At 28.9% G+C, this 288,358-nt stretch overlaps 13 protein-coding genes, 2 long non-coding RNA genes and 1 pseudogene across 27 annotated transcripts; 7 read left to right on the forward strand and 9 right to left on the reverse strand.

Annotated features, from left to right (window-relative positions):
- The first annotated feature begins 39,460 nt into the window (after nt 1-39,460).
- LOC132922250 (putative uncharacterized protein DDB_G0282133) lies at nt 39,461-104,860 on the forward strand. Of its 2 annotated transcripts, none has more exons than XM_060985663.1 (12): nt 39,461-39,967; nt 62,846-62,880; nt 84,706-84,818; nt 91,956-92,015; nt 93,182-93,385; nt 93,445-93,584; nt 93,677-93,824; nt 93,932-94,210; nt 94,342-100,047; nt 100,194-102,225; nt 102,437-102,796; nt 103,267-104,860. In XM_060985663.1, exons 3-12 carry the CDS (start codon nt 84,710-84,712, stop codon nt 103,367-103,369), a joined length of 9,141 nt encoding a protein of 3,046 aa, XP_060841646.1. In that variant the 5' UTR covers nt 39,461-39,967; nt 62,846-62,880; nt 84,706-84,709; the 3' UTR covers nt 103,370-104,860. The 2 variants fall into 2 exon arrangements, with proteins under 2 accessions (XP_060841646.1, XP_060841647.1); XM_060985664.1 differs by having other exon boundaries at nt 93,463-93,584.
- A 912-nt stretch (nt 104,861-105,772) lies between these two features.
- LOC132922253 (mitochondrial Rho GTPase) lies at nt 105,773-109,981 on the reverse strand. The gene is made up of 14 exons (XM_060985666.1): nt 109,813-109,981; nt 109,486-109,707; nt 109,213-109,424; nt 109,085-109,135; nt 108,922-109,023; nt 108,813-108,854; nt 108,582-108,750; nt 107,558-107,678; nt 107,308-107,497; nt 107,107-107,239; nt 106,906-107,039; nt 106,640-106,846; nt 106,379-106,572; nt 105,773-106,284 (listed from the first exon to the last, which is right to left on the reverse strand). Exons 2-14 carry the CDS (start codon nt 109,688-109,690, stop codon nt 106,128-106,130), a joined length of 1,917 nt encoding a protein of 638 aa, XP_060841649.1. The 5' UTR covers nt 109,691-109,707; nt 109,813-109,981; the 3' UTR covers nt 105,773-106,127.
- A 2,419-nt stretch (nt 109,982-112,400) lies between these two features.
- On the reverse strand, nt 112,401-116,888 carry LOC132922252 (BLOC-3 complex member HPS4). Its single transcript, XM_060985665.1, has 13 exons — nt 116,746-116,888; nt 116,422-116,685; nt 115,680-115,914; nt 115,321-115,536; nt 115,163-115,257; nt 115,038-115,107; nt 114,750-114,908; nt 114,430-114,677; nt 114,161-114,369; nt 114,023-114,088; nt 113,723-113,967; nt 113,426-113,667; nt 112,401-113,366 (listed from the first exon to the last, which is right to left on the reverse strand). Exons 2-13 carry the CDS (start codon nt 116,427-116,429, stop codon nt 113,198-113,200), a joined length of 1,962 nt encoding a protein of 653 aa, XP_060841648.1. The 5' UTR covers nt 116,430-116,685; nt 116,746-116,888; the 3' UTR covers nt 112,401-113,197.
- Nucleotides 116,889-119,887: 2,999 nt separating this feature from the next.
- LOC132923059 (uncharacterized) lies at nt 119,888-121,023 on the forward strand (annotated as a pseudogene).
- A 1,389-nt stretch (nt 121,024-122,412) lies between these two features.
- Nucleotides 122,413-124,057, forward strand: LOC132923060 (uncharacterized). The gene is made up of 4 exons (XR_009661094.1): nt 122,413-122,634; nt 122,688-122,837; nt 122,916-123,118; nt 123,939-124,057. It is a non-coding gene; the product is annotated as an uncharacterized LOC132923060 (long non-coding RNA).
- Nucleotides 124,058-127,981: 3,924 nt separating this feature from the next.
- LOC132923058 (juvenile hormone acid O-methyltransferase-like) lies at nt 127,982-130,058 on the forward strand. The gene is made up of 4 exons (XM_060986866.1): nt 127,982-128,186; nt 128,251-128,550; nt 128,957-129,092; nt 129,668-130,058. Exons 1-4 carry the CDS (start codon nt 127,998-128,000, stop codon nt 129,841-129,843), a joined length of 801 nt encoding a protein of 266 aa, XP_060842849.1. The 5' UTR covers nt 127,982-127,997; the 3' UTR covers nt 129,844-130,058.
- A 5,671-nt stretch (nt 130,059-135,729) lies between these two features.
- Nucleotides 135,730-162,377, forward strand: LOC132919321 (protein sidekick). 4 transcript variants are annotated; one of them, XM_060980832.1, is made up of 33 exons: nt 135,730-136,424; nt 136,492-136,587; nt 146,684-146,863; nt 147,951-148,170; nt 148,435-148,823; nt 148,898-149,042; nt 149,125-149,252; nt 150,012-150,092; nt 150,878-150,997; nt 151,070-151,222; nt 151,406-151,532; nt 151,599-151,879; nt 151,960-152,151; nt 152,210-152,388; nt 152,505-152,631; nt 152,801-152,932; nt 153,058-153,237; nt 153,519-153,925; nt 154,007-154,261; nt 154,336-154,564; nt 154,638-154,753; nt 154,821-155,013; nt 155,106-155,286; nt 155,392-155,804; nt 155,884-156,320; nt 156,386-156,577; nt 156,643-156,784; nt 156,856-157,134; nt 157,258-157,278; nt 158,309-158,466; nt 158,551-158,713; nt 158,795-159,108; nt 159,179-162,377. In XM_060980832.1, the coding sequence occupies exons 1-33, from the start codon at nt 136,319-136,321 to the stop codon at nt 159,419-159,421; spliced, it is 6,579 nt and encodes a 2,192-aa protein (XP_060836815.1). In that variant the 5' UTR covers nt 135,730-136,318; the 3' UTR covers nt 159,422-162,377. The 4 variants fall into 4 exon arrangements, with proteins under 4 accessions (XP_060836815.1, XP_060836817.1, XP_060836816.1 ...); XM_060980834.1 differs by lacking the exon at nt 150,012-150,092 and having other exon boundaries at nt 159,179-162,376; XM_060980833.1 differs by lacking the exon at nt 157,258-157,278 and having other exon boundaries at nt 159,179-162,375.
- A 2,192-nt stretch (nt 162,378-164,569) lies between these two features.
- On the reverse strand, nt 164,570-167,371 carry LOC132921230 (uncharacterized). Of its 3 annotated transcripts, none has more exons than XM_060984129.1 (5): nt 167,231-167,371; nt 165,685-165,797; nt 165,292-165,543; nt 164,994-165,207; nt 164,570-164,933 (listed from the first exon to the last, which is right to left on the reverse strand). In XM_060984129.1, the coding sequence occupies exons 2-5, from the start codon at nt 165,694-165,696 to the stop codon at nt 164,608-164,610; spliced, it is 804 nt and encodes a 267-aa protein (XP_060840112.1). In that variant the 5' UTR covers nt 165,697-165,797; nt 167,231-167,371; the 3' UTR covers nt 164,570-164,607. The 3 variants fall into 3 exon arrangements, with proteins under 3 accessions (XP_060840112.1, XP_060840111.1, XP_060840110.1); XM_060984128.1 differs by lacking the exon at nt 167,231-167,371 and adding an exon at nt 166,411-166,552; XM_060984127.1 differs by lacking the exons at nt 165,685-165,797; nt 167,231-167,371 and adding an exon at nt 166,411-166,547.
- Nucleotides 167,372-167,874: 503 nt separating this feature from the next.
- Nucleotides 167,875-183,327, forward strand: LOC132921229 (nucleosome-remodeling factor subunit NURF301-like). 2 transcript variants are annotated; one of them, XM_060984124.1, is made up of 36 exons: nt 167,875-168,554; nt 168,624-169,005; nt 169,110-169,395; nt 169,455-169,666; nt 171,749-171,916; nt 171,980-172,060; nt 172,132-172,485; nt 172,558-172,779; nt 172,851-173,002; nt 173,062-173,206; nt 173,382-173,519; nt 173,584-173,804; nt 174,118-174,421; nt 174,483-174,765; nt 174,823-174,934; nt 175,019-175,213; nt 175,287-175,596; nt 175,669-175,804; nt 175,873-176,183; nt 176,449-176,586; nt 176,686-176,799; nt 176,874-176,951; nt 177,025-177,161; nt 177,266-177,328; nt 177,484-177,613; nt 178,125-178,261; nt 178,321-178,555; nt 178,625-178,839; nt 178,903-178,999; nt 179,059-179,266; nt 179,416-179,599; nt 179,829-180,196; nt 180,259-180,426; nt 181,910-182,105; nt 182,177-182,261; nt 182,333-183,327. In XM_060984124.1, the coding sequence occupies exons 1-36, from the start codon at nt 167,883-167,885 to the stop codon at nt 182,542-182,544; spliced, it is 7,449 nt and encodes a 2,482-aa protein (XP_060840107.1). In that variant the 5' UTR covers nt 167,875-167,882; the 3' UTR covers nt 182,545-183,327. The 2 variants fall into 2 exon arrangements, with proteins under 2 accessions (XP_060840107.1, XP_060840108.1); XM_060984125.1 differs by having other exon boundaries at nt 179,416-179,509.
- Nucleotides 183,328-189,573: 6,246 nt separating this feature from the next.
- LOC132920912 (4-aminobutyrate aminotransferase, mitochondrial) lies at nt 189,574-200,993 on the forward strand. Its single transcript, XM_060983643.1, has 9 exons — nt 189,574-190,017; nt 194,305-194,414; nt 195,129-195,296; nt 195,849-195,929; nt 196,735-197,106; nt 197,792-197,929; nt 198,031-198,188; nt 198,272-198,540; nt 200,437-200,993. The coding sequence occupies exons 1-9, from the start codon at nt 189,951-189,953 to the stop codon at nt 200,556-200,558; spliced, it is 1,485 nt and encodes a 494-aa protein (XP_060839626.1). The 5' UTR covers nt 189,574-189,950; the 3' UTR covers nt 200,559-200,993.
- A 7,801-nt stretch (nt 200,994-208,794) lies between these two features.
- LOC132920635 (huntingtin-interacting protein 1) lies at nt 208,795-228,642 on the reverse strand. 3 transcript variants are annotated; one of them, XM_060983166.1, is made up of 19 exons: nt 228,553-228,642; nt 218,646-218,779; nt 217,738-217,801; nt 217,436-217,635; nt 217,106-217,325; nt 216,760-217,034; nt 216,501-216,691; nt 216,220-216,325; nt 214,967-215,051; nt 214,607-214,695; nt 214,445-214,528; nt 212,372-212,503; nt 212,167-212,314; nt 212,011-212,088; nt 211,798-211,944; nt 211,497-211,723; nt 211,176-211,429; nt 209,944-210,173; nt 208,795-209,847 (listed from the first exon to the last, which is right to left on the reverse strand). In XM_060983166.1, the coding sequence occupies exons 2-19, from the start codon at nt 218,727-218,729 to the stop codon at nt 209,693-209,695; spliced, it is 2,769 nt and encodes a 922-aa protein (XP_060839149.1). In that variant the 5' UTR covers nt 218,730-218,779; nt 228,553-228,642; the 3' UTR covers nt 208,795-209,692. The 3 variants fall into 3 exon arrangements, with proteins under 3 accessions (XP_060839149.1, XP_060839148.1, XP_060839150.1); XM_060983165.1 differs by lacking the exon at nt 228,553-228,642 and adding an exon at nt 219,074-219,709; XM_060983167.1 differs by lacking the exons at nt 214,445-214,528; nt 228,553-228,642 and adding an exon at nt 219,074-219,705.
- Nucleotides 228,643-233,491: 4,849 nt separating this feature from the next.
- Nucleotides 233,492-236,099, reverse strand: LOC132922520 (SPRY domain-containing SOCS box protein 3-like). Of its 2 annotated transcripts, XM_060986087.1 has the most exons (6): nt 235,967-236,099; nt 235,681-235,836; nt 235,392-235,582; nt 235,189-235,291; nt 234,978-235,106; nt 233,492-234,918 (listed from the first exon to the last, which is right to left on the reverse strand). In XM_060986087.1, the coding sequence occupies exons 2-6, from the start codon at nt 235,754-235,756 to the stop codon at nt 234,695-234,697; spliced, it is 723 nt and encodes a 240-aa protein (XP_060842070.1). In that variant the 5' UTR covers nt 235,757-235,836; nt 235,967-236,099; the 3' UTR covers nt 233,492-234,694. The 2 variants fall into 2 exon arrangements, with proteins under 2 accessions (XP_060842070.1, XP_060842069.1); XM_060986086.1 differs by having other exon boundaries at nt 235,681-236,077.
- A 1,212-nt stretch (nt 236,100-237,311) lies between these two features.
- Nucleotides 237,312-241,532, reverse strand: LOC132922895 (uncharacterized). Its single transcript, XR_009661071.1, has 4 exons — nt 241,294-241,532; nt 241,015-241,146; nt 240,841-240,959; nt 237,312-237,626 (listed from the first exon to the last, which is right to left on the reverse strand). It is a non-coding gene; the product is annotated as an uncharacterized LOC132922895 (long non-coding RNA).
- A 24,793-nt stretch (nt 241,533-266,325) lies between these two features.
- On the reverse strand, nt 266,326-279,768 carry LOC132920767 (tetratricopeptide repeat protein 12-like). The gene is made up of 5 exons (XM_060983422.1): nt 279,491-279,768; nt 278,127-278,324; nt 273,514-273,662; nt 267,282-267,525; nt 266,326-266,547 (listed from the first exon to the last, which is right to left on the reverse strand). Exons 1-5 carry the CDS (start codon nt 279,537-279,539, stop codon nt 266,516-266,518), a joined length of 672 nt encoding a protein of 223 aa, XP_060839405.1. The 5' UTR covers nt 279,540-279,768; the 3' UTR covers nt 266,326-266,515.
- Nucleotides 279,769-281,118: 1,350 nt separating this feature from the next.
- On the reverse strand, nt 281,119-283,740 carry LOC132918955 (uncharacterized). Its single transcript, XM_060980312.1, has 2 exons — nt 283,611-283,740; nt 281,119-283,197 (listed from the first exon to the last, which is right to left on the reverse strand). Exon 2 carries the CDS (start codon nt 283,168-283,170, stop codon nt 281,119-281,121), a length of 2,052 nt encoding a protein of 683 aa, XP_060836295.1. The 5' UTR covers nt 283,171-283,197; nt 283,611-283,740.
- On the reverse strand, nt 283,611-286,906 carry LOC132923029 (uncharacterized). 3 transcript variants are annotated; one of them, XM_060986821.1, is made up of 11 exons: nt 286,324-286,906; nt 285,887-286,085; nt 285,646-285,786; nt 285,015-285,311; nt 284,843-284,896; nt 284,700-284,765; nt 284,552-284,617; nt 284,404-284,469; nt 284,077-284,318; nt 283,830-283,989; nt 283,611-283,740 (listed from the first exon to the last, which is right to left on the reverse strand). In XM_060986821.1, the coding sequence occupies exons 6-11, from the start codon at nt 284,746-284,748 to the stop codon at nt 283,631-283,633; spliced, it is 693 nt and encodes a 230-aa protein (XP_060842804.1). In that variant the 5' UTR covers nt 284,749-284,765; nt 284,843-284,896; nt 285,015-285,311; nt 285,646-285,786; nt 285,887-286,085; nt 286,324-286,906; the 3' UTR covers nt 283,611-283,630. The 3 variants fall into 3 exon arrangements, with proteins under 3 accessions (XP_060842804.1, XP_060842806.1, XP_060842805.1); XM_060986823.1 differs by lacking the exon at nt 286,324-286,906 and having other exon boundaries at nt 284,700-284,896; nt 285,887-286,251; XM_060986822.1 differs by lacking the exon at nt 286,324-286,906 and having other exon boundaries at nt 285,646-286,251.
- Nucleotides 286,907-288,358: the final 1,452 nt, after the last annotated feature.

Here is a 288,358-nt window from a genome sequence, read left to right on the forward strand (position 1 = left end):
GAGCATATGGGTAAATTAAATACATGCGGTTTATTAAATTTACGGGAGACAGGAGGCGTATTATCTAGGCTTCCATCAAACGTCAAAATAATATGTTGAACAACGAGTTTTATTATTTTATTTTGTGAAATATATACCTTTAAATTATAATTAATATAAATTATATTAATTCATAGTACGATATATCGTAAAAAACACAGTAAATATATTTTTCATACATTTCAAAAAATGCCTTTGAAACAAAACACCACACGATCGCAAATCCGGAGAAAAATGTCGAATACCCACCACTGATGATGGTCTCTCGCCGTACACTGCTGGTACACTGCAGATATCGTAATGAATAACTAGTTTTTCGGACCGACTAACGCGTTCGACGGATTCAACCGGCAGATAAAATGCCGCCCGTTACGTTTCATTCAGTATTATAACAATAATAATATAATATATTTGATCACATATCACTATATATTATATTATACATTATACGGTATTAAAATCGTCATAATTTATATGCGTCGATTAAAATCCTGTGAGTCACGGCGGTCGCCCCGCAGTGCAGATATTGTGCGAAATAGTACGAAGGCGCATAGATGTTTATGCGGTGAGTAAACCTTGAACTCTGCGGCCGAATATCTGCGTGCGCTCTTCGCGGGATTAACCTTATTCCGCGCGCGTGCAGACACACGCGTTATTGATAGTACGTAATAATTATTATGCGCGCGCGTAAAACCCGCTGCCGCCCGTAATGACGGATATCTGTACTCGGAACACACGAAGGATATACAATAATAATATCGTGTTGTATACGAAATGTGTAATTAATATGATAATCATTTACGATTTCGGTCTGGTCAGTTCGTTCGAAATGACGCAACGGTCTGTACGTTTGTTTTTTTTTTCCTCTCTCGTTATTATATTTTTACAAATCGATTCGGTTTCGATGAAGAAACTGCCGCATTCCACCCGTAGACAATTCCAGACCTGACGGCCGAGCTTCGAGAACGTCATTAGAAATTCCTGTTCGCGCGCTTTTCCGCGGATTCGTGTTCGATTCACCAGAATTAGACCGATTACGATATTATAATGGTTTATGCGATATTATTGCTGTTAACCACGCGATATTTTCCACAACGAACGTCTCCGGCGATAAAATCGTTATAATATTACATCGATAACCTTTGATCGCGAAACACCCCGTCTATATAATATATCACAACATATTCACATATTTTAAGTTTTGCGAAATGCGCTTCGATGAAAACGTGTTAATCGCCTGCGCGTTCGCTTCATCATCGGCCCGGCCCGCGGCCTATAAAAATAACTTATTTGATTTAAATGTATAATCCTTATACTATTATAATAATACTATGCCTAGGCACTATGTTTTATAAAACATTTCTATATGGCTGTCTGTATATAGTACGCGTATATATTAAGACAGTAAGTACTCGATGAATACCCAAAAATATTTGATTATCCGCAGCACACTGTCGCTATATAAAATACGATGTAGCCTGACAGATCGTGTACACTGACGTTGTATATTATATAATAATACGGTCATAACGTTGGTTAGATTTTGGCTATATGACGCATTTAAAAACGTCTAAAGCAAACACATAAGACATATCAGTACAGAACCTCCTGCTGATAAGTGTTCATTTTCAGTGAACAACTACATTGCAGTTTTATAAGCGCGCGACACTGGTCACTGACGATAACGTCACGTTGTGTAAGAAATTAACTCTAATTAGTCTAATTACGTAAAATGTACGAAAATCTTCAAACCCGAAATTATTATAGGTTAGGTTATTATTATTGGTAACAATACGATGAACCCGTCGTGAAAAAAAAAACGGACGACGACAAGTTTTTACTAAAAAACGAGTCATTAATTTCGATGGTTTAAGCTCACGGATTACCTAACTAGTAACCACGTAAATACTCCACGGTATTGTGCGCGTATATTATGACTGTACGCGCCTAATTAGTCGAATACGGAGAGTTCACAATGTCATTCGCTTAGCGATTCACTCAAACGATATAAATGCAGTTACGTACAAAGTGTATGGAGTTTATAAAAAATAATACGCGCATGCGATGTGTCCAGTGCCGCAACTACACCAATTTGGGCCCGTGTGCAAATAAAATTAATGCCCCCCCTGTCTTGAAAATTAATTTTTCCAAATTTGAAAACATACTTTGGAATTTTGAATTTTTACTCATACAAATATAAACAAAAATAAGGTTAACATAAGGAAAACACATACAGGTATGTATTAACAAATAAATAAATGTTATAATTTGTAACCTTTTTTTATTAATTTTAAATATAAATAATTATCAAGTAACAATTTAATTGAACACACTATACATAAGCATTAACAGCCAATTAAAAAATTGAAAAAAAAAATACATTACTCACTTTAAAAAATTCTTTTTTCTTGCCTGTTTGTTGGCAAAATTGTCAATTATATTTTCTATGTTAATATCATTTGTTTGTTGTCTTTCAATATTAAGCAAAGCTATACTTGAAAGTCTCTCTTGACCGATGGAGTTTCGTAAGTAATTTTTGATAAGTTTAAGCTTTGAAAAGGATCTCTCAACTCATACTATATAGGCCGGTCAAAATACGCGTTCCTTCGCATGACGCGCTTTAATCAATTGCAACCAAACTATTTTTAATTTCGGTTATACGGGCCGCAAAAGAAACGTTAATATACGATAACGTTGTGTTGTACAAGACAAAATCGATCTATTGTTCAATAATTATTAATTATTATTATATTATTATAACAAAATCTTTTTATTTTTTTCTTTCTACATACTTTTCAATTTTTATCATTGGGCCCCCCATTATAGGTTGGGGCCCTGGGCCCGTGTGTTTGACACACGCAACACACCCGGTTATTGCGGCACTGGATGTGTCCAATAAACTTTCGATCAAAGGGTAATGAGGGAATCAGTATAATACTGATGAAATATATTATAAATTCATATCACAAATTATATTAGCGTGTTAACACGCACCGTATATTACTAATTTTTGCAGGTTTGATTTAATTATACATTTTAAGACTTAGAGGGAAGTTTTAATTAACATTTATTATGTAATTTCGTTTCAGCGAATAGTTTTTATTTTTGCATATGCGTACATTGTACGATGTATGCGTCTCTCGGCGTTTATAATATATGAAGCGAGTGACGTGTGAATATCTTATTATAAATACGTATCTAACAAAATAACTCAATTAGTTCAAAACTAATAATTGCATCGAATGAATATGCTGTAGATTATTATTGTATATTGTTACGTTATTTACGAGTAGGTATATTTAAAACATAAAACTTAGTTCTCAATTACCTATATTTAAAAAGCTCATTTCAATTGAATAATTACATTTTACATATTTACTAATTACGAAATATGTACTGAATAACTACAAATTTTATAAACTGGCGTATAGTTTAACTTTTGTTTATATTTGTTAATTAACTTATTAATTTAATTGATCGAGAAGACAATGATTATTTAAACAAAAAAACAAAATAACATGAATGTAGCGCCTGAGATATAATTCATTCAAATCAATGGTGATATAGATAATACTCGTGTGTGTGTGTGTGTGTGTGTGTGTATATATATATATATATATATATATATATTGTATATTATTTGATTTGGGACTCGAAATAGCCGAAATCACCTATAATAATAATTAATATGTATACAAATTCTGCACGACATTATTATACTATGTATTATAATTTATAACCGTAACGCATTTAGGTTAATACAGTAATACTTTATGTATTTTACTACACTGCTGGTTCATTAACCTTTCTCAGGCATTGCGAACAAAAAAATTAGCACGGTGAATCATTTTTTTCTGACAAAATTTCAAGAAAACCTATACAGATTATTCGTACATATTTTTATCATTTTAAACAGACGTGTAGGAATTTTTTAATGAATTTGTTATTCAAACTATTTCATTTGCTCTTGGAAATCACAGTCGATCATTTCCTCAAACATGCCCACGTGTAAATAAATAATGCATAGTAAAAAATAATATGAACCGTTTTATTTATATTATGTACGTATATGTATGTATGGAAAAATCATAATCGTCGAGCACGCACCCAGCATAAAGTCGTTTTAAAAATACAATTTGTTTGCTCGTCAAAGATATGTAGTTAAAAAAAAAATTAACAAAAAACAACGATAGTATTTTTTAATTATACATATTCAATATTATATAGCTTCAGTCTACATACTACTTTTTCCAATCCAATAATAAATAAACATCTTGATAAGAAAATATTAAATATTAATATAATAGGTATGTAGTAGGTACAAGGCGGCCTTATAAAGTTATGGGTTTATCTCAATTTTTAATATTTGTTACCAATTTAACTTAATTAATTAGGCCCATACATAAATATTCACTTATATAATACATTATAATATCTACTTGTTAAATTTCAATTAAATATCAGCCAAATTTTAAGTTACCGTAAATAAATAGTAGACTCATTCTCTAATAAATTTATAAGTAAACCATTTTGAAAATTATGTTATCTATAGCTATTGTAGATTTGTAAGACATGTAAGTTTACCGCTCTAGACTTGAGATTGAGAGTGATGGATTAAAAATTCATTTTTGGTAGAGCCTTCAATTTCTTTTTACTAATCCGTATCCCTCAACCTGTATAGTTACGTCGGTGATGATACGTGAATATATAGCTATGCCATAATTGTGTTTACATACACATTGCCGTGGTGCACATCGTGCAATTTAAATCGATTGCGGTAATCGCGAGTTCCGTACAATTTAAAATACACTAACGAAGGATTTAAAAACAAAAATAAATTAATGTTTAATGATAGTATTACATAGTTTCTTGCATATTATATAGTTATATGATATATTTATACTACGAGTGCGGGGCCATGCGAAACGGTGCACCGACCGTCGATGTTGTTTTCCTTGATCGGCATGCAGTGTTCTAAAAAAATAAAAATACTCAAGTAATAGGTTACGTGTTAAAACTGGCGGCGTATATATATACCTAAATTTGTGTTACGACTTGCATGCAGCAGCCGCCCATAGATACGATTAACACGATTATAATGTTATTTTTATTATTAGTTCCATGCACCGCGATCGATGTGGACGAAAATAGAAACACTGCATAATAATATACTCTGATGCTGTATTTTCACAGGCAACGATTTGCGTAATGATTTATTACACTATATTTGTGTTATATATTTACATGCTATGCGTACGCGTTCCCAATAATTTAGATTGCGTCCAATCGTATTGTCGCTTTTATTAGTCGATTATAAAATTGAAATACGATTTTGGAAAATTATCTAAGAGTTGTTTTACGCGCTTTTTTACCACACGTCATCATATAATATTCGTCTATCGTTGTATAAACAGTATATATATATTATAATCTATGTCGTATCTATCATATAGTATTAATTACACACAACTTTTAGCGATCGCTTTATACATTGATCACATATTATATCGTTACTCGCTTCTGCGGCACGACGCTTTTTACTCGTATTTTTTATTCTACTGAATCGAATTTCCTAATCACGAATTACCGTTGTTGGCAAAAATATTATAGCACTGCTGATGTAGATCTTAGTAAAATATACATTTTATAGGATTTATATATGAATGGTAAAAATTGAAGATTATTAGTAAAATATATCGAAGTAATCGTTGGATAGTATATAAATAAGTAACTATTATTTGACCAGGATACCTGTTATTGAAAATTGATATTTTTTATACAATATACCTACTTAATTAAATAGTATACAAATAATAAATATTAATAAATATATTTATTTTTTACTACTTTGGCGATTTCGCGTTATGAACAACGAAGTAACCGTCCGCGATCGGCGAGAGTAGTGAGCGCTTCCCAGTACTCTCGCCGACCGCGGACGGTTACCTCGTTACTCAAAACGCGAAATCGCCACTTTACGGATTTTTAGTGAATCGATATTAAAGTAATACTGTAGTGGTAATTTTGGCGTTTATAATATTAAGTAAGCACACTATATATTATCCCTCTTCAACGCACGCATACATTTCCGTTCAGCAGATTCTATTTTACGTGGTTAGCTTTATAAATATGAGAGTAAATTGACCTGAAATAAAATTTAAAGTAAAGAAAATTATAAATATATAGATCACATCGTAAACTTTAAGTGAATATGTAATTCACTTTAAAAGGTTTAAAAATCAAAATATTAGCGAAATATATGAGGTGCTCTAGATAATATTTTTACTTTTAAATTCAATGATCAATTCAATCTAATATTAATTCTATGTACACAAAATTGGATCTGTTGAATGCAAATTCGGTATGATGCGTGTGGGTCAGGAAGAGAATACAAATAGTGCGTCATTGAAATCCTCTTTAAAAATAATTTTAAATAACAGAATAGGAAAGTCGATATAATTATTTGTAAGTTTATAAATCTAATCATACTTCTCAACCAACGTCGATGAACATTTCACATTCAAACAGTGGTAATTAGGTATCAAACGGTATCGTGCATTGTAATATATTAAAATATTGTATTATAAAAATATTAATTTATAATATAGTTAAGTTATAATATGCTGGAATAATAAAACAGAAGTATTACATACAGTGACTTAGCTTAAAATGTAGCTCAAAACTTGTCGTTGGATCTAATAAAATTAATTTCACTTTTGCAGGTTAGAGTTGTATATATATATTTGTATAGGCACGAGTAAAATATTAATGCATTGGGTTATTTGTTTTTAAATCGAAGGGTGTTCTGCAGACATGGAGTACACTCCCCTCAAAAAAAAAAAAAATACGCCACTGATTACATAATACAAAATATGCGTGTACGTGTTACCTACCAATCATATATTCGAATTATGCGCTCAGACATGATATTATATTATGCTGCAGTACATGCAACGATGCACACTGCAATTTATACGCAGCCGATGATCAGCGACCCATTGTTCACGTAGGCGCTTATATGCCTAAAGATACGCGTACCGAGTGCGATATCATATTAAATACATATATGTGTGTCTACCATACACTATACACACATATATATATATAATTATATCGTTTTTATCATTTTTTTTTTCATCGTGCCAGCGGTTTCTGATGACTCTCGAGCCCGGAGATCTCTGTTTGATTCCCGCAATAATAATAATAATATGTGCACCTATGATGCGGCCGTTTCGCGCCCGCCGCGTGATAAAAAAAAAAAAAAAAAAATCAAAAAATCTAATATTACAATAATATTTTACGCGTAGGTACGCGTACGGCGAAACACGTTTACCGCGAGACTAACGACGTGTGCCGTGTATATTATAATATGAACGTGGTGTGTGTGTGTGCGCGAGCGTGTAAAATGAGAATTCGGTGTATATACGTCGGGGACGAGGGCAGATCAGAGGTATACGCACGGAATTCGGCAAGGTCGTTTGTAAAATATTATATATATATATAGACTTATTATCATGCGAACGCGCGCCCGTGTGTGTGTGTGTATGTAACTATTTTCTAACACCGAAGACCGTGTATCTATATATACGTACGTATGTTATTATTATATTATATACACTCGTGAATCAGTGCGCTGCAACGATCCAGAGTAGCCTGCAGGATTAATTTATATATATATGTTGTACGATGTACGCACGTATAATCTATAATACTGTATATGCGCGTTCGAGAATTTCATGAAAAAAAAATTCACGAAAATAATTAACTCCGTCTAAGCGCAGCGATCACGGACGGAACGCGTATAAATAAATAATACACATACTCTTCCAGTGACACCCCGAGAATGATGGTTTTGATTTTTGGAGGGGTTTTAATCGTTCGGCTCGGCGTTCCACGGTGTTCTGCAGATACAATTATTATTAAAATGCCCCGCGGAGATGTATTGTGTATATTCTGGTTTCATTCACCGTTGAACGAGCTTCTTTATATTATACGCAATAAGTCTTAAAAATACAGTGAAATCTACGGACAACGACTAAAAACTGACCAAGAGGGCTAATATTATATTCACACATTAAAACGTGTAGAGAGAGACTATATTTTGAAGGATGATATTTCCTGTATAGCATACATATTGTTATTATTATCTTATATAATTAAATAATTATTAATATTATCCTTTAGCATTTACCTACAGGTAATTCTCCTATAGTCAATGTCCGATGACATATCGATTCCGCGTTACATTTTACCGAAATACACTTAATAAACAGAAAAATTGCAGTAAACGAATTAAAAAGTATTGTAAAATAAACCATAAAGTATGTAAAGGACTATTTAGCGTAAAGATCGAGTACAAAAAATATTTTATATAATTGATGTAATATTATGTAAATATGGAAGTGCCTATATAGTAATTTAAATTTTGAATTGAGTGAGGTTTTTTATTATTGTCATGCGATGTTAGCGATAATATAAAAATTACGTAATGTTATTATTAATTTACGTACAAAACACAAATTACATCAATATCGATAAATTTCAACAAAAAAATCACCTTGAGTGTACATCTTGAGGTAATCAACGCGTCAGTTTTGAGGAAGCTATTAATTTATACTCACATTGTCAGTCCGCGTAAATTTCAAAAGCAACTGCAACGGGCACGATTGTAAATATATACACATACACACACACACACATACATAATATTATTGTGTAAAAAATCATAAGCATTTATAGTTTATTATAAAACGCGTATCTACATAATATTAATAACTACTCCTGTATGTATATATGATAATAATTATACTATTAATGACTAAATTATGATTTGCGCGATACAATACTCATCATTGCATATTATCATATAAATTTATGTGGGTATAATTGTTTGCTATTGTTTACGAAATGAAAGTGACTTTAAAATTCAAAGTCGAGTCCTTCAGTTAAACAATTTTACTAGTGAATATGAAAAAAGCCTGTATAATGTTCGTTGTGATTTTAGTACTGGCCATTATCTCAGTCATCATAACCATCCTGTCAATATACACGTGATGGTGTACATATATTTCAGATACAATGACTCACCAATCGTGCTCATTGCTCACCCTCTTTTTCTTTTACAGTAATGCGATTATTCAGTGATTTTTAAATTAACTTAAAGAAATAATTTCAAATTCTCGATATTTTTTGTACTAAATGTTCTATATGGAGTTACAAACTTATGTTTTTCAAATGAAAACCCCTCTTTTCTACATTCAATTATTTAGTGGATAATTTTTTTGAAAATGTTTACATAATATTATCAATATCAAAATTCAAACGATTAGTTGTTGTCTTGTTGAGTTATTTAACTTTGTGTACTAAGGCTAATTTGCTAATTTATAATTATAACGAATTGGATGATATAGCAGAGATTCTGGTAATTTAGAAATTTTAGCAATCTATACCAATCTTACTTATAATTTATAAAAATGGTACGACTGTAATAAATAATAACTCTAATTCAGTTTCTAATAACTGAAAAACTACTTGTTCGAATTTTGAATTAGGTACATCAGTATATTTTCAAACAAATTATTCACTTAATCATTTATATTGAAAAAGGTGATTATTGTTTTAAAAACATAATTATTAATGGCCAGAAAATGTCGAATTCTTATCATGTAGTACAAACAATTTTTAGAATATTTAAAAAAATTCCAAATACCAAAATTTGAATAAATTTATTATTAAATTTAAAAAATGAGGATGAGTAATGGACATGTTTAGCGAATCACGTTGTATAATTATTTACAATCAATAAATTATGATAAATAAATTATATTTTTAGCAACTATGTTTCGTGTATTTCTAGTGCCGAGTTAACACTTTTGCGTATTATGCATAAATAACAACTATAAGCAATCGCCTTCGATTTCGATTTAAATCATACAGTGATTGGTAAACGAATAGGTGAACTTTATGTAGTATAATATATCATTATATTATATTAGTATAGTTATACTATTTAATATGTCTACATAATATAAATGTGTGATTATATGCAGACGTGTTTTAAAATCTTTACCTAATTTAAAACTGGTAAAATTAAAAAAAGATTTATGGTAAACATGATAGTATCATACAATTTAGCATCAATTCTAGGACGTTTAGTTTTTGTCCCCGCCATTTTGTTTTCGAAAAATATCTACGTAACCAAGTCTGTACCATATATAGTATATATTTTGAACATGGATAAATATTATGTACTAAACCAGAGCTGTTTGTTTTTATTTTCTATAGCAGGAATTTATTTATTATTTTAAGGTTCCAAATTCAATATTTTGATGAATTTTTTAATAATATAAGAGTACTTACATTCAAATTGTAATAGCTAGATGGCATAATAACTTACTAAATCATACAAAATCGTATTATCGTCATTATTTTGCCAACAATAGTCTGTACGAAAGGATCTATCCCCCTTGCAGTGTACGGCGGCCTTGCGGCATATATTAATGCCAAATGATCTTTTTTCTTGGGCACAAGGCGCAACATGCAGTATTTAATCATACTGCAGACATAGACAATTCCAGTGTGGGTTAAATACTCTGCGGTGACAAGCGTAGGCGGAATCGAGATAGAAATATGTGGGACAAAAGTGTGTAGTGTAGTGGTAGGTCGAACACGAAAATACATGCAGTCACAATAGTGTCACTTGTCGTACTTGAGATAGGTATACTATAAATGTATTAATCGAACCCGTCGTAAAGTACCTAACGATATTTCAAAAATAAAATAAGAGATACATATTACACTACACCGCACTCCTCGTGTATACATGTATAGAAATTATAATATTATGTATTTGATAATCAATATAAATGTATAGCAGAACGTTCCTATACTTATTTGCTGATGTCAACACCTTTTCAATTATTTTGTTGAAAATTATTTATTGTTTTATTTATTGGTGGTTAAGTTGGTCGTCATTTTTGATCGATAATGGGGATAAAAATAATAATGATTACTGGCAATGTCTTGAAAGCTTAATAATTAATGGCAATTGTGTATGTTGTATAATGTGTATGTATGTATGGAGTAAAAAAAATTCTGAGTGTACACCTGGATTGAACATTTGTAAAACAATACCGATGTTAAATGTTGATCGCGATATTAATTTTATAGGTATCGATATCTTTGTCTATATCGGTCATCTCTCAATTTATTATAAAACGCAATAAAAAATATTATGTATTTAAATACATTATAATAGTTTCTCACAAGACGAACTTAGTTTATAGACATATAATTAATTAATGGTTTTACGCAATCGAAACTTAACTATAAAAGGCTTCAAAATTATTAAAAAGTTTTAATTTCTAAACACATATTATTTTTCTTATGTATAATGTAAGTATATGAATACATTTTATACGATATGAGTCACTTTCGATAATAGTATACACACTAATCTAGACGCTTAATTATTAATATAAATACGCCCAGGTCACTGTAGTTTTGCCAGTTCCCTGGGTCGCTTTTCAAGAATTTTCAAGGTTGGTTGTATAATATTTTAATATCGTGTACCATCTATGATATACGTCCGACAAACGTATATTATAAATACTTCAGATATTGTATAATAATATTGATATTCTTACTAACTTCGACGGTGGCATTACGACGTAATAGAAAATTATTCGTTATATTTGTCCCAAAAAAGCTAAAATGATTAGCCATTCATTTTTTTTTATTCCCTTTGATAAAGTATAATTAGTTCAACAAACAAAATAAATAATAATAATATACTTTGTAAGATTTTTTTTTAATTAGACATACAATATTTATTGTATATTACTTCAACATCACTCTCAATGGTAATATAGTAGACAATATAATTTATAGTGCCTTTTACATTATATTATTTTACAATGACGTTTTTTCTATTTAAATTTTCATAGCCTACTTGTATAGATACCGATTTTAATACTTCGACTGTTACAGACGTTACATTATATAACTTCAGTGCCTACGAATTCCTTGCTTTCGTAGTTTTACAACTTTTCGTGTTTCAAACGTAAAAAATGTATCAAAAATATCAAATTCATAATAATAATATCTATCTGCGTAGCACTATTAAAAGTATAATATTATGTATAAGTTCGATTTTTATTTCAAGGGGTTTTAAATAGGCAATTGTATTGTAAAACGATAATTCGACAGTAAGTATTTAAAATTGTATAATATGATATATGTGTTTAATGTGTTTTAAATGTCTTATGCTGTAGTCAATTAGCGAGAAAAAGTATGTAATATATATGTTGAATATATTATTATGGTATATTAAGAATTTAAATTCTTATATTATTAGTGTAGTAATAATTATGTGTTCGAGCCGCACGAGTACACGAAGTTTTGATTATTAAATTCAATCGGGATTAAATACGGGATTTTTTTTGTTTGTAAAGATAAAAATAGTATACGCCCGTTATCGCGCTTAATTATCTTAACATTAATAATTGTAATTTTAAGGGGAATTATTTAATTAAAATATGGAAACATTCGTGATTCATTGCACTTATGACGATCGACACACCGCATCGGGTACCACTGAAATGTTTTAAGTTACCACAGTTATCTGGAGTATACCGGGTTTTTATTGTTTCAATAACGACCGACTACTGTAGATTGACAGCACTGAACAGTAATTATATTAATCTGATAATAATTACATCCCGTTTGCTGTTTTTAGTGCTAACGTTCAACTTTATAATATTATTATATTACTGTTACATACGCCGTACACAATAATGAAAAATAAGTTGGTGTTGTATTATACAAAAAAATATATGTGTAATGTGCATAGGCCATAGGTAAAATAATTCAGGTTAGGTCTAAAACTGAATTTATTGTAAAATATTAATAAAACCGCCGTCATTACACGATAATACTATGTAAGCCACGCAATTGTAATAATAATAATCTATGCGTTAAGTGCGACATAAAGTAGATATTAAAAACTGATAATTGGATTTCGTCACCACGTGAATTAATGATAAATAACGATCTATTATTTTTCTAATATGTCTTTGGTATTTTTGTGATGTTGAGTAAACAGTATTAATTGATATTTGATATTATACCTACGTGTATAATATATTAATATGGTTTTGATAATTTGTAGAAAAAAAATCCAATAATAAGTTGGTATTATTTATTTCAAATGTTCAAACGTGAATAATAATATATTATTTTGGTATAGGAAAAGTACCTAATATAATAATATTATGTGTCTAAAAAGGTACTAAATCATAATATTTATTCTTGTGCTAATCACTATAGTGGATTAGTGCACATTATAAAGTTGATGTTTTGGAAAAACGCCACAAAAAAATTAGCATGTAAATACTAGTTAGGTATCATAATAAAATCTGTTGCTTAAAAAAATTAAAAAATTAAACTTTTTGATTTTTAAATATAATTACAAAACATATTGAAAAAGTAGTTCTGGTACTCCAGTCATAGTAATAATTTTGTTCACGTTGTGTATCGTGTATTATATTATAGTCACTTTGAGTTGGTAAAACCATATACATTATACACTACTAATTTGTGCAGTATACTTGCGAAATGTATATTTTTTTTATACAATATAAAATTACTTATATAAACAATATGTATACATTATACATTATATTATGTATATAAGACGGTAAAGTCAACATGCGAAAATAATATTATATTTTTATAAAGATATTATACGAAGCATCTCACTGTAGTTATCTCCTTCCAGTAGAATACGTCCGTCGTACATAATGCATGTGTATGTACATAAGGTGCTGTAGTAAAATCAACGATCACGACCTTCTCGGCTCTTGTTTATATACATAATATTTAATAATATATTATATACGGTCTGTGAAAGGTCGTCGAAAAAGAGGGAACAGAGTGCCTTAGACTATCTACCTATAAATATATGTATAATATAATATGTGCGTATACATCCCTCGAATGTTATTTTAAGTATAATATAACTTATGCCTTGCACACGGCCTTTTATCTCTACAGAGCTTATAATAAAATGATAGCATATACAGTATACGTATATACATATATATACGTTTGACGTTTTAACGATGTACGCGTGCTATACAAGTTACAACCATCGTATTATACTACACGCCGATGCAGTTTTGTGGTGTACAATATATATGTTACAGGCAGTAAAAGTAGAAAACTGGACACTTTATAAAATGGCCGGTCAATGTATAAAATGTCCAATGAAGAAATAATCACATGTATGACGTGGGCATATATATATATGGTCTAGCGGCAATGAATAATTTATAGTTAGGTATGTTTCGGTTTAGTAAAAATGATTTTATAAGTAGTGTCTATGATATTATTTTAAAAATAAATACATTTTAGAATTTATTGCGTCAATAACATTTCTGAATAAGCACCCGAAATAAAGTTGCGTCGCATTTCATTTTTGATTTTAACCAATTTTACTATGAACAAATAATATTGCATTATAGCGCCACCTACAGGCATAGATAAAGCCTAATAATATAATTGGAATAGGCCGTTGACTACTCTCTGAAATACTTTTTAGTTGTATAGGATTATGTGGGTAATACGTGTGTTGGTAACCAAAACGAATGTAATACAAACTAACAAATATAAACGAAAAGTGGCAAATAATTTAACTTAATATTACAATTTATATATTAATACATCTTTATTCCTCAGCTTCTACTAGCCACGACATTACGACATTACGACTTAACGATGCCATTATTACACCAATATAATGAATGAGCATCTCCTCCCTTTGGATTTGTCACTGGTTTTGGACTCTTGGGTATATTATTAATTATTGTATAAAATATTAAATACTGTCGAGTGTTTGAAAGGAAAAAATTAAAACGACTGTGTACGTGCGTTAAACAAGCGAAAAGCGTATCGTGACATAGCGAGTGTATTTATAATATAAATTATTTCCGAGTCGCTGCGGTGGACATATTACTGAAAAACAAAACGAACGCTATACATTATAACGTACATGTGTTATGATATCATAGTAGGCGTAAAGGGTTCGGGAGTCTGTGCATTTGCCTATATGCGTGTCTTTTTCACGGATGACTGGAAACTCGGGACTCGGCTGAAAGGGTCGACGATGGCGCACAGTGCGCTTCTGTGCATTACATTATTATTTATTATACGCCAGTGAAATACTATTTTTTAACGTCACATTCATGACGTGGAGATGCGAAGAAAATGTAATTATTATTTTCCGTGTGTGTGCAGATGTGATATTATTTTTCTTGCGACGAATTTGTATGACGTACATGATGGTGTATAATAATGTATTAATGTACTTATACATATTATAATTATATATATTTATATAATATAGTGAAACTCGTGTTGATCAGTTGTCAAGTATTACTTTAGTATTAATGAGATGAGTAGATGAGTATATAGACGACTGTTTTAGTCAGTTCTGCGTCCAATATATACTTAGGAGTTATTATAATATATATATTATTATAACAATATATTTAGGTTATTGTATAATCGAGTAAGTATTATATACGTATATCTATTTTATATTTTATATTTTATATTTTACATGATAATAATTATTTTATGCTAAGAGGAGGGGATTTACCAATAATTTTTTTTTGTTGTACACAAGTGTCTAATTTACATTATATTTTACAATGTATATATTACACCAATAAACACACACGACATAGTATTTTAAATATTATATTAGTGTATTACAATATATTGTACACAAGGTGCTGTCGAACATAATATAAATCATGAGTTTATTTGTATATTATATTATAATAGACACAATTTATTAATAATTTATCGAACATTTGAAACCTATAAGCCGGTGTGAAGTCTGATAATTATATACGGCGTACCAATAAATAATTTGCTTAGTTGAGTTATTATGCATTTGTTCCAATATTTCGTTTAACAATCCATCATGCATGGTAGTATGATATTTTATACAATTAAGGTATTTGTATCGACGATCGTTGTGTCTTGTTTTGTACATAAAATACATTTTGATTTTTAAAGTATAATATGTTTTATCTTTTATACAGTTTTGTAAAAAAAAATAATAATATTTGAGGCAAATTCTAATCGGATATAATATTTTTTAACAATTACTTTGAGCTCTTAGTTCTTTCGTTGCGAAATGCGTCCCACCCAGATGTGCACATGTCTTCATTTCAGGGAAAATATGGTATAGTCACTATAAAGGCTGTATCCGTGTTGTAGGTAATATTCCATTGAAATTGGTTGATGAGATTGGTTGCGACGTAGGCGGTGTACAGGCTAGCGTTGTGTCCTGATGCAAACGCAGCATTCTCCTCGTCAGCATGCCTCTCCTCTTGTTTAGGGTCACACGGCGAAATTTCCGCAGCATCTGACACTAGTGATCCGCATTGATTGTTGTACCGGCAGGCGAGAACTCACACAACAATAGCCCCTTTCTGTCCCAAAAGACGGTCCTCATAACTTGCCGGCAAACAGTGTTTGTTTTAACTTACGTGGGTTCGGCGACTCTGCAGGATGTCTCCACCGTCGGGATTGTTCTTTCGTTTCTAGTGTCGTATAATGTTGTATATATTATGAATGATTTAAAAACGAAATATTATTTCATGTGGAGCGGGGATCGACAAATGCCGATTCGACTAAAATTTAATAACGAAATTGGCGACGGCGACGACAAGAACGGAGCGATCGAGCAGTCACGGTGTGTTGCGGCTAACGACCGGTCATTTTTGTAATTTTCCTTTGCTGTTTTTTTTAGTTATTATATTTTGTTTGTTTCAATCAATAACCATTCGTTTTTCTTTCGTAAAGAATGTATGTTATTTTTGGAGTAATTAATCTCGAAGTACGTACTAAAGCATATTATTTTGTAGCGATAAAACACTTTAGTAAAAATAGCAAGACACTATATAGTACTTAATTTTTCTTCCGGTACTCGTCATCGTGGTCAGTTTTTCGAGAGTAAAGCAACCTTAGAGTTATAAAGTATAAACCTTGCAGAATCTTAATAGATTATTCTTTGTGCAGTACTCGTTATCGTGGTCACCAAAAGATGATTGAGTAAGCTCCTACCGCAGGTATGAATATCTACTTGTTTGAGAATCGTAAAAACCGAGGTATCTTTTATATTATATGTCAAACCTTTGCATGACGTATACGACAATAGTGGACCTAGATATCGTCCCCAGTAACAATAATGGAGTTCAAGAATTACTCACCAAGGAGAGGTTTTAAGCTATCTTCGCGACACGGTGGGAGAGCTCTACGACTCGGCCAAAAAAAAATACGGTAGGTACACCGCATGCAAAAATTTATGTAGAAAAATAGGTAATTTTCAAAGCTTTCTAAATGTAAATAAACATGTTTTTCATTGTGAAAAATCGTTGGGAATCTTATTTTTCGATCTATCCTCATAGTTAAGTATATCAATTTAGATATTTTTCTTATATTTTTAATAATTTTCAATACCATTAAAGCTATGTAAGGTGTTTTCGAAAACTAAAATTTATACTACACAAAATAAAAGTTAAAAATACGTTTTATATTACTTAATTCGTGTGTAAGAAAATGAGAACGCAATGCTTTTGTGTGATTTTGCATTTTTGCGGATGAGTTCCGACTTTTCGACTTCGATGTACGCACACGGGACAACTTTACTAACGAAATATTCACCACCATTAAGATTGTACTATAACAACGCATCTTGTAACTATTTAATGTTGTTAATGGAAAACTAACATTATTTACCAATAGCTTATTTGTTGATTAAATCAAAGACACTAATTATGATAAACAGTATTTAAAATACGTATTTAATACTTAAAACATAGACGAAATTAAAAAAATATTATAATATAATGGATATTATCAGGTTATACGCATGTTATTTAGCATATTATAAATGATAAGCATCGACAAAGTGGTAAAAACTGTTAAAACTCATATCGGTCTTTACTCATAATATATTATATTATATTGATGACCATAAATAATAATTATTATACGTCCAATATAATATATTATCGTGCCAATATAATATAAACAAAATGTGTTTATTAAATTAAAAAAACTATTTTTTCCTTTTTATTTTAAAATGCGTCTTGTCGTCGTCGTCGTCAGTATAATGACGCAACGTGCGACCGATTGTCGTAGGACGGCGAGTCGGTGTCATCGTATAGTCGTCGTCGTCTTAGTGTTTTATGACCAAACCTTACATGCATAATATTATATATACATAATACGTATAATATATGGGAGGTACTAAACATATTGTCGTCGCACTGCGGTTTTGGGCTCGTAATGCTCGTATACCGTTTTTTATTATTATTATTATTATTATTATTATTAATACACGAACACACATTACGCGCTCTAAAAAATGTCACCCACGCCAGTCATTTGCATATCATATTGTACATTTTGTACAGCGCCGGCACCACCGCCGCCGCGCCCGACGAAAACGATCGCATTATCGTTTTAAAAAGTGATATATTATATTATATATTATTATACAATAATATGTATAATAACATTATCATTGTGCTATATACATAATGTAATGTATACACGCGCGTCCGGCCTTGCAGTCCGAGTCAAAGTCGTTCGTTTTGTATTTTTTTTCGACTTTTCTTTTCGGATGACGTACCGTTTCACTTTTGCTCTCTCACACGCGCATCGCGTATTTATTATTACTATTATTCTACGCGTGTGTTATCTATTATGTCGTTATATAATAATAATATGCAGTGTATCGCCCGTGAAGTCTTCGCCTCCACTGTGGTCCGCCTGCGCCGCCGTCGCCGCTGCGTCGTCGGTGACGTATACCGTATATAGCGATCACACCATTAATAATCGTAATAGGAGGTAAAAAAATTATGATCGTCTGTAAATTAATAATGACAATCGTTATTGTAAACCTATCGCATCTCACGTAGGCATTTTTCAATTTTTGCATAGCCGTCGCCGCGAAGAATGATGATGTGTATAATATAATATATTAATATACTGCAGCACTACTCATGTGGCATGGCATCGATTCATATAATATACATAATATGGACACGCTGACCAGAAGAGTGATATACATCAGGAAATAAACGCATTTTTGATTTTTTTCAAAATTTCAAGACTTTGTCACGGTTGGAAGTCTCGAGTTCAAGTCTGTTAAATCGCAGATACAACACTGTAAAATGGAGGTTGTGTAGAAACTGGATGATAATATTATGTGGGATGCGTCGATAATATTAGAAGATAATGAGGTGGTATAATAATATAGGTAGTCACTTAGCTGAACATTTTCAGGAGAGCAAAAACTAAACTTTATATATTTTGCTCATTCTCTGTTTAAGTTTTTTTTTCATGTAACTTTTCATTCAATCAATATAAAATCATACAGTCATCATGAAACGTTTTAAAAATAATACTTTAAAATTTTAATGATGTTATTACGCGTAAGAACTTAATTTTGAATAAAAAAATTCCAAGTCTTTTAAATCTTAATTGTACGCCCACGGCATACTGTATAGGGTGTCCTCCAGCGATTGTCCTCGCGTATATACATACCCTAATGCCCACCTACTATATTTATATTATAATATTATACTCTACTCGTCTTCTCCAACCTATAATTTAAACGTACAAGATTATTTCAATACATACTCGTGTAAGGAAACTAATAATTCAATACGTTCAAAATGTTTGCGGCACATAAATTGGCTACATCTCAGATATTTTAAGTAAAACAAACGGTTTTTTATTTTTATACATTAGTTAAAGAAAATCTAAAACTTTATTTCTGTCAATGTATTTTTTTTAATGCAAATAATAATTTAAAAAATAATTTTTAATTTATAATATTGTACAATGCTGTATATTCGATTTTACAATAATATTTTATATTTTTACTTATTTATAATATATATATATATATATATATATATATGGTACCAATATATCTGAAAATGCCGTTTATTATAATAATAATAAAAATTTTACCGAATACCTCCAGTGATACTTCCAGAACATTATCATCGGGTTTGATACGTTTCGCCACTGCCAATTAAATATTTTTCGGCGGAAACTCGTTTTACGTTTTTATACGTATACAACGTCGTTAATATATAATAATATACAACGCGTATACACCCTCTCCAACTCGTTTACAAGAGACGTATGCCTTTCCTCATAAAAAAAAATAATTTTTAAATAGTCCGTTTAAAATCATTCTTATTAAATTATTATAAAAATGTATATCGTCTTCCGTGCTTAGTTATTACTCGTTTTATTTATTTATGTTTTTGATATTAATTTTAGTTATTCGCTGTTACCCCAATATAAAACCGAATAGATATTATATTATACCTTTATAAGGTCGAGTAACGGAATATTTGTTTCTATCTTTTTTTATAATGTTTCAGTCGCATTGCAGAATAGCTCTAACATACACGGTTTATTGCCTAATACGGTTTTTTTTATTCTCTAGGACAATTATTTAAAACTACAACCGGTTAAATCTCGTGCTCACAGACTGCAGGATATCAACCGTCGCTGGTTCATTTTGTCCCTCGATCATCAGAACTCGAAGCCACAGAACGACCAAATCGTTAAAATCAAATTAATAATTCAAACGATAATACTTGAGAGTAAAACTATGTTATATTTATTCCATTATTAAGCGATATTTAAATATATTACACACATAGTATTATACAATTCGTAGATTCGTGTCAAAACAACGTTTGCGTGTTTATAGTTTAAAATTATGTTTGTTTTCAGATAATCTTATTTTTTGATATGTATAAAAGTGGCGTTTGCGATAATTTCATTATAATATTATGATGGAAAAATATTGGTTTTCTATTCACGTACGTGGTCGATGATACTGGGATTTTTACCTAGTTATAAGTAATTCCGCGTTTTATTTTGTTATTTTTTAAATTCAACTCTATTGACAGAAAATGTGTTTCAGTATTTAGACAAAGATTGTATGGTTTTATTTTTAATAATATGTGGTATATATTTTGAATTATAGGTCATAGGATTACTTGAAAATTTATTTTTTAACCATCATCGAGTCAGTTTTTTTTGTACTTACAAAAAATATCAAAAATATTGTTTGTTTAGCACTGCAGTAGTGTTGACACTATGTTACGTATAGAATCATGTATTTGATAATAAACTCTGTATAGTATACTATAGTATACATTATCCATATACCTAGCTCAGAATGATCCAGTCAGATGGGCTATAGATTTTTGTTAGATTAATTTTATTAAATACAACATACCGGATATTTACCCATCTACATATCTATAATAAGATTCATCATAAAAATCAATATGTTTTGACAACCACACAATAGTATGTATTTCGATAGATATAACATATTATGTAATGAGTTGTTTTACCGTCGTAACGTATATTGTTTCGATAATACATACATATCATAGCTGCAGTAGTCTGCATAAAGTAACGGGTTACGCTGCAGTAATACTAATATTTAATGTATTTTAATTTTATCGGTAAACGATAATATTTATGGAGATTGCCAATGTAGTGAAATATTATACAATAATGATAATACATATTTTATATTTATATTATAACATCCGATCATATATTATAGGGCTATTATAACTACTTATAAGTCAATAAAAATAGGAAGTTTAAATCTGGCGAGGCATATAATTTAATATGTTTTATATAATACTTATATATATTTATATATCAATTTAATTGATTATTTTATCAACGTTAATCGAAATAATTATAGAGATCGAGTACTAAAAATAAGAAATTATTATCCAACCAACCGACGAAGGTGGTTTTCTTATCTCACATTATTATTATTATTATTAAACTCCATAAAAATGCATAGGTATACCATTTATTTTTATAATTTGCAGATTACACCGGCTACACCTATCCATTAGGTACTGTGTAACAGTCTGTGTTATAATATTATATAGAGTCAGTAACACAACTGTTTTTACAATAAATAAGTCGTCGGAAAACGTGTTTGTGAATAATTTTCGTCCGTTCAATGTTCACAACAGTTTACGGAAAATCAAGTGATTTCTGCGGCATGGAATCGCTGCGGATATTGTCCCAGACGCATTATTATACCATAAATTAATACTCAAGTGTATAGTTACAGATATCGTGAATATATTTTAATATTTACAAATCGTTGGGCGTGTGTGAGCACTGTGGAAATACGATGTGTTTTTTTGTTATATTATTATTATGTTTATGTTCAACGACGATAAGAATTCTTATGTTATGGAATGGTTCCCGTTTATACACGTACGAATAATCAATTAGGTCGGACTGTGTGTCTCACCGCATATGTAGGTACACAACCCCAAGCTGACCATATATTCATGAGACACTCTCCTCAATACTATTTCTAATATAATTTAAGATTTACTTTTGGACTTTTAAATTATTTTCATAACATAATTATTATGTAATATATTAATTAGCCCTAGATTCGGTCTTTCTATATTTTATACATAAGGTAACTACTACTACTATCACGACACGGGTAGACTTTTTTCAGGAAAAAAATACTGTGATTTAATGATCAGTAGTTCAATATGCTACCTATAGTACATTCGGAGGTATTTTACCATAAAAATATACTTACTACATTATTTTAAAGAGACTATAAAATATAATTGCGTCTTAAAAAATTATGTATTATAAAACGTTATACGTTTTCTTCGTGAAACACCTTGAAAATAAATCCAATTTACCAATATCACTTTTAGTTAAGTTATATTATAAATAATGATACTAAATTTTTAGAACTATGAAAATTGAACGCTACTTGACTTTTGAGAACACCCAACGTTGTATATTTTTTATCATCTGCAGAATGCTAATAAATTGTCTTTTACCACACTCACAATAAATAAATACTAATATATAACTTATTTGGTTTTTCGAGTTCATAATATTTATCACATTATATTATTAACGCCCACCATTGTAGTATAACTGAACAGTTGTCATTTTCGTCAGTAAAGTTTGATATTTTGTTAGCTCCTATCCTACATATCAACACGTGAAAAGTTTGATTTGTTCAACGTAGAAGATGAAAATCTTCAAAGCTAACGAAAAATGCTACACAATAGATGTTGGTGTTTATTCAAATAAACCTTTCAATATGTGTTGATGAAAATAAAAACAGTTAGGGCGTGTAGCATGAAAACCAATTATATGACTATAGGAATATTTTTACCAAAGATTTTTACGAAATCTAATAGGTAATTGTTTAATAAGATAGACTATTATGTTACAATTAATTAATTGTTCTAATGTTCGTATTCAAAGACTTTTTAAAGGATTTACAATACCGACTCTTATTTCTATGAGTTTTTTTCCTATTCCGTCACACTGCAATATTATTATGGTACATTTTGGACATTTCTGACCAATTTATACATCTATGAAATTTATAGATATTGTGAGTTATCAGGAAGTGACGTACATAAGGAAATTTTGCATCGTCATTATTTAATTTATGTTATATATTTATAGTATATTGTTACTATCATATAATTAATAATAATTTTAAACATTCCATAATATATATTATAATTTATAATATCATTATTATATATTCAATATTCATATTATATACTTATATTATATCGCGTATTGTATTGGAACATAGATCGTTATAACAACAATACAATCGAAATAATATTATAAAAGTATATATATATATATATATATATTTACGTAGGTACAGCACCTATAAGTTATAAGTTATAACCTATACATATTATACTATTCAAACGGGCGAACGGTTGTATATTTTATGAACTATAATATTATACATACTTATACAGAGTGATTCTTATGATGGTAATAGTATATCATAATAATTTTACATTGTTATGCTTTAGACACTCTATCAGCTATTTAACATTTACTTAACTATAAAATATACTTATTGTGTTAAATACAAAATAAAACTATTGGTTGATATTTGGTTTTTAAACGTTGACATTTTTATAAAAGTATTCTGTTTAAAATAAAATTACATAATTAATAGGTATACCTATATAAAACATATGTTTATAATAATATTTATTTATTTGATTTCTTTAATATTCATTCCGTTTAAAAATAAAAATGTTCATATTTCATAATATACACACTGTGTATATAACATTTTGAAAAAAGTACAAATACTTTACTTACAAATTAAAAATCATTCACTGTGTAAATAATCACTCTATATACATATTACCAGCGTTTGAGACCGTTAAACATATTCTGATATTATAATTTTTTATGGCTGTACCTATGTGTTATAAATAAAGGTATGTACCTAAATATATTATGTTAGTCGTTCACAAAGTTATATATATATATAGTACATTGAAACCGCATTTTAAATATTACAGGATATCCTTGTAAATGTGATTTAATATAACACGAATAATTATTATTATAATACTATTTACAATACAATACATAATAATATACAAAGACTAAGTATAAACATCTATAATATAGTATACTAGACAGCTGATTATTGTAACAATTAATATTCCTTATCTCGAAAAGTATTAGTTTTATATATATTTTTTTCACAAATTGAAGACATTTTTAGACAACATTTTTAATTGTATAGTTCAAAGCAGAATATTTATCAAACAATTTTGAAATATAAAAATATAAAATTATATTTAATCAAAAATAATTAGTTTAAATAGTGAAAACTACTTATTTTCAATTTAGACAAACGTAATATTAAATTGTAATTTTATGAGGTTACCAAATGAAACTCAACTATGCCCATTGCCCATACCCAAATCATTAAATAATTAGCTGTTTAGTAACTAAAGCTTTTATATATCAAAATATTGTAGTTATAGATATCAAATTAAAAAAAGGGGGAAATATGTTAAATATATTTTTTAATTACAATAAAATAACTAAAATTATATATCTCATATTGTTCAACTTTGAACTTCGAATGTAGAAAAACATTGTGCTTCTACATTTTTTATATTTTTTGTTTCAGTAAGAACAACTCGGGAAGAACGTTGTCTTAAATTTTCGTACATATTTGCGTACAAAATGTTTATCTTCAAAATAAATCTTTAATTCATAATTCTATTAAAAATTAAAAATTATTTACATATTGTTAGTCAAAAAAGTAAAACTCTAAAAATGATAACAATAAATGATCAAATATTTTTCAAAACTTGATTTATTATAAAAATTAAGCACAAAAAAATATATAAATTATAAAAAAAATAATTTTAAAATATTAGGTTTTGTTATTAAATGAATCAACCTGTATACTATTAGTTTCTATTTACAAAAATCCAATGAATTACAATTACATTGTTAGTGTAAGCGTTTAGTTTAATTCTTTTTAGTTATATACCTAACTTATAATATTCGGAGGTGCCATAGTACTTTTTTTAAATAGTTTTAATTATAATATATAAATTATTCAAATATTACTATCAATAGTATGTACTATGTAGTATCTTTATAGTTTCATTATTTTAATATGATGAACTATATTGACCATATTATACATTTATACCTATGTTGAGTATGTGCAATATGCGCATTACATTATGTATATATGTTTTAACAAAAATAATTCTACGTGAATAACTAAACATCTATTCGTTTACTTTAAATTACACATATAAATAAATAAATTTACATTTAAAATTACTTCATCAGCAATCTTTAAACAATTTGAACAATTTGAAATACGTAGTTTGCTTTTATATTCGCGATTTTTTTTCTCTTAAGGATTAAAGTAATTTTAATTATAAATGTTCAATTACTTTATTTATATAGGATAAGCATAAAGTATATCCATTTATATTATGGAATCGTTAAATTATTTGTAACGCACATAAAATAATGAATCTCGTTAATAAAAAATTAACTTGAATACAAATTCCTGCAATATCGTATATACCTATATATAATATACATATATATATATTATATATGTATAAAGATCGCACACGTTTGAATGGTGCATGAAACACGAGGGGGTTAATAATTAATATTATGTATATATTATGATTGATGATTGTATACTTACCCATATTATAACCACGCACCTCAATCTAAATATTATGATACCACAAAGAATATAATATTTAAATTACCGTACGTGATCTGATTTCGTTTAAAATGAAACGAGCGTATATTGAACGATTTGAGTCACAAGATATATTTCGCATTGTTAAGAATATATTAATGATTACGGTACGTCGATGATGAATTGCGGTTTTTCTCATTATAAAATATGATTGTACATTAATTTTACGTTTTTAATAATATATACAGTTATTATATATATATTTCTATATATGTATACCGTCATACCGACAATTTCTTATACCTACACACTGACAGTGGCCAATAAAGGTCATTAATTTATAAAACAATCTAACGAGAAATACTATTTTGGTTTTTACTATTACAATATACAATATTTCAATTATCTACTTAATTCTATTATTTTTATTCACACACACATTTATATATTAATTTGAGTATTTAATAATGTACTTGTATGTATATATTTTTCAATAACCGTTCGGCATTAATATATTAATAATAAAATTAATAGAAGGTACCATGAAGATGTGTTGTTAAATGTTAATACTTAATACTTAAGCCCTTGTTATAAGTTATAACTGATTTTTTATGCTTACGTATATACGAATTATGATTGTATAATAAATGATATGTTATTATTTTCCCGGTTTTTTTTAAGGCTCGAAAATATGGAAATTGAAAAAAGACGTTTATTTTTAATGGGAATTTTTCTTTTTTGTATAAACCATAATTATTAAAAATTAAATTAAAATAATACAATTTTTTGATGGCTTAAGTTTTTAGTTTCATACTGAAAATGTTGTTTGAATCATCAATTTTGGACTACAAGCATCACACAAATTCCAGTAAACTCATCAATAGTATTATTCTATTAAAATTATTGAAGCCCGAAATACACTAAATTTACCATATAGGACTAATATATTTATTATTATTTTTCAAATATTCTTTTAATTCAATAATTCTATTTACCTATAATGTCATTAGATGAACTGGGTAGGAAATTTAAAAAAAACTCAAAGAAAAAAATTCTCGGCTTAGCGATGGTGAAACGACACGTTGGATTGGACCATCGACGTTTGCCCGGGAACAGCACCCACACGATTCCACAGGTGTTATACCCAGATTTCTGCGGGCAACTCGATGTACGCTGCTCGATCTGCGCAGAAAGTCGGCCAGACGCTGTACACCCACCAGCAGCAAATAGTCATGACTCTTTTTTAGGGTGTTATAATATTAAATTAAAATATAAAACTCGCGGAGGGCTTTACACGGTCAGTTATAATTAATTATCAATATTCTTGTATTAATATAATAATATCTGCAACACCTGTCCGGCTAAATCGCTGACCTTAAATACGTCCCGTTGAAGGTGGGCGTCAGAAAAATGTATCGAGTCACGGCCGGTTAGTGGAACGCTTTGACCGTTCCGAACAGGCTGCTCCGGTGGCGGCCGGCGAGTAGATACTCGTCGGCGGCCACATGCAGCAGACAGGTAACCGTGGAGTGCTCGATACTCAGCTCCGGTTTTTGTCACTGGACAGTGCGACAACGCACGTTCCCGTGTACGCCCGTCCGAGGTGACCGGCCACAGTCCGCCGTCCACGGGTACTGCACCGACGCTGATCGCTTTCCACCCGTGGCCGGACAGTACTGCTTGTCGTCGCATTGGACAGCGGCGGAACTGTCTTCTAGGCATCTGCCTATGTCTGACATTATTGCTGCAAATTTTACGGCCCTATGACGACGATACGTTTGACACATATTATCTGGTCATCGGCTATGAACGTCGTCAGAAAGTCGCACATACGTATTATTCGACAGTCACTATCAAGCCACCCGAACACGCACCTCCATCATGACGAAATAATATTATGTATACAACTAAAACATCGCCCAACGGAAACTTCAAAAAGCGGATTTTTTTTTTGTGGGGGAGGGGTATTTTTGATAACTACCATCCACAGGGAAACATTTAAATAACGAATTCATTTATGGCTTGATTTTTATTATTTTAATAATTTTTATCGTTATCGACCAAACAACAATAATAATCTACCCAATTCATGATACTTATATGTTATTACAATGCGTAGTATACGTTATAGCACTAAGTTGTTAATACACTTCATTCCCCACAAAAAATTTACCACTTTTAAATCGAAGACACCTCTGACTAGCGGAAAAAAATGTCGGCAACCGATAGTGAAGCATTTAGAAATCGCACTGTATTATTATATTCGTGCAGTATTTAAACAGCGAAATTAAATTACAGTTGATCGATCATATTATGGAAGTTCAATGATTTATGTTGCAATATCATATTGTGTCATAATATATTGGTATGTTAGATCTGATCCACTCAGAGTGCAATGAAACTTTGATCGATTCGTTCAATGTCCGCTATATAAGCTATATTGGTTACAGTGAAACTGGACGCGAGCTATTATAATGAATGATACGCATCTACCTACCGCGGTTAATTATAAACATTTATTGAGAATAAATAGCTATGAGTAAATAAAATACAGAAGTTTTGCACTTCCGTTGTCCGTGAAATAACTTAGTTATAAGCGTTTAATGAAAAATATATTTTTCATTATTGATTAAAGAATTATGATGATTGACGTACGAGTTTATGTAAATATTTATAGCAGATTTGTTTCTGTATAATATACGAGTATGTACTTACGGCACACCAAACAGACACAACTGCATAGGTGTATAGATACTTATAGATAATATATATTTTTGAATCATTAAAAATAATTATTATTAACAGGTAAAAACTTTGATCTCGTTTTTACATGAAAGCAAGTTTTAATTTATCATTTTGCAAGTTATTAATTTCGGAATAATAAAATTCTTACATGGATTTCCGTGTACCTATAATACTCATATATATATATATATATAGATAGATAAGTCCTGTTTTTGAATTGGTGATTGAGTTATATTGAATTTCAAAATCTTATTCAATTTTATTTTTAGTTAATAAATCAGAAATGCCTAACGAAAAATCTAAATATCATTATTATCATGTTAAATTTCTGCAACGTGGCTATATGAATGCGCATGTGCAGAATGGTACGGTAAAGTACTACGTATATAATATGTTAATTATTATATATAAGTACGCTGTACGCACGTCGCAATCGTGATTCGTGACCGATCGTTTACGTGCGATCATTCTGTTGCCGATCACACCACAGTCCAAACAGATGCACTTATGTGCATTCTTCCGTTTTTATTATGTGCGAATACGATATAACCAGCTCACCGCGAGACGGGTTGTGTCGTTTTCAGCCTTCCACCGGGTCGCACGGGTAATTAGCCTAAAGCATTCCACAGAACCTGTTTTAATTCTCGTATAATATAATATATATATAACGAGGATTATATGGCGGGTGAAAAGTTATTAAAAAATACAAACGGCATGGCGGACGCCTTTTTTATGGAAGTATAAGACGTGTAATTTCGCGCTGTTTATTGCGACAGGAAAAAGCTGAGATTTTTTTTTTATTATATACTATTTCGGTTTTTGCACCGGCTTCGAGTGACGCATAATCATACTGCATTTGTATGCAGTAATAAACGGGTGCATCATACGACGTTCTTTTTGAGAATTGGACACTTTGTTTGATTAAAGTTTTCTGCGATCTGGGTTTAAAATATTAGATATACTTACATATATTGATTACATATCAGAGGTATATGTTTCCCCGTTTAATAGAAAATAGTATATATTATATGTACAATAAAATCACAAATATTTTATGCAAACGACTATTATTTGGTATTGGACAATATTCACCGTGGACATAGAACATGCCACTGAACCATGATAATGTTATTATATTCATTGCATTATAATATGTGTGCTTGCATTTTTATTATAATGTGTACTTACGTGTAAGAGGTGCAGTGTGTGTATTGGAGATAAATATGGGTGAAAAAAAAACAGCAGTGTTTGGCGCAATTTGCATTTGGATTCCGACATTTGTCTCCAAGAGACAAACCTCGAGCGCATACATTATTATAATTTGTGCGTACATATAATGTATTTATAGTTAAATATTCAAATGGTGCGTGGTTCTATAATATTATGTAAAACCGATATATAACATAAAACGTATTTTTCCCCCCTCGAGAACAATGCAATAAGCGTCCTGTGAATGAAATGGCTGTATATGTATATAAATAAGCGTATACACATACATATAATATTATGTTTATTTCATTCGCCGCAAATGTCGCGCCGCATAAAACGAAACTGATAAAATCGTCCAAAGAACACAATATTAAAATAGTAAATACATAAATATAACAGCAATGCGGTTTAGAAAAAAAACACTATAGTAGATATATAATACCTCCTACATCTTACCATTTGTTTCGAACTTTGCAATGAACTTAATTTACAATATATTATTTTATTTGACATAATATATATTAAAATATGGTTTCAGATTTCAACCCGATATGGTGCAATTCTTTCAGGTAGTTTTGTATTTATTATATACATTTTGTATGTACACAAACACCCTTGGTTTGGTTTCAGTGGCGTTATATAATATTATATGTTTTATAATATATCTAGTGCCTATGTAAAGGCTATATAGCACACATAAAACATACGTTTTAGGACTATTGCACTAATTTACATTCGGTAAAAAGTATTGCGGTATGCAGTATAACAATTATGAAAATATTAAAAACAAAACATATTTGAATAATTAATAGGAGATCGATATCAATTGATTATTTTTTTTAGTGAAATTGATTGATAATAATAAATTGTATGAACAGGAATGTCCACTTTTTGTTAAATATTATATCATTTATATTTTTTTACAGAAAATGATAGGTTTCATAGTGGACAAAATGTATTATTAGAATTGTCTACTATACGAAATATTATTTTAAACCTTTTAAAGATTTTTAAAACGGTATAGGTAATATAACTAAATTCCTCTCAATAATAAATAAATATAAAATGTATTTATCAACATTTAACAATCAAAATATGCAAAAAAAAAAGTTGCATCATCAACTAGAAAATATTAAAATTCGTAAAAATCACTGACAAAAATCCAAAATTATAAAAATAGGTAAAAAAAATACATTTCATAAAAATCGGCAATCTTATAAGTATGGTCTATGCCATATATATATATATGACTATCAGTGATTTTATGTATACCTACTAAATTATTTCAGAAGTAGTTTTTCAAAAATTGAAAATATTCATTACTCAAAAATTTAATACTATTTATTTTTACGTATGTATGTAGTGTGTACATGAATAATCATGGTTTATTATTCTTTTTCTATGATGATTTTATATGGACAAAATATGTTACCAATCAATAATTTATTTTGTTAGATATTCGTATATAATTATACTTTATAGGGGAAATACTCTGTGTATTTTGAGAGTACAAAATGCAAATGTGTTAAATTTATTCATTTTTGTAATATAATGTATAATTTTTTTTTATATTATAATATATCTTAAACGTCTATAATATATCTTATATCTATACGTCTTACACGTCATATCATATACTACGTGGTGTATAGATCACTTAGATCAGATCTTCATATTTTCATGTTTAGTACATGTTTGTACATTATTATTAGGAATCATACCTTTAAATATCCATCCTCGGTTCTAGAGTAAAGCTGATAAGTCGCCGAGTGCTGATTCTTTCCATTTTTTTTACAATTTAATAAAACACCGTTTACGTATTATACAACTACGTTTGGATTTATATTCAAAATTATTTCCACCAATAACGTTTAATTATGCATCATTGCACAGTGATGATAATGTATTATTATGCCTATTAAGATTACCGATTTACAGAAGGTAATATTATTTCGATTCGTCACACTAATTCGACTATGTATACTACGGGCGTATACGACAGCGAACACGTACGATATTCGAAAGAACTTTACGATGGTTGTCGACTTATACGTATTTACTATGTGTATACATATTATACATATTGTATATTAAGCTATAACTCTAAACGATTAAGCTAATATGAGTATTAATGTAACTTGCACGTCACAAGCGGATATACTACGCGAAACCCAATTAACTTGTCAAATTTAAATGACGACCAATTCATCAAAAACACGACACACATACTATCTTATATATATTATACATATAATCCTCGAACGGTTTATAAGTAGCTATATAAAAACGATAAAGGGTAAGGCATGGTATTGGAGGGCACATCATATACGCTTCTAATATATTATATTATCTAATTTTATTATTATGTCATATCATACTAATTTTTGTTGTAGTTTATTTTCTCATTAAATAATGATATCTTCCACCATTGAATTAGTATTTTGCATTTAATTTATCATAACACCAAAAATGGATGGGTATCAGAATTGATTAAGTTGAAGGTTAATAACCAATAGAAACACAAATATTATTGATTATTGACATTTTATAATAATATTTCATAAATTCCGTTGTTCGGCAAATTACAAAGTAGCAAATTTTTTCTTTAAGCGTACCTACGAATTATAATAATATGTAATAAACATATAATATTTTAATCGACATTTTTCAACACAATTACTTAAAAATATTGGTTTTAAATTCAATCATTACTATTATTGCCAATTTTTAAATTGTTTTTATAAAATTATGTGCTCGTGCATAATAATAATCGTTTTATATCCTGACTTGTTGGAAAATGTATATTAGTATGCGGAAAATTGATCAATTTTGTTAAAACAAGCTAAATACGTTTGGGGAAAATGAGTACAAGTGAGTTATGTACCCGGGTCAACTCAAAGAATGTGTAAATAATAGTTTAGTTATGGTATAATAATAACAATAATAATAATTTTTATTATTATTATTATTATATGACAATGTTTACCAAATAGCGACCGGTATAAACAGGAAACTATTTTGAAAGCTGCTACACATAAAATTTGAAGGTATTTAAAACTTTAATTTAACTATATTTTTTTTACGTATCATCATAGGTACTACAGCAATTACTTATCACTAATTATTCTACACGGTATATAATATAGTTATTATAATTATTTATCGTGATCAATTAACCGTGTCAAACGATCGCGCAATAAACGGCAATACGAGTAAAAAAATTATTCTGACATGCAGTATTTAAACGATTTTCAATATTATTTCTATTTGTTTTGCAGTCATTTATAGGTATGTATATACGTTTAGGATCTATTTACAACGACTTGATTTACCTATATATTATTTTCGAGAATAATTCATAAGACGAATGGCGTTATAACACTTTTACAAACTCATCACTACCGCGGTGATAAATTATTCACTTCCGTATTTGTATAATTATAGTATACGTTACAATTATACGATATTTATACTGGTACATGCAATATTATTATAATGCTAAACGTTTCGCATTCGCATATTATAATACGCCTGCAGTATAGTATAATATACACATTACACATCACAATCACGAAATACACACAGCACTTCAGCGTACTATATGTGTCTATATATGCTCCCTATTTTGTCGCACTGTTATCTATAGGTATACAAGGGACGACGAGACAACGCCGTTTTTCGCAAAACTTCCTAGAGCGGTATTTTCCTACGCGTATTCGTTTGCCCCCCGGGACATGGACGAGGGTTGTTATTGCCTGCAATTCGATCGATTTTGTTTTCATAGAGTTTCGTGAAAACGCGTATCCGTCGATGCACCGACAACGACATGTAATATAAGAGAGCAAACCAATACTACGTATATATGTATACACAACAATCGCGCTCGGTCCCCTTTTATTTTATATTATTATTATTATTATTTGAACGGCGAGTGAATATCCGGTCGTCAAAGGCCGCATACGGTGGCGAACGATGAGAGATGAGATTAGTTTCGAACAGAATACTGAATAATAATATTGCTGTTGTCAAAAATATCGGATATAGTCTGTGTGTGTCTCCGGATTCGACAGCCAAACCTGCAGTGTACAACATTATTTTAACCTAGGGCGATATAATATTATGGATTAAACATTTAAACGAAAAAAAAATGATGGACTGTTCTGTATTTAATGGAAAATATAAATATACATGCCCACAGGGTGATATACGCATCAAATTTGTACATTAAAATATATATTATTATAGTAATAATTCTCGAGAGCTTTCCCTGTTTTTTGGATATTTATTAAATACGCTGATTCATCGTGTTGTCGATATAAATTTTATCATTGTAACTCACGTGTAATTATATTGTTGTTATCATATGCGTATTCAATATTATAATTAGTACTTGGTTTATATTAGTAACGCGTCGGTAATTAATACATTATTACCGGAGATCAAATCGATAACATGACAACATCATGAGTAATAACGGTTCGAAATAAATAACAGTGACGTGTCTTAAAATACTAACACACAATATTGTGTTCAGCATATATACGATACATACAAGCTACAGGTAAATACATAAAAATGCACCAACCATCATAAGTATTAATAATAAGTATTAGGTAGCTATTTTAATGAAATACGACATTTTGAAATGTTTTGATGAGCTAGAGAGTAATAGTTATATTATATAGGTACAACACTATTTATAACATTTTTTTACATTTTATTTTTTTCATGTAGTCTTTACTTTCGGAAGTCATGATGGCCGAATGTCAATGGCACACCTCATTACATCTCACGATTTATCGGAAAAAATATATACTCATTTTCACCACCGAGCGTTTGATAGATTCCCTTTGACACTGAAGCGTTTATTTATTTCACCCCCAGCCGTTACCATAGGTATAATGATATGATGGGCTGTAATAGCATTTTGCTGAATGAAAATTCTTGTCCAGTGTGTAAAAATACGTATATTAGTTTCTTCCAATTTTTTAACAAAATTTAAAAAAATGTGAGTATAATGCTTTATATTTAAGATGAAAAACGATTAAGCTCACTGCACTTAGGGTTGCAACTGATTAATGGTTAATATGCAGGAGTTGGAATTCACGAAAAGCAGTGGCTGTGGGAGATTGGTTGGAACGACCGGGGATCAAAGCAGAACCCTAATCTGCCTAAACCAACTTACGGTTGAGCAAGCGAAAACTTGACGCGAGAACCCTCAAACCGCCAGACGTGAGCGGTGCAGATTTATTAACGACATTATAAATAATCTATCAGCCAAACGTGTCGGAAAGATAATAATATTATTATTCATAATACAATGTCCGGTGCGCCGTGTATGTGATGTGTGTATCTATCATGTGCGTACTATATGTTGTCGTGGGAACTTCCATGATATAATATTGTGATTATCAAACGATGTGTATACCGCGAAGAAAAAAGTCCGTTGCCGACAAACGCGTATCTGGTTACTATTATACATCTACAATGCTTTGACCATAATTTATTATTATTGTGATAAACACGACCACCGCGGCGTTAATTAAATACGCGGGTTTCGGTCCGAATGAATATATAATATTACCTGCGACTTACGAGTATAACACGCGGGACGGAGAAATAATAATTAATCACATTGTATGTATATGTATAGATTGGTTCTTCTTGTGGATGACGTTCAGCGGCCGTAAAACGCTAAAAGTTTTCGACTCTATTTCATATCATTCATTTATAATATATTACGATTAATAATAATAATACTGTCGTCACGTATTATAATTCTACAATAATTATTGTTGACTTAATCAAATATTTTTACTTTTCCGTATTATTTAAATTCTAAATTCAGTTATTTTTATACGTTATATGTAGCTGTATAGCGCGCGGACCGTACGACACGGAAGATCAGTAGGTACCTACTTACTATAAAAGAACTTTAACGAACATAAATAAAATTATAGTACGCACAGTGATTTAATTAATCTGGTTCGAAAAAACGCTGCATAAGCGCGTTAGTGTCTACGCGAGTTTATGACGATTTCTGCAAGTAATGTAAAAGTAATTAAATAGTATATTATATCAGATACCTATACCGCGTTATTAAATCACAGGCCGGTTTTTATTGATTTGTGGCCAGGGACAGTATATATACTACTATATAACGTTAATGTAGTGATATACATAAAATTAATCTATGAGTGATGCCCTTAACGCAATAATTACATTTTCCATGACTTATTATATTATGGTTGCCGTACATCTATCGATTTTTTCCAACAAACACGCTATATTACATCTTCTACGCAGGATTTTATAGTTCGGAATAAAATACGCCATCATTTCAGGCCGACGACGGCTGCGGTTTTCGACCACAGAAACGGATTTACGTGAAAAATTAAACGTCAAGACCGCCCGCGCGTAATGTGTATTACATATACTATAGTAATAGGCATCGTAACGACATATCTATAAACCATATAACTATTGCCTATATAATAGTATACAATATGAATAAGCGGATTTACGATATTTCTGCTTTTGTACGCCGCAGCTGCACGCACGCATAGAAAATATGATTATTGTCAATCGCAGAATATTATATACACGTACATGGACGCGGCGCGTCATCTGACAATCGGAGGAGGAGTAGGTACAAATTGCGTTTTCAAGGCCTAAACCCGTTCTTTTTGAAGTCATCGCTAAATAAATAACAATATATTATTATATATTATATTATAAATAATAAACACTGTAGCCGAGAGTCGGAAAAAAAAACATTATAGAATTGTTTGATGCGGAGTATGAATAATCGTATATTGAATACGTAGAAACTAATATATATATTATATGCAGTCGTAGCGTATTTTACGTTGTGATCCATTTGACTGGCCAAACTAATTTTCTAAGTAAATGTTTATATAAATTTAAGTGTTTTTAACACTACAAAGAAATATACATTTTTCTATACATAGTCGTTTTTAATATTTTTAAACAACACCTAAAGTTTTTATTTCAACATAAGAATTTTAAATATTATCGAATATTGGAGAATATATTTAGTTTTTTATTACCAGTGATGGAGTAGTGGATTAAAATACTCTTAGTGGAGTATATCTATTACCATTTAATTCCATCCATCTATCTAAATACTTATAAATGTATATGTATATATAATTATAATACTTAATAATACTTAAATATTTGGTATTTATACATCAACATTTTTAGAAAAATATGTAATTCTAGTTTTGAAATTAAATATGGGTTGTCATAAAAACCACTGATAAATAAATGTGCATTTTCGTTAACGTGTAAAATATACTAAATAGTTATTCAAACTGTAATTTACATAGATATAATTGACAACTAAAAATCAGTAAAAAGAGCACCATATACTCGTGTATGTTATTTGAATTAATCGTAATAATACACGTATAATATTCATATCCATTTATAATGCACAAAATACGAAATAGCTTTAACGTATTATATAGTATACTACTACTACTGCATGAGCCCCAAGCTAAACAGCGTATTCGCGCGTTAACTATTTACACCGGTGGAGAGCCTATAAAATAATAATTTTTACGGTAAACACAAAACGTTTAAACGTTAAACGGTAAGAAAAAAAAAACGTTTTGAAAAAAAAAAACGTTTTCCCACAATAATATTATATAATATTACGACGGTCATCACTGGTGTGGACGCAAATCCGTTATGGTGCGCGCGAGTTAATTTATTTAAGAGCCTGGGTGTGTAAATATATAATATAGGAAAAAGGTTTACACACTGTCCGGCGGCGAGTGAGTATATTATATTTAATAATGTTGTGTTTCACACGACGGTGGAAATGTAGAATACCGCGAACGGATCTTGTCTGTGTGTGCACGGCCGCATGCGTATATTTATATACAATATACATATTATTATTATATGTATATAATATAATATATACTACGGTCTGAGAGTGATAAATCGATGTTTGTGAAATAATAAAATTTATAAAAAAAAAAACGAAAAACGCATCGATAATAATACCGTGAAATATATTGTACGACGAAATATATTTCGTCGATGACTGCCGATTATATTTTTTTCCTGTGTAAGGTTAACAAATACCCAAATTATAAAAAAAGAATGATTCCGATTTATGAATAATTTATTGTTTGTTTTATGAATGATAATAAAATAGTAAATTTTTCAAATATCTTAATTATCAATACTATTGAACTGTATTAATATTGTTTTGGTGCGATAATTATAATTTTACATCGTGGCACTTTCATGCAAATGAGGAGAACAAAAGTGTCGAACTCGCATTGGCATCGAAACAAATGAGCTGTATATACCGTCGTATATTCTACTGCACGTATATAGCCTGTAGGCGAGCGAATCGTTTCGTTCATTCAATTTAAAATGTTACAGGTTCTCGACCCACCGAGACTGTCACGTCCTTCTCGTCGAACAGTAGATAATATCATATACATAGATATTCGATACTTTTTTTTTTTTTTCATATCGAACATAATACGTAATCCGTCCACAAGGGAACCTCCTCGAGTATACACAGTACATTATAGACTTTGGCACGCGCGCGCGATGGCGTAGCATGTACTATCATCATAACATATAATATAATATTACTATATACGACTATATGACTGCAGCATCGACGGAAATGCAACTAGCGCGCACTCATAACGACCGTCGTTGCAGTCGCCGCCGAATCAATACGATGCACCGTGGTGGTCGCGCGTAGTTTATAATAATATATGTATATAAGAATATAATATACGGTCGGTAATCAGGTGCACGCCGTGTGTATAACGCATATATATATATATGCACCGCAGATCACGGCTGCTGCACCGGCAGACGAGGGCGCGCGTGGCGGTGAGGGGTCGGGCCGGCGTATGGGGGGGGAGGAGCGTCGAAAAACGGCACCTCTCGTTCCGCGCCGCCGTACAATATTGCGCAAGCCCCGGCGGCCAGCCGTTCGCTATACCATCGCCGCCGCATCCGTCCACCACCGGCCCACCGCCGAAAGACGGACGTCGCGCGTCCACCGCCACCGCCACCACCGCCGCCGCCGCCGATCTTGAACTTGAGTACTTGACAGAAAACCGTCGGCGGCGGCGGAAAGTGTCTCTCTCGCGGGGCGCGCGACGTTACCCCCCACCGCGGGCGCGCCGGGCGGTGCGCGCGTACACGTCGGCGGCGGTAGGGGAAGAGGAGGCGACGCGCGAAGAACTGCTCCACGACGGCGGCGGTGCCCATCATCATCATCGTCGTCGTCGTCGTCGTCTTCGCCGTCGCCGTCGTCGTCGTAGTGGTCTCGTCGTCACCGTCAGTGGTCGTCGGTTCGTTGTCCCGTAACGCCGCCGCTTGCTGCCGGCTGATCACTGTGGTCCCAACACGCGCGCCGTACGCACACACGATCGTAACAATAATAATAATAATAATAATATTATATTACTATTGTCGTCGTCGCGGTGCTATTCTATAATATAATATTATATTATATTATTGTAATATATTGTTATTTTTCGCGACGAGATAATTATACATTGTTGTTATTATTATATATTGTTGTTGTCGTTTCGATAATAAAATATCGCAACAAACTGTACAATATTATTGCCGCCGTCCATTCGCGGCACTTACTCGCTGCACGGCTTGGGATGCGGCATAATTGACTGTCGCACACCATCGTCCTATATATTATCGTTATCATCGCAGTAGACTTGAGACGATAATATTGTCGTATACGTTGCAACCGCCGGAAATCGGAAACGGCTGCAAAAAATCGTTTTGTGGAAGGTCAGTAAACGAATTTTTTTTTTCTTATAATATTAATTTTCCGCTTGTTATACGCACAAAATCCTCTAAGTAGCATTAATTTACTACTATATAGGTACTGTGTTAATATATTTAAGCAGAACCCACCCCTTCGTGCGAAGGTGTTTTATTTTCTGTTTCCCCAAAATTTGATGCGTCAAACATATGCAAACTATTTTTACTCTAGTCGAAAAATTACTTATTCGTTATAAGACGAGACTTGTGCTTATTGAAAAAAATATATTTATTTGAAAATATATGATGATGAGATGTGCACAAGTATCTATAAACCGCTTAATTGATTATACACAAGCATTTTTAATTTTCTGTTGTAATTTATATAATTTGTATTGTATCAATTAATGTTTGGACATGTATTTTACGACAGAAGATTTTATTTAAAAAAAAAAAAAAATAATTTTTTTTTTTTAATATTAAAAATCGTAATATTATTTTATTGAGGATATATACAAATATGTAATATTCCATTCCTCTTAGTTTTTGAACAGATTCCAGTACGTATTCTATAAACATTAATTCATCAATTTTATTCAAAAAAATGTATCAGAGAATGTTAATAAAATACGTGTATGCATATCGAATCGTGTAAACAGACGTGAAAACGCTACGGGTAGCGCAGCATTAGAATACTTTTTGAACAATATACCGTTTGACAGATTTAATTTTCAAAAATTATAATAATAAATACTTTTATTCGTGATAAAAACTAAAAAATGTAGATACATAAAAAAACTTATAAAATGTGCCGTTTTGATAAAAAAAAAAAAAAATACATTTATTATTAGTGTATAATTATAAAATAATTAATAACAAAAAATCACTAGAAACTTCAATAAAAATTACTAAAATTTAACCAATAATTAATTTGTAATATTCCGGTTATATAGAACATACATAGTATACGTGTTTAGATTATTTTGTTTTACTAACTAAATATTTATATTATTAGGTATAGTGTATACTGGTGATGATTATACTAATTATTTACAAATTAAATATTTTTTATTTATTATTTGATAAAGAATTGAAAAAAATGTATAAATTTTAATTCGCTCTTACAAAACAAATTGATTAAAAATGTTGTACATTTAAAAAATACATTATATACGTTGTTGCATAATAATTTTTCCAATAGATAGTTAAGTTATACAAGTATCTTGATTATCTAAAACAATAAAAATATTAAATTTTCAAAAAAAAGAAACTCATAATTTTATTTAATATATTGTAGAATTTTCTAAAGCTTTTAAAACGTCATCGTAGGTAGATAAGAAAAATAAATTTTACTATATCATATATTATACGAGTATTTCCATTAAATATATTGTATTGGTTTCATATATAATAAATACATTATATACATTTCTTTAAATTGTTGATAATTATATAAAATGTGGGTTTATAATTATATAATAAGATCTTTCTATACTATTTCATAATTGCATTGACTCAGATTAAAGTATTTTAGGTCATTTAATAAATTAATAAAATATGACGTAGGTTCATTCTTAAACGGTTAATCGTATCTTAATCTATAACTAGCCTAACCAGACAATAATATGGTCAATATGTTAATTATTAATATATGACTGCTGTTATTATAACAATAAATATTGTTAAAAATACGTTAAAACAATAATTATACGTCATTAAATTATTTAGAAAAAGTTTTGTATTTTGTATCCGATATAAAATAATATTTCAATAATAACTAAGAATACGACAGAAATAGAAATTACTATACTTTTACTTTATTTATTATAGAAAAAGGGTTTAAATATAATTTTAAATCAATTTTAAATCTAAGCCCACATCATGTCCACTATACATAGTCAAAATAAGATAGTATCACATAAAATGCGCACACAACCAAATTTTTTATATAATATTATAAGTTTTTCTTATCATTGATGAAAACGATAATAATTATCTTAGAATTAAATAATACTGTGTTCACTGTCTATTATATTTTACCGACCACTATATATAGATACAGTAATTATTTCCATATACCTTGACACAAATGACGAATGTTTCATAAAAATAGTAAAATGAAAATTGAGGTTCAATATAAACAATTTTATGTACAGTAGTGGTACCGCTTGCACAAATATTTGATAAATTTAACGCTTCATTAAGACTTGTTGGACCAATCACGTGGATTGCATTATATTAGGACGTTTTAAGGATTGATAGATTTTAAAGAACAATCGCGAGTCTCTAACGAAGAACACCTATAGCTGTGCAACGTTCACGCGTGGTATACATGGAAACTTTTATAATTTATAAAATACCAATCGATTTATGAGTAAAAAAAAAAGCAATTAAAATTCATTCGGCATTGCAATTTGTAAATGACAATAAATTATACACACACACACACACACACACACACATATACACCAAAGATCGCACATGAGACGTAATAAAGTCAACAGCCCTAGGCCGTATAATAATACGCGCGGTGTACACAAGTCTCGAAAGCGTGAACACTTTTGGTCGAATGCAAATAATACGTCTGGGGGGAACAGTACATAATATTTTATAAATAGCGGCCAAGGTGAGACGAGTTTGTTAAGTATCCGGTGTTCAAAACCAGTTCTTGTATTTTCCGAAGCACTTAATAATCTTCCGTTATGTTTGGTCGACATTCCACTTGCAGCACTACAAACATGTTTTTTTCTTCTGTAATCAATTATATCGATCGCGTCCATCTCATTTTCCAGTAGCCCAAAAGTCTCGGGTGACGCATGGTCGGGGATCAGTCCAAACTCGGTTAATGAGTCGATGTCCCGCGATATATTCAGTAGGTCATTGTCGTTATAAAATTTTATTGGCTATCGATCTAAACTATAAATATTCAGAGATGACAGTTCAAAATCACGTCGACAGACTGCATGTGTTTGCATAGAGCGAAAAATCTTAAACGGGCCCGCAAAACGATGAGTTTTATATTACGCTGTTTACGACGTGTGTGTATATATTATAATATAATTACTGGCACCCGACGAGTTGATTTGACACAATATTATCGTTATCGTATCGTTTATAATTATTTAACTTTGAAGGGAACAATAAGAGTAGTCGTGAATAGGCGTATGTGTATACGTATTAAACAGGTACAAATGTTATTATGACATAAATTAAGTGACACGTCTGAAAGACTGGTTTCTATGGTGATGATAATTACAGGTCATGCTACTTATTTTATAACGGATGATTATCTCACGGTACAATCGTTGTTTTAAGAAGATTATTAAAATTACGAGGCGGTCATAAAACTTCGAGAAATTATTTACCTTTTAATTAACACTACCTATCGTAAAATTAATTTAGAAATATCCTTCAAATAATGCATTATGCAGCCGAATATTATCGTGAATCGCCTGGTGTGGTCGGTCAATTTTATTTGCAGTGCTGTATTTTCCCGGAGAAAAACTACACCAACACGTGTCGGAACTTAAATTTGTATTTCTTTATATAATAAAATATAATCTCCACTCTACGACAACGACAGTGGTTTTCTTAAAGTTTGTAACTATTTATGAGCCTAAAAATAACTATAGTGCTTGAGGTACTTATAGGTTTTTTTTTAAGAATTTCACGAATTTTAAACAGATAAATTGTCTTCAAATCGCTTTTAAGCGTAATGTCATACGGACGGATCTACCAACAGTCAATTATATTAAAATATTTTATTTATTTATTTACTACTGATGCCTTAAATTCAGTTTGAATTTTTATTCATCGCTTTCGATTATACCAACCGACAACAAGTGGCGTCGATCTCAGTTCTCGATATACCTACTGTTATGTAGTATTGTATTTATAATACCTATATAATCGTTTATTATAAATACTATATGGGTACGAAAAAATCACACTTTTTCCCATGATTTAAACGAAAATGTTGTTAATTTTCCGTTTCGTTCGATATTTCGCGCTGTTTGTATACGTATAATTCGTCAGTCTCACACCCCCGATGTATCGTTCGTCGTGCAATATATATTACACGGTATAGTGTCCCCTCGACTCGATGATTAATGGTGATCACCCTTTGCACTGTTCAGCAGAGTATATTCGCGAGCGGTCCCCCATCCATGACCTTTGGTGCGCTCGTGCGCGGTTAAAGGTCGTCTATATATCCCCGTTTTAGTAGAATGGGTTCAAAATTGATTTGTCCGCCGGGTGCTATTATTTTGTTGTTCTGAAATCTTGCTAATGACCGCGGAAGGGGGATTTCGATTTTTGAATCCCTACGCACGTTTGATATATATATATATATATATATTGCACGTGTACGGTTCAACGAAAACAGTGTGTTGTATACACTCGACCTTAACTTTGTAAATGACCGACGCAGCGTTGTGTGCGTGAGAATTAAACGCGCGTGTACAACAATCGTTTCGGAAGGTGGTACGTTATATACAGCCACCATCGTAGTCGTCGACCTGTCAGCTTTTCAAAATCCACTCGTCGTGTACGTATTATTATATTATCGTGAAAAGAAAAAAAAAAATCATAATTTCCGTGTGCCTTCTGCCGGTCATCATTTGAATCGGTACATTACGATGCAAATTGCTCGTCACTATACACACACACACACATACACATGCACTCACAAAAAAATATACATAAGAAAACCCGAGCAGCGCAAATAATTTAGCAAATATCCGGCTTCATGCATACATATATATAGACGTTAGACGTGATTCACATTTTGCATTCATTAAAGAATATTTAAATGCGTACCTCCTGTACGGCGTCTATGGAACGTGTATATGTAGATTGAGATAACAACGGTTACAGCTCGAAAATGCTCTTTTTGTCTTCTGAATTTTGCTGCATATTATTCGATCGAGCTTGTGAACAATCTCCTGCGTACGTTATTTTCGTGGCGGTCAAAACGCACCATCGCGTGTGATCTGTTGTGCGCGTGTGTATGTGTATGTGTATATATTTAGTTTTTGTCTTAAGTATTTAATCTATAACTTCCCGCTCTCTCACAAACAATAATTTATCAGTGCAAAAGTATAATTTCGACACCCTCCACGAAATGGATAAGCTTCTTTGCACAATTTTCTTGATGTATTGCATTATTAGGTCGGTCGTCAAGTATTTAAATAATATCATATACGTTAGTTACAAAAAAAATACGTTGTGTTAAATCTATGATATAATGCAAGACATATGATGTCACAATAAAATACATGTAAATATATATTTTTTTTAAATCATTTTCGAAAAAACGATAGCTATAGGCAGGTAATTGGTTTGAACGAAGTAGGTATACCTTTAAAATGAAAAAAAAAATAGTAAGGCTCCACGCGGGTTTGCGGTAAACTGTGGTAAATATCGTATGTCCACCTTGAATTTCTGCCAAGTGGCAACCTGTCGTTCGTTTTTATCGGTCTTCCCCGTGGTGTCCCGGAGTCGAACGGGAAAACATGAGATGATGACGACGATAATGATGACAAGTGTCGGTAAACGATAATCGACCGCCGCCGCCGCCGCGTTCCATTCGAGGGCGAGGGAAATGCAAACACGGTAGGAAAAAACGCACATTACCTGCAGCACACGGCGCAGTCGACGGGTGTTACAATATTATTATATGTGTGTACACGTATATATATCGACTATACGTATTATATATATTGTTCGGCGCGTTTGAAAGCGTATAATATAATATTTGTTTTTGACCGGGCAGGCAAGGAGAAGATAACGATGATACACACACGATATAGTACGCGCGAGACTATATTATTATAATATACGACACTCTCAACGCGTCGTCGGGTTCGTTGTCCATAAAACAAGCAATGATTTTACGATGACAATATTACATATGTACATGTTATATTATACACACGCGCGTATATATGTATTATTATATATTATGTGCGTTGTGTGTTTTTTCTTCCCGTTTTTATTTATTTTTTTTTTCCATTTTTTACGATCTCATCGTGATGCAGTTTTTTATTTCTGTTATTCATATATATCCTATCCGAAACATGAAAACGATATTATTATACCTACTCCGCAGCCGTAGGACAGCATGCCTATAGGCCAGGTACCTATATACCGTGAGTCGCCATCGTTTGTGCCGGTCGGTCGGTTCGCGGACTCGAGACACGTAAATTATAATATACGCGTATAACCGTATCATTATAGGCATAAGCCGTCTATTAAAGCCATGCAAGTGCAACACCTCTTCTAATGTTTTAAATTCACTAGGCTCGCCTGAGATTTATTTTTTTTTTAAATACACACAAAATGATCTTTTTAAAATTTGAATCTTATAATATAGTATACTTGTTTAAAAATACCGGCAAGTTTTTAACTGCGTTAGGTGTTCTATCAACTTATGACATTGTCTTAAATAAAAGTGACGGATTTTAAGCATGTTAAATTATTTTTAAGTATTTTTTGTTCGGTTAAAAAATAGTTATTGTTGAATAATATCGTTCAGAACATACACGACTGCTCCACTGTATCTATCTCCGATTGCGGTACCGTTGTCCGGACCTGCACGACCCGATAATATAATAAGCGACCATATTATTATAATACGTATACTATATAGTTTCGTCGCAGTACATACGATTATAATAGTAATGACGACTCGTCTTAACTGTTATAAAACATATTGTAATACGCGTATTACAAGTAATATTATATTATTTTTATTATTATGTTTTTCTCGACCGTCACCGGCGAGTTATTCGCCGTAACTCTCAGATAGATATTTCGTATTTGATATAACTGGCGAGCGAACACCGAACAGCGCGTCGGTGTGGGTATATAACTATATATATATATATATTATAATATAACACTATCGTCCGATATCTCTACACTACTATAGGAAGCGGATGATGAATAATATACGCGACGAGACACGATCAACCTCGCTCGTTTCGCGCGGTACGGTCACGACTTTAGTGCCTGTAAGACTCGCGCGTCTATAATACCATATGATATTATTATTATGGTAGTAGGTACCTGTAATAATATAATATATGCGCGTACATGCGCGTCTCCGAAAATATTAATAATTACACACTGCCATTATTAGTCATTAATGACATTACACCGGTGGCCGGACAGCAGGGCTGACGTAATCCCACGAAACTGAGTTTTCATCGGCGCGTTTTATCGTTATCGTCGTAGTCGTCATTATTATTATTATTATTATTTATTATTATTTTATCGCGTAGAGTGTAGTTTTGAATGCCGCGTACACAGCACCTATATAACCTCAGCGACCTTGTGCTGTACGTCACCCTAACATCGCCGAATTTTCCAAAAATGTCTAAACGGTCGGCACGTGATGTATATAGGTTCGGATTGTGAAGGCTTTAATGTGAGCTTTACCGAAGCAAATGTATCTTCGAGCTCGGCCGTCCCTTAATCGCCAACATAAATTATTATTTATACTATGCGACGGAGTGCATATATATTACGTCCCAATCCGAACGACCGACATAATATTATAACTGTAGCTATATATAGATGGTTCTTTGTTATCGCCATACGGTGGTTAAGATTTGAAAAATCATTACAATCAAGAAGTTTACGTAGATAATAATATGCTTTAAATAAGTTTTTAAAGTAGCCGCATGTATGTAAAAAATGACTTTTGTATAGGTACTTCCCACCTACGTAATACTTATAATATATTTATATTTCATACATATATTATTATAATTTATAAGTCTATATCGGCCGTCAGAGTGCAGGTATTATACGAGTTTTTCTTTACCCCGTGAAATCATTATTCAAGTCATGTCTTCGCGAAAACTATATGTATACATGCGGTCGAAAATGGCCGACCGAGCAAACGAGAAAAAACTGGTTGTCTCCGCGACGATCCGCGGGTAACCGGTCTGCACGGAATACGCGTACACCGTTATTGATCGATTACAGACCCTTCGTCGTCGGACAGGAGACCGCTCTACCACGCGTATTCCACGGATCCATTAAATCGTATATATATATTATATATGCGATTGCAGTAATCCATTTTGGGAAATGTAAAACGTTAAACACATAAACGGAAAATCGTCTGTCGATCCCGTTCTCAACAAATCGTTTAGAAAATATTATGGTTTCCTCCACTCGTCCCTCGTAAACCCAATGACGATTTCAATTTTCGTTTACGTCATAAAATCAGACTTTAATCCAGGGCTAGTTGATTTTTCTTCGTAATATATCGGTTGCGCATAAATATTGACTACATCGAAAAGTATGAAAACTCTATCGACCTCCGTGAGGTGTGTTGCTACAGTATAATCATTGCAATGCTAATGCTTATCAACGTCTCCGACAGACGCGCGGTACCTTACATACGGATATTGGTGAAACCGTCAAAATCGCGGACACGCTGTACGCGGCGATGCAGGCTTTGTTGTATAATACACACATTTTTGGAAACAATACGAAACGATAGTCGCATTATCATTATAGGACGAGATGTCTCAAATCCGTGGTGATGTGACACCCATACGTCTGTCTGGGTCGGCGAGGTCTGTAATCGGATATGATGACTATATCGCATCTGAAGCGTATACGCGGACACGACGTCTGCGTGAACCAGTTTTAACAATAATATTTGATCGGAATACACCGCGGTGCGATTGCGCGCTCAAGTGGTCGTTCCCGTTTCTCCGAAAAATTGAAGATTTGCTGACGAAAAAAAAAATGTCAGCGCATACATCCCGCCGGGAGACGACCGTACATATTATTATTATTATACCGACTGTAGAAGTCTTCCGTAGCGGTGGCATGTCGACCTTGACGATCCGATCGATGTTTCGGTTCGATCATCCCACGATTTATTCGCGACGAACAGGTATTATAAGAGTCCACTCATAAGACGAGTTTTGAAACTTGTATAAAAATAAACAATTAAGGTATGGTTCCCAATTTGGCGAATCAATTATTTTGACCCCCCCCCCCCATCCCACTTTAGTTTTTACTCAGTTACGCTACTGGTAACAGTCGTAGGACATCGTCGCCTTCTGCGCCAAATCGTAATTACGTATATATCTTAGATATAATTTAATATATTGTATGCGCGCGGTAATGTGCGCGCCACGCGTTGTTCGCGGATGTATATTATAAGAAATATAATATATAGTATCGTCGGCACCGATCGCGGCTCATAATATATTATTATATTAACATAATTGTAATAATTGTGTCGTGTCAGTGGGTCACCGCCGCCGCGATGATGTGGGAACATAATGGATATAATATATTATTCTTATTCATCTATATAGGTCTATCTATATCTATATAATAATCCGATCACACGGCTGCGGACGATGTGTATTATGTATATATATAGTTGTGGGAGCCCCCGTTGACGTCTACATCGAGGCCCGCCGACCAGACGTGCGGTGGATACGATATGTGATGATGTGCGTATAATGTTATATTATATAGAGGTGTATTGTATGTATATGACTGTGTGCAAAACGTCATTATAATAACATATATAATATGTATATATGTATACATATAATCTTCGTTGCAGCGTACGCTTGCAGAATATCGATTGACCCGTCGCGTGTATTATACTATACATATTATTATATAGGTATAATGTACTAGGAAAGTGATGGTAGCTGCTTTATATATTGTGCCTGTTTATAGTATTATTATAATGAATAATAGCGTCTTAGAAGCCGTGAATGGCGATATGCAATGACCCGGCGATGAGGTGACTATAATTAATATTATAAAAATCAAAAGTGTAGTATGCTCAATATTATTACTATGTATAGTAGGTACAATTTATGTATATTACACTAAAATATCAATGGTTTTTAAACTCATAGTAGGTATTTATAGAAAATCCTATAAACAAATTTAGAGTTTAATATATGCATAATATTATTATGAGTTACGATAGAGCTGTGAAAATATTGCTTTTAAAATTATACAATTCCATGCTCGCGCGACCGTAAACATCGATGTTATCAGTTATTGTTATATTCATAAAATTGAATGGTGGCGGGATTTTCAAAAACTACTTAGCCATTTGTATAGCTTTTTAAGTATGTTATAAATATTAAATTTTAAATTGTTAATACGTAAATAAAGTAACTATGAAATAGACCTTAATAATTTTACAGAAATATATTAAAAAATAATAATAATTAATAGTATATTTTAATATTTAATGCGATATTTAGTTCAAAATATAGTTTTCCTATTATTTTATTAACATTGTTAGAGGACAGCTTAAGCGCCTTTGAAATTTTAATTTAGACAATGATAGACACTGAAAAGTTTTCATTTTAAGTTTCAACCGGTTGAATGTTTTAAAATTTCACAAAAATGTTAAAACTCTTAAACTTTTCAAGATACACATTATCTTGTTATGACCGAAAGAAATCATTTGGTGACGTGATTTTTGCGATTGTGTAAGTTGTCATGCGAAGAAGTGCAATTTCGAGAATGCCGAAATTACCTCGGGAGACGACGGCGTGCAATAAGAATTTATATTATGCGCGTGTGCCTGCAAACCAGTAGTAACCCGAGATGGTGGGTCGACGAATCCCGTTAGTATACGACGCGTACTTACGTTCTCCGGTTTTGTCAGTCGTTATCATTAAACTACACGAAACCACCGTATTATAAATTAATTTAACATTATAATAATATGTACACTTTATTTTATTTTGGCTTTTTTTCCGTTTCTCTCCAACATTATGGCTCACGAGAATTTAAATTACACGTATCCGGCCACTAAAACTACATAATATTACAACCAGTTTCGCAGTATAATTTTTCAAGATCAACAATGAAAATTGTAAATATTCTTTATATTACAGTCTATTATTATTAGTTTAAGGATTTTCATCCATTTTTAGGCACGTGAACAGGTTGATGAATTTAATTCAAAGTTTATACAATTTATTACAATATTATAATAGTTATTTAATGGTTAATAGTAAAAATAATACGGCGCATGCGCCTGGTTTCACTCAATTATTATTAAAAATACTCTCAAATTATTGTAAATTCATTTTTGCAAATCAATGTGTTTTTAGTATGGTTTTTGAGAAATACTGAAAAAATGAATTTGTAATATTGTTTAATTTTTAATTAAAAACTATAATAGTTATTATTATTTTTCGTATCAATTTTTTCACTTTTTAACCCATAAATATAACTACGTTGCCAGCTACTGCATTTTATGTCTAAAAGTACCCTTTATTCGAGAATGAAAACAATGTACATACTTCATAAGGCATGCAATATGTATCGCGTTAAAACTAAAACAGGTCTGATAATTGAAATTCAGCCAACAAATCATTATATTTATTACAACCGGTTTAAACGCATATTTTCATCATGTATTTTTTGGACCGTATCAGCGCAAAAATAAACTGCTAACTTACACAACTATCTTATGTTTTATACATTTACAACTTTTGATTTTAAAAATCGTTTAATGATTTTCGCTGTTTGTCGTGCAAAAAAAAATTTTATTTTATTAATCAATTTCGATTTATTTGAATTTGAAATTAATCTCGATCAACACTAAAATTGATAACAATAATTAAGCTGTCTATGCATGTATACCCAAGTACACAAACAGACAAATGACCACGAAAATACATTAAAATTGTTTAGTATTTTTATCGTTGTTAATTTTCAATTGATTCTTTTTATTACATTTTAAAATAAGAACGCGAGTTTTTAATTTCATATTCCATAATAATTGTTTTGAGAGGATTTCGTTTTGATTTTCAAACCAGAATAATTAATTAACAACAACTTATAGGTAATGAGTAAAAATTTAAATGGCCGTAAAATTATAAAAGAACGACCCTGTACATATTATTGTGATACCACATGTTATTGATGCATATTTTATGTTTTAATCGTCGGGTTGAGCGCGTATTAATGGGTTTTTCGAAACATAATATTTGTCCTTATGAATATACGTGCAGCAGTATATTATGTATAATACCATTAAAACCTATCTATTATAATTTCGTACATCGCCTTAAGACAGTTGTATCCACTAATAGGACGGAATAGGTGTACATATATAGCGTTCGTTTGCGTTCGATTTACATACAAATAATAACAATAATAATGCAACTTAGGAGGACGTTATATTATTATTATAGAAGCCGCGTGTTGTTGGATTGTCATTATCATTAACCATTGCCAAAAGGAAACTATACACAGGAATATAAACAGGTTTCGTACACGCCGCGATCGTCTACACTTCTGCAGTACTTTTCGACGTTGCTGGTAGATATTTGATATTGTTATTACTTGTTGACTACATACATAATATAATACATTTTTTTAAATACATAATACATCTCAAAACATATGTACCCGGTCGTACCTATTACAATATTATCTTATTACGATTTAACGTACGTAATAACTTTTGAATTTTATGTTTACAAATATTGTACGAGTAACGCTTGTGTTTTTTGCACTTAGATTATTAGTGTGGTGGTATATATAATTTATACAAATATTTTGGTCTGCTTGCAATATATTGGCATACGGTTTTAAGTTCTCATTAGTGACGTTTAAATAATATTCAAGGTTAAATTAATTCAATAATATTATATTATTATTATAATATAATAAAAGTTTATTTATTATTAATAAATTTATAATGATTATAATTGTTATCGAGTAGATTGTCCAAAGTAATAATTATATTGTACGTTTTGATTTCATATTGAGTGTAGTGTTAGTGTAATACAATATTTTATATTATTCGCATTACCAATCATATTATATTATGATCGGAACAATAATTTGAACACAATCGATAACTTAGTACAACATTGCTCAATAATTTGAATTGGTACACAAAAGATATGAACAACTCAGGATATAGGTAGATTTATATGACCCGGTAGATATTATTATAATAATAAAGCAGGTAACGAACTAATGATAAATAAGTACGTTTGCGATCTCAGTGATGTGTTAAGGAGTTAATTTTAGTATTATAATTTATATTCCAATAAAATTGTTATTAGTTGAAATAAATGTAAATTCAGATGATTTTTGCATTTAATTATTAACACATTATGCTGATAAATACATAATATTATTATATGATACATAAATACTAGTATTAATCTAATCCAAAAGTTAATCATCATTTTTCTGTAGCTACAATATTATGTATATAATTTGGAACGCATCTTTTATTAAAAATATATTAAATAAACATATCTGTTTGAGGTCAAAATCAATGATCTCTCGCATAAAACAAATACGCACCTTCTTTCATCGCAAACCTGTGAGAGTTGTATACGAATTGATATTGCGGATTTTAACCAAGATAGTTCATCTAGCCGTCATTCTAGGGATCTTAGAATCCGCACAACGACCGCAAACACAATGTGCGGATGTGTGCATTTTACAGGGGAGAGAGAGAGAGAGAGAGAGAGAGAGAGAGAATGTGAATAAAATGAAAAAAACCACATATGAATGATAATGGTCGTGTGATATAATTTTAATGAAGAAGACAGCTCGCAATTATATTTGTTGTTATTTGGACCATTGTTGTTCGTGTCTGCGCGCGCGCACCCGTGCGTGTGTACGTATATCTGTATATGCGTTTGTGTGTGTGTGTGTGTGTTGTCGAAGACTAAGGTGATGGATAAAAGGAAACCGGCAGTAGTATAGTGTTTTTTTGTGTGTATCTCTTGTGAGTATTCGCTGCACGATGAGCGATTCAAGTATATATATATATTATACAATATAATATATATACCGAAAACCCAGGGGTCCCGGAGGCCCTCTCAGGCTCTCTATCTCTCTCTTACGGTTTTTGTACCTATCTATATATATATTACAATTACACGTCACACAAGGTCAGTGACCATACATTTTATTTGCCACGTCTAGAGACCAGGCGAATATAATAAAATTGTGTGCATCGCCATCGCGCAGGTCGGGAGACGAAACGATACAGTCGATATAGGTATAATGTATATAAATATAATATTCGTTGTAGTCAGTTGTCAAATACAATTGTTTTACCTTCTCGCTGAAGTATTCTCTCACCCAAAGCCATGCTTAGGGGGGTGCAGAGTAAGAAAGTGCTCTAGGGCGACAAATTGATAAATGGATTTTTAATTTGATGTGTCTTTAATATTTTAAGTTATTAATTTACATGTAATTTTATTAAAAAACATATATTTTATACATCTATATTCTATTTTAAAATTATTTCATGGCTATCAAAATAAGAATTTGGATAAAATCCCAATATGCTACAACATATAGTATATATAACCATATATGCTGTTTTTAATTTTTTGATGCCATATAAATATATTTATATAAAAAAAATTTCATCGCCGCGTTTTATTCATTTATTTTGATTTTAGTTTTTTTCTTTGCTGCAGTTGTCTATTCAATTTCGAACTCTACAATAGCTATTGTAGATTTTGAATGAAACATATATTGTATTATAGCGGTATATAAAGCATTCCATGATATCAATGATATCATATATAATATAATGTATTAATTCGATGTCCTAGTATTTATTTTGAGAATTTCAAGAGAAAAATAATTATTTATATATGATCGAAAAACATAAAAGAACGGCTAACCATATTATATACATAAATACTATGAATGCGTTAAACCTATGTAATAATATGTATAAACTATATAGTATACAAATCGAAATATATTTTATAGTGTTCGAGCATTTACAAAAAGCTAAATATTTCGTTAATATCTAATATAACAAGACGAGACCACACAAAATGTCCAATTAAGGGCTTATTTAGGACACCATTGGCAATTTCCTTCTAATCGAACTGAAAATCCTAATCATATTATCATAAAACTTAATACACGGGGGCGTATTTGACCATTGACGAAACCACTAGATATATCTAAAAGCGTATCGTGTGACGTAATAATTAAACAGAAATGGCATTATCGTCGAAAGCCGCAGAATATCACAAGCAACCGCCAACGTATTCGTTCTAGTTATTTGCATCGTTCATGGGCAAACAGCTACGTGATTTAATACATAATATACACAAATATAATATATATCAACACCATTCAACATACAACATGAGCTTTGCGCGCTTATCAATATCAATACAAATACAACTTATAACAACTATATTGATACGGTTAGCATTCATATCTCGAGAATAAAAAGAACTGAGAAAATCTTTAAATCATTGCGTCGTATTTATAATAATGGTTAGGTATGTTAGTACCATCATTTTCTGTATACCTATAGGTAATTATTTGCCACTTTTTTTTCGCAATGATTCTACGTCGCAGGGTCATCTCAGTGGCATGTACACAATACGCTTAATAGGTAACATTGTAAGCATGCCACTCGCGAACTGTTACCGTAATTATTGCCACCGCCACCGCCATCGACTGACGATAATGCAAGACGCGAATATAATAAAAAAGAGATGACCATATTATATACATGGTCCGAACACGATTTTACGAACGCCGAACGGTTAAGTGCAGGCACAAGTGCACAGCGCACCGTCCACACCGAACACCTAACCCATGATTATATTATTTTATGAACAACGAATATGTATGTGAATAATTCGAGATTTCGTGTACCACTCTACTGCCGAGGCAAAACCGATTATATTGAAGACATATTTAAACGATAAAAATAGAAACAACGCGCGAATCATATTATTGTTTACCCCGGAAGCGGTCTCGTGCAGCTAATTGTGGCGCGCATCACGCAACTTCCGAGCTTGTACACAAAGTGATGTTATTATATTATTTATTTAATATTTTAAAATATGTATGTTCAAGTCTCAAGATGATATCGGTTTCATTATATCAATCGATCTCGAAATTGCGTATATAGTATATAAGTACCTATATGACTATATATGCTTTGGTATTGTAACCGTGTAATGTTCTAAAATAATCGAACCATTTCATTAAGTCTTTGTTACAAAATATAAATTTTATTTTCCAAAATATATTTTCAATAAATCTTATGAAGTCATACACCTCTATGTCATGCGTATAGTAACCATATACTATATAATATACGTGAAATAATAAAATATGAAAACCAATTTTCACAGGGGAAAAAAACACTCGTAGCGGCTACTTTTGACACAAAGATCGTTAGTTTGCACAATCCCGTAACAACTCTCCTATAGTAGGTTTTTATAGAATATTATTTATACGAATCGCGTTTGTTGCACATCAATTCGGTTTTTTTTTCACCGCCCAAAAGTCAGTACGTAATTTTTTTCGTGTAAAATTGATCGTAACTAATCGTTAAACTGTACACAATAATAATAATAATATTAATGTAATGTAATATGATATATAAATATGGATCGACAGACGGTAGCGGTGTGAGGTCGAAGGCCTCGGCGAAGACAGTGTTTGCGAAAATCGTACGAGTTTTTTTTCGTCCCCGCGATGTAATTCGCAAACGTTTTTAAACCATATTATCGTTATTATCATATATATATATATATTATTGTGATGCTGCTGCATCAGAAAACCTTGAATTTGCCACCGGGCACCGGCCTTTGGCCGAATCGATTCGGTCAAACAGAAATCTCGCCATAACGATTATAATAATATGATACAATATATTGTTATTTATTATTATCATCGAGTAAATTATCACGAGTTGCACGTAGTATATATTATATACTATAATATATAGGTACGTTTTTATGAAAATGTCAGGTGTCCGTCGGTCAATAACCGGATCGCGATATAATTTGTATTACTAATGTGGCGTTTTAGGCCGCCAACCGTCAACGCATATCGTTCCGTGGGTGACGTAGTGCAGCCGATGGGAACGTATATGTATTAGGTACGTGTGTGATCGCGGTAGTGAAACGACGACGATGACCGACCCGGCCTAGACGGACGGCCGCGCTCAATGGGTCAAGGCGGATCGAGACATGAATTCGTAAACCGTCCTAGGAATCCGAACGGCGGCCTGGCGTGCGCTGGAGTCGTATCATACCTATCGGATTTCTCATATAATATATTATGATATCCGACGACACATCCGTTTATTGTAGGTGAAGAATGACAATTATTGTTATATTCGTTCGATTTCTATTTTCTCCGCGGTCGTGTCGGCCGACCTATACCGGCTTATGCGCCGCTGTACACAATATACCTATAATAATATAATACAATATCATCGAATTGGCTGGTGACTTTGACGAACGATCACTGTGCTTAAAACAATATAGTACACGTCATAATATACGAAACTATAACCGCCGGCCGCCGTCCCGTCGGGACACCTGCAGCAGCAGACGAGAGAATCCGGGAATTTAATCGGATATACCACCTGAATATATATATACTCGTATTATTCGAAAACAACGAAATTATATGGTACGATGCGACTGCTACAGTGTCCTATTGAAATCATTGAAACAATAGTCTATTCGCACAAACTTGTCAGATCGGGTCATCTCCGCGTCTGACGTCGCAAACAAAATACACTATTATTTTTATTATCGTTATACCGCAGCAGTATGATACGTGTACAAAATCATCGTTCGATAGTCTTAAAATTATTCCAATATGATCGATCATGCATACCTACTTACGTTTTATTTTTTAATTTCAACATATTATATTACATTAACGTCGTGTTATAGTTATGTATAAGTTCCTCGATACCATAATACATTTAAGCAGATATTAAACAACGATATTTTCACGATACGTATCGCGTCACATTTTTTATTTTTTATACTCATACTAATAAAATCACACTAGGCACTCATGTGCAACGGTATAATCAATTTAAATACCCTAATAATTATTATACTATTATATAAAGTTATACGAATTCAAAATACACGAACATACTTGTTTCCATTATTATATTTAAACATTTATACGTGTTCAGCAAACATTATATTTTATATGATATAATATTATTATGCAATTAGTACTTAGTATAATGTTTAATTTTTTTTTTTTTTTTTTGACATAAATTGTAATCGCGCGCTGCACTTAATGAGATAAACATTGCGCTTCTTCTTATTGTGAAACGCATTGTACAATGATTCGTCGCCACGTGACCTTAATGCAACTTCGCGTCAACGCTATATATACGTAGGTATAGTATTTATGAATAAAGTATACTGTTTGCTAAATAGCGTGCGTAAATATACTTGTGATGACAAGCGAATAAGTATATATTATTTAAGGTATTGAACACCATAATCACGGCTGTGACAATGGTAAAAAATGTTTTTGCCGTTCGATCCGAAATCACGTGTAATCAGCACGGACAGATCAGAAAAAAAAATCAAAACCCCGGCCGCGAGAGACGATCACGTTAGAGGTGAACTGACCGAGGGCAAAGAATAATTAATAAATTCGCGTACATACGACGTGTATGATATTATATTTTATTATACATATATCACCTACAGAGCTTATAACCCGAACCGGACACAATGACATTTGTCTGAAAGGCGGCCAAAAATTCCTGCGCGTTAACAATAATAATAATAATAATATGTGCGTACGACTCGAGCCAATTGCTGGAGAATCGCACGATGTATTGTAAAATATTTTGTGCCAAAAGTTTTGGCCTAAACCATTCGATGCTGCGTGAAAATATCCCGAAGACGCACGATACGCATTATATAGTTTTCTATCAACAAAGAAATGACTACCCGTTCATTTTTAACGATATTTGTCCTATACGGATTATGGTATTGCGTTTCTATAATATATAATATGTTTGTTTACTATGTACAGGTACTATATTTAGAGCTTTTTAAGTACATTTCTGCAACTTTAGCTGCATCACAATTCTAGAACTGCAGCTATTTGTCTTAACATCGCATTTTTATTATATACTGTAACATCGTAAGATGTACATATCTTACGTATAATCGATAAAATGTTAATTCTTACATCACAAACACTTGTTGCATTACATTGTTTTTGTATTGTTTGGTATATTATGTATATTGCCTGATAATTAAACTGTCGTAAAAATATTAAACTTGCAGTTCTCAAAGTTTAGTAACACTCAGAGAATACCAAACCTTCACTTTGAAAAATATAAAACGATCAATTCGCATAGGTAGGTAATAATATTTCGGTTGTTGTAATAGTCATACTCCATCTAATTAAGACTCAATAAGAATAGCGTAGTACGGTAGCCGCGAACTCGCGTGTAATGTAATAATTATAAATACATAATATATAATAATAAGTGTGTTCGCCCAATCATTGCGTAACGCACGTATACCTATATTTTACAACATGCCAATGTAGTTATTATTGAAACAGTTAAATATATTATATTATATTATATTATTATAAACGTTTCTCGGAAACTAAAATATGAACTGTTACCTGTTACACGCGCGTAATACGGGTGTCGCCACATGTAAAAATCTATGATATTATAATTTGAGTAGGTACATATAAACAAATGACGAAATACATTTTTACGATTATCATGCGCACAACTCGAGGTGGCCGACACGCAACCGCCGCGGCGAAGGTATGCGTAAAAACAATAATAATTCATTATGTTTAATAATATATATTATATTACAATGACGACTATTATAGTGTATTAGTGTATAACCACTCCGGTTTACGTTCGTCCGCTAAATAGCGACATAAATGAATTTCGTGAGCACAGTCTATAAACCGTAGTCGGGGCTCATTATTCGGCATAGAGGTCATACTGTGGAATATATATATATATATATATATAAATATGATATAGGTAATATATTATAAATTGCAAATTTTGATTTCAAAGCGTAATCTACCTGAATAAATCCGATTGTATCATCTTCGTTTTAATAATTTATTGTCTGCATGTACAGATACTTCCCGGAGACGCGTAAGAGGCAGGATGGGATCTGTTTTCGTGTGATAATAATAATATAGCGTCTGTGATTCGTGCAACATAATATTGTATTATGTATATTGCAGTGACGACGTTTTGAAGGGCGCTATATGCTGTGAGTGTGCAAATCGTAAAACGCTGTTCTCGCCGCGATTTCCATCGGGTGTGACCCCTATACCCGGCGACCTTAACCTCTGCGAACACCATAATCCCATTTCGACGATGGGTAATAATAATACGTTGGAAACATGATTTCTTCTTCTACCACTTCTTTTACGACTCGCGACGCACGAAAATAATAAGAATCGAAGCGGAATTGAAAAAAATCCGGGTTGAAGATGAGAAAAATAAAATGAATAAATAATAATGTCCACCCGAAGGTCTTCCGGTTTTAATCTTAAATTATCGAAATATAATAAATATTTCGCTAAACACGACCGACAAATATGTATATAGCTGGTAAATATATAACGACGTAGTGTGGCCAAACAAGTTTACATAATATTATATTATATACAGGGTACCTCTAAAAAAATTTTCGCGACTGTAAATTTAAAAACGATTTTTATTATTTTCAGCATAAAATTCAAAATTATTAATTTTCTTTCATCCTTTAAATACGAGTAGCAACGGAAATCTGAAAGGAAGGATGCCATTTTGTTCAGTTTCATTGATATGAGTGATCGAATATAAATATTGATATCGTAATAATGAATACCTTTAGCAAATCAATACCAATTACCTGTATATCCTTGTTATCTATATGTTTAAATATAATTATATTATAGTATTATTGTAAATTGATTTTAACATCGGTAAATTGAATTTATTTCGAGGGAAATATTAGAAACACTTTTCAAATTAGTTTATTATACACATCATATACAATTATTGAATTATATAAAATAATTATAAATTATTCTGAAATTTTATTATTTTAATTTATAATAATATGTTTAATATTATATACTTTATGATGTAACACAAAAAATGTAGTTAGACCAACCTTGGGTAGTCAGTTTTTCGTCTAGGTATCAAACTATAATCAAAAACCCACAAACAAAATATTATTAAATAAAAATATTTTCCTAGTTTCTTTGTCGTTTTAAAAAATAACTCGTTATCCTACAGTCAGAATATAATATCGTATTTTTCAACATGCAGTAGGTTTATTGCGCATCACAATTATATTGTAGTAGTAATCTATACATATACTGAATGTATCTTAAGCTGTAATATAATATTAGTCTTCAAATAATAATATATAATAATGGCAGATAAAAGAACTTTAACATTTTATGAAAATCGCTTAGTCTTGGTGCACACTGAACATACTACGTGTGGTATATAAAGTCGTCGCCGGTAGTTGTCCGTACTCGTTACGTATGCAAAACGGGTGATTATCATTAAACTATTCTTCGACAGGTACATACGTCAGAAGAAAATAGTAGTCGTCGATACGACAATAATGATGATGGTGATAATATTACAGCAAGTATACGCGCGATTTTATAATAAATGAACTCGCTGGCCGACAGCCAGTCCGTCTCGCTCGATATTATATTCATGTATATAGTATAATATATTAGAGTCGTGATTATAAGTATAACGAAATCACAATATATATCATCATTATTTTGCCGTTCGTTGTATAGTTTACGAGCCGTATTAAAATATTATCGTCGTTATTAATGCACGCAAGTACATCGCTTTATTATATTGTAGAGTATGTAATTACCATATATAAATATAATATTATATTAGTATAGGTCAAATCGACAGTCTCATAATATATTATAATATGCTATAATAATGATATGTTTATAAATTACAATATACATACATTGTATATTCGTAGAGTCGTATTGTAGGTATATATTATTAATTCGATTTTCAGTTAACCACAATATGTTATCTTTGAAATGTATACTATGGCGTTAATATTTCGACGCGATTTATCCACGAAAGAATAGTATTCTGATTCTGTTTTGTTTTCTGTTTTACACACGTATTTTTCTCCTGAAAACGATTTCGCTTTCCGTCCTGAGCCACGCCGGACGTGAACGCGACCCATCGTAAAATCGTAATAGGTATACATAAGTAGTGTATTACAATGTATATACCCATGGGCAGGTTAGTCGTAGCTGCACGTTTGCCAGTCGAATTTATCGGTAAAAACAATTGCTTGACAACGGTTAATGAAAAGCGAATTAATACATTGAACGCCGTTAATATTCATCCGCAGAAAATTTGAAACGTCATGATAATCTTATTAAGAACGTACAATCTTCGTCATTTCTGTAATCATATGTCACTGCGTCGCGTCGATTAACCGCCAGAGTGGTAGATGACATACGACGTTTTCACTAGAAATATTACAATAAATCTCACCACCACCGTTGCGCAACGCCTGGTGAATAATGAATAATAATTATAGTATTTAATAATATATTATTATGACATCCCGGCTCAGGAGTCGATGATTATTGTTAAATATCATGTTGAAACAGTTCGTATGGTTATATACATATTATGTACTGCTACAGCTATAGTAATAATCGTAATTCGTAAGGCAATATGTACACCGCGATTATTATTACATGGTTGAAAAGTGTAATCATTATTAAATCTTAAAACCGGAACGACAATATTATATCGTATGATATACATATCATGTGCGAGCTTCGAAAGTAAAAAAAGAAAATAAAATCATAAAATTCAAACTTGGGTATTAATTATCAATGTGTGTAGTATACAAGCAGTACCGATATATTAATTGTATCATTACCAATTTACACGCGTGACGTTTAACAATAATATATTATGTATATGATGGAATATTATTACGTCGTTTGCTTTAATATCGAAAATAAAAAATATTTTTTCTTGAAACCGATTCTACGATTGTTGTTTTAATGGTGTGCATTTTTTGTTTGTTTCAGAATACCGGAAGTGCGTCTATACAAAAGCTGTTTCGGTAAGTCTTGTATAGTTATATGTTGTGATAACAACATACCTAATATAATAATATTATAATAAGTCTAACATAACGAAATAATGAACCGTGATTCTGTCTGTACAAAGTATACATGTACACGGTGCGTACCTATAGAGGTGTATTATATTGTGCAGTGTACCACCCGTATGCGTTGTAACACGTATAATATATGACATTATAGTGTTTGATGTTGCGAAAACTGTGTCAAATGACTGGCTCGATAGGTATACATCATTACATTTAGGCCGATCAGATCGATTTTCCGTATTCCCTATACCTATATTGTATACTCATACGCGGGCCCACATGCTGCATCCGTCCGTCGAGTTCGATGGCGGCGGAAGCGGTATAGGTACACAATATAGGTACGTCGTACAGCCCCGACGCGTCTTTAATTCGATAAACATATTATAATAATGACACACGGGTATTATTAATATTATTATCGACGAGAGAGTGTGGGCCACATTAAACTTGTGAAATTATCGGCGCGATGGCGGGTTGTTGAACCTGACGCGAGCTAGTAGTCTTCTTCTCCCGCGACTCCGCAGCATCACACTCGCACACACATTGTATGCCGCCGCGGCCGATGTGCACAAAGCGTTTGTTCGCGATTATTACAATAGAATACCGTAATGGCAATATATTATATTATATATAGGCGATTATATCAAATACGCTTAAACTCGTTACTCGTGTTACTTATTATATTAACCCGTTGCCGCAGAGAATAAGCTTACCGTGCAGCGTTCGCACAGTTTCGTAGACGGTTATATCGAAAAACGGTCCTTCTCTTGGAGGGTGGTTGTCCAAGTCGTCGCTTCCACTACGTTTGGCCGAGAGAATGTACGAACATCTCACCGAAATGCATGTCGACAATAACACTCTATATCGACCTGCTGTCGTAGCGATTTGTGCCATAATTATTATTAGTTTTCCTCTAGACATTTTACCCAGAGTATTAAAATGTGTGCACGTTAGTTCTAGGAACTAAATTAAAAATAAATGTACATTTTATGGACAGTATCAATTTATTATTGATTTATTTAAGATATTACCTACCTACTGCGGCAATAACATTGCGCAGTATTGGTACACATACAATAATTCCACTAGGTAATATACAATCTAATTGATTATTACGTATAGCACCATATTTTTCGAATTCCATAAGAATTTAATCGGTAGACTATAATAGAATTTACGTAGGTATACGTATGTGTACCAATTTTTTGTTATCAATTTACTCTGTGGAGTTCACATTATATAGTTTATAATTATTGATCGGTGTAATCCGCACATATTGTACGCATTTCACATTTTTAACTACCTGGTCGACGAACAAATGTTTTCATTATTTTCGTTTTATGTCTGCAGAAGCTATATTAGTTTTTCTATACTACAGAATAGTATATTATATTTTATTAATATAGAAATAATGGAACGTATTATCTGTGTAAACGCGTCCTTCGGCTTCTGCAATATTATGCATTATCATAATAATATTATCTCGGTAAATATTTTTTCTCCTAAAAATCTATTCCTCTTCTTTTGTGCATCCTCCACCTCTCTTCATAACTACCGTCATAGCCACACACGCGTAAATCATAAGTCGCAAATGTATGGTTAATATTTATCATTACCTAAATAATATAATTTCCTTCTGCTGCCGATAAATATATACCATGTATCTATATAATTATATATATACACACATATATTATAATATATACAGATTACAGATACTATTTATATGTACTAAGCAATGCGTGTATATAACATAATAACATTATTATTATTTTACTCGAACTAACCCGACAATGGCGTGTACATTCGTGATTTTCATTTAGTTTTTTAATACAAATCTTCGACGCGTATTTCAATAGTATACCATATTTATGTGTGTGCGCATATTATATTTTATGCATACGTAAATAACGCTAGTAAATTCCAAATCGAACAATTAGAAATGACTGACGCTAGACATTTATTATTATTATTATTACTATTATGGAATTAATGAGTCCGCACTCGTGTTTGTATACGTATATATTATAATTCTTTCGAAAATAATATAATATACACGCGCTAAAGATACATTATGTTATTATTTTTAACTTTATAAGTATATACATAAATATATATGCGTACAAACATTTTTCTGACTACCGGTAATGCTATTGCATCGTTACTTTGACAAGGTTAAGCTGTGTATATACATTATACAATAGTAATAATATAAATGTATATTATATATCGTACACGTTTGTGCGGCGACAAACAACGTTAATTGATTTATCAAGACTCGGGGAATAGACAAGTAGTAACTGCCAACGGGAGAGTATATAGTTTAACATAAACAGTTCTGTCCGAGTAGCTTTTTAGACCAAAATGTTGAAAGTGCAAGCGATTTCCATAGACGTCCTATGAAAATATTACACGCGTTTTCCCTGATAAAATTCAGCCCGTCTTGTATGGAATTGTTTTCTCCCCTGGGCCCGTAGTACACTTATACACAACTACTATCGCCAACAGCAAAAGAGTTTTAATAAGGTCGTAAGTGATGTGTTTTCGTTTTGACATTGTGTAATATTTAGAAATGTTTAGACGAAAATAAACCCAAAGCCGACTATCGTTTCTCGTTTAATATTATTATTATAGGTATTTAATATTTATATTATGTACAACAAACATAGGTCGTTTTCTCTAATGAAAAGGCCAATACAATCGTTATAAACAATACACAAGTTTGCGTGTTATTATTAGATTAAAAAAAAAATAATTATAAATAATAAATTGAGGTTTTTAATATTGTAACTTTTTGTTTAAATTTTGCCGATTAAACAATGAGTCAGTTGAGCAGTGCGTTACACTTGCTGCCAATATATTATAATATTTGACATTGGGGAATATTCTCGTTACTAAACCGTACGTTAGACATTCGTGGAAAACAGACTTCTGAATTCAGAAACCCCAATCGCGAACGAGGTCGGTCCCGGTCGCCTGACGGGAAACGATACCGGTCCACATCAGTGTGGGAGCCTGTTGCAGCAGACCGCAGTTGACCGTGGTCGAGGTGTCGCTGCCTCGGGGTGACCGTATATCATGCACAAAAATTCACGATAACGGTATACACTGCAAAAAAAACCTACCTATATATTTTATATCATTATAGCTAGGTGATTTGAGCAATCCGGACCGCATGACGCCATTGTACGGTCACAGGATTCCCCCGATTTTTTCCGTCAACTTACAGACGCGTTAGAACCTTACGAAAATAATATAATTATAATATATACTCACAAGTGATTCATTTAACTGATCTATTTTTAAAAAATATTACCTATTTATTAATTTCGCAAAAATATCTATTTTAAAAACTATTTATAAAATATCGTGCATCCTACAGCAGTTCAACATAACATCAGCCTGTATATTAAATAATAATAATAATAATAATATATTATTATACCTATTTATGTAGTATATATTATACTTAGTATTTAATAATATCGTTTTTAGCACGATTGCCAATTCTAACGCGCAACTGCAATACACGCGCGTCGCATACTGTATATATATATATATATATTCACCACTGTTACTAAAAATTGCAATTGCATTTTTTCGGTCACCAGTAGCGTCAGACGCTTATTATATTATACAGCATATATACCTAACGGCTATCAATATGATACTTAATAATACATACAATGATCTAATGTAATATAATAATAATAACGACCGACACGCACGATGGACACATAAAAAGGTATCGTTCCGAAAAGGGAGAGAGAGAAAAATCGTGTCACAGATTTACCGAACCGACGATATAAAGAACGAATATTGATTTTTGTACTGTATATACGTACGGGACCGCCGCGGTCAAATTATGATTTCACGTAACGTCGCGCCCATTAGCCGATGCCTTATACGGAAATACGCGAAATCAACGATTCCATTATTTTTCGAATTTAGAAACTTTCGTTGTTTGTCACACATACCGGAGCTCGGTGGTGATGTGATATAGGTACGCAAACGCCAAATCCGAAGAGTGGAAAACACTTCTTCAAGGTAACTGAGTAATTTTGTAAAAATTTTCTCGCGTATCCACGACATGCGAACAATCAGTGCAAGGTAAATATTTACTCAGGAAGGCCACTTATTCCATCGCGATGGCAAGCGAGATAAACCTTCTGTATAGAGGACGTATGCGCTTATAGGTAGGTTATACGATTCTGAATGTCGGACTACGCGGATCGTGTTTGAAAGAATATATAGGTGACTCGGTATACGCGTTATTAGGATCTTTATTGTATAACTAGGCAGCTCGTTATTGTTTCTGCTGTAATACCGCGTGAAGTCATGTCCGGTGGATTTCCTTGACGCGATAAACAATTTAATAATCGCGCTTATATAAGCGAATATTATGATAAGTGCATTTTATATATTATTGTTAGAGGTCGTCCGAACTAATTAATTTGGCCTAGTAAAGCATATACATATTTTTATATAAGTACACTGCATAGCAATCCATCCCGCAATGCGATGACTGTCCAGGCAAATCGATAGTAGTTCTTTAGCGAAATTAATTGTCCATAAGCTTACATAATACATAATATAATAATTATATCCAGTTTTCTATTTAACTTAGTGCGTGGCGCAATGTTAATATTATTTTACATAAATAAAACGTAAAATAATAATTACTATCGTTTATTCATTATTATTTAATTTACGGTCGTAGGACATTATAGTGTATAGTGTACACTAGTATAAATACGTTTTCACTCGATTGTCAGGTATTAGAACATCAATCACCACAGCTATAGTTCTTCATATACGCATACTATATTATAATACACGGTTTCCGCGTTAAAATTTCGGTGGAGTTCCTTATTCTCAAGACTGGTATGATAAAATATTATTATTAAAATTTGACTTAACACCGTCGGGATAAATTATTATTACCGGTTTTCGCTATACGATTTTGGTCGGTATAAACCATTCTGTATGATAAAATCAATGGCATGGGACATAGCATAGTTACATGTGTAAACATTTATTATATCGACATATAAATATAATATATTGATTAAATAATTTTTATAATTCAGACATGTAATAAATTGCCTAACCACTAAAATGTGCTTCAAGTTCTGACAATTAAAATTAACTTAGTTAAACAAAATGATAAATTATTATTTTATAACTTTTAAATTGCACCATTACATGTGTAACCAAGGTGTTAATTAAAAAAAATAACTATCTTTTTTTTTGTTTAGTAAATATTCTTTTTCATTTAACATTAAACATAAATTAAAGTTAAATGTACCTATTATTTGTCAAGTATTAACTTCATTAGATCAATCATCCCACAAACCTTTATAATAAAATAATATGTTTATTATGCAATTATTTTATATAAATTGGGTATATCTAAAAAAATATATTAATTTAAAACTTAATGTTCTTAACACTAATGTACCTAATAAGCTCTGTATGTATTTATTTTTTCATTACATTTGCCACACACCTTTGCATATATAATACTCACATTAGGAATTATAAATACTTTAAAATATTCATCACTTCATACGATTACGTGGATGCATCATCTATCGCTTAGATTTGAACTATATTATTCGATTACCAGTTTAGACAGTTCGGAGGTTTCTTTATATTATTTTTTCCAAGTCACAGGGAAACGTTATATGGTCAGTGGTCACGAAATGTATAATATTTCATTACTCGAGCCGTGCGCATGTGTAAATACGTACATCTAATGTACATACTGCCATACTGGTATATAAGACGCGTTAACGGTTGTCAGTTTGTTTGAAATTATGATTATATTACAGCGATAAGTGACAAAAGCCGGTTTTCCTCGTTGGCTGCACGTGGAGCCATAACTTCTACACCATCGCTGACAGCACTAAAATATTTAGGTGTATTAATCAATATCTCCGGTGAAAAAAAATGATATAAAAATTACGTATATGCGCAGATGTCCAATATGATTACCAATTCTAAATGATATAGTATTATAGAAAATCTTCTTCACGTTGCCGTGCCACAGACCCCGTTCGACATGATTGTTGTGCGTTATCGTCCACGTCGTTTTATCGGACACCTGTATCTGATTCTTCGATATATATTCTCACGGACGGCAAAAAGCACGCAGTGTCCGATACGTGCCACGCATACGTGTGAAATCGTATGCATATACATAGGTATACGCTGCAGGAGGAGAGCATACCTAAACAGAAAAATTGGTATGATATTATATTATATTTCTTATTAAATACGCCGTCGAATGGCGATATATAGAAACGATTTTAAAATTCAGACCAGCGCGCACGCGGACGTTCATTCATCGCGTATTATATACTTTTGCATTACACATTTACACATTATAATATCTATATAGCGCATAAATATATATAATATAATGTATACGCACGTAAATGTCCCTCTCCTGTTATCCAGCCACCACCACGTCAATCGTATTGACTGGACGAGAAAAAAGAACTAACCACTATATCTCCCGACTTCTGATGACCGACCTAACCCTCTGATCCTACCATTAAGCTTACTATATATTCGTATTCGTTTGTTGCCGAGAGTCCATTTCCTTTGACAACATACTAAAATTGTAAGATCGATTTGAATTACCTCATGTTTTCAAATATTATCAATAATATTATAAGCATATTATCATAAAAATGTTTAGACGGGTTAATAGTTAATACCTAGTTAGTAATTATTATAATAAGGTTATTTATTCTCAACTTTGGTTTAATATTTAGTTCTCAAAATGTTTTTTGATAATCACCTAAAATATACAATAGATATAAATGCCATACAGCCATAAACCCACATATCTTCGTAAATTTAGTGACAACCTAGCTAAAAAAAATTCTAAAAAAGTGAATACTTGCTATCCCACCTAAATACACTACTTCTAATAATGAATAGTTATAACGTCGCGGAATACGTGCGTATCATGGCATAATATTTTACCAATATTTGTTATCGATCTCTCACTGCAGTTGGCAACAATATCATAATCAATAGATAATCATCAATAAAACATCCGGACCCATATGTCAAAAATGTGAAGCATTAATTTTTAGATCCGAAAAAATAGTGGTTTAATAATTATATGTTCCGATGTCGACTAGTTATATGCTTCTGCTGATCCTTCTGACTGTCATGAGCTTGTCACTAAAAAAAATCATTAAATTTTTTTTCTATTGGCGGGTGGCAATAAAATTTAATATATTTGCACGTTTCTGTGTGTTCCAACAATCATATACTCATAATATCATCAAAACAACAATCGTGATCCGAACGTCCTACAATTCATTAGCAGTCGAAGTCGTCGTTAATGTGTATATTTATAAATAAATGACTTGATCGATGAATGTAAACAATTATTCACGACTGTATTTACCTTTTTCGTCTGAAAATTGTTGTTAATATAAGCAATTTAATTGTGTGTCGCTGCAGCAGCGTGTCTCTCGTCGTTATTTAATAGTCGCGGATAACGTCATTCACGCGCACGATTTCAGTATTTCTTTGGCTGCACATATATATCGTATAATGCTGTCACAGCTCACAGCAACAAACGTGTAGTTCGATTTTTTTCGATTTGATTGGAAAAATGATTGTCTATTGTTATGATATAATATACTCACATATTATTTTAAACAATTAATTTTTTTATCCTTTAATTTGTCATCGTGTTTTTAGAATTTTTATTTTAACCATGAAAGTATAATATAAAAAATTATACTTATAGATAAATTATTATCTGAAACGTAGTTTAGATGAGGAACAATTTTTGTTGCTCGGTGGCTAGGTAAAGTTTTTTTTAAATTTTTCAAAAATCAGAATTTAAATAAATATGTTTTATCAGTGGCCACGATTTTCCATTACCCTTTACTCGTGAATCAACTCTATCATCAGTCTTTCTTTTGATCGTATATCATTATAATATTGTAAAATGATTATTATTGTTATACTATAATCAGAAACGGTGAATTTTATTACTACTTATGTGTTTAATGTCACCGTAGTTTATGTACCTATATAAATATTGTTGAGCGTAAATCCCACCGGTAATTATATTATTTATTATTTAAACGAGCAACTTTGCAGCGTATATAAACACATCAATTACCGTTGTAAGCATTCATTTTTTGTATTGTACGTAAATCAGTCGTATAATATGTGTGTGTGTGTGTGTTTTTTTTTATGAACGCATGACTCCACAAAAACGCGTACCTATATATGTACAAAATACATACTAGGTATAAAACGTATACACACTCAAGCATAATATATTAATATATAATATTATGTCGGAACATCAATTATAAACCGAATATAAAAAAATTGTAATAATAAACATGAAAGTACCGTTTTTTTCTCGTATATTATAGTTAAACGAAAGACTATATATATATGTACTCGTATATACCCTGTAATGTTATAAATATATTAAAATAAATTATACAGTTTTATTTATAAATAAAAAAATCGTGCAACCGTTCGATACCCATTTATGCCTGCGGCACTACCAAATACCTATTACCTAGATTACATAATATTATGATTTGTCGCTACCGAACTATTTTCTCGTCTATATATTTTTATTTTTTATATTGTTTATACCCTCTGAAATTTTTGTGACCATGTATAGTAACTTGCAATATGAAAAATGGTGACTAAACTGCAGTACAATAAAGGAATAATTCGGAATGAGATATTTGATAAAACTACGCGAAATAATGTTGGTTTTAGTTTTTAGTTGTTGTTAGTTGTTGTTTACCATGTTGAAGAGACTGAGACGAAACGAATAGCACACACAATTATTGATACGTTGGGCTACTGCAGCGTTAGAGACTTTAACGGCCGGCGATATCGCGGTCGAATCACCGCATTGCAACGTTCAAAATGTATACGTCTTAAATGCAGTATGCTAGTATAATAGCAATACGATCATACTATTATTATTGCTCTATCCGTCTATCGCGATCGGCGTGTTTCTCGCGCGGTGACAGTTCGTATATATACGAGTAGATACATTTTTTTTATTATATATTATATACATATTACATGGGTAGGTACAGCAATATACTGAAAACATATATATTATACACACGTGTAAAGGCGATCGCGTGGCCGACCGGGATAACCAGTTCTTCTGGGAAACTGGTCGCAGCACTCGGGTATTTTTGCGCATTGTCCTGCGAGTAAATATAATAATATGTTTAGCTAGGAGACGGAACGGAAAAAAAGATTTTTTAAAAACGACCGGTTTATTCATGGGACTTACACACACACGCGGTGGTGAGTTATCGTCATTATTATTATTACTATTATTACTTTTATTACAATTACTGTTTTACTTGTGCGTAACTTAAATTTTAAATTAAACATAATAGACGTATATAATATATATAATATATTATATGAATTTCTCACGTATTTTTTCGAACCTTATGTAGCATCTTTGGAATGAGAGATTCATTCAATGGATCTGTACATGTATTAACGACAAAAAATATTTTATAGAAACACGATTTAAATTCAATTTAAATTAACGAATAAATTAAACATGGAAAATTCTCTTAACCTTAGGGCGGGTTAAAAAAACAACACTAAATCGATAAATTTATTTTTTTAAACCCAAATAGAGTTAATTAAAATCTAAGTGATACAGTAATAGCTTACAGTAGGTACTAAATATATTAATGATAAATACATATTAATAGGAATAAAATGTAGTATTGGTAAAATTATAAATATTGATGACTGATGAGTGATTAATTAAGCCTATTATGTGATATTTTGGATGGAAGAGGTACTAAATAGGCCCTCATGACTGTTATGAACATTTCTTGTAACTTCATAAGTTGAAGCTATAATCTTAATATTATGTATTATTTTATGTTTAATTACGTCATAGTATCAATACGCACGATCTATTATATGTTTTATGTACGCTGCAGCTGCAACATGATGTAGAAGTCAATATTACAATAAATTTTAAGCGATGAGTAATGCCTATATTTAATTAACGAACGCGTAACAAAACAATGAACAAATCGTAATTACCATTTATTTATCACGACTGATCGCGGTAATAAATATTAAACTTTGGGGAATAAGTATCAGCTATATTATATACCATACCTACAGCGATGGCGATGGGCTTATCTCGGAAATCGCCTAACATCACGTAGGTACCTACTATATAAGGTACCCCATTATATGCGTACCAATGGCCACAATATACCACATAAAATAATATTACTATTTAATTTAAAAACAAAACGGTCGGAACTATATATATACATTTTTATATACAGAAATCGGTTTTAAATTTTAATCAAATTTACCCGAGGGCATGATATAATGCAGCCGGTGTTCTGGGATTTACGAAAACTGTTTAATGATAATAATAATAATAATAATAATATTATGATGATTTTCTTGTGTAATAAACGCAACGCGTCTGCACTCTACGTATATATTTATATATTATAAACGTCATATTATTTTAATATGTGTATCGTCGAAAGAGGTGTGAGTCCAGCGGCAGCATGTGTGGAACAGTGATTGAGGGGGGGAGGGGTGAGAATTTCAAGAAACAATCCGACTGTAATTAATTAATATTTAATAACATGCATTTTAAGCAGCGGCGGTCGATCGATCATCTGGAGGACCCGACGGCGTTTGGCACACAAGGGAATATTATTTTATTTCGTCTTTTATATTTATTAGTTTGTTAATACACGGACACGTGTGGCATGCAAACTCGAATTTCGTGTTAATTTAACATCATATACTCGTATATATATATATAATGTAAGAGTACGATTTGCTCTAGGCCCAACGATGCACAACGCTTACACTTTTACACGATGTCAGGTATATCTGAGATACACATAATGTATAAACATAATATTATCGCGGGTACTAAACATGACATGCAACGACCGAAGAAAAGAGCAATATTCTATATCATTTAGTGTTAAATTAATTTTCTGACTCCTCCGTCGTCGGCCAACTATTATATTGTTTTTTATATTATTTATATATATAATATGTTTTATTATAGAATAATATGCTCGTACGAATCTCCGAAGATATTACGCTGCTAGAAAACTCCGAATTCTGTTCGATACTTTTGTAGTAAAATAACATTAAACGATATAACATAATATTATGTTTTTTACATTTATATAATATATATTATGTACGATCATAACCGATGGTTACTCGTACTATGTACTATAAACATATATATCTAATATTATATAGTATGTATAAATCATAGCTCGGGGGTTCCAGCAATACCACCAGCTGCATGCACGTTATAGGACCACAAAGATCTATAATACGCCGTCAAGTCTAGGGTCTGGGCCAACTTCACATACATTGGGGTCACTGACCGTCGCGCACCCTCCGCGATTTTTATATTAATACATTTTTTCATCGACACTCTTCTGCGCCAGCATAAGAGAACGAAAAATAACTTTGTCGCTCACAACTACCCTAACACTATATAATATACGAGTTCAATTATTAAATTCGTATTATAATTTATAGGTTAGGTGAGGTATAAAAGTAGTTTTTTTTGTCGTTTATTTACAAAATTATTTTTTTTTAGTTTTTCTCTTCTTTTATTTATAGAAAGAAATTATACGCAAACGACTCACTCGCTCGACCGGAATCGACGAGGACAGGTTTTTCGTCACTCCCGAGAATTCGTATGGGGTTAAAAAAAAAAAATTCCGAATTCCCATACACTGACCCATGATACACCGAGCTGCATGCTGCCGAGGAGTATCCGCCGTATAGTTCAATACACGTATACGTTTAGAGAATTAGCGATGCTTGTGCTGCGGATTTTTAAATCGTTTGCCGTTCGCATAATATAATCCAATAATATAGTACATACTACATAAATATATATATACCTATAATAATAATATGATCATCACTCCGAGCCACACGCGAGTGGAATTTTTTTTCCCTCTTCTCGTTTTGCCGGTAAACGATGATGCATCGGGAAAACAATGAGGTGTTTTTTTTTTCGTCGATCGTCTCCGCAATTATAAGCATAATAGTGTATATTGTATATTATCCATAGTAAACTCCATGTTCGTATACATTTATAACATTTATACGTATAATGATATATATCGATGACGCGTGCGTCACGTCGACCGGAGCGCGCGACAGCCACAAATCAATAATGCGACTACACCGCAATATATAGTGACGGATTGTCGAATCTATAATATAATATATTATATCACGAGTGTATGTAACTTGTGCGTATATACGTTATATGTATAGGAGGTACGCGCAATGCCGACGATGTCGTCGTAACAAATGACTTCGGGACGTCAATTGTCCCGGCGGCAGATAATCGTTCGCATAATAATAATAATATTATGTATTGCAATATATTATTATGTGTGCCTATACACATCATGCACAGCGCACTGGCCGTAATGAAAAAATAATATATGATTGTCTATAGCGAGTACGTACCGATTTTTATAACTATTTTTTTTTTCCGTTTCGTCGACGCGCGAATCCGTGTACATATATATAATATACATATTATAAGAGGACCTATACGTATATTCGCCGAGTAATGTGAGTTAAACGTTTTGTACTTGAATCTCTCGCGATCGTCAAATTGACGTTTAGGTATAGGTACTGCATAATACACCTGTATATAACATAATATTCAAGTCCTTGGAAATTAAAAATTAATTTTTATTTTTTTTATCTTTGAGAGGAAAAGGAGGAGTCGTTATGTCTGCGATATATTATTTATGTAAAAATAATAATACGTATACAATACGCTTCCCGTCCGATTCCCAAAATACTAGAAGTTTGAGTACTCCGCTGCGGTATAAATTGTATAATATTATATTACTATAGGAACATTATGATTTATAAACATATATATATATAATATACAGGAAGCTATACTTTGAAATAATGTACAATTAATTGACGTTGTTTCACGTGTCAGTAAACATGGCCGATTTCCGTCGATAATTTTACTAATATACCTATCATATTGTATTATATAGGTATAGCTTGATCTTCGTTTATCGTATTGGAATATGATTTTCCGAACTCCAATTGCTACACATATACGTATTTTCACGATTTATATATTATAGATAACTAATTTATAGGCACGCGATGATATTGATAGACAAAAAATAAATCTTAATACATATAGTGTATATAACTTAACAGTTATGTAATGAATCCGATAATGACAGAGGGTATTGTCACAGTTCGATAGTTTACCAGCTCAGCTGTATATATCTGAATACGATTGAATACCTGCGGGGTTGTGGTCATCTAATGTGTAACGACGAACATTAAGTTTGCGGTGAGACAGTTGGTGCGGACGATAGATAATTGTTTTCGCGTAAAATAGATATACAATATATATGTATTTATATAATATATATAAGTATTATAAAACTTGTGCCCATATCCAGACAGGAGTTGATAAAACCATCATATAGCAATCATTGCATCATTGCAATACCATCCGAAAATAATCGCCCCAAAACCATTTAAATAATATTATAATATTATATTACCTAGTTGTGACGGAACCCTGCAGGTGACACGTAAAATCGATTGAGGCGCTTCACTGGGTTTAAATGATTTTATCTAACCATCACGACGACTCCGCTGCAGCTGTACATATAATAATATGATAAATAATAAAAAGAACGAGAATGACGCTGAAGATTTAGATTTAGATTTAGACTAGATGATGTGACGGTGAATAAAGATACAACAAAAAAAAAAATTCTAAGAGAAAGATATAGTAGGATCGCGTCTTCGCATTTCCTTCTGGCTCGTCCAAGGACGTTTACAGCGGTAGTCGCACGCGCGACCACAGAATTTCGTTTTCTTCTTCGCGGTCTTCGCTTCTGCACGTGCTCTCTCGCACGTATCATCTCGCGTATATATTGGTATAAAATGCATATTAAAATATAGATATAGGTACACGTGTTTTTTTTACATAATATATATACCGATCGATTACGCAACCCGAACCCGCGACCACCGCGGTACGTCAGACGATAAGTAAAATATGATGAATCGTTATAATATACCCATATTTTACTCAGTCTCGTCCCGAAATTAACGCGTCCGCCCACACACAGGTGGTGGAGTTGTTTTATAATATAATACTATAAAATATATATCGTGTTAGATATCCGGTATATATGGTGTTCTGTCATTTATCAGGATATAAATTACTAGTTTATCAGTGCGAGTATGTATATAATGTATTAGCGATACTATATATTAACTTTACAATGCAACGGTAATAATATATTCGACATTATATAACTAGTAATAATTTTATATGTTACAAATCCCGTGTAAATTGGTCAAACATCCAGTGATACTCACTACTTAAGTTACATTTGTACTGTACTATACCAAACATGTATATGTATATAGACCAACAATTGAACTATACGTTTTTACGGTGAAAAGTTGTAAAAATCATATCCATATTATTAATATACAAAATTTTATTTATTATATTGATTATAGGTATGTGACACATACTAAACAATTTAATACGACATAAAAATACATTTTAAAAAGAAGAATAAGAATTTTTAACCTCGAGAAAATAATGCTATAGATATTTATGAAGAAAAATTGTTTGATCGTTTCTCAACAGTTATATTTTAACGATATAATTATCCATTGCTTAGTGGTTGATACGAGTATGTGCGTGTATACACTTTATAATATGGTGTATATACCGCATGCAGTATATGGCCGTTGACTTGCAGGAATATCATTAAAAATCAGTTCGGTTTGTCGGTCTCGACACTATTTGAACTCTCGCGTGTAATAATAATAGTTATAATATTATCGCATGCAAAAACAAACAAAAAAATGAAAAATGAAAATGAAGAAAAAATAAGTTAAGCAATGCGGAACGAACACTGACGATTGGTGCTCGTGTCCATGGGAAAAAAACAACAATACCGCTTATAAACGTACACGCGGCAGACCACTGTTTCTATACACACATACACACACACATATATATATATATAAATATAGCATTATTATATATGTTTTAATATACCGTGCGGATTGGGTCACTGCACTTGTGTGGCGACGGGACAACGGAAGATATCTGCACATCCTCATATAAGGAAACCCGACACCGTCGTTATAGTGTTTTTTATTCTTGAACCACCCCGAGGAATTTTCTTCCCCACCACGCACTCACGTTAAGTCGTACCGTACTAGTATATTACGTATAATAATATATGCTGTATTAGATATTCGTCGTGCACATTTTTATCGTTTTTTAATCGATAGGTTATTTTCGGTTACGGCTATCGACGATATAGCCAACGCCAAGTAAGTATACATATATTTGCGTACTCGCAAAAATGCTCATTGAATGCCTCTAACCCTGATCTTTCCAGTGTATATAATATAAATAATTGTCATCGACAATTTTTAGTTTAAGTAGTTTTCGTTTCCTCGAAACCGTACATTATTTATATTATTATCGTATAATTATATCTTCTAGACCTTGAAAAGTTCATTTACTTTATTTATAATTTAATATAAAATAGTTACATAAGCATAGAAATAATGTTTGAACTAAGTTCATAAATTCATTCATTTTCCCAGAAAATAGTTTCATGGACAAATAAGTCATTTTTAAGCAACCTGAACATTTTAATGATGGAACCTAACCTAACCGAAAAAGGATTTTGCTTCGTCACAAATTATTAACTATTTAAATGTTATACCTACTGACAATATAATGTAAAAACAAACAAATTTTATAAAATCAATAATTTATTCACTATTTTAAAATAATAACATAATTATAACCGAAGTCGATTAACGATTGTTGTCTGTTGACATATAACCCCACTATGTTATAGATGTATGACATTTATAAAGTATACATAGATAAATATTTAAATATTTAAAATATAGTGTACAAGTACAATAACAACAAATAATACACATCACCCCTTGCGGCCGTGCCCACGGGCCACCATCGCTTTTGATGTAGTGGCGAGTCGTCGGTGGTTGACCGATGAAAAATTTATTTTGTTCAGAATATTATAATCTATTTTGTATTATAATAATAAAATTATGTTTGTAGACAGCATAGCTCATATTTTATAATACATAATATTCATCCGTGATCAGTCAAACTACGAAAAAGGGGCACCAAAATACGGAACTCTCCTTGGAAAAATTCATGAAATAATCAATTCCAAGTATAGACTTATTAAACTTTTTCGGTTAAAGTTAAATTTAATTATCCTATTTACAATAAATTTGTTGTTGGTATTACATTGTCACTTATTTGAAAATCTGAAATTATTTGCATGGTTTCCCGTAAAAAATATCGTAGCGTTTAATTCATTTTTATCGAACGAAAACCACTTAGGTCTTGGGTACCACGCGTGCACACACACACACACACACACACACACCAAAACACATTAAATAATAAATATTACCATTTAACGTATTATTATCTCATACAATCATCACATGGTTTCAGCGTTTTTGGTGTATGCGTAATGGTAATATGTATAATATATACGTGAAACGAGTTTTTCTATATATATATAGCTGGTACTATATACGGTTTATGTGAGTAACATTTAACTATCGAGTCGAACGCGCTTTAACAAAAAAAAAAAAATAAGCGTTTCGGCCAAAACTAAAATCGTTAATTTATTTAGTCATTTTTATTTTGCGCTGAACGAATTTACGACGACAGCACAATGATTCGTATGTATTATAATTTATAATATTTATTATATTATGAAAATCGTATGATCTAGGATAATATAATATAATGTTTAAGATATATTATAATGCATTATGTAAATATGGAAATTAAATTTAGCACACGTACTATTAACCACATGTTGTACATTTTATATATATTATATGCACTGTACACAAGTAATATAGGTACCGCACACGTAGGAGGAGTTTCCCAGTATCTCTACGTCACTCACTCCGATAGTGTCTCCCGCCGCAAAAAATAATACATGATAATATATTAATACGTGCAACACTCTCGGACCTAATAATATTACTAATGTATTAAGCATCGTTATTATTTATGGTACGTGTAATATATGTGTAAACATAATATGCCGCATCCTGACCTTTTAGTGCACAATTTTATTATTTGATATTTACGTCGATCACTATCGGTTCTCGGTTATAAAGAGAAATAAATAAAAATTCACCTCAGACGACGTGACGCAGACATCTGTGCTATAAGTATATACGGTAAACCTGTACAATACCCATTACCCAGTACTCAACGTATAATATTATACATATCATCGTGTGGTCCATAATTCAAAACGTTGTTTATCGTCGTTGCCGAGAGATGGCCTAAGCACGAGACCACCGAGATGAACCGTTGGAATAACGGGACGAATATATCGAGAGGAAAAAAAAATTAAAGCCCGCACGACGTCCACCGTTTCTTTCGAGTTTCGATCGAAAATTTGTCGAATAATCGCCAAAGGCAATAAATAACATTATATTATAATATATTATCACGTTTTCGTGAGTTATGAGACTGTTTCAGTGTAACGGCGACGTAGCGATTGTTCACTTCTTCTAGGCTTACCTTTTTTTCAAGATACATTTGTAAATACGTCGAAAAATTAACACATAATGCATTATAACACATTTATTAAATTCTGTTACGAGAATATATTTATTTGAAAAAACAGCAAAGTAAAAACACTGACATTGATAATATTTATTGGAGACTTTAACAAAGAATTGACCGATTTTGATTTAAGAACACGTCGATCTCGTATTGACAGATTGTCCGTTTTTTGACAACATTTCGATCTCATACACCCCCCCCCCCCCCTGTTAAATAATCGTGAATTTAGATGATATCTGCAGCTGTTAAAGCGTTGTTAAAGAAGAGCAATCAAAAAAAATACGCGTTAAAACAAATTTAACTTCTGTTTTTCGTGAACGAATTACGTTATTCGGGCGGTCACTGCTGTAGTCGAGATGGCGACCTTGCCGGTCGGCCTACGGACGGCGCCTATTGAAGGAGGTGTATGTATATATATATATATATAGTGCACCGGTGGATAAGAAAACGAAAGCAGAATCAATTGTCCTCCCGTAAACGGACGTTCGTCGTAACTCAGACGTAGAAAAAAATGTATTATAAAATAAAAAAAACCATCGTGTACCGCCGACGAGTGGGCCGAGCACCGAAAACAAGTGTTCTCGATATATATTACGACGGCGGCGACTAAATAGGTGGTTTTTTTTTTACGTATTTTGTTATACGTATATATACGCAACATAATATATGCTTAGGTACCCACGCACGCGTGCCCATCTTTACGTGCGAGTACGCGTGTTTAGATAATACATATAAAATACACTATTTACGACACATCTCACCCAATAAGAATTATTAAAAAAAAATGTATCTATTTATTGTACCGAAATCTCTACCATGTGATGGTCATCTGAATTTATGACTTATCGTAATTGTGTGCCTCTTGGGAATCGCAATATCTAGTCTTAACGTCTCTTGCAATGTGGATACGTTTTGGGGATAAACACGAAAATAGGTGCGCGCCACACAAACGCGATTTCGAAATATATTATGCATTATACACCTACATAAAATTATTTGCATAATATTATTTTTTTATTCGAGTCATAATCGACTTATAGCTAAATTATATAGTTAATTAATCTACCACTTGTATAGTTTTCCGTGTATCTACGTTGCCCTGGTTACAGATAATCTTGAATAATCCTTTTTCTAAAACCTTCTTTAATCATATAAATTGCTAAACAATGCTAAAATTCGGATTAATAGTAGGAAAAAGAGGTTTTAAAGTCTTAAAATATTTATCAAAACGATAAAATCGATATAAATTTTTATTTACCCAGTGAGCTTTAATCATAAATCATAAATTCATGACTGTAGTACGGTTTTGACTTAACATTTTTGAGAAATATTGGTCGTACAATTTTTGGCTTCGTAGCCATCGGGTACGCGCATATTATATACTGTGAGTCGAAATAAAAATAAAAAATAATATTATTTCGTTCGAAATTGTTTTAAACTGTAATTTAGTAATATTAAGTTTTTATAAATGTTGTAAAGACGTTATATTACACGTAGCATATTTAGTATCATATATATATATGTAGGTATATAAATATAATTTAACATCGGATTGTGAATGGTACATTATATAGAATATAATATACGACAGCCACGACGAGGTTCCATTTCGGTTCCGGTGAGACAAATATTATAGCAAAAGCATTACGTCTTCGGGATATAATAATATAATCATCGTTCATCTCGTGCGGTTGTGCACTTATATATAACGTACCTATACCTATAAAATATCACAAAAAACGCACAAACCAAGACACGCGCAATTACGTGTAAATTGAAAATATTAAGACTCATTTCCTCGCACACACGAATATCCAATTTTCTTCTTTTACTCGTCAATATATTGTTATTATTTTTCGTTATTATATAGTGTCATCGCCGTCGTCGTTATCTCCTTCGTGTGTATGTGGGCATGCAGCAATATAATATGCAACAACAATTATAAACAACACATGTGGTGAGTTTAAAGACCCCGGTTTTTCTCGAATCATTAAAAGTAGAAAAAATAATAATAATAATAAACGGACGCCGTACTACACGTTACGTATAATGAATAATATGGGTACGTCATTTTTCTCTCTTAAAAAAATATAACGATGATATAAATAATACGATCGTATACACGGGCGAGCGCGGTACCAATATTATATTATTTATTTTTTTTTTTATGTTTCGCCTCCGGACGGCGATGTATTCACGGTTCACTACCGTGGATTACGCATATACCATGTTATAACAAGAATAATATCGTATCGCATAATATTATTACTATTATTATTGTAACAGACCGTTGCCGATTGAATCGTCATCGTTATACACGTATTATTATACCGTCGTGCCCGACGGCGGCTGACCTATAGTCTGGCAGGTCTTTTCGCGAATTCAAATTATTTATTACGTTCGCCGACGGTAATACTATGTGTGCATAATTTTTACTTCAAAATTTAACGTACTAATCAACTTAGCTATCGTTCAACATACTATAACGACCTAAACCTTAGAGAACCAAATTAAAAAAATAAAATCAAGACGAAACTGCGACTGCGACGTTGATGGTTTGGATTTGCAATAGTCCCGGGACACAGTCTCGTATACACGCACACGATTGCATTATCCACGTGTATAAACACTTTAGTACTTTACTCGTATTATACCTAGAAATGCATTAACTGTTATTTATTTTAACTCACACACGGTATAAACAGCCCGATGAAATGAATCAAAATAACAGAAGTATTTTTATTATTACTTTTTTTTTTACACATACGGACGAATTTTAGTTTTATTTTATAACAAAATTTCGTAAAAATATTTACACGAAAACTATATAACACGCGTATCGTTATCTATTTTCAATAATTAAAAAGGAGAGATAAAAATTGTTAACTTGATAAACTATAATATTATAAAAACTCAAGTCAACAAAATATGCGTCTTAATATGGCAGGCTTTTCAATGGATTGCATTACACACTGTTCATACAATAGTGTAATCTATAAATCCAGCTACTTACAGGAGACAATAATATTATATCGAGAACGTTGGGATAGACGTGGAAATTCGTCGGCATTTTACTGCATTTGTAACGGCAGGAGTGGCGCGTCTTATTACCGGCTCCGATCAAACGTAATCAGTATTCACTCCATAGCATATATTATAATAAATAATAATTATGAAAAGGCGCGCGTCCCAATCATGTTTAATTCACTATTATTTTCGTGCGTACATTGTCATCGTCGCAGCCACCGTATATTATGTCAGAGTCAAATACTGCAATATATTATATTAAAATATATGTATACAACATGTGTATACGTATTTATATTTATATACATATAAATAGATATAAACTGCCGTTAAACCTGCAGTGACTGGTTAGTCCGGTGTGTCCACTAGACATAGTGCACATAATTTAATACCTATATATAGATGCACTTACCTCTGCGTATAGTTGCCCGCCACACTTGCTACCCGGCTTATAAGATTCACACACACACACACACCGAGTGTGCCGCAGAGTTCCATACGGTCATATAGCAGCTCGATGCTGCAGTCTCAACAGCATAATAATAATATAATAACAACAATATAATACATAACGGTATATAAGTAACCCGCGCCGTCCGCCAGCAGAAAAGCGCACCGTGTATATAGGTAACTATAGGTAAGGTATATCATTAATGATTATACATAAATCACGACGACGAAAATCGTTGTAAAATCTACATAATATTATTATTATGCGTTATAATAATATAGCTCGAGAGATGTCTACGCGCGTACGCATTCCGGTCCACCCCGAGGGACGTGCACGATGTTATATAGGTATATTATCGTCGTCGCGAGCTTGAGCGCATAAATTGATATTATAACGCGAATGTGATCGAAAATAGCACACACATTAATACCATATTGTCGATCATGATATTATAGCCCCGGCCCCGACATCGATACTGCACTGCAGTACATCATATAGTTATTATTTTTTTTTTTTCTATTTAACCGTTAATTTTGTTTTTTTTTTCCAGGCCGATGAAACTGGACATGGCTCTGGGGAGTGCAGCTCCCACGAGCTTCCAACACCGCTGCGGTGTGACCACGGCTCTCATATTGATCGTCTGTGTGGCACTAACAAAGTCTGGTGAGTACCTGTACAATCATTTTAATTGTGTAATTTATACATATTATGCACAGCTTTGAAAACAGCTAATGTAATGTGCGTTTAAAAATAATTTAATAGTTGGATTTCCAAAATTGTATAATACAGATTTCAATTTTTCACCATCACAATAATAATAAAATGTTGTTATATATCTACGATACCCTGCATTGATTTTTTGGTTTTATTTTTTATTTTTCCAGACAAAGTCATATTACTGATTTTGAGCAATAAGTCTTAGTGAGGTTTACTTCGAATAACAACTGCATTTTTCTTGCTAAAATAACAAAGGATAATAAACCATTGAAAGTAGCTTCTTTTTTTCACGATCTAGTGAATACTCGGTTAGCTCCTATAATTCAGGAAATAGTGTTTGCTTGTACAAATCTGCTCAAAAACCCGATCGCACACAAATATCCCAGAAATCCGATTTAAAAATGTATTACTATCTCTGCTGCTTATAGTATATTATTAAAATAAATAATAAAATACCAACTAATCTTCTGGAATTCGTTCAAACTATAATTTATATATCTACTGTAATCTGCAAAATCATATTTTATTTTATTTTTTTATTGCATATTCTCTTCAAATATAATCTAATAGTATATGCATAAAATGTATTCATATTGTTAATATTTTAATAACTTATTGTATAGTTTTTTAAAAGTCAGCCAATTATTAATGTGATAAGACTCAGATTTATTGTTTTAAAAAAATCTATTTCACTATTATATAAATATGACAAAATATCATGTATACTTACTTCGTTGATCTTTCGCACCCAAAAGTACAATGATTAGTTGAAATTACTAGCTGCGCGTAAACTACCTTATATGCACATTAGCAGGTACAACATATTTAAAAATCGTATTTTCTCGTACATCGAAGTCTAGTCGACTATAGGCGGCTCTACCTCATATACTTTGAGTTGTCGGCTTGTGTAATGCCGGACATAAATTATATTTACGACTCGTTTATCGACAAGCGAGCGCGCCTGCCGCAGCCAAAGGAATTGTCGTCCATTCGCACGGTCGTTTCGAAAAACAAACTCATCGGATGTCACGTCAAATCAAAATTTCTCCTGTCGGTTCCCCACTCGCGCGACCGTGCAATGAATTATTCAGCACTTCGACCACTTTGCCATTTATATAATAATATATATAATATCGACGGTGGTGAATCACTGCAGCCGCAGCAGCCATGGCTGTGGCGAATGAGATTTAGCATTCAATCGCTTTGGCGGCGAAATGTGCGCTATAAGTTCGCCGCAAAGACGGACGCATAATATTAAAACGACTGTCGTGAGACACAAACCAGAGGAGAGTAAAGGTCACATGAGTTTTGCATTTTATACGGTCATTGTGCGCAGTGCAACGCGCGCTTTATAATATTAAAAATATATATATAGTATGCGTGTGTTAACCGTCGATGCCGCCCCGTTGCGGTGATGCGATTAAGAGGGTGCGGGGGTGTCAGAGTAGGGGATACAGTGTAGACGACACAAAGTTTCATTTCTCGTAGTATTATTTTCTTTTATGGTCCGACTTAGTTGCCGCCAACGCCCGCTACCCATTGTTTCGCGTCTGTCGTAGGAATATACTATATAGATATATTATTAGGTATATACGTATTATTATTATTATAAACCCTTTTCGTATAAAGTGATAAAACAAGTTTATGAAAAAAAAAAAAATGTTTTGCTTTTGCTGTTCCTGGAGATGAGTGCTTATACGCGAGGCAAATCCTAAAGGACAATAGCACTCGGCCGGGAGTGACTAAAGTGGACTTAAATGACAATCGATTTATCCGATACATTCATGTATATAATTGTACAGCAGCAACGCATACCCAGCGTGAAAAATGTATACTAATAATAATTACCAGCCATACAACTATACAAGAATACCACTTTATGTTCTTTACTCTGTCGTGTTACAACTATTTATAATATAATATGACTGCGTTGAGCCTATATTTCAACTTCTGAAGCTTCTGAATTTAATCTCTACAGTACTCGAGTATTGAGTTAAAATATTTAATCGACTTAGTGTTGTACCGTCATTATTCATTCACCGACTTACACATCCATGTTACGTCATGCCGTCATATACGAGTTATAGACGAAAATACACGACGCATAAAACACTTCCGTCGTTCAGAAAAGCGATGTGCGTTTTATACATAATAATAACGTATTTTATGAGACGATGACGGTGTGAAGGACAGGCGATTATGTTAGGCGTGTTGCCGCTGCAACTGCAGCACACAATGCGGCCGTCCATTAGTCGCAGCGAAAACCCGTGGGGCACAATAATCGGACATCCATGAACTTGGCCGTAAAACGACGTTTCACGCAGAGTTCACGATTCTCGCGTAATCGGTGCTCTCTGCCGACTCTCGATCACCACACTACCAGGCACACCACGTTCGTGCACGTTTCCCACGTAATACGTAGGTAATTATAATAATTTACGACGCAGCACAATGGGTATTTAATGTAACAAAAATCACAAAATAATTATCAAATCCCGATCACGAGTGGTTTTTGTACGATCCCGTTTAAAACGAAAATAAACATGAATTTGCTCGATCTCGCTATTTAAATAGTCCAACGACAGAATTTCACTTATTTGCACCGCGGGAAGACGACTGTCTGGAAAAACTAGCCACTTACAGTCATATTTATAGATGGTGGTTCCTAATAACGAGCACACATCAATTACATTATTATTATTATCGTTATTGTTAATAATATCACTGCGCGCCGCGCAGACGAATAAAATCAAACTGATATTTGAAAAACTACAAAAATATTACACAAAACCGGCAACAACCAGACAACCGCGAACGAACATATTTCGTGAAAACCGTATGTATAAATACACACGCACATACAATAGCCTTGATGGCTAAACTATACATAATATACGATATATTATAAGGCATAACACAGCAAAATATGTGTCCGGAATTGGCGTATCGTAATAATACGTAATATCATTTAGAATCGGTTGTTTCTGTCGATGTTCGAGTGGGTATACGCGCACGGTATTATTATAATATTCGGTGTTACGAAATCACACCGGTCTCGTTTCCGCGGGGCGTTTCGCGTGTCTACATAACTGTTAAGACGCGGCCCGTCCGCAATGATTACACTAATAAGTAATAATGAGTGCGTGCGACGGAGTTAAAATAATATGACCCGAATTATTATTATTATTACATTTCGGAGGAAAAAATGGGTGGACGATAATACCGAAAAGTATATAGCTTGCGTATAATACCGTGAGAAAATCGACGGAAGTCGAGCCCGAGTGGACCGTTATCATCGCACACATTATTACGAACGCGTTTCCAGAATAATTTCGCTAATGAAAACGCACTTGCGACGATGGTGTTCGGCGATGGGCGTCGAAAAGCATGCCTATAGATGCCTATCGTTTCGGGATCGCCGCAATAACGGGTCGCGGGCCGCCGTGTGAGTTGTCCGCGGCACAGGATATACGTCTTATAGGCACATATAACACACAAGTACCTGTTGAGCGGCGAAGATATTTTATATTATAATTTTAATAACACGTTATTGACCGACTAGAGTTGTGGACACAACACAGTAATGCGTACATAATACGCGACGAACAACGTTATAACACAACGCAAAAAAACAATACAAACAATATTGTTGTCAAAACGACCGCTCGTCAAACGGGATATTGACGCACATGGCTCAGTTGATATATTAGGTATAATGTTATATTATATGCTCAGTAAATAATAACCAAAAATGAATTTAATGCACTGCACTGTGCACATAACTGTAAATATGCGCATATACACTTATACATTAACGGTTAGAAAACCACCACAAAAACTTAAAGATTTTTAAAAATGTTGCATCCAAAATTATTAATTATTAAAAAAATAATATTTTAAAATATGCTGCTTTGTTGAAATATAAATCAAATTATTATTGAAGTTGTCGTTCATGAGAAAAAATAACCAGAAGCGATAATCGCGATATCATCAGGTTACATCCGAAAAGAAACATTCTTTATACTATTAAAATATGAAAAATAAACAAAACACTTTTTTAGATAAAATAAAATAATATCTAATTTATTGTTTGTTATTCGAATGCACAACAAAAAGCAATAATTTCTTTTTGCGTGTACCTTATAGACTTAAAAACTAAAAATATTCAGATATTGTACTTCAATATATTAGGAAAGCTTAGAGAGTTATAGTTCAAACTACGTTAAAAAATATATCAAATCATCTAATCCATAAAAATTCAGTTTGATGAACTGAATTTCGTTAAAACTTATAAACCACTTAAATTTATGTTTGTTAAATTTTTTTCCGGATGAAATCGGATTATACAGCTAGTATAGTACTCGTAATATTTTATAAATATTTTATTATTATATACAAGAGGTCAGAGGATATGATGTACCTATATTGTAGATAGTATATACTGAGAATGATTCAATATTTCGTTTTAATCCCTACTACTTTCCTTGATTACGTTAGATTTTTACAATTTTAAAATTCTTACATAACATATAAACCCACTTATTTTATTTAGGCGCGGCAAATTCCTAGCGCCTATAACTATAAAACAGAAACAAATAAATTCGCCTTAGTTAATAATACACCGTAAACCTAAAATATATTTTCGGTGTACCTACATTTACGTGTATATTACGTACTTTAATAATGTATAATAACGTCTGTTCGTTTCAGCCGAGTCGTTTATAAATGACGTACTAAGTTCATTAACGCTTTTTGAAAGCTTATAACGTTTAGGGCGGAACAAGAAAAAACACACGCATCATTCGTGCGCGTCAGTGTCTTGAGGAATTTGTGTTCTGTCCGCTATTTATAGTGCCTCAGAACCATCAATTACCGCGGTCGTCGTATCCCATCTGTAGCACTGCCTATATGATTAGGTATACCTATATAGGCGGAGGTCTACGCAGTTATCGCGTGTGCATGCGTATCAGAAAATGCAAAATTCTATAATATTATTATAGACTACGTTTTACAATCCGATTTTTTTCAATTTCTATCGTTATTATCATATTATTCGTCTCTATTTCGAAACAACTAGTACTGCGCTATTGTGGCTCATGATAGCAATAAAAGTGATATTTTAAAAATATTGTTATCGCTGGTAAACTTCTAAGTATATAGATGATTTTATATTGTATTTTACATCACAGGACGACCTCAAGGAAACGACGACACGAGTGATGCCGTTAAATCTCGTTCGATCGTCGAAATGATATTATATAATTTATTATACCCATATGGTCATATGTAGGACGTGGGTACGTGATAACCACGTGCTTGTCCCACATTTGGACGCGATCGATCATTTCAAAAAATAAACACGACACAGGTACAGTTAGAGAGACCCTTAAACGCGTGTAAGCCATCGATCGCGTGGTTCAAAGATTACGCTCTGCGGCGGTTTTGCCGATTATAGGAGGGAACCGTATGCGATTAAACCTGCTATGGTTATATACCTATCGTCGTACCGTCCGTGCCAAGATCGGTCGGATCGATCGAACTCCGTTTACCATACATCATAGATATTATAGTTGCAGCGATTATCGTAACTCGAACTCGTAGTTGTATACAATATATTATTGTATACCCATAATAGCATAATTGGTTGAGTATAATATAGCATACTTATGCAGAGATGTGATTTTGACTGATACGGTGCTGTAAGATTGCATTATATAATATTATTATTTCCTACTAGTGGAAGAAATAAGAAATTATTTTTGTACATATTATTCTGTTTTATTTTATTTTTAAATTTCGTTATGGGGTTAAACTTTTGTATTTAGAATATATTTTTACTTATTATATTAAAAGACACGAAAATATTTTAAAGTGAGATACGCTAAAATTATAACTTATAAAAATATTTTTCTACTAATCATTATTATTTAAAATCATTGTTATATTTTAGGTCCCTTATTATTATATATTACACAATTAACTAAATAAAATATACAATTTACTACTAAATATATTCATACCAATTGCCTATAGTATAAATTTGCTTTGTTTATTTGTTATTACGTTATATATATGATATTTTAAAAACAATATTATTTTTTTCTGTGTCATATAAAATAATAAAAAAAACATATATTATTAAACATACTATAAAATATTAAAATGTGTTTAATTAACTAAATAAACTAATCTGTTAAATTAATTAATTGCATTTATTAGTTAAGTATATTAAAATGTATGTAATTTTAATTTATTAGTATATTTAAATTTTATTTAATAATTATTGATGATATGAAGTTCAATTAGAAGAAAATTGGTATTGACTAGATTCAAAAACTTCAAAGTAAAATTCACTAAAAAAAAAAGTTTATTATATAAGCATTTGTATTCTTACAAAATTTGTTGAGATGAATAAATTTCAAATTATTATTTATTTCCAATAGTTGTAGGTACCTACTATACTACTGGATCATAACAAATAAGCTATAGTACAAAATAGGTATATATATGTTGAATTCAAAACTTAAAATTAAAAAAACAATTCAAATTAGCTACTATACTGTAAAATCCTCGAGGTACACAAATACCCTATCTACATGCGTATATGCATCATCACGTTTACGGTTTACTGCCACGATGTACGACCTACGCCTCCACACATACTCTCGTTAATTCTATATTCCACAACTTAAAAACAGAAGAGAAAAAAATCATTCGCACAGAAAGTTGTTATTATAACATGCCCGAAGAACCATTGTTGTGTATGGGGCGTGCGAAAACGAGATCGTTTAACGGTACAAACGATTATTATTATTGTTGTTGTTGTTGTTTTTGTTGTATCGCTGTAAGTCATCATCGTTTTTCCGTGAAGGTATATATACACATACGAGCATACGAGTACGCGCTGTTGCGTTGTTATAATATTATTGCTTGCGAATAGACGTTATCGTCATCAAATATATTTTTTTCCTATATGGGTACTTTATTACGACAGCATTATTAGGCATGACCCTCGTTTAATGGTATTTTTTCCCACACATAATCCAAACCGATATAATAAAATACGTTTTTCTTATGTTTTAGCTCCGACGACTTACGATGAAATCGAAGCAAAACGGACAGACTTGGCGGACTATTTTAATGGTAAGTACCATATTATTATCTATTATCATACGACTTTAAGCATACAGATTAATTTTTTTCAAAACCAAAACGAATCGCCAATAATAATACATGTTTAAAAAAATAAATAAATCAAGTATGTATTTTTTCTTTGACGTTTTTAATATTAAAAACCACTTACAAAAAAAAATATTATACTATAGTGCATTAAATCATAGTTTTTTTATCTTCTATATTTCTTAGAATAGTATAATAAATTATTATTTTTGTTATTAAAAAAACTATAAATAAATAAAAGAAGGTACACCGATATTTGACATAAATAACTGAAGAAATACCCTAACAATTAATTCAGGGATGGGAAACTGAAAGTTATCAGAGGGCCAATTTTTAGAAAATTAAAATTTAGCGGGCCAGAGTATAGAGAGCAAAAAAAATGTCATTCAAAATATGCATTTAATTTAACATAGACGTAGTATAGAGTATAAACGATTGACTTTGAAATTGTATGACGTAATTTGAAAATGTATCGCGGGCCTGACAAAAAAGGTTCATGGGCCACCAGTTTCCAACCCCTGTTGTACATCAAAGTTTAAAGACCTGACGTAATAAAGTAAATACAAAATACTATGTTAAAATATTAAAATTGAAAAATATACGAGTATATTCAGAAGCAGGCTGATCGGTTATGCAAAACACCTACACCGGTGTCAACAATGATACAGTACTGCATTTTTTCATATATTTGCTCAAATTAAAATTTAAAGTTTATTAAATTTATATACAATAAAATTAATAAATAATGTGAATTAACAGTTTAATAGTATAGTATTAATGTACTTAAACCCCAAGTGAAATTTTTTCAATACATTTACCAATAAAAAATATAGTTTTAAAAATTCTTTTATATTTTTCGTTTATTTTGATACATACAAAATAATGGGATACAAATAATAATTAATGTATAAAAATGACATTTTATGATCACTGTTTATAAAGTTAAATTATAATATTTATTTTTATAACATAAGAACTATTAAACTAATAATTGTTTATATATTTTTTTTTAATTTGTTATTTTTTATTGTATATTTTAATATTATGTTTTTATTATATTTCACTAAATAAAAAAATTCAACAGAATAGACTATTTTTTCGAATTTTTGTAACATGTTTCTTTTGTCTAGACCCAAATGGCTGTTACTATAATTATCAACATTACGAAGAAGGTGATCGCATAGTGACTAACGAACCGTGTTTGAACTGTACTTGCCACAATAGAATGCTGATGTGTTACTTGAGAGTGTGTCCGTTTTCAAAAGCCATTGGACAAGACTGTACGGTACAGAAATCACCGGATCAATGTTGTCCCGTAATATCTTGCCCGGAAGGTATGTTATTAAATATAAAAACACAACTTTATCCATTCGTACATCAATAAGCCACCCAGTTGGTTCGGATGTTACAGTGCCAGTACACCTGTTGACCAGTTCGACCACGCCGACGCCGACGACAACAACTGAAATTGGATGGCATGACAATTATGGGTGCATGATGGACGAAAACGAATTCTTTCCTGATGGCGCTCAGGTGAGTCTGGAAACGGTTATTTGTTTCCTTGTCACGTAATATCAATAATATTTATTTATAATATATTTATTTTTATCAACGCATATGCTCAGGTTCCGCCCAATCCGAAAAAACCTTGTGAACTCTGTTATTGTATCAGAAACCGAACAGCTTGTATTATGCAAGAGTGTACGTTGCACGTGGAAGGTTGTCGACCGGTATATCATGAAGGTGTTTGCTGCCCTGTTCGATACGATTGTGGTAAGTTAGTAATAGTACTTGAAAACCTCGTGATATACATCTCACGATATAAGTATATGTATAACAACTCAACAATAGTGTTAATCATATCTGAATCGTTTTCATAGATTATGAGAGTGAAAAATCTACTACTTCGGCCCCACAAATTACTGGTGGATTAGTTTTTTCCACTACTTCCGCACCATTCGATTGCCGAGTTAACGACGACGTTTACCGAGATGGGGAGTCTATTGCTATGGTATCGGAAAAACCTTGTGAACATTGCTATTGTATGAGAGGTGATATTGTGTGTGCAGTTCAAGACTGCGGTGAACCACTCAGAGGAAAAGACTGCACACCGGAAACACCACCGGCTGGTCAATGTTGTCCCACTTCGTACCAATGTGGTATGTGTTACATAAATATATATATGAAAAAAATTATTTATTAACAATAACTGCACGTTAAAAAAAAATATAATTTACATCAGTATTATGTCTTTATATTAAATTTGAAGCTTTTTATTATTATTTTACAGCGAACGAAACGAACAATTCGTATGATATAACTACGCTACAACCAGTATTGCTAAGTGATTCGGACGAAAACGAAGCAGAAAAATTCCCGATAAATGAAGATATATACAATAAACTAGGAGAAACCCAACCTACGAGCGAACATGACGAAGGAAATGAAGTTGAGTCTGATCATGCCATGACAATTCCTCCAAACAATCATAATACAGCAGGAGAAACAAATATTTTACCAGAAAACGATAGTACAAACAACTACAACGAAGCAAATAAGGAGGGAATTTCAAGTACCCTACCGAACTTAACAGACCAGGAAAACATTGGTACAGAATCTGGACAAGCTAATTATGACAGTACAAACAAACCTAATGAAGCAACATTAGTCGACGAAGTGCAACCAACGCAATTACCGGCATCTGATCCTTCAACAAATGAAAATGCTATTAGTTCTTCTACTCAAACGATTCCTAATGAAGGCGATAACGTAAAAGTGGACGAAGAAAACAATAGTAACGAAATTCCAGATAAAGATCCAATTAACGGCGATCTAACGTCAAATTCACCAGTGTCATCGACAGACAATATTGTAGAAGGTAGCACACAGGCTTCTAATTTCCAAGATAATCCACAAGACGATATTACTACTGAAAATCAACCAATAACTGATATTCCTAAAGTAGAAAATGAACCAACTGAACAAAATAAACCAGTAGTTGACAGCACTTCGGAAACTGAAAACCAGCCTGAATCTATTCAGACACCAGTAGAACAAAATAATCAAGATAGTCCTCAGCCAGAAAATGTATCCGCAACTGAAATTCCCAATGTACAAAATGAACCAATAGTAGACGGCACTTCGGAAACTGAAAACCAACCGGAATCTGACACGCCACAAGTTGAACAAAATAATCAGGATAATCCTCAATCAGAAAATGCGCCAGTAACTACAATTCCCAATGTACTAAATGAACCTACTGAACAAAATAAACCAATAGTTGACAACGCATCGGGAACTGGAAACCAACCTGAATCTGACAAAACACCAGTTGAACAAAATAACCAGGATAGTCCTCCATCAGAAAATGTGTCGGTAACTGAAATTCCCAATGAACAAAACGAACCCACGGAACAAAATAAACCAATAGTTGACAACGCATCGGGAACTGGAAACCAACCGGAATCTGACAAAACACCAGTTGAACAAAATAATCAGGATAATCCTCAGTCAGAAAATGTATTGGTAACTGAAATACCCAATGTACAAAACGAACCTACTGAACAAAATAAACCAATAGTTGATAACGCATCGGGAACTGGAAACCAACCTGAATCTGACAAAACACCAGTTGAACAAAATAACCAGGATAGTCCTCAGTCAGAAAATGTGTCTGTAACTGAAATACCCAATGTACAAAACGAACCAGTAGTAGACGGCACTTCGGAAACTGAAAACCAACCGGAATCTGACACGACACAAGTTGAACAAAGCAATCAGGATAATCCTCAGTCAGAAAATGTGCCAGTAACTACAATTCCCAATGTACTAAATGAACCTACTGAACAAAATAAACCAATAGTGGACAACGCATCAGGAACTGGAAACCAACCTGAATCTGACAAAACACCAGTTGAACAAAATAATCAGGATAGTCCTCAATCAGAAAATGTGTCAGTAACTGAGATTCCCAATGAACAAAACGAACCCACGGAACAAAATAAACCAATAGTTGACAACGCATCAGGAACTGGAAACCAACCTGAATCTGACAAAACACCAGTTGAACAAAATAATCAGGATAATCCTCAATCAGAAAATGTGCCTGTGACTGAAATTCCTAATTCACAAAACGAACCCACTGAACAAAGTAATCAGGATAGTCCTCAATCAGAAAATGTAGCCACAACTGAAATTCCCAATGTACAAAATGAACCAATAGTTGACAACGCATCGGAAACTGGTAACCAACCTGAATCTGACAATACACCAGTGAAACAAAATAATCAAGATAGTCCTCAGCCAGAAAATGTAGCCACAACTGAAATTCCCAATGTACAAAATGAACCAATAGTTGACAACGCATCGGAAACTGGTAACCAACCTGAATCTGACAATACACCGGTGAAACAAAATAATCAAGATAGTCCTCAATCAGAAAATGTGCCAGTAACTGAAATACCCAATGTACAAAACGAACCTACTGAACAAAATAATCCAATAGTTAGTGGAATCTCCGTAACTGATAATCGACCAGAATCTGATAAGACACCAGCAGAACAAAGTAATCAGGTTAGTCCTCAATCAGAAAATGTTTCTGTAACTGAAATACCCAATGTACAAAACGAACCCACGGAACAAAATAAACCAGTAGTTGACAACGCATCAGGAACTGGAAACCAACCTGAATCTGACAAAACACCAGTTGAACAAAATAATCAGGATAATCCTCAATCAGAAAATTTGCCAGTAACTGAAATTCCTAATGTACAAAATGAACCCACTGAACAAAATAAACCAGTAGTTCACAGTAGTTTGGAAACTGGAAACCAGCCAGAATCTGACAATACACCAGTTGAACAAAATAATCAGGATAATCCTCAATCAGAAAATGTGCCAGTAACTGAAATACCCAATGTACAAAACGAACCTACTGAACAAAATAATCCAATAGTTAGTGGAATCTCCGTAACTGATAATCGACCAGAATCTGATAAGACACCAGCAGAACAAAGTAATCAGGTTAGTCCTCAATCAGAAAATGTTTTTGTAACTGAAATTCCCAATGTACAAAACGAACCTACAGAACAAAATAAACCAATAGTTGATAACGCATCGGGAACTGGAAACCAACCTGAATCTGACAAAACACCAGTTGAACAAAATAACCAGGATAGTCCTCAGTCAGAAAATGTGTCTGTAACTGAAATACCCAATGTACAAAACGAACCAGTAGTAGACGGCACTTCGGAAACTGAAAACCAACCGGAATCTGACACGACACAAGTTGAACAAAATAATCAGGATAATCCTCAGTCAGAAAATGTGCCAGTAACTACAATTCCCAATGTACTAAATGAACCTACTGAACAAAATAAACCAATAGTGGACAACGCATCAGGAACTGGAAACCAACCTGAATCTAACAAAACACCAGTTGAACAAAATAATCAGGATAGTCCTCAATCAGAAAATGTGTCAGTAACTGAGATTCCCAATGAACAAAACGAACCCACGGAACAAAATAAACCAATAGTTGACAACGCATCGGGAACTGGAAACCAACCTGAATCTGACAAAACACCAGTTGAACAAAATAATCAGGATAATCCTCAGTCAGAAAATGTGTCGGTAACTGAAATACCCAATGTACAAAACGAACCTACTGAACAAAATAAACCATTAGTGGACAACGCATCAGGAACTGTAAACCAACCTGAATCTGACAAAACACCAGTTGAACAAAATAACCAGGATAGTCCTCAATCAGAAAATGTGTCTGTAACTGAAATTCCCAATGTGCAAAATGAACCCACTGAACAAAATAAACCAGTAGTGGTGAGTACTTATGGAACTGGAAACCAACCAGATTCTGATAAAACACCGGCAATACAAAATAATCAAGATAGTCCACAATCTGAAAATAAAGTAACTGAAAATAATCCTATACAACCAGTAGTTTCAGAAAACGATGCATCAACAGAACAACCAAACGAAGAAAATAATATATTTGTTGTGTCACCAACTTCACCACCACTGTTCTCAGATAACCAAGTTAAAGGTGATGAATCGGTTTCAATAATTAATGAAAACAATACCAGTGATATGACTGTAAATTCTAAACCATCAAATGATGACAAAGGTTCTTTACTTGAAAACACTGATGCGCCCAATATATTATCAGAAAATCACACAGATGTAGTTACAGAAAGTCTAAATGTGGTACCACAACCAAATGCTGGTAATATTGAAAGTTCATTAAACATAAAGCCTATTAATAACAAAGATAATAGTGCTGATGTGACGGATAGTCCAGTTACTTCTCAAGAACAATTACCTGCCATTGCTGAACATAACGACAACAGGTTAGGATCAAATAATCCGGTGAATTTGGAACCAGTGCTTACACCAACGACTGAAATAAACCATGATGTTAACACAGAAGTAATAAATCATGGTGTATTAATAGACGACTCTCCATCTCAAGCAAATCAACCAATTGACGTGCATTCGGGCGAAGAGGACGAAAGCGCTCCTAATGCTGATTCGGTAGACCAACAAATCACTCATCAAACTGAAACTCCTGAAGAATTGACAAATAAATATCCGTTGTCTGTTGACGAACACACAAATGATGTTACTACTTCTTTACCACAACAGCAAATAGTTGAAAACAATATTCCTGCGGTACATCCTCAAGTTATTAATCCTAGTGAAATAACTACACAAGACGAAACAAAAACACAAAACGACGTGTCCGCAAACGGTTCACTTGAACAATCTTCTGGAAATGATGTACCAACTGCAACAGTTGAAGTACAAAATTCTGAGGACGTTTCGAAACCAACAGAATCACCTGTATTGCATAGTAATAATGGTGAAGCACCGGAACAAAACAATGAATATGAAAGCATCACTCCTCAAGAACAATCGCAAGACGAGAATGTTAACGAGATTGTGGATCAGACGTCAGTTTACCCAGATACTTCATCAGATGAAAAAAACAATTTGGTTACAAGCACTGGATTATCTCTTAATAACGTTGACAATGTAACACCTTCATCAGATAAAATAGAAACTGACTTCAATTCACAAGTATCCGATGAAAAACCAAACCAAGACGTTTCAGTTGAAAGTGCAACTATTCAAGCGATTTCAGGAAATATAGATAATAATGCTGACAATGTAGTGACAACAAATAGCTATGCTGATTTACCATCTACAAATGCACCTGGAAATCAAATGGTTAAAAACGAAGTAAATTCACCTGTAAATCCAACTAATACTGTTGAAACGAACGTAAACAATGATCGACCTGAAAATGTTGTACCACAACTAAGCTCTAATGAAGCATCAACTCAGTACAGCGAGGATGATAGCTCAACAAATAGCCCTATCCAAGAATCTCCGAATGTGAATATTATCAATGATGTGGAGGCGAGTACCAATACACCAAACGAACCAGAAAGCCCTAATGACATAAATCAAGATTCTAATGCTGAATCTGAATTATATACAACTCAGTCACCAAATGCTATGCAAATATTAAACGCTTTTCCCATTGTTGATGGAAAACCGTCCGAAAGTCCACAAAATGCTGACAAACCACTGGTATCGAAAACGCCCGATTACGTTATAGATATAACAACATCAGTTTATAGTGAATCATCGAATGCTCCGGAATTGAATGAACCAGTAGATTCTGTTAGTGAAGTAGCCACATTAAATGAGAACAAAAATACTGACGTTGTAACAGAAATGTATGAAAACGCACAACCAGGAGTACCCGGGGAAGGAAGCTGTTTGATTGATTTTGTGACTTATGCACACAAAGCGGAAGTACCAAAATCTAACCCGTGTCATGAAAAATGCGAGTGTTTAAACAGCATAGTAACGTGTACTTCTGTAAACTGCCCACCTGCACCACCTCAACATAGAAATTGTATACCTTTACACCCAGGAAATGAATCGTGGTGTTGTCCAACATATATGTGTGGTAAGTTATTATATAAAATTAATTGAATTTGAATATAAATATTTTTTTATAAGAATGTTTTTATGTATTAGAACATTTCGAGTGCAAATTTAAGTTATACAATGTAAATTATATGTAATATATATCTTATAATATTTATTTTACAGAAGGAGGCATAGAAGGAATGTTATTTGATAGTCATAATCAACTTGGTTCTCCTCAGTTAATATCCACAGTGGTATTAGAAGATAAGCCTAGTGAAGTAAATGACGAAAAACCTCAAACAGATGAAGAAATTTCAAGCACCAACAGCCCTCAAATTTCTCAAGAATACAACACTGTAACACCATCTCAATTTGATTTGAGCTCAAATATAAATTCTGAAGATAGTATCGGTGTGACTGAAGTTCCAGCACATACTGAAACTCCTAACAGACCAATAGAAGATCATGTAACTACAGATGATGAATCCCAACCAATTGAAAATGATCAACATACGGAAAATAATAAACCAACTAAAATTGATCAACCATTTGAAAATCCAAAACCAATCGAAAACACTGAAGCTGATTCTACAACAACTTCTTACGTAACTGATGATCAATCAATAACAAATAAACCAGAAACGCTAAATAATAACGAAGAACAAAATGTATTATACAACACGGTCAACGAATCTCAAGATTATCTAGCTCCATCAACTCAAGTGCCAGAAAGCTATGAACCTGCAGTAACAAGTGTACTTCCCACTAGTGATCAAAACCGACCAGAACAAAACTCCGAACCAGACGTCTCAATATCCATCACTACATACAAGCCCAACGACGATTCTATTGTAAATCAACAACAAGTTGATAGTGATAACAAAGCAAGCGAAGAGACCAATAATCCACCCGTCAATGAAGATTCCAACACAAATCCCATTGATATAGTAACGGATTTACCTGCGAGTGAAATTAATCCATTAGAAGTAGGAACTCAAACGCCCACGGTTATAGCCGACGAAAAACCTATGGTTTCCGGAAATAATGTCGATGGCTTGAGACCATCAAGTATCGACGACATTATTTCATCAATATACTTGGTCAAGGACTCAGTTAAGAACTCATTAGAAACTTCATCAAAACCTACTGAAACCTCAAATGAAGAAATTGGATTATTCGAAAACGATTATCAAACAACCCCGCCCGAAGATTTTCCATCAGAACAATACAACAATAACGAATCTCAGACCACAGTGAGCAGTATAAACAGTACTCCAGAATCACAAAAAACAGATGTGATAAATGAAATCTCATCAGAAAGTCCTTCGGCCACGACGGAAGCAAACATTTCCCAACCGTCCGAAAACGCCGCTGACGGATTGGCGGGAGTAACCCAAATTCCAAATATTTCACCACAATTTGAAGTAAATTCCGTAGAACAAGGAGTATCTACCGATTTACCATCAAACAGTCCTGAAGTTGAAGCGACAGTCGACGATAGTAAAAGTCCAGTGGAATCTCCAACAACGCAAAGCATGCCTAATTCCGGTGAACAGGACTTAGCGAACAACAATGGACCAGAAACCCCTAGCAATCCGATCCTGACTCAAGTGCAGAACGCCGGCGAACCAAACGCCGAATCACCAGCATCAGAAGTAACTGTAGTAGTCGACGACAACAAAACGCCTGAGATCAGCGCACCGTTATCCGAACAACATGAGGTGCCTGTAGATGATACAGCGGTAGTAGTCAATCCGGCCGCGGAAGAGAAACCAGATAACGTGAATAGCCCAATCATAACGAATTCGGATGTACCAGCGGAAGTAGTCACACAAACGGTGGTAACTGGCCGACCAGTGGTCAGTACTCCAGACGACAGTGACAAGAGGTTTGGTGAACAGAACAGTTCGTCGTTCCGTCCGCCTTTCCAAGGAGGAGACGACAACAACCACGAAAATGAACATCCCCGACCGGAAACCGCTGATGCTGTGCACATACCACTTGACACAGAGACGCCTGCGTTCAACCCTTCTACAAACGCTCCACTCGCCACTTACTCCCACAAACCTTCGTACACACCAATCCCACAATCGACGTGGACACAAAAACCATTCCACCAAGACTCCACCTCTGAAGCGCCTTTACAACCAGATCAAGGTTTCCCAGACGAGTACGACGATGAAAATGAAGCAGTTTACGGGCCAGGCACATGCAGGTGAGTGATGACAATGTTGTTTAATAATTCAATATGGGGTATGGTGATAATCACGAATCGCCTTTCCAAGAATAATATAATAATTATTCTTATTGTTTTACGATTTGAACGTTTTACCGCGCGTGAAATTCATAATTTTCTTTAAGTTGTGACTTATGTTATATTTAATATATTTAAAGACTCATGGTGTTTTTTTAAATAATTAAAACAGATACGGTGGAAAAGTATATGTTTCTGCTCAGCAAGTGCCCAGAGATGACCCATGCGATTTCTGTTTCTGTTTCCGAGGCGATATAATTTGTCTACAACAGAGCTGCCCACCGCCCATATTCGGGTGCTACCAGGAGAACATACAAGGTTTCTGTTGTCCGCGTTACGAGTGTCCGGTGGCCCAGGCCACGTCTGTCAACGTTACCACGACCACCACTTCAACCACAACCATGGTACCACCACATTTTTTCGCCAACGCCTACCGAGGCGCGGCCAGACGTACCGGATGTCTTATCCACGGACACGCTTACCGCGTGGGCGAAGACGTAGGAATTGCTTCTGGTCCTTGTCTCGAGTGCATGTGAGTATATCTACCTAACACAAACGCGTCAGCCTTTTTATTTTTTTCGGTCTCGGCGTGTGCTACAGACTATTAGATTTTTTTTCTAAATCATATTATAACACGACTATGCGCTGATTTACCCTTTATGGTTGACACTTGTTTTCTAATTGGCCTAAATAAAAGTACATATTCAAAAATATTAAACATGATATGCTATTTCTACTAGTTCTGAAAAAATAATTATCAACCATCAATCTTTCTTTGACTTTGTAAGTTTTTACAAACAAGTATTAAAAAAAAAGTATATATTTGGATCTATGTATTATGCAATATTAAATCATAAAATAATTAAGAATGGTTATTATCTATAAATTATAATTTTATAATTAATATTTATGTAGTTGTCAAAAAAACTTAAAATTAAAACAAAAGTAGACTATTTCTTTGAGGTTTAAATGAATATACTAACTATTGTTTCAATTTTTTAGATGCGGTGCCGACGGCAAAATGAAATGCGATCCTAAGCCTTGCAGTCCAGAGCCTTTGCTCAGAAAAATGATGGCCGAAGCAGTCGAACAAAAGAGAAGGTGAATAATAAGAAAAAAAACGTTCAACGACTAAGTGCCAAATACCACAGTTAACGACAACACGAGCAACGAGAACCAAAAGTAGACGACCGTCAATTTTTTTTTATATTTTACCTTTTTTACTTTTTTTCTCATTATCAACCACACCGCACGAAATGTCCACTTTCGCGGCATTGCGTTGCTCAATACATAAATACCATCACTATTACGACGAAAAAACAAAAGACAAACATGGTATGCCATCGTGAAAACATTGGAGACTGGTTCTAATGAGTATTTTATATTTATTACTTTTAGTTTATTAAAAAAAATAGGTTAGTTATTTATTGTAGTAAGACACTTTTAGAAAGAACGTTGATTGTTTACATCAATTTTTTTCCAAGCGATTTTATACAACTGAATGAAATTAAATTTAACTATACGATTAGAAATTTAGAAAACATAATTAAGTATAATATGTAATATAAATAGTATAGTTGTAGGCTTAATGCCATAACAGTAAGCAATACACGCCACATTGCTACAAAAAAATTACGATTTTATAAAACTTTTATACTCTTTTTTGTATTGAAAAATCTAACCGTCCAAATACAATTAATTCCGAATTTTTTCTAAAAGTAATTGTATATCGTATATACGCATCACATCGCTGCCATTCACTTGTAATTTTTTAAGAATTAGGTACGAAATTATCCACCCAATTATATTATATTTCGTTTTAACCAAGCCCGATCCAGTGCTCATGGTTTCCAAGATGAAATGCAAAAAAAAATGTTTTATTATTATTATTATTATAACGTCAGATTTTTATCTGAGTAGTTTAACAGGCAGAAGTCAATTTATCTACTTAGCTATATTGTGTACATGCATTGCAAAACTATTAGAAAAATCGATAAATAATTTTGAAAAACTTTAAGTCCAAGAACGCGTGTTTGTGTACTGAATACGAAGGAATTTTATTTTCGAAACGTCTTCTGCCTCTCGAACACACAGATAAACATGCTGCACGGATAACATGTAAATATTATATATTGTTCATAAGTTTAGATATACATTATTACTTATAAGATAAGTTTATGATTAACAATTAATATTATAATTAGGCCAAAAAAATTGTCTACTTAATATAAACGAATGCATTTCAAATAATGTTTTGCCAATAAACTATAAGTACCTATGTATTATGACGTGAACAAATATATGTTTAGATCATATTATGGAATTTTTTTTTTAAATTATTATTAACTACTGTTTAAATTTAATATTGTACTTTTATACATAGCATATTTGTGTGTTTTATTGTGAATAATTTTTTTACTGACGTTTTTGTGATACAAGTTAATAATATTAATATTACCTACAAAATGTATTATTTTCTTTTTTACAAAAATATATTTTTAATGCCTTGTACTTTGTTTAAATAATACTGTACAACTGAACGTTGCATCTGATATTTCTGTGAAAATCTTAATATAATTTTTACTTACAAACATCATTCTTATATTATTGTGTCTCAATTATGCTTGGCTGAGAGTATTTATCTATAGATTTCTGATTTCATTTAAATAGGTATCTAAATACGGTTTTAAATTACTCTCAAATTATATTTTTGATTTTAGTATTTACTGTTACTGTGTTACCTATTCAATGAACATATTGACTTTTGAAGGTTATTTAAAAATAAATAGTGGGCATTTTTTAATGAGTACTCAAACTATTTAGATATATGGACTTAAACCCAGAATTGTATAATGCACTTAAACCCAATTTAAATTAATCATGCCTTGGACAAACAACATAATATTTACGTCAAATAATTTTCGAATATTTTACTATTGTCTATTATATGTGCAGAAATTAAATTTACTCACCGCGTATAAAAAAGTATTCATTTTAAACCATCCAAGTATTTCATGACAATGTTAAAAAATATTTTTTAATTGTTACATTAAAAGTTACTATGTAATTTGTACATAGAATAGATCATCTATTCCATGGTTTGTATACATAATTGCAAAAGGGAGTGATTAACCTTATCAGATAAGGTTAATTCAGTAATTAGAATACAACATAAAATTGACTAAAATACTTGTCCAGTAGTACTAAAAGACTAATTTTATTTCTTATATAATTTGAAAAACAACCTATAAGTATCGTAACGATGCAGTTATATGGTTAATATTGCTATATTTTTACTAAAATAATATTTTGTATCATTCTCAACAAATAATCATTAATCATGCTAAGTAATAAATTAGTAAGACATATACTTAATTAAAAATTATATTTACGCACAGAATACAATTCTGAATCATTACTTAATAAAAAAAAAAAGCTATTAATGAGTAGGTAGGTTGGATGAGGACATGAGGTACCATAATTCTAAACACAAAACAAAACAAAGATATTAATATAATATTATAATCATTCTATTTAAAAACAATCAAAATCTAATTGATAAAACATTTAAGCATGTAAAAGGTAATCATAATTATAGGTTAACATTACTACACATGGAAATGTAAACTTTTACATATTTATATTGTCAAAACATTGATACCTGATAATACCCAAATTTATAATATATAAATATTAATTGGTACTTGATTTTAATGATAAATACAACTAATATAAATATAACACTATGAATTATGTAATAGTAAATCGATAATTTAAAAAAAAATAGAAGAAAATTTAAAATATTGATGTTTGAAATAAAATAAATCTAAAAACAACAATATTATTGTACTATTTTACGGGCTTTAACTCAGCAGATCTTTTTTTGATTTCACTAGACATTTACCAACCAAAACGCCACACAAAGCTATCATGGCTACACCAATGCCCGTTTTCCAAATGAATAAAATCGATTCTCGTAAACTTGGTATAAGACTAGACTGATTTGGACTGTATTTATGTCTAAAAATAATAAAAAATAAGACTTCTTTATTTATTGGCCTTCCAAATCTATTTAAAAATTTTAATTCAAATGTTTAGTTATAAGAATACGTACGGAAGGGAAGCCATCGTGGCTAAATTTGAGTATAATTTTTTTCCTTCATTTGAATTTATGAACATGTACGGTGCTGATAATCTATTCTGTTTGCAAAATTGATCTGGTTGTAATATGTAGTCTTGTTTCATTAAGGGTCTACCTTTATCATTTGCAACAATCAAAACTGGGATGTTTCTGCTTTGATAATATTTCTGAAAATAAAAAATTATAATTTAATTATGCAAGCAAATTTATTATTTAAGCTAAGATTATACTTACTAAATAAACATGTGCACTGTATTCAAATGAACAACTTTGAGAAGAATCAAATACTAAACATACTACATCACATTTAATGTCTTTTTTAGTTAAATGATTTTCACTAATTGGCTTGATTTCTTTCAGAACCAAATATTTGTCTTGGCCATACACTTGAACACGATTAACTGATGTTATACTTGACTCCTCAGCATCATCCAAGTGATTCTAAAATATTTTTAAAAAAAATCTTATATGTCTACATCAAACATAATATTTCTATTTACATCAATTTTTGCAGTTTTGACGTGTCGTTTACATATTGTTGACTTTCCACTCCCCTTGCTCCCGATCACGTGACAAATATATACTGATCTCTGAGACTGTTTCTTCTGTAAATCAATTTTCTTACTCCTAGTAACTGTAAATAAAAGAATTTATTAATTTTGCTTCTTCTTTTTTTTTTTTTTTTTTTTTTTTTATCTCACCTTGAATTCCTGAAAGTTGGTTTTCTGGTTTCATGTTATACCCTAGCATTGCTAGATATGCTAATGTAGTATCGGCTTCAATTAGAGTACAGTAAGACCAAAAAGACAGCCATCCTTGCGATGTTATCCATCCCTAATGGTATTATATATAAATTAATTCAATAAAAATTGTAATAAATAAATTTAAAAAAAATGTATTACCTTATGATTTGTATTGTATATGCATTTCCTTAAAAGTTGTGGGTCTTCTGTGCACATGGAAAATAGTGATTTCAACTCAACTGGGCTTAAGCAGTCATCTTTATCTTTGTCATGTGTCTCAAATAAACGTGACAAAAAGTGTTCACCTTTGTGAGATAACTCGATGGTACAATATTTATCTACTTTTAAACTACAAAATAAAAATGGTATTAACATAATTATATAATAGGCTTTAAAATGTGTGACATACTTAGGATGAAGATAGCTGTATGAAAAATTTAAATTGTCATTGTATCCAAATTTTCTAATTACAGTCCATGTTGTTTGTGCTTTTCCTTTTAGTATAAATAACATGTGCAGGAACAGAAACCCTATATTATTTTAATAACATTGTTTATTAGAATACTTTAGAGTATTAATATTATTCATTTAGATAATAACCTAACGAGATCTCATTATATATTTTAATTTTTTAATTTAGTTTATACTCAAATAAAATACTTCAACTAATATATTATTATACTTTTATCTAATTCTAATAACCCGGGCTCAAAATTTAATGCACTAAAAAATAATGGAATATGTGCATACATACGCACTAAAAAAAGCCTAAGTATGCAATATTATGCAATACAATATGTCAATATGTAGTTATTTTTTTAAAAAAACATGTATTTATATAGGAATAAACTAAAAAATGTCTTATTATTTTTTAAAAAAAATTAAACAAATTTAGGTATAATTTTTTATTTTTGGTTTGTAGATCTTAACATTTTTCAATTATTCACAATCCTTCAATCAATTGTCGTACACACAGTTTTAAAATAAAGAGTCGCCCGTTTATATTTTGAATTATATTATACCGATAATTGAATGCAATTTATCGGCTCGGTAAAAGGTTTATTTTTATCAAAAACTGTGTATACAACAAACACATTTTTATTATATAGAAATAAACCTTTTTACTAGGTTGATAAATTATAATCAATTATTAGTATAATATAATTTTAAATATAGATGATGCGACGATGTGTGGTTGCTCTTTATTTTAAAATTCTTTAAGTTAATGGTTTACTAATATAATATGCATTAATAGGTATGCTAAAAATCTTTAAATATGCAAAATCTGGACAAATTTGCAAAAATATACAACATAAATTTTAGTATTTAAATTGTATGTACTATGAAACAAATTTGCATCGAATCAGATTTTTAATATGCAACTTAAGGAAATGCATAAAGCCCAAACCCTGCTTATTAAATTTAACAAATACCTTCAAGAGTAACACAGTTTGATGGTGAAATTCCACGTTCACAGTTCATATTGATAATAGTTTTGATGCCATTTAATTGTTGTAAAGGCAAATGGGAATCAAAACAATGACGCTGGAAATTGTTTAATTCTTCATCATTAAGCAGTCCATCATTATCTGTGTCACAAATCTATAACACATTACTTTAAATAACAAATATTCAAAAAATATATAATAATATTTCTGATTTACTTTAAATATACGACATAGAGCTCTTTTACATTTTTCAGTAAGCTGAAACATTAATTATATATATTAATAAATTTTTACTTAATTAACAAATTAATTGTGTATAACATACAATTTTATCCTCGACAGAATATAATGGAGCTGTGGGATGTAGAATTGCTGTTTGGGCGTAACAGAACATTTCACTAATATTCATCAACATTTTTGCTGAACACTAAAATTCACATAAAGAATTAATTTAAATCAATTAAAAATATTTTATTAAAGATATTTACTTGAACATAGGTTTCAATTTCAGGATATTCATATAAAACATCTTCAACGAGCTTTAAAAAAAAATTATTAATTAATAAATTATCATTCTATAATAGTTAATATAAATAATAAAGTAATACAAACTTACATGCATTGAAATACTATTGATGAGATCGCTTTTATTTCCAACCAATATAACAGGGTGAAATATATCACTGTTTAGTTGGCAGTCCCTCAATAATGGCATCCATTTATCTTTAATGTTTTGTCGGCTAGAATCATCAACCACTGAAAATACCAAGCAAATCACATCTGCATGGCGTATCTGTTCACATAATTCTTCATTATCCTGTTCGTTCTCTAAGATTATATGCCCAATATGTTATTTATAGTGAAACTTGTAAGTGAAATGAACACCTACCATGGTAATCAATAATATCTGTAGGCACCAATTCAGGGGTAACTTCAGCAGGAATCGTTATTGTTTCTGCCCTTCCAGGCACTTCGTCCAAAAATTCTTCATTTACCAGAGACAATATGATAGATGTCTTACCAACGTCTCTGTCACCAACTAATAAAATACGTACCGATCGCCCGGCTTGTTTTGGTCCCATTTCGGAAGACATGTTTTATTGAACATGGACTGCCAAAACGTTATGTATTTACAAAGATTAAATAATGAGTTAATTCATTCAATTGTTAATCAGTGGTATTAACAATCATAAGTTATTTTTAATAATTAGCTTACTCGAATATTTAGAACATTTTATTCTCGTACGATGAAGGTGTTCTTTCAATAATTAAACATACAAGACAATAATAAACAGCTTGAACCATAAAAAAGATATTTTGAACCCTTGTTTCTAATTTTTCTATACTATTTACCAGTTTCGGTCATTCAATGATCGAAAACAGTTATCACTAATCAGTATAACGTACTGATAACGGAAAACTGATTAAACTTTTCAGAAAGACAGTATGACCAATAAAAATGCTACTAATTCGTCTTTTGGGTGACCGCTTTATCTAAAAACACTGTAGCGCGGGGGGCATCGAGCTAAAATTGAATAGGTAAATTTAAAATTATCTATAATATTTTATATTATTATATTTTTTGCTCATTACTCAAGTAAAATTATAAAAATATTCGTTGTTTAATAAAGGTTAAGTAATTTTTAGTTTTTATACCACGAAATTATACCACTGTGGCACTGTTCTTCCAAGTCTTGGACTCGAGACTTATTATGGGACTAAAGAATTACCTATTAAACATGCACTATAGTTTCATCAAATTAGGTTATATCTGAGAAAAAACTAAGAAAAACCATGATAAAAAAAATCCAAGAAAAAAATAACTTAATGTTGCACATTTTTAATTAGCAAATTTTATTTTATTTTATTTTTTTTTGACTTGTTATTGGACTTGTATTAATTATGGCCTATATTATATATTCGTAGAAAACACTATAACAAAGTTTTCTGAATTAATATCAACGTTAATTTATGGTCTATAATTTGTTCCTATATTATATTATACAAATATAACTATAAGCTAGGATACCTATTTCGCTATTTGGTACAACCTACAATCACAATAATGGCTACAACATTGAGTTGAGACATACAATAGGTAGCTACAGGCACGAATACAGGGGGGAGGGTTCACAAAAAACCACACATCATTGTAAAATCAATACATTCATCACTCCGTTCAAAATCTAATAACGATACCGACAATCAATTCAACAGATGATAATACTGCGGCGGTAGCGGCGAACCTCGAACATAATTATATAACCCGTCCAGTACTCCAGTTTATCTTGGCCATTTTCTGACGCCATGTCTGAAGTCTATGGAGCTTTGACTCCTTATAGCTACCTAAAGTGGTATTAAATCAGATGCTTCGAGTGTTACGGGGTTATTTTGATTTGATTTAAGAATACAAGTGTGTTAATCTTTTTGAAAACAGCGATTTACAATCAAAAAATTTAGTAGGTAAGCTTTTTACTAAAAGTGGCTGATTTGTTTCCAGTTGTAAAATTAACTTTGAAGGTTTCATACTTTCTTAAGATAGAACTCAAAAGCAAACAACATATTGCGGCTTATTATCCAGCGAAATAATTAAATAAACCCATATTTAATATATTTTGTTGTTGCATGCCCTGGTCTTTTTTTCACTGATTCGCGGATTCGCCAGAAATAGACGATGCATTTCATTATGTTATATTTGTTATATATTTATTATTTATCCGTAATTATTAATTTCAATTACACAAAACCAATAAAACTTACAACAAACTAATTTAATATCTTTCTATTTCTTTTCGAAAATACAAATAACTTTAAAAGTTTAAAACTAATTATGATTGACTATCAACTGAACGGAATATCACAACAAGAGCGATGTGCAAATAAATTGCTAATAACTATAAGAGAAAGAAAAATTGATTTACAATTTTAATACAGGATGATTCTTTTATCATAAAACACTTATTATTTCAAAAAGTATTCATGTTTTTGAAAACATTTTTTTACATAGTTTCATGTTGTTAAAAATACTACGTTTTTATTAAAAAATTATATTTTTAAATATTTTTTATCCTTATATTTATTTAAATTTTTGGTTTTTTGAATGACAACATAGTTTTAATTTCATATTCCAAAGCAGAATAATTTTCTGAATATTTTGATACATAAAAATCGAATTTAGGGCGAGTAGTTTATGAGTTATAAATAGGTACCTATTTAAAGTTTAGATGCGCAGAGTGGAGTGGTACACTGGTACGGGAAACTCACCTAAAAATTAAAATATTGTAAAAAGCCAACGAGACAACACAGATAATTTTCTTACCTAAAAGTTTGATAATAGGTCAATTCACTCTAATATTAACACTAAAAGAACACTATTGAAACTGGTGAACGAAAATTTACTATGTCGTACGTGTGTAAGACGGACACAACACATGCGGGTGAGACGTCCTCTCAATCAATGGTATTATTATACATAAACCATAATATTAATAATATTATAAAGTGTACCAAACATAGACCTTTTATTTTTTAAAGGTCTACGATTCGAAAAAATAGTTAAATATTTATACGTCAATAACTGCAGGGCCTGATTTAATAAAATTAGGGCCAAGTGCACAATTTTTTTGATACACAATTTATGTACCTTGTAACCAGTGATGAAACAAATGTGATCTTTTTATCTGTTTCCTACTCATTAATCATTATATCTAATCAAACATTCTTTCTCGGTAAATAAAGCCATTAGGATTGTTTTTTTTCTTTTTAAGGAAAGATTAAGGAAGAATAACAAAAAAAACACATTAATGTAATAAAACAATATAAGTATATTAACAATATACATTACATTTTTTTAAATATTTTATTTTGTAAAAACATAATTTTTTTTTTTAATTTAAAAAATATATACATGCATGTTTTTAATAATAGATAAGGACTTAATAATATTTGTTTTTTTACAATGAATAATATTCATTAAATATGGTAAACTCTTGAATTATTTGTATACCTAATTACATGTAATGTATTATACATAATTGTTTATTATTCAAATGGTTTAATTTTTATTGTAGAATATAAAAACAAACATTCAGTTAAGACCGTTATACTACAACTAAAATTTATCACTCTATAATTTGTATGTTTTATATGCCATAAAATGAATTAACCTATGAGGAAACAAAAAAGTATCAACTCCAAAAAAAATTATCTCTAACAATATTCAAAATATATTGTTCACCAATTCAATTAGTCACATTCATGAATGTACAATTGTACATGATAGACTTTATTTTCAAATTATACTTCAATATAAATTATAATGCACTCATATGTGTATTTCTTAAATTAAATTATTATTTAAAGTTTACAAACTGTATCTATGGGTATTTCATGTATATATTTAATTAAGTTCATTTTGAACATTTAATGTTTAATAGTTAACATAATGTTGAGTATTAACTGAATAAGTAACATTTTTAATTTTAGTATAGATATAAATAAATAAAAATTCTAAAAACTTGCTTAATATTAACTCACACTAAAAACACATTAAATATTTTACCATAATACTGTATAAATAGTTCAGTGTGTTATGTTAAACTTTACAGAATAATAATACCATGGTCTCTTTGAAGTCTTCGTTTTGCAGTTGTAGATACAACACCCATTATATCTGATGGTGTTGGTAGACCACTAACAATATTGCCGCTTTGTTGATAAAATAATTCTCGGCTGCCACATTTGTTTCCATATACAATATTATCGTCATTCCTGTAACATTTCATTTATTTAGTGTCGACGAAAAATGTTATGTATGTTTAATGGTTTACCTGATGATTATATCGAGAAATGATGGTTTTTTTTGGAAAGTATCGTGTATAGAAGTGGCTAAAATTGTTTGTGAACCTAACCAATTACCATGCTTGTCAATCATACCAGCATTAGTCGTGTCCATTACCATGTAGCCATAAGTTTCATCAGTACCTTGTAAATTATATGCATCTGGGACATTTGTGATTGTGTTGTTTATAGAGTGTTCTAAGTCTCCAAGATTATTGAAACTTAAATTCCACTAAGAAAAAAATAGATTACTTCTAATTGCAACCATTATAAATATTAATACTTACTAATAGATGAATAAGTTCAGCATCATTTTCTGCTTCTTTTTCTAATAATACCATTATTGAAGTATTTTGAAAACCAGCAACAAATAACAATAGTTTTTGATGGCTGGCATAATTAGTTTGCAGTTGAAAACTTGTAGGAGTTCTACAAATACTCTCTGTAGGTGTGGTAAAGTTATATGATTCTGCCATGCTAAGTTTGGCCATCAAAGGTGTCATTATGTCTTCTTTAAGAGCAGGTTTTCTATCTAAATTATATAATTATGTGTATTTAGGTTATAAATGATAAAATTTAAAATTTACCAAGAGCTTGTAAATTTAATGGAATGGAAGTTGGTCGAACTGGTTTATTTGATTTTAATATTTTTTCTAAAACAATGAATAATAATATATTTAATATTTTGTACATAATATATACAGAAAACAAAAAAAAAATTAAACCTTTTTCAGTCTGTGCTTTAATATCAAGATCAGTATAATGTTGAGATAGTTGTTTGTCATACAGTGCTTTTGAAACAGCATAGTCATCATCACGCAATAATGGGAAATATGGGTCACATAATGTTCTATATTTATCATTATTTTTCAAATTGTCATCATTTGTTGTTTTAGGCAATATCCTAAGACTCTGATACCTCGTTGTGTCTTTCCTGGAACAAAAAATTTTGATTTCATAAACAGCATAACAAAATGAAAACTAAATGTTATACCTTAAAGTAACAAGTTTTGAGAAATTTGGCATTTCGTTCAGAGATGATTCTAGAGAAGAACAACATTTTTCAGCACCAGATTTTTCTAATCTTTTTTCTGCTTTGATAATAGATTCCTTCACAATATCTGGCATGCTACAGATTGATCCACTATTACTATCTGGGGTATCTTCTTCTTCAACTGTGAATATATTTTTATTTTCTGGATTTTTGTTATTTTTTGGACAGTCTTGCAATTTATCAGCCATCTGAATCAGCCAGTAAGAGATTTTTTAAATTGCAATCATTAATATGCAAAATTATATGATATAACTACCAACCTTATTTTTTTGCCGCCATTTTGATGCTTTTTTCACAGATTGTTTCAGTGAGGTAGCCGTTTTTCTTATTTGTAATACTTGTTCTCTATCCATAAAAATGTACAAGAGTTGAGTGCCTAATGGTAAATGAAAACTTCCTTTTACATTTTCAGCTGGTATCTATAATAAATCAATCAATTTGAGATAATTTTTAAGTAATGACTTATAGTAAAAATGACTAATAAAAATGTATTAAAAATAATTTTATGACAAAATAAAAGTTAAATATTTTAGATTTAAGTGCCTTGCCTTATTAATGAAAGGATTTGTCAATTGGATTAATTTAGTTAGTTCAAATCCAAATTGAGTAACAACAATTCTAGAAAACAAAATAGAATTAGATAAATTAAAATTTTAAATGATAAATCAAATACTTGTTTTGATGTAATAACATTCCACCTAAAACTTTGTTTTTTTCTTGCATACTTTCAAGTATTTGCATTGCTTCCAAAAGAATATTTCCACCACTCTAAAAAACATAATATAGTTAATATAGACATTAAAACCAAAATATTACTATTATAGATTTTACCTTCGGAAATTTAAGTACTGCAGTGGTACTAAACACGTTTGAAGAAACTAGCAGAAGTGAAAGATATGATGAAATTACAGTATTTAACTGTTCACAGAGAATTTTATGGTCTGAGATTTCAATGATATTATAGTGATATGTGACTAAAATATTATATAAAGTGTCAGCTCGATTTTGCAAAATACTATCTGGAATATTTCTATCTGTTCCAACACACTGCAATAGATATAAATAATATAGTAAATGACTTTATAAATAATTATAAACATTTTCATAAGTAATTATACTTAAATATCTATTGTAAAAATAATATATGTAAACATCAAATATTTATAGTTTAATAAATATTCATTAATTACCAATGTTGACGAACCAAAGTGTCGAATAGCAAATTTCCCAGAACGTAATGCTAATACTGAAGGAGTTGAAAAAACTGAAGAAGAAAACTTAACAATCCCCATTAGTTGGCCACTTAAAGCAAGCTTTTGTGAAGAGCTTACCCATGGAGGATGAAAGTATAATATAGAATTTTGTGGATCATCAGCTTCAGTAGTACAGAATCGTGGGTCGTAAACAAATACAATTAAAAGTTCTCTAAAATACATAATCAAACAAAAACAATTACAACCAAAAATTAAAAACTCATGGGTAAAGTACTATTTGAAATTTTTCCTATGCATAACATTAAATTTCAAATTTAACAAAATCTATATGCTATGTGCAGTAAGGGTTAGGACCTAAGGTATTTTATTTGAAAATTAATAGTATATACAACCTATAATAACAACACAATATTAAGAAAATTATACAGTAATCAAATTTTTAAAATTCTACTATTATTCATGTATACATTTTAACAACATATTTTATTCTATGATTTGCTCCTGAGCCTTTATTTATCAATTATGGAATAAAATACGATTATAAGTATTTCATCAAAATCTGAGCTTGATAGGTAATATATTTATAGATTAAACATTTTTGCCGTTTATGGACAATTGGTAAGTAGATTAACTGGACTTGGTGATTGCTTTACAGGTGGTTCCATGCTTCTATATTATAAACGATATTTTTATCATGAGGGGTTCAATATTAGCTTACCTCGACATGGTACCAGGTTCTAAACAATTATTGCAGGTAAATAAATTGGTAAGACACTACACCACGAAAGTAAACGGAGGGATGTAGTCCACAAGCCCAACATCAGTGGTACTCAGGTCGCCGGACACCATGATCACGAGTGCCTGCTGTAGCAACAGCATCAACCAAATTTTACGGATTTGTTAAAATATATTAATCAACGTTACGTAACCTGTGACGCCACAGACGTCGAAAGAAGCTGAGAGCCATTCCCACGTTAATCACCTAAAAACAAAGATGAATCAGGAACAGTGGTAGAGGGGGAAGTAATGATTTAATGAATACTGATTAGTTGGATAGCTGCATTTGCGTAGGAAAACAACATTATTATATTATATATACAATATTATCCTCTATAATAATAAAATTTAAAAATGACAATATCAGATATTGGAAATATCACAGACCAGTGACCACTGTTTTGAGATAAGAACAAAAATAAGATTAAACTTGATAATAATACTATAATACCACCACCTTAGATCATATATATATATACCACCACGATCTAAGACATAAATCGGCCTACAATATAAGGGCTGATTTTACTTAATGTCGTATGACTGAATTAGAATATATATGATATGTATTCTTTAATCGTGGAATGAAGATGAACATTATAGCATTATAAATTTAATAATATTATAGCCTATAGGGTCTTTAGAGTGCCACTCTATGATGGATTGAATGGATGAGTTCCACAGTGGTGCCAACGCGAAAATATTTCTGTTAGATGGTGGGCAGCATGCTCCCTTCCGTAAATTTTTCGATCATCACTTATCTTGTTAGTTGTTTTGTTTTTCTGGTAAACTGGTAACCATCAAGTAAGTTACTCTGTGTCTATGAAGTTACCCAGGGCGGTAACCACCGTTATAGATTCTATTATAGAGCCTATAAGATGCAGTATAAGCTAGTATAGCGTATAGCCCAAGGGGCAAAGACTAAGATATTATCCTTTAAATAGTTTAAATTATAATATAAAGTAAATATATTATTTAATTTTCAACTTTAAGAGTAGTTTCTGATAGAAAATGGGATCTCGATTTGTCTCCCACAAATCAAGAAAAAAGTATAAAAAATTACTGAAATGGGAGTATGCAAGACCAGTTTTTGACAAAAACAAATATACTTTGTAGTTGTAATTCAAAAATGAATAACTAAGATAAAGATATTACCAAATATTTAAACTTAAATTTTGTTGACATGATTATATTACTTAAATTATTTTTGTATTTTTTATGATGCTGTTTAAACTTTTTTAATATACAATCAATGGTCAATGTATATTACACTTATCTGTTATAGTATCTCATATTTATTATAATACGACTATACTCCAGTATTGCGCGCACTTAGCCTTACATCTTTAGCAGATAGGCGCGTTAAAGCTAATCTGGCCTTTTTAAAAAAGTTAATCGATGGTTCCTTAAATGCCCCTTCACTGCTCGTCCAAGTAAACTTTAAAGTTCCACATCGGGCCACAAAGTCTCGAGTTCCTTTTACTGTACCTCTCCACTGTACCAATTACGGTAAAAACAAACCAATTGACCGCATGATGCGGTTGGCTAACGAGGACCCCTCCTTTCTCAGTTTACCTTAATATTGTGCCATTTTTGTACATTTATTGTATGTAATTTTACTTGTGTCCTAATTATTTTAGTTTATATTTACTGTGCCTGTAATTCTGCTGTATTTTTAGGCTATCGGCCCTTGTATATGTTAGCTATCTTATTTTACTGAATTATTGTTGTGTACTGTACTAAATAAGGATTTTTTTATTCCGTGAATTAATTAATAAATAAATAAATAAATAAATAATACATATATACTATCATAAAAAAAAATAGTGTTTTTAATATAATAATTATTGAAAAAGTTACGCATAATATATCAAAAAATATATAAAAATAATAATTGTCTGAAAATATCAATCATACAAATTATAATGTGTATTACGTCAAATAATCATATTAAATAATCGTATACAACTTAATGTTTATTACTAGGTAAAACTTCGAAATGCTATACAATGCTACGAATTAATATGGAAATACATACAAAAATTGTGTAAAAATATAATTTTGAATTTTCTATATAAACATTCATAGTTGATTTTGAAAAAACAACATACATGATGATTCTAGTATATTTTCTCCTAAAATTTGAGCTGTAATTTTGGATAATATTTGAAATTTTGATACAATATAAATTAAGAAATTATACAGACTATACAAACGCAGCTACACGATCACTAATCTCACTAAGACATAATTGTATAATGGCAGAAATACCAGGATGGTGAAATAGTCGATTAGAATATTATATGAGAAAAAAATTGGATAACAAATCAACCGCAATTTAATAAAATTATATTTATGGCGTGCAGTATTGTGGTCAATGCCAATTACTGCTCTCAAAAATACTATTGTCTTATTTCGTTTCTAAGACGATGTCAGCGTAATATTTGTTTTCTCTCTCAGACACACGTGTAACATAAATAAAATGCTTTCAGCTAGGTTCGTTTTTCATGACTTTTGAGTAATCTTAAAGTAAAATTATCTATTACAAAAATTATAGAGGATAATATTTTTAAGGGAAGAATACATATCGGTGTTATATTTTATTGTAATTTGATTTTGCATTCGACTTACTTAAAAAAATGCTGTACATTTAAATTATGTTTAAATTATTTTGAGCTAATATATTTAGACAAATCGATATGTCATAACCTCAAACAATTATTTATCTATTGTTTTTGTAATGGGTTATTTTACTCTAAGATTACTCAAAACATAAAATAATGATTTTGCGTAAAAATGTTTTTTTTTATGTTCTGCATAGGCCAGAGACAGAAAACTAACAGTGTGCTGACAACCTCTTAATTTCATTTCTGAAAATGTATTAATTTATTATTGCTGCTTGTTAAGTACTTTTTTTTGGAGTGTAAGCCACTAAATAATACTTTATGCAGTATAAAGTATTATTTCCAATAAATGATTTATGAAATGGCTTTTTAATAATAATTTTTGTATTTTTGTCGTATTTGGTCTATCACATGCGTATTTGTCGTCAACTAATGTGTATATTTTTAAATATATTATAATTATAATTTTACATTAATATTCATATTATTTTATATTAGTATTCATATTTTAGATGAGTATAAAAATTATGTTGTAGACCACACATTATAACATATAGAAACACGTGCAGTGACGTAGTATATATGATAAGAATATCCATTAATATATTCTTATTAATTTACAATTATGTGTTTTTTATGGAAATTACATGTTAAGAAGGTCTGTTATTTATTCTACAATAGATATATGAATAATTTAATATGAGGATATTATATAACCTAGATTAAACCCAAGTTTCGAAGTATAAAATAGAATTTTTGTGATTGAATATTTAGTTTGTTAAAATGATTATCCCAGAGCAGTATATTAAAAATAGTGGTTTGCAACGGAAAAATGCCGAGGATACCTGTAATACATATATACAAAGAATGGTTTGGAAATCTAATGAAATAATTTTAGACATAGGATGTGGACCAGGCGATGTAACCTCAGATATTCTTTATCCTTTATTAATGAATAATATCAATTATTTGGTTAGTTGATTTTAATATTTTTTATAAGTAAATTGTATTTATATAATATTGTTTTTTTAGATTGGTTTTGATAAATCAATAAAAATGGTAGAATATGCTAAAAAACCATATGAATGCTCTAAGATGGGTTTTGAAGTTCTGGATATTTAAAATTCCAATGACTGCTATTTTTATTCGAACAGATTTAACAAAATATTTTCATTTTTATGCTTACAGTGGGTTCATAATCAATCGAATGCCTTGTGTAATATGCATTTAATGTTGAAAAATGGTGGAGAAATTTTAGTTAACTTCTTGGCAATCAATCCGTTTGCTGAATTGTATACATCTTAGAATGCAGAATGGCAAAAATATGTTAAAGTGAGCAACTATGTTATTGTTTTTTCTTTCATTTTAAGTAATAATATAATAACTTATAATTTAATATATTTTTAAAATTTTTTAAACAGTAATTTAGATAGATACGTATAATTAAAAAAAACTAAAGTAACCTAGCTGGTTATATTAAAATAATAAGTTAAAACAAATTGTTATAGTTATATATTTTTCTTATTAAATGTATGATCAGTACCAGATAGAACTTGTGAGTTGCCGAGTATAAATTGATAGAATGGTAGGATGCCATTATGATGAACTAAGTACCTAAAAAACTTAATTGTTTTTACCCATTTATTAGATTTTCTTATTAAAATTTTTATAACTAAGCGGTTCGGTACTTACCATAACTATAGCGCTGCGTATAATGATTAAAATACCAATAAAAATTCAATATTATAATTTTATTAAAATAAATTTATAATCAGTTGTTATATTAACAGGATATAAAACAAATATGCAATAATTTGTATTCAGATGAAATGAGAAAAATGTTTATTAAGGCTGGATTTCGAATTATTAATTTATAATCAAGTGTCAAAAAATATAAATTTTCAGACCTTTCATTAATTTTAAGTAATTATAATTAATTTAATTTTTGTTTATCTTAAACTTTAAAAACAATGATTTTTTAACAATTTACAATTATTTATATCTCATACTTTATTATTGAGGCATTAAATCAAATCTAAAACCTAATTGCATGCACTAAACATAATTTAAATATATCTATGTAACTTAGGTTAGGTTAAATTGTTTTAAATTAAAACTTATAATTATGAACAAAAAAATCATGCCAATTAATTTTTTTAATTTATCACGAAAATCTAATCTTATCATATAACCTAACATTTGCTTATGGCTCTATAATATATTATTTACCACTTCAATATATTTGTAACCTTTTCATACTTATCAGTTAAATTAATTTTTTGTAACAAATTCACCTGTTAAGTGTAATGGTGTGTTCTATTCTCTATTAAAATCTTATAATTGAAAGAATATAAAAATAGATACTTTTCTATTAGCATAATAGTATTAAGCTATTGAATAACCCGAACACAAACAATTTCAAACAGTTTTGTTCCAACTAACAGGTTTTTTTTATCATTTCTTGATTATTAACCTTGTTTATTATTTGTTCTATAAAAGAATCACCCAGTTTAATGACAAATTAAACAAGATTTGTCATAGCTGTGGAAAAATTGATAAATAAAAAATAAATGTTTGTTATATGTAAGGCCTTGCATACGAAAAATTATTTTGATTAGAAACGATCTGTCCACTTATATTACTTATTATACATATTTTATTATATATTTATGACATAATAATTTCTATATTATGATAACATAAATGTTCATTTTCTACGAATATTTTTAATTATAACGAGGTAATTAAAATCTTTATTCTTTGGTTAAGTATTCAATTTTGTCAAAATTTGAACTTTAAATGTTCAAAAATTGTGGTTATATATTTTATATTAATGGGTTTTAACAAGAACTACTTATGAGGAACCCTGAATTGAATTTTCAAACCTTAACTTTAATTTTTAACTACAAAAAAATTTGAAATTTTTGATTGACCGAACGATTTATTTAAATTGTTATATTTTCCTTTTCTTGTTTTTATAAACAGTTCTTTATGCTATGATTTATAATTAAAATTAAATATGATATTTTCATTAAAACAGCGGCTTATACTTAATGACGACATACATTTAAAATATGCAAAACGAATTAACCGGTTTTAAAAAAACTTAATTTGTTGTGACAATGACAAACTTACGCATTATGTGTATTGCGCGGAGTAACAAATAGGCAATATAGATACATTACTGTGATGAAAACAATATTGTGATTTTCCTTCTCTGCGGCGTCCAGCTGTGGTGTCAAATGCCAAATTCTTAAAAGTATAGATTATGTAATTTGTGTTTGACAGATTTCCCTACTTGTGTTTGACACGGTGTCCAGCGTTATTATCGGCTAGAACCAGTTTCGCGTCAAGACATCTTGCATCAATATGTCAAATAATAGCAAATGTTCGATTTCCTCAACAGAGAATGAAGATGTTATTTTCTCGCGGAAAGTAACATAGTTATTTTCGATAGTGCACATAAAAAACACATGGATAAATTTTAATTAATAATTGGAGAAATATTTTCGAAGAAGTAGGAAGATCAAGTATGTATTATTTTATCACTTATTCTTTATTCTCACTTTACATTTATATATAGGTGATGACTGTAAGAAAAGCTTGTAGAATAATAGAGATATCATCTATATGAAAAAGAAAAAGAAACTTCCGACAAGATCAACCGCTCCATTTAAAAAATATAAAATACAATGAAGCTATTATTTTTGGACACTATTAAATACGAAAGAAGGTACGGTCATACTTGTAATTCATAATAGTTTATGTATATCATACAATTATTATTATACTTGATATTTTTTTACTTTAGTACTATAAAAAAATAAATATGGACAAAACTAGTGCTAGCTTGCAAAAGCATCTAATACAGACAAAATCGGACCAGAAGATAAAGGAAACATTCAAAATGATAAAGAATATAGCTATAGCAATGAATTGCGTAATAATATTCTCAAGATTTTTCGATGAGAAATTTATTTTCCATAATCACGAAAAATTGATGGCTAATATAAGGTTTTTACTTTGAGTAAATATGTGTTATGATATATTAATAAATCATCTCCCTAGATCATAATGTAAAAAAGGTACAAGATGTATTTAATGTAAATTAACACAATATACAACTAGTTCTAAAGTTATTAAAATGTAAAAAAACAATTACCATTCCAATTTTCATTTTGGAAACTTATTTGAATTCTTTATTATTATTGGGTAATATACCTAGGTTTGATAAGTAATGGGTTTTAAATTGTATTCTAATCCTAATATAATAAAATCAATGATTTTACTTTTTTTTTTCAAAATAAAGATTTATTTTACAATAAAGAAACATAAAATGAGAAAAATAAAAATGTATTTCTTTCAGAAACCAAAAAAAACATGCTAGTAATTCAAATAAATTTAAATATTTTAAATCGATATACATATGTTTCATTTTGATTTGTTTATTGAACAAAACTCTAAATCGACAAAATTAACAGTTGCATATTTACCACCCATTCGTTTTGTTACTACGGTATAATTTAGTGAAGGGGTGTGTATAAATAACTCATCGTACAGAAGGACATAATGATTGTATTACAGACTAAGATAGAAATGACAGGTTACAACTATCGCTTATACGGTTTATGTATCATATATTATTATTATTATACACCTATGGTTTATGCCGTTGAGTATTTTGTATTATGATTTAAGAATTCGTTTACTATAAGCTGAATTCCAAATACTTACATGAATAATGTGTATACTTTATTAAAAGTTTATTGTCTTATTGAATTATAAAAAAAAATTTAAAACGATATTAAAATTATTTACTAAAAATTTGTTACAGTGCAAATGAGTAATGAATCAATGTCTATAGCATGACTGCCTTCTACTTATCAAACAAATGCCAGTCACGTTGACGCAAGTAGCTTGAAAAATATATTTATATTTGTACATTGATTACACCAACGAATACTTTACAATAAACTTTATAGGTATATATATATATATATATAAAGAGAGAATGTATTTAAATAATATACGCTGTCCGCGTGGTTTTCTTTAATCTAGAACGAAAGGAAAAATAATATTGAATTTAATAAAAACGAAAAAATAATTGTTTTTTTTTTTAATTTTCAACAGTCAATATTTTTTATGACAATTTCAAAATATTTAAGCACTTAGTTGTAAATATGGCAAAATAAAATTTATTTTCTTACATTTAACAAGTAACAACTAAATTTCATTAATTATTTTTACTTAAGAGGCCATAGTTAATAAAGTTGATAAAACAGTAAACATAAATTACAAAATTTTATCGAAAAATGCTCAAAAAAATCAATATTAGAAAATATAGTTGTTACCATTTAAAAATTAAGCCGGTTTTGCTGTTGGTAGGTACAACTGTGTACTTAAAAATTGTATTTAATAATAAAAAAATTTGTCTTTTATATTTTTTTTATTACAATCGTTAAATTACCATGCGTATAACATAAATAAACAACATTAATCGCATGCAAAGATTGTATAGATTTCAATCTAATGTTCTACGCACAATTTTTAAAGCGTATTTTTCTACGTCTCAAACTACACTCTTCACTCCGATATTAAAATACCACATGTCTCTGAACTTACCAAAACTCACTACAAACGCGTTAACAGTCGCTTAGCTTTCCATAAAAATCCTATTATCTCTGATCTACCCAGCAGTTAAAGGGTTATTTTAAGTTTTTATCCTCAAACATTTTTTAAATTATGTAAGTAAAATTGACAAATGACAACAGTTATCAACAATGTTAAATTCAGATTGCAGCTGTACTTAAAAATATGTTAACGAAGTGTTAAATAGATAAATGTAATGATTATATTTAATTATGTAAATCATAAAAAAATAACGAATAATGTATTTAGTTGGTACAGGACTTTTTTCCAATGAATGTTGTTAGGATCTTTTTTTACTAGATTCTATTCTTTTTACCTAGGTACCTGCCATAATAGTTGTGACTGAGTTGCGTCTATAAATACTCTTATTATTATGTTTATGTTAAAAGTCATTAAATTTCTTAACTATGCAAAAATTGTTTTAATATATATTTTACATAATATTTAAATAATTTGTAAAATTTTATTTATTTAAATGTGATGTGGTATTGTAACATATAATATAATCAAATGAATAGGAAACATATACATAATTAATCTATTCTATTAAATAATAGCTTGTACATATAGTTTCATAATTAACTAAGTTACTTAGTAAATAATAGTATAATTATAAAACATTCCGAATTTCGAAATATTGAAATGCAACCACGCAATTATCAATATTATATTACAATATATTATTATTGTTACAACACTTCCTATTTGGTAGGGTATTTTTGTATGTATATTTTGTTTTTACCAATGAATGGCTGCTGATATTAGTATATTGTCAATTTTTAAATGTCACTTAAAATATGTTGGTAAAATATATAAATATAATAAGTATAACTACAATATATCTCACAAAAATGAAACACTACAAGGACTTAGTAATTATTTTTTTAAGTGGAATAAAATATCCATATTATTGATATATAATCAAATGTATTTATTTGTAACAAAAACATTGTTAAAATTATTTTCGTCATTTTAGGTCGTGGATTTGAAATTTTATTTTAGTCAATTGTAAATTATAGTTAGTTTATTTAATAAGCACAAGTTAGTTTAATAAAGTATACAAGTTTGAGATATAAACAAAAAACGTTAGTATATCTGTTTTCCTTGGTTTAAGATGCATAGATAAGCTACAATATATCTATTGCAACCTTCGAACAGTTTATTGGCAACAGTTTATTGATCGAAGCCGGTTTATCTACTACTTGTATTTTATATTATTGATGATACAATATTTAAAAATCCATAGGTGTTTATGTATCATAAAATATTTATTTTACGATCTACGAAAATCACGAACTTGTTACATAGCTAAGTAAATATTAAAAATAGTACCTATTACAACAATTTGAAAAATTTAAAGAGAAAATATAAATACATTTCTTAAAAAATTTAAGTTAATTTCCTGAAAGATTATTGACATTTTCTTACATACAAGTCTAAGATGTTTTATAATTATGTCCATAACCCATAGGCATGACTAAACCTATTTGCAGAGGAAGTCAATCAAAATCGTTTTTTAAAATTAATTATTTTACTTAATTTTAACACTACTTTGTTATAATTCATGACAATAATATACCCATCTATATAAGCACCTATAAGGGTGTTATAATTGTTATAGCAATACAAATTAGTATAGTCATATACATGTATATGTAGTCATATACAGAGTATGGTCGTATGGATGAAGTTTCTACGTATAAAGTATAAACCTGATAGTGCTGGTAGGTAGTACATTGTACACCACACGCCTGCACATCAAGTCAAATAGTATAAGGTCTATGGGCTATGGCTAATACTATATTTTATGTTTTTAATGACCACTATCCAGGATTATAATTTATAAACACAAAGATTTTTTTTTCATATTTAATATTTAAAAACAAAATAAAAATACTAAAAAATGATATTTAGAATACGTATTCGAATATATTTTTTTTAATGTATTTAGAAAACTATTCAAATACTTTTATTCGAATACTTTACAAGACTGCTGTCTGCTACTCTCGTGTAGGAATTTACATTCACCCATTCATTTAACTAAGGTCTTAAATAATTTTTATGTGGAAATTGAAAAAAATAGTGCACAATATCCAACAATAAAAATCACATTAAGTAATCAATATAATTAAGTAATCACTATTCATCAAGTAATCAAATAGTTGTAATTTTATAATTCTCCAACTATTAAATTTTAACATTTTTACAGAATAATTAAAACAAGGCGTAACGTTTTTAACTTTTGACTGCACGGCCCGCGATACTTTTAAAATTGTCTAATGTAGCCCATAGTTCAAAAATGTAAAAGTTGTCACCAGCAGCAGAGTAGCTGGAAATGGGAATTTTCCAGATGGCCTGAACGAAATTGTGGTCAAGTAGCCTGGTCATTTAATCATTTTATGTTTAATTTGATTTACACAACTGATAAATTTGTCAATAATTACTTTGTGTCGAAACTTAAAAACTATAAAATAAATTATTGTATTATATTATTAATGCAATAATTTTACATTTGCATAGTATCGTATAGTCGTATGAGTATGAAAAAGCATCGGAAATAAAATTACAAAATATTATATTAATATAGATATTAAAGAAAGTCAAAACATTATCTCGATGTCGACTGAATATTTTTATAATAGAACACTTAAACACCAAGATGGCGTATTGTACTGTGACCAATGCCAACCACTGCTTCTAAACAGTATATGTCTTACTTCCTTTATTAATTTAATTTATGAAAATTTACTAATTTACTTATTGCTACTTGTCATATACTTTTTTTGGATTTTAAACCTATGCATTACCTCCAATTATCAGACATGTGATTTATGAAATGGCTTTATAATAGTTTTGTATTTTTGTCGTATTCGGTCTATTACACTACATTTATCGTCAACTAATATGTATAATTAAATATATTTTAATACTACATTTATATTCATATTATTTTATATTCATATTCATGTTTTAGTTGAGTAAAATAAAGATGCTGTGGTCCACATTTTATGATGTATAGAAACAAGTGTAGTGAGTAGTGACGTAGTAGTGTTTACGACAAGAGCTCATTAATAAATTCATATTAATTTACAATAATGTATTTTTCTATGGAAATCGCATGTTGAGAAGGTCTGTATTTATCTTACAAGATACATGAATAATTAAATATGAGGATATTATATAACTTAAATTAAACCTAGTATAAAATAAAACGTTTTATGAGAAAAATATTTAGTTTGCTAAAATGCGTTTCCCAGAGCAGTATATTAAAAATAATGGTCTTCAACGGAAAAATGCCGAGGATACTTCTAATACATATATACAAAGAATGGTTTGGAAATCTAATGAAATAATTTTAGACATAGGATGTGGACCAGGCGATGTAACCTCAGATATTCTTTATCCTTTATTAATGAATAATATCAATTATTTGGTTAGTTGCTTTTAAAATTTTTTTTATAAAAGAAATTGTATTTATATTAATATTATTTTTTTAGATTGGAGTTGATAAATCATTAGAAATGGTAGAATATGCTAAAAAAACATATGAATGCTCTAAGATAGGTTTCGGAGTTCTAGATATTGAAAACGCCAATGACTGTTCTTTTTATTCGAACAAATTTAACAAAATATTTTCATTTTTCTGCTTTCATTGGATTCATAATAAACCTGATACCTTGTGTAATCTACATTCAATGTTGAAAAATGGTGGAGAAATGTTGATTAACTTCTTGTTAATCAATCCGTTTGCTGAATTGTATACATCTTTGGATGCAGAATGGCAAAAATATGTTAAAGTGAGCATTTACTTCATTGCTTATTTCTTTTCAGATTTATTTTAATTAATAGAATAATTTATAATTTAATATATTTATTAAGCTATTTATACAGTGATTTTTATACGTAATCAAGCAAAACCAAAGTACTCTTTTGGTTGTATTAAAATAATCAGTCAAAATAAATATTGCTATTAGTTTGTATTTTTCTTATTAAATGTATAATCAGAACCGGATAGAACTTGTGAGTTACCGAGTATAACTTGGTAGGCTGGCCTACGCCCTATATATTGATAGATTAAGTAATAAATTTCATTGTTTTTATCTTTTAAAATATGTTATGTGTTTGTAAAATTTTTATAACTTAGCAGATCATTTTATTAAATTATATTTATTAAAATAAACTTATAATCAATTTTTATAACAGGGTATAGAAAAAATGTTCCATAATTTGTATTCACAAGATGAAATAAGAGATATTTTTATCAAATCTGGATTTCGAGTTATTAATTTAGAATCAAGTATTAAAAAATATTCATTTTCAGACCTTTCAACATTTTTAAGTAATTATTATAATTAATTAAATTTTTTTTATTTTAAGCTTTAACAACACATTTTTAACTATTTAAAAAATTTTACTACCTACTCATACTATATATTAAGGCTTTTAATCAAATGTAAAACCTAATTGCATGCACTAAACATAATTTAAATATATCTATGCAACTTAAGTTAGGTTAAATGGTTTTAAATTTAAACTTATAAAGATTAACAAAAAAATCATGCCAATTAATTTTTTAATTTATCACGAAAATTTAATCTTATCATATAACATAACATTTGCTTTTGACTCTATAATATATCACTTACTACTTCATTATACTTGTAACCTTTTCATACCTACCTTTTCCATTAATTTTGTGTAACCAATTCATCTGTTCAGTCAAATGTTCTCTTCCATTTTCTATTAAACTCTTATAATTGTAACAATATAAAAATGAATGATTTTATTTTAGTGTAGTATCAAACTATTGAATAACCCAGACATAAATAAATGTCAAATATTTTTGTTCAAACTAAGAGTTTGTTTTTTATAGTTTCTTGATTATTAACTTTGTTTATTATTTGTGCTTAATAGATTTACTTAAAGCTGTAGACGATATGTACACTTTATTGCCAAAGCAGTTACATAACAAATACTTCGAACATATTAAAGAAAAACTATGTAAGACACAAGCAGTTGAAATATGTCCAATTACTGGAATAGTAACTTTTTCATATACACCTATTACTGTGCATGCGATCAAAGATTAAAATATAAAGTAGAATGTTTAATATTGTAATACTTGTGGTTATTTGGTGATTGGGTTTTATTAAATAATTAAAATAATAAAGCAAAATACCTTTATTTACCTATGTTAAGAGTATTTCTTAAGTACACTTTTTTATAAAAATTTTTATAATAATAAAAAAAAGTTGTAAGATATTTTGTAATTTTAAAAGCTAAAATAAAAAATTTTTAAAAAATATATTATTTTTTTTATTTATACCTATGAAACAATTGGTTCCATTACTGTAAAATTATAGATGATAACTGATAAGATAAGCTCAATCTTATAATTACCCAATCTTAAAAAATGTCTACATGAAATTCAGTCTAATAAACAAATGATATAATTAATAAAAATCATAAAAAAAAAATTAAAAACAAATAGTAAATTCCCTTTATAAGAATATGTATATTAATAAATTATAAGAAGTGTGTGTGGCGATATGTGTAAGTGAAGATGACGGATTATTTGGTTTAGTACGTCTATTTTATAATATGTTTGTATATATGTACATTTCTTTACCTTAATTTTGTTATTATAGTACATTTGTTGTAAAATATACACGTTTATTGAAAATGTCTGTTAACCGTCTATTTAGTAATGCGTTATATAGTCCGGTCTCGATTTTGACGGTTAATTGAATTTCTACTGTATATATCTTTATATATAAAAATTTCGTGTACGACGGGTATGTCCGCGATTAATTCTAAAACTACTCAACCGATTTTGATGACATTATGATCAATATATGTTATTTGATCTCCTTTATAAGATATAATATTATGTTTATCTCGATTAAAGACTTAATTTTTTTTTATTAATATAAATATAATGTTTATTATACTTAAGGCTATGCGATTATTTTAACGAATGTTACATAGTCGGTTAATCGACTAATCGAATTACTGAGTTTGTTTTTAATCTATTAATAATTATTATAGATTATTATTATTATTATATATAAATAGATAATAAACAAATAATTGTTTGTTTGTTTCGTCATATGAAAACGCTGAAAAGCTGATGTTAAATGGTCGCATACAAATTTTAACGTTGTGCGAGACATTCATGCAAAGTTGATATGTTGGAATAAATATCATCTATACACCAAATCAGAAAATCAAAAATATTATTTATTCTCACACTAAATGTAATCCTTGCAACGATTTATTAAATAGTTATATTTTTCTTAACTTGTAATTATTGCTTGTTTTGAAAAAAGAAGTTTATGTTCTATGATTTATAATTAAAATTAAATATGAGATGTTCATTACAACAGCGGCATATACTCAATGATGGCATATATTTAAAATATGCCATGCAGCAAAACGATTTTACCGGTTTTAAAAAACTTAATTTGTTGTGACAAACTTAGGCATTATAAGTATTTAAAGTATTGCACGGCGTAAAAAATAGGCAATATAGGTACATTACTGTGATGAAAAAATTATTATGATTTTATTTCTCTGCTGCGTCCAGCTGTGGCGTCAGATGCCAAATTCCTAAAAAGTATAGATTATATATTTTGTGTTTGACAGGTTTCCTACTTGTGTTTGACACGGCGTCCAGCATTACTATCTGCTAGAACCAGTGTCCCATCAAGACATCCTGCGTCAATATGTCAAATAATAGCAAATGTTCGATTTCCTCAACAGAGAACGAAGATTTTATTGTCTCGTGGAAAATAACAAAGTTGTTTACGATATTGCCCAAAAAAAAGACCCATGGATAATTTTTAATTATAATAATTGGAGAAATAAATTCGATGAAGTTGGAAGATCAAGTATGTATTATTTTATAATTTATTCTTTGTCCTCACTGAACTCACTTTACATTTGTTTAGGCAATGACTGTAAGAAAAGCTTGTAGAATATTCGAGATATCTATATGAAATAGAAAAAGAAACTTTCCACAAGATCAGCCGCTCCGTATAAAAAAATCGAAATTCAATGAAACTATTATTTTTGGACACTATTTAATACAAAAGAAGATATGGTCATACTTGTAACTCGATTCATAATAGTTTATGTATATATATTATATTTGATTTATTTTTACTTTAGTACTGTAACAAAATAAATATTAAATATGGACAAAACTAGTGCCAGTATGCAAAAGCTTCTACTACAGACAAAATCGGACCAGAAGATAGAGGAAACATTCAAAACGATAAAGAATATAACTACAGCAATGAATTGTGTTATAATATTCACAAGATTTTTCGATGTGAAATTTATTTTCGATAAACATGAACAATTGATGGCTAAAATCAGGGATTGGCAACCTTTTTACCTACAATTTTTTTCAGTTTTTCATCGAGGGCCGTATACAAAATTAAAATATTAAAAAATATAATTTATTTTATATATATTACGATATATACATTATATACGATTAGATTACGTTCTCGCCCATAGCTAATAGTCATGATTAAATTGTATTTATATCAATTTAAGATATCATATTGAAATTTTAAATACCATGAAATATGTTTTGAGGGCCGCAGCAAAAAATTCCTTGGGCCGCGGGTTGCCGGTGCCTGCCCTAGATCATAATGTAATTTTGCAAGTGTAAAATATATATACACAACTATAAAAATAATTTCCCTACCCTCAGGCAATTTTACTAATATTTACTCCCCTCCCCTACCACAGTCACAACTTATAGGTAAAATATTATTTTTAAGGATCAAAATGTATTAAGCTATACTAAATTACCTTACTGGTAAAAATATAATAGGATATATAGGTACGTATATTTACTGAGGAAAAAACCTACTCCTATTACTATGTATGCGATCAAAGATTAAAATATAAACTAGAGTATTAAGAATCGTATAACTCGTGAGTCGTGGGTACTTAAACGGGTTTTTATTGATGAATTAGAATAATAAAGTAAATTTCCTTTATTTACCCTAGGTTAAGAGTAGAAACTTTTTTTTAGTAGAGACCTTTTTTCAGAAGTTAGTGGCAGTGTGTGATCTATACTCTATAATGATTGTCCATAAAAAATCGTGTTTGACCATTGGTTGGAAAATAGTCTTACACTGAACAAAAAGAAAATTAGTCTTTGACAAGAGATATTCTTAACGTACCTTGTCTATATTATATTATATAACTAAATATGAGAAATATAAAAATTTAATATCATCACTTTTCTAATTTTATTAAAACATTTATTAAACTAAGCTAATAACTCTATAAGCCTATAATATAGTCGCACAATATAAATGCACAATCATAATTGGGTAATTCGGTTATCATAAATTCACAATATTATAAAAATTAATTTTACATTTAAATATCATTGGTATAAACTAGGCGTGTCCAACCTTTTCCAACTTGTGGTACATATTCTAAATTTATATTTATACTGCGAACCGTATATATACTTCACGGTTTTTTTTTTTTTGTTCATTTTGATAAAATATATAATAAATATAAGATTTAATATAATATTATTATCTTTATCCAATGATAATAAAATGAATATTAAAATATTTTGGAATTTTAAAAGCTTTTTTGTATTTATACCTAAAATAATTGACTAAACAATTAGCTCCACCGCCGTAAGTTTAATAGATGATAGGAATAAACTCAAACTTTATAGACCCAGTCCAATAAAATGTCTACATGGAATTCAGTCTAATAAAACGATAATGATATAATTAATAAAAATTAATATAAACAATAAAATTAAATAGTTAATAACCTTGATGTGAATGTGCGATATGTATAAATATAAATATTTAAGGGAATTTTGGTGTTCAATAAGTTCTGTTATATACTTAGGAAATTAAGTAAACTTTTCAACTGTAGAAGAAAATGTATACATTGTTATATTATATTAATCTACGAATTCTGTATACCAGATACGAGCTTAACTCGGATGGTATATGTATCAGTTCTTATTATTTTATAAAAATAGATTTTTGCAGAAATTAAAATATCATATTTAAATATATCACATAGTAACTACGGAAAAATTAAATTTATTTTCTTAGATGGTAAGAACTATATTTCATAGTTTTCTAACCTTTAGAAGCCATAGTTAATAAAACGCAGTGAATTTAAATTAATAATTTGATCGTAAAAATGTTTAAAAAAAAAGTTCTACCAGAATCCATTAAAACATATAGTTGTTAGTGTTGTTACCAAATAAAAATTAAGTCGGTTTTGCTGTTGGTATGTACAATTGTGTAGGTACTTGAAAATTTTAAATTGCGATAAAAGAATGTTTAATGAAAAATAAAGAAATAAAAAAATATTTGTCTTCTATGTTTTTTGTTCGAAATTCCATATTATTGATCCATATAAACATTAAATAACTGCGTACAACATGAGATACATGCTTCTTATTAAATTCATATCCTATTCTAAAGAGCATCACGAACGTGTAGGAAAAAGAACAAATTTGTAAAGAATTCTACCTGTATTCGTCAATTTCGTCATCTTGTTTATATATATGTACTGCCTATTATAATAGAGCCTTCAACTCGGTGAAAAGGCTGTAGTCATTTTAGATTATTCAATCATTTTCCACTTTTCCATTCCATTCTATCTTAGTCCGTGTATTATATCTCTAGAAATATGTTGGTCCTAACTGGTGTAATATATATTAGTGAAATCGAAAAAATTAATGAAAAACTTGTTAGTTGTTTCCAACAACAAACTACAAAAGGATGGGCCGTGGTATTTCGAATAAAAACGCGGAATCAGAATCAGAATCGTTGTACAACTTTTATCAATAGGAATAAGAATATAATTAATTATTATTAATTCATAGGTATAATATTATTATTATTATTATACTGATATAAACATTTATATGGTAATTTCAATAACAACTGTTGGTAGTTTGATTTATCATTATCAGTTTCTTATCATTTTTCAGATTATCGGGCACAGAATAAGATAAAAAAAAAAACAAATTTTATTATTAAAAATAATATTTAGTATACGACACTACTAAAATACTTATAGACTACTAGACTACTAGAGTATCTTAATCCGTGGTTCATGAAAATATACAGGTTAAAAATCGTCCTATGAAATAATGTTTTTTTCAAGACCATCAACTGAGTCTCCAAAACAGTTGTGGAACTATAATAGACTAGTGCTATTTGTCGGTATTTTAGTGGAAAGTCAAAAGTCCAAAACGTTTATCTAGTAATGGTTGTATCTTGTATCAGTGTATCAGTGTATGTCGTATGACAATGAATAATGTATACAACTATATTATAAAACTGTGGTACCGTGCTTCCAGATTCTATCCGATGTTAGGTTTAAATGATTATAAACTAATTTAAATTAACCGAATCTTTATTATTTACTGAATAATATTCTAGTTATGAAAAAGTATAATATATCTTGTCATAATTTTTATCGTTGTGGTTTCAAAAAAAATGTCACAACTAGGGCCTGGCCTTGTATACATTTGCATATTTTTATTAATTGTTTAAAAACATAGCTTAAACAGTGAATATCGCAAACACTTTGTTCATATTATATGTACAATGTATGTAGAAGATGAATACCCGTAAATTGTAACTACATTCATCTTATGTCTTATAAGTTATAAGACATAAGTTGTATTTTATAGTCTTAAATAAGTCATAAGCATACAATTTATATTTTATAGTTTAATTTATGGTTTATTCCATAAATGATAATAATATTATCATAATTCTTGTTCAATCTGGTATCCAAGGTTTATTATTATTTGATATCTTGTCGGTGGTTCATACCACCTTTCAATGATTGTAGTACAGCATGTAGACGCTAGAGTAGGTATCTGACCCCATCGTGGTCGAGTCGTGCCGCGGCTGAACCGTTGTTTCAAGTTTCGCGTTTATGCGCCTGCGCACGCACGTTCGAGTGCAGTCGCTCGTGTGCGTGTGTAATACACAAACACGGTACACTGGAGGACCGCATTCTTTAGTCGACCGCTGGAACGTTATATATGTTATATATTATTTTATTACGTCCGCTGCGCTACCCGTGTCGTCACCGCTCGTCATCTGTTATTGTTATTCTACAGATATTTTTATCGGCCCATTATTGTTGTTGACTGTTGTTGTTTATTATTAATATTTTTGTTTTTATTTATTACATGCGTATCGGCGTAACTGATAAACGCACCCGCTCGTTCCGACATCATCGATCGCCCAAAAACCGTTAGATCGCGCAAACGGCCGTTGCGCGCGCTATGGCTTTTGAAACGCAGCAACAGGTGTCCGCTGCCTCTGGCCTTTGTGGCGTGACATACCGAAACGTTCGTCTCGGATGCTGCAATTCCGACAGTGGGTAGGACGTGGATAGGTGTTCTTACGTGTGTGTGTGATCGTCGAATTTTTCAGAATCGCCGTTTCGTCCGTTTTTCGTCACGGTTGATATTATTATAAGTTCGGTTTGTTTCGTCGTGTGATAAACGTGATTTTCTCGTCCGCCCGACCCGAAATGGAAGAAGAAGAAAGAAATGACCGTTTATCTTGCAAGCAAAGGAACTACATGCTCGCCGTCACTGTCGTATTACTGCTGTCCACCATCACTCATTGTGAATGCCGTAAGTTACTATAACAATTACAGCCCCAAAACAGATAGTCAATTATTATGTCGTTTTATGTTTATAGAGTCCTATCAGGCTCCTCGGTTCATCACGCAGCCTACGTCTACTAAAAATGTGATCGGCGAAGGACAGACAAAAATTATTCAATGCCAAGCTCTTGGTTAGTCATCATAAAGTTTATTTAGAAATACCTAAGTTATTATAAAATACAAATCAACAATTATAATTTGGTCTATAATGTTTTCTCTGATTTGTAGGTACCTATAGGTATAGGCTACTGAAGGTATTTTCATAAAATAAATTAACTCCTCTTTTTATCTATGTGAACTCGCTGTTAACTTATGTACAATTTAACATAATATTTTCAAGAAAGATCACTTAGGGGGTTTTAATAATACCTAATTACATGAGTAGTAGGTACCAATAAATCTACTTATTTAAAACTGTTAACATTTATTTTAGGTACCTACTAATTTTTTTTTCTACTATGTTATTCCTAAATAGTTTAAATGTTCAAAATTTGTATAAGAAAATTTAATTTAATTCCAAATTACTGATTTTATTAAATATAATTACCAAAAGTAATATTTTATATCTGAAATTTAATGAATTTTTCTCGTAATGTTCACGTGGATTAAATTGTTAAATATTACAGTTGCAAATCTAGCCGAATAATTACACTTGAACATTGATTATGTTGACCGATAATTACACTTATAATATGTGTACCTACCTATACATTTTTAAATTTCATATCCATGTAATATTATTTTATATATTAATATATGATTTATTTTATTATATTAATTTTTTATAGAAAAAACACTGTCAATTAAGGTATAAAAATCATTAAGATGACAATTTTTTTAAATTTATATACTTCCTGCTTATCAGAAATTAATAAAATTACCCAAAGTATTACCTATGTGTTTAGGTAACTATCTACCTATATGATAGTTACTATATGTTAAAATTTTATTTTATTTTAGTTATTAATTAAGTTATTTCATTGGTTTTATTTATGATAAAAATTTAAAATATTAAAATGGGTGGGTACTAGGTACCACATTATTTATAATTATGCTCTTAAAGCATAAATAATAGTAGTATACAATTATAATCGGAGGAATAATTATTAGTGCTGTGAAGTTACTGCACTACAGTCTACAATACCTAAAAAATGCATTTAACATTTAAAAAAAAAAATATCAAAAGTATCAAACCTTATTGTAAACAGAATAATTAGGAACTTTCTGATACTTAATCAAGTATTAAGTATCACTGATAAAGTACTTACTACTTAGATATTTCTGTACTTACCTTGTTGTTGAGTTTGTCACTATATAATCTAATAGATGCGATAATAGATGTGTTAAATTTAAATTCAATAATACATCATTGTGTGTGATGCAAAATGATTTTGAGCGGAGACGGTATATGAATATAATATTATTATGTTTAAAAAGTAATAAATTTGTAATTTAGATGAACCTCATGAAAATTAAAAATTCATATTTTAATAATTAATTAATGAGGCTACATTAAAATTTTTTTTTTTAATTCTTGATAAGGATGACTTATGAGAAACCTTGTATTCAATTTCCAAACCTAAGGTATAATATTAAAAATGTAATAGATTTTTAACTATAAAATAGTTTGAGCATTTTCGTGATTTTGATGATTTTCATCTAAATTTGAAACTCACACTTACAACATTGTGGCTATGTATTTTCAATATTTTTTTAATTGTTACAAGAAAAACCAAAAGAAAAACTTGCAAGGAACCTATTGTATTAATTTTTCAAGATTTTTTATTCAAATAAAAATGTTATATATAACTGACACACCTAAAAAAAAATGCTCACAGGTCAACATTTTTTTAAAAATATTTTTTAGGAAAAATCTACCCATATTTGACCTTAATTATAATAAAAAAACAATATAGATTTTGTCAAATTTCTTTGCGTAAATAATTTTATATTTTTCTTTGTAATTTTCAAAAGTACTGCGTTTTATGTCCAATATATACTTAAATAATATACAATTGGTTTATAAAATCACATAAAAATAATAACGTATAAAATTAAAAATATGCGGATTTAGACAAAATCAAATAAGAAGTCCTTATTAACAAGTTTAATGATACGGATTAATGGCTTCTTTTTTAAATAATTAGTGGAATGAAGAGGTATAAAAAGTAAGATAGTACGACGAGTGTTTCTAGTTGGTATTGATGAGATAAATTTTTATCTTTTTTTATTTTTATTGCTTTTGAATAGATGAGAGCAATGGCGTAGCCAGGATTTTTTTTAGGGTGAGTTTTTTTGTAATAAATAAAATAAACCTACAACCATTGTAAAATAATTAAATAATTGAATGATAATGATTATTATCATTGGTGTAGTCGATAACGTAAATACGGCATAACAATGCATTTTACCACGACCAAATGATTGTATTCCTATATTATAAACATTATATTTTTGATATAATTACAGCCGAAGGGGGGGGGGGGGTCAACACCCAAAACCCCACTGGATAAGAGATGAGTTTTTGGAGAAATGATTAATAAAATGTTTAGAGCATGTCGGCGATTATCTAAGGATGTTTGTTAAATTAAACTTTGAGACGCCTGGTGATCCTCAAATTACGAATCTTAACAAAACAATAATTTGCACATCCTTCTTTTGAATATTCGATTTTATACCTATAGATAATCCCATATATAGGTACTTAACTTTCAACGTTTTAAACTTATTAACATTATGTATAACTGTACAATTTGAATTTTTAATAATATGAGTAATAAGTATAAATATCTATTTAAATGTTTTGAGAATAATTGTAATATATACCTAATTAATTGTTTAAAACAATATAAGCTGCTACTTGCTATAGTTATAAACTCAAATAATAATTATACACCTATTACAATATTACAAATTTATACAATACGTAATTCAACCTGTATTATATCATTCTATTGAATATCAATTAATAAGGTTTCTAGAAAAAGTATTTAGGGGAACTTTTCACAGCTCAATATTCTCCATCACTTGAATGGTTTGAAAAAAACAAGCTGCATAATATGTTAGATCAATATTATTAGTTTTAAAAATATTTCTTTTTACTCTTATTTATAAAATTGTAAAATCGTGATTGTAATTTATAAAAACTTAAAACGTTATAAATAATATCAATATATTGACAAAAATGTTTATTAGAAATGCAATATAAATGTACTTATTATATTTTATTTAAAATGAAAAAATGTTTCAAATTTATTCGTAGTTTTTGAGAAAATAAAATATTATATTTTATAAACAAGATTCCATTTGCTCTAAAACTTTGAATATTTTAACGACTGTTTATTATAGGTATTATCACTTATGAGAATATTAATTTTTCCAATTTGATTCAAAATAAACTAAATCTGCCTACAGAATGTATGCTGAGTTCCAAAATTAAGACTTAGAGAAGTGAGAAGTGAAAACAATAAGTTTCGTCAATAGTTCGTTCAAAATATTAATGTATGTGTACAGTAATATTATAATGATTGTAGTAGCGGCTATCTTCAAAATAATTTGTATTTCTGAGAATCTATCTATCTACAAAAGATAGATAAATTAGAAGAAAATATAAAATATTGAATAAAAATCATACCTATGTTATCCGCTAGATACCACAAAATATATCAAAACATTTCCAATATTTAATCAAAGGGTTATTTCCAATTTTTGGGTGATGTCAAATTATAATTTGTCGAATAATTTTAAAAAATTGAAAAAAACGTTGTTTGGCTTAAAAGTAGAAATACTTATACTCGTATTAACGATTTCCTGTCATAATATATCTGCAAAAATATATATCCGGAAAAAAATTCTCCTCTACAAAATATCTTTTAAAGATAATAAAAATAAAAATATAAAAATTCTTTTATTTCTTACGCCATGTAGTGTATAAAGTTGAGAGAATAATATTCAATAGTTAATAAATTGAAATTCCAAGTTAATAAATAAATACATGTTGAAGCCGGTAAAATATTGAATACAATCGTTTAAGTTGCGACTGACCTGTCTTCACATTATATGTATGAAAAAAATATCCAATAGTTTAAAATTTTAGATTGTGTGCAATTGATCTTAAATACTTCAAGACGTTTTATTATCATACTGATTAATTATTTTTAGTAATAATGATCGCATTAACTAATTTAGCATTTGAAAATTCATAATATTTTTAAAATTATTGTCTAATGACGACTGTGGTATAATATAATATTATTACTATTATAATTAAATAGATATTTTTTATAGGAGATGTATTTTGTCGGAGATATTTTGATAGGTCACCATATTAAAAATTACTAAACTTGAAAAAATTGTCAACATATTTCGACTCTTTTTGTGCTATTTATTGGTACATATTTTAAAATTTTTATTAAATTAATAAAAAGTATTGATTGTGTATGTAACTAAGCAATCTACAGCTAAGTATTTTACACTCATGGTTCTTTGAATATGGTACGTAGGTAATCTTACACTCCAGGATGTGCAACTTGAAGCCAATTTTTTACATTTCGCATTTTAATAGGCTCGCGCAAAGATTGGTCAACTCACGACAAAGGAATGTTTTTTTGTTCGTATGGCAGAAAATAAGATAGTTGTTTTAATTGAATATAATATTGTTGACCTGTATTTAAAAAGAATTGATCAAAATTATCCAAATGAGTGTATTAAAAGTATGTGTATTTTACATTTAATGGAAGGGATAAATTCGCGGGAATTTCGTTTGTCACTGACAACTATTTTAAAATGACTCATTTAGTCATTCCAATTTAGTTATATAAACTTTTTTTAAATTCAAATTATTAATTTTTAAGATGAATAATACTGTATTAGTATATTATATTATTATTATATTCAACGATTGATGATTGTACAGTTATTATATTTTGTTTTAACTATGAGTCACATATGCCACATCAATCTTGATATATGGAATGAGTAGAATAACCATGAAAGTACGAGAAATTTAAATAGCGGTGGCATATATAGAAATTAATTTCAGGGTGGGTTAAAAAAAAAAAATTCCATTCTTAAATTTCAATTAATTATACAATCAAAATCAATGCCTGTATCAGCCATACATTTCAAGGGGGGTTTGAACCCCTACCCCCTCTATATATACGTCACTGTTAAATAGTATGATACTACATACAGCCGTGGATATATTTATTATTTAAAAAACTCATTTCATTATAATTTATAATTTTTACTCTCTAAACACTAACAATCAGATAGTGAATTCCATAATTAAGTATTCCTCGAGATATTCTATGTACTTTATATAAGTATATCCCCTCTCTTAAGATATATCGTATAATAGTTGCGCTACTGAATGTGTTATTAATTTATGATTCTATTAGGTATAGATGATATGTTGTACCTATATTATGTATTTTCATGGATAGTTCGTTATAATGTAGTAACTCGTGTTGTACGTTTGTTCCATAATTCGTGAAGCGTATCGTAAATGTACGTGCAGTATTTTATCGGTTTATTTTATAACCTATATGATTAGGTTATTATATATTTTAAGACGGATAAGCATGGGAAACAATGAACATATAGGATAATCTATATTCTATAGCATTAAAGTATTAAATCCTTTCTTTTTTTTTGTCATTAGTACCTACTGATATGTTATATCCAACCGGCTATTATTTTGTTGGATGTATACATATAAACACGGTAATGTGCCACATAAACAATGGTATTACAACATCTATTTAACTAAAGATTTAAACTTTCTGTTTTATGAATAATTTCAGCAATTATAATTCAGGCACAATTTATAATTACAATATTTTAATAAGAATTATTTAAAGACTTTTAGACTTTTGTTTAAATATTAAATCTTTTTATCTTATTACATTTTGTATTGTAGACATTTTTCATTTTTCATTTTAAATTTTATTTGGATGCTATAAAAACGCGTTAAAATAACTGATATTATTATTCAAATATTTTAAACATTATATGGGTAATTAATACTAAGTTTAGCTGGAAAGGAAATCTGAACTCATAATATAAAATACCTATTCATTAACAAATATTGTTATTTTATTTTTGTTTTTTATATTCTGGTCTCAATAACAGTTACTACAATATTTTAGTGGTTTTATCAGGTATTCATTAATTTTGTGCGTGTGATATTTTAGGTTTAAAAAGTAGTATATATATAAGTCATCTGACGACAATTGGGCTCTTGATCACGATCGTTGACGATACAAACCGCGGGTAGAGGATTTTGCTTTTCTAAAACAATGGCGTCATATTGTAACTTAATATCCACAGGCCACTCCACTTATTTACTTAACAGGAAGAACCAAAGCCCCTCTTCAAAAATTTGTCAGCACGTCTTTTTTTTCCCACCCGACCCTCGGTCGGTATTTCCTGCCCGTCTGTTATGCCGGTTATAGTTCAGTCTAACGTATAGTTTATTTTTCTTGTGTTACTTATAAAAACACATTGCCACCGTCGATCGCGTTTCTTGGATATATTATTATGGAATAGTATTTTTTCCTTTAATAATTATTACGTTACTCACGTAATCCTGCTTCTATTCTGTATTAAGGTATTTTTATACTTCTTGTCTGCAGTATAATAATTGTTATACATTACACGTTACACGCTTACCATGCTAACTAACAGACGCGTACTATAGTTTTACACTAATTTTATTGTATAAATAATTATTTGATTGCTGTTATGGATGAAATAAGTAAAAAAATGTTTAAAGATTATCGAAAAAATATTTATTAAATTATGTTGATTTAATTTGTATTAGTAATTTACATAAGTAAAAAAATAAAATATTACAGATAATTATCCACTTGTAATGGGGATAGTGGTACTATAATATAATGTTATTCATTCATTTACGAAAGTTAACAATCTGTACATAAAGTTTTTTCATAATATATATTAAATATAACTTAAATAACATTATTTTTTTTAAAAAAGTTTAAACTACATGTCAGGTACCTTATGTATTAAATCAATAATCTTTAAATGTAGCATATTTTTAATAACCACATTAAATTAATTAAATATCTGCATTTCGTATTAAGAATACCGTACGTTGTACTTATTTTGAATTTTATAAATTGAAAAATTGTTCAGATTTAAATTTGAAATTTTTGAATTTACTTATTACAGAACAAGTATTTAATTAAAACTCAGAACCCTTAGGCACAAATTTATGTATCGTATAAAACAACTTTTATCTTGTGAAATGATTTATTAAATTAATTAATGAATACCTACGTAGCATGTCTGTACCACCGATCATTCGCATGTCCTGTTGTGTAAAAAATAGTCTTTAACTAAATAATTTTACATATTATTACTTGAATGTTTTTATGTGTTATTATACATGATTATCGGGCTGGTTAATTGCGATGTTTTATTCTTAGCGTGGGATATACGTGTATCCTTGACAATCAAATTGAACTGTTAGCATGTGAAATTTTATTATTCAAGCCCTAACACGTTAGAAAAAAATACATCAGCTGGTACAGACAATGAACACTTTTAAAAAATAATAATAATTATTATTATTATACGAATGTAGTAATTTACAAATATTAATAATTTTATAATTTTATTTTGACTATAATATTTATAAAAACTGCAATGTTCTTCAATAAATTACTATTTAGATGTATTATATTAATATATAATAATTTTATGGGGGAATATCTGAAAATTACATTTTACTTTTATTTATAATAACTGACATCAGCTACTAGTGCATACCTTATAGGTATCATACCTATGGTAGTATATAGGTACTACTTTGCAAGTGGAAATAAGAACATTTAAATGGGATTGGTAAATTGGGTCCTGAATAACCTTTTCTCAACTATTACTTACTATTTTTATTCTACAGGACTCAATTTACCACTTTCAAAATGTATACAAATTATCACGGACCTATTTACCTAGCCAACATTTTAATACAGCATTACTAATGGATGATGTTATTGGAATATTGTCTATACTTTTAACTGATTCTATAATTTTTGAATATAAATTTTAAGTAATAACGTTTATTAAATAAAACGTATTATTTTATCAACACTGTATTATGGTATTATAAAGGTAATAAATGTACTATTTTAAGTATTGAATCCTATTGGCAGAACGACAAATTTGTATACATTTTTTAATAATATATTGGTGTGGTTATTTTTGTTATTGATCACTTTTTGAGGTAAAATGATTTTAATATTTTTTTTCTATAGTTACCAATTTATTTCCAAATTAGACGCAGGGGTGCATTTAAGAGATTGAGTTCTCAAAACATGAGTTTTAAATAACGGTTCAGTTGCTAAATTATGGATAAGAAATCTATAAATATAAATGTAGTATACTAACATACATAATTACATAATATATATATATTTATACTTTACTAATATTTATAGATAAATTCATTCAAATTTAATTATATACAAATTAATATTAACGTTTAATATAATATAGAATAAAGATGGTACAAAATCATTTCACGTTCTTGAATCGTTGTTACATACATTTTCTCCTATAAAAATCTGATATTTTTTTCATATAAGTAGCGGTTTTATTCTCATTTTTTTAAAGCAATAATTTATTATTCTTTTCTTCAAAAAATATCAATACTACATATTATTAAGTTGTTGAAATTTGTATTGAATATTTAAGTATATAATATTAATGATGTTTTAAAGAAATGCATTTTTAATTTCATTTCATTGCAAATATGTACAATAATAATTGTATGTTTGTAGTATATTCCTATACGTAACATCGATGACGAAGGCATAAAAAGTGGCATCACTTGCAATGAAACTCGTCTCGTTGCATTCTAAGAAAGAAAAGGATGCCCACGTTATCCATCTCGTTTTACAGTGAACAACCCAGTTTATACATATTATGATGATGAAAAGTACTTTAACCTTGAACAATATTAGATTCACTTCAGGTTATTACTCTTCTTGAAAACTAGCATTTTCAATACCACGTAATACACCTTACTACCTTTATTACTGGATGTTATGAATTAACGTAATATAAATACAATATTTAAATTTGCAATTACCTCCGTGACTATACTTCGTTTTTAGTACGGTTTAAATTAGAATTAGGTACTTCCGTTTCAAAATATTAGGTAATCTGGCTGTTATCCATTGATAAAAAAAAAAATTAAAGCCTGCAAAATAACTGTTTTCGTGTTTTAATCACAATATTTTTAAGTGATCCATTTATTTGGTTGCACAATTGCAAATAGTAAGATTTACATATTTCTTTTATTGTAGCTTACAGTTGAATTTAAGAAATAAGTTATATTCCTATATTCCTATTTATATAAGTATGCTATTATAACCACAATACCACATGATAGATAATAAATACAAATTTCTCTAAAAATAAAGTTTCACAAACAAAATAATCAAACTTCATTTCTTCCACAAGTTTTTGAAATTCATAAATCATAAAAAGCAATATTTACTAATTGCTATAAAATATAAATGAAGTACTTGATATAATTATCATGATTTAATTTTTGAAATAAATAATGTTTATTTTGTGATAGCTTACAAATTTTATAAATATAAATATCCCATCATACAATCAAATATACAATATACATTGTATAATTATGTATACCTATAAAATATTTTTAAAAAAAACCGTGGTATAGTTGATTATTTTTGATATTTATGTGTCATATGTCTTGTGCGTCGGCAATCGGCATAACTGAGAGAAAGAGCTAAGGGTGCCAATATAAACCACTTAACAATACCATCCACCCATTATAGCACCCCTGAAGAGAAACTGACAAACCATGAATTTTTTTCTTATATAATGGCTTATAATTTAATCCAAATTTAATACATTCGTTACGATGAATAGTAACCTACTCAATTTTGAAACCTTCTATACAGCAGAGCAGGTTATTCGTTGTTTTCTTTTTTTTAACGATGTATTTTTTTTATGCAATAAATTATTTTTACTGTGAAAATGTATGAATAGAAGAAACGCACTGTCGTTTGTTTATCTTGAAATGTATGATTATATTAGGTTTGGGCGTTTGGCCACGAAATAACTGAGATATACACAAATTTATTTTAACCATTAAGCAGTTTGTTTACTTAAATTAATTAAATTATTGAATATTGAATAGTCATATCATTATTTACTTTATAGGCTTTCCGGCTCCAGTTTACAAATGGTACAAAGATGGAAAAGAAGTGGGAGATTTTTCATCAGAATATCAATCTTTCCGTCTTTTAAATCTAAAACATGACGATGGAGGAACTTATCAATGTATAGCAAAAAATGAAGTTGGATCGATACTATCTCAAAAAATTGAAATAAACATTGCGTGTAAGTTAAATTTACTAAATTTAGCATAATCACGATATATACTATTATTTTATTATACCTTAGTGGTTTTATTTTGAATGATCAATAACTGTATGTTTATATAGTGGAAAGTGTTTCAAGTGCATATGAATATTGTTGAGAAAGTGTTACTCTTAATTCGTATTGTTTACTAATTTAAATAACTTTGGCCCTTACTCGTTGTAATAATTTATATATTATGTTTTCTTTCTTCATTTTTAAACGCAATTATTTAGAAATTTTTTTTAATTCACACTAAATTTACAATGATAGTTGAAACAATACTTGTCTTGTGATTTTGTGCGAATTTATTTTGAATTTCTCTTTTTGTTTGTGAGAAACAAATTAAAAATTAAAGATAATTAATTTGTTTTATATTTAATTCAGTATATACTATTTATACTTCTCAAATTTATAAATTAATAACAGCTATCGCATATCAATATTATAGGCTAATTTTTAAGTTATTTTTAAATTAACTCTACATTCATATGTAATTTTTACGAAACTATTATTGATTTAATATATTTTGTATGTTGTTATGTCTATATATGACACGGCATTGTTAATACTACAATACATCGCGACTTTTATTATTGCTAGCTTCTGTAATGACTAGTGTGTTCGTATAAGTTTAAGTGAACAATAAATTAGTATTATTGATTTTATTATTTATTATAAGATCAATGGTAATCCGATATTAGTTTTATTTTTATGATTTGTTAGAAAATAACCCTTAAACATATTTTAAAACTATAATAAAATCCTTTTTAATTTTTTCAATAAAGTACTTATCACGAACTAAAAATGTTCTGAATATCTAAATAGTAAATACAGTACTAAAAATAATTTATTGACCTATTAAAAGTTTTAAATATATAAGTAAAGCATAAATATTCTTTTCAGAATAAAAATATAATTAAAGTATATCTAAAATTGTATAGTATATTATTAAAATAGTTACAAGTGTTTTACTATGTACATTTATATTTATTTTTTATTTTTGTTATAATATGCTATTAGTACTTTTTTAAGGTGGATGTGTTAAATTAATTTTAATACATTTTAGATATGGACAATTTTATGGAAGTCACCGATCCAATAGTTAGAGTTGAAAGAGGTCAAGCAGCAATTTTGGATTGCCCGCCAATTAAAAGCTACCCACCACCTATGGTACAGTGGTTAACTGATGACGGCACTCAGCTATACGACATCAAATATGCCTCAGTTGCAGAGACTCATCAATTAGTGGTATTATCAGCCTCTGACAGCGACCAAAAAGCATACAGGTCAATTGAAAATATCATAAAATTATTTTTACATTAATATCAAGAGAAATTATATTCCCTTCTTTTATTATTGTTTTAAATTTGTATAACAGTGGAGTTATACGAGAGTAAATTAAGTTTTTATTGGTCCGTACACTTTTATAGTACAATATGCATGTTCATAATATTCACTTTAATTTATTTAACCAAATACGTATACTAATAACTATGTGTACCTAGCTATACCTACCATAACAACGAAAACTATTTTAAAACATGTTATAGGGTGAGAGCAACGAACCCTTTGTTAGGAAAAGACGAATTTAGTCAGTATTTAAGAATCAACACCATAGGAGGCTCTCAGTCTGGAGAAATTGCCCCTTATTTTGTTGTTAAACCTAAAGGAAAGCACATCATCAAAGGTCATAAAACTACCGAGCTCCAGTGCATAGCCAATGCAAGGCCCTTACATGAATTAGGAACCATGTGGTTCAAAGACGACATACCGATAGAAAATACAAATGGTGTTGATTATATTTACAACGATCCGTGGAACAGAACTTTATCACTTATCAATGCCAAATTGACTTATACCGGTCGGTATACTTGTCAGGTTCGATTTGTATCAGGTGGATATGCACCTATTTCTGCAGACGCTGATATTTTCGTCTTAGGTTAGTTAAACATTTAATAAATTCGCTTAACAAAATTACCTTAGTAGAGTATTATAAAAACATGTTATTTGCAGAACCTCCAACATTTGTTGGTAATTTGAGGATGGAAACCCTTGGCGAATACGGGTCTACTGTTAGAATAAGTTGTGACACCATTGGGGTGCCACAGCCAAAAATAACTTGGTATCGTAACGCAGAGACAATAAGTCAAAACAATAGGTAATAATATATTCAAGTGAAAAATCTATCCTATACAGTTTTTGTAATTTTTATGAATAAATATCACGATTTTTTCTTTTAGGTACACGGTTGAAGAAGATGGTACTTTGGTAATAAAGAAATTGAACATCGAAGATTCTGGCATGTTTCAATGTGAAGCAGAAAACGAAGCCGGGTCAGATTCTATTAGTACGTGGTTGAAAGTCAAAAGTAAGTACTTACTAGGAAAAATTCCGTCTTCGTATTTGTATATTTTTTATTGTAATTAGGTTAGTTAAATATATTGTTTTTTTTTTTACTGAGCGAGTTGTATAGAATTATAACAATATCTATAGACATTAATTAAAATTTAATTAACATAAAGGTTACTCATATATTTATGGTACATAAATCAATTTAATTTAGGTTACAATAATAGTATTTATATACTAGTTAAAATAATGGATATATTTCGATAATCCGTTCTAATTAATTAAAAAAATTGATCTCCTCAGATACACTTAACGACTACTCCTAAATGGATCGATTCGTCTCAGTTTTGTGGTAAAATGTTTTGTTCGTTAACGTATTTAGACTGTAAAAATATATATAAAAAAAAATACTATAATCATCAAAATTCTGTTAATAAATCCAATAAAACTATCGTCGCCGGAGGAGCATGAAATCATGATTTGATTACCCAAGTCAAAAATAAAAATATATCTATAATAATGGTTTTTACGTTGACTAATCTTAAAAAGTTCTAGGTATTATTGTATTGAAATAAAAAGAATTGTGTCTGTTTTAAGTGACATGAAAATAAAAATCCAAGAAAAATAATGACTAATCTGAACATTAAAATTGCTGTAGATTTCTGATTTTTATAGTTGTGTACACAAGTCACTCTTTTGTACATATTTGGCGCGTATTATTCATAATATCATTTGTTGAACAGTGTACAAAATGTAAATACTTTTATGGTTAATGTAGGACGTTCTAAACGCTGGACGAGAGCCTCTGTGTACCGAATGATGCCATGGCAACACCCGAGTGCCCGAAAAAATTTACCTCGTAAGGTTTTATTTAAAAACACGTGGTTATATGTTTGATGTAGGCACGATAGAAATATTATGTTTTAGCACAGCACTTTGCACTATTATAGATACGCATATAGACATAGAGTTTACAAACCATGTACGTTTGAAATGTAAATTTTGGGAATGGTGAAGTGTTTAGGTATACAAACCATTCCAATGCCGTATTTTTTTTTTTTTTTTTAGTGAAGCTGTATTCTATAGTTTTGTTTGCACATTGTTACTGTGGCATAGCCAAGGTTTACTTTGGAAGAGGTGATGATTTATTATATTGGGGAGGCTTAACTATAGAATCCCATTTCTTTTAAGTTTGTTATGCTTAAAGCAGTAGACGTATACAATTTTAGACTTGCAGTAGCCTTCATAAAAATTATAATTTAATACATAGCTATTTGTTGAATACTGAAAGTATTATTAATTTTGACCAACATTTTGGGGAGGAATGTTGCTCCTTTAGCCCTTGGCTATGCCACTGCATTCAGTTAACCTTGTCCTCTTTAATTTTTTGTTTTTAGACATTTTACTAGGACTGTATTTACAATATATACACAAATGCTACAAAATCCAAACCCTGGTGTTTGTATTTCAAGTATATTATGCATTTTAAAATCAAAATTGTAGTCATCACATAGAATAATAAAAATAAAATAATATTTTTATGTGTAAAATCACAAATAATAAAACATTTTGAGCAAATGTCTTAATTTTTATTGTAAACTCTACCTGCTGTGTAATATATTTATTATATGCTTCATTTTATAGCTACTGGTCCAATTATTGAGAATGAACCTCAAAATTCTACAGTTCTAGAAGGAAATGAAGTTATATTGTCTTGTAGAGTTATTGGTGCACCTAAACCAAATACTACTTGGATTTTTGGTGGTATGGTTTAATAATTTAATGTTCGTAACATTTTAAATTAATAAAAATATAATTAATTTTCTTCTGTTTTAGATTTATTTTTATCATTGAATGAAAGAATTCGCATTCTAGATACAGGAGATTTATTTATATCATCCACAAAAGTTCAAGACACTGGAAAATATTCTTGCATAAGATCAAATGAAGCCGGCACTGTGGAAATGCATGCATATATTAAAGTTCTAGGTATTAAATTCTTTTTTTTTTTAGAAATCTGATATTAAAACAGTAATATAAAATTAGAAAACTAAAGAAACAAACATGGGTATTTTAATTTAATAACAACTGAAATTTTAATCAATAAAAATCATAATTTCTTCAACTATTATTATACTTATTATTATTATTAACTTAATTATTTTTTTGTAGGTAAAACAACCATTGTTGAACCTCCTATGGATACTAGAGTTTTATTAGGACAAAATTCTATTATGAAATGTAAAGTGTCTAGTGATCCTTCTGTGCTTTATCAAATTGATTGGTTTCATAATAACAAGTATGTGTATAATTCTTAATGTGTAGAGCCTTTTTTATTTTGATTATGTTGTATATAATTTACTAGGAGTCTTGGGGCGGGAAATTCAAGAATAAAAGTTTCTGCTGATGGTACATTAGAAATTGGAGTCGTGCGTGCTGGTGATGCTGGTGTCTATACTTGTTCAGTTTCATCTCCTGGAGGCAATGAGAAAAGACATGCACATTTAAGTATACTTGAATTGCCTTATCCTCCAAATGTTGCTCAGGCTGAACGTGTTGGACCCAGATCTGTGAATGTTTCTTGGACTGTAGGTTTTGATGGAAATAGTCCTATATTAAAATATATTGTTCAAAAACGACAAATTGGTAGGCATTGATAAATAAATAAGTTGTATGTTTACTATTTATTTTACTATAAATTAAATATTTAAAAAAAAAAATTCTAGAAACTCAATCATTGTTGGATCCACTTGTTGATTGGGTTACTGAACTTACCAATATATCTGCAAATTCTCGTTATGTGGTCTTGGAAAATTTAAAAGCAGCTAATACTTATCAATTTAGAATCAGTGCTATGAATGCAATTGGTGAAGGAACACCTTCACAACCAAGCAATTTTGTTACATTGCCACAACAAGGTTTGATCAATTAAACAATGTAATATAACTAAATATTTTAATATTTATTGTCTTTTAGCTCCATCTGGACCACCTTTAGGGTTTGTTGGATCAGCTAGATCAAATTCAGAAATTATTACTCAATGGCAACCTCCCTTAGAAGAGCATCATAATGGCCAAATTCTTGGATATATTATAAGATATAGGTTACATGGTTATATTAATAGTCCATGGACTGATCATAATATTACTAGTGGGGTGAGTCTTGAGTTTTATTATTTAGCTCAATTTATATTTAAAAATGTCCCATAATTTTGTAGTACATATTAAAAAGATGTCAACTAATATTTTCCATTGGCTTAAAACTTTTTCAGGCTCAGCATTATTATTTAATTCAAGATCTTATTACATGGAAAGACTATGTGCTTCAAGTAGCTTCCTACAATAATAAAGGAGTTGGAGTTTATAGTGATAGTATAAGAATAAAGACTAAAGAAGGAGGTTAGTTTTTTTATTTTATTCTATTTATAATTCATTTTTCCTATTATTTTATTAGCTATTTCTGTATTATAAATTTTTATGATCTATTAAAAATAGTTTACAATTAATTTAAACAGTCATGATTTTTTTTTTTTTTTTTTGATCTGGCAATTGTTTATTTTTTTTACAGTTCCAGAAGCAGCTCCAATTGATGTAATAGCTAGACCAATAAATAGTACTTCGGTTCAAGTTTGGTGGAAACCTCCAGATCCACAAAAAATAAATGGCATTAATCAAGGCTACAAACTTCAAGCATGGATTGGTAAGTTGTAGTCAAAAATAATTTTTGATTATTAAATTAAATTACAAGTTTTTTCCTTTTACATTGCATTTTTCTATTGTTGATAAAAAAAATATTTTATCATATTATTATTTCAATGTTTATAGGAGAACGAGTAGAACATGAAATGACAGTTGCTCCTAGTTTATTTGATCCACTTGCTCAGCAGACCACAACATTTGTGAACCTTAAGAAATTTACAGCCTATAATGTTACGGTGTTATGTTTCACTGATCCTGGTGATGGTCCAATCAGTAGTCCATCATTAGTTGTCACACACGAAGATGGTAGTTATTAAATATTATCTTAAGTTAACTATGTTTAAATATTTCTTAATAAAAGTGTATGTCTAAAATTCAAGTATATATTTTAAATAATTAAATAAGTAAAATCAACTTCATCTTAAATAAAAAAAATACGATACTCATAATTCTTTCTAATTATTTTTTTATTTTAAATTTCTGTAGAATTAGGTATTTAAGATTTAAAAATTATTTAGATCATTATTTATTTATTTTTATATCTATAAACTACATAGTCAAAACAATTTTAATTTTTTTTTTTTTAGTTCCTGATTTAGTTGGTAGTCTCCACTTTGAAGATGTATCAGATCGTTCTGTGAATGTTGTTTGGTCTTCACCATTGCATACTAATGGTCATTTGATTGGCTATACTGTGTCTTATTCCATACGTGATCGACCAGAAACCACACACTTAGTAAACGTCACCTCAGACATCACTAGTATTGTAATTGATCAATTACAAGCCACTACTCATTATAAATTTGAAGTATTCGCTTGGACAAAAGTTGGTTCCGGTCCTAGTAGAATAGCCACAATACAGTCTGGTATTGAACCGGTTTTGCCCAATCCACCTACTAAGTTAGCCATCACAAATATTGAGCCTTTTTCAGTTGTGCTCCAATTTACACCAGGGTTTGATGGAAATTCTTCTATCACTAAATGGGTTGTAGAAGTACGTTAATTAATAATGACATTTTATCCTCCACGAAAGGGTTCTTTTATTTTGAAATGTTTTATTTCATATTAATTTTAGGCACAAACTGCAAGGAATACAACTTGGTTTACTGTGCATGAAGAAAGTAGTCCTGAAGCAACTACACTGAAAGTTCTTCAATTAGTTCCTTACACGTTATACCGTTTAAGAATCACCGCATGGAATGTAGTTGGTGCATCAGAGCCTTCAGACCCCACTAAAGATTTTCAAACTATTCAAGCACCTCCAGCTCATCCTCCTTATAATGTCACTGTACGTGCAATGTCTTCTACTGAACTTCGTGTCCGTTGGATTGTAAGTACCTATTAGAAAGAATCTTGATTATTAATTTATGAATAATTTTTAACAGTATCTTATTTATCATTTAGCCTTTGCAACAAAGTGAATGGTTTGGAAATGGGAAAGGTTACAATATAACTTATAGATTATTTAATACTAGTGTTGTATATACTGTCACAATTGAAGATATTACTTCAAATTCATTCGTTTTGGACTCTTTACAAAAATTTACTCAATATGATGTAACTATGAATGCGTTTAATGATGTTGGATCATCTGGCCCTAGTCCATCAGCTTTTGAACGTACAAGAGAATCAGGTACCATCATTAGAAAAAGAAAATGATAAATGTAAACATATAAATTAATAATTGCATTATTTTTGATTTATAGTGCCATCAATGGGGCCTATAAATGTTGTTGCAAATGCAACATCTTCTACAACTATTGTGGTTAGTTGGGGTGATGTACCTTCTGATCATCGAAATGGAATCATTGAAGGATTTAAAGTAAATTGAAATATTTTTCACTAATTATTTTTTTTATAGTTATTAAAAAAAAAATTATTTTAAACAGGTTTACTATAAGCCAGGTGGCCGTGCTGTGTATCCTGTACAAATTAAAGATATTCCAAAAAATTCAACTTTCACAACTACATTGACAGAGTTAAAGAAATTTGTTCAGTACAGCATTCAAGTTCTAGCTTATAGTCGGTTAGGGGATGGTGTGTTATCTACTCCAATTACTAGAGTTCAAACTTTTGAAGATGGTAAGTATAATTTATATATTTTACAAAAAAACTTATACATATATTTATAATTTATAAAAATGTACTATGTGTATTATTTTGTAATTCTACAGTTCCTGGTGCTCCATCTAATGTATCTTTTCCTGATGTTACTTCAACTACTGCCAGAGTTATTTGGGATGTCCCTGCTGATCCTAACGGTGAAATTCTTGCTTATCGCATAAATTATCAATTACATAGTTCTGAAGGCTATAATTTTTCCAAAGAATTTCCTGCTTCAGACAGAACATTCAGGTAATATAAAATGTATTATTTAAGATAACAATTTAAAATATTAATTGTATTCACCATAATTTAAGTATACATATCTATATTATGTGTATGTTAATGTTTTTACAGAGCCATTGATCTTATACCTGATCAGTACTACATGTTTTGGGTCACAGCCCAAACACGGTTAGGCTGGGGTAAAAGTCAGTCTGCACTTGTTTTTTCATCAAACAATCGTGAAATACCACAAGCTCCTTCTTCGCCACAAATAAGTCGTAGTCAGATTCAAGCCACACAAATTACATTCAGTTGGACCCCAGGACGAGATGGCTATGCTCCATTAAGATATTATACAGTACAGAAGTCAGAAGAAATTGGTCCTTGGACCACTATACCTGAACGAATAGATCCGTCTATTACTTCATACACTATCCAAGACCTCTTACCTTTCACTTTATATCGGTTTCGTATTCAAGCAACGAATGACATTGGTCCAAGTAGCTATAGTCATGAATCTCCTCAAGTCAGGACTTTACCTACCTGTGAGTCACTATACAATTAAAAATATCCAGACAATTCTTTGCTTAAAATTAATTATGAGTTTATTTTAAATTTTTTTAGCTCCAAGTCGTGTAGTTGGTAAGGTTCAAGTTGTACCCATTACAACAACAAGTGTACGTGTCACCTGGGAACCTATACCTCCTCAGTATTGGAATGGTGATACCCAAACTGGAGGTTATAAAGTTTTGTACCAACCTGTTTCTGACATTCCTATGGCATTGCAAACAATACCTAGTCAATTAATTATGGGCACAACAGAAAAAACTCTTGTCATTGGAGATTTAGTTCGTGACCGAAATTATGATATCATTGTAGTTCCGTTCAATTCTCAAGGTAATGGTCCACCTTCTATGCCTATTCCTGTCTACGTTGGAGAAGCTGTCCCTACAGGTGAACCTCGTAGTGTATCCGCATTTGCCATATCATCGACAGAAGTTCGGTTGTCTTGGGAACATCCACAACAAAATCAACAAAATGGAGATTTATTGGGATACAAAGTACTTTTTTTATTAACAAATAAAAATTTGTAAAATTATTTTGACTGATTATTTCTTTTCAATAGATATTTTACATTGTGACTGATTCACCAAATGAACATCGTGTGGAAGAAGAAACAGAAGTTGTTCCTGCCACTTATGTTAGTCATAGCTTGGTGTTTTTGGACAAATACACTGAATATAAAATTCAAATACTTGCATTTAATCCAGCCGGTGATGGGCCAAGGTCTGCACCTATTATTGTTAGAACTCATCAGGTACAATCAAAAATAATATTACTATTGTAAGTTACCTATTTTCTATACTATATTTGTTATAAAAGGGAGTACCGGGTCCACCAACTGATCTTCAATTTTCTGAAATAACAATGAATAGTCTTAAAGTTTCATGGACACCTCCAAAACGGAAAAATGGCCAACTTCTAGGTTACATAATTACGTATGAAACAGCTGAACAAAACGAACGTAAGTAACATACTTGGCTATTGTTTTTTTTAATGGTGAACATTTAATTTATTAATGTAAACATTATATAGGTTTTAGCAAACAAGTAAAACAAAGAGTAAATCAAACGTGGCTTCTTGTTCAGCCTTTAGAAGAAGAAGTGACTTATACTTTCTCAGTCAGGGCTCAAACTATAGATTTGGGAGTTGCCATTAAAGGAAATGTAACTACTGGACCACAACCAGGTTCACCAAAGAGTCCATTTGACCTATCATTAGTCAAAACTGTATCTAGTGTTGCACTTAAATGGACAAATGGAGCATCTGGAAAAGGACCAATTCTTGGATACTACATACAGAGCAGACGCAAAGGTAATATTTAGAACACTTCTATATAATGACCTAAATTGTTTGGTAGTTTGATAAAATAAAAGCTTAAGTAAAGCAATATTCTTAAACTGTTTTTTGTTTTTTGATATTTTATTTACTATTCAGCCACACAAGACTGGGAACATTGTAAGTTTGTTTAAAAAGTTTTTGATGTGAATGTTGTTATATACTATGTTGCTTTTGTGTTTGATTTGGGGAGCAATCTCATTGTCAATACATTTTTTATTAACTCGATTTTGGTTAGCAACAAAGTAAAAAAACATTTCAAATTAAAATTAAATATTTATCATACAATACATTAAAATATTATATGTTTAATTTTCATTGACAGTATTTCATTTTTAAATAATTTTGTTAAATCCTTAATAAAATGTCATTCCAAAAACTTCATATATTATATAATTTATTGATGAAATTGTTGATCATTTCGAAAGAGATGCGAGACAATTACAATTTATTTTTGAGAATTAATAAAGTTAACTGTATCTATACCCTTTGTATAAAATATATTGTGTAACGAGTATAATAAAAAAGATTGTTGTTTTAAAATACCTAGTAAAATTATAATATTTATCCTCAAATCCTAACATTGCCCCCCCCCCCCTAGAAAAATGTTTGCGGGCGCCTATGTATATAAATTATATTGATTGATCATAATGTTTTGTAATCATGAATATTAATAGATGCACTGATCACCATAAAAAAAATTGCATAATAATTAATTTTAGTTAACTAAAGCCTTTGTTTTTTATATGTATTTGTAAGTATTAACAATACTTTATCAAGTAATTAATCAATAATGCATTTATAATATATTTTTATACATCAAAATATATAAAGAAATATCATGTTAATTGCATAATATAATAATAATTATGTTCCTATAATCCTACGCATTTCATACTTTCTTTCATGTAAATTTTGAGTTCATAACATAATATTATAACATTATATGTAATACATGGACACTACTACTACTATTAAACAGTGTTTGATAAATGCTTATGTTTTTAACATAGATCTTAAATATTTTATTAACCATAAATGTGTTAAAAATGTTTTTAAGATATCTAGTTTTCACGTGTGTCTTATGCACTATGCTTAGCTAATATGTTAGATTGTTTAGTTGCTTATTTTTGGTATGTATTATTTTCAGATGACACACGTTGGACAACAGTTACAAAAAGTAATAGTGGACCATTGGATGAATTCTCAGTGTCCTATCAGAGTTTGCTGCCATCAACTTCATATTTGTTTAGAATTGTAGCTCATAACGAGTTTGGTATTAGTTATCCAGCCTATTCAGATGATGTGGTATGTATATAAATTATTAAAAACTGTTATCTAAGATTTGTATGTGCTTAATATGTATTATATTCCAATCATTATAAAATGTAGGTTTTAACTCCATCAAAATTGTACTTGGAGTATGGTTACTTACAAATGAAGCCATTCTATAGACAGACATGGTTTATGGTTGCTTTAGCTGCTGCATCACTAGTTATACTTATTATGGTTATTGCTATACTATGTGTTAAAAGCAAAAGTTACAAATATAAACGTAAGTTAATTTTGATTTACTAATTTTGTTGTATTTATGAACCTTCTTAATTTTTGCTTAAAATTTTTATATTATATCTAGAAGAAGCACAAAAAACCTTAGAAGAATCTATGGTTATGGATATTGATGATCGACAGCAATTGGCCATGGAACTTCATAGAACCAGAATGTCAAACAACAATTCTCTTGGACGGATGTCTATTCATAATACTTTACACCATTCACTACACAGACGGAAACCACCAATCGGAACTTTAGGAAAATCTCCACCAAGGCCATCTCCAGCGAGTGTTCCTTATCATAGTGATGATGATAGTGTTAAAGGTTATGATGAAAATCCAGACGATAGTTCAGTTACTGAAAAACCTTCAGAAATCAGTTCAACAGACTCTCAGGTATGATATTTAATTTATATAAATGTTAATGGTAAGTGTTATTAATAGTTACTATGTATTAAACTTTTAGGGATCAGAAAGTGAGAATGAAAGTGTGCGATCAGATCCACATTCGTTTGTTAACCACTATGCCAATGTCAATGATTCTTTAAGACAGTCGTGGAAACGGCAAAAACCTGTTAGAAACTATTCTAGTTATACAGATTCAGAACCTGAAGGAAGTGCTGTGATGAGCCTTAATGGTGGCCAAATTATAATGAATAACATGGCCAGATCACGAGCTCCACTACCAGGATTCTCATCGTTTGTTTAATCTCTTCTAGTGAGTGCCATCTTTACCAATCCGTCCGTGATTTTGTTTAATTTAAATTAATTATGTATTATTTTGTAAATATGTGTACCATGACTTAACTTATGAACTGGTCAGAGTATGACTTCTTTACTCTAAAATTGAAAATGTTTAATTGTCTTTTACAGACTGATGAATTGTATGTATAATTTAGCTCTATAACAAGTTGATCTCAATTTTATATTTCTCTAGAAAAGTTTTTTACTTAAACTAAAAACTCATCAATATTTTTTAACCACATTTACGTATATAAAAATTAAAGACTGAACTAAACATAATAAATTACATTTCAGTATTATATTTTATTTAAATTCCAATCAGTATTTGAATTATTGTTGATTTGAAATTGATCTTTTACACATTAATATTAATGATATGCTGTTATGAAAAATAGTATTAAAATATTTCAAATAATAATTATTTTATATGTTTCTAATTTTAAATGCCATAACATATTGATAAATTATGTCCTATTGTTGTATTCTTTAAATTAGTCTAATAGATGGTCTTAATGCCTTTTATTTTAATGAGTATCTTGACTGTATTACTTTTAAAAATATTTTTAAAAACACATTAAATTCCGTTCTTTTCTTTTTCATTTTATGTTGATCAAGATTTTTTTATATATCTTTATTTTAATGTAAATGTGGTCCAACAAATTTAATGAATAGTTGTATTATTTTTAAAAGTTGATGAAAGTTTTGTTAATGCAAACTTATGTGGAAATATTAAGCTTAATTGAATATCAAATATTTAAATGCTTTTACTATTTGTTTTTTTTATGTTGACATTATTGTAACTAATATTAAGTACCCGAACAATTATTGAATCATTAATAAATTAATTTAAATTTTAGTGTGATACAAAAACTGGGGGATCAAGCAATACATGTTTATATATATATAAATATTACTTTAGTTAATTCGTTAAGTATTATTAGTAATTAAAAAAAAGAAAGAAAAAAATGTTTTAGTCAATTGTAAAAGAATTATTTTACTTATTAGTGATAAATTTTAATTAATTTATTTCTTTTTTTTTTTAGTATAATTTCATTAACATAAAATCTTAAATAAATAATCTAAAGTCAGTATTATACTGACTTCACATGACATGTTGATAAACAAAAAGTCAATGAACAGATAAGAACTAGTTTAATACTGAATTTACATTTAAATTTATTTAAAACTTAAGAAATGACTAATTATTTTATATTTTTTCTTGTAAAGTGCTTATCTCATATTTTTTACTATTGTTTTTGTATTTATAGTGCTTACAATTTATAAAATAATACTACAGTGTAATGACTACATATTACAGTCAGCTTATAAACTTAATACTTAATAATTGATTACCATCATTATTACTATTATTATTACAAATTATAACAATTGCCACTTGTTACACTAAAAATATGATTGCATTGACTGGTGATTACTTAATACTAAACAACTAATGGTAATTACTAATTAAATATTTAATGTCCTTAAGATATAATATCGCCTTTCTTAAACACTGATATCATTATTATTATCATTAATAATTATTAAAATCAAAATACTATAAACTTCTTGAATTTCAAAATTTAATTGTATGATTTCTTCATATTTATTCTCCTACTTATGATTTCGCTAAATAATGTTAGATAAATTGTTATAAAATCTATTAGGTGATATTTTTAACTTGGATCATCAATATTTTACAATCGGCTGTAAATAATAAACAAATAGAGAAAAATGAACTTCATAGTTAAATCGATATAATCTATTCCACATTTCACTTTAAGTTCGAAACTTAAATTATTTAAATTCTATACTAAAAAATGTAATTAATTTTTGCGCAATAAAAGAATTGCAAAGGTTGTATCTTGAAGATTTTGCATTTTGTTATTAAAATATGTCAAATCTTTGCAATATAATGTATATTCAATTTATAATACAAAGTTGTCTATAAATTCAATAATCCATATTAAAGCTTAAAAATAAGCACACCAGTTGCAACAATAATAGATCATAACAAATGTTTCATATTTGTTTTTCTTGACTGCACGCTAATGACATGTAATTTATGAGCAATTTTCACTGATATTTTGTAAAAGTATGAAATCATGTTTCTTATTTTCATAAAATTTACAGTATTTTAAGAAAATATTTCAACTATGTACATTTTATACTTACTGAAACTTATTGTATTAAAAAAAATTGTATTGTCTGATGTATTTGTTAGAGAATGGTTTAAGCCAGTATGCTTGAAACTCAACAGTTTTCTAATTTGTGATTTTGATTTAAAACTACTCTTTTGGTAGAATAATTTTGGAATCTGTCGAGTTTTGACCATGTAACTTACTAATTGTGAAAACTTTGTTTACCCTAATCTAGAAAAAACTAAAAGTGTTCTTACTACTTGGTATTTATTTATATTTATATTTATATAATTTTTTTTTAGTTTGAATTCACTGTTATTGTTTTAAAATAGATTTTTTGTGTTTAGTTTTTTCATAAAGATAGAAAATTTCTCATATTATCAAATATTAGAGTATTTTTTATTGTAATTATTTTAAAAAATGTTCACTGATTACTATTTAGACTTTAACTCAACTATTGTCCTATTTCTTTTTTTTTTTGTGATTTATGTAGTATAGTTATTTTTAATATTAGTCGAGTCTCATGTGTATATTTGCTTACAACTAGTAGATTAGATATGTTAAAAACATAAAATAATATGTTTAAATTTCAATGTTTCTAACATAAATAAATTAATGGTCAACTATTAATTTATTATCGTGTTTAATGTGTTCATTACGTTTTTCATTTATTCGACAAGTAAGTGAAAATAATTTATACTTGTCAGTAGGTACAAAAAATCTATTTTTTACAATATTGTTTTTAAATTTTTATATACATGTATTATTTTTTTTTTTTTGACTTGAACATTAGTTTTTGTACAATAATGTTGTTTATAATTTTCTATACTATTTTTATTATTACTATTATGATTAAAAATGTATATTTCCATATTTGAATATATTTGTCTAAAAACTAAATATATTTTCATTTTAAATTTTAAAAAATGTGTTAATTTATCAACATATTTGATTTTTTTATTTGATGATCTTTTGGAGTTTCCTTCATCAAGCCGCACCTCTAAGAAAGTGAAGTACTTATATTAATTATTTATTTTTTAGATATGATTAATAGGTTTTTAGTATTAACATTAAAATAAATATTTATGAGACAGGTTAGTATGTTAATAAGTTAATTAATATTCTTAACTCACAACAATAACTTAAAAATCACTTAATTTTATTTTTAATTGAATAATTACAATCTATGCCAAAGCACAATAAGCTCATTTTACATAAGTATTTAAACAAAAATAAAATTTAGTTTTTTGAAAAATTTGTTTTGTAGGATTTGGATTTTGTTAATTTTAGTTGAAGAGGCTGCTGCTCTATTGGGCAAAAATAAGTGATTAGTGGTTGAATTATTGAGATATATAGAAAGATGGATGGTTTTATTTGGACTTTGGAAGGAAATTCATAGTTAACTAAAGATAAAGTACTTTTCATTCATTCTTGTATATCCTTGGGTGAGTTTTTTAATTAAATTAATTTTTCGTTTAAGAATAAACCAAGGTACTTGACAAAGTCATCTTTATTATTCCATTTAATTGCTTAGTTATCCATGGTAATGAGTCAAGGATTATCATTTTAGAGCATATTGAAGAGGGTTGACCTCAGGGACGTACATGGGGGGGGGGGGGTGTTTTGGGTGTTCAAACATCCCCCGAAATACTTGGGTTTTTGCATGGTTATTTACTTATTCAATTTTAGTATTAATTTTGTTATATTAATGTTTGTATTTAAAGTATATCTAATTTTTTTGTATATTTATTTAAAAAAAATTCTACTTTTCAAAAACACCCCATAAAACTTTTTTTCTGCGTACGTCCCTGGTTGACTTGTAAAGTTGGGAGACTTGAGTTTTAAGAGGTTACTTTTACTCTATCATGTTAGGGTGATACTATCATTTTTTATAGAAATCTAAATTTAGTTGTAATGATAGATTATTTTGATAATTAAAATCTAAAATAGTGCAATTTAATACTTGAACTATCAAAATTTAATATTAATAAATAATAATACATGATGTTTAAGATACCAATTTTTCTGTTTTATTTGAAATAATAATTTGTAAAAATAAAATGAATTTTAGATCTACGCACTAGTAATAAAAAAATTCATTCAAGAAAAAATTTAATATGAATATGTGAGTATAAAATTAATTAACTGATTAGTAACTAAAGTACAAACCGTAGAATAAATGCCGACTAGTTTAGTTGAGTTACTATTTAAAAAATATAGCTAATCAATGCCCATAATTAGATAAGAAACAAACTTATTTCCAATAAATAATAATTTTAAAAATCATGATTGTCACATAGACATAATTTTACAGATGATATTTCAACATTCATCAAAAATATTAAAAGACAATTGGTGAGAAGTTACAACTGACAACTGTTTTTAGTATTAGAATCGATTAACTTAATATTTAAGAAAATTAATATTATACTACAATATTACATAGATTAATACACTTTACTCTAGAATTATTAATATATTTTTAATTAAAATTTCTCTTATTATTTTAGTATCTCACAAAGATCATCATTCCTAATATCTGATAAGAAACACTTTTTAAAGAATGACATTAGATTCTTTTTTATCTTATTTTATTTCTGAGACTTCAAATTAATAATAATTATAAATTGTTTACATGACATGTGCATATGTAGTTTATAAAAAGTGATCACTGATTCTAAAGTATTCATTAGCATTTCGCAAATTTAAGGATGAAAAGATATTAAGTAGATTGCAGGATAGTACATCAGGATAAGAAATGATAATAAAAACCATTTTGAAAAGTAAATTATGAGATTTTGTCCACAGTAATTTCAGTAATAGTCACGATTAAAGATATATCATTGCATATATTTCATCTGGGTACTTTAGTATTATTAAAAGTAATTTATTACTTATAATAAGTAGGAGTAGGTATGATTCATATGTTCAAGCTCAATAAAAATAAAGTTTAAATTATATCAACAAAAATGTTTAAGTACATAAATATTTTATTTTTATTAACAATTTCTTATACAATTATAATTTTTGTAAAGTGTGATAACCATTTTTCTATCATTGGTGGGTGTTTACTTTTTTTGTACAACAAAGACCATACAACAATATTTATAATGTCCAATTTTGTATTCGAATCTATGATCAGGTTGTATAGTTCTGAACTTCGTTCATTTGCCGAATACTCAATTTCATTTATTAAATCTAAAGTCTGGTCAGATTTTATTTGATCAGCAGCAGTCAGTGGTAGAATGGCCAGATATTGATTGAACATCCTTAACAATGATACTTCACCGATAGACGAATTTGTGGGAGATCTGACCACTTTAGGGCTAGGCTTAACTAAAGAAAAAAATTATTAAACTATATATAAATGTTTAGCTAATTTAATTGTTGACTTACTGTGTTGCCATATTACAAAGACTTTGACAATGCTCTTTGAATTTTTACAAGTCACATTCTTGAATGCTTTAATTGTTTCTAATACCTTCAAATTTTTTGATACAGATGAATGGAAATGATAAGTAATATCCCATGCAACTGTTGGCCACAAGATTGGTAAAGCCAATAGAGAATAAGGTGGGTCTTCTGGATCAGCAAACACTACAGTATCATTCTATGAAAATGCACAATTACATACGTATAGTATAATACTATGATTCAAACCATAACATTATTTTAATAACAATTAAAATATTACTTTTATCAGATTTTCAATACTATTATTGATTACAGACTTTGAATTGCTTTCATGTTTTATATGTAGATTACACTGAGTTGGTTGTTGTTTTTTTGGAAGGGGTGAACTTTCTTTTAAATCAGGGAATTTAACATCTAATTTATTTAATCTAAGTTCAAGTTGTTCTAATGTTTTGAGAATTTCATTCTGTTTCTCTAAGAGTACTTGAATTTCTTGGTCAGATAATTCAATTTCGTCTAAATTGTCCTGCAACTAAATCAAAAAATAATAATTAAAACAAAAATGACAACAATTTTCATTCAATCAAACATCAAAATAGATTACTGTGATGAAAATTGAATTGTAAATTTGTAAATGTTATAAAATAAGCAAAATTTATAACTAGGTAGGTACTGTGTGCAACATTGTTGATAAGAATTGGTTTTTCACTACACGACGTTTAATATTTCAAACTTTTTTTTTCATTTGAAGAATCCTTTGATTCCACCATTGGGCTTCCGTTTGTCCTTAAAAAAAAATTTTAAGTTTTCAAAATCTACAAAAAGGTACGAAATAGTTGGAAAGCCCATTGTCGAACGATCGCTAAAGCAAATAATCGAAATAAAATGTGAATTATAGAATGGCAGTTATTATAATTTGAAATACGTAAGTAAACATTGACTTGAATGGTAAATTCTAAATGACGATCAACCAGAAGTGACGCCGGTCGCCGACTCATTATCATGCACATGCGTTTAGGCAGTCAAGCAATTTTTTTTTTTTATTCTGTGGATCAAGTAATGTTGGTGGTATCTTTTAAGTATGATAAGAAATAATTTTGTTATAGAACAATTGATCTACGATCACCATTAACTGTTAAGTTAACATTGTAATAACTGGAGTCTATTACTCGATTTGTTGCGCGACACAGTCATGGCGTGGTTTTCGATTCCCGCGAGCATTTTCATTCCGAAACCGTATGATTATCAACAAAATGGTAAGTTAGTGATTTTTTTTATACATGAACCAGGCGTCGACTACGCAGAGGGGAGTTGATCGTTTCGATCCAAATTTCGAAAGATGAGCGAGTAGTTAATTGATTATCAAAACAAATAAATGGAAAGCGGTTACGACATTTACCTTGTCAGACTTTTCGCTCTTCGGCACCTCGTCGAACGACATCTGTTGTAAGTCTTTGAGCTTGTACATGCGGGATGTATTCTCAATCAACAGAGGAACACGGACTACCGGTTTCAGCTTGTACATGATGGTAAAAATCAAAGGACGGACTGAAAATATTTGGACAGATAACGAGCCAAAATAGACGTCGAGCAGCAAAATAACTATAAAAATCGAATATGGCAAATCTGGTCTCGTTGTAAATTATAATTCGGTCAATTCGGAATTCCGTATTTCCGTCGTAAAACGGGTTGCAACACGAGCAGCTGATGGCTGACGCAGCGTATTATCTCCAACCGTCGTCGGTGATAAGCGGAGACAGTGTGACCAACCGACAACGGCCAACCTTTTAAAAATAACTGTGTGGCCGGACGTTTTGATGGCCCTAGGTGACTGAATTTTCTGGAGAAGACGGGACTGTCTTACTCCGGTAAATTCATGGCCACATTATGTGGCCGGACAATCGGGACGGTGGCCGCCCGATGACCATCATCTATTGCAATGGAAAGCGCGGGGCGGCGGCCGGCCAATGGGAACGGGAGACAGCAGCTGCAGCTGCCGCGGCGGCAAGAGTTCATGGCAAAATGTGTTGTTAGGGGGAGTTCGCGGGACGCGTCGCATTTCACCCGCACCGCCGAGTCCGTCTCGCACAGCAACAACCGTCACCAGGCAACTAGAGCGAGCGAGACAACACCAACGAAGACTGTGTACAACACAACACTAAAACTACGTTATTATTGCTATATGACTATTACTATTATTGTTATTTAATATTCCGTACCCGTTTTTTCTTTTATTTTTGTTTCGTTTTTTCTTCCCGTCGTGTCGTTTTGTTTTGTTTACGAACGGTTGCTTGTCAGCGCGTGCCCGCCAGGCGATTGCCGACCACGACGACTACTTGCAAGCGAAGCGAACCGCCGCGGCCGACCACACGACTGCAGTGTGTGATAATAGTGTTTTTGTTACGACGGTACGTAACACGGTAATTTGCGATGAGAACGAGTGCGTCGAGTTCTGAGGCCCACGAAGGTCACATGACCGCGTCTCGGCACCCACCGTTGGCCCGTTAACGTCCGTTTTTTTTTCGCGCGCTCACCGACGTCGCACACGCACTGTAGGCCTACCCGCGACTACGACACAGCTGTGCGTGTGCGCGCGATTTTTGTGTCCACGGATCGCGGGCATAACAATATCACAACTCCAGCCACCTATCATTACCATCGTTTGTTTTGTTGCCTGTTGGTATTCGGTAATCCGGATTATCTCGCCTCAAGAAGACCGTGGTGATCATCACTCTAAGATTTGTCCTCGGGGTGCTGTGCTTCCCGGCGGACAACCCCAGACTATATTATTTTGTTTATTCAGTTGTTCGGTTATCGTCCGAATAACGGTCGCCAGTAGTGGTTGTTGTTGTAGTGATAACGACGCGAACCATGTCTGGCAGACCAAAGCGCAGGGGCCGTCCTCCGAAAACCCCGGGTTCGGACAAGCCCAAGTTTCAAATGCACTTGCTGAAAAAACCCAAGTACCTGCAGAACCTCGAAACCGTGGACGTTGTCCAATCTCCAGCACCTGCACGGTCTGCAGCTTCAAGACGCAGCGCCCCAGCGTCTGTTGGTAGTCGTACTGCAGCTGTTGTCGAAACGCCATCGCGCAATACACGGCGATCTAATCAGAAGCCCAAAACTCCCAAAACGCCAGCCGTACCAAAACCTAGGGCACTACGTCCATCAACTAGTAAGAAGAAGAATAAGAAAAAGACTACTGTTGACAAAAGTCATGATTACCATTACGGTTCTGACTTTGATGAGTCTGAAAAGAGCGAAGAGCCTTCTGAGAGTGAACAGTCTGACACTAATGTTGAAGACGCTGTTGATGATGTTAGTGATAGTGATTTCTCCGTGTCTGGCTTTTCCGTTGCCAGCCGTGCACGTAAAAGCAACGTCTCTTACATCAGGAACCCTAGTCCTGAGCCGTTATGGCTTAGGGGTGAAGAAATACCTAAATTGGAGTTACCCAAATCCTCAGAAGATCTCTTAGTGCCTACTGAACATGTCATGCAAGCATTGAGTGTCTACGAAGTGTTGAGAAGGTTCAAAAGCCAGGTATATTTAATAAAAAATAGGTAGTATTTTCTCCATTCCATGTTATTTTTTAAATGTATTTTTTTGTAGGTGCGATTGTCACCATTTCGTTTTGAAGATTTTTGTGCAGCTCTTGTTTATGAAGAGCAAAGCTACCTGTTGGCAGAGATTCATATAATGCTGCTGAAAGCAATATTACGGGAAGAAGATTTACAACAGACTCATTATGGCGCTGTTGATCAAAAAGACAGTATCAATAGCATATTGTATTTTATGGATACTATTACATGGCCTGAAGTATTAAGAGAATATATTGAGTCTGATAAATCATTTGATCCACAAGTTCTAAAAGTATTTAATAATGGAGATGAATATCCATTTACAAACATCAAAAATAGATTATCTGTACTGCAGTTTTTAACTGATCAATTTTTGACTTCTACTCTTATTCGAGAAGATTTTATCCATGAAGGTACATAAATATTAATATAAAATTATTTATTATTCTTTTGTTTATAAAATATATAAATAAATTGTCAAATGCCTTAAAATATTAATCAAACATCCATTTTATAGGTCACAGTTTTCAATATGACGATCATTGCCGAGTGTGCCATAAAGTAGGAGATCTTTTATGTTGTGAGACCTGCCCAGCTGTATTTCATTTAGAATGTGCTGAGCCTCCTTTACATGATGTTCCTACAGAAGATTGGCAATGTAATTTGTGTAAAGAGCACAAAGTAATTGGAGTATCTGATTGCATACCTGATGATGAGAAATCTGGTCTATCATCCCGTCAGGACCATTTAGCTTATGACCGACATGGTCGTAAGTATTGGTTCCTAGTTAGACGAATTTTCATGTAAGTGTACTTATAATAATAATATTATATCTGCTAACATAATATGTCTTGTGGCATAGTGAAAATGAAGAAACTGGAGAATGTTGGTATTATACAACAGAAGAGCAGCTGGGCTTATTAATAGACTCTTTGGATCGTGAAATGGAATCTGCTCTTTTTAACGAAATAGAAAAAGTCAAAGAAGAAATTAATCGACAAATGAAAATAACTATGGACTTAACTTTACAGTATCGACCATCAAACAGAAAAACATTTTTGGATATAGAAAACAGTAAGTAATTAGAACCTTATTAATAGTAATAAATTATTTAAATCAAGGAAATATTAAAAAAAATTAAAAACCTTAGTTTTAAATATAAATAGGTACTTTTGAAAATCTTTATCAAAATTGTAATTCAGTATATTATTATATAATAGTTAATATTATAATATATAGTTACTGAGTAAGTAATAAAAAAAAAATATACCTAATGTCACCATAAGTGTATGTGCGGAAGGCAATTGCTTATCCTGCAAGGTTGTGTCAAAATATTTAATATTTTTTAAAAAATCTTCTCAATGTGAATCATGCAAACAAAATATTAAAATAATATTGTTACTCTATTTTATGTTTTCTAATCATAAAAACAACTTTAGCAATAATTACTATTTCGTGAAAATAATGGCTTCACAGCAGTACCATATATATCTCAAACCTGATAATGTGATTTAAACATTAAAAAATGTTTATTATTATATTTAATTAATTAAAAAATGGTTACATTGAAAATTGTTGCGATATTTTTATGTTTAACCCTATAACCACATAAATCAATATGAGTACAGTGAATCCTGTATAATATAACGTACAGTCACGAGACCAAAATAATTGTCCGTTTTAGACAGGTTTCAGTGTTTTATAAGTCATTATTATTATATTATTATATTTTACATATACGTTATAAATTTAATTTTAATATTTATCACCATGTTTACGAATAGACAAACTGCTAGACTCTTTACAACGAATAATGTTCACATTTTGTTTTAACTTAAAAGATTTACGCAGTACGGTAAGTGCCATTGCTAAGAAAAATATGTAAAATTTGACTCCGAACTGATAGAAACTGAATAAAAACATTATAATTACTTATGGTTTTCTTTTAAACATATTATTACAATTTATTTTTGATTTTTTATTTAAATGTATCTCAACTTCATAAATTCAATAGGTACTCGTAATTAACATTATCGAAATCGAGGATAATGCAATCAGTCGTAATTTGTGTTTTCACGTGTACTTAATTGCGCTCTGTATTGAAGCAGTTTCGCAGTTTGTATATACATAATTTGATATTACATTTAGATTTGAACTAGGATTTTTGTCCGTTATAAAATCACCAGGGTAAAATTTTAGTGTCCGTATCTGTAATACAAAGAGTCTGTTATAGACAGATCGAAATACATTGGAATGCCTATCTTTTAGCCGGGACCGGGTCATTTTGTCCGTTAAGTCAGGTTTCACTGTACATTTATTATACTTATTTGCTATATTATAACCATATACATGATTTTGTGTGAAAATTAATTTCAAAGATTGTTGTTTCACCTTAAGGCCATAATTAAAAAAAATAATCATGGGGGGCCCTAAACCCTAAGTTACCCCTATTAATATGACCTGCGCATATTTGTGAATGTAACTATTATATTAATAAGCAATAAGCTTAGTAAGTAATAAACTTACTTTAAGAATATTTGTTTTTAATGTATAACCATATGAACTTACCAGTACCTATTTTGCTTATTTTAATGAATGCTTTTTGTAGTGATTTCTGCTATATGTATATTACGTTTCTGCTAGAAATATTTGTTTTTTAATTTAATTTTAAATGTTGAACCTTATATACAGTATTTTTATAATCTCATTAAAAATCAGTAAACATTAAGAAATTAATAGTGAGGATAGTTTTTATATCTAGACAAAATTTAGTCCTAGGTTAGGAAATATCTTTTATTTTCTTATTTTTCCTGCCTTCGATTTATATTTGTATAAACAAATAAAAACATTTTAAATATGTATATTTTGTTATTCATGCCTAAGTTTAAAATTCATATTTTAAAAATACCTCAATTAAGTTTAAAAAAATATGTCTAAAAGTTTTTAACTAAATGAAAATCTCAGTCAAAAGTCAGCCAGTCTCATAATTTTGTCACAGTGAAAGGTCTAAAACCAATTGGACTAGAAATAGGCTAGAATCTTAATCATTCATTGTTATCAATATTTTTATTTTCATCATTATTAGATTAAATACTAAAATATTACTTAAATAAAAAAGAGAACCAATTAATAATGATTTACATTAACATATTATAGGTTATATAATAGGAATGAGAGAAGAGATGCAAAAGAAAAAAGAAACCGAATTGGTAAAAAATGAAAGTAACAACACTGAGGACGATACTGACAATGTAAAAGATGATAATGAGTCTAAAAAAGATGATAAACAAGAAAGTTCAGATGATGTGATAGTAGACAAAAATGGTATGTACTACTATTTTTCATATATTGGTTTATTCAGTTTATTCATATAAGATATATGTTTAGAAAATGAAGATGGTAGTGGTGATTTAAAAAATGATGACAATTCAATGGATGTAGATGATAGTGAACATAATCATAGTTTAAGTAAGTTGAAATAAGTTTTTTAAATTCAACTTAAATAATTTAATTTATAAATATTATTTTTTTTGCTTTAGGGAGCACTCGTAACAGATCCTTACGTTTAAAACCTGCACAAATTTCACAACGACAAACGCCAGAACAACCAAAAAAAATACCTGTGGTTGAAAAACCTTCTCCAGTCCATTCATATTTAGATAACTTGGGTACAAGGGTCACTCGATTCAAAGCTCAACATATAGCAGCTGGCACCTATTTATACAAACTTGGTATGGATAATAGCTTTAAGACATATGTAAATCAATACAGTACAAACCCAACTGCGTTAAATAAAATTCAAAAAAATGAAGAACGTGATAAAAAGCGATATATGTCCCACAAGTTTTCACTTACGGGACCTGGTGAATACAAGTGGTGTGGACAAATATTTGGTATGTAATAGTATTTAATCAACAAAACATATTTTCTTATTTCTATTTAATTTTTTCCTTGTTTATTTTTAGGTGCTCGGTCAACACTGATAAGTACTGTCAAACAAACTATTATTTCATTAGACAACTTGTTACCATCATCATTGATGCATATCAATTGGTCAGTGTTACGTAAACCTTGGCTAAATCAAGTTAACTCTTGTTCTACTCCCAAGGATTTTGCAAGAGTTATGGTTGTTTTGATGTCTTGCATTAAACCAGTTGTTTATGCACCAGTTTGGCACGAACAACTCGGTAAAAATTATACTTTTATGTAAAGAAGGTTTTTTTTGGCTTTATACTCATTCATTTTATGTGAATTTCAGGGCATGTTAAAATTTATCGTATCACCCATGCGGAACGCGAAGAAAAGAAAAAAACAGACAAAAAAGATAAAAAAGATAAGGACGCAGAAGAAGATGAGCGTAATAGATTGACCATACATTTTGTCAAGTATACTCTAGGTTTGAAACATCAAGTGAGTTATAATGTGGATTATTCAATTTTGGAAGTTTTGCTAAATACTTTGTATGTTAGGTTCACAAACAAAAAGGAGAAGAATATAGAATTCATGGTCAATGGGGATGGCAGTGGCTATCAAAAACAAGAGATTATAAATTAGCTGATTCTTCAAAACAGGGCTTAGCAGCTGGACCTGCCAAAAGAATTTTTCAAGGCAAAGGTAAATAATTAAAATGAGTGGATGGATTAAAAATATTTATATTACTGTGAATTTAAAATTAAAAATATATTACAAGATCCTACGTTAGATTGAGGGTTTATATATAGGGTTTATATTGAATCAATAGATCATCTTGGTTAATTTATAATTAAAATGTTGTTTTATTTTTGATTAGATGATAAAGGAGTTCGAACATTTTCTATCGCTGAAACACTTTACGACTCTATAATATTGAAAGAGTGTACATTTGACTCAGAAGTATCAAGTGGAATTCTTGATGACCAAAGTGTCATACATTTAGATAGCGTTTCAGGTAAACAACTTTTTTTTTTTACATTAGTGTAGACATCATTTTATAATTAAATCTCTTATTTCAGATATTGATTTTATAAATATGAAAATCCTTTCACCCATTGATAAACTAGATGAAAACATCAATATTAGCAATACATTATGTTCTACTAGTCGTATAATGTATCCTAAACTTGCCAAAAAATGTAAAACAGACATGTTGTTGCCAAGAAGAATGCAATTAAAATTAGCTGAAGAAAGATCAATATTGACAAAAAATACCAACACTCCAAAATCAGTTCCAGAAGTAAATATCTTGACAATTTGTTATAATTTAAATTTAAAATGAAAAAATAGTGGAAGTAATCAAGTTATTTTTAATTCTATTATTTTTTCACACGTTAAAAAACACTTCATCATATAAATAATTATGTAAATCTTTAAATGAACATAATTTTTGGTATTCCCAATTTATTAATTACCAATTAGTTCTATTATATCATGTTATCTTTAAGAGAGTTTATTTTAACAAATAACATTCCAGTTCAAAATTTTTCTTATGCTTTTTATCAATAACTGAGAAATATATTTTAATTAAACTTTACTATATTTATTTCTAGGCTGTAAATACTAAGCCTTCAAATGCTTCTTCCCAAATGCCAGCTGAAATCATTACCAAAATGAGAGAAAAGTCGTATATGTTGAGCAATTTACAAAAACGTGTGATTCAACTCAAACAGCATTATTTATCATTTAATACTATGTCTGAACATATGATATGTTATAATAGTAGCTGCCGAGCAGCTAACAAATCTAGTGTGACTTCCTCATGTTATAGTCCACTTTGCATTAGACACGTGAGTGTACGAAACGAACTTCTATCATTACTACGAAAAATGAATATATTAAAATCAGAACTAACCGGTGAGTGTTTAATATATATTGTTAATAAATATTTACTTACTTAATATATTTAAATTTACAGAATTAAAATCATCAATGCCTAATGACCAGGGTGTATCAAATTTGAAAACCGAAAAGACTGATAATACTCCAGATGAACCAGTTAAAATTAAAACTGAAGTTAAGAAAGAAGAAAATATAGTTAAAACTGAAGTTCAGAAAGAAGAAAATATAGTTAAAACTGAACAGGTAACTCAAGAGAATGATGAAGTTAAAACCGAGAGTATCACTAAGCAAAAAGATATAAAAACAGAAAGTGAAGATGAACAAAATGTGAAAGTTGATGTCACCAGCAGTCCTACTGGGTATGTTAACATTAAAATATAATATTTATAACCATTTAGTAATAAAATTGTTTTTAGTCTAAGTGTTTTGAAGCCAGCAAGAAAAAGAGGTGGTGCTAAGCGGGAAGGTGTTTTAGTAGATTGTATAGATGACGGTCGTATTTATTCCACTGAAGATACACGAAAAAAGGTTAATATCATTCATTAAAAAATATTTCTAAAATATTTCTTGGTTTAATTAATAACCTAGTCATTATTATTTTTTTCATTTTAGATTTATTTAAAAAAGCTTTTAAGTAATAATGTTCCTGTTAAAAAGAAAGCAGAGAAAATTAAATACCCTCCTACTTCACGATTTTATACACGGAGTAAACGTTGTAGTTTATTAGTATTGCCAAAACACGAGCTTCGAAAATTAGCTAGACATGGTGGACATGATATTGTTAATGGTTTCAATCCAAATAGCAAGGTATATGAAGATAACTTTTTTTTTTATAATTTTTAGTCAACTATTTTCAACACTATTTTGTACGCTCTTTCAGACCAATAACGCTGTATGGCCATATCCTTGCCCAAGACCATATTTTAAGACATGTTGGCTTTATAGAACAATAATGTTTAACACCATATCAGCTGCTGCTTTACAATTAAGAATCTTATGGGCGTGTTTAAAATGGGATGAATTAACCGCTAAGACTGCTCATTTGGCTAGCAAACGAGAGGTAACAACTGAAACTGAATTAGTTACTACAGAAACTTTAGAGTGCCGTACTTCGGGCCAATTCAATGAACACACTGAATATTTAATACGCAAAGTTGTAATACCATTAGATATACCAAAACAAGTCAGGGGTAAGTGAAACTATCATTCAAATTATGTAAATTGACTTCATTATTCAAACATCTATTTTTTTATAACTTCAGAAGTTACACCCATACGAAGTGGCTTAAGAAAACGTAAAAGGGAGGAAGCGCCAAGAAACACCGCACCACAGGTATCTGAAGTGTGGGTAGATGAAAGTAAATTAGAGTTGGTAGAAATCAAGCAGTTTCATGAAAGGTATATTTTATTATAATTCATTATATTCATTATAATTTTTACTAAGTAATTAATTTCATTTTTTACAGAGTGGAACGTGAAATGCAGATGCAACAAGCCATGAAAACACGTGCGTCTACAGCCTTTGCTAATAAATTATTGCATAATGATTCTTCTCATAATCGAAATATAAATGATAAACTCCGCATACAAAACTCAGATACAACAGAAAACATAAAAGAGCAACTAGAACAGTCTCTTAGAGCCCAAAGAATAGCTTATAAAAGATCGTCAGTAAACAATGATAATAACTCTTCAAATAAGAAATTGTGCATGGACGTATCCAACTCACAGAGTCCAGTGACTAACAGTTCAACACAACGTATGAAACTTGTACCTGGTAAGATTATTTAAAATTATGCTGGCAAAAATTCTTTTAGAGCCATGAAATTTAATTTTATTAGTTATAAAAACGGTATTATACATTTACATATTAACATTTATATAAATACTTATTTTGTTTTATTACCATAAATACTATACTTGACAATTTATATTATAGAACATTTACTGTTTTCATATACTGATTGCTGGCAAATTAGTCTTACACAACTTATCCGTTATAAATTGATGAAAATAGATGTAAATTTTCATTATTTGTACAGGTGAAGGTGGAAGATTGAGGCTGATGCCTAATAATAAACCTTTAGCTCAAAGTCCTTTACTTCAATCTTCCCCGCGAGTTGCCAATAAACCAGCTACTAATACCACTCCATCTACTCGACGTATATACATGACTAAGTGTATGTACTATTTATTATATGTATAATATATGATTTCTAAATTAATATATGAGTACCTACACAATTTTACTTTTATATAATTCTGTCTTGATAATATAGGTCCTGATGGTAAAACCAGACTTGTAACTACACCAAAAACCATTATCACTGACACTAATGTGATGAATCAAAACTCAATGAAGATACAATCGACTAACTCTCAAATAGTTACTAGTAAGTTTTGAGTTAACTTGCATTTAAATTTGATAAGTAATATTTATTTATTTATTTTTATTTTTTATTATTAGCAAATAATGTCACCCAACAAAAATTGCAATGTATTAAAGGCGAAGATGGAAAATTACAATTTAAAGGTCTTTTGCCAGGTAATATTAATGTTAATTACCTAATCAGAATTATTCATTTAAATATTAAAACTTTATTATTTGACAAATATAGGACAGCAACTTATTCAACTACCAGATGGCAAATTACATGTGACCAGCTATATAAATCCTAGCCCATCTCGTACTGTGCAAATAGCTAAGAATACAATATTGACAAATAACAATAATTTTCAAAAATCTGGAACTCAGGTAAGGTTTTAATGTGTAATATATGTGTGTTTGCATGTTTATTTTATTGTTTATGTAAAGTTATTAAGTGTTTAATATTATTACTCTATTATGTATATTCACAGACAATCATTTTGAACCGAGGATCACAGCCTATTCAACAAGTTTTAAAACCTCAAACTTCTCAAGTAATACTAATATAATAAATTAATAAAATGCATTATATATATATATATTTACTTAAATTATTATTGAAATATATTTGTTTTCATTGATGATTATATATAATAATATATTATTATAATTATATGTGATGAAAAGTAATGATTTGTATGTTTTACAGGTGGTAGTTTCTGGTGGACAGTTAGTAAATGTTTCACAAGGTCAACAAATGATTGTACAGCATATTAATCCAAATAAAGCCACTATAGCCACTATTAATGGACAACAAGTATTAATACGGCCCAATACTAGTAAGTTTAAAAATTAATAGAATCCTACACTTGTAAGTGTAGTCTGTCTTAAAAATATACAACATAACAAATTTTGTATTAAATTTTCTTATTTCAATTTTGTGTTAGTTTTAATATTAGAGTAACTTATAGGTTTATAACCTATTATCATACTTAATGGTAAAAATAATATCTGTATTTTTTTTATTTTAAAACTATTATTAGTATTTAAAAAATAATATGATTATTTATAATAAATAAGTATTAATATTAATATTTTTTTTTACATTTTTAATATTTACCATTATCATGCGTACTTGCATATTAAAATAGCAAAATAATCTATGTATAAATCAGACAATTTGAATTTGATAATAGATCAATTCACCCTTATATGAAAACCCACACATGGTTGAAACTTATGTACTCCAATTCCCATATTAAACATTTAAATTACAAAGACAAACTCATGCAAGTCATCTTAATACTAATGACTCAAAACACGAATACATCATTATTTTTAATTGATTAGGTACTTCTGCCAACATCATAAGTAGTGGTGGCCAGACAATTAAGTTTGTACGACCTCAGCAAACAGTTCAAAAAATTCATCAATCTGTACCACCACTATCACCTAGAGTTACTCAAACAACAACTGGAATTGTTCAAGTAAGGTTTTAAATATAGTTTTCATTTTTCCTACAATATTAATTGACCACTGATTTTAGGATCAACATAGACCAGTACATCCTCAAATTGTACCTGCACCAATAGTTGATGAACAAGAAAAATTATTATTAGCCAATCAGCCACCTGGTACAGTAATAAAATGTATCACAGCTCAAGTTATTCAAAGTCCAACACATGGTAATAAAATAGTTTTGCAAGGATTGCAAGGTAACGATTTCACACCTCAACAATTGCAACTTGTACAACAACAAGTCAAACAACAACTCTTAAAAGGTGAGCAATTTTAAATATATCAGCAAACAATTTGAATTATAGTTTAATGTGCTTATTTAAATATTTTAGCCCAAGAATCCAGTGGTACTCAAGGAGTGTTAGGCCCTACAAAAATTTACCTAGCTGTTCAACCACCAGATTCTCAACTTCCTCCTGTACAAAAAACTGGAATCGTAGCACCCATCACAGCCCAACCTACAATTAAAATTGAACCATCCTCTAAGCCATCAGTTCCTGTTCCAAACAATATATCTGAAAGCATAACTCAAATTAAAACCGAACCAGTAAAATTTAATAATTAAAGTATAATTTGTTATTGAAATTTAATAATAATTTTTTTTTTTTAGCCATTGAAGTCTCCTGTGAATAAAATCCCCGTTATTAAGGAAGAACCAATTGATTCCTCCAATTCGTTTGTAGTGACTCCAAACTATATTAGTCAATGTAAGTTGTATTTAGTTGTAACTTAAGTGTTTTTTTTTTTTAACTCATAACTGTTATAGCAATTAAAAATGTCTTAAAAAATGAAGATTTGAACCCAGAAACACAAGAAAAATTATTACAGTTGCAAAAATATCAAGAACAACAATTGCGCGATCCAGTATCACAACCAACCGTACCTGCATCTCCTGTCCGAAAACGACCTTATGATGCGGATACTTTGTCAGAATTTGAACCACCCAAAAAATCAACCGAACATGAAAATTCTGGGTATTTTTATATTTTATTAATAAAAATTGAACAATTTTTTAATTCAATTAATAACCCTACCAACTTTTAAATTATTTTTTTATGCATACAACTCTTTATTCTAGTTTAATTTGTGTTATTAATCCTTTTTATTGTACATGTATTTATAGGTCGTTGGTGTCTCCCGAACAATCAAAACTATATCAGACATTAAAACAGGGCGATGATCTTCGTAAAATGCAACAACTTCAATCAAAACTCCAGGTTAGCTTGTTCAAACAAAAAGAATTATTGAAAAAAGATATACTAAAAAAGAGGGCGCTTCTGGAAAAAGAATTGCAAATCGATATTCAGGTATGTATTTTAGTCATGTTTTTCTCGAAATTCGGTTTTATCGAACTTCCTGACAAACATAATTTCCTGAGTTTCGATCCTCAGTTCCGATTCCAGAAATGTCGTTGCTCGATTTGATTACAGTGTACAATGTACCTAGTAGTAAAAAGGATTTTACTTGGTGGCGTAATATGTTTGCCTAGACAACTCTTTCATTTTTAAATTATTTTTATGTGTGATGTGTTTTCAGAATGAAATAGCTGCTAATGTGACTGTTTCATCAGCTGACTCTACGACCACATCCACTAATGTGACTGAAAAGACTATCCCAGTAACACCAGTTGCTGCACAAGTGACTCCTCCTCCTCAAGGTAGTAGTAAACGTAAACACGCTTCAGGACCGCCAACCACTATACAAACTACACCTCACGCCAATAGTAATTCAAAAACTAGTAATTTGGGACCTGGTCGACGACGACCAATGAAGATTTCCCCTCCAGCGCCAAATCGAAACCATTCTCGACCATCATCATTAACACCAGCTAAAAAATCTAGCCCAAAGAAAAGTAAAAAGGAAAAAATTATGTGTCTATGTCGCACACCTTATGACAGTTCAAAGTAAATAACTATTATGACTCATGCCCTATGACCAAGTATGTTGTAATTGTGTTTGGTCTTAGGTTTTATGTTGGCTGTGATATGTGCCATAACTGGTTCCATGGTTCTTGTGTCGGCATCACTGTACAAATGTCTAAAAGAATTTCCGAATGGTATTGTCCAGAATGCAAACGATCCAGAGATCCTGAAGTTCTCTATTGTATATGTAAAAAACCATATGATGATCAACAGTAAGTTGTATCTGTTAATATAAATTTAATAAATTGTGTTTCAAAAACTTTATTATTGTACTTTTAGATTCTGAACGTATTGATTTTACAAAGATGTGGTTTTTTTTTTGTGTCTGTCATTGCGGTTTTTTTTTTTTTTAATAATAGTGCTTTGATTTTTGACTCAGCCCCTCTTTGAAAAGGAAAGTGAATCTAGTTGGTACTTTGGGTGGTCAAAAGTGTTGTCAAATGTTTTGACTATTTTTAAGTTGTTTATAGACAATTGAAGTTTTTGATTTTTCTAAGTTTTCTTTTTTGAAATACCTATAAAAAAAATTTGGCACTCCAAAAAATCTTTAAAATTTAATACAAGGTTTATTATAAGTTGTACATATCATAGTACCAAAAAAAATCAAAAATTGTTAGTCACAATTTTTGTTTATAAGCATTTAAAGTTCAAATGTTTATGAAATATATCAAAATCGCGAAAATTTGCAAGGAATTTTGAAGTTGAAAATTCATAATAGTTTTGTGATTTATACATTATACCTAAGGTTAAAATACCTAATACAAGGTTCTCCATAAGTTTTCCTTCAAATAACTGTAAAAAAAACTCGAGCGTCAATATAGAAAACATTTTATGAGTGTAAAAAATTTAAATTTTTACAAAATCACATAAAATAACGATATATCCTTAAACGATTTTTAATATTTGTAGTTATTTATAAAGTATAAGTCTTAGAAACATTGTGGAAGTAATGTGGAAGCTGTCCCCACGATGTCGTCGATTCAAACAGAAAAAAAATGTCTTAGAAACTTGAAACTTTTCACCAATAGTTGATTAAAATAAATTAGGTATATCAAAAAAATATATATATTACAATTTAAATATAGGTAATAAATAATAATATAATATATCCTAAACTGACAAATCATCTCCATTCAGAATTGTTTTTTGTATACAATGATACCTGTTATTGCATTCAAATTGAACACATCCATTATAATAGTGACTTACTCTCCACCTCTATTATACAGCAGAGCAATACCCACTTGCCCACACTTTTATTCATTCTTTCAAATTATTTTTATACAAAATTTTCATGCGCATGTAGCTCTGGGACACTTAAATTGTATTTAAAAAACAAGCTTTTTACAGTCACGGAAACTTGAAGCTTAATTGGCACAGAACATGAAACAAATTGTTGATGAGATGAAATAACATCTACTAAATACTATTTATTAAAAGTATTTTATATAATTTATTTTAAATATTCTTGTATATGTATAATTTAGTAAAACAATATATATAATAATATTATGATTCATATTTCCATCAGAATCGATTGTACAAAGGTGAAGGTTAAAAGGTACTTTGCTATTTTACTATCGAATTAAATGGAACAATAAGAAAGTATAAAGTTTGAACAATAAATACAATTTTAAATTTTAGTTATACATCTGCAGTTTATAACTTTTACTACCTAGTCCTCTTTTTTTTTAGATTTTATATTTGCTGTGATAAATGCCAAGACTGGTTCCACGGCAGCTGTGTTGGTGTATTGCAGTGTGAAGGCGATAAAATGGATGACTACAATTGTCCTAGGTGTATGTCCAACTCTGAAATAAATTTTGCCAATTTGAAACCATTGAACCAACAAGACAATGATGACTTATTGAAACTTATCAAACAAATACATGTAATTATTTACTGTGAATCACAGTAAAAACACTGAACCTAATTTTTTACACAAAATTCTTTTATTTTTAGTCGCATAAAAGTGCATGGCCTTTCATGGAGCCAGTCGATCCTCATGAAGCTCCTGATTATTACAATGTTGTCAAGGAGCCTATGGGTAAGGAGATTTCTCTACTTTAATTTGATTATTTTGAAAATTTTGTGTAACCACTTGCTTATTTTTATCAGACTTGAATTGCATTGGTAAAAATGTGACCGATAAGAAGTACAAGAATCTCACAGAATTCATTCGTGACATGATCAAGGTTTTTGACAATTGTAGATATTATAATCCACGTGAATCACAATTCTACAAGTGTGCTGAAATTCTAGAACAGTTTTTTGTGTCAAAATTGAAAAATATAAGGGACAAATTTTGTGAACAATACATGGAAGTCTAAAAAACGGTTTTCAATTGTGATAATTTTTAGATATCATACATTTTTGATGTTTTTTTATTATTTATTTTAATAAACATTTTTTGTTCTTTTATATTATCTTACAGAAAAAAAACTTACATTTACTCAATAGATTATTTTATTTATTAATAAAATATATTATCATAACACAAATTATTGATATATTAGAGAAAATCTATATTTTTAGCTAACTTATTGTTTATTTTATTGACATATTTTTACGGACAGTTCACTGCCTATTCAGTAACAACATTGATATTTTGTTATTGACATAAACTGATTTGCTGGTGAATCTATCTTTTTTTATCAATTTTGTTTGAATAACTTTACTATTGTACAAAATAATAAGTTTATTTTAAAGTTACTGTTAAACGATTGATGTTTGTTTAACCGCTCAGAAGCCCAAACACTCATTCCAAAAATCTAAATCAAAGTATATATTTTTTATCTGTTTAACCGTTTTTTTGTAAAAAATAATATAATATATATAATTATAAATAAAACGTTTTACAGTGATGTATATTTTATATTTGTCTCTCAAAACATGTTTTATACAATATGTTAATGTTTTAATATGTTTTTTCTTTAAATATGTCAACTCAAAACCAAAAATCTGTACGATTTGTTTATTGAATGCATGTAAATAGTTATACTGTGTAGGAGTAGAGCTTACTCCTATTTTATTATATAATATAAATTATATATGTTAAAATTAACTATGATTTAATAATGATTATTACATAAACGGTGATGATGTTTTTCTTACATGCCTTTTAGTTTTATTTTTTATTTTGTTTGATTTAATTTTTTTCCATTTATGATTATTTATTTTATTATTATTATTATTATTATTATTATTACTATTATTTATGTTGTATCTAGTTTTGATGAACTTGTTTGATACTTACTATTGTAATTATTACTATTAAAAAATTTGGAAAAAAAACCAAGAATCGAAAAGTAAAATAAATATTATATTATTAGTATGGTACTATGGTTAGTGTGAAGTGTGAACCTGCGGTTTTATTAGCTAGTCGACCTCGTTGATTATTCCCCGACACCAAATTGACGTGTTCCTGTATGTTGTTTCCTATGATAACGTTTGTGTTTCACACGCCTTCGAGGGGAGAGCTCCCTTCACGAAAACTGTCATACTAATACGGTATTAATAATGATTGCTGTGATTACGTTTGATTACGTGTCGCGTTATAAGTAATTGAGATCTTTATTATTATTTATTTTTATTACCATAAAAAATAATGCATGTGCCTTTACAACTAACGACGATCAACTTTAGGTATACGTGTGCGCAGTGAGATATTTATTCACGATACCTTTTATGTATCAGGTATGTAGGTACGAGTTGATTTCCTATTTAACAATAGATTACACCACTGTTTCTCAAATGGTGTTCCGCAGAACGTAAGGGTTCCGTGAGAAATTTGGGAAAATATAAATTAATTAATAATATTTTTGATTTAAACATAGAAAAGCTTCAAAAATTATATAGGAGTTCCACAAAACGTTCAAACTCTTGCAAAGGTTCCGCGAGTAAAATAAGTTGGGAAACACTGCAGGATTACACGACCGCCACGGCGCCACATAGGTACAATAACGTACAACAACGGGACTAGAAAAACAGAGAAAACAAATTTTTTTTGTGAGAAGTGATGTCACGGTAACTGGAAATCTTATAACCGGATACAAGTTTTTAAAAAACATATATGTTTTAAATTTTTATCTAACTTCTACATTTTTTACTAATAATTTTTTTAATAAATAATAAATTATAATAGGATACAATAAATATAAAAATTGAATGATTTTCAAAATATTGTTGCGATAACTGCAACGTGTGCGATCGCACACATGGATTTGTATTACACGTCGAGTACGTGAGGCAGTACCCTAATCGCTAATTAATAATTATTACAAGGAAAAGTCGATTTTTAAAATATTAAAGTATTAGGATGAATACCTAAAAGAGACGACCTTGTGATACACAATAAGATCCGGCTGGTATCTAATATATAAGGGTGCTCTACGAGCGACCGAGACACACTATTTCTGTATGACGACTAGTTGACGGTATAGGTACTCGTGCTGAAATAATTGTCTTGAGTTGTGAACGTTACCCTGAGTATTTAAAAGTGTTAAATACTAACCAAGTTAAATAAATTACAATTAATAGTTAAATTAAACCTTGAGTTGTTCATTTAATTTGCCTACTTGTCAACCGTGTTCCACAACTGGATCACAACAATATGAAAAAACTAAAAAGAACATTTGTGAGAAACTTCAAACTTGTCAGCCAACCTCCTCGTAGTGTCTCTCGGGTTACGCTAATAGGCTGAATATTAGATATAATAATAATATTTAATATTGAAAAATATCGAGAATCAACTCAACGGTATCAGTATAGGTAAACTGTTACCTGGGATTCGAGAATCAACTCGTACCTACGCAACCACGTGTGAAATAATCTAATAAATATAATGATAATTATTATTTCGTTTGATAAGTAATACACATATAGCTGTTATACCTGACTGTGCTATTAAAGTTTTTACGTAAGTGCCGTGAAATAAGAAGAATTTTAACGATTTTCACTAAACTTCATGTCAACTATAAGCTTCTGCTAAAAATGTATTAATCTTGATGGAATTAATTTTTAAGGCTTATAAATTAATTGCTAATAATATGTCTTATCTGGTTATAAAATTTTTCAAATTTACCTGTATCAAACTTTTTTATTATAAAATTGTTGTATTAATGTGACAATCATGGGCGCTCATAGGTAAAATTTCAAGGGGTAAGTTAAGTACAAAATTCCATAGTGTTAGGCGTTAGCCAAATAAAGTCTTATTATTATATGCCAATGCTTAAATAATTTACGTTTTTATAATATATATTCGTCATATATATTTAATTAAAATAAAATTTCAATAAATTCCTAAAAATAATATAGAATATCAAGTATGAACAAATTTATTAGTCAGTTTCGTTAAATAAAAACAATTTGTCTTATGCTATTTTGTTAATATAGGATTTTATGATAGGTATAGTGTTTATAAATTATATTTCCTCAACCAACAATGGCCACCCGTGCTTGCAATATGAAACGAAAAACTAATGCATTAAAAAGTGCTTATTTACTTCATATATGAAGAAAAAGTTAATTTAAACCTTAATAATATAAAAAATAAAAAATAAAACTATAGGTACCTTAAATGGCAAAGTAATACAAATATCATTTTTGCCACATTTCACTTATATTTAAAAAAGAAACATATTATTTTAAAGTTTTTTAATTTTAAGCCCTGAATTTGAATTGTAATTTTTTGGCTTCAAATTGTTATATAATTAATAATTAGATATTATTTAGGTATATTAACTAGCTATGCAACAGAACAATTGTCTATAGGTAAGTATACCAACATCTATTTACATAGGCGTGCGCAGAGTTTCAAATCGAGGGCAGAGGGTAGGTATTAATAGTTCACATTTTTAAACTCAAAAGCATAATGTAACATTTGACCTTTGTTGATATCTTGCATACAATTTTACATCTTTCCCTCAAATGTAATAATACATATCTTAAATAACATAATTATATACCTAGATGGCTAGATATCTATATTACTTTATATTTTGTACACAATACATTATGATATATGCATGGTTCTACATAAATAAATTATTAACATATAATTACGATAGATATATTAGTATATTACAGAATATTTATACTATACGAAAAATGAATCTGAACGGAGATGATTTGTAAGTCTTGGATAATTAGTAGTATATATTATATTATCACCTATATTTAAATTGTAATTATAAAGTAGTTAATATATCAATATCGTTATTTTATTCGATTTCGTAAAAAAAATAAATTTCATACGTTCATAAATTTTTTTCTATATTGACGCTGGAGTTTTTTTTACTGTTATTTGAAGAAAAAGTTATGGATAACCCTGTCTTGGGTTTTTTAACCTTAGATATAAATCACAAAAATTTTATGAATTTTCAACTTCAAAATTCCTTGCATATTTTCGCGATTTTGGCATATTTTGTAAACATTTTAACTTTTAACTTTTAACTTTTAAAAGATTGTGACTTTTTGAAACGATTTTTGATTTTTTTTTACTACAACAAGAACAACAACTTATAATAAACCTTGAATTAAATTTTAAAGATTTTTTGGAAAGCCAAATTTTTTTTATCGACATTTCAAGAAAAAAAATTTAGAAAAATCGAAAATTTCAATGGCTTATAAATAGTTTAAATTCTAAATATTTTGAAAATTTAATTGTAAATAGATAACGCTAATATAAACATTTAATGAAAATTTCAAATATTTACAATGATTTGTTTTTGAGTTACAGCAAAAACAAAAAATCGATTTTGTCGAAAAGTGGTTATGCGTAAAAATTACCGTTTTTTCGTTACTTTTTCAGAGTTTTACCTGACGCTTTTGAAAACTAAACGTGATGACACAAAAAAAAAACTCACATCATTATAGAATCAATACATTCATTCATCACTCCGTTCAGAATCTAAAATTTTAAATTTTAAAGTGTATACTAATCAGTAATCACTAATCAGTATTAGGAAAAAAAATTGTATGATTAATTAACCGATGGTTGCAATTTACGCATACCTATATGAGTTTTATCTATAATTCTAAAGTTATGAATTGCATTAAGCATACACTTTGTTAATACTTAGGAATTAGGATTAAGATAATATAATATTAATGACTTATGTTAAAATATATAACATTGGATTATAAAAAAAATATATATTTTAACATAAATATTACATTATCTTAATAATTAAGTATCGACAAAACGATGAATTTATGTCGAATGCAACTCACAACTTTTGAATTATAGATAAAACCCTTTTGAACGGTAATCATATTGGTTAATCATAGATTTATTTTGTTCAACACTGGTATATAGGTACCAAATCAAAATTAATAATACAAGCTTTTAAGCCTTTTTTAATACAAGCCGACTACGTTTAATTGGGAATGAGTATTTATATTACGTACATGATACATATGCAGTACCGGATCTAAGGGGGGGGGGGGCGATCCGAGACCCATGCCCCGGGCGCTAATCATAGAGGGGCGCAAATTAGAGCATTGGTTAGAAATTATTTATAATTATTAGATCTGTATAGTATTATTATAATTAATGACGTGATTAAATATTATTATTATTTATTACTATCGATATTATAATACGTACTATTTTAGAATTTAATACCTAACCGCGAATTTGAAACAGATATAACTTCTAAAAAAATAGTTTTCGGAACATTTTATGAATTAATTAAGTAATTTAGTAAATTAATTAATTTATTAAAAAGAGAATGGAACAGATGTTGAAGAGGACGAGAATACTGAGAAATGTATTTCTGGGGTAATTGTCGAGGAGATTAATTCTGATCATAACAAAGACAAAAATCTAAATGTGTCCGAATTTATGTCATTGAAATTAAGCGAAAATGAAACTTTGGATTTCAAAAATTGTGATACATGGCCTGAAATAATAATAGATTCCCAAAGAACTCATATTGTTAGAATGAGAATGAACTATATTGAAAAATTGGATCTTACTAGATCTGAAAGAGAATGTTTCTTGGTTTTTCAAAAATCTTGTTAATGGAAATCAATGTCGTCGAACTTGGCTTAGCTACTCCAAATCAAAAAATGCATATTTTTGTGTACCATGCAATTTGTTTTTAAATTCAAATGACAAAAATATGTCAAAATTAGCATTAGATGAGTTTATTAATTGGAAAAATGTGTCAGAAAGAATACCAGAACACGAAAATTCTAATATTCATAAAAAGTATTTTTGTTTATGGAAAATGCTTGAAATGTTAATTTGTAAAGGTAAAAGAATTAATATAGAGTTACAAAATGAAATAAAATTAGAAGAAAATCATTGGAGATTAATTAAATCGCATATAATAATCCGTATTTTGACACACTTTAGGACACATTCATTTTTTATTGTTGACTTTTAGGGGCGCTAATATTATGTTGTGCCCCGGGTTATATAATTTGTAGATCCGGTACTGTACATATGTAATGAATCATTATACTAATGATGTTAATAATAGACATGGAATACTGTAGAAGTCTGTTGTCACTGTGCTTTTTGTAACCCATAACCTATTTAAAGTTTAAACACAGAGAAGATTAGCTTGGTTGCTTAATGCTTAGCAATTCAATACACTTTTTGGATGACCAACTTATTTTTTATTGAGCATTATACCGAAGGGCCAGTTGGAGCAGTTCGGCCCTTACAAATCTATTCAAACCGTTCAGGGGCAGCAAGAGCACACCCCGCTGGCTGCTGCCTCTGTGCGCAATCTCGCGAGTGTTCCGCCAGATGTATGTGATTATTGAGACAATTATTTTATATTATATTTTAATCATTTATATTAGGTGTAAAAAATTATCATTTAATATTATAAAAAAAAGGGGGTTCCACCAAACACAAACTATTTCTCTAGTGTGCCGTAGTCGTAGAAGTTTGGGAACCGCTGGTCTAGCTAATGTACCTGAGTATTTACCTCACATTTTTAAAACTTATAATTGAAAAAATTACATGTATAGTTTATATAATCGTAGACATTTATAGGAACCTATTGCGGTGCCTATGATGAAATAGCCTGCATATATATATATAAGATACCTATGTATATTATGCTGTACATCGTACATATTATAAATACACAATAATATAATATATAGCTAATACTTATACACCGACGAAATAGATTATCGCGATCAAGAAAATCTTTTGAAAAAATAACTCTCTATCGATGTGACGGTATTACAAACGATAAATGTTTTACGATTCATCATTCATGCGATGATTGAATAGTATATAATATATTATTATTATATGTTCTATATTGATCGGGCGACTTCGCGGTCGTTGCCGTCGCCGCCCCGCTAGCACCAGTCGGTAGCGCGCACGCGGTAAAACTTTTCGCCCGGACAGCGCACAGTCACACTCACGACGACGGCCCATCAACACCACCACCGCGGTGTAGACCGGACAATACATACTTACATATATTACTAGCTTTGTATACCGCGACTCCGGTAAGGCTTATTCCGTATACCTACAAACGCGAAGCGTGACGATCTGAGCAGTAAAAAAAAAACCGCATCGCGATTCGACGACAATACATATAATATATTATCAATAAAAGTAATAATATTTCAAACAAGTCGAAATCGAACTGCTCATACATCTCACACACACACACACCGTCGCATCGAAAAGCAAAATCCGCTGGTGGCATACGAACGCGCCGTTATAATAATAATATTATATCAAAAACCTCACTCAGCTATGTATAGATTCCAAGACGTGGCCCGTCCAGCGGCGACAGCGGCCAAACATTTTGTCAACACACCATGTAAGTTGCACGACTTAACTTCACTATAATATACGCGTTGGAAATTCGCTTTAATGATTGGGTGTAATTATTTTCACGTTAGTATACGTGTGTTTGAAAATGCGTTTTACACAATAATTAGCGAGGTTATAATCTACAGACTTGTAGTATAAAACTATAATTGAACAATGCAATAATTGATACTCTTATATATAGGTACCTATTATAGTTATTCAATAATGACCGTAATAAATATCCGATTTACGAGTAGTTGTTTTTATTGTCATATGCATGTTTCCGATACTAATAGAAATAATATTAAACATGAGGACGTCTCATATTATGTGCATTGGTGCAGATATAGCAGGAGGCTATAAGCAGAGGGGATGATTGTTGCATAATAAAAAAAATGAAGATTTGGATACATTCACAACAGTTGTTTAGGGGGTTTATGTTCATAAAACTACTGAAATGAGTCCGGTAAAGACTTAAGTTTTAGCCCCCCCCCCCACCAAAAAAAATATATCAATCTATTTTCGTCTATGCATAATATGTGTATGTTGTCTACGTCTTATAGGTACTAATAACGTAGGTTCAAGTATGGAACAAATGCTATGTGGTTAACTAGGTATAGTGTTACAGCGAGTTGACCTATTACTAAAATTAATTGTAAAAGTATAAGAACATTATTTGTGTTTTTACGTCGTTTTTTTATAGAATTTAAATTTTAAAGTACTTATATTATGTATTTATAAAATATTCAATATTACAATTAAAATTACCTATTAATACATTAGGTGCTTATTCTACTGTAGTTATATAGTGCAAGTGCATAAGCCATAAATTGGTAGGTATACTTATAAATTATAATATAGACTTTCATATCTTTCAATGGTAAACAGAAACTGTAATACCTGTACGTCTGGCATTTATAACAGAAAAATATCTTCATGTCGGTCAAAAGTTGATGCACGTGTGTAGGTATATAACATATTATGTTCTAGAAAAATAAATTTATTAAATTTCCTATCAAAATAAAACAACATTTTTTTTTTAATTATATTTTTAATATATTTTTAAGTTTTTACTTTTTTGAATGACAACATGGTTTTTAATTTTATATTCTGAAGCAAAATATTTTTTGCAGCAGATATCGGTACATAAAAATTGAAATTCGGTAGTTCATGCGTTATTAATATTTAAAATTATGATAAACGGAGTAGTAAAGGAATATTTTGTGGAGTAGGTACCTTTCCACTCCGGCTAAACTAAACTTTAAATATACTTATAGCTTATTAAATATTCGTCCTAATTTCGATTTTTATGTACCAAAATACTACGAAAAATATTCTGCATCAGGATATGGAATTAAAAATGAATATTTTTATTCAAAAAAATAATAAACTTAAAAAATAATAACGATAAAAAATATTTTTAAAAACATTAATAGATTTTGAAATAATAAGTGTTGTTCGATAAAAGGATCACCCTATATATAAATAATTAGAAAAATAATTATGTACTCTTAATTTTGCTTCTATACTATATACACACGGTGTTATCATGGATCTAATTTGTATAATATTTCCATTACCTATACATATTTATTTATACGCACTGCAGTCAGTTTTGAATATCGATACGTCTTGTTGATGTATTTAATAATGTACTTAATTTATGTTAGATTTTAGTTACTTAACATTATACTCATTGTACTAAAATCCGTACCTTATTAATGTGGGACATTTACCATTGAGTTTTAGAATTTAAACTTTAGACATCAAAATGCAATAATTAGTGACATCGTGTTGTAGCTATTACCTAACCTGTAATTTTGTATGTAATGTTATAATACAGTGAAATGTCTAGCTAAAATATAATATCGGATATCCACACATGACTTCATAATTTCTTACACTCATTAACATTTATTATAATTTGTCGGATTTTATGGTTATCAATTAACAAATAATAAGGTATATTATCTATATGGATAAATAATAATTTACGCATACTATTGATATTGATACAAGTTATGAGATTTTTATAGTGTATTATATCTAAAGATACATAAAAATATGTCCAATTGGAGCATCAGATCAACTGATTAATTTTGAAATGTACGGTAGGTAATAATATATAATTTTCTTTCGTTTATTGTACCTAGTCGTTATATGAAAAACATTTTAATGATTGAGTTATTTTTAAATTATTGTTACAAAATCAAGTTTAAATAACATCTATGGTGGATAATCGGACAAAATGATACAATAATATGAATATATTATAATAATTTCGTATTTTCTATACAACTTTATTTTGATATAGTACCTAGTATAGTGTCTATCTATTATTCTATAATATTATATACCTATGTAGATTAGGTACTATCGAACATTTTTTTTTGGATTGTCTAAGCTATTTTTCACAACAATTGATCCCTGCAGTATACAAATATTATATTATATAATACGTAATAGTCCATAACAGTTTATCAATAATTATTTAATCAAATTTATATTTGTTTGTCTAGTTGGATGGTATAGGTAGACACAATCACTGATCGGCATATTGTAGTTTTATAACTATACCAACTGAACACTAGTTATACTGTATATACATATTGTACGTAGACACTTGTTACAATCGTTTGAAGCGATATGAATGTATTATTTTTACTAAATAAAAATTAATCTATTGGTAGGTAGATTTCAGTATCTAGTTCAGTATTAGTATATTATTATTAAAGATTAATGTCGGCAAACAAAGGTCAAAAACAATATTTACATAAGTTGATGGCCGAGTTCCGGGGTTTGATGTCTAACTCCGTTATTATAATGTATGCATATAGGTACCTACTTGAAGCTAATATTACTTTTTTTTAACACCTAATTGATTAACTAATAATCTGTAATTATGTATGAAGATGTATGATGTTTTCAAAATACTTGTTTCACATAAGTATCAGATTATTTACTGAAATCAAACAATATAATATAGGTTTAATATGGAGAAGTGTATTATTTATTGACAAATAATTAGTTTATACAAAAACATGATTCTATAATTTTCAATATTAATAATCATGAACTACTATAATCACTACAAAAATTAAAATCTAGATTATCCATAATAATTAGCTAATATAACCATAAACCAGTTCTAATTTATTATTTATTATTATCCGATTGCGTTAATCAAATTAACACTTTATATTATAATGTTAAATTTTATACCTATTTAATATTGTAGCTTTTCATCGACAATGTCTACAACATGTCTGATGAAAATGTGATAAAAAAAATAAAAAGTTACATTTAATACATATATTATACCTATACCTTTAATACATATTCAAACTGTTAATGTAAGGTATACACTGTGTATTTTAGCTTATTATTTATAAATATATCCTGCTTATTATATAGTTGAAACAAGTCTCAGTTTTTTTTAAGTTATAAATTTTAAGTTACAAAAATTACTAGATATTGAAATAAGGCATAATATACAAATTATACAAACCTTTCTGAAACCGTGTCAAGTGTTTTTAAGTTATTAAAAATATTGTTTATTTTATGCTGTTAAAACTCGAGATTTATTTCTTAATTTATATGTACCTACTATACTTTTATTATACTATAAGTACATATATTAATCTACTGTTGTATACAGAATATTTTTGTAACCTTAATCAAATTATAATACCACGTTAAAAAACAACGTTTTTATTAAAAAATTATATTTTAAATATTTTTTATCCAACAGTTTTAATTTCATATTCCGAAGCAGAATAATTTTCTATCTATTTTGAAAGGTATATAAAAATACTCAGAAAATTATTCTGCTTTGGAACTATGTTGTTATTCAAAAAAGTATAAAACTTATAAAAATATAATATTTTAATAAAAACGTTGTTTTTTAACAACTTGAAACTATGTAAAAAAATATTTTCAAAAACATGAATACTTTTTGAAATAATGAGTGTTTTATGATAAAAGAATCACCCTGTATATAGATGATATCCGTAGATCAAAAGATGTGGTGAAAAGAATCTTACAATAGTTACAATACTTAATTAAAACATAACATTATAATTATTAAAATCTTCTAGTGTCTATATTTTAGACTCTTAAAAATACTAAAAATATTATTTTAAATGCATTCTAGAATATTATGTACACATAATTGAAAAGAAAATTGTTTGTTTTGAATAGTAATAATTTAAATTTATAATGTTTTATAGAACATAGGCATAGCGCATAATAATTTTGTTTTCTTTAAAATAATACATTATATTTTCTGTTTCAGCGAGGATGGCATCTTCGTTGTGTCCCGGAGAATATGCTGCACCGTCGGTCGAAACGTCGGTACCTGGACCGAAGTCAAAAAAACTTCTCGCTGAGCTTTCACAATTTCAGGTGAGACAATAACTGAATCGACAATATTTTGGCTATATGGCATCTTCTGATATTATTTAATGCGGAGATCACGTTTTATTTATTAATTTTAATTTTATGACAGGAAGTAGTGTTGTTTAATTTAATAAATAAAGTGCATTAATTAAACACCCAACTACAAGGGTCTATAAAATATGTAGGTGATATTGTTTAAAATGATGCTAGTTATACTTGTTAGTCTGAACTTCCATAGTTTTTTTATTTTTCAAATACAAAATAAATAAATTAAACATTAAACTAATATAGTAGATTCTATAGATATATCAAAATATTGGTTTGATACAACTTTAATTATTGACTACTAAATAGATTAAAATTAAAATATTTATATTTATAACAGTAAATACTAAACAGTGATTGACAGTTATGAAACCATAACATTTATTTTTTAGTTACATTAAATATTTTAAGAAAATTGAAAATATGATAAATTATTTCATAAATTAAACAGATCTCTTGGACGTGAATTTACATCTTGTTCCTATATAGTTTATAAATATTTATAAATGTATACTTACATATTATATATTACTTTCAGAAATAATACAAGTACAACATGTGAATAATATCACACTTAATGACATATAATTTAACAGTATTGTGTTTAACTACTGTTTAGATTGTTTAAAAGATTACTTCTGCGATTGAAGTCATCATTTTATTATGTGTTTTCAGCAATCCGGTTCGGTTCAGCTATTCGCCGACTATAACAAATCTCTGGGCAACTATTTGGTTGACGTCGATGGTAATGTTCTGTTGGATGTCTACACGCAAATATCGTCAATGCCATTGGGTTACAACCATCCGGACATGTTGAAAGTGTTGGATAGCGACGAGAACAAAGTATGAACATTACCTAATTGAGACTGTCCTCAGATTTGCGATTTGTCCAAAATTTAGAGTACTCAATGGAAATAAAATAACTAAAATATTTTATTCCATCGCCTTAATTTATTAGTTCTGAAACAAAATTAAAACAACAAAAATAATTTTAAAAAGGGAGAATATATAAGTAGCGAGTTTACCTCGTTATTTTGAAATATGTCATTGTAATGTATATTATATTAAATTTGAATTCAATGATAAACATTACATACGAAAAATGATTCTGAGAAAAGACGGGTTGTCGACAGGCAGTATCACTATGTATATTTTATATTGCTATAACGTAATTTATTTAACTGTATATAATAATTATATAATAATACAGTAGGTGTTCAAACTATATAAGTAGGTACAAGTAAATTTACTTCAAGTAGTAGTGTAAACTATTAAAATCATGATATTAAATAATTGATCACTATTATTATATACCAAACAACGATATTCATCGACTTCGCGTGATCTATTATCACGTTTTAATAATGTCGTATTAATATTTTTTTGTCGTATTAGAGAGTCGTTGTCAATCGTCCGGCGTTGGGTGTGTTCCCAGCTGCTGACTGGCCAGCAAAATTACGAAGCACGCTGATGAGTGTAAGTTTTTTTATATACTTATAGGTATACTCTGTACAAGTTAAGAAACATAGTCAGCGGTGACCAGTTTTCATTAGGCGAAGGTCAGGCTGTTTACCGTTTGTAAGGCCGTACCTATGCAGGTTCATCTCCGCATCCCGAATTTTTTTCCTGGGTACGGCTCTGATCCCCACCAAGTCATTATTTATATGCCTGCCGTGTAATTTAGCCACGCTCATGCAGCCATCATGCGGATTAATCGACCGCCGAATATGTTTCTTTGCTTGAACAGAGTATGTAGTAGTGCGCTATAGCCTTTAACATAGCCGTGCCAAAACACGCATAGTATAGCAACACATGATGAACGATAAGAAAAAAAAATGTATTATTCTTTATTTGTACAAGATGTACAATATAGTGGTACCAGACTATATAACATAGCGCATTTGATTGAAAAATTTTGTATTTTTCGATTGAATATTGTTTCTAGCAAACGCTACCCATTTATAAATACGTGGACAATTTGCCTTCACATAAAGTAAATTAGTTTGTCAGTAATATAACTACGTATATACTCGTAATGTATCAGATAGGTGCCAAAACGGTATATACAACACACCGTTCCAAATAAATAATAATTAGTTTTATTAAAATGTTTTTGAATATTTTATTAATCCAAATGCCGTTTTGTTTTGGCCAAAATATCGTATAGGAATAGTATGATATTTTATTGATTTATTCGATGATTGATACTAATTATAATTTATGATTATGATTATATGACTATAAGTGTTCATTAAATTATATTATATATTTATGTATATAGGTCGCACCTAAAGGCATGGACTCTCTTACGACCATGATGTGTGGGTCTTGTTCCAACGAAAACGCATATAAAAATATGTTCATGAAGTACCAGCGAGACAAGAGAGGAGGTACTTCGGACTTCACAGACTTGGAAAAGGAGTCATGCATGATTAACATGCCACCTGGCGCGCCAAAATTGTCTATACTGTCGTTCAAGGGCTCGTTCCACGGCCGCACACTGGGCGTCTTATCCACCACGCATTCCAAATACGTGCACAAATTAGACGTACCAGCTTTCGACTGGCCGATAGCCAGATTCCCCGAGTACAAGTATCCATTGCACGAGAACCTCAGAGAAAATGAACAAGAAGACGAACGTTGCTTAGCTGAAGTGAGTACAATGTTTTATATAATACCTATTATACATTATAATTATAAATATTATAATGTATATACTATCTATGTAAGATTATTCAATAAGCGTATTCGCCCATTTTATTCTTCAACAATGCAGTTATTCAAAATCAGATTTTGACAATTTTAAATATGGGTACCTACTTAAAGACCAAATTCTTGAGATTTTTTTATCTACTTAAGAAATATCCCGTGCGGAATTACAAACTTCTTTTTTTTAAACGAAAACTTGCCTTTCTACTGTCAATTATTTAGCGAATAGTTTTTCTAATCATTTTAACTTATCAGATTATTCAAAATATGAATAACCAGTAATTTTTAAGTTATTTAACTTTGTGTAGGTAGTATGAATAATAAACCCAAATAATTATGGATTTGTAAAATTAGTACAAGTTTATAGTATAAGAAAAACAAAATACAATATTATATCTATTTTATATTTTTATAAAATAATTTTTAAGGACTTTTCTCTATAATCAAACATTTTAATAACTGAGAAACTTTATTCGTTCAAATTTTGAATTGAATATATAAAATATAAATGTTGAAACGCTTTACGTGTTAAAAACAAAAACAATTAGTTATTATAATTAGCACATCTTTTTTGTTAACTAAGTTTAGGTCTATTTTAAGATTCGGTCGGTTTGACTTTGTTCTTATAGGTGGAGGAACTGATAGAGAAGTGGGATAAGAAGGGCAACCCCGTTGCCGGAATTGTGGTGGAACCCATCCAGTCGGAAGGTGGAGACAACCACGCGTCTCCATATTTTTTCCAGAAACTTCAGAAGATTGCCAAAAAGGTCGGTTGATTGTACTAGCAGCTATTAAAAGATCTGAATAAAAAAATACGCATAAGTAAATCGTATTCGGTATTAAATTTGTAACCATGTGCTAACTGTAGTATAATGCGGGCTATCTAATCGACGAGGTGCAAACTGGCGGCGGTCCCACTGGTAAGATGTGGTGTCACGAACATTTCGACCTGGAAACTTCTCCGGACGTTGTTACTTTTAGCAAAAAAATGCAGACCGGTGGATACTATTTGAAGAACGAATTCTTGTAATAATATAAAATAAAAATCGCTATCGCTGTAGAAAAGTTACTCAATTTGTTTTTGTTAAATATCTATCTACTTTTTGCAGACCCGACATGCCGTACCGTGTGTTCAATACTTGGATGGGAGATCCTACCAAAATCGTATTGCTCGATGCTGTATTGAAGGTGATTAAGAGGGAAAATCTATTGTCATTGGTCGAAAAGTCCGGCGATGTACTTATGTCTGGGCTCAGAGACTTGGAAGCCGAATTTCCGGCTTTGATAAATTCTACCAGAGGTCGTGGTACATTCATAACGTTCGACGCTGCTGATGCCAAACTCCGAAACGACATCGTCGATAGACTTTTAACTAAAGGTAAATATTAAAATAATATTGAACACGAATTAATAGTGTATATTTTGTGTTTATTGTTATGACACCTTTAATGCGTGTTTTATTTTTCGTATAATAATCTTTTAAATTTTTAATATTAAAAAATTATTACTTTATGGCTGATAAAAATATCAAAATATATTTTGCTATAAATAGAATCCGTTTTCTACGTCCTTTTGCAATGATTTATATGTAGTGATGTAGTGTTGTACCACTCGTTTTGAGTAACACATACTAAAACCTACTTATAGAATATTTATGTTGAAAATTTTATAGACATTGTTGAAAAATAAAAGATTTATTAGAGAAAAAAATTATAAAAAATGTAGGTACATTTTTTTTAAATTTAATATTTTATTCTGCTTTTATAAGGTGTAAAATATGAGTTCTGTTTATTAATAACTAATCTGAGGGCAAAATGTTCTAAAAAACTTAAAAACAAGAATGTATTTTAGTATTTATACCCTCTCATGAATAAAATCACTTAATATAAGTAAACAAATTTGGAAACCGGTAAAACAGTATTCCCGCGCCGATTTTTTTCACAGTCTGCCATTGTCTGGTCTATTATGATAGTGACTTACATTCTAAATTCTAAAATATACAATAACATTTATATTATAATATTTTGCCTATGTTACCGTGTTTTGAATATTTTAATGTTTATGGCTGTCTATAGTATTCAACAGTATCCTCGTCCTCGTGTAATATGTTGCTTAAATTATCTAAAGCTATTTTAAACATATCTTACGATAATAAACACTTAACGGTAAGAACATAAATATAATACTTCACTATTGTCTCTACCATATATATGTCTACTATTATGTTTTTTATGTTTTTATATGTATTTATTTGATAATACTTTAATCATTTAAGCTTTACATTAAATTGTAAATGTATGCAACTTTAAGTACCTATTATTCAAAAACCAACAAATGTATATTATTTTATACAAAAAACTATTTAAACGTACCAAATTTTAAAATAATGGGTAGGTAAGTAATAGGTATACAATTTAATATTATTAAAGATTTATTATTTACGAATTATATTATATTTCCCTTTTTAATTGTCACGCATTATCTATAGTTTTTTGTTCATTTGTTGTTAATATTATTAACATAATATTATACATGTATTCAAACAAATAAATTTAAATAATTTTAATTGCCACTTAATAATCAGACAATAACGTGAACATTAAAGTTGTATTCAAATGAACATTACGTCTTATCAACCGTTGTTTTATATTCTGAAATTGACATACCTGGCTAGTGTACCTATTATATTATAGTGTATACCTATTATTCAAGTTGATTATTTTTATTTTATTGAATGTTAATTTGGTTAGTAGTTAGTTATTAAATTGTATTACATTGTAAAACACAATATAACAGTAGGTAATTTAAATCTAACATTAAAATTTTTAGCCATGTTTAGTATACAATTAATTTAAATAAAATAATAATTACCTAATAAAATAAATAATAAAACTTTATTGAATAGTGTACCTATATAATCACTGTATATATTTTGTATATATTTAATCTAAATCTCTTAATGGAGATTTTCGTTGAATAAAAATAAACATTTCAGAAACTGAGTATTTAGTAATAAATAAAAATAATGTATAAGTAGTATAGGGTGTACAAATTTATGCAACGCATAAAATATAAAAGTTGGAATAATCCGTGCTTTTCGTATGAAATTGTTAAGTAATTTTTTTAACTTATAGATTTGTCTTTATAAACATATTATATAAGTCACTAAATAATATTAATAAATTATATAACTATATGAGTACAATATACACATAACATACATTTTATGATACTGACTGTAATAATTATTATTTTGTTTTCATTTTTAAATCAGGAGTCCAATCTGGAGGATGTGGAGTTGTGGGTATCAGAATGCGACCGGCGTTGATCTTTCAGCCACATCATGCTCACATGTTCCTCGACAGACTTCGCCAAGTGTTGGCTGAAACAAAATAGGTTCTACGTTATATTGCACAACTATTATACGTGTGTAGAAAGATTGAGCATTTGTTTATAATTTTGTGATATTATTGAAAAATATGTCTTCCAATGTTAACATAAAGCTTTTTGAACGCAAACGAGTCTTCCAAAATATTTTACACAATTATTACAAATATTGAATCGTATGTATAATTTATTTTAAAGTAGATATTATATTGTATTATTACAGTTATGTTACAACTATACTATTATTTAATGTTTTATAATATTATAATAATATTAATTATGATATACCTATTAAGATAAAATTACCGCTTCCATATGTCTTAAATTTATATTTATTATAATCTACTCTGAAATGGAACACATGTTATTGTGTTCCACTTACCCGATTTCGAGCATTTAGTGATTTATGATTAAAAAAAATATAAATGAATAAATATATAATAACTGTGCATTGTGTTTTGTATTAATTATATTACCTATATAATCTGCTATAATAAAGTGAACAATAGTGAGTACCGCTCTACTGTACAGAAGATGTTAAATAAGACATAAAACAAAACACTGTAATAGATATTATGTTAAATTTGAATTCAATGATTTATCATTGTATACAAAAATCCTGATCCTGAGTGGAGACGGTCTGTCAGCTTACACCACTATAAGTATACTTCAAAATATATTGATATGTTTATTAATAACACTATACTAGGTTAGGCTTTTCCTAGATCATTTTTAATACGTGATTATATAATATAGTAAAAGAGAAAACTATACTTAATGTTAATATATATATTTAGAACATTAAAAATACAACATTAAAAAAACATTATATTTATATTGCACTTAAGAATTCTTATTATTCCTGTCATTTATAATTTATGATAAATTTTGTTATTGGAAGTTTTATGTAGGTAAAGCCCGCAAAACATCTATAGTCCTGTACTATACCCCTGTGGTCCACAAACATATAGGCCTGCGAATCTGTTAAAATAATATTAGAAATGATTAATTATACAAAAATAAACGAAAACTATAGTCCATAATGAATTCAATATTTTATTATTAACAACAGGTTTGTACAACTAATAAAGATTAAGTATAGGTAAATATAAGCAAATATAAATGAAAAAAAAATATTTATCTGAAACCGTATTTTTTCATGATTTTATTTTTCTTGTTTTTCTTCAACGTTTTGAGCTTGCCTGTGAAAATATTTATGGTTTTAATACTTTTAAACATGTATGTGTTCAACAAAATATAATTAAGTCTAGCTTATCACATATTTGCTTTAATACATTTTTGAGATATATATCGTTCAATTAACAGAGCCTTATATTGTATAGCCTATGCAGATAACAATAACACTATAATACAAGTACGTGTAACGTGAATGTTATTAATACAGGGATCAAGGCTTGTATCATAGCGCTTAAAATATTTCCCAAAGATTTGTTAGTTTATCACTATATAGTATTTACCTTAGACATGTTTTTACGTTATAAAATTAGCTAATGAAAGGGTAAAAAAATATAACAATATATCAATATATGTTACAGCATACTTTTAACGTTTTAAAGAAGTATCGACGTGCAGTCATGAACAAAATTAGGTAAAAAATTTCAATACCTAATTTGTTTTTATAAATTTATAATTAATTATTAACATTGCAAGATATTCTCTTTACTTCTTTAGTATATCAGTTACCTATTTGTTATTGGAAATATAGATACGGTTTACTATAGGCTGCAGAAGTCGCTGTCCGATTCAAAACTTTAAATGCAAACACTTCCTAAATTACTAATTAGCTAAGGCCAAAGCCCTATAAAAGGTTAGTTTGGATTTGTGAAATTTACAGTAGTTAGTTATAATATGACTCTGTAGTGAGTATAATTTTCGTCTTCGCACAAACAGAAGAGAGGGGGCTTTGTTTAGCTGAAAAACGCGCGCAAAAATATTATCACAAATAATTTCGTTATGTTATAATGTAGTTGTGTTATGTCACCATATATAGTAAGTACCTATAGTTACAATAGTGTTATAATATAATAATATTGTTATTTACGTTTTCTGTACGCTTCTTCCAAATGTTTAATACAGCACGGTTTTTTACACTTATTTTTCTTGCAACCGGGCTTAGGAGTTGAACACGGACTCGTTGTATGGCACGGGTCATCTGTACATGCGTATTTGAATGTCACAACCAGATCGGAACAAATTTTATTTGGTGGTTGTGCGGTCTGCGTCGTGCATTCAAAACACGGTGGTGTGACGGGCTTAAGACTTGTCACGGTAATCATATCAAACTTGAAATAGAAAATAAAAATGTTTTTGTTAAATACATTTTTTTTGATTCGTCGTACAGCCTCATACGAATCAGTATTTATCACTTAAATATAATTACTCTAAAAAAGAGGTACCAAATATATACTATTGCTTTTTATCACTCCCCCCCCCATACCACATCATTTCTTTAGGAAAACATAATAATATAATAAATTATAATTATAAGCAATATTATATTATTTTTAATAAATGTTATTTGAAAGAATAGATATGCACGCAACTTATTAATGTACAACGAACAGCTGATAGTTAGCCAATAGTGATACATTTTTTTGCATACCTAACAGATCGGTTGTACGGCCGAGAAGAAATTAAACCATACAGAGTAGCGAGCCAATAACAAAAAATATTTAAATAAGATAACTATCTCCTTAATTAAAAACTATTGTACTCGGCTTATTTAATTCGATTCGTTTTAATATTTATTAATATTTTAATATATATATTTTTTTATTTTTCACAATTAAAATATAATACAGTCATAAAATAAGGCAAATAAATATAGCCATGTAAGTAGGTACTTGCATTTTGACATTGTCCAGGGATAGTATCCAAACTAAACGTTCTTCCCACTGTTCCGCAGATAAAGCATGTCACGAAAACGATAAAGGCAAATCGAAGTTTCATAATTATGTTATACATATTTTACAAATCTCTTAGAACACAAAATATGTATAATTTGTACGAATCTTGACTGAAAACTGAATAACGATAAAATCAACTCTCAAATAATAATATAGCAAACATAAAGTTTTAAATATATTTTCGTTTCCTTGCAACTAACTAATACACATTGTTCTTATCAACAACAATTTATATTTAATCATATTCCAATAGTAATATTATGTACATAATTAAAGTTATTTTATTAAAAATTAAATATTGTTCGAATAGAGATGCAGCAAAGAGTCAAGAGAGTCCATGTCGAGTACCTACCTATATTTATTTCAAATAAGATTTAAAAATAATAATTTGAAAAAGATTAAATTTAATTGAATTTATGAACTTTTAACAATTGATATAGGTAATGCTTATGAAAGTTCCTACGAAATCCATTACTATTTCAGAATACATTTCTAATCATATGGAAATAGACCACACGTCTAACTCATCTAACACCTAAGCCATATTATCAAATAGTAAATACGATATTTCTAATTGGTCCAACTGTACCAACGTGTCAACAATGTATAAACTGAAAGAGTAAAATAAATTCACATTTTTCGAAAAACTATAGTTTTCAAAACAGCTAAATTGTCTAGTGCAAAAAAAATGTATTGTTTGTAAATGTTTTCCGTATGATAATCGTGGACTCGACAGATCGTTTACCCAATGGGAGCTCTGAGATAGAGGGACTCAAAGAATGCAAAAGGAAAAAAAATTAATGATGAAGTGATGACTATAAAAACACGGAAATTGGAATACCCGGGTCACGCGATGAGAAAAAATCTAAGATATGGATCGATCGCTGAAACTTGTATACTTCAAGGAAAAATAGAAGGTATAAATAGAAGTATTGGCAGATAAAAGACATCGTGGTGGAAAAATCTCGGTGACTTCTGGTTTGGCGCAACAACTTCCTAACGAATTATTTCGTTCATCGTTGGAAATAAAAACAATATTCAATTTGATTTCTAACATCCGAAACGGATGGAAACTTGTTTCAACCCAATGAAATCAACAAAATGTTTGACTGGCGATTTTATTTTGTTTAAAAATAACTTTAGAAACATAAGTAAAGAGATCTCTGAAACTGATACTATACAATATTATTTAACAGCCCTATAGTTAGGTTACTAAATCAGTTTTCATGAATGTAAATATAATAAAGAAAACATCAATAATTTATTAAGCTTAAAATGGAATAAAAGTTAAAACACGTAATATGTCTAATAGTAGTAGTTTGAGCAGTATAAAAATATAAACTTAGTGGTCAAATTATAAGAAGAAAAATATTATTTGGAAGCAGATTAAATTTGATACAATAGACAAATTATTAGAGGAAATTTATACTTTGTTCGCTAACTTTGATCTTCTTGATAATGTAATTTACGTAATGCAGATAATATCATTCTTTCTTTTTCTAATGATGATTCTAACTCTAACACACGAAATTGGCACTCGATTTCTAAACGTTTGGTTTGGTGTTCATTCAGGACACCTAAGTCTAGGTCTTCTGAAAAATTAAAAAAAAAAAATTATATACAATGAGAAGCTACTATTAATCTTTCAAGTTTTCCTTCGCCACTTACAGCCTCATTTGCTGCATCTCTATTCGAACAATATTTAATTTTTAATAAAATAACTTTAATTATGTACATAATATTACTATTGGAATATGATTAAATATAAATTGTTGTTGATAAGAACAATGTGTATTAGTTAGTTGCAAGGAAACGAAAATATATTTAAAACTTTATGTTTGCTATATTATTATTTGAGAGTTGATTTTATCGTTATTCAGTTTTCAGTCAAGATTCGTACAAATTATACATATTTTGTGTTCTAAGAGATTTGTAAAATATGTATAACATAATTATGAAACTTCGATTTGCCTTTATCGTTTTCGTGACATGCTTTATCTGCGGAACAGTGGGAAGAACGTTTAGTTTGGATACTATCCCTGGACAATGTCAAAATGCAAGTACCTACTTACATGGCTATATTTATTTGCCTTATTTTATGACTGTATTATATTTTAATTGTGAAAAATAAAAAAATATATATATTAAAATATTAATAAATATTAAAACGAATCGAATTAAATAAGCCGAGTACAATAGTTTTTAATTAAGGAGATAGTTATCTTATTTAAATATTTTTTGTTATTGGCTCGCTACTCTGTATGGTTTAATTTCTTCTCGGCCGTACAACCGATCTGTTAGGTATGCAAAAAAATGTATCACTATTGGCTAACTATCAGCTGTTCGTTGTACATTAATAAGTTGCGTGCATATCTATTCTTTCAAATAACATTTATTAAAAATAATATAATATTGCTTATAATTATAATTTATTATATTATTATGTTTTCCTAAAGAAATGATGTGGTATGGGGGGGGGAGTGATAAAAAGCAATAGTATATATTTGGTACCTCTTTTTTAGAGTAATTATATTTAAGTGATAAATACTGATTCGTATGAGGCTGTACGACGAATCAAAAAAAATGTATTTAACAAAAACATTTTTATTTTCTATTTCAAGTTTGATATGATTACCGTGACAAGTCTTAAGCCCGTCACACCACCGTGTTTTGAATGCACGACGCAGACCGCACAACCACCAAATAAAATTTGTTCCGATCTGGTTGTGACATTCAAATACGCATGTACAGATGACCCGTGCCATACAACGAGTCCGTGTTCAACTCCTAAGCCCGGTTGCAAGAAAAATAAGTGTAAAAAACCGTGCTGTATTAAACATTTGGAAGAAGCGTACAGAAAACGTAAATAACAATATTATTATATTATAACACTATTGTAACTATAGGTACTTACTATATATGGTGACATAACACAACTACATTATAACATAACGAAATTATTTGTGATAATATTTTTGCGCGCGTTTTTCAGCTAAACAAAGCCCCCTCTCTTCTGTTTGTGCGAAGACGAAAATTATACTCACTACAGAGTCATATTATAACTAACTACTGTAAATTTCACAAATCCAAACTAACCTTTTATAGGGCTTTGGCCTTAGCTAATTAGTAATTTAGGAAGTGTTTGCATTTAAAGTTTTGAATCGGACAGCGACTTCTGCAGCCTATAGTAAACCGTATCTATATTTCCAATAACAAATAGGTAACTGATATACTAAAGAAGTAAAGAGAATATCTTGCAATGTTAATAATTAATTATAAATTTATAAAAACAAATTAGGTATTGAAATTTTTTACCTAATTTTGTTCATGACTGCACGTCGATACTTCTTTAAAACGTTAAAAGTATGCTGTAACATATATTGATATATTGTTATATTTTTTTACCCTTTCATTAGCTAATTTTATAACGTAAAAACATGTCTAAGGTAAATACTATATAGTGATAAACTAACAAATCTTTGGGAAATATTTTAAGCGCTATGATACAAGCCTTGATCCCTGTATTAATAACATTCACGTTACACGTACTTGTATTATAGTGTTATTGTTATCTGCATAGGCTATACAATATAAGGCTCTGTTAATTGAACGATATATATCTCAAAAATGTATTAAAGCAAATATGTGATAAGCTAGACTTAATTATATTTTGTTGAACACATACATGTTTAAAAGTATTAAAACCATAAATATTTTCACAGGCAAGCTCAAAACGTTGAAGAAAAACAAGAAAAATAAAATCATGAAAAAATACGGTTTCAGATAAATATTTTTTTTTCATTTATATTTGCTTATATTTACCTATACTTAATCTTTATTAGTTGTACAAACCTGTTGTTAATAATAAAATATTGAATTCATTATGGACTATAGTTTTCGTTTATTTTTGTATAATTAATCATTTCTAATATTATTTTAACAGATTCGCAGGCCTATATGTTTGTGGACCACAGGGGTATAGTACAGGACTATAGATGTTTTGCGGGCTTTACCTACATAAAACTTCCAAAAAAAAAATTTATCATAAATTATAAAAGACAGGAATAATAAGAATTCTTAAGTGCAATATAAATATAATGTTTTTTTAATGTTGTATTTTTAATGTTCTAAATATATATATTAACATTAAGTATAGTTTTCTCTTTTACTATATTATATAATCACGTATTAAAAATAATCTAGGAAAAGCCTAACCTAGTATAGTGTTAGTAGGTATACGTCATACTACATTTACATATACTTTAAGTAATAAACCTATCATTGTTTTTCATTAATTATTAAATTATTATATTATATTACATTATTATTATGAACCTAATTTAATATGCAAATTATAGATACTACATTAATTGTATTAATCAGGTAACTATGAAAAATGGCATCTAGTTCTGTACCTATGTATAATCACTGTACATATTTTGTACATATATAATCTATATCTCTTATTAGAGATTTTCGTTGAATAAAAATAAACATTTCAGAAACTCTGAGTATTTAATAATAAATTAAAGTATAGTATTTTTAAGACTATGTCTGTATTTATGTTTAACACAACATGATACTCGTGATAATGTCTAAATAAAAATACCCTCCATCACACGGGGTGTTCGAGTTGAAAGCAAACCTGCAGTTACCGAGGTCGATGTAGGTACACCCCAAACGGTCGAAACCGATGTCATTAATGAAGTTCAAACAGACATACACGAAAAAAATAAAAGTATCAACATTTTAAATACACTTGGTGATATTTTACGGGCGAATACTGAATTTGCAATGTCGTAAATTAATGTCTCTCCGGTAAAACATTTTTTTTATTATAGGTTGATAACTTACGAGAAATCTTGTATAAATTTTATGAATTCGTAATCCAAAATCATTTATAAATTTATAGAATTAATGATTATATTTGGTGGGTATAATAAAATTACCAACTTTATGTCATAGAAATTAATACTAATTATTATCTGAATTCCCTATTAACTTAGGAATATTATAATCCAAGCACTTATATTTTATTATACTATATTATAATAATATGTTAACAATTTCATATTGTAACTAATGAGTTATAATATTACAAATTAATTTAAGTTAACAGAGTAATTGTGTATTTGTGTAAAGCCAATGTTGAAATAGTAAGTTATACTATACCTACAACCTTCATTTTCAAAAAGGTTATTACATACTACATATAGTACTTATATTACTACTATGATTGCGGTGTCTGAGAGATAATTTGCAACACATGATGACACTGGAGAACATTTAAGGATATGACAAAATTGTGGTCGTTCAAATAATAAAAGTAATAGTTCACATTTTATTATATAAGATGTATAATAATAATAATTATATAATATAAAAAAAAGGAAACATAATTTAATATTTGGTTAGGTTACAATGATTAACAATAATATTTGTGAATTGGCGCAGATCAATGGCCCAATAAGTAAGCTAAGTAGAAAAATTATAAAATATGCCACAAAATAAAGTAATAGAAAAAGTTTTAACTTACATTTGCTATGTTAAGGTTTTAAAAAAATGTATAAAAACATAATAACTTATATCTAATTGTTCGCATGCGCAACAACTACAATATAATTTATAATAAACATAATATCCATTATTTTAACAATAAATATTAGATTATTTTGTTCAATACATCATTATTATACAACATTAAGATACAAACTACATAACTTTTTTAATATAAACGTCAACAAGTGAAATAACATTAAAAAAAAATATGAAAGTAATTTTTTTTCAAGCATGCTCAATAAAAAGTAAAATAAAAATGGAATATAAATTATTTTAAATAAATAATTTTATAGTTATTGTACCCAAAGTCCTAAAAATTCAATGTTTGACTGGCGATTTTATTTTGTTTAAAAATAACTTTAGAAACATGAGTAAAGAGATCTCTGAAACTGATACTATATATTATTATTTAACAGCCATATAGTTAGGTTACTAAATCAGTTTTCATGAATGTAAATATAATAAAGAAAACATCAATAATTTATTAAGCTTAAAATGGAATAAAAGTTAAAACACGTAATATGTCTAATAGTAGTAGTTTGAGCAGTATAAAAATATAAACTTAGTGGTCAAATTATAAGAAGAAAAATATTATTTGGAAGCAGATTAAATTTGATACAATAGACAAATTATTAGAGGAAATTTATACTTTGTTCGCTAACTTTGATCTTCTTGGTAATGTAATTTACGCAATGCAGATAATTTCATTCTTTCTTTTTCTAATGATGACTCTAACTCTAACACACGAACTTGGCACTCGATTTCTAAACGTTTGGTTTGGTGTTCATTCAGGACACCTAAGTCTAGGTCTTCTGAAAAATTAAAAAAAAAAAATTATATAAGTAAATTATGAATAAAAAGATTATTTACTTTATATTAAATATAATAATCACAGTTTTTTTTTTTACCTGTTTGTTGAACTAATTGGGCACAAGATTTGGCAGTGGCTACCACTGTAGCAGTAGCATTAGTAACATTACGTGACGCTTGTGATAATTCAGCCAAATTATCGCTGTTTTGTGAAGCTTTTACACGGCTGGCAACCACAAGTTGTGCTGTCCCGGCAGCCACACAATGAGAAGCTACTATTAATCTTTCAAGTTTTCCTTCGCCACTTACAGCCTCATTTGCTGCATCTCTATTCGAACAATATTTAATTTTTAATAAAATAACTTTAATTATGAACATAATATTACTATTGGAATATGATTAAATATAAATTGTTATTGATAAGAACTTTAACTGTAGACAAGTCTTTATAAATTTGAATTTAAAATGTATCTAATATTTTACCTGTCTATTAACAATATAAAATAATTTTTTTTAATTTAAAAGGAAATAAACCTAAAATAATTCTAAAAATAAATAATATCTAGATCCTAGATACAATTAATTATTAAATAAAAAACTAATAATTAGTCATAAGAAATAAAAACATTTGCACTTACATAAAAAAATTTATATAACATACATATAACAACATGAAGAAATCTTTAGTATAGCATATTGTAATATTATGATGATGGTTGATTATAAATTATGATGAAAAAATAAGTAAATTAGCACTTATGCCGTTAATAAAAGTTTCTAATTAAATATAAATATTTTTTCAATATTGACTAAAGAATCAGTGATACTTCTAATCTGAATTTAAATATAAATATATTAATCTAATATTAATTCTTTTATAAATTTAAAAAAGTCAAAATTCTCTTGACTTTAGAATATGATTTAAAAATAATACAATCATTACTATAGGTTATGATTATACTATTTTACGAGCAAAAATTAAGTCCATTAAAAATAATTATCTCTTTCTGTTATGTCTATATACTTTGATAATAATGAACAAATATTTTTTATATTTATTCAAAAACCTGAATTTTTATTTATACTCATTTTAAAATCACCTTATACTATAATTTTATTTATTTCTATACTATATTATTTTATATTTCTATATTTATCAAGTTAACTTAACTTGCCATTTTTAAAAACGTATTAAATGTATATCCTATTATTTTTTAAATAAAATAATGTGGACAAAATATTGCAATCTTCTAGAAACCAATTTATTTAATATTATAAGTGTTATTTTTATAATTATACTATTTTAATATTCAATAAAATTGTTACTTACAACAACCCTTTAGCACCTAGCCCAATAGATTTGGCTGCAGATATTAGTCCTTCAGTCCACTGATGGTTACGCTTATAGAATTCTTTAGCTGACCCATTAGAACCTTGATTAGCTACAATTTCAGCTTGTAGTTTACGTGATTTGTGCACCAACACTCTAATAGCAGCCATGAGGGAAGTACATGAATCCAAAATTTGTTCATTCACTTCAAGTTTAATTCCAGAATGTGCAGCTCTCGACTCAGTGATCATTTCCTATCATTTTAAATTTATGAAATTATTATTTGAAAGAATATTTTGTATTTTAACTTTCAATGTGTACTTGAATGCGTTTAGCCGCTTCCTCAATTGCTCTATCCATTATACTAAGCTCATCTTCAACCAAATCTCCCAATGACTCATTCGCTTGCGTAGAAAATGCCATGGATTCTACATCATTCAATGTACTGATAAGACTGTTGCAACATTCATCAATTTTGACACCAGTTTGCCAAGCAGTTAAGAGTTTTACACTGTCTTTTCCTACTTGTTTACATTTATCCAACAACTCTATATGTCATACAAAAAACAAAAAATATGCAAAATCTACTTTAAATTATATAGAGTAGTATGAAAAAATTTACTTTGAGCATCATTCAGATCAGATTTTGTGTTTGATACAGCTTTTCCAAAAACAATATACATGGCAACATAATGGGCAAACCCTGCAACTTCATCTTTTCCTTTTCCAATGGAACTGATAAGTTTTTCTTTGATTAAAGATACACATTCTAAATTTAACAAAAGAAAATAAGTATTATAAAGTATAAAAATTATAATACAATTTCATAACATACCAGGAGAACAAGTAGCTGAAGACATAGAAGGATAATCTAACATTTCACTTGTATGTTCAATTATTTTACGACAGCATTCTAATAAAAATTACATACTGAATTAACATCAAATAAGTTCAATAAATAAGAATATTATAAATAATGTTATACACTAACCAAACCAAAGAGCATTAATAGAAAACCGTAATTCCTCAGATTCAGAAAGTTTTAATTCTAAATCAGATTTTATTTGTACGGCATCAGTCAATTTTTGCTTTACTTCACTAACTTCAGTCTTTAGTAGCTCAGTTACTCTCAAAAGTTCCTAATAAAAAAATTACATATTAATATAAATATATGATTTATACATTATTATTTATACATCATTGTGACGAGTAGTCGAATCCACGGTAGTTTGGAGTGCTATTAATTCTTCTTCAAACTTTATTCTTTGAGGTGCCATATTAAATTCAACAGTACGCATGTTTGACAACTGCTTGTCCACGTCAGATTTCTAAAATAACCATATTATTTTAAAATATAATATTATTTAAAATAAAAATATATACAAATTTACATCAATATTGTACATTTATCTACTATATAAATACTAATCAATATCTTAATAAAATATTTTACAGCACATTTAAATTATATTTATAGCATATGGTATTCTGCAAAAAAAAGTAAAAATGTCATATTTTGGACATCAAAACTTTGTAACCAGTCATCCTTTTTAATTTATCAATATTATATAATGCTTGTAAAAGTTTACAAAAACCGCATTAAGTAGTATATATTATTTTTTTAATGGTAAAAGAAGTTTAGAATTTTTTTGTAATTAAAAGTTATTAAGAAATAATTTAAAAAATGCTAATAATTGGAAATAAAAACTGAGAAAATAAAATACATTCTTATTTTAAATACTATAATAAAAGGTCAACAAAATATTAAAAGCAATAAAATTAATTTTATAATTGAAAAAATTTAATCTTTTATATATTAATGTTGATACTGTAATGTTTATTAGATGTTTTAACACATTTTCAAAAAAAAAAAAACTACCCATTATATTAAATTTCATATAAATGTTTAAAATTTTAAAATTACTCTAGTTTCTTTATCTGGATAAGTCTTATATGTGTTTTATCAATTAATTTACATTTGTAACACTAAATAGTAAATTTCAGTTTACTATTTTTCATGTCATTCAGAATATTTATTATTTATTAGGTGGTATTGGTTATGTCATACATTCATATGTATGTAAGAGATTATACAGAAAGAAGTATTATATTATATCTATTACAAATTAAATAGCATAAAATTATCTCCGACATTGTACTATACAAAGGCAAATTTTGACAGTGCCCATAATAGACATAATTTATATATTAGGTACATTATTAATTTTTATCAGAAACCAAAATATTTGTCCATTAACCTTACTTACTTAATAAAAACATTTAAGTTTTTACTTAAATTTAATATCCTCAGTATAGCTGTTACAAAATAAGGAATTTAAGCTAATGAACTCAATTTTTGTATAATATTTGGTGAGATAACATTTTTTAATTATCCAACAAAAATGTATTATCTAAACTCTAATTGACCTCAGAATAAATAAAAATATACATAATATATGATATACAGTACCTATTAAAAATTTTGTAATTTAGTATTTATATATAACATACAATGTAAATTATAAATTGTATATAGTATGTATATTTTTAATTTATATTATGATCTTTTAACTCTTTGTTTTTTTAAATACTGCTAATATTTTTCCAAATATTTACAAAATAATATAATTATTTTGAAGTATGTTATCATTATTTAAGTTTTATTTCACTTTTTTTAAATACAAAATATATATTTAATTTCATAGTCCGAATCAGAATATTTTTTTAAGTACCTAATTTGAATTACTTATATGTTATTAATTAGTATATTAAGTTGAATGAGTTGAGTAATATCAAAGGCCCTGAAAATCATAAGGCCACTATTTTACCTATCTAAACTTCAAATACTTAATTCATTATTCATTTAAATTCCATTTTTTCTTAGAGATTCTCCAAAAAATATTCTGGTTAAGAATATGAAATAAGAAACTGTTCATTCAAAATAGCAAAAAATTAAAAACAACTATTACCATGACAATTTTTATATTGTTATGATTATAAGTTATGGAAAAATAAAACATTTTAGAAATAACGAGTTTCTTATATTAAAAATTCCGTCATATAATATATTGAAATAAATAAATTTAATCAAGCACTACACCCTTGACCAACTAACCACTATCATAATATTCAGTTATAAACTAAAAATTGTATTTGTATAACTCAATTAATTTATAAAGAGAACCATAATTTATACAACTAATCATTCAATAATTGACCTACACCTTCCCAATACCTTGCCCATCACGTAAAACACAACTATAGCTTACAATGGACAGTAACAAGGAATTGGCAGTCTGAGCAAATCTAGTCATTTTTTCTGATCCTTTCAGTGACTTATCGACGGCAGCTTTCTAAAAATTAGTTATTTAGGGCACCAAACTAAAAACATAATGTTAAAATGTAAATAATAATTGTATAAAAATGATTACCTGTCTTAACAATGTAATGTGTTCTTCTCTTAATTTAGTATACACTTCTTTCAACTTGTTAAACTTTTCTTCAAGTAATTTATATTTTTCTAAAAATGAAAATTATAATTTTAAAAAGATTATTAAACAAACAGTTACTACAGTTATAATTATCAAATCATTCCTTAAATCATAATAATTCTCAAAGTAGAATATTTTTAGTGAGCTCCTAGTAATGAAGATCTGGATGTCTATTCCATAAAAACTTAGACAACAAAATATTAGAAAATAGTGAAATACCTTTTTTATGAAACTTATAACTCTACTCTATAGTATGGACCAGGACATTTTTGTCTAAAGGTATATTATATGATAACTTACTATCTAATTCATCAAAATTGTCCATAGAATTTACTTGATGCAATAAATCATCTCTGATAAGTCTTTCTTGAGTTAATTCACTGTCCTATGAAATTTAATAATAAATAAACAAAATGAGTTATTAATTCAGTACAATGACTATAAAATAAAAATTATCGATACTTTTTTAATGTGTAAAAACATAGATTCAAAAAAAGAATAATTTTGATGTTCTTAAAATTATTGTTGTGTGTAATTACATCCATGTTTAAGTATAAGTCACTTTTTACATTATAATACCACTCAATTGGCTGTATTTAAAATACATGCATGGTATTTACTTTGTATGATAAAAATAATTATAGAAAAATATCTATACAATGTGTAAATTTTAAAAGTACAATGTACTCTTCAGATGTTTGTATTATTTCTATAGTGTTTAAAATTGTTTCAGATTCAATTACTGGCTGCTTAAGTAATTCGTTTTTTGGAAAACATCCAAAACACAATACAAAAATTATACAATTCCTGTCAATAGCCTTCAGAATAAAAACCAATGCTTTGTGGTACATTAATAAAACTCATAATGACTATCTCTGATAAATTAAAATAATTAGGTTGTGAACCTACAATGAAGCTATACTTACTACGTAAAACTATATATTTTTTATATAACATTACTATAAATTATAATAATAAAAAAATCATGTAGAAAACTTTGAAATCACTTTTACAATTCTTGACATTTTCTGAGGGAAAAAATAACCTAAATCAATTTTAAGAACAACAGATTTTTAAAACGAATATTTTATAATCAATCCTATTCAACCTATACAATTTTATTTATATATTTTATTGTGAAATGTGAAGATTTGTATGTACATTTATTTTAGTTATTACATTATAAATAATAACAATGTATTAATTTAAACTTTAAATTATAGTGTATATTATTTATCTTGATATTTAAAATATTATATTTTTTAATAATTTCTATAAACTATCCTGAATCAATATTAATGTTATGAAAATAATACTAACATCTGAAGAAACATTTAGAAATATACTTTTATAACATATATGTCAAATCATTGTTTTAATTGTATAAAAAAAATACCACATATGAATTTTAAATACATGTAAAATGACTTATATTTTTTTGGAAGTAATTAACAGACAATAATTTAAAGATTTTTTTTTTGAAGCACTATATTTTCAAATAATAAAAAAATTAGATTTTATTGATTTATATAATTTTTTAATAAAATCCTTACTTTTTTTGCCAATTCCATTTCTAATGTAGAAACTTGTTGTTTTAATTGAATTATTAATGATTGATGAGCGTTTAATTCCCCATGTAAATGCTGAATCATGTTATCTCTGTAATGTATATTCATAATTATGTAATAAAAATTTAAAAAACCATAAATTTTTGCATATTATACACCAATAAATATATAAATAATACTATTAATAGTATTATTAAAAGAGAAGTAATTCAATTAAATTTTTGTTGTCACTGTTGAATTTTAAGTATTAAAAAAATGAAATATACCTTTGGGTTAAAAGATCAGGCGACAAAGATCTTTGACTTGTTTCACTGCTGGTGACGCTATTCCCAATTCCTAGATCAACAAGTTCACCAATCATACTATTATTCTCTGATGGATCTTCATCTGGTAATACTATGGCAGCTTGAGTAACATAGGTTGATAATTCAGCTTGTACCAAAAAATTTGGAGGATTCTGTTATAATAATAATATAAATATTAATAATAATAATAATCAGTCATTCCTTATCTTAGTTATTTTACCTCAGGTAAAAGAGGTATCTGTATAAGTGTTTTAAAATACTGGAGATTAGATGACCCCAAATAAAATTGACGTAATATAGTAAATTGTCTTAGGAAACGTTTTCTATGGCCAGATAATAGATCAGGTGGTAGAGTAGCATGCATTTTAAAGAGAATTTTCACACATAAATCATATAACTGTGCAGAATCTAATATGCAAGGCAACAAAGGAGCCAATCGACACTGACCGTGGCTAGTCATTGAATTTGAGCGAGACATATCCAATGAACCAAAGACTATATGAAAAATTAAATAAATACACATAATCAAAAAAATATAAATTATAAGTTGCCCTAATGATGCTCACTTGCAGACTGAAGTCCCAGAATTTCATCAATATAATCAAACATTTCAACACACATTTGAAAATAATTATTAACATCGTTGTCTCCAATTCTACAAAGATCTTCTTCAGATAAAACTAAATTTCCAGGAAATCCAGGATTACGTCTATGAAAATCTAATTTTGTAAGTAGTAATTGACAATATTGTTGGATGAGTTTCCCATAACCATCTTTCAAATGTACCTTCAAAAATTCATATATAACACAATTATAATTAATAAATTGAAAACTACTATTTTAATGAAATATAAAAAAAAAAATTTTTAAGTTGATAAAAAAAAATTTAACTATACCCATAATTTTCCTAAGTCCTGTAAAAGTGTTTTATGTCGTTGTGATGATGCCAAAACATTTGGATGACCTTCCCGCAAAACTTTGTGTAACACGTGGCAAAATTTCCAGGCCACAATACGGTGTTCTTGTAATGGTAATTTAGTGACACAACGCCAAAAAGTCTCAGCACTTTTTTCTTGAAATGTTCCTATAATAGCATCTAAAATAATTTATTATAAGGAAATGATTTTATGGATTAAAATTATGAAATACAGTAATAAAGGTATTTTATATAATTTATTAACTATTAAGAAAAGGATACTTCTAGCATGTTTTTCTTTTACTGGATTTTCTAATGTATTAATTGCTTTACTAATACTTGCAGCCTAAAACAATAAATAAAATACAAAATAAAATTATAGTAAAAAAATTTGTTTTTCCAGTTATTGGTAGTTTATGTTTTACATTTATTTATTTTTTAATAAAAGGTAAACACAATATACGTAAATTTCATTATTATAATGATTAGGTAGCATAATAGCAGGGATAGTTTTTATAAAATTAAGTACCTACATTTAAAATAAAGTATCTGCGAGTACTTATTAGTCAAACTATGAAAATAATGAAGTTATTAATTAGTACAGATACCAAAAATTAAAAAATAACAAAATAAGTATAGGTAATCCAATAAATGTAAAATATGTAAGTATGTATATAATTCAAATTCTTACATGAAATTCTTCCATTATTACAATGAAAAATTGGCTATAGTTTTTTGTCACACCTCTAAAGAATATCACTAAATATACAAATTGTACCTACTCGATTCATCTACTACAATTTTATCATGAGATACTTATTATTTAGTTCAATAAAAAAATAAAACAAAAACTATTGTAAAATTGACGACAATAATACTAGTTATAATCAATACTAATTATTTAATCGCCAAGTGAAATAATAATGATATATTTCAAGTGTAACAGAATGAAATCCTTATCTCTAATTATTTGAAAATATCAACATATTTAATTGAAACAAGTGGTCATAATATTGGGCGGCCAAGACATAGATTTGAAGTGTTTATTATCTATTAAAAGTGTAAGGGTTTATAAATATACATATATATATATTATATGTGTACACTAATTTGCAATAGCGAAGGCAGTACTACTGCGGCAGAGAGGTAGGTTAACCGAGATAATCCAACATAACTTATTGACATCTTACTTGTATCTTTTCAAAGTGTTCACGTTCCTGATCCAGACTGGTCTTCCGGTTTTGCAGTACCCTCGGTAACGACAAGGACGACATGACGTGACAGTTGATTGAATGATCTACCGCCGTCGCCGCCGCTACTTTTGCTGCAACACACGAACAATCGGATTGAAGATGACGTACCGGTATTAATAAGACGACTGCCGCGTCGGGCGTTCCGTTCGTGTGGTGTCGCTGTCGATCCGGTCCCGAGTTGACCACCGGAAACACGGTAACATATTGAACGGACGGCGACGATATAATATAACAGCGATATTATACTTGAGATACACACAAAACGGAACGACGACGACCGGAAGTATCGGAACTCGGGAGACAGCGAATTCGAATCACTTGAAGACGTTCATGTAGATTATTAATAATAATATTACGATACTTACCCAGTTACACGTCGTTGATTGGGCGGGAAAGGGTAAACGGAGTATAAAAAAAAACAACACTCGACCGACGTACACAGAGCCACGGACACGGTGCCCCCGCAACAAACTCAATTTACTACGTTTCACTTGGATTCATTCATAATGATATTAATGTACGCACTACTATCACTGACGACGACTGTCCGCCCTCCGCACCCCCCTTGCCCGTACTCCAACACAATTTCATTGATACGCCTCCTGTGCCACCACCACCACCGGATGTAGTAATAATAATAATAAATAGAGCTATTTATGTTTTGTGTCTGTGATTGTGCGGGGAATATTATAGCGAGCGAGAGAACTACGGGCGCCTTAGTGCAGCCAACTGATCCTATCCCCCCGCGGTTCGCACGAGAGGGGCGACACTGCGGACATTACCGTCGGGCACGTTGGAGGAGTGATGATTGTGCATTTGCGCGGCGACGGACTGTTGAATGTTGTTCGTCGTCGTCGTTGTTATTGTTTATGTTTATATTAATAATAACATATTATTATTATTTGTTGTTATGTTATTCGAAACAACGCGCGTTGTAGACGGTTAGTTGGTTGGTTACGTCAGATTTCGAAAGAACGAGTTACGTTATTTTAAGACGGACAAACGTCGTCGGCGAGTGATGAAGTGATGACTAGATCGGCCCGGCGCCAGGTGGCACAGCAGCAGCTGTAGGCGTGTAGATATATACCTAGAACTGCGCTGCAATGTAAACAATCCCACGCCGACAAATAATATTATACACCGTGATCCACTGAGCATCCTAATTCCTTTTTTTCTTTAATAATTCAGTTATTCAAAATATGATTTTTGAAATTTTGAAATATATTTAAAAATAGTATTTTCATACAATTGTCATAAACTTTTTGCACCGGGTACATAAGGTGTGTCCCGAAGAGATACAAACGTTTACTTTTCAAATACACACCTCCCTTTCTACTGCAAATTATTTAGCAGATAATTTTTCTGAAAATGTATCAAAATCAAAATTTGAACTGATAGTTTTTGAGTTGTTTTAACTGTGTACTAAAAGAAATTAAAAATAATAGTATAAAATAAAATAACAGTTCCATTATAATAGGTTTAAAAAATATGGGTGCTATATAGACAGTGGGGGTGATTAGTACATTAGTGTAACACATTTGTACTCAATATAATATCTACTCGTATCAAGGGAGTACCTAATTAAGGGGTAAGGGGTCAGACCTCTCAGAGCCTTATTTTAATAATATTTTTCAATATTTATAATTTAATAGTAATTCAACTATTTTTTTTTTTAAAGTGACACAATTTACAGTTTTCTACTCAAAAAAAATATAATCTAAGGCAAATTCCAAATTACTGACTCATATAGTTGTAAATTAGTAATGTTTAATTATAACATAATACAACAGTTGTATATACAACAATAATACATATATTCAATAATTGAATAATTTTTAATATACAAACGAAATTTACATATTACATAGCTAGGTATGCATTCTTTTGCGATGACAAATTTATTATTACCTAATTTAGAAAAAAATGAATAACTCCACAGTTTCGTCAATATATTAGGGCTAAAGATAAAATCGATAAAAAAATTTTTCGTATAGATGTTTAACAAATTCTTTCAACTTGTAAATAGTAAATGTATATTTTATCAATATTATTCTATAGTAATAGGTACATAATACAATACACAATAATGTACAGTTTATTTGTTGAGAATGTTGAGACACTGAGAGGTATGTATATAGTATAAACGTTATATAATATATAATTATATTTTAAACTTTTACAAAGTAAACAATAAGACGAATGTATTGTATTAGCTGATGTAAATAGTAAATGTAAGTAGATATGCATCCTCTACCTAAACAAAAATGTTTTACAAAGTAATGTTGAAATTTAAATTCCTATAGTATCTGTCATAGACAAATTATTAACGTATATTAATGTTAGATTTAATAACTCAGAAGAATATTTTAAAATATCTATATTTATACCATTTATCTATAATTTAATACCCATTAAAGATTAAGTTACATTTTAGATTTAATGAAAGGTTAAAATAAGTATTGCCGCTTCAAGGCTTAATTTCAAGTAATTTTCATCTATATAATGATGATTCAATTTTATCAACTGCATCGACATACGAAAATGATCTTCCTTATAAAATATCTAGCTGAAGTGCTACATATAAGTGCAAGAATCAATGGAATGGCACGAAAAAATGTCCTACAAACTGAAATGGAAACAATGCAACACTATATATATAAATGTTTAACCAAACAGTAATAATAAACTAATAACCTTAGATTCTTGAAAGTTTCACTAAAGATTTATGCAAAAATTTTCTATAGTTGATTAAATTTTCAAAATATTTTAAAAATTTTTGAAGTATAGATTATAAATATATAAAGATATTTGACATTAGAAACTTTTTTCTAAAAAAAATTTCACCGTGTTAGAAATCTTGAAAATGTATACAATAAGGATCCTCATAAGTTATCTATATACCGATTAAAAATATCGAACATTTTGAAAATATTAATATAAGCATGCAATATTCATTTTTATAAAGATTCAAGTTAAAATTATAATAAAATTCTTATAGTTATTATTTTGTTATATAATTTAAAAATATTATTCGTAGATATTTAAAACTTATAAGTTATAACGTATATTATTATATACATTCTAATTTTCTATACATACCTACTGACAATTTCAATAATTTGCAAATTTGCAATAATTCATTCAATCTAATCTATACATATTATTGTACTACTAAAACTAAAATAAATTACTTTATAGTAGCAGTATATATATCATACGATAGGTATATTTAGTGACTTAGTAATATAGGCAGACAGATATTGTTTTTGCTTACCATCGTTTTTCGTATACACGTATATATTAATTATAAATTATCATAGCATTAGCATAATTCTGCATGCAAGAATATATACACTAAAAATAACAAATTATAAACCTATTATCTCAAAACCCACTATAATAGGTTGCCATTTTTTGTATTTTACTTAGACCGGAAAAAATATTTGTTGTGTAAATTGTAAGGAGAAAAGTTGTGTATATAATTACTCCACGGTCAATTATCAGTCTTAAGCTTAACATTCTATATTTCTATTCTATCGCAATTAGTGCACTACTCTATAAGGCGAAAACTTATACTCAATTATGTTACAAACTGAAACGAGTAATCGATAAAATTGTCAATTACGTATACGTAATATAATAGCGATAATAATTTTAAATTAATTTCATCAGTCAATCAAGTAATTAATAATTTATCAATATAACATTGTTTTATTACTATGAAATGTTTAGTAAAAACAAAATGTCAATATAAAATATTAAAGTTTGATTCTAAATTGATTTTAAACTTAATTTTATCTTAATACAATATTTTTAAAACAATTCTTCGTGTTTCCTGAAAAGTTTTGAAAAATGGAGTTATCTCGTTCTTACACAGACCCCTTTAATTGTCCGTCCCAGAATATTTTATCAAGACGAGTTGTATAAATGGTAATAACTTTATAAACAGTATAAACACTTAACTGATATCATTATACCAATAAAACTCTCAACATTTCTGATGTGTTTAATAAAAATACTCAAATTAAAAGTTTTGTAGAATAACATTTATAACGGTATTTCTTAAAATGAATAATTTAAATACCAACTTTTGAAATGAACATCTCAAACCATCAAACCGACATGCACTAATTTTATAAATTGAACAACTTTTCAGGGAAAATCGATTTCACAAATACATATAATGTACACATACTTTAATTTAAAAAAAATTAATAACGTATTCTTAATACTTATTATTTGGTTTAAGTTTATTACTCAAAATAAGATTTAAACATAATATTATTGGTAGGTATTTTTTCTACATTTTATGCTTCATCTGTGTATGTGTATGTGTGCTGTAGTATAGTGTAGTACAAATATTAAACATTGAAATTCGGAATACTTTAAATGTCTTTAGGGTATAACATAAAATTACACTTCTTATTTTAATTTTCCATAGGAAGTGAGCAACGAAAATTAAAAGAAGAAAACAGTTTTTAACAGAGGCAATTTTTAGCTGACGCAAAACCTTGACGACTGCAATAATAATATTATTATGTTCAAATATCTACATATACCACATACTGGCCTTTCTTTCTGCTCTACTGGACTACGACAACAACGGCAAAAGTGATGCTGCGGTATGCTCTAGTTTTCTTTTGTTAACTGGTCAACAAGGTTTTTTATACAGAACTAAAAGACTATTAAAATATAGGTAAATATAGTATACACATTACACACATACAAATTATAAACTGTACTACTGCGGTAGGGCTGTAATTAAACAATATTAATCCAAACGAGGATAAAATGTGTATATTTTAATTTTTAATATTATACTATATTAAAATATGTATGTAAATATGTTAATAGGTACCTAATTTTATTTTTATTTATTAACCGTATAATAACACACTCACGTAATTATTGTCGCCTGTATAATGTATAGTACCTATACAAACTGCAATAGAACAGTGTTTAATGTTATTACAGCCTTTCGTATACAACCGCACAGACAAGAATAGTATTATTATTGCACCTACTGGGTTATACATTGCATGTACTTAGGTACTCGTATGTATGATGTATCTCATACATGATGTATGATATGTATCTCTATGTAGGATATTTACATATTATTAGGTATAGTGCTATAAAACTATATCAGCAGTAATGTAGTAAATATTATTATAGTAATATATAAGTACAATGAAAATGCAATATTGTTTGTTATTAACAATTATCATAGGAAAAGTAGCTTATTCGTTCATTTAGCGGTGAACTAATTATTTTGTCATTATTAGGATATTATGTAGGTATGTTTCACAATTCATCGTTATTCGTTAGGAACCATTAAGCGGTCACTAATTTTATTTTTCAATGAAGAAATTTGAAAAAAAGTTTATTTTAATTTTATATACCACCTATTGTGTTTGAAAAATGTTCAATTTTGCTGACCTAATTTTTTAAAAAAATCTTCATAAATAACATTTTTATAATTATTTTATTATATTATGATTTATGGGTTAGTTAAGTAACAAAAAATGCGTACACCCATATCTATATCTGCTATGTATAACAATAACACTTATATATAGTTAAACGATATCTGATTTCTGAGCAAATTGAGCGATCGATGAAAATATATTTAAAACATATTATAAAACGTTTGACGATGTATGTACATTTTTCATAACACCAATCGTGTTGAAAAATTGTTGAACTAAATGTTAAAATATATATAGGTACCTATGCGCATGTGAAGAGAAAGTGTGTGAACTATAATGTAATAAAACGTTCTTTTGACGTATGGTAAAGTCACGAATAATACCACGAAAAAAAAGCATAATACTTAATAATAAATTATTAGCTTAATATTAAAATGAACGCATACTATACAAAATGTATCAGCAACGTGCTTAAATATCATAGATCCAACAAATCGATATAGTATAATAACATAACTCCTATGGACGATGGTACATTAAATTATTATTTATTTTGAATAATAACTTATGATATTTCGTGTCCATTGTTATCAGTTAATCGTATATAATATAAAATACCTACGCTCAGTTATGTATAAGTGGAGCGCATTGCGCATAATAGGGAAATCGTCTTCAAAATTATCCGAGACCCGAGCGCAATGATCTATACAATCTACATAATATTATTATAATAATATACGTGAATTACGTTTAAGTGCTGGCGTAGATGTACGCGTATATAGCAATTCGTATTTCATATATTCGACGTTCTATGCCAACTACTGAACTACCTATTTTATAGAAGATTTTTTATATTATTTATTTCACTTCTTACATTATAAATTACAGTAATACTAGTACATTAGCTTAAACTTTAAATTACAAAGTTATAATATTATTTATTTTTAGTATTTAGTATATTTTTAATTTTAAATAAATCTATAAACTACACTGGAGAATATCTGAAAATTAGATAAACTTTTTAAAAATGTACTTTTTCAACTTATAAGATAAATAGTTTATTTTATAATTATTTTAATCGTACGAACTAAGAAGTAAATGGCACTCATGTATTTTAGATATATGGGCATATGGCCCGCGGACAGTGTGATTTTATGACATCATTCGTAAAACGCGATTTATATTTAAACAAGGTAATTATCGGTAACAAGTAATTTATTATCCGAGATACAAAAGAAATATTTGTCGAAGTTCTATGTTTTCATACAATAAAAAGAAATTGATTATTTCCAGTAGTATAGACTTTTAATAATTAATGAACACGACTATATATTATCACCTAACTAAAATACTGATCACACCCAGCATACTATATAGAATATAGATAATTTTACATTATAATGAAAACAATTTGGATGTATCGCTTCTTCAAATTATATTATGGTGACTAACTTAAAAATGATTAAAATTTTACACTACACAAAATTGTATAAAATAGATTGATTTTATACTAGGTGATTTTTTTTAAAAGTACACGCTGATTTTTTTTAAAGTTTTAACGTTGTTGGGTACTAACTCACTTAATCTGCTATCTATCATAAGTATTTTATCTACCGTAATTTTATGTTAGTTTAATATATGCATTATATGCAATCTACAAATGAAAATTGTTTTACCTTTATAATGCAGTATTTTTTTTTTTTATTAATAATACATAGGTTATAGGTATTTCTTACTGTTCCAAGGAATGATTCGAATGTAATAATTTTTTTTAATGCATTATTTTATGACGTAATTTATTACCAGACAATTTTTTTGAAAAAAAAAATTCTTTTAATTAAATTTACATTTTACCTATACCGGCTGTACTTAAATTTTCTTATTAATATTTCAGTATATTAAGTATTTAGGTTTTAATATGAGTTCTATTCAGGAATATGAAATAACAATGTATGTTATGCTGTAATCCAAGCATTCAAAAAAGTAAAACTTATTTTAATTAATTTTTTCTTTAAAAATATTATAATAAATTAAAATAATTTAAAAATATATCTTATTTAGCAAAACGCCTTGAATATTATAGAAGGCTATAATAGCCTTGTAACTTGTGAGATCACCAAATATATATGTATATAGCAAGAATTTTCAACCAGGATTTGTCAACTAATCATTAAGTTTTGCACATAATTTAAATCACTTAATTTTAAAAGTAACTTATAAATACATGTAGTATTAACTAAAAATTTTTTTTTTTGAAAAATTCAGTATTTAATTATTCCAAGGCCATCACTTTATAAAATTGTTTATAATTTTTGCAGTGATACCTATATACATATGAATTGTAGGCTCATAGTTTATGCATAATATTAGTTTTATTTTTGTATTGCTATATTAAATACAATTTCATAAAATTTGATAAAATGGTTTAAATACTAAATAGTAATAAAAATGTAATAATCATAAAAAGTTATAGTATTTACTTAACAAAAATAAAATATATACACTTATTTTTAAACATGCTTGTTATAATAACATTGTTTTTAAATAAATAGCCATATATATAAACCAGTTGAAGTGAGAAGGGAAATGTGCTAAAACGAAAACAACCATTTTTCATTATTCTTATTTCAATTATTCTTTAAATTTAAGTCCATATTACTTAAGTAATATTAATTTCTGAACTAGGAAAATTTTCAATTTTGGCTCGTCAGAGCTTTAAAATTTAAATTATAATATTGCATTTCCAATATATATGTATGTAATATGTCTTAATTTTTACTTATATACTTAAGTTGTTGATAGAAGGTTGTTCTATTAATAAATGTAATATGTATAAACATACAAAATATAATTAAAAATAGTTCATTTTGAAGTATTTCAAAGAAAGAAAATAAACTACATAATTCAAGTATATGCAGTATAAAATGTTTTATTACAAAATAGTCAGGTATCGTATTTAATTTAATTTAATTTAAATGTAGGTATTCTATCTTCGTCGGTTACCTATAGGCTATAACTCATCAGTCTGGTATTTATTATTTATTATTCATCGTATTCATTTAAGAGTGTAAGACAAATCAATCTAGTATAATCTGTTTTATTCTACAGTTTCAAAAATGTGGGTAAATTGCTTTGATATAATAACCTTTAATATATTTATAAAAAAAATAACTATAGCCTATAGGCCACATAATAAGGTGACACTATAAGAGAATAACTGTTATGTCATAACAAAATTAAATCTTAAATTTTTTTAGGATCCAATTGGTACATAAAACTATGTCTTTTATATAATGTGAAAGTGTTTACTTAGCTTAACAGAGAAATCTAATACACAATTATATATTATGTCCTATATTAATTAAATTTAGTATATTCTACGTAATTAGTACCTACTATCTTCATATTGTTAATTATATTAATTTTAAATCTGATGTGGATCACATACAATAATGTATTGAGTACCATAATGCTGTAGGTATTTAAAAAGGCAAAACTATATAATTAAAATACAAATTATTAATTAAATATAAGTTACTAGAATATAAAATGAAATGTTCGATGCAATTTATAGAATTTATTTACTGCCTAATGTAAATATAAACATAATATTAAAGGTATACCTGTATGACTGTACCTATATAATATAATAATATATCTAGTATGTATTATTTAAATATATATATTAATACAAATATATATACGGCCTATATATGCTAAAACGGTTTAGATTTTATAAAATAATAAATTATTAACTACAGTCGAGTCGCGATAACTCGAAAAACTTGACAACTCAAATTTTTTTTTATTCCCCTAGAAATATAAATTATATATAAATTAATATAAATTCAAGTTAGATCTCTCGAATAATACATATTATCTCGAAGCGAATTTTTATCTCCCTTCAATTTCGAGTTATCTCGACTCGACTGTAATATATGTATTTATATATTAATAAAATTTTAGTTATCTGTAGAATATAGTAAACACTCGACCCGTACTACACATTACACAAATAGGTACAGATGACGTTTTAATAACGCATACATTTTCAATCGTAATATTGGTGTAATAAATAATAAACAATAAATCATCATTCTGTTTTGCAGAAGATAGTTACTGGCTTACTGGGGTATTTCAATATACTATAGTTCAAAAAACATACGATGTGAATTATACGAATTAATGATAAAATCTTTAAGTATAGGTGCTAATAATGTATAGTAATGTCTAATGACCTCAAGTTTCATGACGGCGACCACCACGAGTTCGGGTGACGATTGTGTGGGGTAAATTAATAAGTAATACAATAATTTATTTAATATTAATATAATAAATAACAATATTCATATAACTGTATTGGTTATAAATTATAATACTCGTAATATTATACATCGACGAATGACGAGACTTACCTCACTGCTGTGATTAGGTGTATGAGATCGACAGAGATGCTGCTGTATGCAGGAATACGCGGGCAATATACCCGGGTGCGATTATATCACGTACTGAAGTGGTTCGTGGACTTGCGCGATGATCCATATATTATAAATAATAATCATATACCATATGCTGTTTAAATTACCACGACTGCGGGCTAATCTACATGCGACTGTTTTATCAACAAAGTAAAAACCTAACAAATCTCTTTTCAATTAAAAATCGTGCGATTACGACTATGGGTCAGGAATATGTTATATTATGTACCTATATGTATTTATAATATAGTATAATTAAAATTTAAAGGTTTTTTTTAAACCGAGATAAATATAAGGTTTAAATTACAAATTAATATTATATTATATATATAATTATAGTTATCTACTTATTCATCGAATGATTTTGTAAATATTAGAAAAATATTAATACTTACCAGAAAACGAACTGTAAATCGTGTTATGCGATAAATTATGATACCTTACGACTTATAAGTTATAATTAGTAATTAAATTCAGCAAATGTTAATATGAAAAATTATTTTGAGCTATGTAATTTTTGAGATCAGTCGATTCATTTGAAGAGTATTGGTATATATTAATCATTATTAAATATTAATATAAGTTAATTTTCATTTATAAGCGCCTTGGTAGTTTTAGTTGCAAAACTGCAAATGTGTCCGAAATATTTTAACGCATGAATTATGAATTATAATAAAATTATCATAAGCCACAAAATCTGCGAATTGAATGATGTTTCGTAATTTTATTCTGAAATCTGAATTGAAAATAAACGAGGTACAAATTTGATTCAGAAAAATTATTATCATTCAAAGATATAACAGTGTTTATTTTGAATGTTTTTAGATGATATTATATAAATATTTTATAGTGCAAGTCATAACAATATTTTTTATGTTTTTATTATAAATATTTGAGGAAATAAATTCATATCTTAAATTCATCTAAATTTGATATTTATCACATATAATAATTAATAATTTATATATAGTGAATTTGTTATTGGTTTATTCTATGAGTATTGTTTATTGATCCTTTCAAAAAACCTGACTAGCATTGTTTATGTATAGGAGATAAGTATAATTATAATATTTGATGTATATTATTAACTATATTTTTGTAGTACCATTTATTCTATAATATATATAAAATTGTAAATTTATTTAACAAAATACATTTTTCTATTTTTCTATTTTTGAGTAGGTACCTACATAGTCTATATGAATGCCTTATTCATATTTATAATAGGTTTTTAGTGCATTGAATTAACAGCCTTGATTTCGTCGTCAACTGCTATTGGTTGATTTTCTCGAGTTGGTTCTCCGAAAATTGTGTTTATTGTACATAATAGGTGAGTTTACTTATTTCGAATTATGTGAACCATTTCGTTCACTTCAGAACTTTCTAGACAGACGCCACAATTTTGTACTATTTATTTTCTCTTCCTCGAATTCATGCACGTTGTCAAACGTTTATTATAGGTAACAATATAATGCTGCCAATTAATAAACTAAACGGAAAGTCGGTCACGAATTACTATATAACTTAACCCCTGCCACAGACTAAAGTTTTTACTTTTTAGTTTTTTACATATAGGTACAAATATTATTATAAGCATTAAGTTTAATAAGTACCTAGTACTATTTTATTCGTAGTCTGAACTCAGAAAATTATCCAAGGATGAACATAAATTATTAGTTTATATGTTCAGATTATAATATATACGAGGTATTTTCAGGTAACGTAGATACCTGATATTTTCTTGTTCGCGATGAGTAGATTTTATTAAAGTAATTAACTTTTGCTGGTTTTCATTTTACTAAAATATTTTTTCGACACCGATCAATGTACCTGTATATAATAAGTTTTCGTGTGATAAGTGTATGCCTACAGTGCATATAATATAGATACCTACCTACGAACCTACGTATTAGATATGAATATTGTCATATTAAATAACTACATGACGGTGTTTATTTTATTACTAGATCTGAATCCGTTTATTGTATTTGTATACCTTAATAAATAATAGTTAATTCATTAATTCATTAATTGTATTCACGCGTATCGCCGGAAACAAGTGATAAAACCGACCCACGAGAGTACGAGACACTCGAAATCACTTCTCCCGACACTGCTATATAGTAGGTATATTAATAGTATTATACAGCTACCGTAACAGAGTTAATAATTATAATATCATTGTACTGGGGTCGTACAGAGAAACCTTTTAACCTTTATCATAAAATATTTATTTTCTCGGTAAATTTGGGGCTAAATAAATTGGGTCCGCTCTCCGCGATAATTTGAGTGGGTACATTTTGAAAGGGCTGCATCTGAGTTGGGTTCTAAATGTTTTGAGCGTCTCCGTTTTCGGCCACTGTCACTTTTCAGCCAAAACTTACTGTTCACTTTTTGGCCAGCACAGTTTTCTTTAAAATTTACAATTTAACAACTGCACATATTATTGCATTTGTTAAATTAAAAATTAATTTTTGTTTGACAAATATTACTATTTTTGTAGTCCTCACTCTTCAGTCTTCAATGTAAATTTCATTTTGTTCATATTAGTTGGTTTTTTTGGAAGTAAAGATAAACTAGTGTTTTTTCTTGTTTGATATAATACAATGTAAAACGGTTATATTTTCTTGTAACACAAATTTAAAGTTATTAGGTATCTGAAATAGATACAATATAATATAGTGATGGTACGTTTACATTTTGTCCTCGGTATTTTACACAAATGTTTACGATTCATATACTTAAAAATGGTCATTATATTCCTATAATTTTTTGTTTATTCTTAAACAAAAGTTATGAAATGTATGTACCTATATACTTTTAATAAAATAAATAGTCTGTTATATCAATTTAATATACAATTTTCTTCAAAACGGGTCACAATAGACTTTAAAATTGCAATTTACAAAGCTGTAGTAGTTGTTTGGCCTAACGTTTAAATAGTGGGTTGTAGATTTCATTTGACTCAAGCTTGGTGGTGAAGTATACGAAAATTTGGATTACCCGTAGATTATAAAAATATGTTATCTAAAATAGGACAATGGATTAGACACACTTTTGGGTTATTGTTTTTAGACCCATATGAAGTATCAGAATGTTTTGTAAATAACTTTATGTCAGACTGTCCTGATGATGAAATATTAAAAAAATACTGTGATTACTTAACTGACAATTTCATAAATGAAGAAAGCTTATGTCCACCTCAATATTCGGAAAGTTTGGCTAGATCAACTAATGCTTGTGAGTCGTTCCACTCTTTTTTTAATTAATGCTTAAAAATATCAACATTTTAAAAACACCTCGTGATACAAAAAATGTGGAACGGCAATGACGAAATTAAGTTATTTCGTAAACATTCAAATTTTAAATGCCTATTAACAACAATTGTGACCAACGATTTTTGATTTTTTTTGTTACTACGATATGTACAACTTAAAATAAACCTTGTATTCAATTTTAGAGATTTTTTGGAGTGCAAATTTTTTTTATAGGCATTTCAAAAAAATCAAGAATTTCAATTGTCTATAAATAACTTAAAAAAATTCAAAATATTTTGAAAATTTAATCGTAAGTAGATAACGCTAATATAAACATTTTGTGATAATTTCAAGTATTTACAATGATTAGTTTTTGAGTTACAGCAAAATAAAAAAAAATTGATTTTGTAGAAAACTGATTATGCGTAAAAATTTAAATTTTCCGTTACTTTATTAGGAGTTTTCGTATCACTTTTGAAATACTGGAAATTTTTACTTTTGACCTCCCAGTGACCTTAAAAGTTACAGTCTACAGACATAAAAATTAAAAAAAAAAAACACATCATAGTAAAATTAATACATTCATCACTTCGTTCATAAAATAAAATTACAATAATATTAAGGTTTAATTATAAATTATATATATTATAGTATTTACTTAAAAATTTTTTTAGCACTGGAAACAAACTTCAACGTATAAACAGAATATATTATGTTGGTTTTATGTTCATTCATAGGCGCAATTTGAGTTTTAAATTTGGGGGGGGGCTATTATTAATTTGCATGTATTTATTGTATGTATGCTCCCTAAGATATATAAAGGTGGAACTGTGGAAGGGGATATATCATATATACAAACCATTTTGAGGGGGCTTAGCCCTTCCAAGCCCCCCTCAAATTGCGCTTATGTGTTCATTAACATTTACCAATTATTCTTTTTATCTGACATATTGTATCATATATTAATATTTGTTTCATTCATTAAAATCATTTAAATAATATTTTAAATGCTAGATTTGTTATATCCAGATGTGATTAGCAATTAGCATTTTGCCAAAATGCAAAACACAATTTATGCGCATTACTGAATCTATCAATAAAAATTGGTTAAACCTATGGGTTTGTATTTTGAATAAGTTTTAGATTTTAAGTAATTTTAATAATTTTATAAACCCAATATTATATTATATGTATGTATTAATTAAATTTGATTCTGCATTGCCTCATGGTGTTGAACAAGAATCAAGATCAATGCCAGTAATTTTACCTTGTCTTAATTTTCTTAAAATAAAAATTAAACATATTTTTGACATATTCATTTGGATGGTTTTGACCAAATTTAATATAAAATACAGGTCTAAAATGATATCCAATTATAACTACACGGCAACACTATACAAATAACAGAAATACTAGTTTTTCATGAGTCAACAAATTCATACGAGTTTTTTTTTAAATTGGCTCGAGGTGTACGAGTACCTCTTGGGTACAGTATTACATATAAGTTTATAAAACATTTTAGAATCACAAGTGCAATAGACTGGGTTAAGGATCTCTTAGTTACACACATAATTTCCTTTTATCAATATAGGTTAGTAATTAAAAGTAGGTATACTGTATTCATAAACACACATTTTATTTAAACTATTACACATGGTGACTGTCAATAATTATTGTATTATGTATAATTTTGAATTATATAATATCTAAAAATTAAAATAAATTGTAAATATAGTATATAGTATAAATTATAGATACATATAACGATTTACATTAAATTTATATTTAAAATTATTTCTCCAAGTTATTTGAAAGAAATTTGTTACATTAGTATGTTACTGCAGTATTGTGTTTACATAGTAGGTATATATTATAGTAAAGTATAATATAAATACATTAAATTGTTATCTTATATTCTTATGACAATATACGGATATTTTCTTAAATATATTTAGAACAAATTACAAAAAATATATAATACTATACTAATACTATGATTGTATCTATTTGTTAATATTAAACATCATTCAAAAAATAAGAGTACATTTTTGTTAGGACATGTATAAATGGGAATATATACTTAAAAAAATATATATTTATTAGCTAAATTTGATAAAATATTTTATAAAGCTATCAGAATATCAGATTAAGTTAAAACAAAATAATGTCTATGTCGTTTATGGAATAAGCTAAAAATTTATTATAATTTATATGTATAGTAGTATACAAATAGATTTTTATTTAAGTTTACTTTTAAGGTAGAAAAGAATCAAAATATTCTTTATTCTAAAATAGTAACTTAAATAAGTTGACAATTATATAATTGGTATATATGTATTTACATGATAGAATTAGTCAAACAAATAATTTAAGGCTAATATATAATTATTCAATATCATTAATCTTAAATATTCAAAATCTAAGTAAATTTTATTTCATGCATTTGTGACTTATTATCAATCGTAATTGAGTAAAATAATACACCAATTGATTATTTGATTTTTTTTCACTAAATTATAATGCACTTTCAATGTAATTTAGAACATACCTCATTAAAGGTAACATTAAATCAAACTAAATTGGAACAATCATTGTTAATAATAAATTTATCACAAAACATGAAATTTATTACTACATCTGAACCAAGTTCATCATGTTATTTTTTAATTAGTTAATAGTTGTTAATAAATCACAAATTAGCATAGAATAATACACTACTTATTTATATCTAAATGAGAACATTTCTTAAATACTAAATTTTCTATGTAATAAATAACATTAATAACAATCTTAAAAATAAAATCACAAAACCTTAAGTTAAGTTATGATGAAAAGGATTTAGGAATCCACCAAGAGTCCATTACCATTTTCAAAATACCAAATGGTATTAATGGATTCTTACTAGAGTCAAAAGCTTGCAAACAATAAAGTTGCAGATTTACTGGCAATGAACGACAGTATTTTATTGTGAAATAAGTTCGGCATGCAGTGGAGCACACCATGGGGTAAAGAAGATGTTTATTATCCAATTTTTCAAACGCCACACCTAAAAATTATTAAGTATAAGTTATTTGATTAGCAGTGTAATTTAGTAGTATCATTCACCTAATGGAATTCTATTAAGGAAAAATTCCAATGTCCCTCTGCACATGTCCAATCGAACTCCAATCAATGCATCACCCTGATCGTATCTTTGACCATAGATTAAACTTTCTCCATCGTGGTGTTTAACACCTATGAAAAAAATAATACATAATATTATGAGAGAGAAAAAAAACAAAATTATAAAATTACAGAATTTATGTATTTGATTTACCTTTATATGAATATCCCCATGATTTTTTATCTGATCCTATTAGACTGGTATATTCGTTTTTAGAGCTTTCCAAGTCGAAATCTTTTGTGCCAACCCCAACTATCTATGAGTACAGAAATTATTTATTAACATTATGAAATTTTAAATATAAATATTTTTAGATGTCCCTGATAAAAATGATTTAATGATTGTTTAAGTGTTACCATGTCGGTGGCCATAGGCGAGCCATCCACTTTGATCTCCCAATAGTAGATATGACCGGGCACAAACGGCATATCACCACGAACAGCTCCAGTACCCCGGCTAGAGTTTGGATGAATTACTACCTCTAAGTTGTCGTCTGATATATTCACATCAGTAGTTGATTCCAAGGTATCCCATCCCCATTCCATGTCTGGCCAATACAATATTAATTATACCGTAACAGGTTATATCGCTATACTATATGGTCCGATTTAAGCAGCTTGATATATGCGATGGTGTTATACTTACCGTTACCGGTAGTTAGACACTGGTAGTTTGTTGAATTTTTGAGGTCTTGCAACAGTTTATAACTTGATAGGGCCATATTTGACAGCTATTTAGTTTTTAATTTGAAATATTTGTCGCACAATCAAACAAAAATTACAAACTCGAAAAATTGTATTTCTTCAATGTGTTGTAATTCGTATACGATGCACAGTGTTCCGCAGCATTCAGAAATAATAAAAAAATAATATTTATCTTAACTACTCTTAATTTCGAGTTCAGTTACACTTAGTAGTTAGGTACTACTTACTTCATAGACCAGAGTTTAGAATGATCGAAATATCGAATACTAACATCAGATCACAGAATAAATTAATCAGATGTTGATGTAATGCTATCTATACCGTTGTTTAGTGTTTATGTTTAATATTTACCACAGATAAACACAGTCATACGGCGCAACCTGTTGTTTCTAGAATATTCTATAATTTGCACGAATACTCCACATGCGTGTCTGTTAGATGGCGCCGGCGCCGCACGCGCGTGCATTTAAGCTTTCGATAATGTCTGAGATCACCCAATTCATATTAAGTATATAATAAATTACTATAATTTATTATAAGAAATTAATCGTTATAACTTTATAAAAACACCTATGAAATGTATTCATTGAACATATTACTCGCCGCTCAAATACGAATCGAATAAAAATAGCAAAAAAAAAAATGTCATGATTAATAAAATAAATACTGCAGGTATATCGATAATGCTCCATAAACATTGTATAACTATTTTTCCGTATTGTTATTTTAATTACGGTTTTTTTTGTACTGTTTACAATATTAATATTTAATCGATGGTAATAAATTGTATCAATAATAGAGCGCATATAGGTAACGGTAAATAACACTTTATACGCATTATTATACATAAAAATGGTCCTTTGTAACGGCATGTTTCAGTAATCTTGATTGCATGTACAGGATAATTCATTTAAGTATATCTACACTAATTATTTCTAAAAGTTTTAAATTTTAAAAAAATGTTAAAAATATTTACTTAACATTATTTGATAACATTTCAAATAAATAAATAAAATAACGTTTTAAAAAATAAATTAAATTTTTAAATTTTATCATTATTATTTTTTAAGTCTTTCAATTTTTTGAATGATAACATACATACATTTTATAATTTTATATTCTGAGTACAACGGTGTACAATATCCCAGAAAATGTTGGTCTACTACTACGTTCATCTATACTTTAATTAACTAATAAACTACCTACTTAACTAAAATTTGATTTTTATAAATAAAAATATTTTAAATAATATTTTGTTTTGGAATTTGAAATTAAAAATAAATAGTGTCATTCAAAAAAATAAAAACTTAAATAATAATGTTTTGATAGCTGACATAAATTTATAAAAGAAAAATATTTTGAAATATTAAACATAGACACTTAAATAAATATGAATCACCTTGTATTTGCAATTATATTGCTATGATTTTTAATACAATAAGTACCAAACCTTAATTAATTTTTGATAATGATCATATTAATCATTATTATATCAATATATACCTTTACTTTTTATTATATTTAGTTAAAACAATGTTTAAAAAAAATTGATATTTTAGAGCAGGGGTCGGCAACCATTTTACCTACATGGGCCATAATTTTTTTCAGTTTTTCATCAAAGGCCGTATACAAAAATAAAATATTAAAAAATATAATTTATTATGTATATTACGATATATACATTATATACGATTATATTACGTTCTTGTTCATAGCTTATGTCATGACATGTGCACATTGTTATATTAAAGTCATGATTAAATTAAATTTATATCAATTTAAGATAAAAAATTGAAATTTTAAACACTATGAAATAATATACTTGGTGGGCTGCAGAAAAATGTTCCGAGGGCCGCGGGTTGCCGGTGCCTGTTTTAGAGCATTAATCTGTAATTTAAATTACATACTCAAATAAAAATGTTGATCATTTTCACTTTTTAGTGCATAAATTCTGAATCCAGCTGTTTATAACAAAAATATATCGGTGTTGTTTATTATGCGAACGTTGTATATTCGCATACTGCTGAGTGCTGTGGTATTAACATATATTTTATAGTGCAAGTAGCAGAATACCACAACCGCAGATTTCGTATACTCGTCAAAGCTGTAGTTTGGGATAAATGTAAAATTGTACAGTCATTGTTTATCAATACATAATTATATAATAATATTAGTCTATATTGTACATAAATAGCCTATCCATAACGCCGTGAGATAATGATACATCACTGGAATAATGAAGAAAATAATAAAACGTGTGTCTTTAGTCTTTTGAGATAGAAGAATGAACTGAATAATGATGGTGATACAAATACGCTGGGATGAAAAAAGGGAAAAAAAATTGGTTTAAAACGTGTATTAGAAAATTGTAATAACTATAATAATGTATACAAGAATTTAAATGATTTTTTTTTCATAATATATCATGAAAATTAATGGTACTAATTAATAAAATGAAATGTTTGATTAAATTTATTCTCAGCATCTTCTAAAATTTAAATGGATTTTCGATCCTTGTATTTTTAAGAAACGATCATAAATATATCTATAAAGCGGATTGGGAAATATAGTAATATTTGACATATTATCATCCGTACCTATTGAAATAATACACTAGCCTTCTGGATTTTGGCATAGAAAATAATAATTGAAAAAAAAATGGTTGATCATCTAGATTTTTCATGATTTTACATTAAACTAGTATGAAAATTAGTTTTTACCGAACTAGATATAACCTTGAAACGGTATTTATAGTTATATACAACTAATAGAAAACAGCTAGTATATGAGTATTTTCTTATTTGTATTATGAATATAGTTTTAACTATTTAGTGTATTAACAGGTTTTGTTTAAATATATTATATGAGTGTAACTCAATAATAAAATGTAAACCATGATTAGTATGTTTTTATTTCAAACTTTCAAAAAGAAGAAAATGTTAAGATTCCACGCTTCATTATTTTTATCCGTCCTGAATTTAACTTAATCTTTTAATAGGTATCTATAAAAATTATTAGGTAGATATCTATATATCTTAATGAAATTATTCCCATAAGAACGTGGTTTCATTGATTTGATTTTTTTCCATAATCTTCGAAAACTTAGGTTAGCTCGGAAGATGGAATTTATTTCCACATTAGGTTAACCGGACGATTGCTACCTGTCGAGATTGTATAGCTCATTTGTCTAATACATTGATCTATAAGTATAAATTAAACTTTTTACGATTTTTGGAAATAGTTAATAGATTTTATATGGTTTTAGTAACCATGGATTATAATATTAAACCGATATTGTAATAACACGCATTAAGCTTACAAAATGAGTGTAACAAAATAATTAAAACAAAAAACTCTAATGATGGCTTATATATTATATTTAATAGTGAGAGCTTTCACTGTTATTATCGTAAACGGTACGTCAGTACACACGCGTAACTTATGTCACCCGTTTCGGGTTGAAGGTGTTCCGAGAGCTCTTATAATTGCACTCTCCATAATCGTTGGATTTAATTATAGGATAGAAATAAATGATAGATCGTAATTGCGACGATGAAATCAAAGAAGACTATACTTTACTACCGTTACTGCAATATTTCATGAATTCATGATAAACATTCAATAAATTTGTTACTATTGTACATATTAGGATTTAGGAAAAGTGAATTGCATTTTTTCAGCCATATCACGACGACGACTGCAGTCCTCATAATATACAATATTTGTTCATTTATTTCACGCATATTTTATTATACCTAATATTTTTATTTTATTACTTATTTTAAAAAATATGACATATTCAGAGTTTTATATATATATAATTTGAGTGAAAATATATAACAGCTGGTTTATAAAGGTACGCTTAGCTGATACATACAAAAAATAGTATTATAATGTACTTAAATGATTACGTATCATTGTGTTAAATTTATTGTACACAGCCGGGAGTTGCGACAGCAAACGACTCGGGTGATTGAATGGCAAAGTCAATTTGTCACGACTATGATTGCTCCGTATTTATAATGATTTCTGTGTGTTAAATACATTAAGTTATAGTTGCTTACTTTTTTAGTCACTGAATTAATATAAATATATTACGGTCATTATTTATTTAATGCTTTCGGATTTCGTAAAAAATTAATAAACTAGTAAATCACAAAGTGAAAGACGATGAATGGTAGATAATTTCATGAATAGAAAATGGCCGGACAATAATATTTATAGCCCATGACCGGTGTAGCATTGTAATATTCATTTAGCACAGAAAATAAAATCCTATATGAAGTCCGGTTTTTTGATTGACCGAATAGATTTTGTGAAGATAACAATAAAGAGAAAAAAAATAATCACACCGATCATAATTTTAAATTGCAATAGTAAATATTTTCAATTTTGGTTTTAAAATAAATAATATTCATTTATTTGAATAATACATATGTTTTTGCATTAGACACACGTCGCGTTATTCTGATGTATCAAAATAAATTTTTTCAGTTTATTGTGTGTTTTTACATCGAGTCCATAAAAATCAAAAGTTAATTAAGAGATAAAAACTTAAAAAATAAAACTAATTGGTTAGTGTTCTAGGTGGAAAGAAGGCTTTGGGAGAAACTGATATTATACATCATAATATTTTTAAATTACTATAATAATAAAAACTTATGAGGAATAACCTCGTGTTGAATTTTTTTACTGACTGACAATTTATTTTATTGATATTTGGAGAATAAAAAACTAAAAAAAGAGTCAAAATATTTTGAAAATTTTACCGTTTGAAGAAAATGATAATGTGTGTATTGTGTATATATAACGGATATTCAACGGGAAATCCGGTTAAAATATACACGACTTGTATGATGCGCAATAATTGCGTTTTCGAAAGAAAAAAATATGACAATACTGCACTATATATAGATGACGTTTACTAGTTTAAAGAAATTTTGATGAATTTTATGGGGGAAAAACGCACGCGTAATTAAAGGGTTTTTCCATTTTTAAACGCGGCATGCGCGAGAAAGTCTTTAATAATATAATCATGATTTTTTCCTCAAAATTATAAACACATAGGTAGATAATAAATAATATATTATATTATATTTACCTGTATATTAAATATAGCACCACGAAGTGACGGTGTGTAGTGCATATACACGTAGAACTGGCAGTAGACGGCAGTGATAAAGAATACCGACAAACGTTTAACAAAGTGTTTTTCTAAAACTTTTAAACAAATATATTATATATATTTTTGGCAAAACATTGCAATTATACGTACATCGTTAATGAATATTTGGCGTACGCAGTCGGTTGCGCGCACAGTATAGGTATGGTAGCAGTTGTACATGTATACAATAGCCGCGTTGGTTACGTCTTTTACAAAGACGTAATTTTTCGTAGATCGTAAGATCTATAATAAGATAAATTGATAAATGATAATATTCTTTCGTTCAATGTTCGTGTTTTTAAAATAAACGAGACTAATATGAATTTTTTTAGCATAAATGTTATACAAAGAATTTTAAGAATTATGTGGTGCCTACAGTTAGGTACTTACGAGTTTTTCAGTATGGATAGACGGAGAAAAAGCAAACCATTCTTGGCGTTCTTCATATTTAGCTACACTTTATATATAGTACATACGATTATAAATAAAAATAACAGTTAAAAACTAAACGATAAACAACTATAACGATAAAATATAGCAAGCAATTCATTAGTTCAACCTAACCTTAATTTATGTAAAAACATTATAGACCATAATATATATATATATTATTTATTTTAATCGCGCTCACCAAATTACATCTTCACAAACAGTTTTTTATTTAAAACAAAAATTGACAGAGATAACAAACTTCTAGGTTAAAAAAAATCATCCTAATCATCCTATGTAGCTAAATAGTTCAGTCACGTTTACGTGGGTTATTTAATCATGAACGTTACTATTATACATTTATACTATACTCTAGTACTCGGTGTTTACTACGACTTTAATAATGTATACAATTTAAATAATAACAATAATGGAAAATATTACTCATCCAGCTCAAGAAATTAAAAATTGCATACTCATTAGCAAGAACATAAATCAAAACACTCTTAAGACAACTTTTGTCTTAGATTTATTATTTATACTTATATAATATAAATTATAAACATTATAAACACGATGTATACATATACCTAGGTACGTACCTTTCTATAATTTAAGTTAAGACGCTTTTCTCCGTATACTATGTATATATATACACATATATATATATATATACGTGTGTATACAAACAAGCACAATTTGTAACTTTTACATAATAATATGTCAAAAGATCTATTAAAATAATAAAATAAATCATAATAAACAACGAAATCTAATATTTTATTTTTGATTTAGCAATGCGGTACTTAAACATTATCGATGTTAATTTGTACTTATATAGAGTACGTCCAGACTTAATTATTCAGAAGTTTCAAATCAGTTAAAAGTGTTTGCTCCATAAGTTTCATATGACTTTTAATCAAGTCTTAAATATAATAAGTGTGGAAAATAAGTAAAAACGAACAAGTGTATAATAATTGATAGTATATCCAAGAAAATATATGTTTTGTATATTATAATAATAATTAATAAATATACTACTAAGATATTATATTACATTGAAGACCATTGTTTCAAAATAAAAAGGGAAACCCAAAAAACAATAAAAACATAAAAACGTGAATTTTTACGCAAAATCAGCTTATATAAAATCATTATTGGTTTTTTTTTTGTACTTAACTGAAATTGTAGATACGAGTATACTTGAAATTTTAAGCAAATATTTATAATAATGTAACTCTATGCATGCACGGTATATTTTTCAAAATATTTTGAGCTATATATAGACATTTGATATTTTCGTTTTTTTCTCTATAAATGTTTATAAAAAACCTTTTCAGTTTGTCAAAAAGATTGAAAAATACAAAACCTTAATACTAGGTTGCTTAAAAGCTTATTATTATAACTACAAATCTTAAATAGGTAATAAATAAACACAATTTTATTATAAATATTTTAAGTTGAAATTTGGAGAAATTTGGATTTTAAACGATAAATAACGATTTTAGTTATTTTGTTGAGATTTAAAAATATTATTCATAGGTACTTAAACAAGGTATACTCGTATACTCAATACTTTATACCGTATAGCAAAGCGGCTAAAACTACTTGTTCCTATATTTAACAACAAAGAAAAAAAAATAATTAGATTTATTTTATTTTAGGTCAAATCGGATAATAGCATGTACTACCGATAAATATATTTGTTGTGTTTAAAAAAATTCACATTTCGTCTGCCGAAGTAGTTTATATGACCGATATGTTACAAGTTAGGTAAATATATTATACATTATTTAAGCATTACATTTTTATTTTATTTATTTTTTGATAATTTATATTGTTTCCAATATTTGTTTATGCACAAGTGCAAAACTAAAATATCTATATAGATAATTGTTATCCAACAGTTTTTATTATATATTTTAAATATTATTGTGTATTATGTATATGCCGTTGAAGCAGTAAAATTATTATTATATAAAGATTACTTTGTTTTGTATCGAGGGTGTGCACACTTTATGTTCATACTTACATTTTCGTTATTATCACTATTCGAGAGTTATGATTGATTTATACGACATACGTATAATCTTTGCACTTCTTCTATTGGGAATAATAGAACTGAGTTTTCACATATTGTGATGGTACGGTATCGTTTAACTCATAAGTCGGTCCTAACACAATGTTTCGGTTTCGGTATACTTCTGGGTTTACCGTAAACGTTTTTGGTACCAATAACTAATAATATTCATTAACTATACTTAAAACTGTATTATATGATAGAGTAAGCAATGCATGCTGCAGCGTTTATGAGCTATAGACATTATCAAGTTCGTCACTACACTGGTAATACACATTACCGAGTATTATACATAATTTGAGTCAAATGCATATCTATTGTTCATGTGTAAGTCATATATCATATATTATATTATATTATACACAACAGACGTATGTTGCATTGCTGCAGCTGGATAAACACGTGATGTATCTACTTGACGTATTTAAGTAACCGTTTTTTGTTTTGTTATTTTTTTTAAGGAAAAAAGTACAAATAAATTGTGTTTAAACTGGTTTAAGTCGTTAAGACAATCACAGGTGTTTAACAGGAATATTATATTACGCTCAACCAGAAAAAATAATAGTAGGTTAGTAGGTATGTAGTAACTTTTTACACGGCATTTGACCGCCAAAAATAATAATATTATTTTAATAAAAATACCTAAATAAAAAAATCAAGGAAGTCTTTCTGATGTATAAAGTAAAAATGTATTACATTTTAAAGACACAGTTATTAAAATTGGATTTTTTTTAAATGATTATTTAGTTAAGTAAATAAATAAATAAAATAAGTATAAATTGTGGTTTTGAATAATTTTGTCAACATTTTTTTGATATATTTTAGTTGTTGAAAGAACATTTATAAAGATTTTAATCATACATAATCGTACCCACATTGAAAATAAATGAATAAATTGATAATTATAAATATCCATTTATAGCACAAAAAGATACGAACAATTTATTTTGACAATTACGTCATATCTATTCTAGTAAATGTGAATATTATTATTACATTTTGGTGAAAATTTAAAATCTTAACAGTCATTCATTTTTGAATTAGAATAAAAAAACACAATACTGATTTCGTCAAAAACTGATATTGCGGAAAAACTTCCGGTTTTTTCAATTATTTTGATTACATTTTATACCAGAAATCACCCTCAAAGAAGAAAGTCTAATGATTTTTACTATTCCTAATGCTGACAGCGAAGTATAAAAACCACACATCATCGTTATTGTAAAACTATTATATACATTCACGTTCTGCCAGAATTTAATATGCATAACAAGATTTAACCCACCACCGAGTATTTGTTTGGATAATATAATGGATATACTAATATTATATAATATTATGTGAAGTTCAATAGTATCATAGTTGAAATCATTGTCTTAACAAATTTCGAAATAACATATTTAGCGCATTATTAATGTTTTCTGTGTGCAGTTAGTGGTTGTATGCGTATTACAAATGTATTTTATTGGTATCTAAATATTATACTTATTACATGTATTTACCTATATTAATTATACGTTGTACGAATTGAGTTGATCAAGAACAATGTGTATGTACGTAGAACGCGCCTGACGTCTGTATAGTTATATATATATATATTTATATATTTCTAATACTTATATAATATATCAAACAAACATATGTACTGACAGAGTAGTTCATGATATTGACCACACGTTTATATAGGTAATCGCGTTGCAGTTTTTTTTTGGCTATATAAAAAAATGGAAAAATACGGCGACCTATCTTGTACTCTCTTATAATATTTTGTTTAATGTTCTCGTTACACATATATCGTGCAGTTTAGCATAGTTGAATAATGTTAGTCCTACATATTTTATTATGTTTTTATAGTTTTTGTTTAACGCTGGTTTTTATATAGCATATATATAGCACATCATTTTTAAAAAGTAATTATTTTACAAATTAGTAATTACTTTATTCATTCAAAAACATAACGCTACATAACTTAAAAAGTAATGTATCCGCAATATGTCTACATGTTGTAGATTTTGTGCGTTCTTGTGAGAGAGATATTATATTTAAATAGAAGATTTAAAAAATATTATTAAAATTCATTGTATCCGATTATAAGATACAGCAGATGATAAAAATTCTTCAACATATTATTTTGATGATCATTAGAGATTAGGCTAAGCAAGAGGTACTGAAAAATTTCTATGTTTTAAAATTTTAAAGCAACAGTAAGTCAATAATCATCACAACGTCGTATTTCCGGGGCCACCTGAAACAGTATTTTTACTATCAAAAGAGAAGAGGAAAAAAAAACTATCGTTGTAAAACAAATACCAATTCCTCTTGGTTCTCTTCTATCGGCAATCGGCATCTGGTACAAATTGTGTATTGAAAAAAATCTGTATTCGTGCAGGGGCTCACCTGCATCAGTATGAGTGCACGGCCAACAGTGCATCAACTAAGTATGTTTATAACGTTATTGACCTTGAAGTCCTTATCTCGACCTCCAACAAAACGTTGTCGTTGATGTAGGTACTTGACTGTAATACTACTGTCGTACTTATGACTTCCATATAAAAGTATAATAATGTATGTATTATTTATATATAGTATTGTAGCGATTCTTTTCCAAGTTCCGGTCGTTGGCACAAAGTCGAACTAAAACAAGCTTGTTTTGGTCCGGGTTTGACAACTTCGACCTTCGCCAGATTTATTTCAACTAAAGTTCCCATAGTAATAATTATAATATTATAATATATTTTTACAATATTGTACACATCGTGGCATTCACTTTGCCTACAAAAACGCTAAATACCATTAAAGGAAACAAACTTTGTCGTTATAATTTATAATGTACTTACATATTATAAACTATGATTACCATAATGCAATAATTATACAATGTGTTATTAATTGTACATCGTATAGGTACATTCATATAACATGTTTTTCTCAAGTAATTTGCTTATACTTACAATTAAGCTCATCGTAGAATATTTATTTAATTTATTTATGTTTGTGCTACCACTGCCACCTAATATAGGTATATACATTTTGATGGGAAAACATTATAATTTATAATTTAAAACAAAATATGCAGATATTATAAATCGTCGTGTGTTGTATTTATTGTTCAAGATTATATTTATCTAATTAGTATGTTGATAATATGTTTCACTTAATGTACTATTAAATCGGGAGTTTCACAATCACGTCCTAAAATGACCCATGCTATTGAATATCCCAAATCTAGATTAAGATATCACCCAAAGTGATCCAACATAAAAAATATCGTTTTTTGGCGTAGCTTGAATTCGTCTCAGACTAGTCCCAGTTAATTTAGAATTTTAGAGTGATTGGCTTACACCAAACATTTTGAATTATTCTAAATAATTTTATGTTTGGGCGTGTGTACCAATTAATTTTTTTAGATATACATTCTACTTACATTTAAATAGACTTGTGTTAAACATTTTTTTTACAAAATCCAATTTTGATATTTAAGAATATAAATTAAATATTAATAAATACCCGTAATTTTGTAAGAATTAAGTATATAATCGTATTATCATCTATCATATAGTTGATCGTTGGTTATGTCTCTTAGAATTTGTACACGGTTGGTGATTGATACATTCTATTAAAAATCTACGCAGCTACGGAGTGTGGACCAAAGTAGGACGCACTCAGATTATGAAAAATGTAAGAATTTAAGAGATACATCCAAGATATCTCCATTTTATCTCTTGGTTAAAAAACTATTTATATTATGAATAAATGGTTACTTAATTAGCTTAATTTTCTAAATATAATAAGCACATTATGAACATATAATGTACAAGTTGGTAATAAAATAAATCATGATAAAACAAAAATTAATTAATTCATTCATTAGAACATGTATTATTTAATAGTCAAAAATAATTAAATATACAATTAAAAGCACAATTTTAATAACAAGCTTTTATATTATACTAATGGTTAATTAATGAATTATTTTATAGACAGAAGTACACAATTTAGTATTTATAAGTAGATATAGGTACATTAAACAATTAATGATTAATATTTTATCTAAAAATAATATGTATTTTATTATTATTATTATTATCAAATAAAACATGACGACTATACATGCAATGATTAGGTATTGAAGTTTATTTCTTAATATATTAAAAAAATACATACATTTTCATACATGAATATTATGTCATATTATAAAGAATATATTTTAAAGGCGATAATTCTAAACAAAAATATTTAACGGTATTATAGAATTCTGAAAAGCAGTGTTAAAGTGGAAAAAAGTTCCATGGGGATTTTAGCCACCAAATAATTTTAACTATTATAATATACATTTTTTATTTATAGATAATAGTATTACAAGTTATAACTATGATAGCTCAAAGCTCAACTATTTCATACTTATATCACATTACACACATATAGTATAATGTATAAATAAAATATATAAAAAGCAGATCAATAAAAAAGGAATTTTTGGAAAATCATAACGAGGAGTTCACTATTTACCGATTATATTGTTGATTTTTTTTAAATTTGGTAAAGCTGCCGTGGTGATGAAAGAAACCGAAATATCACTGTTTTTAATAAAGTAAAATTACTTTATACTTTACTAAATATTTTCCATGATATCATAAACCTAATAAATTAATTGAGATAAAGTCATTTGAAGTTAGATTTGGGAGTTTCGACATACTAGAATGTCAATGATTTCTGATTGGTTTTAGCAGTAAGGGAACTAATTCCAAAAGTATCCTCTCATTTTAAGCCATACTTAAAAGTATTTGTGCCGTCTGTGGGTAGTTAATAGTTATACAAAATATTTAATAGATACTTACAAGAAACTATGTAGACTGTAAGTATATAAATCAATTCCGATAATTTATTATGACAAATCAAATGTAGTTAAGTTTACTAAAGAAAAAATATTAGTCTGTGGTAAAATTTTAATTTTTAATCTGTACGGACGTTAGATATCTAACTCATACGAATCCACACCCGTGCATACACGATATACAAGTGTTAGTAATTTATATTAAAGTCCAACTACGTATCCTACGTAGTAATAACAGTATTTATGAAGGTATAGAGTAGTTAAACAGATGTGCGATCAAAGTTTACTTAATTACCTATAAACATTAAACATAATTCTATTTTTTTATCTGCCCCTCTCTCACAAATTGTCTGACATCTGCCCTTAACCCCCCTTCATATCACTCTTTCTCGCTGTATATTAAGGTATACGTATATGTTAATATTACTAATAAATTAAGAGCACGTTAAGGTCGAATAATAAAATATTAATATGATATATAGTACACTCGAAATTCACACAAGCCATTATATTATAGATAATTTTCATATTATCGTATTTAAACAGTATTATGTATTATATTTAACTTTAAAACTATATGGTTTGTCACATCATTATAATATAAATTTATACTTCTCTAGTATATAGTGCAGTATTGGAACACAATAGTATACATTTTATATAATAATATGCAATTATATTATAGTTCAGTATGAACGCGTTTATTGTATAATAAATGAAATAATATGTAAATACAATAAAAAATAAAAATAAGACATGGAATACATATTTTTAACACAATTTTAAGTTGATCAGTTTCTCAAATCTAATTTGGATTTTTTTTTTTTTTTTTGGGGGGGGGGGAGGATATTGACTTCAAAATAGACAAAAGAAAAGAAAAACTTACAGAAAAAGTTTGCCAAAAACTCATAGAGGTCACTATACTATTGGTCAGTGGGCAGTTAATTAAAGTAAAATTAAAGATATTACTTGTATTTTGGACGCCAACTAAAATCTATATTTTATGAATTCGTTTTTTTGACATACATCTATACGTTTTAATCGGGCCGTACATACTACACAAAATGTGTTTATTATAATATAATAATTAATAACCTTAAGTACTGTTTTAGTTTTTCTAATCCGTTTGATTAGTATTATATTATTAATGAAAGATACGTTTCCCATGCTAGGTTAGGTATATATAGTATAGCTGTTCTTGTTGTTTATATAAAATAAACAGAGACACACATTGTGGGTATGGATAACATCAAAATGAAAATTAAAGTATATAGGTATATTTATTACGTACTTACGTTCATATAATCTACCGGATGAGGTGATGCACCATAATTCGGATTAATCCTGTAGAAACTAACTATACTTAATTTTTGAGTCAGTCTTTACATGGTGCAGCAGACTATAAATGGTGGGTAATGTAGTTTACATTACACTCATACTGTATAGTATGTACCTATATGCATTATAATTTATAATGCCATTATTTAATATAATAGTAATCAGTAATCACCCTGTACATAGGCAAGACTTTTCGTTGGCGCAATACCAATACAAGCTGATACTATTATTTATCAGCGACATGCCGACATGGTGTAAACGTGTTAGAAGCATATTTATTGAGTGTATTTATGTTATATAGACGCGTTTCATCTTCAAAACCGATAATAATTATATATTATTTATTCGATCGTATAATATACAATCGTAAAATATAGTATTACAATATATAGATCGTGTGGTGGTGTAAAATGGATACAATTTTACGAGGTAAAAAAATTAAGAGTTGCGAACCGACCAAATACTGATACCGAAAAAGCAAATAAAATTATGCTAAAAATTATTCTTATCAAAAATAAAAATTGCTAAAAGTGTTTAAAACAAAAATAGGGGTGCAAATACTGTAACTGGTAAGAAATTAAAAGATTGTTTATTAAGTGGATGTAGATATGATGGGGAAACCAGACAAATAAAATGATGGGGTGAAAAGTTTTAAGGTTTGATTGTATTCAACCGTAAAATCTTAGGTTCCTCCTTGATAAAAATTAAAAAGTTATAGATATTGTTTTTTTAATATTTAAACGCATAACATACGATTCAGCTATTAAACGTGTACGAATGTTTTCCATCAAATAAGAGCAAACAAATGTTCGTCAACAACAACAAAAACCGTCTTGACAATTACTGTTTCAAACCTTATTTGAATAAATTGAACAATTGCATAATAATGTTGGCTGCAGCATACTTGCATATGCTCAACTTTTGCTATATATTTTTTGTTACCACATTGTCATTGGAACGAAAGTATAATACTATATTACTATACTATATTGTTACAATGATAGTTTGTATTTGAATAAATATTATTATTATTTGTCATCTTATATTATGGCTTGACTTCTATAGCCGACATGCATGTAAGATAAAATCTTCATTATTATCTTGAACACCACACTTGAAAATTGTATAAAACGACAAAAATTCATTTATTACATTATTTTTATACTAATATAGTAATGTATAGGCATTCAAACGATATAATATGTATATTATTTTTTTTTAGTTATCACAGTTTGCGGTCGTTATTTTGTTATGTGTTATTTATTGTGGCCTGTGGGTATCATATCTACAGTATATGCGATATCTTATAGCTAATAATGTTTTGAGCACACTAAACATGAAACATTCGATTACAAAACTATACTTAGTTAGGTACATAATATAATAATAATTTTAAATTAATTATTTTCTTAATGGATAAAATATAATTTTTAAATTTACATAAATAATTTATAAAAATAAATATATTGTGCAGTTATATAAATGATACGTATATTTATTGATTATTAATAAACCTATTTTTATTTGAATACACACTATAAAACCATTTTTAAGTAATCAATTATAATTATAATCACTGTAAAATTATGTATAAACAGTATAGGTTCCTACTACGCGTATAATGTACTACAATATACTGTATAACTGTGTGACTGTATAATGTATCTACTTATTTTAAGAAAATATATTTTTTAAAGGTATTGTTACAATAGCAACTTTCATTACGAGGGTGGACGGAAAATGCTGCAATGACTCTTAGCCCAGGGCCTTATGCAGCAAAGGACCTAGGAAGATATCATCAGACTAGATTTACGGTTTTTCTTATACGCACGTCTATTACAATAAACGTACCTACTTTATGTATACTGTGTAACCTCGCCCCGGGCTTCTCATATGTATTAGGGACGGCCCTGACAAAAATGTTTATGTTAAAATATTAAAGGTTTATATCGAAATAAAAAAAGATTTTTTTTCTAACACTCTGAAGTTTCCCTAAACGGATTATGACGTATACTTATCTCCACTACAATTTGCTTTGCGGCAACGGCAGTGCTATAAAATTCCCACGAAAACATTACTATTATAATATGATTATATTGAAATTGTATATATTAAAAATATTTCACAAATTCTTCAATATTTTAATAATTGATGCAAGCAGTCACGCGTTACATTACTTTTATAGTTTTAATTATAATAACTATTGATTTTTATCGCAAAAATATAGCCAGCGTATAGTTGTTCAATAGTGCAGGTCGTTTAACAATAAAGTATAGTCACCTAACATTTAAAACAAATCGTGTAAAAACCCGATGTTATAATATGTTGAAATATGATTTTTTTTTTTTTTAGTTATTTAATTATATTAAAAGTTTCTTGCATACAATACGCATAAACTCTAAATTATTTTTATTTCAGGCACATAACTGAAAATTTTATTATTTTTGTAAACGCGAAGTCACGAAATCCATTAAAGAAATAATAATTTACCAGTAGGTACATAGTTTTGAAGAACCATTTGTTAACTGTCTTGATAACCAATCAGTTGAAATAATATTTGATTTTATTACTGTTGAATTTTTTATTAAAATGCCTTCGAAACGTCAAAGAACATTAGAGTAGATCCACAATATTATATTATTATCACTATATGTCTTTGTACGTACACGGTACTTACATTTATAATAATTATATTATTTATATAATTTATCAAAAGTAAAATACGATGGAAGATTAGTGCACTAAAAGTTTTTTTTATTTAGATATCAAATTATATACACTAAAAAAGTTATTATGTTTAAAACATAAATACACTGTTAGAAATAAAACAACACTAAAATATTAACGTTAAGTTGTTAGAAAAAAAAAATATTTAGCGCGAATACTTTATTAGTGCGTTACAGTAACCTAATTATTTTTGTATATACAACGTGAACTAATATAATTATAATATATATATAAATATATATATTGCCCATTTAAATGTTATTAAAGTATTATACGCGGTGTTTATGACTCGTAAATTTAGTTAGTATAATGAAATATAATGAAAAATATTATAAAGAATTATTTACAAATCATTCTAAATTTTGAAGTCGTTAAGGGGAGATTAATTTAATGGATATTCACGGAATGAAATTATACTCGATGACAGAATAGATTATAATTTTGTAGAAAACATTATAATTTATAATGTTAGTGTAGGTATACAATATACATATAACCACGATAATATATTACTGTCCTTTGCGATTTTAGTGATTTTACTTATATTAAAGTTTCAGTGTTTCTTTATAATATTTTATTGTTTGCTAGATTGAAGACAATTGAGACAAATATATTTCATTAAAATAAGCATTCGAGTATATAATTAGAGAAATCATTATGAAATTATAATATGCAGTATCTATTTGTGTAATTTAAAACACAATAATTATTATTATATATTTTTTTGTGAATATTTTGAGCCAGAAGGATTAAAGACTTCCTATATCTTTTAGTTTACTTACACATGTATTTACTAACTTACTTTGAGCCAAAAACATGTCAAATATTAAATTAAAAGATTATCTGATATGATATGATGCGTCTGTTCAATAGTTGTAAATCTCTTTGTCTCATTGATAAGAGTAAATTTAAAAAAAGGAGGAAAGTGAGTAACCGCTCAGCTGAACAGTAGCCAGTAAATGTCAAATGTACGATTTGAAATTTAAAATGTTTTTATTTCATCTCTCGTTGTTATAAATTTTAATTATATTATATAATTGTATTCAATATAAAGTGCATCAGAAATGGGTAATTAGTATGATTTTATTAGGTTAAATGCCGTAAGTTTATTTTGTTTATAAGTATTGAATAAATGTGAATTCTTCTCTAAAAAATTATTATTAAATCTGGAATCTGGGTAAAACAGTTTAAACAGTTTAAATGTTTATACATTATATAATATGTTATTGTTACAAGCTAAACGATAAACATTTCCATTTACCCTCCATCAACCCATAGAATAAATATTAATATAATACAATAACTTAACTATTCTTCATGCGAGATCAATAAAGTACCTTGGACTACTTTTTGACAAAAACTCGCCTGAATTCCCACCTCAAAAATAAACACAAACAACTTAATAGTCTTCTATACGTACACTAAGACCTTTTTTGAAATCCAGTACATGATCATGTTTAATCGTCTTCTCTTGTATTAAGCCTTCTAAGCTATAATATGTCTTCGTGTGATTGACAATGTCTCTTGGTATGTCACCAATAACCTATTATATAATGACCTAAGGATCATACCATAAGACAAACAGCTTCGATGTACTACTTACGTCTTTACTCAAAAATGTAACATAACTCCAACAGTCTCATTGCTCAGCTCCATTCTAATAAACTTCCGGCTAAATCAATCAGACGCTTAAACCGTGAATGGTCCAGAGATATTTTCAATATGTTATATGTATATTGTAATTGTATATATAATATATATCTTACCACACATGTTCAGCCGTTCAGGTTACTAAAATGTGAGTCGCCATTCACGTCTTATTATTACTGTTATTATTCAGTCTTCACAGTTCACGTATAAAATATAATTATTTTAAATAGGTAAGTACCAGTATAATAGATAATAAATGTATGAAAACTAACCCATAAAATGTCAAATTTTACGTTCTGAGGAATCCATTTTATTTTCATTATAGAGTGATATACAATTTAAAGGTATATGACGTAAATATATTTATTAATATTACCTATTATAAACAATTAAACGTAAAAATAAGAAATATAAACAAATAAATATATATAAATATTAATAGTTAGGTATTCATTTTTTCTTTTTTTTTTTTTGACATCACTTCATTAGGATTAATTATTTTCTAGATAATAGTATAACGCTATACGGTATAAACTAATGCATTATCTCTAAAACTATAAGTTAAATATCTTATCGAGGCCATACATAGAACAGATTTTTGAGAAAGGAGGATAAGGGTTAACCCCAAGTACGACATTTAATGTTATTATTATGTTTAACATAGTAAAATATAATTTGTTTACTATAATTATACTGAAATGTAATTATTTATCTATATACATAATATATGTATAAATTAATGTACTTTTGTATGGAGCTTATAGACTTGGAAACTACAAAACTAATTATCATCAAATTTTAGATACGTCATAATTTCTATATTCCATATTTCCATATTTTATATTTTACTTGGGGAATATTCTTTGCCTTTTTTTCAACTTATATCGATTGAAATAAGGTTGCTCACATATGGATTTTATTTTGGATCACGAAAATCGAATAATTTTTTTGTTTATATATAGGTTGTCATTAGTTATAGAAAAATCAATTAAAAACAGAATTGGTATTGACTAGCAGACCGCCATACGTTGTTATGGTATTTTTTTTTAAATACTAAAAAATAAAATGTATATAATTGTTTATTTGTTTGTTATTCAAATGGACATCTAAAAGCAATGACAATGTCCGTATGTTTGTAGCTTATAAATGCAATAATTAGGTAATTGTCTAATACTTGACGAAAGTTTCAAAAATTATTCTTAAAGATATCGAAGAAGTTTAAAGAGTAGTCTGAACAATTTTTGAAAATATACCAAGTGCAATACGAGTATTTGTCTACCATAGCCGGATTGCTCATCTCGGTCAAATTAGTTCATAAATCACAAAGCCAAGTATACCTTCTATTGCAAATTTGTCTGTAAACTAAGAAACACCAAAGCCAAGACACAACAGTAAAGTGTCGTATTTTATGTTTATTCATTTGTTTTTCAAGCAAAATCGGGTTGTACAGTTATATTTTATATTAAATATTACAATTAATTTTGCACACATATTTTATTATCACATTCTTAAATTACCATTCTAAAATAGTTTAATGACAGTCAAAACGTCTATAGGTTTCCATAGATCTATTTTTTTTTTTTTTGAACAATTTCTTTTGTAACTAGCTGTTATTAACATACCTACTTACTTAATTTTGTAACTTATGTGAAATTAAAAGTTAATGATAAACGATAACCTTGAAAAAGGCTGTAAATTTAAACTTTATTAAGTTTGAACAATACGTTAAATGAGATCGATAATGTTACAACATTTATATAATTCATGTTTATTTATAATTTATTAACATATTTATTTATTTACTGTACACGCTTATAAACTACGTTTATCAGAAGCTAGATCCCAAATCAAAGTACTTAATTTAAGTTTGCTCTTGATACCTGTTTATATTTAGTATTACGGAGTCCACCTAATAAATTACTTGAATCAGTAGTCTTAAACTATCAATCAAACCAATTAGACATTGAAAATGACCAAAATTCACAGAAACTATACTAAAACTTTGTTAACAACTATAATTATTCTGAATACGTTACAGTTATATAGTAGAAAATTAATATAGGTGCCTTCAGCAAAAGCCATTTCACGAATGAAAGGTAAATGTATTAAATACGTATATGTATAGTAAATTTACATATATTATCAATGTACAATGTATAATATTACGTAATACACTTAGAAACTATGTATTTTAAATTACAATGAACATTTTAGGCGAAGGAGTTATAAAAAATGTTATAATAATTGTTACTTATTCGATACATTTTTATCGTGGTAAACAATTTGATGCAGATAATATGTATAGCGTATGGAAATATAGATAAGGTTATTTTGGCATAAGCAATGGAGATACAGCCAATCCTTGAAAACAGAATACTCGATATGTTCACCTCAAAACAATATTTAAACATGTAATGTTTATAATTTGGAGTTTTGATGTTTAATTATTAGTACGGTATTTGTGGAATATATGCATTAAGTAAACAAAAGTTCAAAAATATAAGACATTTGCATGTTAAATAATTAATCACTATCAGATATCCGCGTGAAAGAAGTCTGGTGAGAAGAAGCTATAAATATTTGAAACATTAATAAAATGTACTGCATAGATAATAATATTAACCATCTGGTTGATAAAGTATGTAAGAGCACTAAGAGCAAACACAATAATATGTTGTTTATGTTGGTTGAAGTTACTAAGTTAGCACCATAATGATATCGCTCTGCAAGTGTGTAGCTTTTAGGTGAATTGCAATACAAGTATATAGACAATATGTATGTTATTATAGACTAAATAGTGTAAATGAAAATATAAAATAAATACAATGTATTTCGCAGTATATCTGCGCATAATATTATATTATATAATAAAAAGTCATAAAATATATAGGTTTCGTAATATTGAAATAAGCTTGTCTTATGTGTTATTGAGTTATGATTTATGGGTGATTAATACGGTTATGATATTATGATTAATGACACGTGAGTATTAATTTTTAATGTTTTGCTTAAATTGGATTAATTTTATAAATGTATACAAACATAATATAATAGTGACGTATCTAGAATCTAGATTAAAACTATTTAGGTCTCTGGGATTAAATTAAAAAGCAGTACATATTTCAACAAAATATTTAAGCCCAATCCCTCAAATATTGAGCAATAATTATAATCAACTTTGGGCGTATATATGACACGTATTCTGATTTCTGGAAACCCTACAAACGTGGCTTATCTATTTCCTACTTAAACTTTAAAATCGGTACTTATAATATGTCCACGCAGTTCTATAGAGTGGCTGTAAAGTGATGATGACAAAATTCGTGACCGTTTCTATCGTTTATTATTCGTTGCGCTTCGCATCATACAAATAAAGAACGGTTCTTGGAACTTTGCTTTTTATAACTTAAGACTTGAGATTTACCGACCTCTGAGGATTAGTATGACCTTTATCAAAGCAACATCTAAGTTTACGTCTACCAAATCGTCAGTCATCACGCCATATGTTTATAAAAGGCATTTTAGTTTATAGAATACACGATATAATTCTGACCCACATTATGTATACGGATATGATAAAAATATATTTTGCTTTTTAATTATATTAAGTTAAAATAAGATTTATAGCTAAAATACATGATACGTATTCAATTATTAATTCAATTTAATATTCAATATTAATATACTTACCCTGTGTGGCTGTGCATAAATACGATGGCATTGACGAGTTTCATTTGAGTTTCGTGTTTTAGAATATATTTTGCAAACAACTATATATCCAACATTGGTGATATTGCAAAAAGTATGTTTTTATTTATTTTTTTTTAATTGATTAGTTCGTTTCTATATTTATTTAAACTAACTATGATAATAACATGTCAGTTCTTAGTTCATACATATGTATTTATTAATAATAATTAATAATAATATAATAATATTTAGACTACTTCCAGTAATCAAAAAGATAAGTACTATAAATTACTATACACATAAATAAATGTTTAAAGAAAACAAGTTTGGCAAGTGAGTACCGGTCTACTGCAGTCTTGTTAAGTATTCGAATTTATATTTGTATTTAAATATTTTTTTTGTATTTTAAATACTTTTTGATCAATGTATTTTTGAAATACTTAAATTTACTTTTTATTCGTAAATTATTCTAAAATACTAAATACTTTTTTTCATTCTAATGTTTTAACTCCAAATTTCAATTACCAATATTTATAAAATGTTGGACCCATCGTTTTTTGTCACCTTAGAGTGTTGCTCGCAAAGTTTCTAAAATAATAAAAACCAACAATTTAAACGATGAATCGATGTTACCTCGCGTATTATACACAAAAGATGTGCATACAAAACCTGACTTGGTATTGAACATCGATTTTAAATGATGCCGTGGTGGTCAGATGGTATAATAAGCCAAGTATTCGTCACTGTCGTAGGACGCGAACATCGATTGTTTCATATATAAGTAGCATCCATCTCCGTATTTTGTTTCATATTTTACATTGATTTTGATTTGGCTTCCGCTTCATCAACGGTATTATAGTGAATTATAAATAAAAAATTGAACAAGTTATATAGTAAACACTGACTCAAATTATTATGACACGTTTTGCAATAACATTATAAATATTATTTGTTACAAAAAATAATAAACGCGGGCTTAAATAAAACAATTCTACCTTAAGGCATACCCCTTATGTATACCCTGAATATGTCTCTCGTTCTTATGTAAATTACGTATACAGGGCGATTTTAAAATACACTTAATGTGTTAAAATTAATGAAAAAAGTTATGTGTTTATCCAAACTAAGATTTTTGCGATTTTTAAGTATAAAAAGTAAAGAGTTATAGAAGAATAGAATATAACGATGTCTATTAGGTATTTAAAAATATTTGTTTATATCATTTGAGAACTTACCATCCATCGCACTGCTACTTTATTACAATTTTATTTTATTAAGATTTTAATGATGTTATGAACATATATATTGTATATGTATATGGTAAGGTCCAAAAATGGTGAAGTGTACATTTTAGTAGGTTAGTCCGATACATTATTCCTACGGGTATAATATAAACCTTATCCATATAAACAATGTAATGTATACAATATGCACCTTAAGTATGTATAATGTATACATTATCCAGTTATATACATATTCCAGTTAATTTATACTGTGGATAAAGTATTAAGTCTTATTAATTCAGCACTTGGATACTCTGTCAAACGTAAAGATACCAAGGCACCTAAATAATGTATTCGTAAATTGATTACGTTGGTACAATGGTCAACACGACAAATATTTCAAATAGACAATAATTCAATTAATATAGTAGTCATTCGCAAAATTTCTGTACATTGGGATTTTTATGATATTTCAATTTACAAATTATTACAATTTAAAATTATCATATCTCATTTTGATAATAAATTATGACGTAGAAAGCTTGTATAGACATAGATAATTTTCTGAACTTTAAGTTTGATTATAGGTCACTCTAATAATAAACCTAATTGTACAAGGTTGATTCTGATAAACGCAAATTTGCTATGTTACTCTTATTCTATTCCTTTTTTTTTTTTTTTTTTTTTTTTTATTAGCTATTAGTTGAAACTATGATAGCTCGACAATTACGATTGTACAGATACAAAATTAAAAATTACAATTATATGATATAGACTAAAATGTTACAGTAATAATATGAATTGAAGACATATAGGTACATTAATTACATTTACATACTGGCAATTATTCTATTCCTTTAATGTAACATATTAAACTATTCAACAGAGAGGTCTTTTTAAGTTCTAAAATAAATAAAATCATTGTAAAATAAAAAATATTTAAAGAACGTTTCATTATTCTATTAGCAAAAGATATTTAATGCCTTTTTGTTTTATTAGTCTTAAAATTGTTATAATTTCGGTTTCGACAAGTACATGGCCATTAGCATTACATTAGTATGTATATTATATATCTACATTTTAATGTTCACTTATTAATTATTTAATATTGATTGTAAATAAAAATAAAAAAAGAACATAATTAGATGGTTTAATATAGTTTTGAAGAAGTGTTTAGATGTGTACTACTACTTATTAATATAAGTAATAAACTATTGATATAAAATATAAAAAACATAGGCCGACGGTCCCTTTTGCACGCTGATACATTTGCGAAAGCTTCCTGTACGATCTACACACTTAAAAAGACGTAAAACTAGTTTTCTACAGCAAAATCGTTAAAAAGTGTAAATCACTAATAATATAAAAAAAAAATATCGAAAATTCCACGTTTTTTCGTCAGTAAACTGTTTCGGCAACACACTTGACAATATGCCTGTAATTTCGGAGTCCAAAAATAAATCCTTTACACCGAAAACTTGCATACGAGTTTTTTCAAAAAATGGTCTTAGGTGTTAAATATTTGGACTTTTGTGATTTTATTGATGTAAAAACATAATAGGCCGACGCGCTACGGTCCTTTTTGCACGATGGCTTATTTGCGCGATTATTAAATGTAACTTTTATTAGTATTGAACTATTATTTTATTATTAAATTATTAATTGTTATTTTATCGTCCACCTTATCTTAATACAAAATTTACCCACTTAGCTGTAGATAATATACAAATATACAAATCATAAATATTTTTACTTTGTCGAACAGGTGTGGGTATAGTGTTAAGGACATAGACTAATTATTGTGCCTAACACAAAATTTTCATTTAGGGTCCAATTGCGCTCCTTATATTTTAAGGTCAGTGTACCAATTGAGCCTCTTATATTTTAGGATAAGTACTCATGTCAATTGTGCTCATATAACACACATACTAAAATACTTGAAACCTAAAAGTATTTATTGATTACTGGTTAAAGTGACTGGATATTATAATATATTTTATAACAGTATCGGGAATTTTATGAAACGAATTATAATGTTATGTACCTAACTGTATTTAATTTTGACGATCAAAAAATAACTTGTAAAATGTGAAAAAAAATGATTTACTTATTTATATTATATTATGTATAGGTATTAATACTCACACAAAAATTGGTCAGTATTTTCATTTATTACATAATAATTTTAACTAACTAATAATACATTAATTTTCTTAGGTATTGAAAAATGTTTTGAGCGTATAATTGGTATATAAAAAAGTAATTTTAGGCGCAACCGGTAAACTGCCGGTGTTAACATTAACCGGATAACGTATATATTATCTGTCTTTCGTAATTTACCCATAATATATATAATATGTACAAACACACACTATTATATGCACAACTATAATAATTAATTAATAATATTATCGTATAGAGACGTCCTGTAGTAGTAGTAATAAGTGAAACTAAGAACATGTGATTAATACCAATATAGATGACTAGATGAGTAATATTGATGTACTGATGTGTGTCGTATACCTCGTTTCAATGGCACCTTTAACTAATCCAAGGGAAATGAGCAATACGTCAATGTGCATATCGGAAGTGACGAGGCTCGCAAATAAAAGTACAGAATATTCCGTGTGCTCGTTTTACCGAGACGTCGCATCACAACACAACGCTTTAAGCACTCGCCAACAGCAACTACATGAACACCGCGGTTTGATCTAACGGCAGAACGGAAGCTGAACGAGAGCCCAAAGACAAACGACCATTCGTGTTCTCAGACTGACTAATCGACGACGTTGAATTATTATCTTGGATACTCACAGATGCATGCAAAGTAATATAATATTAGATTGGGTCAGTCTGTAGAATCGGGCCAATAGAAATAATAAACCGTAAACGGGACAAATGGGACGTGGTGGAAAACGTGTCGGCGGATATAGCCATTTCCTTTTTGACCGGCCAACGGAAAATATAACTTTTTAGTCTGTCGTGTCGGGCCCAAAAGTTGAGCTCGACCCAATTTCAGAAGTTTTTCGGTAGATCGTGGTTATATAGAACAATACAATCGTGATCCCCATCACGGAAAACCGTAATACGATAAAGACCGCCACACGACGCGATGGTATAGACCAGTAGTTTTCAACCTTTTTAACCATGTGGCACACTTCATCTCCTACAAAATTTTCGCGGCACACCCAATCCATATAATATGTGAAGAATATTTTATATATATACCTATATATACATATATAAATACATACTAAAAACTATTAATATATTTGTCGAGGCACACTTCAAGAGTACTCATGGCACACCAATGTGCCGTGTCACACCGGTTGAAAACCACTGGTATAGACGGTGGTACACAACCCAACTTTACACATAGAATTATCGATGTGGTACAAATTGTATAAACGAATTTTATATGTTTATATAATATATTATATATATGTTACGGTGGATGTCACGAAATTGGTAAATGACGCCATTTGCCAAAATGACTTAATTATATTGGTAAATGTGTTGTTATAAACAAGTTTTAAACTCAATAAATGTACATCTTTCACCGGTTATTGACGTCGTTTATCAATATTGGTGGTCAATGATGATAAATCTCAAATAAAACACTGATTGTTTTAATACTTAATTAATTGATTGTTTTACTACTTAATTTAATGAAAACTATTAGGTCAATTGAAATTAATAAAATAGGTGTTATTATAAATCATTCATTGATTACTGTGATATTTCAAACTGCCCAAAATGTTCGCTTCATTGCAAGCACATTTTTCAGTACCACAACCCGTTTTACAGTTACATCAATTGAATAATACTTGATGACCAGAAATTAATTTTACTGCGACTTCACGTAGAGTTATTTTCTTGTCTTTAATTTTTTTTCACGCCTTTATACAGTTCTATACATTTTTCGTTACACGAGGAAATTTGTGCACTTATATATTTGTGTAAGCGGATAGATCCTGACTAATAAACTATTTTATATTAAATTAACTCGAGTTATCACTAGTTGGGTTTATGTTCATCGTGATATTAACAGACGAGGCTTTATGTAGCGTATACAATAAATTATCACTGGACGTTCTTGAACGTCATTTACACCGACACAAATGAATTGAACACAATTCTCCGTCAAACTGGTAATCGATGTCAATAACCCGGGAATGTCTATATTTACAACATTTACCACACGTTTACATCATTCACCATAAGATATATAAAAAGATTTCTGTTATGAGTGCATTAAATCGTATTTTTTTAAGGCATTTTTCTTGTTTTTTTTTGAGCATTTAAATCCGTTCCCTATATATTATATCGAACCATTCGTTATGGGATGACCGCGATAATTCTCGTCGTTTGTCGTCTGCTCCAGTCTTAGGAAAACTCAATCGTCGTCGACCTGTTCATCCGCGTCCATCACCATCGTCGATATCGGCGACTGATGCGTCGTCGCACTCTATATCGTGATCCGAACGCGCTGAACGACGTCGTGATATTATACACAATAATTGCTCGACAGTGCTATTCAATATGCCGACGATTTCAAACGATGCCGTTGAGCACTATACGTATACTGTGAAAATGCGGGACACGTCACGTGATTCGTGTGAACGTCGATTTCAAACGATGCTGTGTCACCACCGAAATCTTGTTGTCCACTCGTCATGTCGGCTCCCGCATTTCATGCCGCGCCGTACGCACATTTATTTTGTTGTATATCGTTTGAAATCGATTTCACTATACGACATCAGCAACTCGCGATCCATCAGTTACGCATATCGCAGTGCCGGTCTGAACATATTATATTGATATGATGAGCTTTAAACTAAAAACTATGGTCGCTTACAACCTGTGCACTTATTATTATACGGTGTGATATTAATAATTATCATCGAATGTAATATGCAAATATGTAATGGAAATGAAAATTTACGTCGAACAATTTTATTTGGAAGTCTTATTATTTTACAAGAGGGCTTGAACAACACGCTCTGATCGCGCCTACGTGCCCGCGGAGTAAACGCCTAATTAATTAATCAATAATAACAATATAATAATTACTATTATTATTACTATGCACCATGGCCTCAAAACCTATGATTGCTGCAATTGATAATGTATAATTATAATATTACGATGATAATACACGGTTGCTGTAATGTGTACGTGTATTGTTTGGCGATTATTATTATTATTATTGTTATTATTACAATATATACATATAAGTATTTTATAATTAGTTCGTCCGACGCATATTATAGTGATGACATCTTCGTCGCGTATCCTAACACCAAAATTAATAACGACACTAATAATTCGAAAGAGTCATTTTTTATTTTTTTTTTTTAATGATATTAATGTGTGTATGTGATAATACGACATTATATCGATATCGAAAACAGTCGTATAGCGGCCATTTTTGTTCATGAATTCGTGAATATTATAATACAATACAACACAATATGTTTGTTAGTTTACTGGGTTTCGGCGAAAAAAAAAACTGTTGGTGGCTTTGTGTATTTGAGTATGTACCTAAGGGTATAAACTGTATTCGATTTGTTATTATGAATTAGATGGTAAATTATTTAGCACAAAAAAATAAGTCGGCCTTTATATTTCTAGGGATGTTTTGATATTTTATATTATGATTGTAATAGAAGAGTATTAATAATTCATTTTTTTGTTAGTATAAGATAGTGGATCGAATTTTTTTTTTGTTGCTAAAAACAGTAAAATACACAATAAACATAATATTTATTATTTAATAACATGTATGCATAATAGTATACACATAATAAACTCATACTATTAATATAATAATATGTGATATATATTATGATAATTATTACAATATTAGTTTATGTAATATGACCAACTATTATCTATTATAATTTATATGTCAATATCAACGAAGTCGTAGAATGATGTAAATTAATAGATTCATAGTATAAAATATCTTATGATGACTAATCTAAATATTTTGAAAATTTTACCGCGTAAGTGTATAGTAAATAATAATACACATATAGTTGTAAACATTTCAAGTCCCTTCAAATAATATTGTTTTTGCAATCAAATTTTGTAAAAATATTAACTTGAAATGACTAAAAACGATCATATAAATATATTTTAAGAGTTTTTGATTAATTTAAGAACGACTTAATGAAACATGTTATATGTATATTTTTAAACCTAATAAGGGGCTATTAAATTATTAAGATTTTTTAATTTTTATAATATTTTATCATACATAGGTCATAATAGGTATATAAACAAAATTTAAAATTTAAAACGTTAAAAAAAAAATCTAAAATATTTTAATAATTGTAGAATTTAGCTAGAAAATGCAAATGTAAATATTTGCAGGAAAATTAAAGTTTATTTAGATTATAGTTATTGCCTATTTATTATTGAATTATTAAACAACAAAATTGATTTTGTTGAAACCGAAGTTTATTATAAATAAAAATTCTGGCTTTTACCCGATTGTTTTAGTTTTTCGTGATTATTTATAAAAGTACTGAGAATGTTTTACTTTTGACCCTTAAAAATATAAAACAAATCCAAACTATTACCAGAAACCAATTTCAAAGTTAAAAATTGAAATGGATAAAAGGTGATGACGATGAGATATATAAAAAAAACAAACACATACCATTGTAAAATAACACATTCATCGCTCAATATAAAATATAAAAACTATGTCTACGAAATAATAAATGTATGTGTAGTAATATAGGTATACCCACCTTAATCTGAGACAATAAAAAATAGTTTTCGAAGGTCGTGATCCTGGACCTAACCCATTGCCACTCTACTTTATATCTCGATAACGACAAAATTACGATATATACACGGACTGGCATTGTTTGATGGTGATATTTTAATAATATACATTAATATTATACAAATATCTGTCGTTATTTGTTACTATATATTGTGGGCGAGGTATACTTCGCCATTTTTGATTGTTCGCTTTTCGACGATTCACAGACGCGCATACACGTGCAATTCGTGTTCAAAAATTTACAAGCCAAGTACATATTGTGAATTTTACATTATATTATACACAGTGATATTCTTCTTTATCTGTAATTCTTGTATTCGAAAAATTATTTACATAATTTTAAATGTATTAAAATAATTTAAAAAATATATACTTTTTATTATTTTGCAACACCGCGATCAATTTAAAAAAAATAAACCACTTAAAGAATAATCATGGTATGATACAAACGATATATAAAAATAATTTTTTTTCCAAAAATATACATTTAATGAGGAAATTACTGTTGAGGGATAAGAGAATCACCTTGTAGGTTAGGTTATAGGTTATATATACTTTAAGTTATTATATCTGTTCGTATAACCCAAGGATATATTATATAGGTATACTAATACACGTGTATAAATGTGTTATATAATATGAATAAGACATATTTATTTTATAATCATTTTAATAATATTTGTCATATATTATATAATGTATAACACGAGTGTCTGAAAATACGAAAAGATTCACGAAAACACCAAAAGCGTATAATATATATATGGCTCACTGCTGCATTTGTGCATTATGATGTACATGGAGATAACGAAGAATCGACGTGATTAACAACATGATGGGTATTAACGACTGCAGGTCAATTTATTTCGATAGTCTAAACAAAAAACAAAAAACGAGAAAAATAACGATATTATATAATAGTATATAGGTATTTTATTATAATGTAATATAAGAGAATTATTAATATATCTATTATGTTAATAAGCATAATATGAGTTTATATGCGCTTAATTAATTTCTGATTTTTGTTATTTAAAATTTTTTTATTCATTAGAAGCAAGTCCTATTTATAATATAATTAATTAATAATCATTTTAAGTATAGATAAGAGGTTTTGGGTTCCACAAAAAATTGTCTTGTGACACGCCACTCATTTCAACATTAAATTAACTAGTATTTCATGTATTGCATCTACTCCCTTTGGACTTTTTATTGAAAAATGTAGAATACAAACATTATATATGTATTTACATTTAAAATAGGTGTAGTAATATAAGCAATATAACAATAAAAAATGTGTTCGTTTAATATTAACGTTTTTAAAAAAGCATTCTGCTTCTGATTATTGTGATAGGTATCAAAATGTTGTAAAAGTATATGCTATTTATAGGTTTCTGCTTAAGAATCAAAGTATTTTATAATATTTTTTCCACTAATAATAGCATGTGGATGTTTGGTATAATATAATAACGTCGAATTCGAATGTGCTAAATTAAGTATGCAAGGAAAATTGTATAAATAAAGTTAGGTTACTTTTTGAAATAATGAGAAAACGGTATAATTAAAAATCATCCAACCGTTATCATGGGTAATTAAACCCTTAATTACCTTGAATGCGTTTCGTCTGATCAGGGTGAGTTTTGAGAGCGGTCTCTATCAATTCCTCGGCAGCTCGAATATCGCCTAATCCCCATAACGCTTCAGCCTTGTAAAGGACGGCGTTCAGCGACCGTTCGTTGAGACGCAACGCACGATCGCAATCTTCGCCGACTTCGTCCATCAGACCCAAATTGATCTTGGCCAGCGCTCGGTTGGTGAATAGCACGCAGCTGTCTTTGCGCACGTCGATGGCCTATGCAAACACAACAATAACGCCGTGATATAATAATAATAATATATTGGTAATTATAATAGTAGGTACATTCAAATTTTGGTATGAGCTCGACGAGTGTATATGATAAAATATTTGAAGGATCTCGTTAAATTTTAATACGATTTTAACAGATCTGCAATTGACTGTGGAAAAAACAATCTATAATAGGAATGCTATACACAACTTGAGTTTTGAGTAGTATATGTGTATCGTTGTAATTATATGTTATCGTCATTAATCATATTTTATTTTTTTTTTTTTAATATTTCAATCGCATAAAGTACTTATAATAATAATATATAGATATGTATAACCAGTTAATCTGGAACTCGGTAACCGTTAAGATTTTAAAAAACAGTGACGCGAAAACTTATAGATTTAAGTTTATGAAAAAATTGCATATGTAAGCGTATATGTAGTAGTAAGACAACAACAACAATATAGATAAGTAATTGATAATGTATACAAACATTTTAAACGTTAAGTTTACTACGTTATACTGTAAATTTAACTATCGTTATACTTCATTCGCCGAGAGAATGTGATTAATTCGCGCATACAACTGCGAGCGAGGTTTTGCCATATTTTCTCAGGTAGGTAACTGAGTTTGAGTAATATTAAATAACCAATATCAGAAACTAAGAGTGCCAAAATTAAAGAAATAACTGAAATTTCAAACAAATAAATAACATTGGTAAAATGTATTAATAATAACTATTATAATAAAATACAATAATAGATATAATGTCTGCTATAAATTTCAATATATTTTTAATTTAATGGATGTTTAAGTAAGAATAATTATAAAACATCAATAACCAAGTAAGGGTTCAAGGTAAATTATATTTCTTTCAGTAAATTAAATGATTATAATTATAATACCAAACGATACTATCTCAAAACAATATAAAATCTTATTAAAATAATATTTTAATTATATTTTAAAAATATTAAACGTTAAACGTAATAAAATGCGTAACGCATGTTCTTTTAATTATAATATCTACTCGTTACTTGTAAGTATACTACTTAGGCCTTAGGGTACCTTGTACCTATTGTATGTCGTGAGTTTGTGACTTTATATTGCGTGACTTTTTTTTATTATTCTGTATAGAATCTATTCGATATTATTAATATTATATGCTAAACAGATTACAGGTTGGTTATGTTAACAGTGAACACGCATTCTATCACAAACTATATATATGTTTGAAAATATAAATTTTTTAAATTTTAAAGTCACTAAAAAACAAAACATATTTTTTACCATTTTTATCGTTAGTATTCAATAAATAATATTAATCATAGAAACATGAAATAATCACAACATACTAATTTAATAAATCCATTATAACGAGTAGGTACTCAATGACTAGAAACACTCAACATCTAGTCGTCAACTTACTAAACAGCAAAATAACTTCCTCATTTTTTAAGTTTTATTTTGCAAATGACAATAATATATATTTTATTTTCATATTCCCAGGTAAAATATTTTAATGAAAATGTCGACTAATGAAATTAGTCTTTTAATATTCGCATATTATTATGCCAGTGCTATTCACTGCAAAATTCTAGTCCACTTTACTTCATCTATTCAAACGTTAAATATCTATTTATAATTCATTCACTTGTTCAAATTCTGTGCTCTATACATCAAAATATTTGGAAAAATATTCTATTATGGATTACAAAATTAAAAATGTATAATGTTATTCAAAAAATTACAAACATAAAAATGAAATGATAAAATTAGTACACAATTTATTTTGTTTTTTCAAAAGTTTAATTTTAAGTTTAATTTTGTTTTACATCATCATAACAAATTATGTAAAAAATCTAAAAACGTAAGTAATTTTCAAGATTATAGAGATTGATTATTGTTAAAGTTAATAACTTGCTTGTAATTTGTATATAGGTAGGTACGTAGTGATGTACACAGTGAAATTAACGAAAATAATTTTTTTTAATATTATTATATCCCAGGAAGAATTTCTGCAACTAGATTTATTTTATTAATGTTAATGTTTTCTGTGGAAATAATTGTTTTTTATTGCGCACTTTATGCATTATGCATTATAATATACGCATTATACATATTAAAGGTACCTACCTACCTACCTATATTGTACATTGTTATCTATAGCTCAAAGCCGCAAACCATTTAAACTCAAAGTTATGTTGTTATCATTAGAGATTATGTAAATTATATAATACGTATTAAAAATTAAAATCCATCATTATAAAGACATATAGGCACACGTAAAATATATGTCGTATAAATTGCGATGAATCAATAATATTGTAATAGTTGTTAGTCAACAGTTTATCACTGTTTTTTAGTTTATTTACAACTATGTAGAGGATTACTTCCACATCAAACTACCACACCTATTACAATTTACAATACCAAACACTATTGTAATCAAATCTTGGCCACGATCCTAATAGTTTAGAGTTAATGATTTCCTCAATGAATTTATCAAGACGTAAATGTATAATTATAAAAATATGAAATGGTAAACATTTTATTTCGTCGAGGTTTAATGATTGCTCTAATAAATTACATATTCAAACAATAATAATAATATATAGCTAGTATTTATTGCGTGACTATACTCTAATTATTTTATAACGAACGAATATACACTACACAAATACCTTACTTTTTTAAACAAAAATATTAATTTACAGTTTAAAGCCAGTATAAAAAAGTTGGAGTGTGATGTACAATTGTACAAGAAGCGAAGAGGTAGGTTTCAGGTGAATAATAGTTATTGATATACTGGTAAATTGAAAAGCGTAATGATGAATCATAATATTTGAAGACGATTTTCAAAACTTTTCCGAATACGTCATGATTTCATAATATAGTTATAATTATATTTAATGTTTAAAGAAAAACAACATTATTTGAAAACCAATACATTTCTTGATTCTCAAAGGCTAAACAATTTCTGAAAAAAATTAAATTTACGTATTTGGCGTATAATTCTATGTTTGAAATCATCAAGTAAATTTAGACAAGATACCAAATCATATAATCATATTATTTAAAAAGTAATTAAAATCTATAAATTAATATCATTACATTTTTATTTTATTATTTTGTATTTAATATTTTATTTTTAGTAAATTTTTTCAAAATATAAGTTGATTAAAATATGGTTTGATAAAATACGTGATATATTATTAATGAAAATAGGATTTTAACAAAATTAAGGTTTTCGTAAAAACGGTATAGGCCAATAAAAATTGTATTTATGATGCAATAATTTATCAATAATTTTAAAGTCCTATCACGATTTTTCCAAACTTATTTTTATCATTGCTGTCCGAGGGATAGGTGATACAGTGGATATGCGATAATAAAAGCTATGTCGACGGTCCCGTGGATATCTGTAGCAGTAATTTTTTCCTTGTAACAGTAGTAAACTTGTAACAAGCTATTATAAAAATACTTATTGTTAGATAACGAGAATATTCCTATAGACGGATCTTTGTCCTGTGCGGTTAGGTCAGAGAGAAAAGTAAACGCAAAGTAAATAAGAATAAAACTTGTCAGTTGTCAATAGGTATAGAATAATATACACCAGCCGTTTGTAAATGTTTTCTTTGTGCGTACGGTTCAGGTGATGCGTATATAATCATCGGCGAAGGAGCTGCGGGCTATATAAAACGATGAAGGTTTCCCATTGAAATGCGCACAAAGCATGCGAAACCTTTGATTGACCCTCGATATACATTTTGACATATTTTTGTGACGACGACACACAGCGCACCTATTATATTAAAATATTAAATTATACAGGGTAATCCATCAAATTGTTCAGTATTTTTTTTTTTCAGGAAATACAGAGATTTTCGAAATGTTATTCTCATAAAAACATTTAAGAACATTCGATATTTTACATTTTACGGTAGTTTTTTCAGTGACAAGGTGAAAAAATATAAAATTATTTAAAACTTCCTTATACACTTTAAGAGATTGCCCGGTTCACGATAAAATAACTACACTATATTATGTATGTATTACATTAAAATATTGTATAACATTTTATTCTTTCGTCGTCGCTTTGTACATTATTATATTATTTTGTACTCAGTTTTTTCGTTTAATGGTTTCCCGCGCGTACCTACAGAATATAATAGAATATTTATTTTGTGTGCATTCGAATTTAACGCGTACAATGTTATTTATAATTATTATGAAACACGTATTATATTAATGATACAGTAGTATAAGTCTTACGAGATGTAATAACGTGTATTTATTTGTTATTATTAACAACGTTTTTCGTTTTGAACACGCGTTTGTAAAATACGATATTTGGTGTTGTGCTATTATTACAAAAACGTTTTCATAAAAATATGGCAAGTTTATTATTTTTTTTTTTTTTTTAACTCGTTAATCGATCTCTATTTTGTACGGCAAATTGTATAACCATGATAGACGGTGTTCACGTTATATGTTAACTTATAGCAAGCTTTTCGATGTTTAACCGTGGTAGACGGATGATTATTTTCAGGAGGTCACTACGTCTCCTCTAATTCTCACTTGAACATTTAAATCGTAATAACAACAGTTTAATCAGTTTAATGACTGTCGAAATGTACATAATATAACATAACGTGTGCATCTATACATATTTATTTGCTTAATTAGCACATTTATCTCAATGCAATATTAAAATTAATATTAAAATCGAACTTCGTAGTACTATATAATATATTATATTATGATTAATGTGCTTTACAAATTAAATTATCTTCTGATTTTTTTTTAAAAAATATTCTTTTATTTTTTGAAAAAATTTTTAAATAAAATCAGCGTTTTGAAATAAGTCTAGAACAGAAAATTCCAGGGCCTAGGGTACATAGTATGAATGTTTATAGTTAATACTATTATACAAACATTTTGTATATCATATGTCTATATTTATATATTTTTGTTATATTTATAAATAATTTATTTTCAATATCATTTGTACTAGCTATATTTTTTATTGAAAATCCTTGTATTTTTATAAATAGATTGTTCTGTAAATGGAGTTTTTCGGTGAATAATAAAGAATATTAATGATATAAACTATAAAGAGGACGAGTAGTAGTAACTTTGAAATATACTATTGTAAGTAGTATATTATATATATATATATACACAATGTGCCTTAATGTGCTTTCTGTTATTTTTATAAATATTATTATTGTTTTATTGAATTTTTTTCTTCAAAATACAAAATTTGGGTTCTACGTCCTAATGAAAAATGTATAAATGGTACTTGGACACGAGCTAATATAATAATATATTATCTTAAAACAGTCAGTTTTCCAAATAACCTGATCCTGGCATTTCATGACGTATTGGTTAATTTCGTTTTTATTTTAATCAGCGAAACTTTTAACGCAATTACGAAACTGTGACAGTTTCTCGGAGAACTCAAAAACTAAACAAATTATGTGTAGGTATATACTATATAGGTATATATTTATCATTGCAAACTGTAGGACCTATTCGGCTATTCCTGCTGTGACTATTGCAAACACATTGTCACGAAACGCCTTATTCCGTAACAAAGTTTATACACTTAAATTTACACACTTTCCTTATAAAAGTAGGTTTCCTTTTTTATACATTAGGTAAAATATATATACATATATTATATGTACAGTAAGACGCCTGATATATCAGCTTTTTAGCTTTTAGGTTATTTATTTATACGATGTTGTAGCTGTCTAAATGTCGGAACTAGTATTTAAATAATTATAAATGCCAACAAGCTAATAAATAATATAATATATTTGAATTGTTATGTAGAATGTATACCTATCCTAATATAACCTAGTTAATGTGCACGGGCGTGGAGAGAAGGAATTATACGCAAAATTCGATTGTAGGTAATAATAAAGTACGAAAAATTGAAAATGCGCTAAACCCTTTGGCCTTTGTGAAATATGATTTCTTACTTGATTGTAGTAGATGAGAGCTTTTTCATAGTTTCCCTTACGGTACTCACAATTGCCCATCGTCTTCAAATAGTCTGAACGTTTTATTTCTTTTTTCTTAGCTTCAGACCTCTGTTTTGCATCTCTTTCCACGTGTGCCATGAATCCAGCTTAAAACAAACGCAAATATTATAAATAACATGCAGATCATATAAAATTTCATATTATAAAATACGAGTATATTATAATAAAGACGACGAAATAAAATAAAATGATAATTATTTTTTTATAAATCAGCGATTAGTTAATAGTGTTAATACATCAAATTTTCACTGCTTGAAAAAATTGCTTGTCCATATTTACACAATGTTAACATCTCTTATTTCAATTGTATATAGTAAATAATATTATAAAAAGTACATTTTCTGCACCAATGTCGACGCAAATATTATTGAGTCTATTTCCATTTTTAAAAAAAAAAATATTATTACTTTTGTAGACTGATTATAATTATTTATTTTTACACATGACTCATATAATAAGAATAATATACTGTAGAGGTGGGTAGCTGATCATTTCTTCCCATCACTGTATAGGAACCTACGCAATGTTTATACAACAAGTAAGATATTATTATAGTGTGTAAAATACGTCTCGAATACCACAGATAAGTATAATTGGTAGCCAGGTAGATGCTTAGAAAAAAGATCATCGTAAACCAGCAATTCGTTATCCAGATAAAATATATATTTTAAAAAAATCGAAAAATATTATGTGATAAATTATACTATACCTAATTAAAGCCTGTATTTTAAGGAATATCATAAATCTATAAATTCTAAGTAGATATTATATTATGAGTTGGTAGTACATTGTTCTACTATTATAAATATTATAATATTATAATGCAATTTCTACAATTTCTAATAATATATACATAATAATATAGTATAGTATATTAAAGTAACTAGTAGACCCATCCGTATTGACTATAAATCGCGTTCAATCGTATTTTTATCGTTAGAAGTTAGAATAATCCTACGGGTATGGGTTGTGGGTACTTATTGGTATAAGATTTACGATAACACTATCGCGTTGCAGTGCAGTGTGTATATTTAATACAGAGAACGACACCGGTTCTTACCTTATTCGATCTACGATGAAACCCCGGAAGTTCGTGATGTTGCATTTTCCATTCAACCAACCACGACGACCGTATATCTATATATAGCGTATACACACAAATACACAATGTATAGGAGGTACCTCTATACATATATCTATATATAATATATACTATTTTGTAAGGCACGCGAAAACGTCAGCGTATTTGTTGTGCGTATGAAATCATTTTGAGATTTGCATGATATATATATATATATAATAAACACTGTACAGTATACGTAAAAACGTTTTTTTCCTATATATTTTATTGCCCATTTATACGTATTTTTATCAATTCGTTTTATATACACGCTGTACGATGCTGTTTCCTGGTTTCACGACTGTGTTATATTTATATTATAGTATATATAGTTATATACTATATATATATATATAATATATTACGCTTTATATCTCCGCACTGCACGTTCTTTGAAATCTAATCGATTATTAACGATTGAAAAAATCAAATTTTATGCGAATCGTTTTACAATACTTTTTTAGTTTAATGATCATTACTTTTTTCAGAATAATTTCGATTGTGGGATGTATAACTATTTACTTGTGTATATTCTTATAATGTAACAAGGTATCTCGTTCCTATCTATATCAGTACTTACCTAAAAATATTGTGTGCACTATATGACACATACGTATAGTATTATAGACTATAGCAGTGGTGCGCAACCTTCTTTGATCCACGACCCCCAAAACTATTTATTTTGATAATACGACCCCCTTCCCTCTTCCCAAAATTATGTAACTGTATAATATATTTTTACCTATATTTATTTGCACCTATATGGTTAATAAATTTTAGCATTAACTTCCCAATAGCGGATTATTTCTCGGAGGCAGGGAAATTGTCATTACTTTTCAATGTAAAAACTTCTGAATAGCGGATGCCTAATTAAAAAAAAAAAATCAAAAACAAATAACTTTCAAAACCAGTATTTGACAAGATTGATTTTCTTTTTTTAGTTTAACTCAAAAACAAATAACAGTATATACTTGAAATTTTTACAAAATATTTATGTTATTTATGTTAGCATTTCCAACATATGAAATAATTTTCTAAAAAATTTTTTTTTTGTTATTTATAGACATTTGGGATTTTCAATCTTTTTTTTTTTAAATGTTGATAACATTTATTTGACCCAAAATGTTTGAAAATTTAATACGAGATTCCTTATAAGTTGTTCATTTATCAACATTTTATATAAAATGATATAACAATAAATTTAAATAAAACACATCTGTTACAATGGTCTACTCGGCACTTGCCAAACTTTTTTATCTTTTAATTTTTTTTTAAAGGAAACTAGGTGTTTTATTGATATTATATTATATTTTCAATATTCGCTTACCTATATATTTTATTTGACTAATTGTTAAAACACTATAATCAAATTTAACATAGTATATATACATATTTTTTATTTAAAAATATTTATTATTTAATATTAATTACAAAAATTTACTCCCTCTAAATAGCAGACAAAATTTCTGTGAATAAAAATGTCTGCTATTCAAAGATTTTACTGAATTTCCTATTAATATAGGTACGTATGGAATTTAATTACAGAATTAAAAATTCTTGTTTATTCTATAATAGGTCACACTATGAAAATAACGAAATTTCATAATTTTAGATCCGAATAAAAACGATAGTTACAGGGATGATTAAGTGTGACACTGCAGACCATTAACAAGTCATTATATGACATTTTATGTCTTTAAAACCAATCTTTGTTATTTTATTTTTTAAATAATTTGGAAATATAACGCGATACTGCGATAGTGTAATTTTTTAAGAATACAGCGTGAATAAATTGAACAATGATTTTCTTGTTTGATTTGTTAAGTATGGAAATGTATGCTTTTAGTTTTGAATTGTTGAATAATTTTTTTGAAGACATATAGTGCATTAAGTTAAAAACTTAAGTCTCTAGAAATTATTACATTGATACAATGTGTTGGACTTTATAATTATTGATTTTATATATTTACTATATTTTTGATATATGGTTTTATGGTTTAATTATGGTTTTTTTGATTTGTTTCCATAATATTATGTTTATTGTAATTCAATTTGTACCTAAGTTTCATCATTTTAGTGATACATGTATAAAAATATTTTGAATTCTTAATTTCACAGGTGTTTTTCTTTACGTTGGAGTCTTACATTTTTTATAGCTGGCCCAATCATAAATTTATTCTTTCCAAACGACAGAACAACACTAATTTTGTTGAAATTAGTTTAGATATAAACAAATAATAAATATACATAGACGTATATAATGCTTGTGTACTCAGTAGATTTGTATTCGAGTAAACGAAAAAAATATGTATAAATAAAAACTAATATACTCGTATAAAAGAAAAATGATTATTAAAGTTTGTATAGATTTTCTTTTTGAGAATCATTTTAAATATTCTCACTTTCAATAACATCATGTTAGCATCAGTTAAATCAATTTAACCTTTAGCAACCTTTGCAAAAGCAATTTAAAATCAACTTATTTCATGCTCTGATAAGAGCGAAACAATTTGTTCGTAAGTAAAAAAGCTTAAAAATGTAATACGAAAGAAGTTACTCCTCTCACCATTATAAATTTATAAAACATAAAAAACAAAATTTGTTTTGGGAATACTCAATAACGGTGTACATTCGACAACCTACTATATACAATTTAGGATCCTATAGGGACCTCGGTTTTATTTTTATTAATTCTGTATTACGTAATTATTTATTTTAGGCGGATTTGCGATTTACTGCTTATTATTTGAATCTATATCCATTGAAGCTTTACCGTGAAGTTAACTACAAATAAATATCGACCTTTCCGTAACATATAAAATCTTACTCTGTACTCTGTACAGTGAAGTATGATTGTAAATTGAGAAATTTCAAATATTTATTTAATTTAAATAGCGGAGCAGATAAACGTAAAAAATAAACCACGATAACGGTGACATAACTAGTATACTATGAACATGCATTGTTCATTTTATTCCTCGAGTATTTACACGAAATGTTCATTTGAACATACATATTGGTTGTATTGTTTAATTGTAAATGAATATGATCTTACAAACAGATATTTAAACATTAGATCTACAAATAAATTAAACACCTATTTACAACATGTCAACATGATATCGAACGATTGGATATGAAATTATAATAATAATCATAATTATAAAACGACGATTAAAAACAATTGGAAATTTGTAAAAGTTTGTGTCGTTGCCATGGTATAGGGGTTGCCAAGTTTAAGAGTTAAAGGGGTGAGAAGGGGAACAAAATCATTGTAACAAAAAATAAAAATGACCACGAAAACCGTTCATATTGGCAGTACAGCTAAACTACTATAATATACGAATATCTTAAATATAATATTATTATAATTTTCCGTATTTCAAATAATATTTTAATGTTATAGATAAATAAAAATGAATTTTCATACCAGCATCTGCGGGTATTTCATCTTTGGGTTTGCCTAGGTCTTCGAAAGCCTTATGGTTTATCTTAGTACCATTTTGCACCGTTTTCAGTGAACTCTCGTCCCACACTTTTTCACCGTTACCCAACAACTCTTCAGCTCGGAGCATGCCTACTTTGGATTTGGCTTCATTCTTCGAACTCAAATCCTTAATAATTCCACCTGCAGAATAAATAATTATATTTATTTATTTTATTATTGTATCCACTTATTCAATCGGTGATAAAAACACTTACAGATAAAATAAAAACTGTTGTTAACTATCTATTATCTGTGTGGCTTAGATAACGTATTCGACTACAAAAAAAAACTCTATTCTCTTAAAAGCTAATTATGACGCAAGCAATATTTACGTTGGTATTTGTGACTAAAGTAAAACATTTATTGTTTTAATTTTTTTCAAACTTTAATGTATTTTTAAAAAAAAAAATTTAGATTTTCTTATATTTTGGAGAAAACATAAAATAAACAGGTTAAAAAAAAAAAATAAAAATCGTGCATGTCTTAGTTTGTTTATTGCAGATAATATTAATTTGCAAAAAATGTATTAAATTTTGTTTTGCACTAATGATTAATCTATTATTACTAAAAAAAGAAACTATTCATGACGTAGGAGTACTCTGAGTATTAAAATACCTATTTATGAAAATAAAATTATTCATTTAAATAGTTTAACGTCCTAAATTTATACATATGGATATGATTTTAAAAACCTTTCCCTTTCTATTTAAATTCCATATAATAGTAGTTGCATCTTATGGTCAGGGCTATAATTTAAATACATTTGATATGTTTTTTTCGCTATTCTGCAAAAGAAATTAAGTTCAAACAACATTTAACATTATTGCAGATAGAAAATTATCTGACAAAAACTGTATATTATAATTATTTGTAAAAGTTATTATTTCTATAGGTATTATCTTAAAACGTATTGAAATTATTATTTTTCTGTAAATTCCTACCTATTTTCGCATGGAAATTTAATTACAAATTATACAAATGACAGTAATAAGTTAAAACTGTGGCTTAGTGAGCAAAAGCCCTTTAGTTTTCAATATTAAGTCAGATGTTATACGGAGTATTTTGCATTAATTTTTAGTGGAAAAAACGGAAAGTGCATACTCACTATTAATAACAGTTTATGTAGTATTGTAATAAGTATATCAAACTCACAGCACCGGTTCCCCACTATATAGTACTATTGTAGTATAATACAGTCACAGCTTTGCTATAATTGCCTATATAATATTATATCTATAGTGATATTATATCTTTTCGGCTACAACTGCTGTATATTGTGGTGTGTTGTGTATACGGCGTGCACCTACCTATGAGATTGACTTTGCGCATAGATTCTTCAAATTCTTCGTCGTCCATGGTCGGGTGGTTTATAGGCTTCACGAGACCAACATAAAAAACGTACTCGGGTAGTTCCGTATCTATCTATCTATCTATCTATCATCTATACATACATACAACTATGTTATAATGCACAACGACAATGTGCTCGCTACAGCTGCGTTGGCGTACACGCGATTTTCCTTTAGATGGCCAAGTGCCAAATGACGAGTGAAAACAGCACACAGCGATATTCGATTATAATATAAGCCACTGCGTATACGCGTAGTGTTGTTACAATAATATGTGCATAGTTTCACCGCGCACTGCTACAGTTGCCATAGCAAAATCAGCTATTGATAACGCTCTGCGGCCAGGAACGTGCCACTGTCGTTGCAGCAGACCTCGCGTGATACTACGATAGGTAAGTATATATTATAATATTATGCGTGTCTTACCATAATGTGGCAGTGAAAAGCGGACATTTTGTGCGTAATATAATATATTTAATTGAGTCTACAGACTCTACCATAGAGGTTTTAGTGGGCTACACAAGAGACCGGGGGGGGGGGGGGGTATAGAAATAAAATCTGCAACTTGCGAGTGCTATACAACATTTTAGTAAAAACTAAAACTCATTTTAAAGTATGTCATCTATTAATAGAATTTAAAAACAACAATTTTTTTTTTCGTAAAATGTAAAAAAAAGTTCCAGCAGATTACAATTTATTATTCCAAGATTGTAGTGCTTTAAATCAACACGTTTTACATAATTGATTATATTTGTACAAGAAAAAATGTTTGTTCAAGTAATACGTTATTATAAATATTTATAAAATCTGTGTATGAGTCGTGTAGGAGTAATCGCTATACTCGTAACTCGTAAGCAACAATTGTTTTAAGTTCTTGTTTATAAAAAAATATAATTTTATTAATGGATATGGAAATGTAATACAACCCTGTGTGCAATACATTGAAACATAGACATTTTATGGATGTCACACTGCGATATGCGATGTTTTGTTCTAAAGCGTATACACCAATATGCGATGTTCTAGAGATGCCAAACGCCACGTTGAGGGATATCACTTATGGGAAGTTGAAACGAAACATCCATAGAATATCACATTACGATGTCTCTTAATCGTTGGCCGATATACATAGATTATCGCATAGATATCACATACATCATCTATAGAACGTTTGATTTTACCTTTTTTGTGATGGCACAATAGTGACATTTATGTAACATTCAAGTGCTATCACAATGTATTATTATATTATTGTTACTTATATATATATATATATATATATATATGTATACAATAATAATATATTATTATTATACTTGTAGGACTCTATAGGTGCATTTAAGTCATAGGTAAATAAATAAGACAGATATTATTGATATTTTGAAAATCTTATAATATTGTTAATAAAAATAAATAAGTGTATAAAATATAATATATCGTAATATTACAATTTACAATAGATTAGGTAGATACATAATTACACTTAACATAAATTCTTGATAATATAAACTTGAATTTAATATTATATTTGATTATATTATAATGTATCCTAAACATATAGGCTTATGCATAACTTTTAAATATATTTATTCAGTGTGTAATAAATTAATAGCTACTGCTTGATTTTTTGCTGTATGAAAAAATAAGCATTTATATTTCAATTCTGATAAATCAATTAAGCAATTTAATTTTTTTACATCCGTATTCACAAAATAATTTCCAATGACATCTGATGACAAAGGACTAGTGAAAATAGGAGAAATATTTTCATATTGATTGACTTCAAGAAGAATTTTTCCATTACTATTTTGCATAATTTTTTCAACAGATACAATAACATTCTTGTTAGACAAAAAAAAGTATTTATCACGCAGTTTAGTGGAGCTAACTTTAAATTTTTTAAGTATAACATTCTCATATAATGTTATAGTAATATCTTTATGTGTATAAAAATCATACGGTATTTCTTTTTTAAGTATAGGATATTTTATATTATGTACATCTGAATAAAATGTTTGCTCAATGACTCTATTATATACATCTTGCAGGGGAAATTTTGCACTGTGGATGGTTTTTTTAATTATTTGCAAATAATTTTCAAATTTAAATGCACTAAATTGGTCTAGCGGACCGTGTATTTTTACAAAATTAGATATATGTATTAATCCATGAACGTTATATGTTACATATTCCTCTCCATATAAATTAGGATAATCTTGAACAAATTGTTTTAATAAATTATTGGCCTGGTCATTTAAGGAAAAACAAGTTTCATTAGAGATTAATATTTTAATTGCACTATGTAAAAGTAAAAAATGTTGATAGAGAGAAGATTTTATCCGACCTTTTAATAGAATATGACCAGTATATAATAAAAACGTGCGATACTCAGTTGCCTTCCAATATTCAAGTTCATCTATCGATCGAGTCAAACGATTAAATTCAGAGGGTAAATGTGGGTGTAAATTTACTAGTTCATTTGAAATTTGTTGTTCACAATCTTTATTTAAAAATCGAACAGGCTTTTGACCATTTTTCCAGAATTGTAAAAGCCTTTTCATAATCCCTAAACAAACATTATGCATATATTCTAAAACTACCACTGAAGTAATGTTAATGGGTAATTCTTCAAATGGGCAAAGACCTTTATGATAATGTTCATCACTCTTAAGACGAAAAGACTCATTGGTTCTTAATGGTGCATTTATACCCAAAAAACATATTCTCCTATTAATATAAGTTCCCTCTTCAATGCAAGAATTACAACTATGATAAGCGTTGAATTGCTTTACATTTAATAAAAATGCTTTGGCAGGGGCATCACATATTATTTGGCCAATAGAAAACAAAAACTTTTTCCCATTGATATGGATCCCATTTGAAAAGAGTGATTTCATTTCTGATATAAAAGGATTAAAAAAAGAAAATACTGAGCCAGGTTTTGAACTTTTGCCATGAAAAATTCCTACTGGTAAGACTATTTTAGCTAATATAGGTATGTTTATAAAAGAAATCAAAATTGGCCAAAAACTAGACTTGGAACTATTAGTAATTGATAAACCATCAACATTTACACTCAACAAAAGTGTATCCAAATGTATTAGACTATCAAAATATAATTGTAAAACTGGTTTAATCATAAACTCTACTCCAATATGTATATATGACCCATTTGCAATTTGATTAATTTCATGAGATTTGGACTTAGGGGTTTTTAATAATGTTCTGACATCTTTTGGAACATCTAACCCTTCAGATCTTAATATTTCAAGTAATTCATTGACACAGTTATGAGAAATTTTATACTTAATAATCAATTGACATAATTTTTTATTGAAACTAGAACAATTCTCAAATGGTGTACTACTAATTTTAAATAATTGATTTACAATATTATCAACACCACAAGGAATATTCACATCGTTAAAATTATTACCAAAATTGATTTCGGTTGATACCAAACCCAAGCCTTCAATAGTATTTACATGTTCATCTGACGGTAGTACATTTTCACTGTCTACAGATTCTTTTGTAGGTACTAAACATTCAGATGCAAATATTGTAGACTGATTATCAACAACTTTTTCTTTATTAATACTGGTAGTGGTAGTGTAACGATTGAAATGTCTTCTTGACATCAAATGTAATGGTTTTGCTTTTTTAAACTGAAATTAATAAAAATATACACAGATAAAGTTTTAAGGTTCTCTTGTTTCATTAATATAATAATATACTACATTTAAAAAACATTAACTTCAGCTATTTATATAATAATATAATCTAACCATTAAAATGTGCTTGTCTATCAGCTAAGTAAAAGTATTTAGCATTATTATTTCATACTATTATCTAGTTGTAGATGCATTCTAATTTCTAAAAGATGATATATATATTTTTTTAATATGCTACACCAATTATTTTCCCTACAAGTCATGCGACTGCATCAAGGTTTATAAACCACACATAAATAAGCCTAAATTCTTAACAGACAAGAAGGTGATCTTGCTACCACTCCTGTCCATTTCTAAAGTCTACATTTTATGAAATAATAATGAAATAGTATATTTTGTATACATACAAGGATAATACTATGGTATTTTATAATCTTTTGTCTTCACGGGCTAAACGTTGACTCCCGTGTCTAAACCAATCTTTGATGATATTTTCAAAACTGCTATCATCCATTTTAAAATGTTCATAAGCTATTTCTAAAAAATAGTATGTGTTATTACAATTATGTATACCAAAAGGTCCTACTAAGCAAAATTAAATTAAAAATCATATAAGAAAAAATTACCTTTAACAAGCATTATAAGTGCCAGATTATCAAGTCTGAAATTATTTTTAAATCCAGACCAAGAACATTCCGATGCTAACTGGTTACTGAATAATCGACCAAGTACTCTCTTTATAAAATTTTTAATACTTGTACCGCCAATTGAAGATATCAAATTTTTCTTAAACAAAATAAATTACATAGGTATTAGCAGTTTCTTACAAAGAGATAGGAGGTACTATTCAATATAAAATGTATATTATCTTACCATTTTAGTTTTATAATCTTCACTCTTAATGTTTTCTTCTATTTCTTTTAAACTATTAATATCTTTCATTGGAAAATTATTCAAAAAATCAGAGTCTATTGGAATACGTGCACTGTTTGAACTATAGTTCAAACGTTCTAAAATAAGATCCAACTTTTTGTCTAATCTATTTAGGTATATATTTGTAGCATTACAAAATTCACTACAAGTGGGTAAGTGGGGTGTAGTAGGTATTAATACATCTATGTATAAAAAAAAATAATAATAATAACAATTAATCAGGTAAAATAAATTTAAAGCAATTTTATGAAATATGCATAATATTACTTTGACTCGCAGCAGTGTCATTATCAAAATTATCGCCGATCAGCTGCAGTGTAGATGTACTTATATCTATCAAAATAAATAAATAATAATAACAATTAATCAGGTAAAACAAATTTAAAGCAATTTTATGAAATATGCATAATATTACTTTGACTCGCAGCAATGTCATTTTCAAAATTATCGCCAATCAGCTGCAGTGTAGATATACTTATATCTATCAAAATAAATAAATAATAATAACAATTAATCAGGTAAAACAAATTTAAAGCAATTTTATGAAATATGCATAATATTACTTTGACTCGCAGCAGTGTCATTTTCAAAATTATCACCAATCAACTGCATTGTAGATGGTGTTATATCTATCAAAAAAAAAAAAAATGATTTATCGATTAAATGAATTTTAGGTATACATTTTAAAAAATATGCATGAAATAACCTTGAATGGTAGCAGTGGTATTGTCAAAATGATTTTCACTTAGCAACGAAGTACCTGGTTGTACAGTTACACAAAATAATAATAATAATTGATTAAAACAGTTAAATTATAATACTACTTGCACACAAATAAATTATAAATAAACATATGTCTTATATTTTTATTTTCTTACAATTTAATGAAGATTCAACAGCACCACATAATGCTTTATAATCAGCTAAAATAAAAATAAACAAAAATTTATGCTATCCTGATTTTAGTTACTTTTAGGTGAAAAATCATATAATTATGTTGTATTTATACCGTTAATACTAATTACTATTTACCAAATCTATAAATATTATCTTACTCGATATAATGTTATTATAATTACTACAAGACATAATAGAATTTGATGTTTCACCATTAACAGAAACTGAATTTTTATAAACACCCATAGGAACAAATTCTTCTTGGCTTGAGTTGCTACCTAAAAACACATGATAAAACTATATGAAACGAAATGTCAAGTTTAAAATAAGTATATAAGTTTTAACTTTATATTTATATTGTCACTACAAAATAAATATGTGTTTTTATGATTCTCACATAGAAAAGTAATATTTAAATATTTAAAGAATTGATTTAATACTTGAAAAAAATATTCTTAAAAAATTAGAATTTCCATAAAAAAAATGATATTTGTATACATAATAGGTTTATGGTATTAAATATAATATGTAGAAAAAATTTTTTTCTTATTTTAGTTGAATTGATATATTTTTATTAGATAGTTTAACTAGTTATAAAATTATTACACTCACTGTCATTATTAAAATCCAACGATTGAGTATTTTTTTTATTATCAACCTTTAACCTTTTCCCTCGCCTCAAAATGTCTTCATCGTTTTCTGATTCAGACATATATATTTGGATTTCTTTTGCTGCGGCAGTTTCATAGGAATCTATAGAGGATACAACAATATAGATATAATAAAATATATGTACCAATCAGCCCCATAATATACTACAAATTTTACTTTTATAAAATAATTTAAGACTTACCAAATGTTCCTATTATTCTAACTGGGTATTTTTTCCATTTTTCGGATGTTTTACCACCCTTCATTAGCATCATTGTCGTTACTCTGTGTGGGGGCCATTTACAAAAATAACTAGTGACACCGTTTAATACTGTATTAACTAGCCATTCATTTGGAATTACAGAATATTTATGCTCTTCTTTAAAATATCCAATGACCCACTAAACAATAATAAAGCTATATATTATATATTTATTATTTTTATTGATATTTTTAGCTGACAGACATTTCACATTTAACCAAAGAGTAAACATCAAAGATCATTTTATCATAATAACAACATAATATAATATACAACTTTGTGAAAACAACGGTTTCAGTATTTCACCTAAGTGAACGCGATTTAAAGAATGCAAAGTATATATTATTTGTAACCAACATAATTTAATTATTATTTACCTGTTTTTTTGTTCCGTCCATATTTTTTGTTCTTCTTAAAATTGTTTATATACTAAAATAGTAAAATAGTGTAAAATTAAGCAATAAAACAACACGAACGCGCATACATTTACAACCGTCAACTGACAGAAAATTATGGACAAGGATAACCAACAAATTTGGTTTATCACATAATCGTTATTATTACAGTTTTTATCAACTATATTTGGGTTATTTTTCTATTTTTAGAAATAATATATTATTATTGATATTATTACTATTATTATATTAATAAATTTGTTGTCAACATTGAGATGACCATGCGAGCTATATGTGTCGTCCCAAAAGACACTCGATGCTTATTGGGTGAATAAATATTCTATTGTGTATGGTTAATTCGATAAGCTTTTCAAAACATCGCATAGTAGTTAATATTACAACCTCACATAGTCAATTAAAATGGGCCTACTTATGGAAGTTCGTACGGTAACCTAATATTAGTTTAATCTATGTGATGAAAAATGGATGTCAGAATGTGATGTCTAATTTGAGATCTAAATTGAACATCTCAGAGATGTTGATGTCACGCAATTGCACACAGGGAATACATAAGTTGATTTATTTATTTGTTCTGTTTAATAAAACACAGTAGAAATAATATCATAACCAATGAACAGTAAAGGAAATATTAATTTTATTAGTATCATATATGTATTTTATGAATTGTATGAATATTTTTTGTTTATTTATTGTTATCGCCACTATAATATTACTAGTCTACTATCGTACCGAAAAGAAAACAAATTATTGGAATCTTAGCTTACGGTGTTATTTTTTTATTTTAATTTTATTGGTATTAAAAGTAAGTTGTTCTTAGCCGCGACTTTCTACAAATACGGATATTTACAATTATGCATTTTTAACTATTCAAACATGATAATAATTAATAAGTTGTTATTAAAATAAGTCTATTTTAAAATTTAAAATAACAGGGGTGAACTAGTGGTGAAGCGATTTTGAATAAAATCCCATTTTTCTGAAGAAAACTCAACGAATTAAGAGAAATAGTATTTCCTAAAAAAAAACTTTTTACGAGAATTAAAAAGCAAAACGTGTGACCAATTTTACTTTTCTTTGAAAAATGGCGAAACGCCATGGAAACAATTTACGTCACTGATAGATGGTAAAAAAATGTAATACTTATTACACGTATAATAGACATATAAGTACGTCGCATTTTACGTACTTGTGGGTGGAACTATTATTCCTATAATGAGCCAAACAGCATAATAATTACTAAGAATTACCGATGCTAACATAATTTTCTGTTTAATATGTTTCAAATATTATAAATGCATTCATGTACTGTATATTACTATACTAAGTATAACTGTAGCCCGTAGGTACAAGTTTAAAAAAATCATAATCATGTAGGTAAACCTGTAACATTGTTCGTGGCGTAATTGTGTATAGTTAACATTGTACTTAACGAATACCATACGTTTTTTTTTTTGTTTTTGAGATATTGACATTTCATATAGTAAAACTGTAAACGTCGTTATCGCTTATCGTAGTTTTTATTACGTTATGAACCATTGAACTCATTGAAGTAAACGCATTTCTTAATTTCAACGTCACTATTTCAAATTCTGGACGAATAGTGAATGTATTGGTTTTAAAATTATGTGTTTTTTACAATTTTTATTTTTTGTACCTTTAAGACTAATTATTGTAGGATAAATGTATCGATCATCTTCAAATTCTAATAGAAAAACTTGAAAGAGTAATACAAAGTTCTTTAAAACATTTATTTTTATAAATTTTAAAAAATATAGTCGAGCGAGAAACTATATTAATTCTTATAAGAACATGTGCTAACTTATCTATAAGTTTATAACAGTAATGACTAAACCTAACTAGTAATGTTAAATTAAATAATTAGAATAAAATGTATTTGATTTGTTGTTTTTTTTTTTAAACAAAAAATTGAAAATTAAACCAATAAACTTACCAAATTAGTAATATAGAAAAATAAATTACTTATAGCGAAATAAAT

The sequence above is a fragment of the Rhopalosiphum padi genome, chromosome 2 (assembly GCF_020882245.1).
Source record: "Rhopalosiphum padi isolate XX-2018 chromosome 2, ASM2088224v1, whole genome shotgun sequence".
NCBI lineage: Eukaryota > Metazoa > Arthropoda > Insecta > Hemiptera > Aphididae > Rhopalosiphum > Rhopalosiphum padi.

Excerpts from the sequence above, each read along its gene's own strand:
- LOC132922250 (XM_060985663.1), top strand. The coding sequence starts at position 84,710 with ATGAAACTGGACATGGCTCTGGGGAGTGCAGCTCCCACGAGCTTCCAA. Across the intron at positions 92,016-93,181 it reads CTTGGCGGACTATTTTAATG|ACCCAAATGGCTGTTACTAT; the intron begins GTAAGTACCATA and ends TCTTTTGTCTAG. Across the intron at positions 93,386-93,444 it reads CGTAATATCTTGCCCGGAAG|TTGGTTCGGATGTTACAGTG; the intron begins GTATGTTATTAA and ends TAAGCCACCCAG.
- LOC132922253 (XM_060985666.1), bottom strand. The coding sequence starts at position 109,690 with ATGTCTTCCGAAATGGGACCAAAACAAGCCGGGCGATCGGTACGTATT. Across the intron at positions 109,136-109,212 it reads TCAATAGTATTTCAATGCAT|CTCGTTGAAGATGTTTTATA; the intron begins GTAAGTTTGTAT and ends TTTTTTTTAAAG. Across the intron at positions 109,024-109,084 it reads AAATTGAAACCTATGTTCAA|TGTTCAGCAAAAATGTTGAT; the intron begins GTAAATATCTTT and ends TGTGAATTTTAG.
- LOC132922252 (XM_060985665.1), bottom strand. Across the intron at positions 115,258-115,320 it reads CAGTACTTAAATTTCCGAAG|AGTGGTGGAAATATTCTTTT; the intron begins GTAAAATCTATA and ends TATGTTTTTTAG. Across the intron at positions 114,089-114,160 it reads TAAAGCACAGACTGAAAAAG|AAAAAATATTAAAATCAAAT; the intron begins GTTTAATTTTTT and ends TCATTGTTTTAG.
- LOC132923058 (XM_060986866.1), top strand. The coding sequence starts at position 127,998 with ATGCGTTTCCCAGAGCAGTATATTAAAAATAATGGTCTTCAACGGAAA. Across the intron at positions 128,187-128,250 it reads TGAATAATATCAATTATTTG|ATTGGAGTTGATAAATCATT; the intron begins GTTAGTTGCTTT and ends TTATTTTTTTAG. Across the intron at positions 129,093-129,667 it reads AGACCTTTCAACATTTTTAA|ATTTACTTAAAGCTGTAGAC; the intron begins GTAATTATTATA and ends TGTGCTTAATAG.
- LOC132919321 (XM_060980832.1), top strand. The coding sequence starts at position 136,319 with ATGGAAGAAGAAGAAAGAAATGACCGTTTATCTTGCAAGCAAAGGAAC. Across the intron at positions 151,533-151,598 it reads GATTGGTTTCATAATAACAA|GAGTCTTGGGGCGGGAAATT; the intron begins GTATGTGTATAA and ends ATAATTTACTAG. Across the intron at positions 156,785-156,855 it reads AACAGCTGAACAAAACGAAC|GTTTTAGCAAACAAGTAAAA; the intron begins GTAAGTAACATA and ends AACATTATATAG.
- LOC132921230 (XM_060984127.1), bottom strand. The coding sequence starts at position 166,536 with ATGTACAAGCTGAAACCGGTAGTCCGTGTTCCTCTGTTGATTGAGAAT. Across the intron at positions 165,544-166,410 it reads AGAGCGAAAAGTCTGACAAG|TTGCAGGACAATTTAGACGA; the intron begins GTAAATGTCGTA and ends TTTTTGATTTAG. Across the intron at positions 164,934-164,993 it reads CTTTGTAATATGGCAACACA|TTAAGCCTAGCCCTAAAGTG; the intron begins GTAAGTCAACAA and ends TTTTTTCTTTAG.
- LOC132921229 (XM_060984124.1), top strand. The coding sequence starts at position 167,883 with ATGTCTGGCAGACCAAAGCGCAGGGGCCGTCCTCCGAAAACCCCGGGT. Across the intron at positions 169,006-169,109 it reads AGAAGATTTTATCCATGAAG|GTCACAGTTTTCAATATGAC; the intron begins GTACATAAATAT and ends TCCATTTTATAG. Across the intron at positions 180,197-180,258 it reads ACACCTTATGACAGTTCAAA|GTTTTATGTTGGCTGTGATA; the intron begins GTAAATAACTAT and ends GTTTGGTCTTAG.
- LOC132920912 (XM_060983643.1), top strand. The coding sequence starts at position 189,951 with ATGTATAGATTCCAAGACGTGGCCCGTCCAGCGGCGACAGCGGCCAAA. Across the intron at positions 190,018-194,304 it reads ACATTTTGTCAACACACCAT|CGAGGATGGCATCTTCGTTG; the intron begins GTAAGTTGCACG and ends TTTCTGTTTCAG. Across the intron at positions 198,189-198,271 it reads TATTTGAAGAACGAATTCTT|ACCCGACATGCCGTACCGTG; the intron begins GTAATAATATAA and ends TACTTTTTGCAG.
- LOC132920635 (XM_060983166.1), bottom strand. The coding sequence starts at position 218,729 with ATGTCGTCCTTGTCGTTACCGAGGGTACTGCAAAACCGGAAGACCAGT. Across the intron at positions 217,636-217,737 it reads AAAAGAAAAACATGCTAGAA|ATGCTATTATAGGAACATTT; the intron begins GTATCCTTTTCT and ends AAATTATTTTAG. Across the intron at positions 212,089-212,166 it reads TATTAATGCTCTTTGGTTTG|AATGCTGTCGTAAAATAATT; the intron begins GTTAGTGTATAA and ends AATTTTTATTAG.
- LOC132922520 (XM_060986087.1), bottom strand. The coding sequence starts at position 235,756 with ATGGCCCTATCAAGTTATAAACTGTTGCAAGACCTCAAAAATTCAACA. Across the intron at positions 235,292-235,391 it reads CGCCTATGGCCACCGACATG|ATAGTTGGGGTTGGCACAAA; the intron begins GTAACACTTAAA and ends CTGTACTCATAG. Across the intron at positions 234,919-234,977 it reads CCTTAATAGAATTCCATTAG|GTGTGGCGTTTGAAAAATTG; the intron begins GTGAATGATACT and ends AATAATTTTTAG.
- LOC132920767 (XM_060983422.1), bottom strand. The coding sequence starts at position 279,539 with ATGGACGACGAAGAATTTGAAGAATCTATGCGCAAAGTCAATCTCATA. Across the intron at positions 273,663-278,126 it reads TGAAATACCCGCAGATGCTG|CTGGATTCATGGCACACGTG; the intron begins GTATGAAAATTC and ends GTTTGTTTTAAG. Across the intron at positions 267,526-273,513 it reads CTCTCATCTACTACAATCAA|GCCATCGACGTGCGCAAAGA; the intron begins GTAAGAAATCAT and ends GTGTTTGCATAG.
- LOC132918955 (XM_060980312.1), bottom strand. The coding sequence starts at position 283,170 with ATGTCAAGAAGACATTTCAATCGTTACACTACCACTACCAGTATTAAT.
- LOC132923029 (XM_060986821.1), bottom strand. The coding sequence starts at position 284,748 with ATGCAGTTGATTGGTGATAATTTTGAAAATGACACTGCTGCGAGTCAA. Across the intron at positions 284,618-284,699 it reads TGACACTGCTGCGAGTCAAA|ATATAAGTATATCTACACTG; the intron begins GTAATATTATGC and ends TTATTTTGATAG. Across the intron at positions 283,741-283,829 it reads ACTTATAATGCTTGTTAAAG|AAATAGCTTATGAACATTTT; the intron begins GTAATTTTTTCT and ends ACTATTTTTTAG.